General features: G+C 38.8%; 3 protein-coding genes across 4 annotated transcripts; 1 reads left to right on the top strand and 2 right to left on the bottom strand.

Annotated features, from left to right (window-relative positions):
- Positions 1-20,460: 20,460 nt before the first annotated feature.
- lingo1b (leucine rich repeat and Ig domain containing 1b) lies at positions 20,461-33,097 on the bottom strand. Its single transcript, XM_026320194.1, has 2 exons — positions 33,048-33,097; positions 20,461-22,320 (listed from the first exon to the last, which is right to left on the bottom strand). The coding sequence occupies exons 1-2, from the start codon at positions 33,057-33,059 to the stop codon at positions 20,461-20,463; spliced, it is 1,872 nt and encodes a 623-aa protein (XP_026175979.1). The 5' UTR covers positions 33,060-33,097.
- Positions 33,098-54,038: 20,941 nt separating this feature from the next.
- On the top strand, positions 54,039-178,503 carry luzp2 (leucine zipper protein 2). The gene is made up of 12 exons (XM_026320252.1): positions 54,039-54,101; positions 117,177-117,294; positions 121,491-121,561; positions 125,970-126,051; positions 130,386-130,448; positions 150,198-150,260; positions 158,964-159,026; positions 162,648-162,722; positions 163,522-163,689; positions 171,262-171,366; positions 173,843-173,917; positions 178,265-178,503. Exons 1-12 carry the CDS (start codon positions 54,040-54,042, stop codon positions 178,370-178,372), a joined length of 1,053 nt encoding a protein of 350 aa, XP_026176037.1. The 5' UTR covers position 54,039; the 3' UTR covers positions 178,373-178,503.
- A 98,500-nt stretch (positions 178,504-277,003) lies between these two features.
- Positions 277,004-285,898, bottom strand: LOC113138021 (mucin-15). 2 transcript variants are annotated; one of them, XM_026320131.1, is made up of 5 exons: positions 285,799-285,880; positions 284,203-284,304; positions 282,085-283,052; positions 279,660-279,830; positions 277,004-278,686 (listed from the first exon to the last, which is right to left on the bottom strand). In XM_026320131.1, exons 3-5 carry the CDS (start codon positions 283,031-283,033, stop codon positions 278,571-278,573), a joined length of 1,236 nt encoding a protein of 411 aa, XP_026175916.1. In that variant the 5' UTR covers positions 283,034-283,052; positions 284,203-284,304; positions 285,799-285,880; the 3' UTR covers positions 277,004-278,570. The 2 variants fall into 2 exon arrangements, with proteins under 2 accessions (XP_026175916.1, XP_026175915.1); XM_026320130.1 differs by lacking the exon at positions 284,203-284,304 and having other exon boundaries at positions 285,799-285,898.
- Positions 285,899-288,358: the final 2,460 nt, after the last annotated feature.

The raw sequence follows: 288,358 nt of genomic DNA on the forward strand, positions 1-288,358 counted from the left end.
CGTAGGTATTTGACTCCCTGCGGTGAGAAAGCATCGCTGGTCATATGTTTGTACACACATACTGTGATAGTCACAAATTGATCTCCCACTTTCAAACTCAAAGGTTCTCTGGTGTCCAGCTGGTTTGTTGTTGTTTTAATTAATTGCAATTTAACAATTGCACAGCAAAATGATACAAGCCGCAGGGATCAAGTAGAGCTGTTTATCACCATTATTGTGTTTGTGCAGTTTATCAGTGAATGTACAGACAGTGACAAAGGTTGATGATAGTAAAATGCTGTAACACAGTAAATCCATGTAACCTACTTTTTTATGTTCCAACGTGGAGTACACTACATAGTGGATAGAAGTCCACATTTCTGGAGTAGATTTCAAACTGAGCTCATGAATTGTAGTCCTTATAATCTCCTCCTTCATTTACTGCCTTTCCTGCTCATTTTTCTGACGTTCCACAAAGACATGTGTTATTGACTCTTGAACTTGACACTGCTCACATAATCCATTTGGGTTTTTGTCAATAAGTGTGTGTCCCAGTTTCATTATGTTAAAAATGACTTCCTCTTTTCTTGACCTACCCGAGTTTCTGACTGCTGCATTAACTTAGTTTTTGAGACTATAATGAAGTCTTCCTCTTAACTCTATGTTCCACTTTTGCTGCCATTCTCCAACCATATAAATCTCTTAACTTATGATTTAGGTAACGGGACATTTAAATCTATTTTATCCTTCTGTAATCCTTGTACAGTCTATTTCCTCATTGCCCTTCAACCACATATGTGAGCTGACGTTGATGAAAAAGCCTGGTGTAGTACTTCCTATAGAGACTAGAGACTAGAATTGACAAAAGTAAGATTGTCGAGAACAGATACAGAGTCGGAGCATATTAAAACATGTGTTCATTCTACTGTAGAGCGAGAATTATTGCCACCATTCCTTCAGCATAAACTCCCAGATGATCTGATGTGCGATAAACCCTTCATGCGTGGTACTGAAAGAGCTGCCTCTGTTATATGTGGCTGTGGCTGCTTTCAGCCATCTGAATGTAGTTGTCATATTTTTCCTTTACATGATATAAAAATGCTGCTAATAAAACCACATTCCTGTTCTCTGTCCTTCATAGTTCCAGTAAAAACACCACTTTTCAACATAAACTAGTTCGAACCTTCTAGGAGCTGGTTTCCCTTTTCACAGGCCAGAGAGCCCCAGCAGAGCCAAGTAATTCTGTCCCTGTATATGTTGGAAGATGTCTCTGTGGTGCCAGTAATGTGGAGCACCACTGTCCAACTAACCCTGTCTGACCCACTGCTGATTACCTGGGTCAGGTGTGTTCATGCAGTCAGAAACTGGAAGATGCCAAATCACTTTACCTCCCACTCCACCCTCGTTTGAGATGGTATCATGCAGGACAGTGACCTCTGAGGAGCAGCTTTGTCCAGCCCTCGGTCCTGCAGGTCACTGTAATCCTGCCTCCAGCTCCTGACATACACGATTCTTAGTTTTAGACCAGCAGAAAGTTGGTGCCAAGCTAGAACCAGTTTTCCTGGCCCAAAGTTATTTTTTCTAGCTGTCAAAATGCAAAATGTGGAAAAAACAACAACTAAAAAAAAAAAAATCTGGTGCATAATCTGGCACTGGCTCCAAAGCAGCAGCCCTGCCTTGGTAAACGGGGCATGTATGTGATGTTTTGAGTTTCCATAGCGCATAGTGACACGCGCATTGACACGCGCAGTGACACGCGGTCTCTTTGAAGTGTAGTTACTCCGCCCACACACCTGCAGCTCATGGACGGGTCCTCAACACGTCAGCCAGGTAGCGTTTGGATTAATAACGGCGGAACAACGTGTTTGCGGCTTCTGGCGTATTTGTCTGCTCTTCGTGCCGTAAAGACATTTCAGAGCGGAAGTGAAGCGCACCTGCCCTGTTCAGGTAATTAGGGTTTTCTCTCCTGTTTACTAACATGTGCTATGTTGTGTCTCCACACTGTGTTCACTTAGCAGCAAACATTAGTGTCTGACACCACTGATGTTTGCTGCTGGTTTCTGCTGTTGACAGCCACCATGTACTGACATAACTGGGAATTCATAGTTTTTCTTCTTATCTGAATAATTGTATTTGTTTGCCTTGAGTGTTATCACCTGCATTAGTTTGTCATTAGTTTTAGAGGGTTGTTTGTCTCACTGCAAACGTAAGTGCCATTAAAAAGTCAAAATTGTGTTGCCTGTTTGCTTTATGGATGTAAACATGATTCTTGTCCTGCACAGAGCCCATTCACTTTATTATTTTCCTGTAATATTGGCTTTTGTCTCACAGTAGGGGAGTAATTCCTAACCCAAACACATTAGAGAACTGTTTCCATGCGTGTAAGTGAGTTAACTTCGCTGTTCCTCTGATTAGATCTTCAACTGCACTGAGCTCCTGTTGTTTCTCTGCTGCTTTGCTCAGCTGCTGACTGGTTCTCCATGTACTGACGGTCATCTCCTGCTTGTCCACGCCACGGCTCCTAACATTTCACATGAAGATGCAGCCTCCTGTAAGTTATGCATTGTTGTGATGTTGATATACTTAAGTGATTTATTATCTGCTCCAGAGCTGGTGGTTTTTAGCCTGCTGCCTCAAATCAAGAGGCTTTCAGCCCTTCACATTCATCCACATCACTTCATTAGAGAGTATATTTTCCAGCTAAGGTTGGACGTGGTTTGTTTATCATCGTCACTTCCCAGTCTCTGCTGTGCTGAGCTTGGAGTTTGTGACTAGTGACAGTGTCACACACTACATGCCAAATATCTCTCCTCTCTCTACTTATTTTGTATTCACACAGCAAACGCATCCTGCGAGTTGCCTGTCTGAACTAATGCTACTCACCAGGCATTCGGTTTTCTCTGAAAAAATGGTTTTTACATTGCCACAAAAAAGTACTTCAGCCAGTAATTAGAAAAATGGTGTTCACGTGATGACAGACGAAGAGTTTAAAATGGTAGTAATGTTTTTACAAACTCACAAAGTACTCATTATATTTCTGAAGGAAGATTTATGAATCGATATAGAAGTGACTCAAGCTCTTACTGGCCTCGGTCTCTCAGTGAATTACAGGATATTGACGGCTGCAATGATTTTGGACAGTCGGGTTTAAAAGGATCCTGCGTTTTGTAACTCTAGTCAGCCGTGTGTCAGCTTGCTTGACACTGTTTAAGAATGCTTTCCATGAAATTAAACTATCCCAACAGTTTAAAACAACAGCCCAGAAGTTAAGATGGTTAATTATAAATTGAACTTCTGCACCATTTTGCAGGCGACGGTGTGTTTACGTGAGGTTAGAGCTATATTTGACGTCCATGGCTCCCTAATCTCCATTCTGAAATTCTGTTTGAATAATTTAGCAGCACATGCATCAAGTATCCTTAAACATATTTTTAATTTGAATTCTAAATTAAAGTACCCCTTCAATTTATCTGTGCCTGGATGAAAAGAAATGTCTTGACAACGGTTGTAGCTGACACACTCACTTATTTAGCTAAACAACAAAGAGAAATTGTCAGCATGTTTGTGTGATTCTCTTATACCATTTGATAACCAAGTTTTTGTAATTGACACGCATGCCTGTAAGTATAGACAAACTAAATGCAATCATGCTTTTGGGAAAAAAGAGCACTATCTCTTGCCTCTCATTAAAAATGACCACGGTAATTGATTCTTCACAGACACTAATCTGACTACCTTCAGCTGTTTTGTGCTCTTTCACTGCTAAATCCAATGTGACAACGTCAGATGACTGTACCTACATTCAAGAATTTCACCGAGCACTTGAGGATTGCACTTCTGCTCCTGTGAGTTGAATTCGGTTTTCCGAGTGCCATGAAATGAGATGTGAAGATGATATACCATAAGAGATGAAACCCCTGACAGGGGCAGGGACAGGGACAGGACCAAAGACATTCCCCCTCTGCCTGACAGCCAGGCAGTGGCATAATGTGGCTTGAAATACAGTACAGCCCACCTTATTTTGAGGAGGCTAAGCCTATTCTGCCAAGGCCTCATATTTTCAGCTGAAAATCATGAAACCACAGTAACTTAGTAACATTGAGACGCTCCCTGCCTGCTGAGTGATGTTGTAGAGGGATTGTAAATTAAACTGTAATTGAACCATGGAGGGTGGCGTCCACTGTGAATTATTAATTTAATCGGAATTTGGGTTAAATATTGTCACGAAATTATCTATAAAACATCCATTGAGTCTTAAAGACGTTATTGCAGCTTGTGGGAATGATGCAATGTTAATGGTAAAATATTGATTTGATACAATCGATGTGCGTCAACGTCTTGCTCTTCCTGTCTTGTGTATATGTACATAACTCATCTGCATGTTGTGCAGTCAAGTCTAACATCTTACACTGCGGCTCTGCTGGCTCTGACAGATTATGATCTACTGTTGTGTTGTGATGAAAAGAGCAGTGCTTAGATTTCAAGTTGATGACATGCCGGAGGGCTTACACAGTGTCTGTTCAGCATTTTCCCTGCAGTGATTCCTCTTTTATCTCAGCAGAAATAGGACAAATTTATAAGGGCTATTTTCTATGGAGCAGTTTCTCCAAAACACAGCTAATGAGTGTGGGGGGGTGGGGGAACTGATAGGGGAACATAAGGGTGAGGCTTTATGAAGTGGTGGTAACAATAGTGGAGAAGTCATGGGGTCATCAAACAACAGAGTAATCTTTTGCACATGAATATGCCTAGAGTCGGAAAAATCATGCAGTCACATTTGCTGTTGTCTTGCCTTAACATTTATCTTTCATCCTTTAACATCCTTGTTGTTAAAAAAACATTAGCCGACGACTGGTACATTTAGCTCTGACTAATGCGGTCCAGTAATGTGCAATAACAAACCTTGCAATAAATCCCCACTTCATGAAGTTCATAACGTATAATCAAAACTATGTAAAAGTGGTGTTGATTCAGTTTTGTCTCCTTTGGAGTGTGAAGATTGAACTGTTGCTATTCTAACTTTTTTTCTCACACCATGTATCTAAATGGTGCTAGTAGAAAATGTGTATAAAAAAATCCAAATAAAATTAGAAATGTGTTTGTTTGAAAACAGTATTATTATTCTGAATTTCATTTCCAAGCAAAAGCAATAGCCTGAAGTAGATCTCTTCATTCGATTTGCTTCTCAGTGCAACACGTACATTTAATGTAAAACCACAGAGATGCATTTACAGTCTTCCCTCTGGTTGGCATGTGTTTTCTTATTCTCCTCATTCATCGTTCCATTTTGTATTATTATGTACATATTGAGTATTAAGTCTCTTAAAAGTCATCCATGGGAAACATCTCAAACCTAGCTACACTCAGCAATTTGTGAGCAATCTATAAAGGAGATTTCTAATTTTATTTTATTTTTTTTGTTTTCTCAAGCACTTCACACTCTGTCCCTACCTGATTGGTTTTACCTGTTTATGTCTGGGTAGGATATTGCCTCCAGGATATCCTGAATTCAGGTAAAGATTCAACATGGGAAATTGTGGAACCTGTTGACTTGACAGAATCATTTCTTGCAGATTTGTTTGCCAGATATTCATGCTGCTGCAATATACGCCCTCATCTAAAGGTTACTCTGTTGTGTTGATCTGGCGACTTGGCATGGCATTTTACTAAACTGAAGCTGCTACCATTTATCCGGAGTCATCTTGATATGATGACTGCTTTGTGACACACTATATTATCCTGAAAGTGTTAGTTGAAAAGGGTACGGCGTGGCCGTGAAGGAATGGACTTGGTCAACAGTAACAGCTCAAATGTTGCTCAAATGGTGTTTATGGGCAGGGTGCCATTAACCGACTCAACGCTCCATTTAATCACACTGCCAACCTGGATCTTTGACTCTCGGCAGAATGTATCCATAATTTCATGCTGTTCACTTACCATCTCAAGTGGAGATTTGTCACCTCAGTTTTTCCACTTTGCATTTATATAGATTTGCAATCACTTGCTCATTGCAGCATCATATTTTGCTTTTGGCTGTCAGGAGTGACTGTTGCAGCCCCGGTGCTTCACGGTTTAATGAGTTCAAAAATGCCCTTCTGTACACTATTGTTGTCATTAGCTGTTATTTGTGTGCCTTTGGCCTTCATTTGTCCAACTTGAAATAGGCATTCTTCTCTGTCATCAACACGTTGTTGCTAACAGGGCAGCCTGCTGAAGGCGTATTTCTTTCTTTTTTATTTATTGCCCCATACTCCGTACAAAGTAGACATCTCATTGCAAGAAGGTCCAAGGGCTGAAATGAGTGGCCTGCATCTGGCACCAAAAATAAAACCAAATTTATAGTCACTTACATCATATCTCACCTTTACTGGAATTTCTTGGCAACGTCTGCACTTAATAAATTAGGTTTAGTCCTTTACTGTTTGAAGGAGATGCTTGTTTTTGGCTTTTAATAATTATGTCTAATCAAGAGATCACATTATATGTACTTACATGCATTTTTTTTTTTTGATTGCTCTAAAGGTGGGTGCTTAACTGATCTCTTAGGAGTCAGGCATACCTTTCCTTTTTTCTAAAGGCACTAAGAGTTTCAGAGCTCAGGATAATTGGAGGCTTTGTCCTTTAAAGGTGAATGTGACATGTGACATTTTTTTTTGAAGGACTGCAGCAGCACCCTGAGCAGAAACACATCACAGAGACACTGTTAGCACCACCTGGGCATGTTGGCACAGGAACTAGTTGGCCATCAGTTTAAAACTAGCTGCAAGTAGGGCTGTAACTAAAGATCTTTTTTATTATTGGTTCAACTTTAGATTAATTAATTTCTTAATTGTTTTGTTGATAAATGTCAAAGAACAGTATTATTATTGTTTAAAAAAAAAAAAGACCAGTACTTCTGAAATTGCTTGGTTTGTCATATCAGCAGTCCAAACCCCACACAAGTTGTTTACTGTGAATTTTTGCCATTGTGCCTGAGAAATTACTTAAATGATTAATCAGTTGTGAATATAGTTACAAATACATTTTCTGTGGCTTGATCAATCGACAAGATATTGTAGTCAACTTGCATCTTTCTTCACGGTTGATACAGCCACTGAAGCAGGCGTCAATAAGCAGAAAGCAGCATTCAGGACCAGCAAAGCTTAAACATGCTCCAAGTGTAATCTACACAAATGTGATCAGGTATATTTACTCATCTACTTTTAGTATCGATGTGTTTTTACACTCACTTTATATAACATCAGCATAATTAACATCTGTTCATGGTAATATTTTGTTTCAGCAGTTTAAATTATTGATTGTTTTTCATAAATTAAGAATTGACTGACTATTGATTTTTTAATCTGCTCAACTAACTGTTAAGGAAATTGCTTAAAAATTACTTCCCCAGTGCTAAAAATCTCAACAATCTTTCTTCACATGGTGTGAAATGGACTTTTAATAAGAATACGTAAGAGTAAAGGTGTGTTAACAAATTCATTTTAATAAGTGTCCTAATGTCTTGTTGCCTTGAAATACAGTACTAATGCATTACATATTATAACTTGAGAGGGTATAAAAGCAGAGAGCATCATTATTACAGATCAGATATAATAATTAAAAGCAATTATCATACATCTGTAACATTAACATTGCCCTTACTGATTTTTATTTCCCACTGAGCTGGCCCTTCTGTATCAGTAATGAGCAGTGAGGTACTTGGTTATGACTTTGACACCCTATTAATGATGAAATGTCAGGAAAATGGCACGGCTCCTTTAATGTATGTCCCTTACTACAGACCAGCCAACCATAGCACTGTCATTCCAGAGCAGTTCAGTGACTCTATAATGAGCATTTTCATCAGTAGTCATTTCACTTTTCTTTTGGTGACCTCATACATGTCACACCTTGGGTGCACTCTTGATTCATCGCAAGACACACAGCCATGCCACCGATCCTGAGGCATCCTCTTGACCAGAGCCAAACGTTCAGCACCAATGCATACAGTAGTAATCAAACCTGTCATTACTCAAACCTAACATACCACTGTGTGTACACTGTGTCAGACCTCTTTATAATACACCTCATTGTCTTGTAGATTAAATTTCAACAGGATGCATTTTCTGCTTTTGCCTCCTCATAAATCTGTTCCTCCTACTGGACTTCCTGGTTTGCATCTGTTTGGTTATCAGTGCAAGAAAAAACACAATACGCTGCGTTGTTTGTGAATATATCCTTATTTTACTGTTTCTGTAATCTCTGGATATAGGGTAATACCATTTTCTGCACTTAATTAAATGCAGATTTTAGTAATAATTATTCATTTTAATAATAATTATTATACTGATGACTAAAATTTTCTTAGTAGTGGCAGGAATGATGCTGAGAATATGAAAAGCTAGACCACACAGTAATTCTGTGCAGGGCTGACCATACAGACAACATAAGTGATACTGTTCTGTAGGCGTATGAACGCAGCTGTATGCATCCCATGCCCTAGGCGTTAAAAATACACACAGGGTTTATGCCATTGAAAATGAAAGTTAATTTAATATTAACCTTAGTTATTGCTTAGAAAAACAGCCATGAGTTTCTAGTCTACAGAGTCTTGCTGAAGTTACAATGCCTAGCACTTCTGAATAAATTCTTTGTGCATATTGTCGCCAAGTAAGAACTTAGCATGAGTTCAGATTTATTATGACGACTCTTTGCTCTAAGCGTTATTTCGTGCTGGCAGTGGGAGCTTTCTGAAACACCAGGCAACATCTAGAAATCTGGAGGTTAGGGAAAGGCCATTAATTCAGTGATTTTTGTTAATTAGCCCACCGCCTCATGTCAAACCTCTTAATAAAATACCCAGGGACTTGTACTCGGCGGTTGCAAAGAACATTCCAATGCAGCTTTGCCCTATTTAAAAGCATTTGTTATTTCTTGGTGTAGTGGGTTGTTGCCGAGGTTGTTTCATTTAGAGAAAGATCAACATTAGGGCATTTTTGACAGATGTTCTCATTCAAAAAACGCTGTTCTCTCAAGGTGATGCCATATTCAGTACCAGCTGTTCTTGAACTCAGGCACAGCTGGAGAGAAATCTGGCAGGTTCAATTCTTGATCCATCCCGTCTTCCTACAAACCTGGGCATGTACCTGGTTATACAAAGTGACTACAAGAAGCTTTGGATTTGCTGTTTCTGTTTTATACGACAGATTGTACCACTGCATGCCTTGTGTGTTTTTGTGTTGTTGTGAAGGTTCAACCTCAGAACGCTAAACGTCAACTTTGAAAACACTGACTGGCAGCTTGATATGGTTTTATTGACTAAAAGAATTTAGTCTTGTACTTGCTAATGTGAAGTGCTGAGCAGCATCTACAAGAAAATCAATTTACTATGTTTCTATGATGTAGTAGATTTTGGCTGAGTTAATGTGGCATCTAATGGAACGGCAGCTGTGCCATTAGATGCATTTCCTCAAAGGACCACTAGGCTGTACTTGTATCATGGAGGATTGCTCCATTTCTTTAAATATTGTTTAATGTCTTAATTAAAAAACTACATTCTTGTAGTGTTTCAAATTCAACCTTTGTTTTCCTCCCAGAATTCCTGAAAACTTCTGACAACTCAATGTCCAATGTTGTTGGTGTGTGTGGTTTCAATTAGGGCTTGGCAATATGGAAAAAAAATCTTATGCTGAGATATATATGCAACTGTATTTCAAATAAATACAATAGTTCTATATAATAAACTAAAATAAAATATTTTTTCAGTCAAAAGCCTTATGTGAGAACACAATAAATTTGGTCAACTCCAAAAAAGTGTGCATCAACCTAACTGAGGTGCTCTAACTCTCATTGGTTGTTTGTGCTTTCTGTCAAAACAATGACGGAATGAGTTGTTAGAGCAAAGTTATATCACAAGTGGGCGTTAACCGCAAACGTGTGCTAAACCTATGCCTCGCTGCTCAGTCTCATATGTCTGCCGTGTGATTGGCTGAAACACCTGTCCATATCAAATAAAAAAAATTACAGAGTCTTATCATTGAGATCGACCTTAAAGTTATTGAGATGCAGAATAAAATTCGATATTTGGGACAGCCCTGGTTTCACTAGAATAAATGTCAGACATGTTGATTTAGATGTTTGATATTTACAATGCCAGAATACCCTCAATAGCCAATGAGAACGAGCAGCCCAGGAAATGTCACCAAGAGGATGTTATGTACTTTTACAGTGCTCAATCATTGCAACTCATCACAACATGACCTGAGCCAAATGGAGCATTGAAAAAGAAGACAAGCTTGTTGAATTTGAAAGATTTAAAATGTGTCTAGTGTGTAGACAGCCTAAGATACTATGGCAGAGGGAGGGTGTTGCCTGCAGTGCATTCTAGTCACTCCTTGTATCTGTTACAACAGAAAGTCAGGTGATTATGCAAGTGTGAGCAAACAAGCCGCAGTCCAAGGACATGCACTAAAAAAAATAACCAATTTGAAATGCCTTATTACTTTAATTTCGGAAGTTTTGTCATTTTTCATCCTCAGTTATGAGGCCTGCTTGGGGCGAGTTGGAGGGGGTGAGTTAGTTCCATTTTAAATCCTTTGCATCCTCCAGGACTCTGTTCTGAAACTGGCTGCTCAGTTCATGAATTGTGCTACACATTACCTTGTTCCAAGGAGAAGTGGCATTTTGAAACAATATAGGTGGGTCTGATGTAGAAGAGAAAATCGTAAAGATGAACAAACCTGAAAACCCAATAACATCATTATATTTCCTTTGGCAGATTTATAGCCCAGTAGCCCAGTAATCTTGCTGTCCATGTATGAAGTCTCTCGCTGACTGGCTCAGTTTAACAGGCTTCACAGCAGGCGTACTGGGTGTGGGTCAGATGCCTGCAGGCTGCTAATGATTAATGAACTCCATCACTGTCATTCTGGGAGTATGGTCACAAAGACAGAAGCTGTCTGTCATCTTCAGTCTGCTCATCTCACTGCAGAATTAGCTTAAAATACGCTCTCAGTGTTCTGTGCAGGAAGAAATTACAAAGCCAAAACAACAGTCATTACTAATTACTGGGATAAAAATAAATTAAAGCTGTGTGCATCCCATGTTATCTTAAAATTGTAGCACCCTGGCTTTGATTATATAATGACCGGCTCTGAATTTAAATAGTTTTTTCTATTAATTTCCCTTATCAGTGCATACTAATTCTAATTTAATGAATAGGTCGCAATTTCTAAGTCAGATAAGCATGTGAGTGTTGCAGCAGGTTTTGCTTACAGTTATTGTTCCTCTTGTTCAGGTTTAAGTGATCCTTTCACAATGCACTTGCAGTAAAAGAGATGGGGATGAAATCTACAGACCTTGTTACATGCAAATGTTTACTTAAAGATAATGTTGAGAAGTCTGAGTTGGAGTAATCGGATCAAGACAGACTTGGAAAAAATGTTGAATCCCCACCACAAATGTGAAACATAATGATCCATTTATAGGTTCTAATGTAGTTAAATATGAGTATATTGATATATATGGAGCAGATCTTTGGATGGGAGCAATACTAAGGCAGATTGAGTAGGTCTATGTCAAGTCTGTTGAAAAGTGCAGTGTAGTTATTAGTGCTTTTAGGTGCAATCACAAAAAACCAAAACATTAAACTGTCAACTCCCAACTAAAGCAACACAACGTCTATGAAATATACTCCATCCATCACCCCGGCACAACACTATCACCGTGATCACATTACAATGGGCCACTCAACTGATTGCTCATTCAAATGTTTCCTGCCAAATACAACAAAACAGAAAGATGCATAATCTTAAAAATGCTAAACAGAAGAAAAAATAAACACATTTATTTAATAGATACCACATACAGTGGCAAGAACAACTATGTTGAAATGAACTGGTTTTCTGCATTAATTTCCCATAAAATGTGACCTGATTTTCATCTAAGTCACAACAACAGACAAACACAATGTGCTTAAGCTGATAACACACAAAAAGTCTAATTCATCATGTCCTTACTGAGCACATCCCTTAAACATTCACAGTGCTGGAGGAAAACCATTTATTTAGTTTCATGGAGCAAACGCTGAGTGATTTAAAACTGATTGGAAACCAGAAGAAAAAAATATTACTAAAGCAGGAGTCTCCAACCCTGCTCCTCGAGCGCTACTGCCCTGCAGAACTTGAGTTTCTGATCAGCTGAACACACCTGATCCAGGTAATCCGTGGTTGGAAAACAAGCAGGACAGTAGCGCTCGAGGGCCAGGGTTGGAGACCCCTGCCCTAAAGAAATATCACCGTTAAAGTGAAGGCTACAATCATCCTGTCGTTGAAAGTGTGATTTCAGTGTGTATTATTAGTCTTCTCTTGCTCTGACCGGTGTTACTTTTTTATTTTTCTCTATTTCTAACTTTTCTTGTTATAATGACACATAACTTCTTGCAGTACAACAGTGTGACTAAGACTGGTAAGTGTTCTCACAGGATAGGGATGGTCAACATAATCTTTATAATTATTTTCAATATATACAGTGATGCGGTTCTTATTGTCCACATTGTAAATCTGTGATATTGGTCTGTTCTGTACATGGGATATATATTCAAGGTCTGTCCATCTTTTCATTTTTATTTTTTATTTTTAATCCTCTTTGAGGGTGTAAGGACAGGGTGTTTCATGCTGTACAGATGATTAAATCCTTTGAAGCAAATTAGTGATATCAGGTTATATGAAGTCTCGAGCAAACTGCATTTGTCATGTTGCAACATGCACGATCCTGGCTTCAGCATTTTTTTTATGCATGAGGAGAAGAGATGTGTGTCTTTTTAATAAACTGAGGTAAACATAATCAAATACAGCACTGGACTCTGTGGTGTCATTAGAGGTACTGCAGTCAAGTACAAGATTGGTCTTGTCATATTAGGTTTTTTTTTTTTTTTTCATGTAGCAATTAACAAAAACTGTGTCATCTAGATTTATGACAGTAAATAGATAATAGATAAATAAATGGATGTATATCTCAGCGACAAATGGTGAGGCATCAACAAATCTTACTCCTATGCCAAAATATTGTGCTTTAATCAAAAAAAAAAGGTGTGAAAGGAAAGTAAAAAGAGATGGCCATTCCTAAGTCATAACAGCTTACTCCACATGCAGCCCAACCTCGTTAAGCACCCACACACACGCTGCTTCTCCCAGATCTAATTTTTTATTCCCTGGTTTCATACAGTCCAGTAGATTTGGGCTTCAGGAGTTTTTAGCTTTTAAGCAAACTTTTGAAAGTCCGAACCTGAAAAAATACTTTAACCTATTCAGTCCTGCTAAAAATGAATCTTTGGACCAAGTTAGAGCAGTTTTGACATGGTTTTCTTTTTCCTCCACCAAGTGTGTTATGTTTAAAAGAAACACATTTGGCTGAAATTGGAGGGTAGCCAGAGCTGTTATAGTGCATTCATAAACTGATGGCAGGATCCCAAATTATACTCTAATGTAAAATCCATCTTAGCAATACAAGCTGCTTAGATGAGGATAATTTAAAAACAAATTTTGGTGGAAAAACATAACCGAGTGTGTTGATTGATTCCAGCTTCCTTAAACCTGCACACCTTTGTGATTTTGTATGAAGAAATGTCTGAATGTTCAGCTAAGCAACAAGGCATTTCTGTTTTGTTTTTTTTTAATAGAACTTTTTCGATTGGAAAGCTGATATTTATGCAAAGGTTTACAAATAAGCACATCCTTTAATTCTGAGATATTACTGTGCTTTGTGCTGTACATTGAACCAACAGAAAACTGGTGTTTTTTTTCTGCACCATTGTCAAATTAAATAAATATAAATTAGCTTTGAAATTTTTGAAATTAGTTCACAGCTTGTTTAGATATATATGGTACAGTAATTTTGTTAATGCTGCATCCAAGCAGATCTGTATAAGGACTATTAACATTAACAACTTGGCAATGACATTATCAGCACTTCTGCAGAGCAGACATGCACAAGATGTGACATTTTGGCCATCCATCCAAGAAGCCGTCCATTCCTATAAGCCTCAGGAATTACTGACTTTAAGCTAGTAGGTCTGTAGCAGTCTGTGATTCCAGCTGTACAGATATAACCACTGTATAAAATACTAACCAGTGAGACATCTTTTAGTAGTATTACTGTTAACTGTATTTAAGGACGTGCATGGACATGGTCACACTTGACGGGGTAGGGTACCTTTGGCGTTTGCATGAGAGGCTCAGGTTTTGCTATAGGTATCAGTGCTCACCAAGGTTTGGTCATGTGTTTATGGTGATGCACCATATGAAGGGAGAAACTCTGCATTAAGAGAAGGATGTGGTGGATGCCACAGGAGAAAGGTGTCTAATTCCAGTGTCAGACTTTGTGCTTTTTATTAAAGCCACAGTGTTTTCCTAAACCTGACCAAGCACTTTGTGCCCAAACCTAACCAGTTTCTGTGCATTGTTGCTTTTGGGTCTGAGAAACATTTAGTTTCTGTCATCATTTTACTTTGTAATTCTACTCTTGACAAGTCTTCCACCATGGACAATTATAAAAAGTAGTGGCAGTAATGTTAAAAGTGGTGGAAAATCTTTGGCTTCTCATTAAACATGACTTACTCTGCTTAGTGTGTATGTATGTCTGAACTGTGAACACTCTGCTCCAGCTGCTCTTTGAGAATTGCTGATCTGAGACTAAATCCTCTCACTTAATTTTACATCTGCACATAAAATAACATGAAAGTTCATGACCCATTACGGCTGGAAAAAAAAACCTCACATACGCTGTTAAGCCATGTTACAGACTTTATTGACAGCAGGTAGAGTTAGCCGTACTGCTCTTTGCACTGCTGTCACTCACTTCACTCTCTGTCACTTGCAGCTCAGCACAAAGAGAAAATGGTGCGATTCACATTAGGAGATTCTAATATCATGTTACATGCTTCTTCTTGTCCCGTGACAGACGGCCAACCTGATGTGAAGCAGTGTCACGTCAGCATATGTGAAAACTGTGAAAACTCCACTGGACTAAAATTAGACTAAAGGCGGAAAACTGTACACACTGGTATAGGGCACTGAAATGCATATTGGGTCCTTGGCTAAAATGCCATGATATCGCCGATGTGTACACAATATGACTTTAATAGTATTTGGTGCACAAATAAAAAGAAGTTCTCATCTAGATGTCATGATCTTCGGACATACTAGAATGGCTACCCAGTGATTTAAAGAAAAAAACTGTATAAAAGAAATCGGAGATGGATTTCTGTTTGAGGTGGTCTGAGAAGCACTCTAGTCTCACCAATCTTTAATTCCCACACCTATAACTACATCACTTCAGTGGTGTATGGAAGAAGCCACTTCCACAGCCAAGCTCTTATGGTGTCTACAGTGGCTTGACCAAGATTTTCTTATTGTAAAAAAATTTCCATCAAATCATAAAAACGTGTTTTCATGTTGTAATAATGGCTGGGTTACTGAGTGCAGATTGATGGGCAAACCAGTGTTTTTCATCAGTTTTTAAATCTAAGAGTGCAGAAGTGAAGGGTTCTGAATACTTTCTGAAGCCACTGCAGATGCAACTATTTTCTAATGTGATTTGTGGTCTGCAGTGGTTCATACAGACAAAGGAAGATGCTGTAATGCAAATGCCATTAATCTCATTCCTGCGCTATAGAATCATTGAACGATCTGGGTGGTGAAGAAAACGCCTGCCACTCTTGTAGTAGACCCTCATAAGTCATCGGTGCTTGGGCTGCCACAAACTTTTAATAATCAATTGATCATGTGTTCGATTAATCAATTAATGTGACTTTTACTGAAGAATATAAAGAAGCCTGTTTTCAACATCTTGTTGTCAAAATATGACCCTTTAAAAGGTTTCCTAAACATGTAATAAAAAATAAAACAAACTCAAAATATTGATTGATTGATGACATTTAAACAGATTAAATTTGGTACATTTTACTAGTAATTCACCCTGAAAGCAAAGGCGAGTGGCGCATTAATCCAAATTAACCGACGTGCTCTTGAACACTGGTAGACGTTATCGTGGTGAGATGCATTTAAGAACGCAGATAGTACCTGGACTGTTTTGCTGCCAGCTCCTTTTTAAAAAGCCTGTCGGGGTGTGAGCTCTGCTGTGTGTCGTGTACACTCTATAAAGGAAACACTACCAGTCACTGAAATCTACTGAATTTTCTCCCAATGTGAGAAGGCGTCTCACTCCAACAGTCTCCTGTATTTGTGTGCTGCATGTTTTAAAACGTGAACTCCGGACTCTGTCTGTACGTGATTCTCATTAAAGCTGTGGCTCATCTCCAGTTTGTCATGTTTCTTCTACCATTTAAAAAAATAAAGATAATTCATTCATCTATATCTGCATTTTTGTAGCTTCTCTACATTAGTTTCGTTACAGAATCAAATTGAAATTTTCAGTGATTACTTGCCTGAGCAATGCACGGCTGCTTACTGCTTGTGTCTTTATAAACCAGAGTGCAACTGTAATTCTATAAAGTGTGTCCTGCAGGTTTCTCTTCCTTGAAATCGAGTTATAAATACATTTCTAACCTTTAAACATTGTTGCAAACCAGCTACTGCAGAGCTTCCAGCATCAGTCATGTTTATAGTGCAGCTGCAACAGAGTGTGGTAGTGGAATAAAACTTTCATCAGCTGTAGAAGAATGGCCAGTTTTGTTGTTACCCATAAAGGAAATGATTAAAATAAGCTATATTATCAAAACACTATTTTTAAACCGTGTTCAAGTGGAGGGAAAATTCCATCATAGAGGAAAAGGGAGAGATACCTCAACATTATCAATAGCAAGACACAGCAACAAATCTGTTTTATGCTTAGATGCCTTTTGCCTTCCTGGAACTCATTTTCATTTTCTCTTGATGCTCCTTTTGATTTGTTTAAGTGTTATTACTAACTTTTTTACTCTAAGCAATATAACCCAGATGCAAAAGGTCCTGGTGAGTCCTGGAGTTTGTCATAAGGGTTTTTTCCCCCAGACATTTCCAGTGAAGTCACCTATATGGACCAACCAAAACAAATTTAGGAAAACCCTGAAACCTGCAGAATTAATCTGATGACCAAGAATTTCCATGAACCAAGTATTACACTTAAAGAATGTGTCCGTGTTGTGTTGTTCTGTAAAGGTAATGATAAATGTAGGTATCACAGTGCAGTGATGAAGTAGGAGGCCTACTGTATCATGCTGCCTAAGTCTTGTTCCATCCACATGGCTTTGTTAAACTAATCAATATTACTTAACGGGATTATTTCATCCAATTATGTTTTTGATTCAAAAAGGCGTGATCTGTGTTGGTTTGTTTCACACAGCCTTTCAGGAAGAACCAGTTTATATTCATCTTTGTCCTTTAAGAGTCAGTACAAACCTGCATTCTTACAGACTCTATTCCTGGACTCAGTTTCACAACAGCCTTTACTATTTTAACAGTGTTAACAATATTTTTCTTTCAAGAGAGTAAACAAGACACATCCAGACTTGCATGTTTGGCACTCTGACAGGAGTGACTATGGATACGGCTTATTCTGACATCACTTGTTTGTGCTATACACTTGTCACATGTCACATAATGTCATTTTATTTCATGTAATAAAAACTAAGTGTTTTTACAAACCTGTCCACAAGCAAACAAGCTGATGATTTGGATCAGAGTGACAGGTATTACTTTAAAACATGACCCGACATCTTTGTGTCTTCGGGCGTTTGGTGTAACGTTGCATCCCCAGTGTCATGTTGACAGTTTAACAAGTTTCTGGTTGGAGCATCTGGTGACACCGAGCTGACCATTTAACAACGCTCATAACTAGGGCTGTGTAAAAGATCTATATATATATATATCGATAGATTTTTTTTTTTTTTTAAACAATAATATATTGATATTCCAGCCCTTAATGTTTATACTCTCTCTGGCATTAAGGGCTTGCTGTAGCTTCCCTGGCCTGCGGTTGATGGCGCCAGTCCTTGTACAATGCGCATCTTTGTCTTTTCACACCAGAAGCAAAGCAAGTGAATTAGTGAAATGTTGAAGATTTTAGCAGCACCTTTTGTTTTTAACAGCTGATCGTTGGCTGTATTTTAGCTTTAAAATTAAAGATGGGAGTAATGACATGGACAAAATAAGTTGTTTGCAATCATTGCCATGTTCCAGTGTGGCATTCAGGCAACATGACAGGTTCACCTATGAGACACCACACTGAAAAATTAGCAGCACCGCCTCCACAGAACTTACCACCTACAAGCTTACATCTACCTCAGCTCGTGCGCAGAAGATAACAGATTCCAGGTTAAATTATCTTTATCTCCCAAGATCTGCACTTTTATCATGTTGTTGAAAACCGAGGATTCACGTATTACGTGCACTTTATCTTAACATAATGGGACATTTTGTTTTTCTCCAGAGCTGCTAGGGTTTAATTTAGTGAAGTTGGCTAATTGTAAGTTGTGAGTGTGTGAGTCCAGTAAAAGATACTGAACACACTTTTTGTTGTTTTCTGGAGCCCCAAATACCGCATCGTATCGAGGTACCCATCATCATATCGTGACCCACGTGTCGTATCGTATCCTAATGTCCTTAACGACACCCAGCCCTACTCATAATGACAAACATGCCTTAAGAATTGCCACAGCTAACATGCTTTACCTTGCTTAGTGTTCAGAAATGTTTTGTTTTGATTGGTCCCAGGTTACCCTCAGTAAAGCTTCGTTCTCCTCCAGTGCTTCTTGTGACCTATACAAACATATTAGCCTCAGCTACAGATTGTGCATCGTTGGTTTTAAAACTTTACACTGATAAATAAATCCATTTCTGGGCCAAGTACCAGTATTAAAAGACCGTGTGAGATGAGTATTTAAGGACTGTGTGCCTCTGGGAACATTACTTGCAGCACAGGAGATCATCAGTCTTAGAGATGAAGAATGTCTTCACATTCATTTTATAGATTGGCATAAAATAAGCATCCTCTAGTATAAAATAATATTTATTTTAATATGATCCCTTTTAAACAAGTATTTAAGAGTTAATGAACATATTATCTTCAGAGCAGATCTTGACTGTGACAATATAAGATCCTTATACATGTAAATATTGTGCACTGGGAAATAGTTAAGGAAACAAATTAATAGTGTCACAATGTTTGAGATGCATTGGTGACAATGTAAACTCAAGACAGAGTGTTCACACTTACTGAGCTGCCACATATGTAAACAAATGAACCTTATTACACTTGAAGATAAATTGTTAAATTATTTTCATTTGTACTTTTAAAAACTCTGGAAAGCAGTATTACTGTCTTTTGGTTTAGTTATCCTAAAACATGTATCCCGAATATTCAGTCTGCTCTTTAGATTGTAATATGTTCAAAACCCACACCCATTAAAAGCATCACTATTGTGCTGTATTAAGGGAAGAAGATAGGAAAGGAAAGAATAAAATACAGAGGAAATATGTATAGCTGAACATGTCAATACATTTAATGACAAACACCCTTTGTTGTCAGAAAGGAGCACATACTGTAGAACTGGCTTATTCTTTTTCAGTGTGTTAACATGCACAACTGTTAAAAGATCTGAGAAATACTCAAGTAAAATCACATCAAAATTTAAATGTGACAAAATTAGACATGGTGTCCTCCACTCCGAAGTGCCAGATTATGGAAAAAATAATAATACTGATGATGTTGGAAGATGGAAAACAGAGGTCGCTGCTAACTGACATGCAGCAGGTGGCGAGGTTCATTTTACTCCTCTTCCTTATCCATCAACTGAGAATATTACAACTCTCAAAATATTACAGCTTATTCCTCTTTATAATATAAACACTTCATTATTACTTTTTAATACCAATTTTTTTTCCCTTTCTTTATTTATCTAAAATCTCTCTAGTGTGTATGTCATACAGGTCAGTTGCTTGAAATATGACAAAATAAAGCAGATGAACTGCTTTAACTAAATGTTTTAACTTAAAGGACTTTGGCTTTAATAATGGGCTAAGATATTGTGCTTTGTACATCCAGTGAAGAAACCAACATTAACGAGATATCAATAACTATTTTTTTTTTTTCTTTTTGATGTTGTAGTGATATAAAGATGATAGCTTCAGGTTGGTCTGCACATCCTCTCATCCTTCCTGCACATCCATGTATCATGTACATTCACTTTACTAGTAGAATCCATGTGCTTTACTCAAACTATTGCCTTAATTTGGGTTCATGCAGTGGTTAGATTGTTGTGCATGTTAACACACTGACTGGGTATCACCAATACAAATTTACAGAAATTTTAATATTTGAAATTCAACATTTGCTTTAAAGATTCAGTCCCTGAAGTAAAAAAAAAACAGAAAAAGTCTAGGGTATAGTGTCAAGATGCATTTGCTGCTGTGCAATTTCTATCGCTCATAAACTGAGTACATATTTGAAGCAAGGATATGCATCCTGACTGCAGTTTGTTAGCTTACACAACCTCCCTTTTGAGGCTCACATGATTTTCATGTTGAACTGTATGGGTGCCTCAGTTGGACTGGCCTCCTCAGTATCTCCGCTACGTGGCACATATTCAACCTCTATACTCGACTTAGTATTGTCTTTCCCTCTACTCCAGAGGAATAATATGACAAGACAGAAGAGGACAACTCCGAGGAAAGAGATAAATCCCATGGTGGTCGCAATGATGAGTGTCTTCACATCAAATGGAAATGGAACCGTGGCCCTTGTCACGTTTGTGCCTTCATCGCTGGGCTGGTTAGAAATGAAGGCAAATGTCTTGTTTGGCTGGTGTGGCCAATTAGGAGAGTAGCTATGCACAAAAAGGTGAGCCGCTTTGGTGTCATTGCCTGCTGCATTGCTTGCAATGCACAAGTAGGTGCCATTGTCCTGGATTTGGGCATAACGCACCTCCAATGTGCCCTCACTTGACACAGAAAGTCTTGACCCCACAGTTTTGGTGGTGATGTATTCCTTTTTGGGGGATAGCCAAATTATGACAGGGACCGGGTCACCCTCAGCTTGGCAAGAAAAACGAACCGTAGTTCCTTCGTCCACATGGCTTTCTTGAACTTTATAATCCTGGATCTTTGATTTCTGGCAGATAAAATAGTCAGAAGGGAGAATGTCTGGGAAGTCCTTGAACTCCTTTCCTTTCACAGCCTCAGGTGAAGCACACATGGGCTGTTGTCTGTTAAAGTTGAGCCTCCACCGCCGGCGGAAGACCCACAGCAAGCGACAGTCGCAGGCCAGCGGGTTGTCATACAAAGCCAGGGTCTCCAGGTTTCCCACTGAGTGGAAGACGGACTCTTCCAAGGTACTCAAAATATTGCTGGATACATTGAGAACACGGAGGTGGTTGAGTCCTCGGAACGAGTAGGGCTCAATGGCAGCTAATCTCCCACCAGCCAAATGAAACGCTTGGAGCTTCTGTAGGTTGAACAGTTGGTTGCCTTCGACAGTATGAATGGGATTGAAAGACAAATTCAGTAACCGAAGATATCTCAGGTGACCGATAGCTTCGTAAGGGATGACAGTTAGATTACAGTTTGTGATGGACAGTGACGTGAGGTTGAGTCCAAACAAGCATTTTGGGGTCATGATATCCAAAGCAGGCATATGAGAAATCTCCAGCACTCTGAGCCGATACAGCCTCTTAAAAGAGTAATCCCTTATGACAGTGACATTGAGATAGCGTAATCGAAGTGACAACAGGTTATGCAGATGGCTGAGGGCATCAGTGGGCACTGAGGCCAGATTGTATCCGGCAATGCTGAGACTTTCAAGATTGCTGAGGCCATGGAATGATCGGGGTGAGATAAATACTAGGTCATTGTCACCAACCTCCAGAACCCTCAGGTTATACAACTCCTGGAACATATAGTCTAGCAGAATGACAATTTTGTTCTCGCTAATATCCAGCTGTGTGAGGTTGGTGAGCCCTGTGAACACCCCCAGCTGAATAAGTTTGAGCTGGTTGCTACGCAAACCTAGAGTTCGAAGGTTCATGAGATTGCTAAAAGCTCCAGGCTCAATGGTTGAAATGGTGTTTTCGTTGAGTTCCAGCTCCTCCAGCTGAGGGTAATTAATGAACTCCTCAGGGCCCAGAGTTTTCAGACGGTTCTTACTGAGGTCTAGCAGCCTTGTTTCGGTGGGGATGCCCTCAGGAAGAGCTGCCAGTCTGCGTCGATGGCACACGACTGAACGCTCCTGTGCATTGCAGTCGCATCGGGAGGGACAGCCAGTTGTGGAGCCAGAAAGGACGGTGCCCAGCATCAGGATCAGGATGGGCTGCCAGCATGCCACCAAGTAGCTGTGCCCTCCTGCCTCCCCAGACACCATCCTACTGCTTACCTGCGGAGACATGGAAAGGAGGAGTTGATCTATCAATGGTATAGAAATGACTATGATGATTTTTTAATAAAACCATGTCATGCTCATAAGTGATAGCCGAAAATAAGACTTCTGAAAATGTCTATCAGCTTTTTAATATAATACAATAAATTTCCTTTAACATTTCAGCTATGAATCATGTTTTATTTACTATATCTACTCTGAGGTAGTTCTAACTGAACACAAATTCAGGGAATGAAAGGTATGTCTTTTTACTGATAAGGTTTCCATTTTTAAACAGATATGGCTAGACATGGCATAAACATAATGCATCTTCAGCACTTAATAGTTTTCCAGAAATCCTCTCTCTATATTTCACAGAGAAAATATATCATTGACATTTTCCTGTGATGAACACTGTGCATCTTAAAATACTGTCCCATAATACCTTGATATGAACCATTGTTTTTCAGTTCACAAATTTCATGATAATAACCCATTCCCATGCATAGCTGCCTTCCCCCTTTCCTTCCATAAAATTTCATTATGGCGACTTTTCTCACAAGTAATGAAATCAGCCAATCAATAAAAGGGCTTGGTCACACAGAATAAATGACCTGCTGTGCTTCTGACTTCTGAGTGTACTGAAAACAATTACTGCCAGTATCAGTTACACATTGTCTCAGCTCATACAAAATGTCACGATACATCTGCAGATGTTTTGGAGAACCTTTTAAAACGTCAAAACCTCCCGTGCCGATGCTGAGCTGTCGAGCTTGCAGTGAAATGAAAAAGATTGCTGCCAAGAAGTGAGAGATTGTCAGAGGACTTAAAATCCCTGTTTGAGTTTGACTCAGGGGCACTATAACCTGCTGAAACGTAAAGCTCAACTTTTCACATCAATCATGCAATTTAAGTCATGGCTATATGTATATATGTGACACATACATAGAAGAGCATCATGCAGACTGTTTTTTAAATTAAGACTGACGTCACCACTGATTTGTTTGCATAAGCTTGGACTTAATCGATTTCTTTACTTGAGCATCTAAATGACAGAGGTTGTTTTAAATTCCTTTAGAGTTGGGAATTTATTCCACATCATCATGAAATTAAGCAGAATACAATGATGTGAAAGAATATATATTTTCATTTTCTAAGAAAATTCCATTAAAAGAGGTTAACAGACTCACTCCCAAATATTCATCATGTTGGCATAATATGTGGAGGCTGAATAAGAACGGGAGATTATGACCATAACTCATTCTCCACACCAAGTGTTTTTGCTAGAGTGCTTCACATTATTGATGTAGTGTTTTTTTTAGAGCTGTCTGCTACACTTTTGTTGCTTTATCAAGTTTAATACTTTTTCAGTGAAGAATGAAATAATTTTGCTTTTATTACACAAAGAAAAAAAAAAAAAAAAAGAATAAAACTTCAGTTTTAGTGCGTTAAAGTTTTGGGACTGAAGCAGCTTGGATTGTGGTCTGAGTAGTTCAAATGAAAGAGTAATTGCAGCTTCCATTTTGAGTTCCTCCAAAACTGTTAGTTTCTGTTGGCTGCATATATCAGGCATGTTGGGCATCAGTCCAGTGTGTATGGCTTCTTATAAAAGACAGACTGTCCCAATAAAAGATAAAGTATCTATCAGTAGCTCCTTTGTGACCTCCCACTTTGTTCTGCCTCACTAATTAATATAAATTTGCATATGGATAGCATGTAGCCTTTCCAGTAGGGTAGTGCACTATATTCTGCATTGCAACACATAAACTACAGTTCAGTGGATTCAAAGTCAAAAATCTGAGAAATGGTATATGTTTAAATCTGATTGCAAATCCATGAAGTGAACGGAAATATTACTATGATTTTCAATGCAGAAGACAAGTGAGATGTTTATCAGTTTGACACAGGATATAATTTTAGTCAGGAATGTGAATGAGGATGAGGCTCGCTCATGTCATTTCTAACCAAAAAGCAAATCCAAATGTCGATTTTCTTACCAGAATACAATGCATGATTCATGATTCAGACTGTAGTAAGAGTGGGGGTATTATCTTACTACCCAGTTCCACTGAATGTGTAACCACTCTGTTTATGACCTTGAACTGAAATTCAGAAAAAAATAGTTATCAAATAACCTCTAAATTACAATAACCCAATACCTTGTATATCTTCAGTTTTTACATCTTTGCATTATAGAATTTTTATATTCATTGTCCCACCCGGATTCTTTCTATTCTCTTGATAGTATAGTGTGGGGGAAGGATATGGGTTGACAAGCCCTTTCTCTCTTGCCCTTCTGTCACTACTTGCATTTTCTCCACAGACCTATCACCCTGTCATAGTCTTCTCTCGAAAACATGTCTTGGCTCACCATTAGTCCCTTGTTGCCTTAAATCACAGTGTCTGCTCTCTTACTGTGCTCTGTAGATTCGTTCGGTGCAAACTGAGAGAAGTGTGCATTGCTAATAGGTCACTGAATGTCTGCAAGCAGCATTCTGGCAAATTAGTTATTTCCACCAGTGCATGCGTTCCCTTTGGTTGTTTTTAGTTATTGTTAAATACCTTTGCTGTGCAGCATAATGTTGGGTGGACTATGGGGATATTTATCGTACATTCAGAGTGTTATTGGACCCTTTCAACAAGACCTGTTCTGTATACACAAGGCAGACAAAATAATCTAAATAGTTAATGAAAACATGACACAAATGCTTAAATAACCAAATAGTTGTTGTTAGTTACGATCCAGTTTGCGTATATGGCTTTTACATCTGGTGTGTCTGCATCTAGTTTTAATTTGAGACGGTTGTCATGAGTCATCTGTGCAGCTTGAGTTGTGAAAGTATGACACGTGATATTTTAAACACTTTAGCTTTTTGCCTCCATTCTCAATGTCTTGACGTCTGCAGTTTAGGCACTGATATTTGTTTTTCTTCTTCAAAACTGACAAATGGTGTTTCCTGGGCTTCAATAATGTGACCCACCTTTTTAGCACTGTTTGTAATTGTGGTAGATTACATCAAAGGTGAAGTCATTTTTCATGAAGGCTTTTTCTTAGTGCCATATGCACTGTGAGCAGTGAGTCTTTGGGAAACACCATTTACTAAAGTGATGCACGCTGTGACGTCTTTTTTGCCGCTTGTTTGTACTGCAGAACAAAATGTCCGTAAGAGAATCAGACACTTAGTTTTTCTAGTTCCTCTTGTACGCTCAGCGTGTTTCATATGGCAGTTCATGAGTGAGAGAACTCACTGGACTACTTGTAGCTTCAGTTTTCTTCATCATAGCATGCTCATTAGCACCCTGCTTATACACAGGTTGTTGTTGAGTGGCAACCATATCCCAAATGGCTTTAATCATTCTCCGACTGTTCAGAAAAGGCTGAGGGTGAAACAGAAAGGAAGGTACAGCTGCACAGTAACAGAAGAAATGTATATAGGACTGAAGAGTCGAGATTGTCTCTGCAGGTGTGTTTAAATGACAAATTTAATGCAAACACTCAAAAGTGGAAAGGCAAATAAGAGAAACTTGAACATATAGCCGTGAAAGAAGTGATGACATTTCAGTACTTGTGGTGCCTACTTCTGCTCTAAACTTTAGATAGAAGTCAAATCTCTAGCATGTACAGACCTAAGCATGCAACAGCTTTAACATGATATTACAGTCACCCAATGACCGGCACTAATAATTATAATAAATACTTGCTGGGTGAACACAGACACTTGAGAACTGTAAGGCAGCAAAGGTTGCCAGCTAATCCCCCAGAAGAGTGAGCAGTCAGATATAAGAAATCCCATGAAAACAAATCCTCCATGGAAGCCTACGATAAAGCTAACAACCCCTGCAAACCTGAAAAGAAACCACTGGTCCTGATGATCCAGTGTGCAAGGATGAAATGGTTAGAGAAGGACAAAATGGTTTAGTGCATGGGAATTACTCCTGTTGAGATGCAAAAACACACCCGCATGGGGTCAGTGAACTCTCAAGCGTTTAGCTATAAAGGCTTTCAGCCAGAAAAACATGTGTTTTTGCCTTAGAAGTTAATGCATAGAAAACTCCAGGCTTATTTTGGAAGGGAATCGTGTCAGGATGTATCAGAAGTCCAGATAACTGTAGTGCTCACTGTGGAGGCCAAGCACAGGCCTTTGTTTGAAGTAGTGGCTCATGCAAAAATACAATGTTGGTCATTGTTTAATTACCTGTAGTAGTTTGCAAGTCTCTCTCTCTCTCTCTCTCTCTCTCTCAGGCCAGTTCAAAAGAAAAGGACCCAGCAGTGATCATTTTTAGTTCCAAGGGGCAGATTGGACTAAATTACTACAAAGACTTTCAAACCCACTTTGGTGCATAATAAAAAAAATACATGTTAAAGAATTTGAGTCCAAAAGATTCAGATCTGTATATTGTTTTCTAGTTTTGCAAAATATTTTTTTCAGGCTCTTTAAGAAGCAAGAAGAGGTGGAGAGGTGTGCACCAGTAAAGCTCTGTGTCTCTGGGAATACGAGCACGTAACACCATATGGGCATAAAAGAAGTTGGGAAGAGTAACTGCAGACTGATTATAATTGGAAATCTTTTTGCACTCACTAACCTGCTGCTTTGGCAGAAAAACTATCAGAAGGGTACAAGGATTAGTCGGTTAATGTAGACTTTTGGAGAACCTTAAGGTGTTTGGAACACCTAAAGGTGCCTTTTCCAGCAAATTCAAAGACATACTGAAGCTTTGGCATTTATGCTAGATAGTTTTAGGCTTGACAAGTGATACTGTGGATGAATGATCTTAAAGATGCCAAGTGACATGGAGTAGTTGATCATAAAGGCCTGCTCTCTACCCAAACATCTCCAACTGTGGTTAATGGAACCGAAAATAACGGTCTCCATTTGGTTTTCCATTTGACTCTGTATCTGAAAGCACCTTTAATGCACTCTGATCAACACAGCATCCATTCAGTTGTCAGTTATCATAGCTGGCAGCAGCTGGCCAAGATGGTAGTGTGCTTTATCGTAATGCAATACTTATTTCATCTCAAGTCTTAGGAATAACTAAATGGGCTAGTATCATCACGTGGAAAGATGTTTTCACAGTTGTATTAATACATACAATCTACATATGTCTTGCACAGTAAAGGAATACTTAATGTGAGCACCTCAGCCCATCTCACCTTGCTGCATATGTGCGTTTGAAAATGAGTTGCTCATGCTTTGCTCCTGTGTTGGCATGCTAAGACTGCAGACTGGGCAAGGACCTCCACAGGACCAGCACTGTGTCTAAAGGCACCCCAAGGGTGCTTGCCATTAGCAAGTCAGTAAGAATCTCATAGTCTGAACTTCACTAGTTCAACTTGACATGTTGACTTAACATAGCTGAAACAGAACTGGGGGGATCTTAATTAAAACATGCAGATTAAAATAAAACGATAAGAAAATTATTAAAACAGACACACAGCGTTATTGCCATGTGCAAAAAAGAGAAAGAAAATCAAATGCACTCTGAGTTCTCAGCTGACACCTACATGTCACGCCCAGAAAGCCTCCTGCTGAAACGTGGGTGTCAGCCATGTCTGAACAAAAGCTTTCTACTACACCTAGAACTCTGTCCTTAGTGCATTTCTATTACTGAAATGTACAACTGCAAAATCGATTGTAATTTTTGGAGCTGTTTGCCTCAAGTTTTAGGAGGCTTCTTGTGTATTAACAGTTGAAGCAGTAACTGTTAATTTGAGTATCACACTGTATGTCCCAATATACTGAACTTTGAGTGAATGGTGGCAGGGAATTTGAATAGAGTCACTCTGATTTCACGAGTTCTTCTACTCACTAAGCAAAAATTTTTTTCTGGATTGTTGGTGTTGCCTTACAGGAGATGCTGTTAGGAACGACCATTAGAGTCTGGCTCAAAACAGGAGACATGAAGCAGAGTTGAGCAGTTTTAATCAATAGATCCAGAAGATAGACTACAAAGTAATGACACGATATAAGAGCCTCTAAGTACTGTGGTGTTCTTATGACTAATATGAGCTAAGAGAGCACACACACAAAGGTTTGGTGTATTTTTACTTACTCAGTCAAAATACATCCATCCATCCGTCCACGTCAGCGGGGAACGGCCTGAAGCCAATCTGAGCTGACATTGGGTGAGAGGTGGGGAACACTCTGGTAGATCCCTGGTCTATCGCAGGGCTGACACAGACAGACAGCCACTCACACTCATTCACTCAGTCAAAATACAACTGTCTTGTGTACTTCAAGTCTGGATTCTTTGCAAGACGATGTGAGATGATGATGACGGTCCAGTTATCGTTTTAATTTCAGCAGCATTTTGTGTTTTATTTTTTGGTTCCTAGATGTTCAGCTTAGTTCACCAAGGATCTTGAACCAGCTATTTCAAAGTGGGCTCAGGAACCAGACTATGGGAGGAGAGTTTTTTTGGGGGGTGTGTGTTTTCTGGAGGAGGGGGCAGGGGGCTGATGAACCAAAACCATTAATGTAAAAGTCTTTTTTAAAATTTCTTTAGGTAAGTGACATACAACCTGCCTTTTACACTATGTCCTCAGTTAATTCTCTTTTGAGACCAGATGCTAATTACATTTAAATAAAGGCGTGATGCTGAGGCATTTCAAGATATTATAAGCGCTTGGAAAAACAGGTCATTGAAAGAGCCTGGTAGTAAATTTAAACTGTTATACAGTAGTACTATGCAGATCTGTTTCTACACTCCAACAGTAATTACAGAAGAGATGTTCCTTTCTTCATTAACACTCATTCCTCTAGAAAGCCAAGTAGGATAAGCTGGAAATTACACAAACCTTTATCCCCTACTCACCATCAGGGAATATAGGATGTTTTGGACTGGAATTGAAAAGAAAAGGACTAAATGCCATGCTAAAGGCAGTTTTACCTCACACAAGCCTCTTACAGTCCATCATAGAAAACACAATAGGAGATTTTCATGCCAAATCACTCAGGCAATAATCACCGGCTACAGTGTAAATATGAAGTTAGAGTGCCTTGTCATTTTTAACTGATACGAAGATACTTTGGGAATTTACCTCAGTATGTTCAAATTGCTTTTTCTTTTCTCCAAGTTCACTGCTTTGTTTTTTCTAAGGTACTTTGTCAACACCAGGGCTGGTTGATAGAGAAATATGGCATAAAGATTTCAGAGGTATAATTGCTTACTGCCCCAGTCCTCACAGTTTTGAGAATATCATGATATAGTGCCATAATTTATCATGACCTGTCTTTCTTTCACAGTAAAAGAAATCAGACCACAGCTGTCAGGGATATTTTAAATACCAGCCAAAACGACAGATGAATGTGATGAGAAATTCTTAGCAAGATTTCCACTGTGATAAGTGCTAATGTATATTGTTGGCTCGGCCGTGCTAGAGCGTGAAGTCAGGCAGGAGCATGAACATGAGCCAATCTCAGCTCTCCGTCCTACTAGCCTCTAACTGTCTCATATTTTGCATAAAGCTGTTATTATAAAATTTAAATGAGGAAGTCGGCTGCAGAGCAGTGGGACTGTGACCTTCTGAATATGTTTGTAGAACACAGATTTGAGTATCCTGTGACAGATCTGCCTCCGTCTGTCACTTTGCCATCCAGCAGACAGTGTATAAACATGTGGTCTTGCAGTCTTCACCACAATCATTTTCACCATTTTGTTTTCAAGGAGGCTGGTGTTACCCATTATATGGCAGTATCTTGAATCCAGCTGGATCTTGTTTCAGAAAATGTTTTAATAGTAACACTGAAATGTCTCTTGGCCAGTTTGTACAGTGCTCCTTTCTGGGCCATCACAAATTAACTGTTGTGTTCAGGCATGGCCTGATTTTAGCTGTAAATAAAATTAGCCCCCATAATCAAACATAAGGGATCATATAAAGGCTTCTGATTAAGGTGACATTATTCATTCTGTTTCATTGTTATTCTGACATACTGCAATACAGTGAGCTCAAGCACATACCTACCCGTCCTCACTATACAGGACCAAATGCAGTATGGTTTTCATTTCAGCCTGCATATTTATGTCTTCCCCAAAATTTCCTCCAAAATATTGCTGGTCATAACTTTTCATGATTTGTCAGCTTGATTGTTATTCCATTTGAACTGGGGGGGGGGGGGGGGATTTTTAAATCCTACTATAAAAGCATTACCTTGGCTTCAGTGATCCCCATTTGATCTAGCTCGATGATCCCCATTTGATCTAACTGGCTGTTGTTCAGTATTGTGTAGACTGCTGACACAGAATATTAAGCATACGACAGCATGGAGCAAAGCATTGGGAAAAAATGAACTGCAGCCCTGTTTTGATCGAGTCTATCTGTTTTGTTTGGTATAGAATAGACTGAAGTCTCGACCCCATACATCATACTCAGTGTGTGTGAGTGTGTGTGTGTGTGTGTGTGTGTGTGTGTGTGTGTGTGTGTGTGTGTGTGTGTGTGTTGTCTATTATTTGTCATTAATTGTACAAGTACTAGTAAAATGATTATGCAAATTGCGCATATTAGTATATGATCTTACTAGGAGTATATTTTGAGCTTATTTTTCCTGAGATGTCAGAGTCAAGTGAGTGAAATCATCCTTGTACACTATCTACACTGTCTGGGAGGACAGATGAGTCTCTGTCTGGATCCTATAAATTACACAAGTACTTACAAATTTCTTAAGTGTTGATTCACTATTTAATGATAATTCAACAAAATTAGTATGGGCTGATAGAACTTTATTTAGTGATATTCTTTTGAATATTGGTGTATAACGTGTTGCCTAAACAGCAGGTCCTGATTTCTTGTTTGAACCAATATCGTCTCAAAGTATATTTTCCATTTAGCCCATTTTGCTACAGTCAGTCTCTGCAGCTGTTAAATATTACTGACCAAACCTCGTCCTAGGTAAACACAGTAGATCCATCAGATCCGCTCAAATGGATCATCTCAACACGCTCAAAATACTATAGGGTATGAAAAACCAATGTCACACTGTTTCTCATTGTTGTGCGATATTAAAGCTCCTCTAATCAGTATTGACAATGATCAAATGACTACAGGTGCAAAGGTTTGCTTATAGTTGTAATCCCTCAGAGAATTATCACTTGACTCTGCAGTTCTCTGCTATGTAGCATCTTGTTAACACCAATTAAATGTTAATGGGGTTCTGTATCTTTTATATCAGTGTAAATAGGTAACTAATTTGACACGTCTTCTTTGGGGGATCTCACTGTTAAGTTTATTTAGACCTCCATTAGCTGCAGGAACTGAAACTTGTGCTGCTTCCATGTGGTCAAAAATTCAAAAAACAAAAAGGAAATGCAGGTAAATATTATAGTAATGCAAAATAATTTGATATAACATACAGATTTATCATTTTAATTAAATCAACGATAAATTCATTAAAATTTAATATGTACCATGTAATCAAATGTGAATTCCATATTTTCCAGTCCTAATATAATATGCCCATAAATGGTGCATGAATTGTGTAATTAGCAATCTGTGCTGATGTGCGATTACGTTCACACATACTGGGACAGTTGCAAATGTGCAAACAGAACAAACTGATACTGACAATATGCAGATTGTTGAAAAACAGTTTGCCTGGTAACAATGAGGGTTTTAATCACTCAGTTCACCAGATGTAATCAGAAATTCCAGTCATAAACATGCTTTGCTCATCTCGGTCTGTTGAAATCGTGTTGAGTGCTCTGGAGCTGCAGATGTGCACACATACTGACATGCATAATAACTACAAAAAAAAACAAAACAAAAAAGGTTCCAATCAGCCATCATAACCTGATTACAGGAGCCCAATTAAAAGCTTTGTCTAGCTCACAAAGCCTTGACGTGAAGAGCAGACCCTTCACTTGGAGACTGTCAGGAGTCTGTGGCTTGCAGAGGTTATTACTGCACTGTTAGAAACAGAGAGGAAGAGTCCCCTTGTAGCTCTCTGCCCGCTAGAGCATTGCAGCCATGAATATGAGGAGGCAAACAAACAACCAAATAGCAATTAAAGTATGAGAAATTATTCATTTGCCCCGAATGAATATCCAGTCCATCCTCCATGCTCACCCTTCACATCACCATCACCACCACCACCCATCCATCCATCCATCTAACCTGTGGCAAATCAAACACCTGCATCGCCAGTGGAAATAGCCAAACAGCACCAGGCTGCTGAGAAATGAATAAGTGTGAGTCTAGATGTGTTTACTGGCATTTGAAGTAACATGAATGTTAATGAGGACAGATTAGGAAGGAACAACAACCACCCTGGCAATACACTGAGGGAGAAACACAAACCACTTTCCTGCTCAGCCTCACACCTTCAGCTGTGATATTTCAAGGTAGGACTTCGGTGTGTTTGTATCCATGCACACACATATATAATATACTATTTGCAGTATATGATATACCTGTGTTTATGTACTACATCATGACAAATAACCTGCATATAGCACATTCAGACGTTACATGCACACATCATGTGTGTGTCTGTGTTCCATCAGTACAAATCCAGATTGCATAGCTCACAGCAGAATGACACCCATCTGGATGACAAAGCACAAATAAGATCTTGAGTCCTCCACAGTGAATAATTCTCCTTTCCATCCCTTTCATTTGCCTACAATACACAATTTTATTCCTGACATTAATTTGCTCCCTGGCGATCCCCTGGCCCCACCACTGCACCATAATAAATCTGATCCAATGCCCCTGTGCTCAAAGCCCACCATAGAGACTGAGTACTTACCAGGACTGTCATGCAGAGAATTCTAATTCAGGCAGCTCCATGTTGCCAAGGAAATTCAAAATGCCCCTGAAAGCATGGAGACAGGAATGCAGGACTCAAGACAGTCTGGATTCAAATGGGAAAGAGGGATATGTGTAACGATGAGAAACCTCCGTCTGAGGAGCATTTGAGAGATGCCTTCGTCCTCTCCAGATGCGCTAAATCCGGCAGCACTGATAGGCTGACATGTAAACACACAGGCGGCTCTGCTGGCTGAAACACGCTCACATACATGCTGCACCTAGCAGAGACAGAGAGGAAGAGGGAGGGGCAGCTGATGAGAGAGGTGGAAGGAGGAGCTGCAGTGCACTGGGAGAATGAGAGGCACAGAGCTCAGGCAGCGAGGGGAGTTGAAAAGAAATAGAAATGTTCTCTGAACTGGCAGCATCATCCACTAATTTTTGTTTACTGTAATTTTCCTATTTATGGAAGGAATTGGATGAATGGACTGAATGATTTCGTTAACTTGAATACAGGCCGCTCTTGGGAATGCGTGTGTGGCGACGGGGGAAAAGAGGTTAGAGAGGGAGATGTATGAACATGCAAATAAAGCAGAGGGATGAAGATGAGCACAGAAAGTGAAGGGGGGCTTTGAAAGGGAGGAGAGAGTGATGAAACTGTGGGGATATGAAGCACATGAAATCAAATTTCTGCAGCGTGCAAACCTTTGCAACATAAGACAGCTTAAGACTGTGACGGATGGGGATGGATAAATACTTTTTGTGTTTTTTGTTTTCTTGCCAGAGTTGAGGATTAACACCACCCATAGTGTAAAGTGAGGTAATCACCAGACAAACTCACCTTTCCTGTGAGGAGTGGGGGTTGGGGCTTAGAGGCACAGGCTTAACACTGCTAATGGGTATATGGGGCTGGCACACACATGCTGGCACTGCCAAGGAGGCTCCACAGACAGGGAGTGTTTACGGGAGATTAGGGGTCTGAGGATTTAGTGAAGTGGTGGTGGACATGAAGGGCTCCTGGCCATTGAATGATTTGTGTGACAAATGATGCAAGGCTTAGAAAAAGACATCTATATTATATGGACTGTACGTATTTCATTCTGAGTTTTGTTTTATAAGAGCCTTATTTTAATTTTATTTTGTTTTTTTAGGCCTAGTTATGAGATACACCTTCGAGAGGAAAGTCCACCCCGCTTTTGTACTAAATCTGTTAGACAAACAGCAGTACACAAAGCTAAAGACAGCCGATAGCGGCTCTGCTGTACAATAAAACACACAGAGGGGAAAGAATTATTCAGCCAGTTGGAAAAGGGGAAGCACTTTACACCAGTACAACATAAAATAAATTTATGACTCATTTGGCCAACTAGGAGCTAATCTAAAAGAGATGAGTTATGCTGCATGTAAGAAATAAAACCAGATGAAAGGTGGGTGCTAGAGAAATTTGAATGGATGACCCTAAGGGAAAAAACCACCCAACATGGTGGAAGGTGTATTCATCAATATGTATAGTTTTTTTTTTACATTTTGAATGGGACTGTCACCACAATGGCCACTTACAAGAGGCTGAACAGCCGATTCATGACATCTGTATTTATATTCAATAGCGTCATGAATTTTTGTATTTCTAGGTTAGCAGAGGGGAGGCACACAAACCATGTGAGTGCCAATGATTTATGATTGAATTTGTTCCTGAGGCAGCTGAAAATAAGTGTGTTTGTATTGTGGTGTAGACATGTGGAGCGAGGGCTTTGTTCATTCAAATACTCACCTTTTATTCTGTAGCTATGGCTGCAGCTGAGATACTTGAGGTGTGCCTAGTAGGTTTGTGGCCCATTAATCCCATTCAAAGCTAACTCTCATGTGCTGTCTGTTTGCCCACATGTACTACTATTACCACTATTACTACTACTAATAATTTATAGTAACCGTCAGATTGATCACTTGAAATTCCAAGTATTTTTAGGGAAAACATGTATTTTATTCCAGGAGAAGGCGAAAGAAAAATATCAAGCAGACAACCATCGATTTTTCAGTTTGAAATAACTGGCAGATTTTTTTTTTTTTTTTCAGCAGGAGCTAGCTTTCTAATTTACACATTGCTTGATAACTGTCTCTGACTGACAGTTTCCAGTTGAGACATTTTTAAAATGAGAACCTTGTACAACAGAGTCTTAAATGCACAATGATAGAAGGCCGAAAGACTTCATCTAAGGGTGCATCCCTAAGCATCCACGCCTAAGACGAGACTGTGTTTTATTTTTATTTTTTTATTGCTCTAACCTAACCCTGCAGGAAGAAGTCTGTTAAGCAGTCAAACATGTAGTGTGTTTTTACATATAATTGTACAAGAGAAAAAGCCTTTGCCGTAAGTTCAGGACTGACAGGAGTGTTGTCTCGGTTAATTTAGTTTGGCTGGGCTTGCCGCAGTAAACGTTTTCTGTTTGGATAAAGCTGAGAAAAGACACCACTTTGTGTTGCTTATATTGGAGCCTCATCTCCACCGCTTTAGTTGTTGCCCAGGGAGAGGTTTAGGAAACGCTTGGTCCAACATGCAGCTTTTGTCTGTGATGATCAGGAGCTTCCATAGTTTTACATGCACATATCAGTGCAGTACTTTTATAAGATGCGTAGCAAAATTCAAAGGTGTCAGTTAACCCACAGTTTAGACTGTGGGTTTTTTTTTTTAACCCCACATACTCACAAACATAATTTATTCAGTGTACACAAAACTAATGTGCACGCAAGCTTGTAAACATCTGTATCTGGGCTTTTTCTCTTTTTGTGCTCCAGGGCTTGTGCATGTTAAATAGTTGACATAACTGTAAAAACTCTACCTTCAACAACAAATGATGGTGTTTTTGTAAATAAGGGGACTTGGATATGCTTTTTTGTTGTCTTATATTAGAACATTCATTATAAAAAGGCATTTTTACTTACCTACGTTGTTGTTAATGTGGTGGCACGAATAGTTGTCAGGACGTACAAATTCATGGTCGGTTGAGTGGCTAAAACCTCTGGCACAAGACGCCGAAGCTACAACCTGGAAGGCTGCTTCCACTTCTCCGCCAATCACACGACAGCCGCCCCCTCCCGAGCCAAACACCTAAATATACACTGCCCGATTTCAGTTTTTATTTTTTCTGTTTACTGTTGCCATTTTATTTGAAAGGAGGAATTGCTTTTCAGCATGTCAGCACTGACATGGAAGAAAATGTTGGGTTAGGTGATAGACATAATGAGTAATATTGACATAATGAGTCATTCTTTACCTGTAAGTCTATATATTGTTTTTTGTGATAGCAATAAATCTTGTTTAAAGGATTTTTTCTACTCTGCTCATAGGTCAGTGTGGCCCAGTTTAGTCATGATGTTTAGTTTGCATCTATTCAGATTTGAAGTGTAGCGCCACTATACAGCATAGTGGCAATAGAAAGTTCTCATAAAACATGGCCACTATCTGCGTGGTTGGTGTTGGTGTTTTTTTTTTTTTTTTCTATTAAGCCTGATCAGTGAGGATTTCACACTAAACTGTGTTGTGTATGTGTTTTCAGACCTGCTATCTCTGGTATTAAGTGTCTGCGGCAGCTGCTAACACATGGCAGGGTATTCCCAAAATACACAGAGCAGCTTCCCTGCTTAGTCTCTCTACAGAAAAACTGCTGCAACCCGCTAAACAACCAAGTTGTTCAAAGAGCGTGAGTGGTCAGCTGTAAACAGGCTTCTGCTGCTTGCACTCTGTGCTACACGCTGAAGCCTCCAGGTTTAAAGAGTGATTTTTGACTTGTTTATGTCATGTTCAATTATGATGATGATAATGTAGCCCGCTAGTCAAACATAGAGCTTTGGAAAATCAGACATTAAGTGTAGGGCTTTAGAAAACAACAGGCCATTCTGTGGTAATAGCTCTAAAACATGTTTTTAAAATCTAAATATAATAGAAATAAAATGCACCCATAGGAAATATACACAAACATATGCTTACTGAGGATGAAACTGATTTATTTACTTCTGCTGTTAGCTGTAGGAACTGGTATCTCAAACCATCACACACCAGAATTACTGACCTTAATCTTTGACTCTCCTGTATGTTTGTTTGATAAGCTAAGGACAACAATTAAAACCTCGAGCCTATAGAGTACATTATACTTGTTCTTTTACTACTGTCTTGGCTTGACTATTAAGTATTTTCTCTCTGTTCTGCACCTAATAGTCAAAAAATACTGCTGCAGCAGTTCTTACTTGCAGAAAAGAGATACAGTCAGTATGTTTTTGTCTACTGGTAAATTTCACTGGCATCAGAAATTGATTTCTCCATCTTGGCGAAGGTATTTGAGGCACTTGACCGGACCACTTTGTACGATATATCTCATATCACTTGATCTGTCAAGTCTTTTTGGTGTCTTACAGCTGCTGGTTGTTTCTTGGTCTTGCTGAGGTGTTTGGTGAGTTTGGTACTGAAATATCCATAACCGTTCTGTGCCGGAGCCTGATTTATTTCAACACAAATGCTGAACTAAAATTTGACTAAATAGGTGAGGTGACATGTTTGTATTGAGGCTATGTGTCGCAAATATAAATCCTTAAAGCTGCTCTTATTATTGTTGGTACCAGTATGAGCAAAAGGCTGCTGTTTTGAGTGAAAACATTGCTGATAAACCAGCAGAAAGACAGTTAGCTCATGAGCATAGTGGAGCATTTAGAAGCTAAATAAGCATGATTCCCTAAGGAGTGAGTAGAGACCAGAAACACAACCAATAGAGTCATAATTAGTGTACTACACTAAGAAGCTGTGTTTGCTACTGAGTAAAAAAGCAACTCTTTGCTAAAACAATCATACAGAAATATCAACCCTACAAGGTAAAACAAATATTTCAGTGTAGCTTGTTGCATTTCCCCCAAGTGACCAAAAATCAATACATACAGTTTTTAAAAAAAAAAAATCACAATCATATAAAAATCAAATAGAAATCACAGAATATTAAAAAAATGAATATATTTTATTTCAGCCTGCTTCAAAATTACCTTTAGTTAATTATATTGCACCAGGTTAAAGCTAAAAGCATCAACACAGGTTGAAAGCCACGTTTTTTTTTTTTTTTTTTTTGACAAGTGACAAACCAGCTGACTAATTAACACAAATCCAGGAGAAATATTTGTGAAACCAAAATGTCGTGTGAAGACATTTACACACGTGTACCAACACTTAAGTGCTGAGCTGGAAAGTGGGAGAGCGGTGGTAATACGGTATGAGCCACAGATAAAGAGGTACTTTGTATATAACGTTTACCACATCTCTCTCACACAACAGCCTAAAGAAAAAACAGAAACTTGACTTGTCTTACAACAACAGAGCCATTTCTTTTGTTGTGGTTGATTATAAGGACAGCCCTCACAGGACGCTGTCTGTATTCGCAAAAAGCAAATGTTAGACAGCGGTAGATACGGTGCTCAATTATTCAGTTCTTGACAGATGGTGACTAAGAATGTGTGAAGAATGGCAACGATGCAGCTGGAGTAAAAGATGCTGGATGATTGGCAGCCAGATATGCATGGAGTAATGCGGCTAATGTTTTCCAGTGTTTAATTAATTGCATCTCAAAACAGCCACATGCAAAGCAATACTCATTAAAGTGTAGAGTGTATCAATGAAGTGTATGAAGCACGGATGGACGGTATGTTAGTTATGCTTCTAATTAAACCTCCACACTCTAGTGTCTTGATAAAGGAAGCAGAACAGTTCCTGGATGGATACGGTTGTCCCCTGATCCGTTAGATTTATATTTGATGGGAGTTGTCACAGTGTTGCCGTAGACCACTAAATCTTTCATTGACTGACACCTTTATACGGGGGACTGAAGTGATTGATGACTGACGTGATATTGTTTGGTCAGAATCAATTATTGGTCTCACACACACACACAAAACAAAAACAGAACAAAACAAAAAAAAAAACAAAACTGATTTGTCTTTTCTCTTACAGATAATTTTCCCACAATTCTGCTTCTACCAAATCTACTGTGACTCGAGGACATGCACCATATTTTCCAGACTTTTCCGCTGAGTTGTCAGGCTTGACGTGAAGTGACTTATGTGTGTGTGTTAACTTACTGTCATTTTGTCGAGCAGTCACTGGTGTTAGATGGCACTCTTGGCTCAACTGAATATACAGTAATGTTGTACCGCTGAAAAAGTAAAAGCACTTATGTTCACACTAAACCATAACTCCTAGTGTATAACACAGAGTGTGGAAAAGCACAAAGGGCCACACTGCTAAAAGTGACTAATATTCCGGTGTGACTTATCGTCTGGAAAATACAGTATATCAGAAGAGAAACGGTGCAGTTTCATTCATATTACCTCCTCAGCAAGTTAATAGTAACATGGTCTGACCAAACATAAAAATATTGAGTAAATGTCTATATTTTATCATATAAGGAAAACTACATAAAACCTTATGTCGTATGTTTGATGGATTTATTTTTTCTACCAGTAATATTCACAAACACAAGAAAAAAAAAACTTTATTACAGTACTTTACTATATTTTCAGTTGTAGTGAGACAAGAAAACATTTCAATCTAAGTTAGACTCTTCAGTTTTAAGTGTAAGCACAGCTGGTGTTATACAGCGAGAAGAATGATGGACTTTGATGTTTAATTTGTCTTTGGATGCAAAAAAAAAAAAAAAGAAATCTGTAGGGTCCTTATGCTGACAAATGTAATGAGCTTCACTTCTGCTTCCCAAACTTTATGAAAGGGCACCACCCTGTGTGTCAGCATAGTAATGACAGTTGTAGGAAATATTCATTTTTCTATTGCTGAATTTGTTGCCGTTACGTTTCTTTTGCAGTGTTTTTGGTGCTTTTTGTGTGAATAAGTCAACATATCTGCAGGTGCTTGTCATAGATCTGAAGCCAGAAAGTGTTAGAGCCATCCAACCCAAGCACGTAATTGTCCACAACTCAATACAGCTTGAACCCACATTAAAAGAGTATTATTTATAAGGCACTCACAGAAAGTGAATCACAGATTTCATTTAACAACACTTTTGTCAATAGCTGTGCTATGATTTGAAACAATCGCACCAGCTGCAGAGCCAGAAACAAAAACCAGAAGCCCACATCCCTGCTATTATCATCACACGCAGCTGAACATTTGCAGGGACACGTGCATCTTTATTCGGTGAATAGCCCTCACAATAGCAGAAACAGCCAGAATCCTCTGGTATGATGCTGACTGCACTGGGAGCATGTCAGAGAACAGCGGATGTGTGCACTACTTGAGCATGACATATCTGCTGAAGAAGTTTTTTTTTTTTTGCTGCATTGAGGGAATATCAAGAAGAAACAGAACACCTGTCTCTAAAACTATGGAGAATGCCAGTGAGCACAAGCCGATTGTGTTTAACGTGTGTGTAATTGTGTAAGCTGTGAACCGTGTCCACCTTCCACACTTGGCGGTCATGCACCATGTTTCCCGTGACCTTGCTATACATCGGAAATCTACAATGATTTGTGTAGTTTCATTTCACTTTCTAATTAAATATATTAGTGTTTTGTTGCTCATTGTACTTATTTCATTTGCAAGATTATTGTCTTTAAATTTACTTTCCCCCACATTTCACATTAGTTGGTGTTTGTTTTTGTTTTCGTGTGTGTCTTCTCCAAAACACACTTATGCATAAACCTGAGTCTTTAATATATTTTCAAAATAGAAAAAATAACATTAAGAAGCATAAAGGACCATATATTTAGTCACATAAATGCTTCTTTTCTTTATACTAAAGAGATTTATGCATGTTATTAATTGTGGATCTACTGCATATGCTCTGTTGCAATTGAGTTTGCTGAAATTATATGTATATTTTCCTTTTCTGTTCAGTTTATTCTCCTACCGGGAAATTAACATGAATTAAAAGTAACAAACTGTAAAACACGCAGCATAACAGACTCAATAAAGGCAGCACACCGGGGGGAAGAGACCCAGAACAGTACATACTATATGTATAAATATGCATGTGGGTATAAGCTTATTCTTTATTTGACTTTGTTCCATTCAAACACAAATACACTAAATAAATAACTAAAATAGGCTTGAGGTGGTACAGTGTAATATATATGGACACCGGAGAGAAAACGGAGACGACAATAAAAGCTCAGCAGAATCAACTCAGGATTGCTATGTCTTGTTTAGTGCACAGTTTGTCAACATTTCCTGCCTCATGAGACAGTTTTAGACCTTGAACTTTTCCAAATGGATGATATTGAAATGCTGGTGTATTACATATGTAAAATTGCCCTGTCTGTACATCTCTTAGAGTGAGATATATTGCTTCTATGAACTCTGCTTTATCCTACCACCCCAAAGGACTGGAAAAATCTGTTTTCTCTCCCAGGCATAGCTAAATGTGTTTTAAAACCAGTTTCCACGTGGCTAATGAAAAAAATGTCTATTCTATTCAAAGCTTTTAAAATGTTCCAGTTTTTCCCCACACATTTATGTGAAATAGCTTGGTTCTTTAGATGCCATCAGGATCAAATATAACCCTGACTTACAAAGAGTAGCATATTTTATTTCTCTGAGGCTCACAGAGTTGTGTTAAAGTAAAAATAAAAAGTCACTAAGATCTAGGCTTAACATTTGTTCTCTCATTAATGGCTCTCGTCCTAAAGTTGTCACATATCAGAAAAGTTATATAGTCATCTCACACTTGACCTGAGCATCACAAAAACAAATGTCTGTCCACAAGTAGGATGTTTTATTACAAACCTGAGAGAAAAGTCAAATGCAAGATCTCTCACACACACACACACACACAAAATTACAGCTCCCAGTAAAAAAAATTAGCTCAATGTTCAGTCTAACAAAGATCTTCAGCTCAAAGCAGAACAGGCAATATAAAGACACACACATTCATCATGCAGGGAGCTTATCTGCATGATCCAAAGTCACTTTACTAAGACTAGACCAGTCAGAGAAGAGCTGGTCTGGTTCTTGAATAGAGATCTAATCACGGCATGTTGAGAAATAAAAAAATACAATAAAAATATTATAAAGGAGATATTGAATCCAATACGTCAAAGCATGAATACTTTGTCCCCATATGGCAGTTTCATACAATATTGCATCTTTGTACAGGGCTTTATTTCTAATACTTCATAATTTATTTATTTTTTGTGGTTCTCAGATATAAAATATCTAACTTAATAACTTAAAGACACATGGTGGTAGCTCACATGGTTCTGTCCACTTGTTGCAGTACTGGCAATTTGATTCCTTGTTCCTGCTGTTCCAGGAATCGTCGTCAAACCTAAGTTTCTAACTTGCACTTTGTTCATTAAAAGGTTTAAATAATGTGAGTATTTTATGTTACACTTGACCTGACTTCAATTTCAAGGCCAGATAATAGTGAGATCTCATCGTTACCATAACTTGGATCCCAATACCTCCCTAAATATCTTGAAAACTGTACTGAAACGATACCACAGCAAAAAACTAGTGATAATTTCTCTGTTATTGATGCTTCATATTATTCCTAAGACAGGAGAAAAAGTTCAGACTTCAACACTCAGACTAAGAAGAGAAGACAGTTTTCCTCTGGGTCTCTTTGCTTCAAAACTTCCCACCAAGTTTCAGATCTTGTGATTGGGGAAAGAGTTTAATAAGGTTTGGGGCTTTATCGTCTTTCACTATGGGAATTTCATAAGTGTAGTTTGCACCATGTGGTGACCACAGTCTTATTAAAATTTCTCCTCATTGATTGCTTATTAGATGACCATTCGGAGCAGTCAGTGACCTAAAGATCCCCATTGGTCTCCTTGACTGTATGATTAAAGTTTGAATTGGACATTATTTCATGTTTATGAGCTGTGGAAAGTAAAAAAAAAAAACCCAGCAAGGAATTAGAAATGAATTCAAATGATCTTTTTTTTCTTTTGCTGTCATTCAGTCGTTTACAGGGACGTGAAAGTTACAATACAGTGAGAATGTAAAAGTGCAATGCTAGTGGCTCTGTGAGGCAAAACCTAGCTGATGTTTAGCAGGTGTAATGTTAAATTAGTCATGTGCCTTTGCATAGTAACATGCAAAATAACTAATATTTACGGCAGAGCTGAAGCTAATTCATCCTATAATTCTATAATAAATAATTTTCATTATTTTTGATATAATCTATAGTTCAAATCCTCTAACCTCATTGACACTACAGGTTTTTTGTCCCTTTCATCTGCATGTTTACCAGATGTCTGTCATCTTGGTAACAATCATGTGCTTCATACTCTTCCACCAGGAACCGTACTGAGCCTTTGTTGTCATGGAAACAGACACAAGGTTATACCTGAGGAACCAGGATGGTTTAGGAAAGCAAACTACTTGGTTAGGTTTGGGAACAAAGTGACTTGGATAGGTTTAGAAAAAGATTGTGGTTTGGGTTAAAATGTCACCAAAGTTATAATAATAAACACAATGTTCAGCTTGTTAAACAGAGACACACACGCACACACACACACACAAAACACATTTTACACAGAAATCGAAAACCAATCTCTTGTGGGGAAAGTCCTGTGTTTTCTGACCCATCCATCCCACCCTCCTCCTGCTAAAGTGGACTTTGTCACCCTGTCAACAAATGGTCATCTTTGCTCATGTCATAATTACAACAGTACAGTTACTAGAGCTCACCTAACAATAAGATGAATAATAACAATAATTCTCAGAATAATCTGCTGGTATAAATAACATCGGGACTCATTTTGCAAGGACAGTCTAGGACAGTCTGGGACCTTAATCACCAAAGTCAATACAAATCATCCTGAGGGGGCATGAATGTCTTTACCAAATGTCTTAGAAGGTCATCCAGTAGTCGTAGGGACATTTCACCCAGTACCACAAATGTTATGGTGACAATCCTGGTGTTAAAGGGGCTTATCTGACCAAGTTTGTCTGTACAAGATTTCCTGACAGGCCATTCAGTAGTTCTCCAAGATCTGAAAGTAGACTGCCAGATATTCAGTTTCTCATTTTCAGCCTCTTTAATCTTATGTCAGTAGTTATTATATTATGGTATTTGCATGGTCAGTTATCATCTTTACAGCTCATCTACTGTACACTCAAAAATGAAATATAATATATATATAATGACTTGAAATATTTCATTAGTGGAAAACTGTCAAGAAATCTAAAAGTACACATATATGTCTGTCATAGCACCTGTAATATTTAGGATCTGAACAGTACATCTAACTATAATGAACAGTACAGGTGTTCTATAGATTTATAAGTTAAAAAGTTGAGTAACTCACTGTATAATACACTTCTCCCTCTACAGTGGCAGTTTGACAAAATAAAGGCAGTTTTCTACGACACAAGAAAACACAAGTGCTGACTAGTTGCAGAAAAAGCACCTCACACATAAAATGTTAGCTTGTGATCTACGAGCTGAATAGAGATTTAACAAGACCGAGGATTTTGATGAAGTGGGCAGGACTGCTGACGACTTCTCTGTCCACTTAGTTGGAGCAGAGAGCTTTAGTGATGCATCATTACTCGTGTGAAAAGCATGGCCGAATTAAAGCTCACACCACCATCAGTATATCACGACGGCTGAATTACCTGACATCTCCTTTGGGTGCTGCTTCATCTAAGTATTTCTCAGCCCACATCAGCAAAAGGGCCTGAGACTGCTCAAGAAACCCATGTAAGGCACCTGGCTGCCTTTAGAAAAGTTCAGTTATGTGGGACCCCAGAGGTCCAAGCCCAGATTCACTTGGACCTGTTATAGCCACACAGCGGCAGGTTGTCAGAACAGCACGAGCTACAATTTGCTAGATTGTCCTATGAAATCTGCTAAATGGGAACGTCAGGTTTCTTCCCTCTGGCATGAAACCGAACAGGGTTGAGAAACCAGTTTTCCCGTGCTCGTCTTCTAGAGCTCCCTGAAAACACACGACTACATTTTCAGTTTATGTCTTTACTTGCTAATTAGACTAAAAATAGTGTTGATGTGGGCGTCCTGTTGTAATGACCCGCAGAGAACTGAAGGATAATATTGTATAATAAACTAATTGTATAACTAAAGTAAAAAATAGAGGTTTTGAGGAATCATTTAAAATACCAACATATTAAAACACTGTATTACAGATAATGTATTGATCCACAGTCATATTCACATCCATGTGCAATTTAAAGTATTTAAGTTAAAAGTATGTCGTTCATAAAGGTATTGATGATATTACAGCTGCAAGCAGCATTTTAATGTTGTCGTTTTCTACTCAACATACTCATCATACAATGTGTTTTTAGTGTAACACCTTCGGCAACCTTTCACAAATATGCAAATATAGTATTATATACTTTACTATAAAACATCTCTTTATTTATTGTGCATTTGGAAAAAAGTGAAAGGAAAAAAAAAAAAAATTCACACATTGCCTCCGCTAATTAGTTATGGAGCTACAGCCTCTGGTCACTTAGCACCCATAGCCGCAAAACTGATATATTAGCTTGCAAGCAAATGCAAACATTGCTTAGGTTGAAGAAGCACTTATTCAGAAATCAAACCTCTTAGTCCCGGAGGCATTTGTTTCTTTCAGTTTGTCGCTGAGGAATGCTCCCAGCAGACACATTTGGCATTGACTGTGCTGTTGTTGATAACAAAACCTGGCAAAAACAATCGCAGCTTAAATTCATTGCAGCATATTAATTTGGTTTTGCTGGTTATTACCGTTGGCTCCCATCAGCGGAATTTTTCTCCTGGTGTTATTCTGTCATTTTGTCAAGCGGTGCAGCTGGATCAAAGATGCACAGATTTTCTAAAAAAAATGATGTCGTGCTCGTGCTGTGGAGGCCTGTGTTTCTGTGGCAGTGGGAGCTTCTCCTGCAGCCCCTGTGTGTGTTGCCTGCACCTCTAGCAGTCTGAGCAGCAGCTGATCAGTTATAGTTTTGGACCCCTCCTTTCCCGTTTTCACCTCTTCACTTTGAGATATTGCTGGACAATGTGTTGGACAATAAATTTACAGTTTATATATGAGCAGCTGCCAGAGCTTATATATGTTCGAACTTACCTTAAAGCATGACTTTCCAAAGCCTGACCTCACATACTGCATCACAACAGAGCAATATATGGAAAATTACTGCACAGTTGACATTTTGTGTTTGACTTGTCTTAATAGCATTTTACACTGCATGTGTAAGTCCATGTTGTATCCATTCTGTTCTTTGTGTGTTAACTGTTAACTACTGATTTTCACACCCAAAACGTAATAATCAAGGCATTAATCCAGATCTGTCTGTCTGTATAATATTAATGCTTATTTCTGGACTTAGGCTGGATCAGAGGAGAATAAAAATGTTTAGTCAATTTGAAAGACAATTTATTTAATATGGCTTTTAGAAAGATGGAGGATGTGTTTTAAATCGAGGTTTGAGATCTAGAGGAAAGACAAACCCTTCTAAAATCTTCAGTGTTGATGTTAGTATGAAACAAATAGCTCACACAGTTTGGCTTCATATTATAAAGCCTGTGACCCTGCAGTGCATCTTGGATAACAGCAGTGTGCTGTTGAAATGGCTGTCTCTGCAGCATTTTGTTTATCCAGGTCATGCAGCAGCTGTGTAACAGAAGCAACTATGCAGTTCTTAAGAATGCCTCACTACCTATTTATGAAGGTTCAGCAGTTTGAGAATAAAATCAAAAGAGCTACAGCAGTGTTAACAATATACACACACCATGAGGACTTTTGGGACAAATAATTTAAAAAAGGTTGTTTTTGCCCCCCCTCCCTTCCCCCTTCGTGAATTTTGCTTGTGTTAGTTGCAATTTGAGGAACTACCTGAAGATGGTAGTAACAATCCACCACAGAGTTTCAAAAGCAGGCTGCCTCTGAATTATGAGCATTGTTAATCCGTCACCTCAGCCAGTTTGGTTTGTATTCTCATTGTACTTCACTTTCCTGCCCCTCTAGAGTAGTGTATTAAGGACATCCACCCATGTGCTGGCACAGCAGCGAGATCATGCCATATAGCCGCTACACCAAGAGGGGACCTCATTTCTGTGTGAAGTCGGTGCTCAAACCAACATTATATTCATTCACAAATTCGGTCTCTCACCATCCTCCGTCTATGGAATCTGTATTTTTGTAGCGTTGAAGGTGATTTACATTTCGAAATTGAAAATGCATGTTACACAAACTGTAAGGCCAGCAGGATTAAACAGAAAGAGGTTATATATTTTAATGCGTATAATAAATCTTTTAATGAGACTGTAAGGTCAAAAACTACCAAGGATTCATGATGTCATATAGTTTTTGTGGTGAATACTGCACGTACAGCACAGCTACCTTAGCACTTCACCACCTTGTTATGTATTGGCACTTAGCAGTTTGTCTTTATGGCAGAACTGACACGACATGCATTTGAGAACAATGGTGCTATTCGTCCTGTGGGGTTATCATTCTCTAAAGACCAGAGCCTCGTCCAGTAAAAGCACGAGAGGGTAAATGGAAAACGTCAGACCCAGAAATGGTCATTTTAATGTGATAAAACCAGGCAAATACACGTTAGAACAATAAAAGCTGTGGGAAGTCTATATGTCTACAGATCCGTCGGTGCATGGAGGCACACAGAGTATAATAACAGGATCAGGGTCTTGGAGCAAAGGCCACCTCTGTAGTCTTTTCAATGCCAGTAGGCCTGAAACATAGATCGTACTGGAAAACTGCCTGTTTTTATACCCCAGTATAAGCAACCTGATTATGGATGTTAATGTTTCACCATGTACAAAACCTTCAAAAATCATCATAATGTAGATAATCCTAGTATATTCTCCTCCTACGCTTGTATGAAAAAGTCTTACATATAGGTTAAGCATTGTTTTTCACCCTACTCATTCAAAACATTGCTCTCTTAATCACAGATAGCTGCTAACATGCATTATCATTATGCTTTGACCATTTCTAAAAAATTAGATGCATGTAATGTTGCTGATGAAGGACCTTGAGATTATTCTGCTGCAGTTGCTCTAAGTAAGGCTATCAATTACAGCTCTAAAATGTAAAGTATATTTAGTACTTAATTATAGTTTATTATACATAATTAACTTAATTAATAATAGTCTTCTTATAACAATCACATGGGTGAATGATTTATAGAGAAAGCTGTTAAGCGGGTCTGCCTTCACTCAGAGGATAGAGGGTAAGTAGCTCACTGGCTAACAACCTGCAGAATCACAATAAACCGAGGAACAATCTCCCACAAAGGCTCTTCTCTGGTGGCAGCATCGCTTGCTTTAAGGCCAAGCCGCTGCTCTAGGGGGTCTTGCTGGAGTGTTACAATGAATCAGAGTGAAAAGCTGGACTATAAAGACTGAGATTTTCCTAATTTGTTTGATTTATCCTGCGCTGTTATTACAGTCAAACTAACCCAGAGCTGCTCTGTTGCTAAACATGAGTGTCCTGCTGGTATGTGGGCATTCTGGCATCTGACTCTACAGCTTCATATGTGTGTCCATCCACTTTACTGGCTTTACACTTAGGTGCCCTGGCATCTTGCCTCTGACTGTGAGTTTCCAGCTACTGACTTTGGTTGTTCTACCTCTATAGCCCCCTGGTCAGACAGCTATGTTTAGCTCTCCTGCAGTTATTAGCACTGGCACCTCACAGCCAAAAAGCTTATGAAACTGATTAAATTTGCATTGGCCTTAGTTTCAAGATTTTGTGCAAATGCCTCCATCATTAGTTTTGTTTAATAACTTCTAATGATAAAATAATTTTACCTCCAGTACTCAGGTGTTTCTAAAGATATAGCCATAAGTAATCTTAACTGTAATCTTCAGTAGGTTTAAAGTAAAAAAAAAAATAAATAAAAACAGACATTACACACACACACCATGATTATGCCACATTATTAGTGGTGTGTTATTAAAAGAGTTTTTCCAACAAGCAATTGAAACTGGATGCAAAGCTAAGATGTGTTATAATTGCAGCTGCACTAGAACATCAGCTGGAAACTTTGTAGGTTCTTGAGCAGCATGTTACACTAACGTTTCCCTTTATTTGGCCTCTCCAGCCTAGTGCAGTTAGCCTCATGTGAAGCGAAGTCTTTGTGTTATGTGGCTGATTTATTGCTCATTTTCTGCTGCAACTGATCAAATTCCTTTTGAACTGTGCAGGCATTTTAGTTTTTTTGCTCCTCAGCAACATCATACTGAAATAAAACATAATATTCAGATATAATTAAATTACTGGTGTTGATGTTAACAGTTCAGCTCGACCTGTTCTTGGTTTTGACTTGCTGGACCTGGCTTACTATAAAAAACAGTTTATAAAGTTGTTTTTTTTTTTTTTTTTTTTACCTCTACCAGTCACTGGGGAGGGCAGAGGATGTGTAGGAATATAGAGAAATACTTGAAATTTTCTAATAATTGATTAAAAAAATAATCTCACACTTTGTCTTGCACAATGAGTATATCGACAAAAGAACTAAATTATCCAAAGTTCTAAATTTAATTATATGAACCACTGGAGCTCAAATCCTTAGATCCTGCTAATCAATATATTATTTTAATGCAACTATATGAAGGATTTAAAATGTAAAACTTTTGTATTGCCCCAAATATCCTGTGAAAGACAGAGTTAGTTTGCAGCTAGCTTTGTTTCTGAGGAGAGAGAGACCGAACAACAATCTTGGCCTTGTTTTGTTGTTGTTTTTGTCTTTAAGTTGAAGAAATGAATGATTTAATACAGCTTTATATCAAACTGGAACAGGTGTGCTTAATATCTTTATTACACAATGTAATCTTGTATCCTATATTCTTTCTCTACAAATATGTTTTCGCCGCGGCTGTTAACAGGTTTAATAGAGGCCATTTTTATTCTGTGCTGAAAATTGGAAAGCGTGATGTTTTTGTACGGTGTGACATGTATTGCTTTAACAATTTGTCCTTACTGTAGTTAACACACAGGATTTAGTGTGTTTTCCTGAAAAGAGGCTTGATATGTTGCTGTAGCACTGTCCGTGGTTTGTCAGTAGCCTAACTACTGACCAGTAGCCACTGTGTGGGGATTTGTGTTGACATTAAGGTTGCTTTCCAGTATCTCAGTTCATTTGTCCTGAACGTATGTTGACAAACATTACAGACATGACGTTCTGAGCTTTTTTCGGCAGCATTTCTGTGAAAGCACATTTCCATACTCCTGCACTGAGAGAATGAACCGACTGTCAGAGAACTGCCTTAAGCTTCAGTATTGCTGCCAGACATTTCTCTCACTCTCTCTCTCTCTCTCTTTTTCTGTTTTTCACACAAAGTGTTGAATGGCACTGTAGATGTTGAGAATGGAAATTTATGCAAGGGAATGCTGTTTTGTTCCTCTTCCAGTGCAGTCCTTCAGTAAATATACATAACAGACTATGGAGAGTTTAGTTCTTGCTAACTTAAGCTTAATATGCACACAGAGGAAAAACAGAAGAAGATCGGGAGGTGTCTTTTTATAAAGCAAACAGTCATCAGTAAAAGCAGCAGTGTTGCTACAGACCATTATTTTAGCTCACTCAGAATCATGATGTCTTGATTTACCAAGGCAACTGTCAGTCAGTATCTCCGTCCTTGGATATGTTATTGAAGACAAGGGGAAATGCTGCTTGCTGGGACGACTGTAGCCTGAAGGTAAAGACAAAGGTGCTTGTGACCAGAAGGCAAAAAGGAAGATTACTGGGCTAGGGAATTGTGAACTAGAAAAGAAATTGAGTCATACTCAGCCATACCTCAAGAATGAACATCTAAATGCTCTTTAGCAAGACTGGAGCCAGTTTGCTCAATACACCTAGAGTAGAAAACAGTATTGGGTTTTGCATATAAACATAATTTATTTGCCCAGCTAAAAATGTGTAAATGTGTGGCAGGACGTTGCAAAGTAAAACTTGTACTGTACAAAAAAAAAAAAAAAAATTCATGGATAAAAAAGGGTTTAAAAAGAAAACAAACCTCTAAGCTCATGGTCTTTATGCTGGATTCACCCAAAGAAGATCTGATTTCAAAGACTTGTTTTATGTGTCTGCTATATTTTGACAGCTGGTAGGCAACCTCTACCTTTACTTTGAAAAATGTCTTATAAAGCCCTGCGAACACACGCACACACACACACACACACACACACACATACAGTTCTAGTTCTGTTTTGAGAACTCTTGCTGTGTTTTGTAGCACAATTAGGCAGAAAAATGATTATAAATATCAAATATTTTCAGTTATTACATGCCTAACCCTGACCTAGTTGAAAGTCAGAGTCCTCAAGAAGATAACAGCACACCCACTCACAAACACAACAACAGTTAATGGGTTAACACTGAACTAATGGAATCAGTGAATCAGCCACTTACAGGACCGTCATGTCTTTTTAACTTACACCACCGAATGCTACAGGACCCCATTCTATCAAATCACCTTCCACCTAACATGCAAACATGCGGCTCGAGACCAGTGTTTCTCATTTTTCTGCAGTGACTACAGTGGGAATAAAAACCTGAAATATTAACTTTATACTTTTACTTCATGGCCAAATTATTGAAAATTGCCTCGCATCACCCCTTGGATGTTTATGACTTGGCTTACAGGCATTAATGTATGACTGGAGGAAATGCAAGAATAACATATACTTACGACACCTTTGGAGCAGCATTTTTAATTTTCTAGTTAATGAAACGACATACCCCATTGGTATTATGTGATTCCAAGTGGCTGGAACTGTGGAAACTGGAATTGCTGGACATCTGTATTGATTTTATGTGGTTTTGTCTGAAGCTAAACTGAGTGTAGTGTCAACAATTTATACTTTTTTTATGGTAATTGTTCAAGATGCTTTACATGTTAGCTCAGGGCCCTGTGACTACAGGTTTCTGGCAGATGTGATACCTGATTGAGGCAAATTATAGAGGTCCATTGGGGACACTCTCCCCGGTAACCAAGGCAAGCTGCGGTCCAGCAGACTCATTACAACTGGTCACCATGGGCTTCCATGCATGTACTTCTAATGAGACCAAATAAATGAGTGGAAATCTTTCAGTATGGAAAATGGGCTACCACTAGGGTACAATAGACTCCAAACTCTATTAAACCTGTAATGGAAATCATTCATCATGCCTGTGGTGTGTGACCTCCACCTTTTGTATGGATTGCTTAATATTCTACCTGTATTACATGGCTCAAAGACTCACTTGGAACATCCTCTTAGGCCTCCACGTTTTGTTCTTGAGCGCTTCTTACTTTCATAAGGTTAACCTCGAATTTTAAAGTGATTCGCAGGGCAAGTGAGTCTAAAGGTGAAATCATTTCATTACTGTTATACATTTCTATTTTTCTATATAGTCCAAGTGTGGGTGGTTTAAAGCATGAGATGTACAGTATATCATTACAACCCTGGATTTCACTTGGTTCAAGTAAATTATGTCACAGTGTGAGAAAAGATCTACGTGATCTTTTCCCAACAGCAAAAATATTTAATTCCCACATTAACATGTTGAATTTTTGGAATTCCTCTGGAGTTTGTATGGAGTGTAAACCTTGCTAGCAATGTTAGCCACTTTGTGCCACTTTTTCAAATGGATCAAAACATATATAGGCTACAGTTACACAGGGGTGGATGATGACTACATATACTGTGAGACAATACAACTGGGTCTACTGTAACACATTTTGTATGTAAACATGTTAGTTATATGTGGGTGTGTTAGCGTTATTGTGGGCATTGTGCTATGAAACAAGTGGAAATATTGATTGTTAGCACAGTTTCTGCATGTGCTTGATGGTGTTTATTGATTTGTGAGATATTCATTTTACTGCACTGGACAAAATCCAATTGCAGTAATTTATTATTAATTTATCCAGAAACAATTTTTTAGCTTAATATCGTTTACGTACATTTTACCAAACCAAAATATACAGAATAGCGATACCACAATACTGGATTCTTTTTTTTCATATTGCTTATGGTTTTTGTAATTTAATTAAATAAAATTGAATTTTAAATGATTATTTTGACTCTTGTTTTTACAAGATTTTAACAGTATTCAGCATCTTTGCAGGCTTCATGGCCAGTAGGTTACAGGTTACATTATAAGGCTTCTCTATTTGTCTTTTTCAAAAATGTTTTGTCTAAGTTTGGTTCCTGAGGAGATGGGTTTTGCTTCTTGAGACATTTATTTCAGTTTTTACTTTAGAAAACTATTTCAGTTTAGCCTGGTGTAGCTCAATTTTAAAAGTGCATTAGTTTAATTTGGCATTATTTGATGTGCCATTTATCTGGAAAATGAGGGGAAACCATTTAAGCCTAATAAAGAAAGTAAGCAAAGAGAGACAAAATAATACTTTGCATCACAGTTTATTATTTCAATTATTTTGGGATTTTCCCCATTTTCCACAACTTCGTCTTGCTTTCTTCCTGTAGTACAGAGGTTCATTGCTAATTGCACTTTAAATCTATTAGCGCCTTAACTGAACTATAACTTTGCTGTTACTGAACTGTTAACATTTATTTATTTATTTGCCTTGACAACCCTGGTCCCACTCTTTTCTGCTGCACGTCCGTATCAGACTGCTGGTAATAAACAGGCAGAATGCAATGAATGGAGAGACGTATTGTTGGAGGAACAACCGGCACCAAACAGTGGCAACAATGCCTCTCACCAATAGCTGAAGCTATGCGGGCACTGACATCATATCACTCCCACATCTCCCTCTCTTGATTTCCAGCCCCACCCGCTCCTTTCCATTAGCAAGTCGGCCCATGTCCCTGTGTTATTTAAAGCCAGAGATCCTCCCTCTCGCCGAGCCACTGTGTTGCATCTGTCTGCCTCGCTGTTTGTGTGGCTGGGTGCGTGTGTGCATGCTGGTGCGCTAAAAAACCCAGGCAGCCAGTGGGAGAGCTAGAGAGCAGGGAGAGAGACACGGGGGAAAGGCAAAAAGCATCTGAGAAGGGAGAAAGAACGGGAGTGTGAGACAGCTATGAAATTCATCCAGGCTATTTGCTTACTGCTTCTCTGTCCAGCTTTGAGCCTCAACACCAGGTAAGAGATAAATAAGTAGAGATGGGTTTTTTTGTTAGTTTCAGCATCCTAGACACTCTGAAACAAAAGAGTGTAGGTTCAAAGCATACAATGGGCAATCTTAGATTACTAATCTGGAGGTCTGTTCAGTGCTTGGAAATACTGAAGGCTTAATTCGCTATAGCAGAGGCTCTCTGTGCTAAGCATGTTGGATATTGAAAGACTTAAAAGGAGGAAAAGAAGAGCTTATCTGTTGAACTAGGCTATTATCTTAGTTCTGGGCAGGCTGGGAGACAGTTGTCCTTTTGTGGTGGTAATTCACTGAACGTGAATAGTGGTGACATTGCTTTTTGGGACGTTTAGCTGCTTGATGGTCAGGGAGGGAGCAAGTTGAAGTCAGGGGAACTGAGAAAAAAGGACAAGGCTACTTGTGTTGCAGTGTCTTGAAAAAGAGCAGGTGTGTGTGTTCATATTCCTGCGTGTGTGTGTGTGTGGTGTGTGTGCGTGCGATATAAGGCTTTAGAAGAAGCTGAAGGAAGAGTGACGGGCAAGAAGAATGAATAGGAGAGAAATTTGTGGAGAGGGGGAGTTTTGATGATTAATTAAACCATTGATAAAATCATCCTTTTTCTCTGCCAGTGGCTGACACCGCTGCTTTAATGAGAGCTGCGAGAGGAAATTCAGAGCTTTGACTATACCATGGAGACATTGGATGCAGGAAGCCATGCATTATAAAACTTGCCTTTCCTTTTTCTCCTCGTCGCCCAAAAACATTTCGATACGGTTTTCATCTTTTCTTTGTGAATTAGTTGAATGTGGTTGCTGAAGAATGCATGCACAGGGAAAACCATGGCTTTGAACTCGAAGGTTTTGTTGTCGATATTAACTAAATAGACAACACTTTTGTGATGTGATACCAAACACATGAATGGACACTGTGAATTATTTCTTTTGCCCTCTGAATTGCAGTAGACAGAGGTTTGTGGAGAAAGAAGTCAAGGTTATTGCCTGCATCCAATATATTTGTCAATACCAGAGAGGTGCACTGATGATGTATGAGTCATATAACTAGGGGCTGTATTGATGTATTAACCTCTTGCATTTAGTAGTCAGCAAATTAAGCACTCGCACACCCTTTAACCCACCTACAATTTTAATGCTCACATAATGCAAAAACATAATTTGGGTTTAATTTATTAAACCTAAGTAAGGGTTTACTTTTTATTTTTAATTAACATGTACCACCATAAGCCTTTGAGGTGATCTTGTCCTTCTTAATTGGAGAAGGAGGCATTACAGTGGTAATTCGGCAGGTCAGCACAGATTGCATGCTACCTCTTGAGGGGGAATGTCACGAAAAGTAATTACCAGAACGCACACAGATAGAGCATACTGTAATCAGTGTTTTATTAGTTTGTTTCTAAAGTCAAAATTAAAAACAATATGTCCCTGTTTTCTTTTTTCTTTTTCTTTCTGTTTTTTGATTCATTCATTTCCAGGCTACTGTGATTCCTTGACTGTGACTTACCGAACCGTGGTTAATTTTTAACAAATAGCAAAATAAAACTAAGCATGCTCGGCAATGGCTTATTGCTTATCCACAGCAAGCACAAGCTATGACCAGCTGATATTAAAATGCTGTAATTGGAAGAAAAAAGACAATCTGGGAGAATTTAAATAAAACATGGGCTGTGCTTACAAGCTACTGAAACAAGAAATTAGAAAGCCAGACTACTCTGTGTGTTGCATACTCTCTACGCAGATATGATCTTTATCTGCATTGTTTTTAATGATAAAGGGACTCAAATGCTAAAACAGTGGAATCAAAAGGACAGCAGCGAGGCATCAGCTAAAGGTTATTTTGCTCCTTCCAAAGATTTGTCATCACTACAAATATCCATGTATGGATTCAATTAAAGGTCACCGTTGAACAGGGACATTAGTTGATCCATAACACCCATCTGCTCCATCACTTTTTCATTCTTTCTGCAGTGGTTGACGTGTTTTGGTCTACTTTTGTCCCTGTCAAATATACAGAATTAGCTTTGCCTTTAATACTGAGCCATCGCTTAGTTTAACCACTTCATTCTTCAGGGGGGCTGGAGCTGATCCCAGCTGACACTGGGTGAGAGGCGGCGTACACCCTGAACAGATTGCCAGTCTATCACGGGGCTGACACAGAGAGAAAAACAACTATTCACACTCATATTCACACCTACAGACATTCTGGAGATGCCAATTAACCTAACCTGCATGTCTTTGGACTGTGGAAGGAAGCTGGAGTACCCAGAATAAAACCCCACAGACACAAGGAGAGTATGCAAACTCCACACAAAAGCTCACATCTTCAGGCCCAGAAACGTCTTGCTGTGAAGTGACAGTGTAACCATTGCACCACCATGGGTTTAATAGGAAGTGATAATTAGCTAGCATATTATTCTGCTATACTGTCTTTTGATCTAGTGCCTCCTTGCAGTGGTTCAGCTTAGGCAGTGGTGTATTTAATATAAAGCTCTTGAAACTGGCTTTTATTATTGTTGACATGGTCAGATTTTGCAGCACAGATCTTCCAGAGTTATTCAGGTTTTTATTTCTTTCTTTTCTGGTCATCAAAACCACAAGCAAAGCCTGGAAATAATATAATACTGTAGGCACACATTTTTCATATAGCTGGTATTCAAAACCTTTCTCGAGTTGATTGGTTCCTCAAGCACCTGTCATATTTTCGTTGCTGTTCTGGAGATCATGGGCCCAAACAAGGCTTATCACTTCTGACATCCTCATTTTTTGTTGTAATAGTGTAACATTGAAGAGACAGAGTGTGAGGTGCATCTGCAGCAGCAAAATGAATTGTGACTTGTGCTGTCTAGTCTACATATTGCACTGTCTCACTTTGCTTGATTCGCTATCATAACATCGGTGGCGCATGAGAGAGAATCTATTTCATATGTTAACTCCAGCCTGTGTTGTGTGTCCTGATAGGATTGACTTAAAGGTCGAGATTAGATGAAACAACCATTTTGATTTATAATTATGATAGTAGCATATTGTGAAACTTCTTACAACCTCAAATTTTAAAGGCATCTTGTGGGGTTACTGTTTGCAGATTGTACAAACACATGGACTTCACAGTTTAAATATTATAGAGTACCATTCCTTCTTGTCTTTGCGAAATGTGTAACTACTTTGGTGCCAGTAGCTGCTCACATGACAGCTTGATTGAGAAGGATTTGATGTTAATGAATTGAGCGGCTTACTCAGGCCACATAATGATGGTGTGGAGCCATGTGTCATTGCAGAAATCAATTGGTACTTGACACTGACATTGAGACTAGTCCCATGAGATATGACTGTCCACCTCCGGGTCAGGGCGGAGAGGCTGCTACAGTAAGACTGCTCTTATGCATTTGGCTTGTTTTTCCTCCTCTTTGCAGATCAAACGGCTCCACCTTTTGACAGTTTTCAAAAATTCCCTTTCAGAGAATTTCTTGAAACATATTTGACACATTTTCTTGACGCTATCTTTGATGTCTCTTACCTTAGCAGTCTCTTCTAGGAAGCAGTGATATCTGGTGGGATCTCCACAACATCAAATATTTATGAGTATTTTGGACGGCAATTAAAAGGACTACAGAGAGTCTTGAATTATACCTAGCGTGAAGACACACAGCCCCATTGTTTTATAGCTGCATGTGGATAAGAGCATATTGTAAATTAAAAGTCTTTATTGTTACGTGGGGTCACACATGAAATGGAACATGGCGATGTAGCAATTAACGATGGAGCTTGGCAAAGATTATAATACGTGTTGCGTGATATCAGGCATGATAACCTTTTCTAATAACTGTATCTTGACCTTATATCCATTCAGGACACTTTGATCAATCAAATTTGTCAAAATTTACATTACAATTGTCAATTTATTAGATAAAGAAACTGTCCAAATTTGAACATTTTCTTGCCTGTTTTCAAGGGTAAAAGCACTTCTGGTTGTACAACCATTTTTCTCTTTGGATTGCGTAGCTGAAAGAAAGCTGAATGGAGCTCAGCCTCTTATTCATCCACCGAAAGAGCAGATGCCTTCTTTGTTTCAGTCTGTCACGTTTGCTGAGCTAAAAACATTCCACAGATCATCATTTACATCTGATCAATACTTTCTTACAAGTGACAATGAATGCATTTAATCAAGAGAGAAACTCCACATGATATGAGCACTCACAGTCTTTTCTGCTTTGCACTTTGAAGTGCCTTAAGGAAACACGCAGCATACAAGTCAAGGTGTTTACAGACATTGTCTGACACATTGGGGAAATGAAAATTGAGCTGAGGTCAAGTGTGGCTCAGATGTGGAATTAAACCTAACTATCGATCAGGGGGATGATAATGTCAATCCATACAGGTATGGACTTCAGAGAGTTAGCATAGATAGTAACTAAGTGAAAACAAACTGCTTTTTATCCCTGGGCATTTGTTTAGCACTTGTGGGTGATGAAAGAGCAACTATTGTGAACAAATAAGGCTTAAGTAAGTGTGGAGTGCAGAGCCTGCCCATATTTTCTTTTTTTAAGTGAGGCTTGGCTGTGTTGCCATTTGTCTCATTGGTTTTGAGTGAGAGTTTCATCATTATCCAAATAAACTGGTGCTTTATTTATATTGAAAAAGACTGTGGAAGCCTGGCATGTTTGAACTGACACGCTTATGTGTTTTTCAGAGCAGTCGCTTGGTGGGAAGTGGTTGAAGTCTGGAGTGATGGTGCACCTTACAAAGGCAGGCATCTGATTAACATAGACAACCACTAGTCCTATGCAGAATAAAACATTTGTATGCTTGAGTATTACATGGAGAAAACATGCTGTCCTATTTGCACTCTGTTTTTCATGCTGTCTAATGACATCTATAGCAGAGATGTGATTACAGATATGACTTTCAGGGTTGGGATTTGAGTCCTTGGGATGAGCGAAGTGATATTTGTGCAATCCGGTAATGTCCTCAGTACAAATCAGACTGTGAATGATAATTGAAATTCAAAGGACATGGGGCAATGGTCACACCATGGCAACCACATTGGCCACATGACAGTAATGAAGTGGGCTACAACAAACAGAACCTTGGGTGGCTCCTACAAATGAGAAAGTAATTAAAGGGACCACAATCAGTGCAGGGTGAAGAGTAGCCAGATGTTTTATATTCACAGCCACATGTCTGTACTGTGCTGTTGCTCTCATTGCTGTTAGAAGACATTTGATATGACAACGGGGTATTTTTTTTTTTACTCACTCAGACACTGAAAGCGTGTGTCATAGATTACTTGTTATCTCACTTCCTGGAACACAAAGTTTTATCAGTGAATAGCATCTTCCTCTAATGTGGCATACCAGAGACTGAATATTTGCCTGGTGTGAGAACAAGGGTGATCGGCATGATATGAATGAGTGAATGACAACAAAAGTCTAATGGTATTTTAATAGTGAATAGTGAGTATAATAGACGCTTGACTTACTTACTCTGTGTGAACTGTATCTGACCTGCCATTAACTCGATCTTTAGAGGCTTAACAGAATTATCATTCTCCTCAATTAACAAATGTGGCTAGTGCTAAGAAACTCACTGCATCACTGCATTTAACACTGACTGATGAATGCACTTCAGTTGAATTACAAATGTCAACTGTGTGAAGCTGTGTAGTAATGGAAAGTAGACAGTATAAATGGTATGCAATAATTGGTATTTTCTCAGTGTTTTCTCTGTGAATATTGTATTATGTTAAAGGGTTCTGCCTCAAAATATTTATTCTGACAGACCAGTACTTTCAACTGAACAACTGCAGTACTTCTGAACTGCATAACTGCTATTGAACTGTTTATTCAGGTATTTCTATCTGCAAAATCTTTAAAAAGTTTAAAATTAAGTCAAATACTGATAAGGGTGTTCCTCAGGTATCAACACTCTGCCCACTGTTGTTTATTTTGTACACCAAAAATATATTTTCCTACTGTATTGCATGTTTTTATTCAGATGATACCATCTTGTATTCCATGGCCCCACTGCAAACCAGGCCTTCTCCAGCTTACAGACTACCTTTGATAACTTGCAGACTACTCTGTTTAATTTAACACTTGTTCTAAACAACAAAAAGATAAAACGTCAGCAGTTCAAAAGGCCACAATCCAATCTGTGTAATCAGGGCACAGTTTTAAAGGAATCCTTGGTGCTAGTTATCATGTTCATGAGTCAACCATACACAGATCATGCAGCAGGGTATCCATGGCAGGACACCACAGAGGATGCTGTTCCTACTGTAAAAGAAAAAGAAATCAAATCAATATGAAAACATTATCCCTCTGGGCCTGGACAGCTGCTATCACAGAGGGGAAAATGAGTCCTCAAGTTGATCAGGGATAAAGGGTGGCTGCCCACCAGTTGAAGCTCAGGAAAAGCTGCATGAAGCTGGACAATGACTCTAAACACTGAAATAAATCTACCACTGCACAGAGTGATTACAAGCAAAGAAAATCCAATTTTTGCAGTGACCCAGACCTTAACACAGTAGAGATGTTGTGGAATGATCTCAGGAGAGCTGTTCACACCAGACGTCCTGAGAATATGGCTGATGTGTAGAAGTTCTGTATGGAAGAATGGTTTAAAATTCTTCCTGGACATTGTACAAGTCTGATCCGCAGATACTGGAAATGAGAAATATATTGTGTCTTCTTAGGATTCAGTTAAGCATATGTTTTTTTTTTTTTTGGTTTTTTTTTTGCCTATTTTAGTTAGTTACTTATCAATTTGGAATCACTCTGATATCAAACCAATACCCATTATTCATTTTCTTATCAGCTCTGCTTTAGTCTCCATTGTCTGAGAAAAACCTTGCCCAAACACGTTGAACATACAGGAAGTGCACAGTAGGGTAATAAACCTTTTGGGGTTATCACTGCAGTCAACATTTTTACATATCATTTAATCCCATATGCAAGTGGTCTAAAAGTGATTATTTGGTCAAGGATCACATGTATAATCAGGTCAAGCATTCATTAGCATCCCAAGAATCTCAATTTTATTCCCTTGTATCCTAATTGTTGTGTTACCTTGAGTTTACAATACAACCATTTGTTGGAACCTGAAACAACTCCAATTTTCCAACTGGAGGCCGTTATTTGGAGTCATGTTCCTGGACACCTGATGAATGGAAGTCCATTATTCACTCTATTTATGCTCTGTTTTTGGTCTCAACCAACTCCAGAGGAAGATATAAATTATCTGCTAAATGTTCTACTGCACTGGATGTTCATTAAATAATCATGTGTGTTCTGCTGTTTTGATTTCCTGAAAATATATCTGCCTACTACAGCCAGAGTGAACCAAAGCAAGAAAATATCAGCTGGGCAGACGAGGAGCTGAAACAACAGTTTCTGATTTGAGTGAAAGTTCTTTATGTTCATTACTACAGACACTGCATTATTTTCTTACTGTAAAAATATAGATTGTTCCTAGTGGGCTCTAGATTAGGAGTGCTGTATAAACCAGCTCTTGATTCCAATTTATTGGTGGTGTCAGTTTAGATATTAGTCTTTTGGCCTTTACAGTCACTGTTTTAATTGCTAGGCATTTAATTGCTCAGTCCTTGTAAACATGATTGCTTTCAGTGATGAGTCATTAGTGGAAGGCTTGGCTTTTTGTTTTACAGTGAAGTGCAAGATGCGGAACCATTATGAACAAAAGCTGAGTAACATCCCCCATAAGTGGCACCACAGACACAGCTCTTTTCACCAAATTGCTGTTGAGCAGCTGTGAGTCAAAGAAAGCAGATATCCCGGTGCTCATGTATTTGTTGACTTTAAATCACCTCTCACTATAGACCATAAAATAGAGAGGTGCAAAAATATTCTTATCAAAAAGGGGGGCCCTGCTGAAAAAGTTTGGGAACTGCTGCTTTAAATACTGAAAGATTCAGCTTTTTAAACCCCACAGTTTTACTGCAATGAGACAGGTTTACTGAATAAATCAATATGAATAGAATTTAAAGGATTTAAACCGAATACTGAAGAAGAATCATAAAATTAATTTAATATATATATATATATATATATAAAGAAAGAAGAAGAATCATAAAATGACTAACATTGAAAGAAACAGGTCTAAATAATTGGTCCATGTGCTGACAAAGAAAAAAAAGACAAAGGCAGGAACAGACCACAGTAGCATTTTTCTCAGTGTATTAATTGTACCTAGACAGTAAGCTAAGGTACAAAGAAAGGTCTTTAATTATCATTATTTTCAAATTATATTATCCTGAGCGGTTTTGGCATTGGAAACAACGTCTAATAAACTGATATTTATTCAAATGTTTTATTTTTTTTTTTCTTCCACAAGTCCTTAAATTGGGATTCTTGATTGCAGTACTTCCTTGGTTTAAATGTCACACACTCAGACTCTTTCAGCGAGGTGAAAACCGTTACCTGCTACTTAAGTTATTTTCTCATTCACTTGCCTCCCAGCTGCCATTGTTTCATTTTTTTTGTTTAGGTTATTTATTATTTTTTCCATTTGTTTATCCAGAGAGGAGTTGCTAAGCAGACATGGCCTTTCTCACCAGCAGTGTTTTGCACATTCATGTAGTTACCCTTTTTCACCTTGGGGAGCTGCCCTTTCCAGATCACGTGGTTTTCTGTTGCGCAGCTCCACTGAAGCTGTGATTTCGGTGATTACTGGAGACTCCTCTACTGTAGTTATCACAGGGTGGAAGGGGTGGAGGTTACATGTTCAGCATGCCCACCCTGATTTCCTCTGCCTTTTCTGCGATTCATCTCTATCATAGACTACATGTCTAATCATTAGGTTACCACTAGCAGCATATACGTTCCCCAATTCTGTTCTTTTCTGCTCTTTAATGGTCCATAATTGGCTCACTCTGTGACGCTCAAGGGCATTGCTCACTCACAACATGTTGGAGGGATAAGAAAATGTGGAAATACTGGTCTTGTCTTGAACAAACAATGAGGGTCATAAATAATATAGCTCTACACAAAATCCTTAGATCATGTACGAAAAACTTCATCCTTTTTATATATATTTGTTGTCACAGCATTTTTCTGTGGTCTACAGTAGTTCTGTTGCAGCCTGGTGAGATTCATCTGTATTGTAAAAGCTGTTATTAATTAGCTCTGCTTTCATAATTTTCTCCATCATTTACATTAAAATGCATCCAGATTTATCTGCATTTTAAAAGCCATGGCAGCATTTGAAAGATGTCTTTCATTTATTCAAATCTCATTTCCATATCTGTAAAACATCCTTCCCCCTCTCTTTCTGAGTAAATACTGGCATAAAATGGCTTTTGTTTTTGGTTTTTTGTGTGAAATAAGCAATAACCACCCAAGTCTATGAAGTAAAGGATCAAGGCTTGCGAATGTCTTCCAAATTAGATGGTTCAATTGGAGTTTAAACAAAAAAAGACTCACTTATTCATTGCTAACAACAAAAGCTGCCTGGAGACTAAACCTTTATGAATAATTAGAAATATGCAACAACCTAAGTTATAAATTTGAAGTAAACATAATGTGACATGGAATCCATTCCAGCTAATGTACTGGGCATAGTATCTGCAACACCTGCGAAAAAATATTGTTGTCAAGTCAAACAGCTGTGCTACTGATTCAGGGTCACAGTCTTCAGTGAATTTCATTTTTTCCCTACAAAAACAGAAATACACCAGCACCTGCAAAAAAAAAAAAACATTGTATTAAACTATGCTCTACATGTGTTTTCCTAAGTATAATGCAAAAAATATTCCTTTTGTAAAATCCTGTTCCCACAGAGTTAATTTTCATGCTTTATCTCCTCACAAACTTGGCAGTCCATGGAAAATATACAGATTAACTCTGTGAATTTAGAAAAACATTTCACAATACAATACAAAACATGACATTTCAGTTTTAAAAATGAAAATAAAACAAAATACAAAATATATTTCATTATACAGTGACAAATCCCATGTATGTTTGGGATATTTCATGCTGCACATAGATTATAGATGCACAGAAATACACTAAGTACTAATGCACGTGCCAAATTGAATACATCCCTTCACAAGTGCCAAAATAGCATATCTGTGATTTAATCAACAATATTGTAGTGAATTTACTTTACGCAGTGCTGCAGTGCAGATATAGAAAATATGAATAAAGATTTCTGTCACGTTAAAATTAATTGTGTATCATTGCATATTGGCGTGCTGTGAATTACGTTTTCTAAAAATGAAATTCAACCACTTTTTGGCTGTTTGAAATAAATTGATTACTGAAAGAATTTAGGCACTTTCATTCAAAACATTTTGTAAAACCAGAAACTGCTAGCCTGGCCAGCCAGACTAACTCTTTTCCTATTCTGTACAAAGGATTAGTCTGGAATCTCTTCAGTTGAGATTGATTTCCAGGGGGCAGGACGATGGATGCAGAATAAACCAATCGGAGAAACGAAGGATATGATGCATGTGGTAGTATAGAGATGACAGTGAATGACTGTTGTCATTTTTGTTGTAAAAACATGAGAACACACGTTGTTATCATCAGGTCTGTGCATATTTTTGAACAGAATAAACAGCTAAAGCCAGTTGTAGAAAGATTTGTGGATTTGGGAGTGGCTTGAGAAAAGTTATGAAAACATAAAGCCCGCCCATTGCAGATAAATGGCGGTGATTGGTCTGGTTCATTTGAGGCTGGAGGAAAAGACTCTCTATGGTATTTACACCAATAAATAATAAATAAATAAAAAAGAAATGTATTGGACTTTGATATAAAGAAAATACCAGATAACTGACAGCTGATAATTATAAATATTGTTATAAGCAACAACACAAAGGTGGGTGAAGGCGGTGTTCATTGTTGTGTGAACACAACACAATATTAAGGGGCAGGAATTTGCTTACATGCACCATTCTGGGTGTGTCCCCACCCCCTGTAGGAATTATTGCTGAGCAGTCTGTTTGGAGCAAGCTGCATCAGCTATTACATTTACCCCCACTGGGTACACTTTGGTTTCTGAACTGTTGTGGGCATTCGAAGCTCTTTTGGGACAGTTGTCCGTAATGGGTTCTTGCATTTGAGACTGAAGCAAATTTGAAATTAATTTGGTGCAGTCAGTTGGACTAAGTGTAAGCCTTCGTGTAGGTACCATGTCGCTGAGTAATTGAGGTCTGATCAGTGTTGAGAGCAGGGATTGGATGAGTGTCTGAGCTGCCAGAATTTACTCCATAGCTGTCAGTGGTTTTGAGTATAATTCAACAAAACATCTTTGATGTGAGCTGCTCACTCCATTCCTAAGTTCTTTCCTCCAACATACAAATCAGCTACAGTATGTACAGACACTTGCATACTGTATATAGTACATGTGCATGTGAGGGAAGCACTGTGTGGCAGAGATGTACTGTCAATGCTAAGGGACAAGCAAAACAAGCTTCCATTCGAGACCTTAAATTGATTTCCAAAGATATAACATCGAGCAGCTAAACTGGTGCTGTTTTTCATTTCCTGTGTTTTATTAACCCCTCTATATTTGTTTTGTGCTCTCTGTTGAGTATACTGTACATCACAGCCAAGCTTCCATGTAGCATTTTTCAAAAAACATAATATCTGCTTCTTTTGGTGAAGGCTACATAAATCTGAATCCTTTATCAGCCGCCAGCACACCTCCTCGAAGACGCCCAGTAGATTCAGTTATTTTTATCTAATCATTTCCTGAGCATATTCTGGTGTCAGGATCCATCTTGGATGACAAGTGTCGGTTCCATTTCAGTCCCCTATCGCCCTGTTTTTCCAGTGTTTTGCCATGACACCTGACTGATAAGTGTGTTGTTTGGTGTGTATGTAGAAGGGGAGGATTTTCAGCAGTGACACGCAGCATTTAGCACGGAGACACCGTTCAGTAGTGCCCACGGCAGCAGTTTATCTCATAAATGTTTTTGTTTTCTATTTTGATTGAGGATTTTATGCCTGCAGACCTCGGCGTTCGATAACACTTTTGAGACCCCTGCCTATTCACTGCAAAAGAAAAATGGTGTCTTGAGGAAATGTAAAGTGTCAGAGATGTCATTAATCTACGAGCTTTGGTCAAAGGAGCCACAATTTGCATGAATTTGTGGCCACTGTGAAAGTAGTGCCACATTTAAATTAGAGCTATATTTCCTGCCTTTGTTGAAATTTTATTTTAACATGGCATTTATGGCATTAAATTAGCAATGCACTATTATTACTATTTTACTGATTGTCAAGTCTCCAAACAGATTGAAAAATGTCCTCCTCTGTGAACATGGCATGACAAAAAATAAAATTGAAACATCCTATAGCACAGCAAGTCATAATTTCTGATTCTGAAACAGTGCTCTTTGGATGATGCTTTGAGAATATAGGGGAATTGTCTTGCCAGTCAATTTTTAGTGTCAGGTTTACTATTGGGCAACAAATGGAAACCCACTCATGCAGTTCACCGTCTTGCTGATTGCATCTCTCTGATCAATCCATGTCTGTCCCTGAATTTTTTTTTTTTCTTGTTTCTGTGTCCAAGACAATTGCAAACCACCAGAAAGAAAAGAGGAAGGTTACAAAATATGGCCTTTCTTCTTTTGCATCTGTATGTGCATTGAACCTCACTGCTGGGCACAGAGAGGGCAGCAAGAGGGTGTTATGTTGCTGAAGTCCACCACTCCCATTTGCCTGTCTGTCAGATGTCTTGCTTGGCTGAGCTCCACACAGTGATGGTGTTGACAAAATGACAGGAGGGGGGCACACTCCAGTGAATGTCAATTTGGTTGCAAAGCACTGTTTCCCCAGGAGCGCTGAAGCTCCCGCACACCAAGACAGAAAAGGGAGAGAGCTGTAGTTTATAAAAGGCAAGCCCCACAGAGTTGGATATTTACATAAAACATACAGGGTCACATGCACGGTGCACATATCACTACACAGTGTCTGCACTTTTGCAGGCATAATATGCACACATTGAGTGAAATTACACCCCAGATATCTGGCACGTAGAATAATTCACTATCAAAATGCTACCTGACATTTTGTCAACATGCCAAGGTGGTGACGGTGTGTGTATAACCACAGGTTCACTGTCATGCATTCACACAGAGCTTGTGTTCTCAGCTTTGCTTGCTGTCCTGACTTGACTGGTGGGATTAGAGATGCATTCTAATGTGTCTCTAATCTTATAATCTGTCTAATAGGGGCACAGTTACACTGGAGCCCTTTAATTTATAAACTCAGATTGAGCTGGGTGACCGTGGAGGTTATTGGGGACATTTAGTACAGATCTGAATGTATATCCTCAACATTAGAATTCAAAGGATTCCTGTTTGTAACCCCATTAAGCATCTGGAGTTGCATTCACAAAGCTCACCTCAGATTTCAAATAAGTTATACCAACCAACCTCCCTGGCATGTTTAGTAAATTAGCATTTGATGACAGGTGTTAGGATTAACGCTGATTTAATGAGCTTTATGAAAGTCCCTGGAGGATGAATGTGGGGTTTGGGGATTACCTACTTCCAGGACACTGATAAAGACAGCCAAATGGAAACTTGCTGCTTTAAGCATAAAAACCTTATCTCTTACCTTATCTGAAACTGTCCTGTTTATTTTTAAGAAAAAATACTCCAAAGAATGTGCCAGCAGCCTATTATGACCAGTTACATGTTATTGTTAGTAGAGGTCGGCCAGTTAATTCGGCCTAATTTTGCCATTTGTAACATAATCGGCATCGGCCGATGGCTGAGCATATTAAGCCATTTAACAGGCAGGCACATCCATGGGCAGCCCAGTGTTGTTGTTGTTGTAATCCGCCTTACACATAAGAGCAACATAGAAGAAGAAGAAGGCAGTGGTGGATTTCATGGTGGAGATTAAAAACACAAGTAATTTAAAAAGTTAATCTTAGCAAACACAGTTGCTAACTGTTCTGAACTGTGAAAGTTTATTTACAGTACATTTATGCACAGTGAATTGAATCAAACTGTCACTTATCTGTTCTTCCACAAATATATATGTATTTTTTTTCAGAGAATACAGCCAGGTTTAGTTCAAATGACATGACCTGCATCTATTGCAATATTTTGTTAAAATAATATAAAAGAAAAGCCCAACATATCGGCCAAAAAAAAAAAAAAATAAAATAAATCAGCATCATAAATCGGACATAGAAAAACACATATTGGTCAAGCTCTAATTGTTCGGCAAACTCTAGTGGCTGTAGTAAATATGACCCAAACAAAGAAGTAAATAAGCCAACATACTGTAGTATAAAAGAACAACAAAGGCAACAGAGTTTTTTGAACTGTGGAAGTTCCTCATGTTTTTGTGTGTGCACACTGCAGGACCTGAGAACTATAATGGTTCTTTCAGTACAATAGGAACCACATGTGATGTCCGTTCATGTTGATTCATCAAACACCAACTTAAGCCGGCGTGGCACCGGCGACAGCCATTTTCAAAAGGTAATTTTAGTGTGTAATCAACAGCTTTCAACACTAAAATTCACTCATACATGGACTGAAGGCTGCCAATGTGACGGAGAAAATACAGAGAAACCTTGATGGACCACAATCAAACACTGTCACACTGTAGTTATTGAATGTGGTGCAGCAGTGGCATAAGCTCTAACAACCATCAGCCTGCAACCTTCCTACTGGTGGTGTGAATCCAACAGTCTCTAGTTCTCGAGTCTGTTCCTCAGTGGGGTAGTTCCTAGAACAGACTCCCTAGAAGTGTTTGGTCGAAAAGTGCCTAATGATGGTAAATGTCTGATAAGAGACTAGTTATTTCAACTCAAACCACAATCTTTTCAAACCAAACTGTAACCACGTCCTTGTTTTCGTTCTGTGCGTACAGGCTCCAGCAGATCCCCGTGACCCTAATTAGGAATAAGTGGGTATAGATGGATGGATGGATGGATTTGTGTGTGTCATTTTGATTGTAGTGTTAAGTGATATGCATTGTCATGATTAGACGACTTGTTGCCACATCTGAACAAACTGAAACACCAAAACATCATCACGTTGCACTCGTCCCTGTTGTGCAGCTGAAACAGATGTCATTATGGGAGAGAAGTGAATCTCACAATACTTGCAGAAGATTATTTACCTAGAATTACTTTCCTTCAGATGTGTCTTTCATAAATGATTGTCATGACGTTTTTTTATCTTGAAGGAACATTTAATTGAAAATGCAGGTTCATTTAGGTAGAAATCATTGAAATGCTTGATTCTTATTTTCTCTGGTATTTTTGTTTCAGCAGCCAATCTGTGTTGTTATACTTTGCAAGCACTCCTCTAGGAAATACTAAAATACATACTTGTGGGACCTAGATCAGCTTCAATCACGAAAACAAAAAAATATTTTTGTAACATTTTCTCAAATTTCTCTTTATGTCAAATAAAACTCAGTCTGTTCATATATAGTATATGCCTGTTGTACTCAAGGCTAGGACGAAAATACCTCAGGGTTAAATCAATTACTGGTTATACCATTAGAGCTGCAACAGCTAGTCAAGTACCATACTAATCTGCAACATTTCAATTAATTGTTCAAGCAGAACGGGAAGAAAATTGCAGATTCTAGCTTCTCAATCATGATTGTGCTCTGATTACTGTACCATTCACTCGTTTGCTCCCGATAGTAATTTGAAAAGAGCCGGGTCTGGACTGTGTGTGACAGGTGTTTTTTCATGTTGCTGACCTTTTAAAGATACCTGAATAATCAAGAAAAATAAACAGTCGATAATGAAAGCGGTCATTACCTGAAGCTACATATACAATGCTTTATTTTCGAAAACAAATGGAAGATCGTACACAGAATCCCATTAGGTTTTTAGCAGGCAATTAACCCTTATCAGTAAATGTATTCATTCTTTGTTGCTGCAATGCTTATATTTACCATAACAATTAAACCATTTGAAATTATAGACAAGGCTCCAGAATTTCCCCTGTGATTAATAAAGCTTATCTTATTTGATCTTATCTTATCCAGGAAGTATCTAATACATAAAGTGTGCGAAGATGTCAGAAGAATTGTGTCAGAATGGAAACCTGACAAGTTTAAAAAGGGCTGAACAATGGTCAGCTGTGGGAGTTAAAAAATCATCCCTGTTCAGTGAGACCTTTTTAATCTTCTAGTTATCAGTCTCAGTCCAGACAATGGGTCTGCAGTGTCACCTGCTGTGGGCATTGAATGCACTTAGTAGCAGTATTTTTGTCTGTCCTTGAATTTGGGAAGATGCTTAAAGGGCCAGCGCTTCAGATTCCCCCGCTGTATCTAGATGTACTTGAAAGATAGAAGACCAAGTACTAATACATTAAAAAATAAAGTATACGACTATAAAAAAATTGTAATGCTTTATTCTAACAATATGATATATAACAGAATTCAGAACACCTGCCACTAGTTAAAGTCGGCAGAGGGTATTTAGCAGTCTCAAAAGTAGATGGGGGTATGCCATATTTGTGTTCATCCCATTAGTCTGCGTAATATGTTGCACAACCTACATTAATCCAACACCTCCCAACCTGATTTGACAACTGGTTCTTCTGAATATAGTGCTTGGCTACGTACCGAGCAGAATCCCATTACTTAAATGGATATAACTAATAATAAAATATTACTTCTAACCTAACCGGATTAACAATGATCTTGTGCTCTTGGGAGTTTTCTGAGCTGCCTTTTCCACATAAACACCGCTTTATATACAAAGCTTTTAAGCAAGTTCATTTCACCTCTGCTGCTTTGTGTTCATGGATTGGAGGAGAGATAGTAAATGCTTGCCATACAAATAAGGAGGGGGAAGAGGCAGGGCTCTTTAAATAGTCTGTTTATGTGCTTGGTGCTGCACCTCACTGTATAGCTGAATTAATGCCAAGTACACACAAGTTAGGTCAGCTTGGGAATGCTAAGCAGTTTGTAGACTTCAGGACACAGACAATGCAGATGAAAGAAAAAGGGGAGATACACAACAACCAAGTGAAACACACTGTGCACCTGAGTCTGGTCTATTTAGTGGTACAGGCATCTTCTCCCATATTTACACAAACTGGGATTTATCCAAAACCTAACTCTGGGAAGAACTCTAGGAAAATTAAAGGTCTGATCCCAAATCCAGACATCAATGCCTTAGTGGAGGCTATAAAAAAAAATGCAGCATGAGTCCAGATGTGATAGTATCAGTAGTATATTTGCTGGTAGTATACAGCATCAATGTGTATTATTTCTACCAGAGATATACAGGATGGTTGTGTCTGTGCATGCTTGCATGTGCATGTGCCCTTGTGTCTGACGTTTTGTTTTCTAAAATCTTCCTGGAGTTGTCCTGCCATCATGACTTTTAACTGTAACTAACTCATCCGTGTCTTTTGTGCATTGCACCGTGGGATCACAGTGGCCACCAACTGTGTACAAAAACACCTATTTTTAAACATATTATGAATACATATATTGAGTATTGTTGAATTTGTTCATGTATTTCAATGTGGACACACCACAAACCTTTTCAGTAGTCCTTGGAAGAGGGCAGCTACAGTTCAGGAACATTTCCTTTGAGGCTTCTCACCAGTGGGATTTTGAAAGCAGAACCAGTACTTTGTACGGACAAGGAAGAAATGACGAAATCATTGTACAGTGGTACGTGTATTAGCATGTGTACCGGATGAGACTAATTATGTTTCCACTGCACATGTTCACTGTGTAGTATAGACATGAGTGTGATTTATGTGCATACTGAAATATGAATGATTCAGAGATGAGTTACTACTGAGGCATCTGGAGGTGCCATGGGATTAATTTAATGAAAAATCTATGACCACCCACCGACGAATCACGTTTCGTCGCCTTAAGCAAGCGCACATGATAGTTACATCAGATCCTCTGTATCAGTTAATGAATATGAGCTCACCTGGCTCACAGTGGTGATGCTGTATGTTGTGACAGTGATGAGAACTTATTTCTGACAAGTCAAGGTAGTTGTGTTTGCACTGCAGAATTATAACAGGGATTCTTACTGCAGAAATAGTCTTTGGCATTCCAGTCACAGCCCTCCAGCAGACCTACAGTTTAGATGGAGAGATACGTTAAGCAAAAAAATGCAGTAATTGTATTTGAGGAGTGACCTTCTTCTGCCTTACGTTTAAATTTGCTAGTTGTACATACTGTGTCCATAGGTCAAATGGCAGATTAGAAGACCAAGATGTCGCCCCATTGCATCGGCAACCTGTTTGCATCTTCTTCTTGTCCAACTGCAGGGTGGTTAGTGGTGTTAAGAGTAGTCTTACTCTATCTCACTTCAGAAACAAAATATACCATAGTTAAGTTGCACCAAGTTTAATCATTTGTCTGGAAATTATACATAAAAAGTGGTTATTTGTGAAAGTCAGTTACCAATTCACATGTAACTTTAGTTACTGTAATTAAACTATTTCAGTAATCAGAATAAAAGGTGTGCAAAATAACTACAAGGACAATGTAAATGATGTATTGAATCTAAAAAACATATATTTTTATAAAGATAAATCAAAAGACTGTTTTACTTTAAGTTTTATGGCATAAAATCAGTATAACCAACTACATAATGGATACTTAAGTGCACTTTCTTTCATAAATATATAATTATTACTGAAAAGAGTCATTTTATAGGATATGTTATATTGCTGCTGTCCAAGATATTTATAGAATGTGCTTTTAATTTGTTGTAGTCCTGTTAGTACATTTATCTTATGCAATGCAGTAATTATTTATTATTGCAGGCTAAAATACACCCTGCAGTTTAACCCACCGATATAGAACGACCCATGCGTGTGTTTTTTTTTTTTTTCATTTCATAAATCCTAACAGTTTCCTGCAGTGCATCAGTGTGTTACTTGTCATTTTCATAGAAGGTTAAAACGAAGGCTTTGAGTGTCACTGTACTTATTATAAGCCTCAGCACAGATTCCTATGTCTTTAATAATTTCAAACACGCTGACTCGCAACCATCTCAATTTATCACAATTGTTCAATTTTGTATATTTTACAGTCTAAATATTTTAAATATTTTCTTTCGTTTGTTTTAAGAAACTCAACTAAGATATGTAATCCCTTGTTTTTATGACTGAGATGAAATGATGTACTGCAAAGAATTGTACATTTGGCAGTTTGAGGAGTCATGCAAGGACAGGGAAGCATTTTTAGGGAATACAAATGATAGGAAGCTGAGCCCCTGAAGTATGAAAAATATTTAAACAAGGAGAGGGAAATATATGAAAGAATAGGGTAAGTTTAAGTCTATCAAAGATTTATCTGCCAGAAAGCAAAGGAATGTCTGAAGAAACCGAAAGAAAGCGCACAGAGCTTTAGTGAGAAGACAAAGTAGCATATTTTTAGTGAGCCTGAGGATGGCACAGAGACAGAAAGACAGAGAGAGAGAGAGAGAGAAGGACAAAGAGAGGGACAGAGATGGAGAGAGAGAGGGACAGAGAGAGAGAGGGACAAAGAGACGGAGAGACAAAGAGACGGAGAGACGGAGACAGAGAGAAAGAGAGGGACAAAGAGACGGAGAGACGGAGACAGAAAGAGAGGGACAAAGAGACAGAGACAGAAAGAAAGAGAGGGACAAAGAGACGGAGAGACGGAGACAGAAAGAGAGGGACAAAGAGACAGAGAGACAGAGACAGAGAGAAAGAGAGGGACAAAGAGACGGAGAGACAAAGAGACAGAGAGAAAGAGAGGGACAAAGAGACGGAGAGACAGAGACAGAGAGAAAGAGAGGGACAAAGAGACGGAGAGACGGAGACAGAAAGAGAGGGACAAAGAGACAGAGAGACAGAGACAGAGAGAAAGAGAGGGACAAAGAGACGGAGAGACAAAGAGACAGAGAGAAAGAGAGGGACAAAGAGACGGAGAGACAGAGACAGAAAGAGAGGGACAAAGAGACAGAGAGACAGAGACAGAGAGAAAGAGAGGGACAAAGAGACGGAGAGACAAAGAGACAGAGAGAAAGAGAGGGACAAAGAGACGGAGAGACAAAGAGAAAGACAGACAGAGAAAGAGGGACAAAGAGACAGAGGGGGGGGGGAAGAGACGGAGAGACAAAGAGACAGAGAGAAAGAAAGGGACAAAGAGACGGAGAGACAAAGAGAAAGAGAGAGACAGAGAAAGAGGGACAAAGAGAGAGAGAGAGAAAGACAAATAGACAGAGAGAGAGAGAAGGACAAATAGACAGAGAGACAGAGAGGGGTATATTATTTTATAGTTGTATAGAGGGGTAGTCCCAAAGACAGAGAGAGAGAGAGATAGGGACAAAGAGAGACAGACAGAGACAGAAAGAGAGAAAGACAGAGAGAAAGAGAGACCAGAAATGACTTTGTAAGTCTCACTTCTTTGACGCCATATTGATGTCACCCTCTTTTTACTGACAAAATCCCACTGACTGTCGGTTCCCCGTTAATGAAATGAGATTTCTGACAGTGTCAAAATTTACACGTGAACTGCACATCTCTTTGCCACTGTATGTCAAATTATTATGACATAAATGACACATTTACATTTGTTTGAAAAATGTTTTGGTGCAAAAAATATTTCACATATTTCATTTTTGTTAATGCTCAGTGATAAACAAGCTCTGCAGTCTCAGACAGGAGAATGGTAATTACTTATTGTCTGTAATATTGTGAAGCCACTCTAACCTTAAAGTCTGACATCGCAAGCACATTTTGGCAGCTACATAAAATGCACAGCATAGCGATGATCCTGTCATAAGATGTGTGAATGTCTTAGCTAGCTTATCTTTGCACATGTTTATAAAATCACTAGACCACAAAGAGTGAAATACACAGTGTGTATAATGTGGGGTCGTGGAGTCATAACACACACGTGCAGATAGCATCAGTTGGGTGACACCATAATCACATCAGTCGTAAGGAGCACTAGCAGCAGCTGTAATGGCCAACGATGTCCTAAGACGGTGAATGGATGTGGTCAGGTCAAGAGTGTAGACATGTCCTAGCTGTGAAGATACTTTTATCTCCTCTTCCTCCTTCCCCAATCAGAGTACAGTACTTATCTCTGTAGAGAGCATCCCAAAGTCTGTTATTCAATTGCTATTATTAAATCTTCTTTGGGGCATGAAAAACTCATTGCATCTGAGGCAGGTGTATTGAAGTTCATTGAAAATCCAATGTGCTATGAATCAGACTATGGAATTGCTTCTAATTGAATTTTTATGGGGCCCATGCGAACAGCAGGGCAGCCAAAGCATCACAGCATGCAAACAGAAAATATCATGCTTTATGAATTCTGCATGCCTGACTGCTTCCGACTTTAGCTGCTTGAAGCAACTTTTATCAACAAATTATGTTCAGATCCATTAAATCTGTACAAAAGCCTAATTCTACCAGATCTTTAAAACTGGATATTGAAGTATTTCTGCATTGTGAATGTAATTCCACACACAATTTAGCCTCAATTTGCTTATGAAAAGGGCAGAAAGGAAAGGCAAAAAACCATTATGGCAGCAGAGACTCACACGAATACACCCAAAGGGTGAGGCACAGCACTATAACATTTTATACCATTTTTAAAAACAAACCTAAAAAAAAAAACTGTATTAAAAATTGTGTTTGTATTGTGCAGGTAGTTCCTAAACAAGAACCAAGCGTAATGGCTCCATACCCAAAACAAGACATATGTGCTCCTTCCAGGGATGCGGAAGGATTTCTTTAAGCCAGTTTCCAGCCCACCAGGGTCCAAACTCTTGAGAGGATATCAGGGACTGCAGGACAGTGCCTGGCAGTGCCAGTAAATGATGGAATAATCTGGGAAACACAGCAGCCAATACTCTGGTCTGATGAGTATTTACCTAGAGGGGGTATGCTCATCCCTTCCGTTTTATCTCAGCAAGCACATATGGTGCCCTGTTGCAGACGCCTCCAACAGGAATGTCTGTTTTCCAGAGGATGCCTGCAGTTTATTTATACAGTTCTGTGCGCTTGTTGTATGGCAATGTGGTGTCAGACAAAAGACCCCTCTTCTCAGAAAAGGGGAGATTTTTCTTGCCACTGTGGTCAAGGTGTGTCATGCTGTGATATTTCCAGTGTGTGTGTTCCAGTCACAGAGACACGAACTCTACATGGCCAGCTACTTAATACCCAACACAGAACATCTAAAACCTTGTTTATCCTCCCTGTCCTTCAGCCAGCAAGAACTACTGTTGAGCCCACGTGAGCCACTCCACTTCATTCACTTAAGTACGCTTTTACCCTGACATCTAATGTGACAGCCAATCCTCGGGGCGGCATTGATTGCAGTGACCCCTATGGGAGTAAAGGGTACACATTTATGTTGCAGTAGACAGCCGTCCTTAAGAATAATAGAATAAATAATTAAAGGCCACTGAGACGGACATTGACAGTGAATGGTGGCTTCTCCAGGGGCTTCAAACTGCCTGCATCATCACTTTCATTAGATAAAAAAAAAATGTATATTCACTTTGAATTAGTTTATCAGCTCGACCTCTTGGTCCACCCCTTATGATTTAAACGTGCCCCCAATCAATCATATTTACATAATGAGATTTACAATGTCAAACGCTTGTCAAAGTCCAAAACGCCTTCCTGGAGGCCTCAGAGGTGAAGGGTGAACATGTCAGATTTCTGGAAAGAGTTCAACATCTCATAACTGAAGCCATATTAAAGGCGACAAATAATAACCTTTGTGTGTCTTTTTAGGGGACATATTTTAATTTCAGGCATTTGTCCAGAGGATGTAGCAGCAGCTAGATGAAAGGCACACTTCAAATTTGAAAAGACATGTTGAATGAATGAAAATCAACAGAAAATATGAATACAAGCTCAAAGTGTATCCAGTTAATGATACATAACAGCTAGAAAACACTTCTCTCAAAATATGCTTTGCCTGCAAAGTGAATGAGTTGTAAAATCTCTTCCCAAAACACTTCAAAATAAAACACAATTTTAGCAGATTGAAAGGAGATGTGATTAAAATAAATAAATAAATAAATCCTCAGGAGGGCATTGGGCCAAAGCAAACACTGGCTGTAGACATGGCATTGAGTTTTGTTTTAAAAGCTACTGTACTCCTGCCCGGAAACAGGGGTGAGGGGTGAGGGTTGAGGTTGGGGTGTCCCGAAGGTTGCATTCTGCAGTCTCACCATTAGATGCTGCTACACCTTGTACTTTTACTTAAAAATGACAAAATTAATCAAAATAATAATTATTATTATCTTGCCTAACCAACAATAACCACTTAACCAATGTCTTATAGCAACAACATGACAGAGCAGTTTTTCCTCAATGTGGTTTCACAGGTCTGGCTAGTTCCACAGGAAGGTGGCACATTTGTCCCCGGCAATCCACTTTGACCTCTTCGACCAGTAAAATTCACCTTTTAAAGATAATACTTAAACATTAAACTGCTTGAAGCCACAATTACAACAGACTGATTGCCATCATTCCTTTCACAGAATTACAATAATTGCATGAAATTGTGCACCTATTCATGCTATTTTCCCCTCTGATAACGTGTCAGATCAGATTATGTCTCTTAAATGTCAGGATCAGTGGACTTGTTGCAGAACAGATGTGAGGACATATTGATTACTGCCATGGCAACCCTCAGATATTTAAATAACAGGGATGGAGTAAATTAAGCAACAGAATAAATATAAGGTCTAGTCCAGTTCAGAGTGAGACACCTGGATAGATGTCATGGGACTTGTTGGCGTTTTTTGATTGACTTGGACAGTATTTCAATATTTGGATGAATGAAGAATAATCAGTAGTACTTGTGGATTTTAACTTGTTTTTGTGGACTTGCAGGAGTTTTGTTTGAATCTGAAGAACCCTGAACATTACATGGTTTTGAGTCTTTGCTGACTGATGCTGAATGATGGTTATTTTTCGTTTATTGTTGGTGACTGTGTGATGTTAGTGTGGATTAGTGTCTTGCTCCCCACAATCTTCCTTATCTAATGATTTCTAAACACACATTGGCAGCATTACTTCAATTCTTCATCAATAAAACTATAAAACAAATTACCATCCCTAGATTAGTTGAGAATCGAGCAACCGGTTTATGTTCTGAGTGTTTTACCACATGTTACAGCAGGAGAATTGAGGTCAACCATGGTCAGGGACGTTCATCACTGCAAACTGCTCCCAAACAGTTCCTGGAAAGATTTTAGGTTGGCACTGTGGCCCCGTGTGGTTAAAATGAAGTTCCATAGTGCTAGTATAGTAGAACGATAGTGCTGAACTGTTGTTTCCTTTTTCAAAGGCAAAGAACTTTTTTTTTTTTTTTTTTTTTAACATTGGCTTGACATTGATTTATTTATTTGTTTGTAAAGTCTGTGCACAAAGGAGGTAGTTGTTCTAGAAAAATAAAACTATAGTAACTTTGAAAAGTAAAGATCCGAACATAGGAATTAAGCTGGATAAAGTACAAGAGGAAATAAGATGCATGATTTTGGTTAGATAGAAGTTTGGTAACTTCAGTAAATTATAAGAGATACAAAACTTCAGAGATGATTTATAAATATCGGAGGAACTCAAGGGGGATTTATGTTGGGAAAAGAAACTACAGAAACCACAATATCATTAATTAAGGCTCATACAGCAGTTGCCAGGAACGCTTTTGACATTTCACACTCCAAGACAATAATAGACTTGACAGCACTGAATATGTATCAATAAATTCATCTCTAACTGTTCTATTCCTGTAGTGTTTCTCACCTCTGATGTGTTTTTCCCACTTCTGCAGTATGCCAATGAAGTGCACTGCACAATTAGAGTTTTCATTTTTTAATGATGAACGATGACACCCTGTGAATGAAGCGTGGCTGATTTGCACTGTCAACTAAAAAAAGTGGGACTCAAACACGCTGACAGGCTGTCACTGAACACCAAGCCCTTGGGCTGATACCATTCTCAAGCTGTCTCCTTGTCATGTAGCACCCCGCTATCTCTGACCTCCCTTAACATGCATCTCGTGTGCTGAGGTATGGCCTTCCTACGTCTTGATAGGTTTCATCAAAAAAAGCTTCACCAAACGTCTTGCACTGGAAGGTGATTTGACACTTAATCATATTTGAAATTATCCACATGTAATTGTGTAGTTATTATGAATGCTGTTCCTCTGACTCTGCAGTCTCCCCAAACCTATGAAGGCAGCTTATTAATATCTATATATTGTACTATGCTAAGAGCTTAGCACTGTTGCCTCACAGCCAGAAGGTTCCTGGTTTGAAACCCATCAGGGGCCTTTCTGTGTGGAGTCTGCATGTTCTCCCTGTGCTTGTGTGGGTTTTCTCCAGGTACTCTGGTTTCCTCCCACAGTCCAAAAACATGTATGTCAGGTGGATTGGTGACTCTAAATTGCCCATAGGAGTGAGTGTGAGTGTGTGAGGTTGTTTGTCTCTATGTGGCCCTGTGATGGACTGGGGACCTGTCCAGGGTGGACCCCTGCCTTCCACCCAAAGAGAGCTGGGATAGGCTCCAGCAGATCCCTGTGACCCTAAATAGGAATAAGTGGGTATAGATGATGGATGGGTAAGGAATGAATGAATGTATTATGCTAACTAATCCATTTTTCCATCTTAACTGTAATCTCTGCAGTCTAAAAACATTCACATCATTCAACAACTCATGCTGTTATTGCAGACATGTCAGAGCTAACTGTGATCAGCCAGCAGATCAGTAATTGTGGAGTAACCAAGACTGTGGTGTGTAATATGATGGGAACAATATGAATCCTGTTCAGCATGTGTTTCCTTTGAATTTGTCCTGGCAGTACATGAGACTAGATGCGTTTGATGTTTTGCTATAAAGAAAGGAGCATCAACAAGACTATGCCTAATGCTTTTCTATCCTCGGTGTATTTTTTTTCTGTAAGATTAGCAGCAGCTAACAAACACATTCACTACTGTTGACCCTTCTGAGCAAGATCACTACACAAGACAGAGGCTAAAAGTTGTGATTTGCAGTGGCAAAGATCGCAAGCACAGTACCAGACTTAATGATGTCATTAGTAACACTTCAGATGATTGCAGCCCCCTGAAACTGCAAAGAAAATCTAAGCCAAAAGGTGTTTTTATTCTGTCTCTGAACTACTAAATATCCTTTTTGTTTATTTTGCACACTGCACCTGCAAAGTCATTTTTCTCAGGACTATAGCTACAGTATAAACTCAAAGTAAATGGTATATACCAGGGCTTGACACCTTTTTCCCAAGGTGCACATGTGCTCATAAGTTGAAAAATTTATAAGCACACAAAGAACTTTAGGAGTGCAGTGAAAATTGATCAAATAATGTGTTTTTCCTCAAGAAAGGCATAAAAAGAGACATTTACAAGCAAAATTATTTAATTTATTTGAATACAAAAAGTACACTACATTTTTTGTTTATTATTTCTCCTTCAACCTGTATTCATTTATTAGTTATATATATTTAATGTATTTTATAACTATATAAACCGGGGCTCTATGCTTAGATTCATTTTAGAGGTAAGCACTGGTGCACAGTTTTTAAATTTCTTTTCTCTTGTATAAAGAGTAAACATAAAAATACAGTTTGCATAATATGCAGGGGCACACCGACTTACCTAGATTACTAAAGAATACCTAGATTGCTAAAGAATTTTGAAGTATAAGGGACCAATAAAAGGACCAGGATGCACTCCCATCACCCAACGTTTAGAACCGGTATCCCAAGGAAATCAGTCAGTCACATCTGTGCGGCCAAATCCAGTGGTTACATAGTCGAGCACTGTATACTATACAGTAAGTACTGGGCTACTGAAAGATGCACTATTATATTTTGTGTTCTACAGAGTCGATTCAGTGAAAGTGAACAAAACACACACTCATCATCTTTCAACAGTGTAGATTTAGATCAAATGGGGAAAATTTATTTTCTCAGATCCACATTTTGTCAATGTGGACAAAAAAATCATCTGCAAATCTTTGTTGTTTTAAAACTGACAAACGTTCCAGATATTGTTAATGTGGTTAATTTTAATTAATGCTATGTGCAGCAAAGGATAAACAGTGTAGCTAATGAATGGGTGGATGAATTTGTCAAATACAAATAGGCACACAACATAGCATCGTTCACTTATTGTGGTGTCTGTGTATTCTGTGCTTAGCATTAGCCTGTGTTGTGGCCTCATTATGCATCTGTCTGCCTGTCCCTGTCCTCCTCCCATACTGATGCTTGAGTATTTATCCTCTCCCTACTTGTATCCTCAGCAGATTGCTTTGTCCTAATTGGAAAGCTGAGTTAATTATCCCCTAGTCTGTACTTGGCACATCCCCTAGACCTCCCTAGAGAGACTGTTATATTTGGCTCGTAATTCTGTAGAGTAAAAAAAAAAAAAAAAAATGGGGTGAAGACTGTGGGACTTGGGAGCATTGTGACCTGAATCAGACCCCTGTTTGATTGATATGGATTGGGGTTGGGGAAATCAAAAGCATCCATCATAATTTTAAGTTGTCAGCATTCACGGGGATTTCAAAGAGCTAATTTGAAAGACCTGAAATGGATTGCAGTTTCTCATTTTGTTTCCCTCTGGGCTTCACCAAACAACTGTTTGTTTGGTCTTAATGAAGGGAATTCACAGGATGCCCGGACTGTACCGCACCATGATCAGCTGTGTCGGTGCATTTCCATAAGATAAGATTAGCATGGATAAATCTGCTGACAACTGTCACGTGTTGGTGTTTTAAGGTTTTAATGAATGGCTACATCTTTATACCCAAACCTGTGATTAGGAAACCTGTGGCTCAGAAACCTTGCTTAGCTCTTCGCAGGAAATTTGATTTAACTTTTTTTTAGTTCGTCACAAAGATCAGTACGTGAAAAACTAAATGTGGTGACAGCCAAAGTGATACTTTAGTGCTAATTAGAGAAAGTCAAAGCAGAGAAGCTGAGAAGAAAACATACAAGGTGTCTGCTATTGATATAGAAGTTGTCATATCACAGTAACATGCAGTATTCAAAATAATGCACAAATTGAGCCCTGAGTGCACAGAATAATGGTATGTTTCCATGAAACAGGGTGTAAAAACAAAAGCAAGCCTGCATTCCAGGCGAAGGGGCATGTAGGTGTTGCAGTGTTGGTGACCACTGGCACAGGCACATAATGGACATAATGCAGCGACTAAAGACTCTTTCCCTACATAGGCTGCTCCTATCATATCGTGCTCCATTCCTAAAATGAGATGAGAAAAGTGTTTGCACCTAATTATTCTCTCTAATATGACTTACCAGCTTTTGTGCATGGAAGAACAAGAGTATGATAATGTAACCAGGACACACACCTGCTGCCAGTTTGTGGAAAACAAGGGTCTCAGACCCCTTGAAACTCTGAAATCCCATTAGTAGAAACAAAAGTTTGAGGAAACTGTAACTGAACAGCGAGTGACAGCAGTGCACAGTGAGGTTGCAATGACTAGCATGTGTCAATAAAGCCAGTTATATAACTGATCTGGTCATCTGCAGGGAGTTTATGAGCTGCTTTCAGGTGTTGTCTTGTGTGTCTCTGTTTAGTTATTACATTATATCTGGGGACCTGTCATCACGTTTCCTAATCTGGACTATTAAGAAAAGTGAAATGCACCTGTGTTTACAATAAACGCTGGTCTCAGCAGGGTTTACCGCAAATGCAACTTTGGGTTAAGATGAGCACAAAAATTAAACTGTCAGCATAAACATGGGCTCAGTTTGTTCTTCCCACCCACGTCAGCATAAGTTCTTTTCATTCATGGCAGGAGAATACCAAACATGCAGAAAAAGAAAGACTTGCGCCCAAGGAAAATTCCATAAAGACTGCTTTTGAAGCTATGCCAGCTTTGCGCCAGCAGGAAAATAGAGCCCTGAGTATTTACATGTAGTTTTTCATGTCTTATCAGTAGTTGAGAATTTGAGTCTTATTTAGTTGCCCAGTGAACAGCACTGAAGTGATTACAAAACCAGGAAACCACTAGCCTTATTGCAAAACACGTTATTGGATTAACAGGACTCTCTTCCAGCTCTTCCAGAGCATTTAATCAGAAGACACTGCAAAATTGCATGTATTAGCAACACTGCTGACATCTTACACAGTTTATTATGATTCACTGGGTGCAGTTTCTGAAGTCAGACGCCGTCAGTGCAACAGGCCCAGATTCAGAGCTTAAATTATGAAATGGCGCTTAGGCAAACTCTACACCTCTTAACACGCTAAAGCTCGGCTCCCCTGCTCATGTTCTTCTACACCTTAGGAACAATAGCTTTTGGAACATTACAACTACCACATACTTGTATGTCTACGACGTTGAAGCTGAGACAGACTGTAAACACGGCACGAGCAGCTAGGCGAAGCAGAGTCCAGTGGAAACATATACAACCTCTTACCTGAGTAGTAAAATACTAATAGTGTGATAAACACTGGGCCAGTTTGAGGAAGCAGAAGAACATAGATCTGAAAATGAAAACTAGCTCTGGGTACACGTTCATGGTGGCCCATTGATCACTCACCTTAAACTATCAAAGGTGATAAATATTCTACAATCCAAACTTGCTAATGTGTGAGATTAAACTTTACTATGAATAAAACAAATTATGGTATAACTGCTTGAAGTGAATATCAGAGTTCTGGTGTGATTAACTGGAAAAGTAATTAATTTTAAACCACTATATTTAAAGGATGACAATACAATACCAGCACTGAAGCTGTCTATGAGTGTGTGTTGTTGTTCAACTAGAAAGACAGAAAAATAATAAATCAATCAATAAATAAATAAATAAATAAATAAATAACCTGCACATGACAAGGCCAGCTTGGTTATTGTAAATTATTCCTACACCAACACATGTAAATACAGGACCACTGTCACACAGCAGCACCTTGAAAATCCCTGGGAAAACACTATATTGTATGTGATTTTCCAAAAAACAGACATCATTTATTTTATATTGTAGGTGACAGATCGTGGAGCATCCCCTTAAAGGCTTTTATGATTTTCTCTCCTCTGCAATTTATGTGGCATTACCCGACTCTACTCTAAAAATTAATGACATCTAAAAGTCATTCTGAAAAATTAATGGCTGACCTAGTATTACTTAATGGAGATTCAAGATCCTTTCATCTTATGATAAAACATAAGACAATTTAGCTTCTTATTATTGCCATAGTCTGAATAAAGAAAAAGAAATCATGAGTCAGAGAGGCAGCTTCAAATGTTGGTTTCATTTGTGTTTATATGTGTTGGCAGTGCATGATTGTTGAAGTTATCGGTCTCTTAAAGTCATCTCCGTGGAAAAAGAGGACCAACATTTTCATTTTCAACAAATCCATCCCTCTTTCCATTCAAAAGAATTAGACATGAAGAAAAAGACAGGAGAACTCTAAATTACTAAAGGCAAATAAATGTCTTACTAAAGGGTACACAGCTAATATATTACGTAAGGACTAACTTCATTGTTCTAATTCGCTGATTGATTATTTGATGCTTAAAATGAACAACTTCCTCTATAGTTTCCCAGAGCCCAAGGTGACTTCAGTGCTTATTTTGTGAGGCCATTAGTTCAGCACTAAAATGTTCAGTTCAAACATATTTTCAGGGTTCTGTTCTTATTTTGACACTAATATAGTTAAAATGATTGACTGGTGTTTTTCTTTTCATGTTAATATTATAAAGATGTTATAAATAATATATATAAGTTTTTAAAAAATCTATCTGTTCCTCCTTTGTAATTGTATGTCATTAGTTGTTTTATGAGAAAATGATGAAATACAAATATTAATGACTTATTAGACAAATATGAAATAAGTACTTTTTTCTACAAATCTGTAGTTTTTAAATATCTGGGCTGCGAGTGTGTTTACACTGATCAGTGTAAATGATACCATAAAATATCCAACAAAATAAGACAGAAACTTAAGGTTTTATATGCCATAGTGAAAAAACGTGTCCACCTAACCTTTGTCGGCTAAGATCAACCTTGGACTCCCAGTGAAAATATGAAAGACAATAACTTTCACAGACAACTTGCTGGAAGAAAAGGGAAAAGGCCCTGAACTGTGGCAGTAGGTGCTCTGGGCATGTAGCAGAAAAACAGTAAATGCCTGTGAAAGGATATTAAAAAACTAGCAGCAAATGCATTTAATGGCCATTCGGATTTGAAGTCCTTGCCTTGTGCTCTCTTTTCAGTGAAAGGGTTTCCTGGGTTTTGATATTGCACACCTTAGATAACTGATCAGAGGCTCAGCGCCACTCAAAATGTGTATTGACTTTCTGATAGTGTTGACTATCTCCCCGACTCCGATGAAATCACATGCTTCAGCCTAGTTAAGAACCCTGGAGTGACGATCTCTTAATAGACGACTTCTGTTCAAGGATCTGGAGAGATGCAGCAGAGGAGATATTCCTGATAGAGTGGCTACTTTGGAAAACTGATGAAAAAGAAGCCATGAATGTGATCACAGCACTGTACCAACTCACTGGTAGACTCTCAGAGTCATACAGTAAGGATGATTTGTGTGAAAAGTGGAACCTTGTAAGCTGATTGACCAAGTGTGAAGTCTTGAACGAGCACTGCCGCATATCTGTAAGTCACGCACATCCGCTGTGTTATCATGTGTGGCGATGAGACGGCTATGAATATCAAGTTGGATCCACTATGAACCTAAATATTCACCCAATAGCTAAATTACCAAGGTGAAGTGTAATGTACACTCTCCTGGCATAGCTGATCCCTCAAATCAATCTGCCACAGACAAGTAAGTAAGTATCTCTATATATATATGTGTGTGTGTGTGTGTGTGTATATATATATATATATATATATATATATATATGTACACACACACATACATATATATTTAAGTGTCCACCTTCCTTAAGCAATTTAAATGTTTTTGGAGCACAAAATACTTTTTAAAATCTTTTTTTGTTTCTTAAAATAATTTCAAAACACCATGTAGGTTTTCAGTACCCACTTTGAAAAGGAGCAACTGGTGACTGTAGCCCCCTCCAATTCATATTGAAATAATCCTATACCAGAATCCGGTGTGTGAAATATAGCATGGCTTTTGGAGGAGCTCACATTTTTCCGTTTTTCATAGTCAGACAGAATCAAAAGAGAAAACATTTATGAAGCATATGAGCTAGCTTTATTTAGCATTACTTCTCATAAGAATAAGAAAACAGATGAAAAATACCTAGTACTATTAATATTTTAGCACCACAGAGACATTGAGAGCAGCAAGGAGAAGGAGATTGAGAGGCCATTTTACTAATATAGCATACTTACATAGATATATGCAGAATACATACACCTTTGTATACCTAAGTGCTGTGGTTCATACTGTAATCAATTCTTTTCTTCTTAAGTCACCTGCACATGCCTCAGAGAGACACTTTAAAACCCTGATAGCTGCAAATATTTAGTCTATGCCACAACTGGTATCCGAAACATACATCACCACAGGATGCATTACAGCCACATACTAAATCAGGGTACAGCATACTCTGCAGAGTTATGTGCTATATTCTACATGCTTTTATAGTAATGGCAAGAACTGCATGCATGCTGGTACTTTATTAAAATGAACCCATGCATGAGTTGTATCAGTAATAGCCTAATTTTATGCATGATCTGTGATGATGAAAATACAGGAAAACAGAAATGCATGGCAGAGACTTCCTAAAATGTAGCAAATCATGTTTCCTGGGAAGCTCATGCTTTATTCAGGAATCGCCTTGTCCATGATACCATAATAAGCCATATTCAAAAGTTTCATAAAGTTTCATAATAGTTCACATATAAATTCTACTCAGTCCAGTTGGGGCGTTGTTTTTTTTAGTGTTTCTAGTGTACTGTGATGAAAACATGAATTACAGCTAAATTAGTCACATCATAAAAATCCTGTATGGCAAATCAACATGCCATATCTCAAGTTATTAAATTTTACACCCAGCTATCTCTCTTTATATGCAGCCTTTACGCCCTGATTGTGATTAAGTTACATGAATATAAATTTCAGGGCAGCAACATGGCTGCAGTTTACGACAGGATGGACATGATTGAGGGTGTTTGTGGCTGGGGGATCTGGTACAGTACTTGACAGTCTACTTGATTAATAAACATGGTGGGCTGTGGTACATATGAGCTGAACCTTCTTAATCTATGCATGTGAATACCTTTGTGATATTTGCATATATGAAAGCACAGTATGTTGGTCTTTGACTTTAAAGTTACCTTGGAAAGTGGATTTTTTTAGAGGTTAACTCCAAATTATTCAGACATAATTAGCAACCCATAATATTCAAAGATCCCCCAATGTTCTTGTAATGTATAACAGATAAAACAAACATTAATGTGTTAGCCGGTTAATGAAATTATACTTAACACTCGGCCCCTGATTTAACAGGTTGCCCACAAATCTTAAGCTCCTTTTTTTTTCTGACATAATTTGGTTTTGAACCCTGGCTAACATTCCTGATTAGATTTCTTTATTGATTCTGCAGCAGCCATGAAGGTCAGACTATCACTTGACTCATAGAGACTGACCTTCAGAGGAACTCTAGCACAGACAGTTCTCTCTTTTTATTTCACTGTGAGCATTTTTATTGGGATTGGTGTATTTGTTTTCTTCTGAAGTTGGACTTAAAATGTCTAACAGAATACCTGTGTGATGCACAGTTTTGAGTTTGGGGGGACAATTTAACAAAACATGCTATCGAGCTACTTCATAGGAAATTTAGGATGAAGCATTTTGCGAGTTTGTTACACTCTGATGCTTCTGCTGCTTCAATTTTTATCGTAACAATCTTTATCTTGTAGTGGCCCTTGAAAAAACAAAGCAGTGTGTAAGTTGTCAAACTGTGGACGCAGGTGGTAATTACAGGGCGATCATACACTGGATTGTGTGCTGCTTTTTGTTTTGCCTTTTGGATGAAATGCCTTAAAAAGTGACACTACAGATTACCGTGTTGTGTCACAGGTGAAGAGTCATAGAATCGCAGACTAACCAACTCACTACCCAGTTTGCCAGAACATGTTAGACCTTATTAGAGTAGAGTGTGTTTTACTCCTTATGGATTCAGAATAACACCTGTAAGATATTGGAAGTTACAGTCTCATTTAGCACAGAGCTAAAGCATTACATTAAAGCATGACGAAGCATTACATTGTTGAACGTATATAAATGTGGGGTCTTTTGGACATTTGGGATCTAACATCCCCCATGGGTCAAGGTCTTTGAGTTTGGATTTATCAATACATAAAGAAGTAAACCCCATATACGATGGTCTAAACTCACTTTGTGCTGAAGAGCCTCTACATCTCGAGTTAGTGCATAAATATCTCCCTTTCAGAAAAACAAAATTTATCAGGATAATGCTGTCATTAATTTCTGTATCCATGGTAACGTTGTGTAAATGTCCTTTGAACTAACAGATTTATACATTCATTATATCTAACATTTGTTTTTGCATGTTGACAAATGTACGACTTTCGGTCATTTACTTGCTCATCAGGCAGCAAGTGGAAAAATTTTCTCCAAGCTTCCACTGTCATCGAACCGTTTCAAGGTTAATGGCAAATCACTTTGAAGGATTTGGGCAATGGGGGGTGGAATTCATGCAATGTCACAGCTGTTATAAAAAATTACTGCCCAAAGACAACAGACATTAAAAAAAGACTCCAGGTTCAAGCAAAAACTTACTCACAAGAGCTTGAAATGACAGTCCTGCAGTGTCCCTTTATTGACCTTCGCTGAAAGATTACACTTTCCCTCAGTGACAGTGCCGAGAGCTTTCAGCCTGTTGTTGACATGAAAAATATCATTTGCACCCAGTGTACTGATTTGGCTAATGAAGATCTGGCTGGTTGAACAAATATGAACATTTGTTGTATTAAAATAATGCAATAAAACAATGTGCCCAAATGTGAGCTTATTGCATAGTGATCGCTTTGTCCTGTAGGTTCAATCGCTGGAGACGTTTACAGCAACAAACAACCATCATATCCAGTAGTTAAAAATTTTACATATCCATCCATCCATCCATCCATCCATCATCTAGACCCCCTTAGTCCTAACCAGGGTCACGGGGATCTGCTGGAGCCTATCCCAGCTCTCTCTGGGTGAAAGGCAGGGGGGTCCACCCTGGACAGGTCCCCAGACCATCACAGATGTGACATTTATTTTCTCATCTTTGTTGTATTGCACCTTAAAGTGACCATATAAAGTGAGGTTGTCAAAGCATGAATACAGGATATTCAGTGTAATGAGCCAGCAGTGTGTTAGGGGCGCACACTGTATTCACAAATGCAGATCGGGGTAAAACCACCCTCAGGCGTTCGTCGAGCTGGTTTACAGTTGTTACCAAGCAGGCAGATAAAACTCTAAGAATAGAAGACAAGAGGAAGATGGAGGCAAATATCAGGGTGGAAAAATGGAAAAGCAAGAATACTGAGACAGCTTAGACAGGAGAGGGAGTAGGAAGAAAAGGAAAAAAAACTGGCGTGTACACAAACCGCATGACTAATGAGCTAATGCAACGCAGCTGTGTAGACAGGTGGCAGATCACAGGAGGAGCCGCACGATTCACAGAAGACGAAAAGCTGTCTGAAGCCATCTAGTGGACAGGTGTGGTGTGACGGACTGAAAGGAGGAGTGCACAAAAACAAGCTTGGTACAAAATATACAGAGACGCTAGAGAATCAGAGACGAGAGAACGGGGGGGAATCAAAACACTATAGGCTAATCTAACCTCAACCTACCATTTTAATGCATCACTAAATTTAATTATCATTTTCATTTCAGCTGAATTTTATTCATTTGATTCAATTTCACAGTCTGATCAGATCCTTTATGGTCATATTGGCAGCCCCTGTGTCAAGCTTGTTTTATATTATAGTGAATACTATATTACATTTTGAATGTCTTTCTTTTGTACCTTACAAATTTGAAAATTACTACCACTACTACCAATACTAATAGTAATAAATAATGATACTAATCTCACATTGAATTTCACTGTAGTAAAAGTACACACTATGTGTACGTTTTCCATGTATATTTTACATCAGTTTAACCTGAAATAGTCTATTAATCCATTACCAGAGAGTTAATTACAGTTTTGATAATTAATCACCAAAGCAGTTTTAAAGGCATGTCATCCACACATGACTGGGATGAGATGTTGGACACACAGAGACAGAAAACCACGCTCACATTCACACATACAGGCAATTACTGCAACCTAACCGATCCCTGTGGTCGGCACTGACCACGGCATCACCAAGCTGCCCACAGAGGCAAGTCAAGTTTATTTTTATAGAACAACAATAATTCAGTTACATAATGCATTAAAAACTAAAGATAAAAACAATACAAAACAATCAAATACACATTTAAAAAATGTAGACCTTCTAAAACAAATTCAAGAATAGAGACGTAAATGCTGCCAGATGGTTCATGATTAGTATTTATGATCAACGCAAAAATACTTTAGAAGTCAGTTGCTCTCAGTTTAATGTAAAGGTTTAGGGACTTACCTAATGTTAGTAAACTAAATACTGCAGGGCTTTAGATCGTTTGCTGGAGAAAAAGGAAATAGTAATAATCTAAATGGAGTTACCATATTTTCTGATGTGCTATAGTGGAAAACAATCAAAACAGAAAAAATAACTGGGAGATCAATCAAAAGTAAAAATATTCATCTGTTACTGTACTCAGATACATCTCTACTTCTCTCAGTACAGGACCGTTTAAGCTGTATGCGTTTCATTTGCGATCTTTATCTCACTCCACTGATTTTGAGCTGATATCACCACACAGCAACATCTGCAAAGACAGAGAAAACAACTGCCATCTTAGCAAGCTGAGCCATCACTTGACGGTAAGAGCTGGTCAATAGATTGTGTGCATGCGTACATGCATGTGTGTAAAGCCAACAGTCTTATCTCATGAGTGGTTTTTGATGAAAGTAGACAGACACATAACCCAGCTCCTCTTTTCATGAGTGCCCCATGATGTCTCATCTCAGGGCGAAAGCCTTCATTTTAAATTGGCTGTGCTAAACGAGCATGCACCATGTCTCTCTTCCTGATGTAACCATCTGCTCTCTGACGATACTGTGGACATTTAGATTCTACCTGAAGGCCAGTGATCAAATGAGAAAAAGGGCATCGGCAGCACACAGGCAGGCGCAGGGCTGGAAAATCGATATACAGTGCGTTTGAGATATGCCGTGGAATCTTCTTTGCTGCACTGCAGGTGATATTTTCATGGATAACCTACTGCTTTCCAAGAATCACATCAGGGATATAAACTGGGGACTATAGATAGTAAAGTATATTGTTTGAATTTCTATCAAGCACTTAACAATGCAGTTTGCCAGTCGTAAATATTTTAAGAAACATTGGCTATTTTGCCGTGACATTTTGTACAGACAGTGACACTGCCCAGAGGAGGACTGTCTTGGGTGATCCATCAGCAGGTCAAGCTTTTCACCTATCCTGTTGAATATATAAACATTTACTTCATGGATGGGTTCACAGCTTTGTACAGACACCCATAGTTTCCAGACAATGAATCTTAATGACTTCAGTTATTACTTTTCTTCTATCTCCCACCAAGATGTTCACATTCGTGGTTTTGAGTGAAATATCTCTGCTGAAGGGTTTAGGTAAGAGTGAATTCTAAGAACCTTTTATGAAACTTTTCATTTAGTCAGTCAGGTCAAAATTTCAGCTCATGAAGTTTGCTTTTTTTTTTTTACACGTTATTTTTGCCGCTGCTCTTCATGCCTGAGCCTGGTCTGCCGTTGGGAGGCAAATAGGGTTGGACCTGGTCAGTACTTGGACTGGAGACTGCTTCAGAATTCCAGGTCCTGGAAGCGAGGGTTGGGTGCCAGACTAGCAACCCATCCCTGTAAGAACCTTTACAGAAATGATGAGCATTTCTTGTGGCCCGATGTGCTCACACACACCAGAGGAACTCAAAACTCAAACTTGCATCTCAAAACTCAAACTTGCATCCAAACACGTAGATACATATTTTATTGTTCTGAGATTCTTTTGCAAATGTAGGTTTGGTAGCAGCAAACAAAGCTTTGGCTCACAGTGTTGTTCTGTATATAGGTATACATACATATAATATATAAATATACATATAATATACCTTTATAAAACAGTTGTTAAAACATGCTCACCATATGGTCCATCAGTGGCTGTTTTCAGTCATATTACACAATCTCCTTCAGTAGAGGAGGTTTCCACAGTTTCTGGACTTTATACACTCAGCTGGCTTCAAGGTTGAGACTGAGGTCAAGAATGAACTTTCAATCCAAACTCTCTAAAACCGTTTAACCAAAACAACATTGTATTCTTCAAGGCAGGATGATTATTGGATGACATCTGCATCATTTTAGCTAAACTGGCAACTTGAATGTATTTTTTCTCAGGCTCCATTTCCTGCTGTGGATGCCAAGTAAACAGTATATAACTCAAAACTAAAGTACAAAATAAAGTCAATTAAGCACCCATGCTTACTGTGGGGTGTTATCTAGCTTTGATCCAGTGTTGCTGGTTTGTCTTACCTGTTGTGCATTAATGGCTAACAGAATAAGAGGAGGAAAATGAGCCATGAAAGTTACCTATGCTCAGACAGAAGCTATCGATTTCCACTAACTTAAAATACAACAGGCTATTTTATTCTTTAACCCTGTCCTTTCACTATGAACAATAATAAGCCCAGAAAACAGGCTTATTGCTTAATGCCAAAATATGGCACAAACCCGATTTATAGCGATGCCCATATTAATTTAGGAAAACAGGCTTGACACCATTACCTTTGACCTTAGCACCTGTTCTTTGTGTGTGTGTGTGTCCCGTTTATAAAGCTGCACGATGCTGTTGTTAATTAGTTAACCAACAAAACATTCAGCTGCAGGAGTTTTGATGATCAGGTTTGTCATTGTTTAAAGTAAAAACAGGTTCAGCTGCTTCTGAATATTTACTTGTCTTCTATGATATTGAACGACCGTAAATGTTTCTGGGTTGAACAGTCTATTTAGAGACGTTCACCTTTGAGTTTGCTAAGGACCTTTTTAAATATTTTATAGACTGAATGCCTAATTGATTAAATGAAAAATGTATTGGCAGATTAATCAATAATGAAAATAAGTATTAGCAGCAGCCATAATTTCTCTTCTGTAATGGTCTTGATGTATATTATAGGCCATATTTATCTAAATTAAATCCTTCAGCATCTGCCACTGTTCACACTCAGGTTTACAGGCCTTAATGTTATCAATCCTAATGTTCGTTATTTTAGAAATGGGAAAGCCACACATCTGAAACAGATCAGAGCTGTACTTGTGATAGCGTGCTCAGGCTTGCATGCTCCACTGGCTGTCTCCCTGTCACCTGCGGTTGTCTTGATCCAGATGGATAAAAGCACACTCCCTCTGGCCACCTCTTATCTTTGCATCGCTTTCCTTTTACACCTGGCAACAGTCTCTTTCTGTGAGGGAATCTCTAACACGATGTGAAATGATGGGAAAACTAGACCAATGAAATATTCGGTCTTGTTTGTCCTATTTTATACAGGTAATTTCTGACTCTTAGACATTTGCATGTAAACACTGAGTTTTAGAGAGATGTGATTAGGTCTTTTGTATATGTTCAGCCCATTTCGATGTTGTGACGGCATTAAATCACTGTTATTAGTTGTCAACACAACTATACCCATAAGTGAGTAGGTGCTTATCACCAACATCTGTATGTTGTAATTAGGTGATATCTAATGGCACTAGCAAGCAAAGGAGGAAATTAGCTGAGGTGAAGATAGATGGTTCATTTTTTTTCTCAGCACTTTCAGAATCTTACACTGTATTGCCTGTTTTTATTGTTGGGACCTAATGACCCTGAAATAATTATTTAATAAAACATGATTGATATTTCTACTGCAAAGCCTATGTCAACTCAACTGAAGTCTTTTTTAATGAAAAACATATTTAGTGGTTATTTGCTAAGGTGTGCATGTCAGGCATATAGTACCAATATAGATTGTTATTATTATTATAGTTTTTTGTAATTTAAAGTAAGTCTAGTACAATTTACTTAGTAGAGTAGATGTTTATTGGCAAATTGGAATGAACCTCTAAGTATCAGGAAATAAATAAAATAAGGATGAGTGGGCAGGTTAAATAGCCAGGGTGGATAGTTTGTACAGTTTTATTATTAAAGTATTAGTATTAAAGTATTTATCAGAAATCAATCTCCACTGTGGCACAATATTTATAAATACTGTTTGCCAAAAGAGACTAGTCTCACAGGTCGGAACATATGTTATGCTTCAAAAATCACCAGTGTGGGGCGTCCCAAGAGGTATATCATGATTTGACTGAATTTAAAGTTACCTTTTAAAAGACATCCATTGTTGTCCTTGGTCATCTCTGAGATTTGGGATCATCTATCTCCATCATATGAAACAATTGTGCATCATCCCTGACTCAGTGTTAAGACACCATAACCACATGGAGACGTGTGTGTGTGTGTGTGTGTGTAATCAGGGTAATCAGGCAGTTATTAATATTATTAGAAGATTTACATTGATACAGCCACATCCCCTTAAAAGGGATGAGATTTACGCTGGAGTGTGGAGGAACTTACTAATTGATGCTTATTGTGAAAAAATAAAAATATGACATACTGATTTCTTAGACTTCTATGTGGTCAAAGCTCTTTAGTGTTATTTTAAACTCACACATTCAGATCTGCTGAGTGAATTAACCTCCAGGTCTGTCGGCACATGACAACCCCTGCTGATGTACAGCTGTGTGCCAACAACAGAGCTCTTCTAAATGAGGTTGGTCAGCAGTGACATGGCAGGGGTATCTGCTTGATTAATGCAACACTGGCTTGTTCATCATGCTTTGAATGTCTTATACAGAGTAGTCAGTCATGGTCGATATATTGTTTTTCTTTCCCTGTTCAAATATCAATTTTTACATAAGAGTCAGACTGGTAATTAATACTTCAGCATGGACAAGTTGTACTTTGGCCAGCAAGGATTTATTTTTTAGCGTTTGATGAAAACAGATATTACACATACTATTTGAAAACAGTCTTGGAAAATTGTGCTTTGGATCTATATGCATGCCCTTTTGTGAGCCCCCTCGAAGTTACAAATGTGCAGGACTGCATGGTCTAGACCTCATTGTGGTCCATTAATATAATAAATGAACACAGTTCCATGGATGTTGTTTATCATGCACATTCCACTGAGCACAGGACGCTGCACTCCAGCTGAGCAAACCTTTCCAGCCTTCATTATATGCATAGTTTGTGCATATACTTTTGTCAATTTATCCTCCTAAGGGTATTTGTCATTACCTATATTTCGTATATATATTTAAGACCTACATATTTCTTTGAAGAAGGCTTTTTTGGCAAGGCAGGTACTTTATTGTTTCCAGTAATTAAGACAAAAGGCCATTTTGTGTATGCCATTAACATCAGACCTCGGAGCATGCCACACTGAGGGCTGCTGTTATTGGAAGTGGCTATGAAATCCAAGTTGATTTCATGCAAAAGTCATCAATTTCACCAACTGTCCCTCGTTAGGGATCTATTTCATTGGGTAGTTGGTTCAGAGTAATGACACATAATCCCCTCTTCTCCCACACTCTGTGATAAGATGCACTGCATATTTGCACAAATTATTAGTAAACGGAAAAAGATGACTCACACAATAAAGTAGATTTGTCTGAAAAATTGATTGTGCATAGTGTTTCTTTGTGTGTGTGTGTGTGTGTGTGTGTGTGTGTGTGTGTGTGTGTGTGTGTGTGGACAAATTTTAGTTTCATACCATTATTGTGTGGGGAACTTGGCCGGTCCTCACGACTTATAAGTTTGAAGGTTAAGGCAACATAAGGGCCACTGGGCGAAAGAAAGTTGACATCCACTTGATGAACATGTAATAGTAACAGTCTTGTACTGAAAGAAGTTCCTCTCCTCAGGTGGTCACATGGGGCCTGATCATTGGGTTTGTTTTTCATTCGAGCAGGCTGCTACATTGTTGGGATGTCTGGTATTTAATTAATAAAATGGATATGAACACCTGTGCAAGCATTCATTAGTGTGTCTCTTTAAATGATCAGGTACTAAGAGTTGCAAATTACATGTCGTGTTGTAGCATGCTCTGAATTAGCCCCTGAAGTGTACAACCGTCTGAACGAGGTGTCGTCTTTGGCACGCTAGTGGTACAAAAAGAGCTTTGCTGGAGTCTGAGCCTCAGTTTTGCTGCTCATTCATTTTTAAGTCTTCACCGTCATTTGTGAATTAGTTTGTTGACTGAATAAAAAGTCATGCAAATTATATGCTGAGCAGCATAACGTACTTTAGTACTGAACATGCGGACCATATGGGCTAACCTTTCATATTGGGATGTCCATCAGTGTTTGCAAGATCACACCCCATGTTTCCTCTCTTCACAGTGTCACTGTATGCTATGTACTGTCAGGCATGTTACATTTTTGGTCAAAGGATTTGATGCAATAACTTAAGTCAAAATGATATTTCACATCATGAAAGCATGCACAGGACATGGCATGTGAACGTTTCTAAGGCCAGTATTCAGACAGCTGAATACCCATATTATCCACTGTGGTGTGTGCTCAGGCTGAATACACTCAAAATCATAAAGAGACGCTGACGTCCAAATGGACCTGTCTGCTGACCCTGTTGCAGGACTGTGCCTTTGTAAATCGCAAATTCATTCAATTCAAATTCATTTTCACAGCCTTCATCAATACTTTCAAATACAATGACAGAACGTTTCATGTCTTAACAGGTTGTTTGAATCTATTTTTATAGACTTGTTAAACCACCCTGACATCCTCCATTGACGGTTGGCCAAATTTTTACCTTTTTAAAAGACAAGCTGTAGTTTGCTGCCCACAGTACTGAACGTGTCACTTGACCTTGGTCAGTTGCTTCTATTAAGGAAGCTGACAACAATAAATCATGTCTTCAGTGTTGCCCTGTTGGCTGGGCGGCTGCAGAGAGTGGAGAAAAAACTACACCTGGTCGTTACTGAGCCAAGCTTCAGCCTCGGTCCCTGCTTAGTGTGAACGGGCCTTCAGTTGCTCAATCGTAGATTTGGTGAAATAACCAGCAGCCTCTGGACTATACTGGTGCCAAACACAAGCTCGATCAAAAGGTCGTCACAGCTTTTAAGCAGATTGACAAAGTCTGGATCAGTCACGTCATAGTGTCATTACAAAATTACATCCTGGCAAGGAAACTTGTGCTACCTCTATAAAAATGACTTCTACATGGTGATGTACAAAATTTTTAATTTTGGGAATAAAGTGAGCAGTGAGCAGAAAGTGAGCAAGTGTGTTTATGTTTTCTATTAGGAGTAAAAAGTCAGCGGGAAGTTAAAACTCCATAATCATCTTACTACACCAATGATCGTAGGTGAGTGTCTGTTATACTTAGAACAATTATACTACTTACGCTGAGTACAGTTTATGGTGTAGCTTTGTTTTACAGTGTAATGCTGCTGCAGTGGATGTGGAAAGTGCATGCACAGTAGTCCTCAGTAGTTGTACAAGTAATATTATGGTGCATTTGTCTTTGTCACAGCTACCGACTCCCTGCCCGCCACCACCCCCCAGCTGCAGACACACTTTAACACACACTATTTTATATATTGCCCCTTTCCTCTGCACTGTGTTTTCTGTCATTCCCAACTGTTCATGAACGTTACAGTGAAGTATGAACTTAGCAGTCACATTGCTAGCTGTTGATGAACTCTGTGCGTGCTCGATCATGTGTGCTGGGTCTCATCTCATTAGTCTCATCTGATCTGTGTTGTCACATCCTTCCTGTGAGCTTTCCTCAAGTTCCCAATCCTCCTCTTAATTAGCATCTAACATAAAAAAAGAGCTGTACAGTGCGTAAGAACACATGTTCTGGATATAGGGCCGGATTATCACAATAGTGCAACATCTTAAAGCTGAATATGGGCTTGGACGTTTACCAGTTTAACAACTGCTTTCTATGTAACTCAGTGTTTTTCCCTTTTCCTGCTAAACACTACCACCAGCTGAACCAGACAATGTAATTTTAAATAAGGATTAATCATGAATGTTGTTTTGTTCTCCGTCTTTCTCTTTGCCACCCTCCGCTGAGGCTCCTTTACAAATTGCAGCACTGGTGATCTGGCAACATACGGCTCTCGCTCTTGTGAGAGAAGTTGATAGGCTTAGGACAACGAGGGGAATAGTTTTATAGTCCTCAGCTAGAAAATGTGTTCACCCCAGGCTTATTTGTGATGCTTACAGAAAACACATTGTAATGTTCCCAACACCATTTGTTTTTTTTTTTTTTTTAGATTTTATCTCCTCATGTGTCATTAGCATGTCAATATTGTCATTTTCAGTCTTTTTCATTTTCTGTAGTATTTCCAGCTTATTGAGCTCAATGTGTTAGCAAATGAAAACATTTAAAGGGAGTTATTTTCACGTGTGTGTGTGTGTGTGTGTGTGTGTGTGTGTGTGTGTGTGTGTGTGTGTGTGTGGCAGCTGGTTAAATCATTTTATCAAAATTGTTTAATGGAGAGAACATGTAAAGAGCACTTTTGGGTTTCTGTGCATGTGTGCTGTATGTTGATGGTCTTAATATTACAAATCTTACGTCAGTAACACTTTGCAGTTCAATCCTGCACATTTAGATTGAGAGTTCTTCACTAGTTCTCTTGATTAGTCTTGTTTTGGGTTTTCCCAGATGAGTTAAAAGCTAACCTAAAGTTAATCTTTATTCCTTTAATTGTGTAGTGATGCTGCTAAATATGCAGTTTTAGATACGTGTGAGATGATGTAAGTGTAAGTGCTATTGATCTCTACATACATGTATAGTACATAATGCAGTAGCTCTCTCTATTGCCACATAGTTACTGACAAGACAAACACAGTGTTTCCCTGAGAGGGTCTGTCCATTATTAATCAGCTGTCAGTAACAATATCTCTGTAATTCGATGCAGTGATTGAATGATATTTCACGCCATTCGGATACGTGGTAGGTTTTCCGGCCGACGAGGCATGACTGTCGACAACCGAGCCTGTAGGCATGTAAACACGAAATCTTGGCACCTTGGAGAGCGTGAGTGGGGAAAGGCTCAGTGACAACTCTTATAAACTGGTCATCTGTTAAATAAGGAGAGGGCATTAATTAAGACGACAAGCTTAACGGATGAAATTCCACACAGTCGTCATGTAACCAGCATGAGAAGAGTGTTTGAGTGGCGCCTTATGTTTGTGCCTCATGACGCATGTTATTTTTAAACCTTCACAAATAAAGGATCTAATATTATACTGAAACCTTTAATCAGCTTATTGATACCTTACATCTCACAGGAAACTAGTTCACTCTAGACTAATAGATGAATAAATAAACACCCCGTTTGAAAGAAAGTACAAATGGCACAGAAGAACATTTCCTTAACTTTAAGTCAGGGTCTGTGTCTTGATTTTGCCTGGAGGCATAATTCATTTCATCATAGTGAGAAATAAAGGAACATACCGTACATTTGCTACATATTTTCTTTTGTGCAGCATTAATGCATATTTGCAAACATTCATAGATGAAGCCTGACACATTTTGAATACATGTACAAAGGTAGAAAAAAAAAAAAACATAACTGAATTTCAAAGTCAGGAGTAAAACTGAAATTTATTTTCCACCCACACAGCAGAATTTTAATATTTTCTTTTATGAACACCATTTCATTATGACATTATGGGAAGTGGCAGTGATTACACTGATAATAGCTTGGTTGATGCTTGATTGTGAAAAGCTGGTGGTATTGACAAATCTATGCTTAATTATTTAACAAATCAACAACAATAAATCTGCTGGAATTTCTGTGATGCTTTTCGGTCTCCCCAAAAGGGAATACGCCTGTCTGAGTTTTTTTTTTTTCCTTCCATCACAGTCTTATGCATCAGCCAACCTTTTATTCTTCACACCTATTTCTCGAAATTGATTTATCACCACCTAATGCTTCATTTGCGCATCAGCCCACTTTGAAGCTCCTTCAACTGGTATTCTAAATATTTAAACAAAAACCAACAAGCAGAAATTGAAGGAAAAGCCCTGGTGAGCTGAAGCTAATACTTTGTGGCTTATGTTTAATCTTAAAGGTCATGAATGAACTGAGGACCCAGAGCAACAAGAACAAGAGATCCTCATAACTTTGACACTCACATAAAGAGACACGAGAGCCAAGAGGGAGGGAGGCACGGTTGAGCCTACGCCAGCTCACCCTGCTCTGCCTTTGTGAATAAGTGGAGACACTGTGAGGAGCTTAGAGTGTAAGTCATGTTGAGAAGAATGCAAAATCCACAGCGACAAACAAGGCATCCTGACCCCTTACATAGTGGAAGCTTTAGCCATTATCTGTCTGACTTAATCACAGGCATCAGCTTATGATCCTGTGCTCTTCAGTCTCCCAGCAGAATTTATCCAAATGTTAATGGTCTTGGCTGTGTAGCACTGGCAAAGGAGCTTCACTGTTGTCACTGGCTCAGCCAATATCTGAAGTAGAGGGCCAAGTTTCTGCCCCAGCTCTTAGCAAGGCAGGCGGCTCCCTGGGGAAAGTGAGACTATCTCTGCACACAGAACCTAATATTGCACATGACATATTCAAATAGCATGTCTGTAATTATGCAAGATTACTTATCTGCAACAGGCAAAGTTCTTAGATTCAGAGTTTTCAGTGAGCATTCATTGGTATAATGGGACTATATGTAACTATTCAATTTACCATCGTGTAAAACTGCAAAAAGTAGCAAACCTGTGTAGGTGAGACGCTTCAGCCACCAAATAGTTGTAAAATAAAGGCCTTAATTAGTTTCTATAAAAAGAGAAATCACAATAAAATAAATAATTCCATCCTCATAGAACATATTTACTTTCTATGGATTTTGATAAATACATAAATGAAACATTGATAAAACGGACACGTAAGCCGAGATAAGTAATTGTCTGACTGCTATCCTTTTAACGTGACTCATTTCAGCAAAGCCTGGTCAGTGATCTATTTTTGGCCCCATTCAAATTGAAAAATGCAGATGAGACATCATTAAAATCTTGTCTGTGATGAAATGTCTCTCGTGCCCAGTGTGCATTTCTTCCTCCATTTGTCCAATTTGGGAGAAAAAACGGGGCTGGTTGAGCATACATCACATTTATTACCGCTGACTGTACAAGCATATTGTACAGGTTTCCAAAGTAAGATGACAGTTTAAATCAATTCCATGGTGATAAAAGCCATTGTCAGTGATTCACAGTGATCCTGTATGACAACTACCCTGCGTGCCCATTGTTTCTCACATTTTCTAAAACATGTGATCATTAGTTCACTACATTGACATTGGTTTAAATCTTTAGTTTTTTTTTTTTTTTGGTTGAACTAGTCCTTTAATAATCAATGGCTTGACAACCTTTAGAGTGAAACCCTGAAAAGGTTAAAAAGGCTTCCCAGTGTGTGATGTATTATATTGGCAATGTAAAATTTAGGTTTTCAAGACTACAAATGTCTGAATGAAACAATTACAAAATGATTCGACCGTTTCAAATGGGCAAAGCCAAAATCAACGTGAAATCTAGAGACGAAGGTGAAGTTAATTTCATAGTACCATTTATATCATTTAACTGAATTACAGTGGGAAAATTCACTCACATCAGCATCATCACATACCAGCCTTGCATTAGCTTTCAAGTCCATGTAACATACACACCAGTCACCTCAAAGTCAATATAAATGTAAAATACTTTTTTTACAAATAAATGAAAACATCCTGTGTCGTCATAGTCATGAAAGGAGAGCGGTGTTAGACATTCCCTGCTGTTTGCATCGTGCACTATGACCTCTTTTTTTTATCACAGTCTCTCATGTGTTTCTTTTCTTAGTTTGTCTTCACAATTCAAGTGCAACGGATTAGCAGCTGCCAGTCCCTGCTCAGTTAATTAATGTCACTGAAGAGAAGGGATACACTTTATATTTAAACAAGTCAGTGACAGCAGAGTGTTGAAACAGGCTTGTTATTAAATGTATTTGTTATTAAATGTGGTGCTACTTTTTATATTGACTGTGTTGTTAAAGAAGATGAAAAAGATTTAGAAACATCTTTTCTAGTGATGAACTTAAGTTGTTTTAGCTTTAGATCACTTGGTTAAATATGAGGAACATTTACGACAGAGTGATGGTTTGGAGGTTTCAACCAAACGAGGTAAACTGATAATGATGAAGACAAAGATTCACACTCAGCGTGAACTCACCACTCGCCAGTTTAATGTTGCTCTTCATTTAACACCTGCAAATTTGAGGTAAATGCTAAATACATTTCTATTTTAAATAGGAATTTTTCAAATGATAATCTGCATGCTACCATGGAAAACTTAACCAGAAAAGCAAAAAATATCTCTATTAGGGAGATTCATGGCCTGCATCCCCTCTGGCCTTTCTGTGTTAGTGGCCTTTTAAAGACATTTTTTATGACTTTTCGACTCTATTATACAGTTCACAGGAAAGAGAGACAAAAAGATGGGAGACAGAGGGCGTGACATGCAGCAAAGGTCCCAGACAGATATTAGATATCTGAGATATTACTGTACAAATGCAGCACTGACCAGCCAGTACAGTCAAGAAGGGACTTCTTAGTTGAACTTTGCCTCTGTCCCTCTCAGTGCCAAGTGCCATGTTTGCACACACAGTCGTGGATAATTCACGTTGCCTGTTATTTTGAAAATTCTTGGTGAATTTGTCATTGTGGCATTATCAAAGCAGATATGCAGCTTTTAACATAGGGACATGTTTAACAACTTTTAATTGACTCAATAAAAACCCCATCTTTCTCTTATAAGAGCTAAATTATCAGCCTGTGATGTAAGGTTATGTTCTTAAGAAGGATAATTGCTGGATGTTGTGAAGGGATCTATATTAACTCAAGTACTCTGATAACTGTAAGTACCAGGGGAAGAGACTGACACATAGAAAACATGGATCTATGGTAAACAACACACATTCAAAATATTTTTTTATGAGAAAGTGCACCCAACATGTTCATTAGATGTCAACGCCTAATGCATTTACTTTTGTTTACAATAAAAACACATGTCAAATATAATGCTCAAGTCCAATTTGCACCTTGTTGGGTTTATTAAAGTTAGATTCTAAAGGCAGGCAGGTCAACATGGACATTAACATAGTTAAATATGAACGAGTAATTATATATACACCACGTGGGCTGTAGCTGTTAAAAATCAATCTGGCAAATAAGTGGGATCATAATCTCTGCATTTGGAAATATTTCTGTTTAATCCTGTTTCACGCCCAATTAAAGACAGCACACGATGCCCATTTGTTACCTCAGTGTTTGTTATGCAAATAGACATTAACATTGCATTTTCTGTTTAGCTGCAAGATGTGACTATTTTTATGTTGTTAATATTTATGGGCCTGTTGCAAAAGATTAGAGAAATAAATGATGAACCCATTTCAAACTGGCCCATGCTGCAGGGCAAAGTGGTTTCCCCCTGTAAAGAAAAGAAAATCAAGCAGTAGTTTATTCTTCAGAGGAAGAATTTGAAAAACTAAAATCATTGCAGCTTTCCTCCAGTGAACAAAGGTTTTGAGCCAGCACATAGGGATGGATGCTTTTCAATCCTGAAATGTGTTTTCAGGCAGGGTCAAGCTAAAATATAATCCAGCACATTAAGCATGGTAAGAGATGTCAGAACTTCAGAGGCCAGGTACCAGAGAGCATGGCAACAAACACACTGACTGACATTTTACTGAAATGGCACAAAAAAGCAGGAGCTGAGTTACACTTTTACAAAAGTAGGGGAATTGTGTTTTGTCGGTGAAGAGACTGCCTGAAAATATCTGCTTGAAAGCAACCACTGAATTTGTATTTGGGAAAGTACAAAACTTCATTACAGTTTCAGCCACACACAGCTGCCTTTCTGTGTTATTTTATTAAATGGGCAGAGGGAGTCTTCTCCAGAGAGCAGTAAGAAAGTCCAGACCTACAGTAGGTTCATATAAAGAAGCCTTTTATTTTCCAAATAAATTGTGTAATCGCCTGCATTTTTTATTTTATTTTTTTTAATAAAACTTTTTGGGCCCAGCTACAATTCACTTCTCTGTCATCAGTTTTCCTGGATGTCATTTAAAAACAACTAGTAGCTGTTTGACATGCTGTTTGAAGCTTGTCCTCAAATGATTCAGCTTAAGAACAGACCGTTAGAAGACTATCAACCGTGTGATTACATGTTCTTAATGTTCGTGCTTCGTCTGCTCATAATATAATCTTTTTTGGAAAAGCCTAATTGTCTTTGCTAATGTTACTGTAAATAGCCTTATCCCTGTATTCAGTAGTTAACACCCAGCTCCCAGCACTAGCAGCTATTAGACTGTGATGGCACTATCTTATGAAGAAATGTATCAAATGTGGTAACGGGATAACTATCTGTCTAGAGCTGGAATAAAACCGCATGTATTCAGTGCTCTTCCAGTAAATCTTAAGTCAAAGATCCCCACATCCATTCTCATCAACAGAGGATGAAGACCTCTATTAACCTTGGTTCATTTCAGTACTTTCTCAGATTGGTGGTTTTGTATGCACAGTACTGTAGATAATTTCCCTTTCAATGTAGCGTGATGTGGCACACTTTATGAAAAGCAAAGTGAATGGTCTGCCGATCGAAGATAAATTAGCACTTGATATGATAACAAGACTAATTAGAAGACTGATATGAAATTTATGCAGAATAAGTACAGAATCTTTGTCTTGTCAGTGTAATATAATTCTCTTGTTTGGTGCATCCGTAACTGTTGATAAAATAGTTTTTTATCAAAAGTATGTTTTTTTTAAATCGACAGGTTTAGTTTATGGTTTTCATGTTTCTATTACAGTAACTTGTATGTGACTGTTGGGTCTGGTCCCTGGAAAATTGTGTTTGTCTAAGGTGTGGCTGTTGTTTACATGCTTAAATCAAGATCGTCCTTCTGACCTGAAAGCCTTTTATCAATACACCGTCTGTCATCTGACGCGTCAGACTGGACTTTGCCCTGGTCAGCACTTTAATCAGACATTGTGGTGGTGCTGTCCTTTTGTATGCACTCTTTAAACTTCCAAACTTTAACCTTCTCAGAGCCCCGTTGAAGAGAGTCACTGTGTGTACGTAATCACCGCCGGGCTGTAACGTTGAAGTCGCACACTTTGGAAGTAGCTTCACTTTGTTTTGTAAACATGATGTTCCTTCATTACAGATTCGACTATCAGAAAGTCATAGTATCAGACAGACATTTCATCACTTTATGATAAGCTTTTCTAATAGTTAACAGTGATTCCACTGGTTCACAACTTGGGTCTTATTATTTTAATTCTGGGCAATCACTGCTGATTACCTAAGTCAGGTGTGTTCAGCCAATCAGAAGCCAGAAAGGCAGGGACAGTTGATAAACCAGAGGGCAGAGGTCCTTGAGAAACATGGGGAGCCCGCCCCTGCTCTGGAGGTAGATGACAAGTGCTTTGCTTGTAAATCTGTATCTGACTGTAGTGGAATAATCAATGCACCAATGAAACATTTTCTTTAATCAATTACAAGACTTTGATAGATAATTTGATTTAAGTGTCAACATAGCCCCTCCCCTTTTGGGTCCCTGCAAAGCAAACGCACAACTGTGGATTAAACTGTTAACTTCAGAGGTTCAGAAATATTTTCATTTTTCTTGCCATCATGTTAAATGTGGATTACTAGGACATAACTGATGCACAGTCATTAGGAGCTGAGAATAATTTAAGGCTACTGATACTCTATGTATTGTATGTACTCTATGTATACTGCATGTACTGCATATACCTATTTCAAAAACTAGTTAACAGGTTCTTTCTCATGTTTTGTTATTGCGATCAGTGACTTATAAAGCCATTTTGACTCCCAGATGAAAAATAAAAGTAGTTTCTACTACATGTAAGATCAACCTGTGTTAATATTTTGTACTGTGCAGTATTTAACACACTGATCCTGCAGCAGTTGTTGCATTTTTCTTCTGCTTCATTACACTTCCCATTCACAATGTCTTGAAGCAGTAGTTTAACAAATTCATTTGAATGCAAATCATAATCTGTGCAAATCCTAATCTAGTCTGATCTAATTTAATATCATAAACTGCTTAGCACTCATTTCCAATGGATTGCATTCACTGTAAACTGCATTATTTTAAACTAGCAGTTTCTTATACACTTGCTGTTTATGAGTGCCAGACTGACTTCAGTGGTATAGTGTGGTGCCTATTCATGGATTTCAAAAAGTCCCATTAAGTATTGAATCATTTTCAGAGATTTGATGGAAATTAATAAAAGAACAAACGCCTGTAATCTCGGTTCACTCAGTTACCTGCTGGAGCAATGTCAAATCAGCTGTTGAGGTCAGACAGAAAAGTTGTTCACAGCTTGTAAGTGTGTAGAAAAGCACAGCTCTGCAACTTGTGTATAGGTTGGTTCTTTGCCTGAGGATGATTTGTGGAAAACTAGCAGCAACACCAAAGACAATATACCCAAACAAATATCCACCAGAGACAGTTGGGCTTTTGTGAGCTTCTAAACTGCACATTTAATAAGATTTGTAGGAAAGAAGGAATGAAAATGCAGCAGTGCCAACTCTTTTGGGAAAGATGAGAGGTTATAACATCATATTCTAGCAGAAGTGTTTTTTTTTTAAATAACAGTAATCTGTAGAACTGGGAGATATGTCAGAAAATCATAGATAAATATTTAAAGTCTTTAACTAGTGGATATAAATAGATACGTAGACGTGTTTTATTGAAGCAGATAAAGAGATATTCTGTCTCGTAGTCTACGTTATAGGGTAATCATGAGACAAAGGGACCTTACCACTCCCAAAATGTAACATAAAAGCATCTGTTTTTAATGTTCTAAATTATCCAGAAACTGCAGCAGTATCATGATAATGGAAAAAATGATTGTTTAAAATATCTGAAATGTCATTTTCCCTTAGAGTTACCTTCTAATGTTTATTAAGGTATATAGGGGATAGCGAATTGATGTGGATGATTTTGGACACTTGGTGGACATTGTCCTGCTTCTAAACATTTGTGATGATTTCACCACATATCATTGTAGTTAAAAATCCTGTGTACAAAGAAAAATCTCGCAGTTTCTCGTGATCCCTCAGCGTCAACTTTGTAGGACCATGTGGAACACAAGATCTGGAACAGACTACTTTCTCTCTGCATGTGCGACTTGGCTCTTCATTTCAGTCCTGACCGTGGCCAGCAGCTTTGTGTGACAGGTGCAGGTGGAACCTTGTGGCAGGTGCAGGTGCCTCAGTATACCAACCGAACACTAATGAATTCGATGACAAGCTTGATAGGAGATTTTATTAAGGAGGTGGTGAGGTTGTAAATCACTGAGGCAAGCGTGAGCCAGAAAGCCAACTCCTAAGCTTAGTCAAAGAGAGGCCCTGTAACTGTCCGCCCGCCTGGAGTGAAACAATAGATTCAAATAGAGTCTTGCCTTGTTCAAATTGATAATCCGGATGCCAGCAGGTTTCTCATCCAGAGCCGAGTGGTGCACCAGCAGAGTAGTTAACCAGTAATCAAGTCACATCCGTCATCCAATTCCAAATTCACCACCTCCTCCCTTCCTTCTGCCCGGCTTAACTCATCCTCTTGTGTTTTCCCTGAGTGACACTTGGAAGTTGGGGAGAGGCTTCGCTGATTGCCCTTGATGTGAATCAGAAGCATCTGCCTGCTCGTTGCCAGTTCCCAACTTCTTAGCCATCGGTCAAATGAGGGGAAACAAGACACAGAGCAACACAGAACTTGGCAGAGAGGTGCTATAGTATATTTCAGTATTACATTTTTAAAGTTATTGTGTACCAGTATAAATGTATACCTGTGTCATAAAGGATAAGCAGAGAGCCAGCCCACAGTTATGCATTTTTATGAGCTACAACATAACGCTGTGTGCTTGAGAAGAAGAGTGCTTTTGTTAATGTCGGAAGAAATTATGAGTGAGGCTGACATAATTAATCTATTCATCAGTTAGCTGACAGAAGATTAATCAGCAACCGCTTTGATTTATCATTTAAGACATTTCTTAATTATGAGAATATGCTGCATTTCTTTATTGTATGTGATAGTGAATGTATTTGTTTCGGACTGTTAATCAGATAAAACAAGAGCTTCAGTAATGAAACCTTTTGTAAACCGTGATGGCAACATTGGATTATTGTCTCTCAATTTCTACAACAAATAATTTAATTTAAGAAAAAAAAAATAATATTGAATATCTAGGAAAACAAGCAGAGGTGCTACATTGTACTTGCCACATATTTGATAAGCGAGCCAACTGTTAAAGCATCGTCTAACACCGACACTGTTACCAACATGAGCAATGTGGAAACAAGCAGCTCAGTCATTCACAGTCCGGTGGGGATGTGTGAGGTAAAACTCATTGCTGCAGTGCAGTTTGGACACAAGGCTACAGTTGGTCAGATAATTGCCTGCTGGACACGTGTTTTACCCAATAGAGTGTGCATCATGTTGAAGGTGGGTTTATGTTCATATTGACCAGCTGTGTTGTTTGCATAAAATGTGATTACACACAGGGGTATTTGAAGAAGTGCTTTGTCTCATCCCATGGTTGAAATCCTCCATTAAGCACTTACCACCTCTGCTAACCAGTTTCCTTGGGGTGGGGGGGGGGGGGGTGGACCCTGCAGATCCATATTTAACATCAGCTCGAGACTTAGAGCTTAAGATGTTTTGTTTTTGTGTCCTTCTGTGGCTCAAACTATTGCTCTGACAATTTAAGGCGAGAAAATTCAGTACTGGAGTTGTAGTGTTAATGTCCTGAGGATGTTGCCTCTGGTGTAAAACAACTTGTTTCTTGTAGCTTTCTCCGACAACACTGGAAACAAAGCGGATTAGATGTTGTCATAAAATGTCTCTGAGGGAAAAGGTGAGGTTCTCCCACACAAATAGGATCGTTTTACCGTTCGCAGTAGCGGGAAGCATTGATGTCTGGCAGGGTGCGCCTTTCAGAGTAAACAAAAAAGTGCAAGCTCAATCCAGCTTGATTATAGAACAACAATTACTGAAGCTGGAATCATACTGCTGCACAGCTTTGAAAAGCAAGGATAGGCGGAATTGCTTTAGATGCACTCAAATCCCTGATTTAATTGAAGCTGGCAACCGTAAGAGATTCCTGGGATGCTTTAAAAAGCATCATTTTTGTGATATAGGTCCCTAGATGGGAGATTTTGCCATAGGACGATTGACTGAGTCACATCAACATCATATTTCAGGCTGATGAATGACAGAGAAACTGAAAATCGGCATCTCTGTGCTGCCAAATATATGTATTATGTAAAGTATGGGGAAAAATACAGAAAATAAAAATATAGAATAACAGTGAAATATAGAATAATAGAAAACAGAGTGTGAATTGTGGAGGGAAAAAGAAAAGAGGTTGTGCTTTGACCTGGTGAATTGTAAATCAAATGCAGCTTTTCCTGGCATGCTCCTAGTTTGATTGAGAAGGTTTCATGTTGCTGTGAAAGTGATTTGGATTGTACATGACAATGAAGAGAGCAGAGTGGATTGTCTGATGAGCTCAAGCCAAGCAGAAAATAGAGAAATTCACTCAGAATTTGCTTCTTTCTTTAAGTATGACTGAAGTAATAGACAAAAATAAAATATTATTTCAAACAAATAGAAATTCTGTGGTTTTCCAAGTCGGAATATGGATCATGTCAGCATTTTATTATTAGTTAGTGCTGGTTGGATGGATATGTTTTTCCAGGCATCTGTTAACAGCTTTATTGTTTTTTATAAGGTTTTAGTTGTGTATTTTGTCTCATTTGTGTTTTTGTTTTGACTAATGTATTTGGGGTTGCCATGAAGTACCTGTCTTTCTTGAAACACTGTTTTTTCCAAGTACACGTAGAGGATGATAGTGTTAAATGTCGAGGGAAAGTAATTGGCATCTACTTATGCATGAAAATGCCTGCAAGTATTCATTGAATTATTCATCTAATATGCTAAGTATTTCTATTTCAATGCCTTATACCTCCCTTAGTTGAAAATTACATAATGTAAGTGATGAACAAATTAGGAGGAGTCACTTTTTGAATACGAGAAAATGCAGGGAGCTCACGCATACATGTGTGTGTTTTTACAATTTAGCATCACTGTCATTTTATGGCAACTGCTCAAACAAAACACGAGACAAAAAAGGAAAAACAAACTGGTCCATTTGTATATTTGGGGAGCTGTTTGCATCATTACCAGACATCAGTGTTCTCCCATGTGTTCTTTACGTCTACTACATTCACACAAACACAGTGGGAGGCAATAAATAATTTTCTGCAATTTCCATCCTCTAATTTAAAAAAGGCTGAAAGATGCAAAATATCTGCATTTATTGCTCATGTGTGAAATTGGTTTACACTACTTTAATTTCATACATCTAAATTATAAAATGCTTATTTTACTTATTTTGAGTTATACAATCAGATTGACGTTACCTAATTCAGATGGCTGTATTATTTTGTTGCTCAGCATTATCACAATATGCACTATTCTTTGACCAGCTTTTTTCCTTTAATTTCTTTGCTTCAGGGAACTAAAATGTACTTTCTTTTCAGCAGCTTTTATTTGTAGGGCTGCAGAAATAAAATCAGCCTCAGTGATTGCTCTCTCAGTGGCCTGCTGAAAGCATTGTGTTTGACACAATGCTAACGCCAAACCGTACTAACAGTACTGCATTAATATCAGTAATCAGTAATATATGATTCAGCTAACCATGATCTTAGAATGCATTTAGGAATGGGGGGAAAAGCAAAACAAAATGTTTGTTAGTTTTGCAAAAATAGAAGAAATTTTTTTTTTAAATGACCCTGAGCTTTACATTAATGTAAATATCTGGTCTGTACATTAGTTTGACCGTTTTCTTACAAAGCAAAGCTGGCTTCCTCCTCATCAGTTGTTTCATCATGTCTGTGCACTAAACAATTAAAGAAGATTTAGTGTCAGGCATCCCCCTGACATGCATGCAATTAATATTCCCTGCTGTCTGCGATGTGTATCCAACAGTTGGTAAACAAGACTGACTTTTGTTGCAGATGTTGGATGGTGGTCATGCTCTGCTAGATAAATATATTAATTCTCTGACAGGCCTTGGGCAGTCCCTTATTAAAACTATTTATTTGTCCACTCCTAATGGCATAATTAATCCAGCCTGAAATTGGAACTACCACATAATCTGCATGACGGCAAACAAACTCATTCTATGCTCAGTATTAGTTTGTGCGGCTTCTGCCTTGTAAAAATATTCAATAATTCCTTCAATCAGAGATGTAGCATATTTAACACTTCCACTGCACTCACTGTTTGGGATGTGTTTCCATTTCCTAGTCCAAGACTGGATCATCAGCGGACTCTCCACTTTTGAATCTCAAACCTTGACTCAGTGCTTTATCACTTTTAACACTTTCAATATGAAATACGTACATAATATATAATATATTTATAGGTGATCAAAAATAATACCTTACTGTGCAAACTGAATCTTCTGACCACTGTTTGGAAAATTAGAGCCATGAACTACATGTTGCTGCAACTTGTTCCACAAATTCATTTTTAATTAATCTCAACAAAATGCAGCATATATGACAATTTGTACAAGTAAGAGCAGATTTCGTTCCTGTAAATAGCTGCAATGATGATCATTTTCTTTCTTACAACCAAGGCCGTTGCAGAAAAAGCCAGCTTAACATTATAAGATTGCTGTAAAATCTGATGGGTGATAATGTCTGGCTGGGACATAAATTGACAAACAGGATGCGGGGCACAGCCCATAAAACCAAGGACGGAGACGGGCTGCTAGGCCGTCCCAGTGGCACTTTGGGAGTAAACTTCAAAGGAAAATTGCATTTGTTTATTGACTGTCAAGCAGCACTTGCTGATTTGGACTTGGAAGTTATTAAATATCATATATGATCCAGATTGTTTTAGTAGGATTAGTCGGCCATGACAGATGCAGACAGTGAGATCATTGTTCCAAAATAAAGGAAATTAGAAGAGTAACGTGGCCATGACATCTACAAGGCTTATTTTGTTAAAAGGACAATTTAGTTTATTTGATTTAAATTGTTTGTCATTTTGGATAATGGATATTTCCCTAACAGGCATTTAAAGCACAAAGCCAAAGAGGACAGAAATGCAAAACTGGCAGCATTTTTTCCTGAATTTGGAAAGTAACTTGTTTTTTTTCCAAGCAGACCTAGAATTATGGAAAAACGACATATTTTCGGTGTGTTATGCTCATCGGATTATGTGTTTAGTTGACATGGAGTGAGTGATTGACAAAGCTCTGATTCAGATGTGGGTGGGTATTAAAATAACAGCTCTGGTAGTGAGCCCTTGGGAATCCTTTCATTTGTCTTTGTCAGACCTGCCATACAGACTGCCTTCTGCAAATTTTCCAAAAATAGCAGTGTGGGTTCATGTGAGGTGGGGGTTGGTCATTAAATATCTCAACCTGCAATGCACTGCATTATTATTATTTTACTGCACCTAATTGCAAAGCAATATCCTCAATACCCCTGTAATAAGTTTGACTAGTTTTTGCGTATGTGGGGCCATCTTTTTGTAATTGCTATCAGTACCAACTCAGTTTTTTTATTATTATTATTTGTAGCAACAGAACATTGACCACAGGAATGAATCCCCAGTTTCATAATAGCAAATAAAAAAACTATAATAAAGCTCAAAAGAGACTGAGGAAAAAAAATAGATTAAGATGAAAAGAGATGTATCTAAACAACAAGTTAAGTTCTGAGTTATGCTGCAGATGTGTACAGAAAGATATTGTACTTTCATGAAAACCACACTGCTGATTCGCTAGCTAGCTGCTAGCTTTCTCCCATTCACCTTAAAGCCATGAATGTTAGCTTAGATTTAATTATTATTACTATATCTTATGTCTTTTCACATACTATTTATTTATTTATTAAGAAATATATTTCAGTTAATGTGATTAAAAATGCTGGCTGTCTTTCACAAAATGAAACTTACACAGGATTAGGATTTTATTAGGTTTTGCTCATGTAAAACCACTTCACCATGGTCTGACCTGGGAAGGTATAGTGCACACTGTGTCCCAGTGGTTGTGTCTTTGTCAAAGAGCACAGTAAGACACCCTGTGACTTGCAAATGCGGTAAAACTATATAGGAGAACATTTGTCCTGAAAAGATGTGCTTGTGTGTTAATGTATTTACTTGTAATAGTATTTAGGTGTCAGTGCTTGTCAACAGTGGACCATGAGCTCCTGCAGCTCCCTCTGTGCGACTGGATGCCACAGCCTTGGCTCCCTTTATTGAGCCATTGCTTGGATGTTGACTGTTGTGTTCAGTAGTGTTTCCTTTAGCCTCAACGGTTCTATTTTACTCCGCAGGGTCGGCCTCGTATAACTCAGGGAGCCGCTGTGACTCCAAGGGTAAAGGAATATTTGTTCTCCATAATAAGATCCAATAAACGATGCCTCTCCCTCAGTCTCAGGAGTTTGATGAGTTTCAGCCAGGGACTGATTTCAAACTGCACATGTCTGAAATGAAAGATTTCATTATCTCATCACCACTGCTTTATGACCATGTGCCTGGTGGTGCCATTTCTGATCATAAGCCTTTTTGTCAGGCATTCTGCTCACTATTATTACATCCCTCTGCGTTGGAAAAGGGGGGTCTTTGTTGGGCTGTTTGTTAAAACACTGGACTCTTATGAGGTCACAATGATAACATGCAGTGTTTGCCATTTGTTTTTTGTCCAGAGCAATTTATAAGTGACTGGTTAGGGAAAAAAAGGAGACTTTTGTTTACGATATACATGTTTCTGTGTCAGTTGGCCTCAAACTATGGGCTGTATTCATTTCGCAGATACCCAAGAGTGTATTCCATTGGGCAATGAATGATATGGCAGACAGGGACCAAACTCTCACCCTACTTTCCCCTGTTACATGAACCTGCAATAAATTTCCAGCCAATGCCATATGGTGGCAAGTCATGTGTGGGACTCAGTGTAACATGTTATTTATTTATTTCCCAGGTGTTGCTTTTCTATTAGTGATTTATGTGTCATTGTGTATGATCCTCTGCTGGGCTCTATGACATCGGGTGTGCAGGATTTTTGGAAGATGGCCCAGGCTGAAACGGAGCCATGGATTCAAAATAACATAGTAAAACTCAGCTACCTACATTCATGAGCCAGGCATTTGAGGAATGATCGACCAGATTGTGTTTAAAACAGCGAAGTGAGGAATTTTGTCACAACTGGTGTGAATTATCCAACAAATTATATGAAGTGTCCATGCTTTGCTTGAGGCTGTTGTCATTTGGAGCTTCTGATTACAGAAGGATGTAAGTGGAGGAGTATTTTGATCTTTTTGAAATTAGTTGTGAAGGAAAAAGAAAATATCTTTTTAACAAGCTGTTTTTGTTGATGATGTGTTGCTGTGGTTTGTTTATTCACACTTGCAGATTGTAAATTTCGATTGGGTTTAATTTGTAATCAACCCCATCTTCTGATATTACATCTATATAGCAATCATTTGCAATAGCTTGAAATTAGGGTTGCAGTTTTTATGCATTGACTACCACCACTATAATGCATCTATAGTTAAAGCAGTGCACGTTGCTCATAGAGTTTAGCACTTCTGTGTTGATTATGTCTGAAGCATGTTAAATTAGAGCATTTCTTGTCCTGGATGTTTTCTCACTGCTGTCTGACACGCCAGGCATGTGTGCACCAGGCTGCCCCTCCTCTTGAAGATGCTTGTTTGGCATCAGCATCAACCTCAGGTAGCTACTGTAGCTAAACCGGGCAACTGCCCGAGAGTCACACTGCCTCTTATTTCCTCCTTGGATGGCAATAAGACTTGTTTTATAATTTGTGTAGTAACAGTAAGAGGTGACTGGATAGTGCAGTAAGCTATAGTACAGTTACACCACGCTTGTCTCCTGCACAGTTTAATATACTTTTAAATAAAAAATGTTTATGTTGCCACATGTGGAAATGAAGTCAGTCAGTAGTGCAAGTTTAAAAAAAAAAAAACAAATTAGACTACATTATGGTTTTTAGAGATGTAAATCATTAACTGGTCTATGAATCATTGCTGTTAATAATGTTATGTTTTGCCACTCAAAAGTTATGGAGAGACGCAGACCTTAGATAAATATATACCCTCCATTAATTCCTCTGCTTCTCTTCACTGTAAGGAAATAACATTTCCTGCATTAGGACCATTAACATACAAACATCATTTTTAGAGAAGAGGTTTGTTTTGATCATATTCATTCTGAAAACACTGTTGGCACTAGGGGAACCTTGTAGAGGATGGATGTGAAATGGTTCTAAAAAAAAGTTTTACTTTCGCACACCCATCTTATTTTACCTAAGAATTACTCATTTGAATTTAAAATTACATTACATATGCTGTAGTCACTATGTACATTTTAAACTGCAATACATCACTTTCACATTAATTCTCACACAGTAACACAAAGCCTGTTGAAGAGTGAAATTGGTTTATTCTTCATGCCACTCTGTGAATGTTTATGTCACTTACAAACTTGTTGTTAAATCAGTTTTTTTTTTCTACATTAACGTAGTTGTAAAACAGTGGCCAAAGTAAAATGGGACATGACAGGGTCACGGAGTGAGACAGGGTTGTTTTACTCACTTATCTCAATTTGTCTTGTGATAAACCGACCTTGAAGAAAAAAAAGTTACTCTGTATCTCATAGTATATAAGGTGAATCCACTTCAGTTATTAAGATTATGTTATGGAACCACTTATCTTTGTACATGTTCTCTCCTTCTATCTATGGACGGGTTCTTCTGCGACTGCTATTATAACCCTTTACAATTAGAGGTCATAAAGTAATCAAGTCTTTAAGAAACTTTGGGGCATCTATGTTATTTTGTTCACATGGTAACCACATGCTCATTCAGTTCTGCTTGGTTTTAAACACCTCCCCGAAGAGTCGTCGCTGTCCTTGAGTCAATAAACAAGGATGTTGGATTAAATGAAAAAGGGATTTTTTTTAGTTTTTTTGTCAGGCAGTGAAAAGGAACATATGATGACTGGTTACTCTGATCCTGTTGATTAAACGGGTAAAAATGAGATACGATCATTAACGAAGGAGCATTGAAAGGCCAAATGTATCAGGTCAATCAACCCCTGAGCTTCTATTCCATCTGCCTCTGTTCACCTCTGTGCCCCAGCTCCCATAAACCATTCTTTTTGAACCAAGATCTTCTTTGTTCCCAATTCTCAGTACAATATTCAGTGGGGAAAACTGAATGTCATTTACAATAGAAACCATCTTAATTGCTATGAAGTATGTGTTCACGGTGTGTGTGTGCACTTGGGTGGGTTAAATGCAGAGCAAAAAAAGTCTGAGTATGGGTCACCATACTTGGCCATATAAGTCACTTTCACTTTCACTTTCACTTCAAGTAATATTTGTTTCTCTGGAAGCTCAATAGTGAATGTCTACAATGCCTCCGTAGTGTCATTCAGTTTAGCAAAGAGAAAAACAGGATTTAATAAATGTGCCCTGTAGAATTTGTCCCTTAATAATTGAATGGACTACATGAATATTTAAATGGCAATGCACGGCCGTACCTCTGGTCAAAAGACCTATCTGTGTAAAAGCAGCCTTCTTTAAACTGGTTGATTGAAAGGACTAAAAGTTTTTTATTTTTTATTTTTTTCTTCTTGTATTCATCCAGGGACTATCTGAATAGATATTAGCTTTCTACCCTATTGCTCTACCCTTTAGTTTTAATGATGGTGCTTTTAATCCAGTTTAAAACACCTCTTTCTCCCAGGGGTGCCAATAAAGAGTGAATTCTCACAGCCAGTGGCAGACATTTAATAGTGAAATCTCACTCTCTCATTCTCTTAACAGACAAAGCTATGATGGGCTGGAAAAGAAGCTAAAGGAAGTCTTCAGTGAACGGAGCGGCATCCTGCACCAGCTCTCCAAGACGTCAAAGGAGCTGGACAACATAAAAGGCAACCTTCAGGTGGGAACGCTACTGTTTTTGTCTGACGTTAGACGCCGTCGTTGGCTGGGAGTTCTGGGCCAGCAGCATTTTAAGCCTCTTTTTTCAGCCATCTCATGACTCTCTTTACTTATTTTTCATCATTCTGCAGTACAGTAACTTACTGGTATTAAATATTAATGTACTGTTTTGTTTTTTTTTTCCAATTTACTTAGCACACCCATTGTTGTGTATGTGATGTCTTACTGGAACATGCAGCTGCTGAATAAACAATGCACAGTCAGAAATGCAGATCAATTGTTTAGTGCTACTGAAAACATCAGTTCAAAAAATGTGCACACTTCCCAATGCAAAAGTCTTAAACTTCAGTCATCAGTACCTCTGCTTTAAGAGTAACATTTACTACATCTTGGAAAGAGTAAATACTCGACCTGTATGTGAGTAAGGTAAGGAAAAGAAGTTTCATTGTCATTGTACAACGAGACACAACGAAACTTTGTTTAGCAGCAGTCTCCTGTAGCAGCTACAGCATCGGGTGCAAAACGTAACAAAGTGCAGAGATAAAAACTATACTGCCTAATATAAGCTAGGAAGACTCTTTAGCTGCAAACACATAAAATCACAGCTGATTGTGCAAAAACCCTGTTGTCCCTAATAGTTGGCAGACAAGCTGAAGTATTAGACTTAGCTGTGGTTTATTAGAGTGTGAGTCGTACTTTCATTATTCCAGTCAATAGTTGTATAGTATCGGCTATGATAACGTTGCGTAGTAGATGGAAAATGGCAACGTCACAAAAACTGAAATAGGGCAAAAGGCCCAAGCAGTCGGACAATTATCCAAGTTTTAAACAATGGCTACTGATGATATTACACCCCTAAGCTGCCTGTTGTAAACATTCATCACACTTTATGGATCAGCTTTTGGTTCAGCTTCCCGTGATTCATAGTTGTGTGCACTGATAGTTTACCTGTGCAATAAAGAAAATTTGTGCCATTATGGATCCACTCACTTACAGTTTTATGTTTTAGTGTTAAATAATCCCACAAAAGTGTCAACTTGGTTAATTATTGACTGACCTCTAGTGTTTCTTGCCTCGATGGCTCCATTCTTAACCAGGTCTCCTCGGAGAAAAACAGTGGCCACTGACCTGAGCTACAAAAATGAAACCTAGGTTGTAATAAACCATCCTTATGTATTGTGTTCCTTACTAATAGATTAACCCCAAAAAACACAAGCTCTTTTAAAAAACTGTAATGTAAAAAATATCTGTGAAAATGTCCATACAGATGTTTCTTTAATCAAAATTACAGTATGTTGCCATTGAAGTAAATGTTTCTATACTTCCAAGTCCCACTTTACATGCATATGTGTTCTGGGAAGTTTTGGAGATTTTACCTTAATGAGATTTGGCTTGAAAACAAATTTGTAAAAGTAGATACTGTAACTCAACTCCTGCAGCGAGACTGATTTTGCTTAGCCTAAGAATAAAAATGCGTTCATAAGACAACTTTAGGAGGATGATAATGAGGATCATTATCTGTGCTGCAAAGCGAGGTATCTGTTAGTTCTGCTAAATACTAGTCTTGGACATTTTATCAAGTAATGTACCTTATTATACAGTAGATATTATAATTCTGTGAGCGTTTCACAAAACACAATTATCGCCATGCCAGACAGTGCACATCACTTCCCACCAGTCAGTTTAGGTCAACTTCATTACAGCTTTTGGCAACGACAAGAAATGAACAAAAACTCAATTATACATTCAGATATTTGAATCATTTAGTATTTTTCTGTCAGATTAGTGTATGCAATCGAGATCTTGCAAAACATGACTCCCTCTTGGACATTCTGACCTTGGTGCCAGATGCCCTGCGTTTCTGTGCAGTACTCCCAAACCTGCAGTCTGATAGTTTCCTTTTTACAGTGTTGAAGTTTTTAGGCTTCAGGGAACTTATGTGCACCAATAGAAGTTTCAGAAAATCAATGATCAAACAAATGAAATGCATACATTTTTTCTGCATTTGTGTGTGTGTGTGTGTGTTTGAGAGAGATGTTCCTTGTGGCTGGATAAAGCTCATGCAGTCTGGCTACCGTCATCCCCAGGGGCAGGCTTTGATGTCCATTCACTCCAGGCTAGCTAAGTTAGCATCTATCTTCGCTCTGGGCCCTACGCCAGCAAACTGGGCAGGGCAGAGGTTGGTGTTAGATTTGGAATAGTGTGCTGTGGAACAAATCTGTTCTTCATGGGGGAAAAACGTTATCTACATAAAAATTATCATAAAATAAATGAAAAGAAAATCAAGTCAACAGGGAGAAGCATTTAGTATTTCTGGAAATTATGATTTATCCGTTTTTTTATGTATAGTTTTAACAAGTTACCCTATAGGTTCAGGTCAGCAGCCCTAATAATTAAACTTAGTGGGGTGGGGAATTCATTGTTGGCAGCAGCTCCTGTGTGAGAACTTGTTAAAACAAGAACAGAAGGTTCTACAGGCATTGGCAACTTATTGGACTGTATTTTGAAAAATAACCTCAGGAGACGCTTTAACATAAGTTAAAAGCAGCTGTTTCAACATGTGATATTGTACAGTGGCTCCCCGTATACCGCCGTACTTGCAAACAGCAGCATAATAGCACAGTCACTAATGTGAGTCAATTAACATTTTGTTCATTTAGTTTTGACATAAAAATGTAGGATCTGTAAATTACCACTAGATTCAGTTAAAAACATTTATACAACTATGAAAGCCCCTACGCTGCACTTTACTCTGGATCAAGTTTGGTGTGAAATTAAATGAGTTGCTTTATGGCACAAAGTGATTGAGGTGGTGTGAGCACTAAAGTCACACAAAGACCTCCAGTATCTCAAAACTGTACTTAACACTTTATATATCACCTCTTGTTTTGAGATTTGTGCATATATCTTATGTTTTTCATGTCCTACTTCCTTCTAGCACATGAGCTGAACATTAAGATCCTATAACTGATAAACAAAAAGGGTATGCAGACTACTGTGTAGCACTAGAAATCATATGCCAAGCTGATTTTAACTACAGCTTGAGTTTCATCAGTGCAAACCTATGGCTTTCTGTCAGCTTATTGAATGGATGTTTGCACCTACCCATCTTTGGTCTGCTTTAGAAAATAGCCTGAATGTGCATTTAAAAGATTTCTGGCATTAAATGTTAAACTGAAAGTGCATTCAAACAGCAAACTTTTTGTGATGGTAAGCCTGTTTCAGATGACAAAGCAAGGCATATAAAAATTTGTGGCCTGTACGGTTATCATCCTTTTTTGTAAACAACAGCACAGAGTGTGGAATAGAAAAGCGGCCATTGGACTTGTGGCACAATGGAAATTATAGAAATCGAGGAGCTTTCACTAGAGAGAGAGGATGCTGGAACTGATGTAATTTTGTAAAAAATAATAATAAACAATTCCAAGCTATTTATTATTCTCACTGCATGGTTTCATCTCAGCTTAAGCCCATCTGAAGTGAAGATACATTCTCTCTTGTCAAGAGCACTTGTTGGCTCATTTCCTTCCCCTTCGTTTTCTTTTCCATAAACGTACATGAAGTGACATCAGGGACTGTGGAGGAGAAGCAGCGTCTCCTCTATGACAGCAGGAAACGGGCTTTATGGAAATGTGGTGCTAATTGCAACAGATCTCACCTTGAAGCACAACTTTAACAAGACACTATACCACCCTTTGAGTCCACATTTCATTTTTTTCAGGGTCTGAAAATGTCTGTTCGTCTCATAACTAATAAAAAATATCTTGGAAGGCTTGAAAGGCAATCAGCGAACTGACTAATCCATAATTACCCATCAGGCAGGTGCTTAGGCACCATTGGAACACAATCTGTATGCCTGCCTGTACTCTCGTTAAGACTTTTATAAAACATTCATCTCCAGATTGTTATAGACTATATAGGTTTTTGGGGGGTTTCAACACCATTTTACATCTGCTGCCTCATTTTATATTTACATTAATTATTTTATGATTCTGGAGCTATTGACATAGAGCCATGACTCACACACTTTACAAATCTTTGGACTGTTGCGTTAAGGAGCTTGCAAATTCTTATTATTTTTTTTTAAAACCTTTTCTTTCCACCATCTGTTGTGGGTGCCTTGACATAATTCTCATTTTGGAGTTTGTCATGTAATACACAAAGCTATGTATTTCCCTTTCTTCTGTTCTCTTGCAGTCACTGAAGAACGATGACACAGTGGCTAAGACCGAGGTACAGAGGATCCTGGAACTCAGCCACAGACAGAGGTAAAGGCATCATGGCTGACCTACACGACGGTTTAAGGAGTGTCATCAAAATTTATGACAGAAATTTCAAATAACCATCAGTTATGGCAGATTAATTGATCAAATCTAAGGTCGACAGCATTTTCAGAACATCATTGTCATCACCTTCACCACCAATTAAACATTAAGTTATAATTAAAACTTATTGAAAGCCATGAAAAAGTATTTCTCTATAGAGTTTTGGGACACGCCGTTTCATGCACCTCTGGATCCACAAGCATAGTCACATTCATTACCTTTTTTTCACAGACAGCGTCACATGGCTGACTACAGCTTCACTGGGCATGAAACTCAGTTAAAGCGTCACACAAATGATTACCATCTATGTCAGAAAATATCTGTATCTCCAGTGAAAAGTCCAAGTTAAAGACCTATGGGTAGAAAACCTGAGGGTTCATTTTGTCATCGAGCTTAAAATTCTGCTGTGTGCATCAGTGACGGCTGGTGGAAGTTAAAGATTGTGGTGTTACAAAGACACATTTTGCAGCATTGTGTGTTTGTTAATTCAGAATCGGTGGTGCTGCATTTTGTTCACTCTCTGCTTCACCCTCCGACTGGCTTCTTCATCATCATAGTACCGGCAGCTGAAGGTTGTGGGTGTTGTGGTTTTCTGAGCCATCCAAACTGAAAGACAAAACATGATTTCTCAGAAATTCAGCTGAAATAATTAAACTTGGATGTTGTGGCCTAAACCCATAAATTTGTTAGGTTATCCAAGAGAATCACAGCTTTCCGTGTTAAGTAACCTTGACAACATGGTCCTGAGCGTCTTCTCCTTCTTCACAACCGCAACGTTTAATTATCTTGAGTAAATAAGTAGCAGTTACTATTTTCAATTCAATTCAATTCAATTCAATTTTATTTGTATAGCGCCAAATCACAATACAAATCATCTCAAGGCACTTTACAAAAACTAAAACTAAAAACCCAACAATTCCCTTATGAGCAAGCACTTGGCGACAGTGGAGAGGAAAAAACTCCCTTTAACGGAAGAAAAAAACCTCCAGCAGAACCGGGCTCAGTTTGGGCGGCCATCTGCCTCGACCGGTTGGGGTGAGTGGATAGAGCAGAGAGAAAAGAACAGCAACAATAAACAACAAATAGACACTGCAAGTTGGTGGGGCCAGTAACTGCACATCAGCGATAAACAGCTCCAGGACCAGGGACACCTGCAGAAGGTACAGAGAGAGAGAGAGAGAGAGAGGGAGGGAGAGAGCACAAACTAGGGGAGAGAGAGAGCACAAGGTTAGTAACATTCAATGGTGGAATATACATGAGGTGGGAGAGAAGGGGGGGGGGGGGGGGGTTAGGGTAGGGGAGCTCAGTGCACCGATGGTCCTCGGGCAGTCTAGGCCTATAGCAGCATAACTAAGGGATGGTTCAGGGTTGCCTGAAGCCAGCCCTAACTATATGCTTTGTCAAAGAGGAAGGTTTTAAGTCTAGCCTTAAAAGTACAGAGAGTGTCTGCCTCCTGAACCCAGTCTGAGAGCTGGTTCCACAGGAGAGGAGCTTGATAGCTAAAGGCTCTGCCTCCCATTCTGCTTTTGAGAACTCTGGGAACCACAAGTAGACCTGCACTCTGAGAGCGAAGTGGTCTATTGGGATAATATGGTACTATGAGGTCTTTAAGGTATGAAGGAGCTTGATTATGAAGGGATTTGTATGTGAGAAGAAGGATTTTAAATTCTATTCTATATTTTACAGGGAGCCAATGAAGAGAAGCCAATATAGGAGAAATATGATCTCTCTTGCTAGTTCCTGTCAGGACTCTGGCTGCGGCATTCTGGATTAATTGGAGGCTTTTTATTAAGATATTAGGACATCCAGATAGTAATGAGTTACAGTAATCTAGCCTTGAGGAAACAAACGCATGGACTAGTTTTTCTGCATCATTTTGAGACAGGATGTTCCTAATTTTGGAAATGTTGCGCAGGTGAAAGAATGCAGTTCTAGAAATTTGTTTTATGTGTGAGTTAAAGGACATGTCCTGGTCAAAAATAACTCCAAGGTTTTTTACAGTAGTGCTGGAGGCCAGGGCTATGCCATTTAGAGTAGCTATAATTTTAGAAAAGTTATTTCTGAGATTTTTAGGCCCAAATATAATGACTTCTGTTTTCTCCGAGTTTAAAAGTAAAAAGTTACTGGTCATCCAAGCCTTTATGTCAGTTAGACAGGCTTGAAGTCTGGTTAACTGGTTTGTGTTAACAGGTTTAATAGATAGATATAACTGAGTGTCATCCGCATAGCAGTGGTAATTAATAGAGTGCTTCCTAATGATATATCCTAAAGGAAGCATGTACAGGGTGAACAGAATCGGTCCTAGCACAGAACCTTGTGGAACTCCATAACTAACTTTTGTTCGTGTGGAAGGTTCATCATGGACATGAACAAACTGGAATCTGTCCGATAAATAGGATTGGAACCACTTTAACGCTGTTCCTCTGATACCAATCACATGCTCCAGTCTCTGTAATAAGATGTTGTGGTCAATGGTGTCGAATGCTGCACTAAGGTCTAGGAGGACAAGTATCGAAACAAGTCCATTATCTGAGGCTAAGAGAAGATCGTTGGTAACTTTCAACAGTGCTGTTTCTGTACTATGATGTGCTCTAAATCCTGATTGGAAATCTTCAAATAGTTCATTCCTGTGTAAGTGGTCTGATAGCTGCTTAGCAACAGCTTTTTCTAGGATTTTAGAAATAAATGGCAGGTTGGATATTGGTCTATAATTAGCCAAGACACCTGGATCAAGACTAGGCTTTTTGAGTAAAGGTTTGATTACTGCAGTCTTAAAGGCCTGTGGTACGTAGCCTGATACTAGAGATAAATTAAAAAAGGATCCTCCAAAGTTTAACAGTCAAAACTTATTATCAGGACTGTGTTGGTGCAGTGTGATCAGATTTAGTGGCCAGTGACCTGGCAGCACAACCAACCCCACAACTGTCATCACATTTCAGATTCCAGGGATACTAAACTGTGATGGGTGAATGCAAAGTGCATATTGGATCACATCACACAAAAAGATGATGCAGGGCTTTTGAATAATGGCTCGTTTACTATTATTGACACTGGTTATTTTCAAATGTTTCCCAGTTTGGGTATGCATGCACAGCCTTGGGTGGATATGGCATAATCCAATCACAAATCCTTCTTGTATATTAAAAAAAACAATCTGCCTGACTTTGTAAAAACAAAAAGAAAACACACATCTAAGCGTCTGTGATTTAGTTCCATGTCTTTTTTGCAAACAACCTGGGAAAGTGTTTACATAAAGTGCTTTACCAGTTAGGACTGCCTGATTAATGTTGTGTGTCATGAGACTGTTAATGGTTTGGAGTCATTTGTGGCCTCCATGCTCTCTGAAACGCCAGCTTCCTGTGTGCAGCATCTTGATAGCAAATCAATAGCCTATCACAGTCCATGGCAGCTCTCACATGTCATCAAGCTAAAAACCATAAAGCAGCAGCTTGGCTCAGTGTTGCCTACCTAGCGTTTTTGAGCCACACTTTTGTCAAAGTGTTATTAATCCACCTTTGGAGTTCCATGTCTGCCAAATGTGATTACTAGCTGACTCCATCATGGAGGATGCAGACAGGTGATTCATTGCAAGTCATTTATTTTTGACAACTCTTAACGGCGATTTGATTGCTTTCTGAAAATAATTTTGCTACAAACTACAATGCAACATACAGTAAATATTTGCCAGCAGGTTTCAAAACAGCAACAGTTAATTCAGCTCTGATTTAACCTGCATATTTATACCCTCTTGGTGTGTGCCCACTGCCCTGTGGTGTCTAGGTATGTCACTCTCACATTTACTGTGCCCCTTTTTTGTTAGTTTTCATCTGACTTGTACAAAACGTTACAAAAGTCTTTAGATGCAGGCAATAGAAAAATAACATGGCACAGATATGGTGGTTGACTGGGTGCTGTGAAGAAAAACATTCACTACGCTCAACTTATGCCAAGCGACAAAACCAATGGCATATAAAATTTCAAAATATGGCTGTTGAGCAGTGAGATACTTTCCACACAAACACGAAGCATAGCCGCATTGTCTTTAAAGATACTGCTCCTTGACCACAGCACCAGCCAAATAAGACTACATTTACTTTTAAACGAGTGTTTTTGAAACCACTGACCCGCATCAGCAGCCCAAACAATTAAGCCTCAAATGTTCCACAAATACGTCTTCATTTATCCCCTAATTGCATGTTCAATTAGGTGTTAATGTTTGCATTATTTCAGCTTATTAAGGTGGAATGATAAAGCCAAATCTTTATGTTAAAAAGATGTCACAAATAAAAGGTGTTTGAGAGTATGTGAGGAGGATGTGCTAACAGTTTCTCACTTTCCTCTCACTTGACAGAGAGGAGATGAAGTCCCTCCAGGCAGCCTTGCAGAAGCAGCTGGATGAGGCAAATGAGAGAGCAGAGAAGCAGCAGGCCACGGTAAGAGAAAGATGGCCTGGCCATCAGCATCTGGTCTCTTCTAACCAGCCCCATCACCTGTCACACGGGCGTCACAGTGAACCACACATTACCCAGAAGCCAGCTCTCTCGCTCTGCCTCACCCCTTAATTGAAACACTCAGCAATACTGAGGAAAAGCTTTGTGTCCCAATGCAAAAATTAAGATTATAATCAAAGGCATTATAACCTAAGAACATGTCCGTATCTGTCAGCTATCAATCTCCCCATCTACAGTATCTAGCTTTCCATCTACCCATCTGTGCTGCCCAGGAAACTGTCACTTTGCTTCTAATTACATTTCCAAAGAGTATCTTAAACACTATCTGGAAAATTCAGTTTAATGAATCACTTTGTCTCTATAACCTCAGGAAATAGTGAAGAAATAGACAAGAAAAAGCAGAAAATCGTCTCATTTCAGGAGCTTAAAAAGTGACAGTTTTGTTTTTTTTTTTTAAACTTCATTTCTAATGAGAAAGGATTGTTTTGTTTGGTTTGTTTTGTTTTTTCAAAATTCCTGCTGAATATTTTTCTGTTAATCAACAAATTAATCAGCTAATCAATTCAACAGCAGTCATTTCTAATTTGGTGTTAAAATCTTTGTTTTACACGTCTAAAATCATGTATGCAGATGATAATGTGCTTATTATTATTATTATTATTATTATGAGGGTTTGTGTTGATTGTTAAATGTGTATAGAAACAGTAGAGATTTAAACGTGAATCCAGCTCATTGGCAATATTGTCACATATTCATGGTCACAGTATATTGGCAGTATTATAAATGACATGGTAACATTGATAGTATTATAAATAACAAAGAAAGAGGCGTTGTCAGAGCATGTAGCCCCTGTAATTATGAGAAAATAATGTAATTAGTGTTAGTACTATAGAAGTTCTAATTAGCTCAAAAATACCCTGCTAGACTGGTTTGTGTTACCAAATCCTATCAAAGCATTGTTTAGGAAGTAAATAAAAATTCTCTTAAAGTGTGAGTGTATGGCATATAGGAGTGCAATAATGTTCATCTGATTACTAAATTATTACTTAACATTTCTCCTCACCTATGTTGTGTAAAGGTTGTTTGCACATGAGCTCTATACCATGTTTATCTTATCGTATGTAGAATGAAGACTGTCTGGCAGCTACAGTAGCCAAGTGCTTCTGGGATTTTCAATATGTGCTAATAAAAAGCTTGTCCTGTAATATTCCAAAGGGTTTTGTGCACAGTCACAAGGTTTAACATCCACAGTGACATTATGATCAACAATCAAATCATCTGCGCTAAGATAAACACTTGTACAGTAACATTTCGAGTGGCATTCTTGCCATTTTCCTGACTGCTGACAAATCTCAGTTGCTGGGTTTCGTGTTGACATTTATGTTGTGTTAAATGGTATTTATCACAACCGCTGAGATTCAAGCGTCAGAAGAGCACCTCTGCACCATGCAAATGCCACACTCGCTCAACACAACAGTATAATACTGCATCTGGTTCACAACCCCCATGCCCACGTTAACGTTCACAGGAAAAACAGGGCTTCTAAAGAAAAATCAGTCAAGAATCAACATAGGGGATGTTAATACTACCTTCCTCACAAAATTAACAATATCTATTGTAGCTCTGATTGTGGTTAAATATGCTCAGAAATTAGGCAGAGGCCATGAAATTCAAGCCAGTATTAGAGCTCTCTTTCTCATGCAGGATCCTGCCTGATTGAATGTGGTGATTTCTGCACATCAGAAGCTGAAGTTAACATTTAATGTTTTGTAAGAAAAGTACCTCCCTGACGTTAGTAGAATCATCCCAAATTAAAAGAGGTGCTCTAAAGATCCTGCAAATGAAACATGATTTCAGGCCATTCATGTCCATTAAGGATGAATTGTAAAACCTTAACTTTCCATCTATAGCCCCACTGTCAGGTCAGACCTTTAATTTGTCCAGTGCTCTGGTTTATGACTGAACACTTGCTGAATTAATGACATTCCTGTCAGCCTTGGTTACATTTTGTGTTTAGTTCTACTTTGCAGATATTAACAAAAATAAAATGCTAAATTGTAGTAAATTGTAGTAGGTCGTTAGCATTAAGATTTAACTTAAAGCTGTGGCTTTAAGTAGTTTGACAAATCCTACCTTCAATGCTTATTAAAAATGTTTCTAGACTGTTTTTGTCAATTAATCGACAAGTCTTTTTCACTTCAGCAGTTTATTTAGTGGAGTCCAACTGGACCAGTCATGCATAGTTTATCTAAGCACCTTCCATTCTTTACAATTTAAAATCCATATGGAGCTAGAACTGATTTTTATAGCTCAAAAATACATTAAACCATAAAAATTGTATTTTCTTCCAGCCCACTGAGCTGCAGGTGTATAGAAGCCACTGTTGTACTTCTACTCATCTTTTCCTCTTTTAAACAAAGACCCCAAATAGTGCACCAGGATGTGGTTTTTTTTAACCATTCCCATAGGCTGTGGTGGTGACTGAAAGGCCCAAACATGGACCTTGATGTTATCATACCCTGATAGGGGATGTGAGTCTGATGAGGCTTAGTTTGCTGTTCCCTGGGGTGCATACCTGATATGAGGTCATCAGCCTCATGAATGCTGTTCCCCCTTGTCCTCTGAACTATCTCAATGACCTCTCTTTTCGACACACAAACTTATTAAAATGAAACCACAAAGACAAACCTTTGACTTATCTCCGTCTCTCTCGCACACAGAATTCATTTTGTTATACTGCAGCCCCTGGCAGACGTTTACCATCTGCAGTTAGTGTTTGAATGTCTGTCTGGCTGCTGAGCACAAGCCACGGGCCTGCACCAGAAAGACATGCTGAGCTCAGGACAAAAGGATTGAACAAAAATGTCATGAAAAGCATATGGGCTATTAAATGAGACACATAGTGGAAAATAAGCACTCGCGCACTGAAGGAATAAATTTCTCACCATATATATATATATATATATATATCGAGTCTCAAGTGAAATGTTTCTGGATAGTTGTTATGCAAAACAAACGCTGTGAGTCATGAGAAAAATATTTGACAGAGGTTTTTTGTCAGAGTTAAATGGTCTTTAAGTCTTGATGGCTGGTGAGTGGAAATGTGAAAAACTGTGTTTTAAAATTTTACTACAACAAGGTCCCTCTCTGCCACTGTCCTTATGAACAGCGTTCATTTATAGTAGGAGCCTCAATATAGTGCCTGAATGTAAACTTAGCAGCACAGCTCATGCTGGTTAAATTAAAGGCAATAAAACAGGTGATGACATTTGTATTGCACTGGCATTATCACAAGCATTCAGTACACTTAGCTACTAACTACCTAACTGCTTTATTCTTCTTTTTATTCCATGACATTAATTAGCAAACTAAACACTGAAGGATGCTTGTTTTTTTGTTTTCTATTCATCTGAGTATTTTCTTTTTTAAACTCTTCTCGGCGGCTGTGACAGTGACTGAACATGACCTCTGATGTTATCATTTCTTGTTGGTGGGGATGTGAGTCAACTGGTGCGGTCGAGTTTGCAGTTCCCCAGGGTGTACTCGCTAGAAGGTGGAAAAAATGTGACTGAATTGTTTCACCACCTTCTGACAGTTTATGCGGCACAACATTAGCTTAAGGCAGTACCCTAAAAAAATATATATATATATATATAATATTCAGTTATGTATAAACCTGGAAACAGTTCTTTACTTTTTTTTACTTTGTAAAACAAACCCTCAAAAAGATCACAGCAATTAAACTGATTCCACGATCAAGTATTGTACCCAACGTTTGATTAGACTCAGTGTTATGTGTCATACAGCTTCATTGTTATACACAAATTACTAAAGGAATCATCAGATGAGCCACACTGCTGCACTGTTTGTCATTTTCCTTCAATACAATGAAAGCAAACGCTGGTGTAATTTGAGTCAGTCCCTCACATGCACACCTATGCTGTCAAGATGTAATAATCAAAAATGTGTATTAATCCTTGTTTGAAATTAGCCTTTTAAAAATGCAATTTTCTCCTTTCTGTGTGATGTTTGCTGAGAACAACTTTGTCATTGTGTGATGCTGCACAGCATGCTACGGATTTCAGAGGACTCAGAAACAGATTGTTGGTTTTAATATTTTTTTAAGCGATTTAATAGAGGCGCTGCCATTTGTTGCCATAATCACCTTCATTGTATGCATTTCTTTTCATGCATGCTGTTTATGTAAATGAGCATGCTCAACATCCATATCCTCAAGTAAATATATTGAATAAAAAAAATGAAGTGAAGAAGAACATCCAGTGTGAACACCTTCTTTTTATCTCTTCTGTCGGCAGATCAAGTTTCTTAAAGTGGAGATGGAGAAAAAAACCAAAATCATCAAGGATTTACAGCAAGAGGTGAGTTGTAAAGTATCATTTAGGACTGGTCTGAATCACACTACACTTCACAGAAATGCTGTATTCATCATCATTAATGCTCAGCTAACGCTTTCACAAGGTATATATGTGACCACAAAGGACGAATGTACTTGAATTTAGCGTTTGGGCACTGGCTTCCCCTGTCCCCTCTGTACTTCTCTTTTATTTCTGTGTTTGTCAAAATGCCTTCTGACAATCCCCAAAGACTCAGGAGAGGCCTTGTTGCCTTCAATCAAAGGCGGACATACGCCGCACGAATATGTCTATTTTCTTTGCAAACACCGGAGTGTGTCTTTAATCATGACTGTGATCATGACTACTGTGGCTTGTGCTGGTGAAAAAACTGGTCTCTCTTATGTTGCTGAACATCAGTGCAAAATAGTTTGTCTAAAAAGATTTCTTTATTTTCTTTCTGTTTGATTCTGAGTGGCTGACACCAAAACCTGACATTTACGCTGATGCCTTAGACAGCTGGAGGAAAAAAAAAAAAACAAAAAACAATACTATTATAGCTGCACTCAACACATTAAGTACCATTTGGTTTGTCATCTGTATGAATAGAAAAACTAAAAACTGCACCAACATAAAACTTCAAAACAACAGACCATTAAATCTAACGTAGCTACATCGACAGCAGCTGTCTTTGACGACGGTTAGACGTTTTAAATGGGTTGTTTTCAGTGTTATTTTAGTTTGTCAGCTACTGTATGTAACATGAAAAAACGAAGCAAACATGTCAAAATGAAACCTCAGAGAAGCAAAGTGACAAATGAAATCATGCAGTGGTTTTATCAATATGTTATTGTTATGCTTCTGAACAATTTTGGACAAGTTATATATATATTTTCTTACTCACATTGACTGACTTCTTACTAAAAATATAAATGCACAGTTCAGCTTATTTTGACTTCATTTACTTTATTTGTTTAGTGAATCAAAATTTGAGGTGACATGACAACACATTACTTAAAATTTTTTCCTAACATAAATTGTTTCATGAATTTTATTATAATAACACACAATACACTGTGTATTATTAGATATAGAAACAGCTTCTGTGTAGAATTAAAATATACACTAGGCTCATAATGTTGTGTAATGGCGCACTAAGGTCACACCGGGTGCACTTTTTGCATCCTCAACTGAAGGTATGCTATTTTTATTACACCAGAAGGTTGTGAGATGATGAGGCAGAGACACTGAAAATTACCACACCATATTGCTGACCGCTACAGTGAGAAAATTGAGTTTTGCCAGATGTTCAAATTAATTTGAGACCAATTTTCACTAAACTCTGCTTTGGTAACATGATCACACGCTTCAAGTGAACACAATGACATAATGAGAACAATTTACAGGAGTCAAACTGTTTAGACATATAGCTGTCAGAAGGATTGGATTTATCATGTAGTACAGTGCAAAATGTTTAAAGTGAGCATGCTTTAAAAAACACTGAATAGTTTATATTTATCAGATGCAGGTCTCAAAAGTCTTGTGAACCAATGTTCTGTTTGTGTTTCATGGTCTTATTTCAGTGACTAAAAAATTGTAGTCTTTCACTAACCATGCATAAACACTGTTTTCTCAAAGACACAATCATGTATAAACTTGCTGCTCACATATTATTGTAGCCCAGTTTGTGCTGATTAAAGTGTTATCAGACTTTAGACATTAATATGTTTAAAAGACACTGAAAAAAGCACAAATGTCAGGGCATGTCAAAACTTGTCCTGGGCCCCAAAACCCCCTTAGACCACAGAAGGTTAAACTTCCTACAATGTGCAGTAACCTGACAAAGTCCCACATTAAATCAATATTTGGTGTGACCACCCTTTGTCTTTAAAACTACACCATTCTCACCATTCTCCTGCAGATTTGGTCTTCTGTGTTTCAATGAAATCCCAGATTGACTCCGTGATTGACTTTACATTTTATAGATACTGTGCAGTGTTATTTGAATCAACACTATGACAGTTATGTTACATCGCAGTAACATTCATGGATGATGTGTTATCATTTTTGGTGATTTTTATTTTTGTCACCACCACAAAGGACACAGCCCTTGAAGCTACCCTGTGGCCCCCCATTCATCATGCGTTTATCAGACTGAAAAAAACGTGTTTTGATTATTAAAACGTAAACCACTGAAATTACAAGCTGGCCGACCTTATTTGTACTCATCGAAAATGCCACATCTTCTTGCAGCCAAAATTAGGGCCTCAGCTTTCATGCAAAATCCACTTTAATTAGTGGTTTAAATTATTCCAAATAGCACGTAGTTTTATAAATAAGGGTTTATGTTTTGCTTAACATGCTTCCTAACTAGTTTAGTTAACTGAATATTTAACAATATTTTGGTCCCTAGAGTTTTGTCAGGCAGAATTCAAATAGATTTCTGAATCTCTGTGATTCTCTTATTGTTTTTGAGCTTATGCACCTGCCATTAAAACTTTATCAAGCTTGAGAACTTTTATTAAATTACAACCTTGTGATATAGTTACCAAAATCTGAAAACAAACATTTCTTCTTGCAGTGTTAATGAATTGATCTTCACCCACATTTTAACATCTGTATTTTTGTGTCTCTGTTTGTTGTACAATTTATCTTCTCTGGTCAATCTACAGTACAAGACAATAATGCATTGGTGTCTTTGAAAAGCCCACTAAAGAAATAGATATAAGATAATACCTAAGGTAGAAGAACCTTGAAACACAGTGTGTAGTGCATTTAAAAAATAATATCTGAGGTAGCAGTTAAATTTAAATCAGTGTCTGTTAATGTTATATATTGAAATTGTTCTTGCATCCTTAACTTCATAGGGGGCAATCAGAGGCAAATGTAGAGACACTTCTATAATCAATCAACTGATTTTCACACCAGGAGGTTGTACATGTTGGCAATACTGTGCAGCAGATTAGTTTAACTGACTAAATGACCCATAAAGGAGGCCATGATTTGACTTTCTAATGAACAATTAGGGTTTGGCTTTACTCTTAAACACTATCTGGAGTCGGAAATAAGTAGTATAAGAAGTACCAAGATAGGAAGGTAAGCAAATAATCTTTTGTCTAATGTTTGTCATGGATATTGCAGCTTCCTGTATGATTTTATATTCTTGCATGTTATGATCCTAGGCCTCTTGCTAAACCTCATTACCATAAGCCAGTCATCAGTGTATACACTAATCTTGCCAAAACAAAGAGCTGGCAAATAGCACTGCCAACAATTTGACCTGAAATAGAGTTAATCAAACTGGAATTGAAGATACTTAAGAAATGAACAGCAGTTTTTGGTACTTATGAGTGCTTCATTGATGGCATTTAGGGGTTTGCCCATTTTTTTCTCGCACATCTGCATATCTTGGAAAAGGTTCTCTCCATGTTTAAGGGCTTTTATGATCACATACAAAAGGGGTCATTTTTGGTCAATAGAAGACTGGGACCTTCTCTGGCATCTGTGCTGGCATGACATTTAAGTCATGGCTACATGCAGGGAATCATGAGAAACATTTCTCTGCACCTGTTACACTTGTATGAGTTACAGAAAATTTCTTCTGTGCAGAAACCCAAAGGTCAAAAATGCATATGCATTATCTTTCTGCTATCTCCAAGTCTAGTCTTTTCAGTCTAAGGGTATATTTCTGTGGTTTGACGAAACTCTCATTAAATTGAATTATCTATGATTCAAAGGTATAGATTATTATATGCCTGTTGTATATATTTTTTAGGTGACCCCTATTTAAAACAGTCTAATACTGCAAGTCTGTCAAAAAAAATCTATCTTCATAAATGTGATGATGTTCAGTTTTTATTTAAACTAATTTACAGGGAGCTTCAGTTTGTGGTGTTGTTGAGTGATACTAAGAATTGTTTTATATCCTGCCCACCCCGTTTACAGAAAGTATTCAGAGTCCTTCACTTTCTGCACAATTTAATGTTTATTGTTTAACGCTCATGAATCTGCACTAAAAATTACATTGTGTTACACAATTTTGCAAATGTATTAAAATCCAAAATTAAATCTCTCATTTCCAGATGCTTCCCTGTGGCACTCTATATTGTGGTCAGCTGCTTCCTGTTTGTTTTAATTGTCCTTGAGCTGTGTCTTGAATTTGTCTTCAGATCTTATTGACTTGGGAATAATTTAAAAAGGCACACACCAGTATTTTAATAAGGTCCTATACTACACACAAAACCCAAACCATGAAGTCCAAGGAACTCACTGTTGGCTGCTTTTCTAAAGCTTTGACTGTCCCCAGGAACTCAGTGGCCTCAATAGTTGTCAAATGAAAGAAGTTTGGAACCGCCAGGACTCTTCCTTGGGTTGACCATCTGGCCCAACTGAGCTGCTGGGAAGGTTCTAGGTCAGGGAGATGATCAAGAACCAAACCTTCACTTGTAAGAGTGCTTTAGAAGTCTTCTGCGGAGACGTGGGAGGCTGACCGATTGTCTCAGCACCACTCCATCAATCAGGTCTTCATGAGACAGTGGCTAGATGGTATCTACTTTGAGTAAAAGCCATGTGATAGCCTGCATGGAGTTGGCTAAACTACATTTAACAGATTCTGGGAGCATGAGGAAGGTTCTCTGGTCTAATAAGACAAAGATTGAAGTCTTAGGGCAGAACTCCAGCGCTGTGTCTGGTGGACAGGCTCTACTTATCACCTTGATAATACCATCCATATCGTGAAGCATGGTGTCAGCAGCAAACAAGGGTGCTTCTCAGCAGCAGGGACAGGGAGACTGGTCAGAATTTAGGGAAAGGTGAATGCAGCCAATTACAGAGGGGTCCTTGAAGAAAACCTCCTTCAGAATGACCTGAAACTTAAAAACATGTCTTCACTTTGTCATTATTGATTATCTAAAATAGATTCATGTGCAAACATTTGAAACCATACAAACATAACAAAGAGTATAAAAAGTGAAGGGGGCTGAATATTTTCTGAACATACTGTAACCCTTGTTAATATTATTACCACTCTTCCTATAACACAAAAAAATGAAACCATCACCTATTTTTAAACTGTTTCAACAAAAACGTACCATAGGAAGGGAGGATTTATTGCTGTTGCATTAGACAGCATTAGTTTTGGTTAGGTGTACCTAATAAATGGCCACGGTCAGAGTGATATAATGCCACTATTCAGAACTGTGCCTCTGTAGCCTCTTAAAGTATAAAAAGCTAACCATATCCTCTGTTTATACCAGCATTAGATTTTAAAAGTGGTTTTTATGCAAATTACTGTGAATTGCGATGTGGTGTCAGTGGGGATGCTTTACAGCTGCAATTTACTGTGAAGTCATCATCAATGATTTGCTTTCAGGGCTTATTATGAGTATTGCAAGGGAGAATGATTTACTGACTGACCTGGGTCCTGCTGGGATTCATCAGGTTCTCACTGAGCATTGTAATACACATTGTTGCCATATACTCAGCTCCTCGCTGCTGATGCTGATATCTTTAGTCTGAAATGGCATCCCGTCATTGTCTTCTTCCTTTTATCTTTTCCTGATGTAATTTCACCAGCTAAAAGGCAGAAAGAAATCATGCAGTGGGGCATTTACTGGATCTCTCTGTGATACTCTTGCCGGAAACAAGGGACAAGAAACTGAAGTAAGCAGAAAATGGAAATTGCATCATTATGTGTCTTGAACAGGACAAAGATAAAACAGATGAAATCAGTGAAGCTAATAGCGGCTTAATATTACCATCTAGGAATGAACACATTTCCTTTTTTAGAGTTTCCACCAATTGATACCATAAGCTTACTTGTTCATGATATTCAGAAAGTGATAAAAAAAAACATTAAAAAGATAGTATGAATAATTTTAATTATAGAAATGTACTTTCAGTTAAGTCAAGTCAGTTTTACTATGACTGAATGTGATTTAAACAGTAACAAAGCCGAGATAAAACGAGCGGTGATTGTGCATATTCAAAGATATGAAGCCAAGAGTAATGTGTACTCTTAGTGTGCATTGGGAAAACAATTGTGGGCTGTAAATCAGATGTTGTTCTCAACGTTTTTTGCTTTTTCTACATACGTGGCAAGAAAATGCCTGGCATAGACCTTTCCAGGGAGGCTGAGGAGTATGATCCCTCTGTAGTTGGAACACACCCTACGGTCCCCCTTCTTAAAAAGAGGGACCACCACCTCGGTCTGCCAATCCAGGGGTACTGTCCCTGATCGCCATGCGATGTTGCACAGGAGTGGATCTCATCCACCCCCAGTGCTTTGACACTGAGGAGCTGCCAAACTACCTCAGTGACCTCGGCTTGGGTGATGGATGGATCAGCCTCTAAATGCCCAGCACCTGCTTCCTTTATGGAAGACGTGTCGGCGGGGTTAAGGAGATCCTCAAAGTATTTCTTCCACTGTCCGACAATATCCCCAGTCGAGGTCAGCAGCTCCCCACCTCCACTGTAAACAGTGATGGCAGAGCACTGCTTCCCCCTCCTGAGGCGCTGGACGGTTTGCCAGAATTTCTTCGGGGCCGACCGGTAGTCCTTCTCCACCGAACTCCTCCCATACCCGAGTTTTTGCCTCTGTGACTGCCTGGGCTGCAGCACGCTTGGCCCGGCGGTACCCGTCTCAGGAGTCCCACAAGCCAAAGGCTAGATAGGATTCCTTCTTCAGCTTGACAGCATCCCTTACCTCCGCTGTCCACCACCGGGTTTGGGGAGTTCCACCACGACAGCCACCCAAGACCCATGGGGGGAGACCCAGCCACCAGGCGCTTGCCAACAGGCCCCAGGCCTGGCTCCAGGGTGGGGCCCCGGCTTTGCCGTACTGGGCGACGTCACGGTCCTCGCTGTTCTCTTCATAAGAGGTGGTTGAACCGCTCCTGGTCTGGTCCATCTCCTAGGACCTGTTTGCCTTGGGAGACCCTGCCAGAGGTATATAGCCCTGGACAACATAGCTCCTAGGATTGTTCGGGCATGGATGCACAACATCTATGTGTGTTGACCCTGGCGTTGGCCATTTCTTTGTATAGTATGTGTGTGTGTGTGTGTAGCGCTCGTGGCAAACTATACAGTTTGTTTTGGTCAGGTGCTCCTTCATGACCCACAATACACTACCATGCACTACCCAGCAGACTACGGAAGCCTCTTCAGCTCAAACATGTCTCCTACTTCCCATAGCTGGGTCGGACCAGACTAGAGTTTGCTTAGAGCTGTACCGAGACCACCCTTTCCAAGCGCTCGGGACGGCCGTTTTTTTTGTGCACCAGAGGGCGGCTGTTGTGTTTACACTGACCCAAGTGAGCCCCACCCAGTGCCAGTGTGAAAACAGCCAGCCAGTCAGCTGACTTAGGCTTTTTAAGCAAATAAAACTTCCAGTGCTCATCCACCCTGTGAGTTCAGTGTCAGACCCATTTCACATTGTTTCTCTTTCACATAATCCTTTTTTTTATTTAACTCATGTTTCATTCACAGAGCATGTACTTGCATTTTATGACATCATGCTCATTTCAGACCATTTCCAGCAGCAGAGGAGCTTTGATTCTCCCTCCAGTGAGATTTGGAGGACTCCCAGAAAGACTGTCAGTAAATCCTTGAGTTAGCCATAGAAAACACGCTTAATTTCAAAGGACACCTTAGCAGCTCGTCAAATGTGGCTTGAGGTGAGCTGGTGGGTTGACAGGTGGTGGATCCATCTCTTTTTCTCAGTCAGTGTCAAAGCCTACACAGTAGTAAGTAAATGCACATTATTCTTTGCCTAATCATAATGTTGTTCTGTTCTTTTACTATCGAGCAGGATGAAAAGGAGAGAAAAAGTTATTGCTGGAATCATGGAAGCATTATGTAATGCATGCAAATAAAATAAAATATTAATAAAAAAGTTTAAGTAAAATGCTGAGGCAATGTCTGCTCCTTGACACTGACAGGGAACCTGTTCCAAATGGCAAAGCACTGCAGTTTTTGTTGCAGCACTACATAAAAGCTGTGCAAGAAACACAAGCATATAGGTAAAATTAATCTGGATTATTAACTAAGGAAAAATGCTTAATTCTAGATATTTCTAAGGTGATAATTAAATTACTAAATGTATCATTTGTTGTTGAATTTCTTTAGTTGTGCTATGTTTGATATATGTTATGAATTTTGTTTTTTTCCAACATGTTTTACCACTGGGAAAGAAAACACATAAAATAGAGGCCATGTTTTTAAGTAGAAGTCTATATGATCATACCTGCACTGGATTTGAAACGTAGTGTGTTTATGACTTGGGTTAGTCTGAGACTGATGTGCTGGAGCTGTTTTCTGGCATTGCTGTTTGCTCATTCATTATAATCAGGGCAGCTTATGCCATAGATGAGGTCAGGGTAACAAACTTTCTGAGCTATTCCACATTCAGAGGTGGTTGACATCCACATTCACACAGGGCTTTTAATGAAAGCCCTGTGTGAGGACTAAACATAAGGTCTTGCATGTGCATGACCACAGTAAACAAATCCAGTCTGTAATAAGAATAACACTGTTTACAGAAAAATCAATTCAGTAATTTTGACCGAGCTTGCCTGTAATGAAATCTTGAGCGGCAGGTAAAACCCGAACGTTGAATGTGATGGTCCAGTGTCTCACACTAACAGGAGGGTCCACTCCCTCTGGCTTGTATTAAATCTGCCAAAGTGTTGTAATATTCCAAAAGGCAAATTGCAGTTACTGTCAGTGAAACAGCCAATACACAGTCCTCTTTTATTTACTGGTAGTATTTCTCACTTTCAGTATTTCTATGTGTTATTCTTATAGTCTGGGCTTGTCCAATTAATTTGAAACCACAAACCATTTTCTAACAATATTGGAGATCACAGAAATAAGTTTCTCATCTATTGTCATACTGCACAGTGTATAACTTAGAATATTCTGTTTATTCTCAATTGTTATGTCAAAATATCTCCATATTTAGCAGCACTCGCTGTTCCAATGTACATAAAAACACTTAGGATGCTGGCACAGTGACGTTTTCTATCTTCTGCAGTTCATTTTCTGTCATATGTGACAATGAGAAGGAAATCAACCTTTTCTGTTTCTGCCTATAACAACATGCAGTGAATCCAGATAAGTCTACAGATACAGATTAGTTGGATGAGAGTTAGTATTACTCCCTTTCTGTACCTGTATACAATATAGTGTTTCCATACATTTTAAAATATACAAATATTGTCTCTGCTGCTTCAGAATTTGATTAAATGTTATGATGTTACTGTTACACAACTCTGCAGTTTGATTTGAGGTGACAGATACAGGAAGTGGAGATACATGATGACACCCAGCCAAGTCGAGAGGGAGAGAGACAAAGAAGAAAAGGCGGAGAAACGTTCATTTTACGGTTTAACCCTAATGACCTGTCGAACACAATTAGTCCAAATTTGTTAGAAACTCTTAGTACAAGTAATATCATATCAGTTATTGCAGATCTGGATGGTCCTGACTGTGCTGAAAAAGGGTATAATGTTAGCCCATATGTTACCTCTTATATTAACCAAGATTGAAGTTTATAGTAGGGACTTAGAGAATCATGATTACTAACAATGTTAATATAAGCAATGTAATAAAATATTCCTGATGGGTTTGTTAAAATATTTCTCCGAAAAGAGAAATATGCCCGACATGGGTGAAAAGGATGATCAGCTTCTGTTGTTGTTATTAAGGGGGGAAGGTCAAAGTTCTTTGTTTTTCTAAGATGCTTTGAATGGACATAAATGCCTTTTTATTCTGAAATAATTTTGGACTTTAGTGGTGGCTACTACAATATTTCTTGCTTGTTGCATAATCGAGATGAGGAAACTCTGACATCAGTAATTCTCAAATATAACTTAATTAGACAGGCAGAAAGACTAGAGAGGGATAGAAAGACTAGAGGAGGATAGAAAGACTAGAGGAGGATAGAGAGACTAGAGGAGGATAGAAAGACTAGAGGAGGATAGAGAGACTAGAGGAGGATAGAGAGACTAGAGGAGGATAGAAAGACTAGAGGAGGATAGAGAGACTAGAGGAGGATAGAAAGACTAGAGGAGGATAGAGAGACTAGAGGAGGATAGAGAGACTAGAGGAGGATAGAAAGACTAGAGGAGGATAGGACCTGGTGCTGTAATATTTAATAAACTATGACAACAATAAGTTAAAATACAGGTGTTTTATGTAAATTTGAAACTAACTTTATGTAGCGAATTGACAATTAGACTTGTTTTTTTATCCATCTAAGTCACCTATGACAGTTTTTCAACACAATGTAAATCACAGTAGAGTTGTTTCAGCCCTTTTCATTTTTATACTTTATTGTATAGATTTATTTATTGTAGATTCTTTAAATGCATAAAATCGCGATTTTTGTCCTTCTACCTGCAATAAATAAGGCAAAGGGAAAACATGTCTTAGATAGTTTTTCAAATTTATTCAAAATCAAAAACTGAAATCTCTTATTTAGCAAAGTAGTAAGACAATGAAGTCAGTACCTGCCACTCATGTATTGTATTGACTGTGTGCTCCAGGTTCTTGTTGTGCTGAATGGTGAACTGCTGCTTCAGTCTCAGTTCACGAGCGTCACCTGGACCATTCCGCTTCGTGGTAATAACCAGGTGATGAGCTGTACTTTTGTACCAAAGAGTTCAAATTTTATCTCATCAAATCTGAGATTTTTTCCTCGAGCTCTCAGAAATCTTTAAATGCAGTTCTGTAAACTCGAAACGGGCTGTCACATGGCTTTTACTGTCACAGGTATTCAGGCTGCATGTGCTCCTGGGAACACTGAAAAACTTTAGAAATAATTTCATGTAGTTTGTATTGTGGGATATACACAAGTGTGCAAATTTCAAAAATATGTCCAATCCTTTAAATTTGCCACAAGTAGACACTAATCAAGTGCTAGTCACAAAACAAGGACCGTTAAAGCAATCAGGATGTGCCTGACCACAATTTGAAGTGCAGCAGCAAGTGGTCTGGCACTTTTGTAAATCAGAGATTTCACCCTTTAATTTTTAATAGATCTGTCAAAACATGTTTCCATTTGTCTGTATGGGTTACGGTACGTCCACAACAGGACGTGTGAAAAATGTGAAGGGATTTGTAGCCGCTGAATTCACACAGGAAGCCATCTCTAACTACATGTTGAAATATGGTCATTAAAATGTTCTAGGCAATTGGAATTTAAAGCCCTACACTTTTCCACCTAATTTAGTCCAGCTTTAACTTCAAATGGACATCTTTAACCTGCAAACCACTAGTGCTTGTTGAGATATATACTGAGATGTCCTTATTTACACAGTAGGAGCTCTTACTGAACTAATAGGCTGAGGGCTTTGAAGATCCAGATATATAAATATACTGTTGCATTTCACAAGTCATCAAAAAAGCTCTGAATCACAGTGGCCCTCAACTCCACAGTGAAAGTGAAGTAACAATCAGCCACAAAGTTACTCCTGCCATCAAGGCGATACTTCAGTCTGTGCTTTGCATCAACTAGAAGTGAAAAATCATACTTCCTCATTTGCAGTGTGTGGGACGTCTGTCTGGGTAACTCAGCCACCTGCTGGCAACTCTTACATTTATGCATAAGTCTTAGACTTTCTTCTACAATTGAGATTAAATTTATGTCACTCTCCACATTGTTTTGCACTTAATGCTTTTCACTCCGTGTGGCTTCATGGGTACTGGTGCTGAACTCAAATCATAGAAACTTGTTTGAGAGAGGTAAAGATAGGCTGCATGTGCTCAGAGGCCTGGTGTCATGCTGTCACTTAGCAGCGTTGCTTTATTCCTCACAGGCTGCCATTGATATTGATTTCTTGCCCTCAGCCTCCAGACAAGTGACCAGTTTTCTGCGGTATTCAGCTGTGACACTATAAGTGGATGGTCTGTTTTTTACAGAAATACATCCAAGTGCTTCGAGAATGGCGTAGGCTGTGGCTGCAGATTCTTTGAGATGTTCAGAAAATTACATTTTACTTTTTTTTTAAACTTTGCTGGAGCTAGAGGCTGTCTTAACAAACCCTGTGACTGCCCAGGACCTTCAATTTCAAACTGTCTTGAAACCATAAAACAGTGTCAAGATGTCAGAGAAAAGTTTCAGCCTCATCATAAAAACAAACAAACAAACAAAACAGTTCTTAGAAAGCCTCAGATGAAGTCTGTTAAGACTATTCTCATGCAAAGTGTTACCCAAGGTGGAATCATATGCTTTTTTGATTTTATCACTTGACTGATGAGGAAATATAGTGAAATCTTAATTCAGTATTACTTTTTAATAATGATAAAAATGATATATAATAATCAGTGTTTTATTCTCACTAGTGTGGCACAATCAGGCTAGGGTAATGTTCCTGTGAGTTACGGTTTCCCTGAAAAGACAGGTCCTTCAATAAAATCACCTTTGAGTTTTTACACATTCTTCCTCTTTTAACTGATCAATTATTAAAAGTGTTTATTAATAGCATGCTTGTAAGTTAAGAGATTTGCAGTCAAAACCAGAGCTATGAGGCCAAACCGTCACTGAGGTTGCACAGGCAAGTGTGAAGCATTTGTTTATTGACCACACTGATCAATTGTGGGGTTACGCTGTTTCAACACATGAGGTATTAAGGTACAGGTCTGGTGTGCAAAGAGCTTTAAGAGGTTATAATTAATATTTCCATAACACCAGAAATTAATGTGAAAACAAAGTGACAATGTAAAAAAGGTCACTCACTATAAAGTACCACAAAACCCTATTAGTTTTATGGTACTTTATAGTGAGGGTCAGCTCTTTGTTCTTTTCTCTCTCCTCTATCCACTCACCCCAACCGGTCGAGGCCCAAACTGAGCCCGGTTCTGCTGGAGGTTATTTCTTCCATTAAAGGGAGTTTTTCCTCTCCACTGTCACCAAGTGCTGCTCATAAGGGATTTGTTGGGTTTTTAGTTTTTGTAAAGTGCCTTGAGATGATTTGTGTTGTGATTTGGTGCTATACAAATAAAATTGAATTGAATTGAATTGAATTGAATTTGTTTAGCAGCTCATATAAGCAGGTGTTTTCAGCAAAAAACTCTTAAAAACTCATTCACACTAATAGTTATTGCAGGTTTAAGACCATATTTATACCCAACGTTGTATTTTTTTCTAATATGAGCAAAATGGTATTGTTATCCCTCACTTTGTCAAAGATAGTGATGAAAACAACATTTAATCTATTACTATGTGTATTACTCGTAATACACATAAATGCACATTTTATCGTCCTTACAGAATTTGTCATTACATATTGTTTACTTAAACAGTCTACTTACAAATCAAGAACAAATAATACCTGATGGTGATATTGGGCAGGAAACTGATGACTGTATATTATTCTCTTGCTGATTCTAACTGACAGCATAAAATGGTTGGTGTTGACTTTTTGATTCTTTTTTTTTCTTTCAATTATTTTTGTATAATTCATAGACAAGCACCTTAGTGCTAAATGAGATACAGTAGAATTTACATAAGGAGTGCAGCTACAGGAAATGCTGTCACATCTTGTTGCAGTGCTGTGTTAGAAAAAAGCTAAAAAAAAAAAAAAAAGATTCAGCCAGTTTAGGTACATTAAATCAGTTCACTTGATGATTCCCTTATAAGCAGGTACATTAGACTTATGCAGTAGTTTATAAGTCTTGTACCTTCTTGCTGTACAAAATGGTCCTATAATGGCCAAATAATAGTAAGGCCATTGCAATGTCTAACCTATTCCACACAACCAATCCCTACTTGTTCTAAATTGGTCCAAATACTCAGTTGACAGTATTTGGGGAAAGCATAGTGCACAGGCCTCCTTAAAATGACTGCACACTCATATTGGATGATTCAGTACACAAACTCCATCCATGCCAGTGTTAGCTGCCAGTACAGGAAGACTGATGAACTGAATATTCAGCATTGGCCCTGGAGACTACAGTTTGTGTTCTGTCTTCAACCAACAAATTAACATTTAAGATTTAACTATGTGAGTACTGCCGCCCCATTGATGTGGGAGGGAAGGTAATGGTGTCTACAATTTTAGAAACAACCCAGGCGACCATCAACACGCAACAGTTTGTCCCTAACCCTCCGCTGTTACACACAGGAGCGTCTCATAAAATAGCACCCCGATGATGGCACGCATACCGGATCTCTGTCGTCATGGTTACAACAATAAACACCCGGTTAAGCTCACGAGTACATGCTGTGTGCATACGATTATATGCCACAACAGTGGAACAGTGACAAGAAAGTAATCTTTTCACTTATGCATGATCTCCCCTTTGACCTTAAGAGTCCTTAAGAAGCTGCCAAGACGAGTTAGACACAAGCTGCCAAATCCACAGTGAACATTTGCTTTGCTAATGTGCGTCATTTATATTAGATGCATGTGACATCTACACAACTGCCCCACCGCAATTTGCTTGTTATGTGAATGTTTTGGTTTTTTTTGCTTGAAAACAAGCCAGTTGGACTGTATCAACAGGGATTGATTATGATGAAATCTGCTCATTATTATGAGACAGACCCCAGAATGCGATTATTATTATTATTATTATTATTAATAAATGCAATATATGCATTGTTAAGTAACATAAAAAGAAAACTAAGGTGCAGAGATTAAACAGATAACTGAAGATACTAGTCATGAAAACAGTCAAAAAAATGAGTGAATAAAAATAGAGAAGACAGGGTCCCCTGAGCCTTATTTATTATTTTATTTATTATCATGTTTTAGTATTTAAAGTTTACTGTTTTAAAACAGAGCTGACTTTCAACAACAACCCAAGATTCAGCTTCTTATTTGAAGATGCATTCAGACCTTAATCTGGATACCTGATTAACACAGATCATGCCAAAACCTAGAATGTTAAAAAGTTTTTATTTTCTAAATTATTTCAGATTTTCAGAATCAGTTTCTTCCATTGTTTTTTTTTTATATTCAGGTAGCTTCTTATGTATTTGATGGTACAATGACTTTTAAATAAATTTAATCACATCCAGAACAAAAAAAAAAAGTAGTGCTTTCAATAATAACTTTGATAACAATAATGACATAATAATGAAATAATAACTTTCAGTGCTTTGGTGCATAATCAACTATGATACTTAAACTCCAAATTATGTTGTGGGAATCAATCAGGATTGAACGTAGGAAAAGTTCATTTAAAACTAGAATAAACCTCCTGTGACAACATATGACTCAGAAAATGTTTATTGCACTGTATATTAAAGAAGCATTTTGTTATCTATGCCTTATTTCGACTTGTATGAATAATGAAGTTGTAGTTTCACAGATGTGGCAGTCAAACTATTAGAGCAGTGATGCAACAGAAGCATCTTTTCTTTTTGTCTTGTCATTATGACAAAGCTTATTGACCTTTTAAGCTGAAATATGTTGTGACAGTCAATTGCCTATACCCCCACTGAGTGGTATCAGGCGATGTGCCCGCTACGGCTAGTTTGACTCTACTTGTTGAAAATAAAAATGCCAACAGGAAATGCAGTGCACCTTTGATGGTTTACTTACACATTATAGATCTGGATGGAATGAGCTGTGAGGGAGGGGGTTGAGCCTTCATGTTTAACAGTGGAAAAATTAATTTGAGACAAAAATATGCATCATGACTGAGGTAATGACTGTGCATTACAACATTCAGACTCTATGGCATCAACATGGGAAAAAAACAAACTGTTTCCAGAAGACTTGGTTTCTGACACCTCACACTAAGGCTAAAAGGATCCAACACTGATGTTTGTGGAATAGTGTGAAAATTGACCTGCACTCACAATAAATACCAACACACACACGTGCTGTCAACATATCAGCACTTTAAAATAACTTTTCTTGAGTATTCAGGTTCAGTCAATGCTACATTTTTTTTTTTTTTTTCTAACTTAATGGTTTTATGTAATTATTCATCTTTATGCAAAAGTCAGTATTGTTTATGTCAGTAAATACATAACCAAAACAAAGCAGTTCTCCATTCCTTTCTGTGATTCATAGTCAAAGTGGGAATCCATAATGTATTTGTGTGCAGTTGTATTGTCCTAAATGGAAAATATAGGCAAATTCCCATGTTAATATGTTCCAATATTTTCAGGTTCACAGAATGACAGAGCTGCGGGAATAACATATTACGACATGTGCAGCTCAGTGTGTCACATTTTGCATAATGCACTGTGACACGTAAGCTCCACAGGATCTCATTTCCACTCAGAGCATGTCCTGGGGCTAAACTACGTCACATTTTTTGACAGCTGCCAGTTGTACATGTCTTCGAACGGTGGTCCCTCTATTGGGGCGAGAGGAGGTGCAACTGTGTGGAATTGATACTAGGTCAGTCTTTCCTTACTGAATCACAAACAACTGCCATCTCAGCCCATTACCTCTGCTCAGTGTGCATGTACTGAATGTGTTGGTTTATATACTGTATACTGTACAGATGTGTGTGGCCATGAGAAATGAATTGCCAAGAAAAGACTGAAGCCAGAACATAGTGATTGAAAAACTGCCAACATATTTGAACTAAATACAGTTTTTTGGTGCCTGCTAAAGTAGTACTGTAAACCTGAACCTGACCTCAACCTCGTGCTTGTAAAGTTCTTGTTTTTCAACCAATAGTTATATAACTCAGAAGCACATGCACTTACCTAACAAAGTACTTTGGCCTTTAGTCCGACTGTGTTTCAGTCCACTAATAATGCTCTCACGGCATATTTGATTTAGTAATAATTTATTGGCACATGGCAGTTTTGAAATAAACATCTGTACCATTGAATAGTTGCTGAGAGTTTTCATTTTAGCCTGACTGGATTTAAAAAAAATAATAATAATAATAAACTGATCATTTTAACTACTGTATACACATATGCAGCTGTGTTGTGAATGGCTGTCATAAAGCATAAAATTGTACTTATGTGTCAGTATGTGTCATGACACATTGAGAGTTGTGGAGGTGGCCACATCATTTATAAGTGTATGTCAAGGCCCAGCTGGTGCATTCACCCCCCCCTCCTCCTCCGCGGCTTTATCCAAACTGTCCCTGTGGTTCACAGCCAACTTGTCACCTAATAACATTGAGCTGTCTCCAACATCAAGCAGCAAATCTATCATCACAGCACAGCAACATAATAGCCTAATGTGTTATCTCCACCTAAATTGATTTAATGCCTCATCTACCAGCCATAATTGTATATAGCAATATAGAACTTTCAAAAATGCCTGCTGCTAGGGATGTTACACAGGGACAAAACAAACTTGCCTCACTTGCACTGCAGCCAAAAACAGCACTGAATAGGGCTGATTCTGGAGGGCAGACAAACAAACAGACAGACAGACAGACCTCCCCACACTGTTTGAAATGCTCAATAAATAAAAAAAAAAAAAAAACTCAGTTAAAACAAATGTCTATTCCCCAATCCACATTAGGTTTGGATAAACAGGGAAACAGTAGAACAGCTAGTTGCTATTGTAGTTTAAATTAAACCTTAATAATCCCCAAAGATAGTTATGTTGTTCATTCATACCAAAACCTTTAGATGTCTGAAGTTTTGACAGTTTATATAGTAATAGCCAAATGATTATTTTTATTATTACAATTATTTTTACTCAATTTGAAATGAAAAAAAAGCCCCTCTCTGCTCTCTCTGTCAGAGTGTACATAAGAGACATTTGGTTTGTGTGTTTCAAAGCTGGATATAAAACCATCACAACTGTTTTGTGATGTTGACTGTCATAGTGTAGCACATAGTGATGAACTGTTTATTGGCAAAGCCACTCATAATCTCCTATGTGGATCTTCCAAGGGCTGCCTCCCACCTAGCAAACGCTGTGATGAGGTTTTCTGGTCCATTCATTGTACAGCTAAGATATTATTGCCTTTGACAAGCCCAGCATCACTGCAGTCTTGTCGATGCTCAGCACCACCCTCCTGGCATCCAACATCATGCTGTTTCAAAGTCTGTTACTGTAGCTCACACTCTAAGCCCATACACTGTAATCCTTTCATGTGCAAAACAAGTATGAAATCAGAGTTTACATTGTGCACATGTGTTTATATGGTGTAGGTACCGCATCAGAGCAAAGGCTCACTTTCTGTGCAGGGTCACCATGTGTGTTGTTTTGTTGGCACCGAGTTCAGTTTTCTTGAATTAAAGCTGCTGTATTAATATTCATTGCTTTCACTTGAGTTCTGCAGGAAGGGTTTGAAGAATAGACCCTCAGCTACAGGTACACTGTAATTAGTTCATTGATGAAAACTCATTAAGAATTTTAAATGGGATGTTGAGTCAATGAAAATGGTGAGTAAATCTCCACTGGTTGCATCTAATTACGTTTCTTTTTCCTTTTCTTTTTTTTTTTTTGGATAAAACATAGTTAGTACTTCATCAGTGACAGTAATTTCCTGTTAATATTGAAGATTGTGGAATCACCTCTAAGTTTCATCAGCCATCAGAATAACTGTAAGCCCCATATTCCCTCAGTACATTTTAAGACTTTGTGATCCCTTTACTTAATATTTTCTCAGTCCGTCACTAAGCACACGTTTTAAAGGAGTGGTGAGCAATCCTCTTTGCACAACTTATCAAACAGCATGTGATAGCAAAGATGTAACAACTGACACATGTAATATGTGTATGACAAATAGCCTAAACAGCTGATTAAGCGTGTGCTGCAGGCTTGAGACTTACTGCTGTAGAAACAGATAAAAGCTCTTATTGTTACATGGAGCTGTGATGTATGAATTTCACAGTTGTATGTTTCCTTTCTTTTCCTGGTGTCCCCAGTGTGAACCCTCACAAACCATCCATATGGATCTTTTTTGTTACATGCACTATATGTTGTGTGCTTCTTTATGTTACGGTACCTTAAAGTAACTTGTTTTACCCATCATGTGCCATTTAAGTAATTTTTGAGACAGTAAGTGTAGTTTTAAACGACATTAGAGACTGCCTGCCTGAAATGACCTTGTCGTAATTGCAGATGCTGTAGACTGTACGATTTTAGTTCTTTTAGACCTTAGCAAAGCATTCGTCATGCTTGGTCGTGCTGCTTTATTGGGTCATCTAAAGATCTGAATGGGTACTTTGGGTTAAGTACTAAGTTGGTTTTACTAACAGATCATTATCAATTAAAAAGAGGCATTTTTCCTTCCAAGTGCTGTTATCACCTTCAGTCTATATGCTCCTTCTTAAGTGCCATTTGCTAACTTCCTTTTAAGGTTATAGTAGTTCATTTTACTAAAAATCAATAAATAAAGGAACATCTACACCAGACCTGTACCCCAAAACTGCTTATGTTTGACTGTAACAGTTGCTTAGTACAAACACTGTATTCCTGTCTAAATAAAAAAGCACTCCCATACCTCCAGATTGTTTATGAACTGCAGCGAGGAGCTTAACTGGCACCAATGCTATAGCATCTCTCCATTGGCTGCCAGTCACACGATTCTAAGGCTTTACTGATCACCTTTCAAGCTCAGTGGGAGTCTGGGGCCTGAGCTACATTTCTACCCTTTTAGACACCTATGAGCCTGAGTACACTCTCAGATCCTCACCAGGGCACTCCTGACTGCTCCTCAGTCTAGTCTGAAATTGAGAAGCCTCCGAGCACTTGCCGTCCGAGCTCGTGTACAGCTAAATGTTCGTAAAAGAGGTCTTTTATGAAGCAGCAAAAAATGTTAAGAGAGCATGGAGTGCAGATCACAGGGCAAACATCAAACACGTCACTTCTTATTTTCTTTTCTCTTTTTCAGAACAAGAGCTTGAAAAATAAACTACTCTCTGGAAACAAACTTTGCGATGCCTATGCTGAAGAGGTAAGATTTTTTTTTTTTTTTTTCCATTCAGTACATTATTTTCATATCATGCACATAATGAATTCTCAGCCCCAGCTATTTCAATGCTTATTGCTCATGCAGTAAGTGCAGTTCATAAGATCCCGCAGAAAAAAGCTCTTCTGGCTGTGTTTGGCGAGTTACTTGAAAATAATGCTGTTACATTACGTACTGAAAAAGTACAAAATGACATTACTTTCCTAATTACCCATCAGTCAAAGTAATGACTTATATGATTTGTTACTTTACTTCAGCTCCATCACATGCCTTGAAACAGCTCCAAATATTCAACACCCCCTTATCTTGTGATTAACTTTACAACTAGAAAAACAGACTCCGTGGTTTAACAATCCCTTACATGGCTAATTGCTGAGAAAAAGTAATTACATTACATGTGTTACTTCCCAACACTGCTCAGGAGAACTCAATGCTAACAAAATACTGGTTATAACATCTACAATATCTATATCTACTATAGCATCTAGAACACAATTTGTAGTGTATTTTTTTTTATTAATCTGAGGATTTAAAAATGGACTTATCCTCTAAAATCCTTAATGTGAGATAATCATTAATACTTAGATCATTAATTGTAACTGTAAGGAAACTCTTGTTTCTTGTACACGGTGAAAAATTCAGAGGAAGACCCACTAAAGTTTGGGAATAGTTCGCTCCTGTCTCACGTTTGTCACACACGCAAACTTACTTGGTTTTGATTCTCGGGTGAATCTCAGAACAGCCTGTCTCTAAGAGCAAGCAAGTGCTTTGATGGTTATACAGTGCAATCAGGTTGTAGTGAGAGCCGCTTTGAGGACATTTCATCTGTGTCATTTCTGCTGTCACCTACTTTTCCTCTTATTCTGCTTCAGCTCTGCTGCCAGTTGTTATGGTCAGCAGCGTCGACCAAGTTCACATCCTTAGTGAAGCCTTGAGCTCAGCTTTGAACTGCTCCCTTTGCCTTCCTGCTGACCAAAGCTTTTGCTGTAATTTAGCCATGCAGGCTCATACAAGGCAGTGGATCCTGGGGCTGTCCTGATGACATGCCCCGTGCCGGTGCAGTTGGTGCTGTGTAATCGTGGTTCAGGCTCAGTAGTTATGCAGCTGGTGATTCCAAGCACTTTCTGTATCCAGGCTACAGTAAGTGGAATAACTTTAGATTTTCATAGAGCGGTGTGGTGATGCAACCTTGGTGTGGAGATGGAGATTTTTCTTTGCTTTTCCCAAGGTTTTGAATGACACAACAATTTAGTAGTTTGAGTTGTGGAGGCTGCCGTGCTTTAGAAGAGAAACTGTGATATTTGTCACAGCACTTAAATCAGAATCATAAAACAGGCCTTAAAATAGGACTTACAAATGAATACAGGGCAGACAAATATCACATTAAAATTAATAATAATATTAAGCTAAAATTTGCTGAATCGAAATAATAATTAAATACAAAAATAAACGGGCACCAGCTGTGATGGACAGTTAGCACATTTATATAATGCAACTGCATAAAGGCGAGGCTCTACCTAGGATTTAAAAGTAGCAACAGATGTTGACAGACAGTATCTGACACTAAGAGGTAAAATGTTCTACACTATGGAAAAGCTGTTCCCCTTGTAGATTCTGCCTGCGAGGATGCAACATAGAGGAGCTGATTAATAAAGGATCTGAGGGGTCTGCATGCTATTTGATATTTAACCTGTGCTCTTTAATGACTTAATTTCTCTGCCCTTTCATTCTTGGCACACTGCTTACAGCTCTATCTATAACTCATTATGGAGAGCTTCACTTTCGCCCAAATGTAAGGTTGTCCTTTCTTTTTCTGGCTTTGCCGTCAGTATTTTCTGCACAATTTGAGCAGCAAATTTTAAACCCAGTTTTAGACTAAGCACTCTTAAAAAAAAAAAAAAAAAGGTTACAGTGCTCTATAAGAAAATACACTCAGTTTATTAGGTAGAATGAAAAGGAGTACTAGCACTGTTGCCTCACAGCAGGAAGTTTCCTGGTCTGAAACCCATCAGGGGCCTTTCTGTGTGGAGTCTGCATGTTCTCCCTGTGCTTGTGTGGGTTTTCTCCAGGTACTCTGGTTTCCTCCCACAGTCCAAAAACATGTATGTCAGGTTGATTGGTGACTCTAAATTGCCCATAGGAGTGAGTGTGAGTGTGTGAGGTTGTTTGTCTCTATGTGGCCCTGTGATGGACTGGGGGCCTGTCCAGGGTGGACCCCTGCCTTTCACCCAAAGAGAGCTGGGATAGGCTCCAGCAGATCCCCGTGACCCTGGTTAGGACTAAGGGGGTATAGAGGATGAATGGATGGATGGAAAAGAAGTACTCGCTTTTGGGTATAATGTGCTCCTAGATCTCAAAACATTGGCAACTCCAATTTTAAAAATATTAAATTTAGCATTGTCGCAATATCCAAACACAGTTATTTTGACCTACTGGTTTATTTATTTATTTATTTATTCATATTCATAAGATTTTGCATCAGGATTAACATCTTGAACCTATAAAACCACTAGTCTACCAGCATCAGCAATGATGGACTAAACCTTTGAATGGATCACAGGGAAGTGTTTAGTGTTTGGTAACTCTTGATGTTGAAGACTATTACAATTACCCTTAAGCCTGCTCCAGCTCTTAGGTTATTCTTAGGTTCCTGCTGCTACACAGGAAATCAGTTTTGAAAATTGCATTTGCTCTCAAATCATCCATCTGAACATCCATTATATTCCACCAGCTAAGCTTATCCAAGCCATTATCAAATATTCAAACTGTGACATGATGATGGCACATTAGACTATGCAGCCAAGTCTGATTATAACACTTCAAAAAAAGTTGGAAAGTGTACAAAAGCTATAAAGAGGTCCTGATTGAAGTTGTTGGTCAGTGTAGGCTGAGCCAGAATTCTCCTCACAACAGCAAAGGAAATTATCTAAATGGTAATAAAATATGATTGATTGGCTTTGTGCTCATAAATGATCATATTTAATTCTCACTACTATTTAATACAGAGCTGTGTCTGCCTGATTATTTCTGCAGAATCATCACCATGGCAAGTAGACAGAGAGTTCTTCAAGCAAAGAACTACTGCAATTTTCTTGAATACATGCAGACGGAGGTCACTGTCTTCCTTTCCCTCAAAACGTTTCAGTAAAGGGAAATTCTTCCATACCCCTATTTTCATCCCAGAAAGTTATTTTTGTTTAAAGAGGAAGGGTTCCAGCCTGCACCTGTAATCACCTTGTAATTACTGCAAAACGCCAGAAAGAGATGGATACTAAAGCTGCAAAACCACTGCCACAAGTGCAGGTAATTGCGAGCAATATCATCCTGTGAAACGTTTGTGTGTTTGTTAGGAAGTAAGCTGCACTTACTCAAACGTAGCTTTTATTTATGGAATCTAAATCAGATACAGTATAAGCTGTGTCTGTATGGAAACGTTATGTATGAGTGGTTTGTTTCTTTTTGTTTTTTGATCTATTGCACTTTTAACTGCAGCTCACACAAGTAATGACAGTAGACACCCAGCCTCAGAGCTCTGAGTGAGTCAGAGGCTAAATTAAAATCTGAAATCGCAGCTTTGAAGCAGTGGCCAAGAACTGAGATTAGGCCTGATCTTTTTTAGCTGGCCTTGAATAAACTTTCTCAGCATAGGTTTCTTTTGTGGCGCATGACACATTTTAAGATTTTTGTCTTCCTTTACTGTATGTGTGATTTGCATTCTCATCTTGTAAAAATTGGCTTTGCATTGTATTGTGGAATACATTTCATTTGGTATGGTAATCGCCTTTAGAAAGCCGCTTTAAGTTTCGCTAGGCTTTTGCTTGCAATGTGGGGATCAAGCTTTGTGCTCTTAGTCCGCGTTCTGTGCTGAAAACTGCTCAGCTAAAAATACATAAAATGACATGTTAATAGCAGTGTTGGGACAGGTGAATGGTTTCTGTTGCAGTAATACATGATCCAGTATCTTCACTGACTGGAAATGTGAGGTTTAGTGAGCCTGCCTGAGTTCAGAACAAGCTGGCTATCGTTTGAAGAAAAAGATAAGATGTTTAAATCAAGTTAAAAACATGAATTGCATTCATGGTCCCCATACAGAAGCAGCAATAGTAAGTCATATGTTTATGTCATACGTCATTAAATAACAGTTCCATCATATATATTAATCAATATTATAACTCCAATGTGCCTCTTGCTGTAATATTGTTGCTTTATAAAACTAATTATGGCCATGACATTTTATTTTTAACCCTTTTAAAGATAGTGTGGGCCATTAGGAACAGTCAGCCCAGTTGTGCAAACTCATTTTATCTATTTGGACATAAGGGCAAAGTTTGCTGTGTAGGTTGGACTCTTAGCTGCTGTTAAGGTTAACAGGGCTAATAAGACTCTCTACTTTTTATTTGTCACAGTACCAGTACAGACACTTCAAGCATTGCACTAAAATTAAGTGGTTGCTTTTTGTTAACCCCCTTATATTTTATAGGAAAGTAAATTGAAGTTCTTCTCATGGTAAGTTTTTCTTTTTCTGAATCTCAAGCCATTTGAAGAAAAAAAAAATTACAGTGAAATTGTTGAACCATGATCATAAATGGGGACAGGTTACCCAAAAAAAAAAAAGTGTATCACAGGCTTTAGCAAGTTCAGTCAGAGAACTCACTGGCAGGCAGCCACTGGCCTAACTCTGCTGTGTATTTGTTCACTTCACCCATCACAAACACTTCACACATCCAGCAGTCCATTTAAATTGGAAAGGAAGCTTTCCAGGTCTCTGCTGCTGATCAGTTTGCTCCTGCTGCTGGTGAAGCTACTGCTGCGTGCTATACATATCTGGCTATTTTTGCCCTTTATCCTATATACTGGAAAAATGCTGTACAACCTTTCTGAACCAGATGGTGATGTCCTCTGGAGAAACACCCATCTTTTCATCCACCCCATGAACTTCTCACCTATTTCCTATTCTGTCATATGTATGCTGCTGCTACACAGTCATCATTTGGATGACAGTGATGTTGCTTAAGTATTTTAGTTATCTTATCACTTATCCATTTCATCTTGCACCATGATTTGATGGAAACATCTAGTAACCTGAGCCTTACTGCATGCAGATGAACTATAATACCTAGGTTTGAGAGGATTTCCGTTAATGACTGTTTTCAAGGCGAATGGCCTCATAATTAATTCTACAGGGCTTTTTGAAAGAAACAGAATGCCTTCATCATCATGTGTCGAATAATGATCTCGTAAACCAATAACACTAGTTTAATAACATGGCATTGCTTATTTTTAATAAATGTTCTTCGCTTCCATATTATTAGACTTTGTGTGTGGGTGCGTGAGAGAGAGTTGAACGCTATGTTCTGTGTTCACACCAACATTGTTATCTCTCCCTGTGTGCATCTCCAGATCCTAAGACATTAATTTGTTTTTCTGTCCTATCAGGAAGCAGCAAAGAGACGGCATATATGATAAATGCCATGTAATATGAGAACGGCTCAGACCTCATCTAGGAAACAGAAATCAGCAATCAAACCAGAGTTTGTACACATATGCATGTTTAACGTCTGGCCGCATTGTCAAGGAGCTGCTTCGGGTGATGTGTGTTCCCAGCTGCAGTGATATATCCGACCATACAATTAACTCTGTGCACAGGAAGCATATGGGAGCAGATCCTTTAAATAAAACAAATGTATTGCTATGCTGTTCTACTCCATTTGCTATCTGTACTGAATAAATCAGAATAGCCTGATTGAAATGGCCAAAATGAAACACATACTTCAGTCAGTACGTTTTGGCTACCAGCCCACCACTGACACCTATCATGCTTCAGCCAATCAGACGCACTTCACAAATAGGGCAGTCTGTGTAAATGGGTAAGGAGTAGCAGCAGGTTTGTGGTGCTGATGTGCTCCTGCTGCATATCCACATACAAATATGGAGGATGCGAGACATGCTCAGCATGGACACTCTAGCACACTTACCACCATCCTGTGATGTCATGTCACCTGCTTGTACCTTCTTTTGTGTACTGTGGAGCAGTCGTGTAGTTCTCTAACAGGGAATGTTTACACCACACTGAGTTATGGGTACAGACTGTACATACAGGGAGCATAACAGAGCTATTCTCTGGCAAACCTAAACCAGTATATCCAGAGTTAGTTGTCCTAAAAAAGATCTTTCACAACTACTGTTCCCTAACAAAGGATGCATAGAAATGTAGAAAGACACCATCACAATGACAGCTTAACCAGGTTAACATTTGTTGAAAAACTCATCCCCATCCACTAAAAGCAGCTACTGCAGTGGACATATTCAAAATGTGGCTTAGATAGATAGAAGATATGTAAAATATGTTGCTTATACTAATTACCCTGCAGATGATTAACACCCAGATTAGCAAGGTGTTACCAACAGTGGTACAGACTGTTTTTAAATCACTGGTTAAAACCAGCTTCACCACTCTTGTCATGGATGTTTCCATCCCAGACAGGCAACTGTTTCTGGTTCTGATAAACCCACTGTTTACTACCTGCACAGCAGCAAAAGAGAGACAGATGGAGTTAGCGATACTGACTACCTGCCAATCATAGTGGAGCAGCTAAAGGGGCAGATATATTTCCCAAGAGTTGCTGCAGACCAAAACAGAGCTAAAAGAAGAATGGATATTGGACTTTTGCCAGGTAAACACAAACATTGCAGAAAATGTATGCTAATGTTGCCCTATGTCGGCTGGATGTGTAAACAGGGAGCTGTTCTCTAAGATGTTTACCATGTCAACTTTATATGTAATGTGTTTTTTTTTTTGTATTTACAATTTGTTGTGCATTATATTAAAGTTTTTATAAATTCATGAAACTCAAATAATATAAAGCTACACAAAAATGTCACTTGTTATTGTTGTTGTTGTTGTCACTAAATTAGTAGAGTTCATTCAGCTGACAACCAACAAGACTGAATGAATATCAAAACAGCATCCCAAATGTAATATGAAGAGAACAAATCTTCTACAATCTGGCAGATTAGCCAGCAGATTAGCATTGTTTTCTATTATTATGATTATTATGATTTTGTCATAATAATATGACAAAAGTGAACCTAGCAGAGCCAGATACAGTTGTGCACACATTAGCATGTCCGTGCTGCTGAACATGTAACAGTTTAGTCATCATTCTCCCAAGGACAGTGACTCACAGTGAATATTTTGAAAAAGTAAGCGAGAGCTGTTAACCTTATAAAACGCTGTGTCACTGTATTTGGTTCAGTTTGTAACTGTTTGAAATGCAGGCCCCACCCTCGCAGCATCTGAACCATCATGAGGCAACAGCAACGAGATGCTGCTGTGATTCTCCTGGACGGAGGACAACTCACATGCTTTATTCTGAGTAAATAATAGAGCAATGCTTTAACAACTCTGAGAGCTCAGCACATTTAGAGTTTCAGACATTTGCATTTAGAAATTAACACTCTACAGGGTTTGACTCTGTATCCTCTTTAAATGATTAATTATTTTACCAGCAAGTGTCTCAAAAGAAAAAATGAAATTATTTTTTGACATTTTATTTTATGGCCTGGGCTACTGAAAAACAGACCTAATCTGAAATCAAATATAAGCCTCACCCTCTGTGAGTTAGACGTTTTTAAGATAGCTCTGTGGTTATTTAACCTTAGAATTTTTATGAGGAGCCCAAGTTGCAATTTTTGAGTTCATTTGTACAGGGCAGAAATGTGTGTCTTGGGACATAGAGGCACCATGAGAAGAGGAATAACAGCATAAATAATATCATAAAGCACATATGTTTGTCAATTACACAAAATGTATGAACTGAATGTGTCCAACAGCATTGTATTGACTGTGCTTTGGTGAAAGATCAGACATCATCTTACACATTTAGAGACACACACAGAAAGATAGAGATGACAAAAAGAAAGAGATATGCAGTGGGTATTAAGAAAGAGATGATAGATTAAATTACCACACCTGTAAAGCATAACTGGGATACCTGATGCAATGACCTGTCATTTTTTTAATTTTAAAACTTCTGTTGTTTAAGTTGAATCAAGGCTATTTTATTTGCATATAACTGTGAGTTAGAAGGCTTTGTAATATCCAAGGTATAAAGAAATCCATAAAAACATCTTCCTGAGGGCACAGAGAGACACCTTCTACACTGCAGCTGAGTCATGTGGAGGCTTCATGCTCACATCATGAGCAGCTTTGAGGATGGCTGTGTATCAAGCTATATGGGAGACAGCCTATCTGTTCCATGTGCCCACTGATGTGGAGCAGCAGATTCAGTGTCAGGCAGAAATGGTCACTGTGTATGTTTAGGGGGAGGGGGGCAGTAAAGAACTGCTCTGTTTGTGTGTGTGTGGTAGTTACCGGTGACAGGCGAGAACCTGCGTGTGTGTGGTGATGGTGGTGTTAATGTGTGTAGTGGGAGTGAGAATTCAGGTTTAGACAGTGGGCAAGAAGCCAGTGCATGACTGCATCATTGTGTGGACGATGCAGTTCAGTGAAGGGGAGATTTGATATTTTCTTCCTCTCACTAGGGCCTTCCTTTAAGCCAGAGCTTTGCCCAGGGAACACTCACAAAGGAGTCTTCTGCTGCAGCTGGCAGAATCCTGCTACGTGATCTAAAACCAATTTCGCTATTTGAATAAGCTAACACTTATTTCCTTATCTTCCCCTTGCAGTCCAAAAAAATCCAGGCTCAACTGAAAGAACTGCGGTACGGGAAAAAGGATTTAATTTTTAAGGTAAGCTCAAACTTGGGGGGAGGGGGCCTTTATAATAGCTCCAGACCAGAGGTAAACAGGTACTTCAGACCACCTTGAAAGATGATCCCATCACACAAGCTACTCTAATTAATTTAGTCTGCAATTACAAAGTCCCTTCCAGCGAGGCAGCAGCCCACAAGCCAATTGTCCAGTGCTAAGTCCTGTCCTCTGTTTCCCCCTGTGCAAGATCGACCCCATCCTTTTCAATCATGGAAGGTATGTGGATAAGTGATGTGGACAGCGGTGGATTAGGTTGATAGAGAATGATGCATTAGATCAAAGAAGCGAATCCTCAGGACACAAATTACAGATGACACCATGTGTTGCTACAGTATATTGAGAGGGTTGCACATATTCTATGGCATGAGAAATTTGCGTTCTCCTCACATACTTCCTCTGCAAGCTCAACATAACCAGCAAAAAGAAGAAACCCTTCTGTACTGTTGCACACCCATAAATACTCTACTACCCCTGGTCTTGCAAGGACTAAATGTTCTTAGGTCTGAGTGCTCACGTAATATTTATTGGCATTTACTGGTACATGGACTGACCTTTCAGGCCTTGTTTGTAGTGTTAAAATGTCAGTCGACATTTCTGCCACAACGCCCTGTTACGCCATTCCTTTAATGTATGTTTTGATCCTTCAGACCGTCATTCCTAAGGCTCTGTCAGGCATAAATGAATTTAAAAAAGTCTCAATGCTCACAGACTAAACTTTATGCTTCTAACCCAATGTCCGATTATATTGTCTCTGGATGTCCTGTTCCTTGTTCTATTTTAGGCTTTGAATGATGGATGCATTCACTTGTTTGCTTGGTGTCACTGCTTGTAAATCGCTGTCTCTCAAGTGCATCAGTCGCTCACCCAAAACAACGTTATTGCTCAATGTCACCAAACATTTCATGTGCACCTTTAAAACATTATGGTCTTCATGATTTTCAGTTTCATACCAGAAGGCTAATTTGATCATACGCCCAGTTGTAAAAGAGTATGACAGTTTGATTTTTTTTTTTTTTTTTTCCTGATGGAAAGGTCAGAGGGACATGATGCATTTCCCTCTGACCCTCCTAACCCTGCAGGCTATTCCTGAAAATGAATTTGTATTCTCCATATGCTGTGATCAAAAGCCCAGTGGGGGTTGTCAATTCAAGATATGGAAATGTCATCACCCTCACAAGACGGATGTCAGGCAAGGCACCTTGACCGGAAGGGAATTGAATTTGTTATGACTGGCTGTTGTATATATCAAAGTGCGTTTTGCTGGACAATGTCAATGGGCACAAAAACACAACCTTACAACACCAGATACACAACAAAATCAAGGAACCTGAAAACTTGTTCTTGATACTGGGAGTCATTTAGTCCTTCTCTGAATTGACAGGTATGACCACCAAAGTATAGGAATCATGGGACCATAAAAATAGAAAAGGGAACTGTTCTGACAGAATGCAATGATGCAGATTCAAGCATACTGCATGTAAAAGATGCCAGCACTGTCGTTTTCCTTCAGTGGATAATTTTTCATTAATAGCACTCAGATTTAAACAGACAATGTGAAGAGAGACTCAAGTCTGTGAATGCAAACCATGCAATCCCAATACTAAAATGGAAATACTACAGACAGGTTCCCCTTCACTTGCTCAGCCATAACATTTACAACTGCAGATGAACTGATGTTGCCTTCCTTTTCCCTATGAGACAGTATTTTTGGCAGAGGAGCCTTATTCCAGCCTTCGCATCTTCCTCTCTCTATCAGTCCACTTGTAAATGTACCCCTAGAGCTGTTTCTCCTCCAACATTGTGAAAAAATATTAAAGAAAAATGACGGCTTGATGTAGTCGCATGCCTCATCTAGCAGAGTGGCTAGTACCCCACTGACCCCACACCTCTATAATGGACTCAGCACAGAAATATGGAGCTTTAGACTTAGAGGCACTAACCCTGAAAGTCAGCATTTCTGGGTCAGTGGCCATGTGCCCACAGTCCTCAGAGGGCTATCTGCTGATGATGCTTTGTCTAATGGATGTAATGGCTCTGTACTGTAGCCCCACACACACACACACACACACACACCCTCACACACACACACACACACACACACACACACACACACACACACACAGTCTTCAGCTTCTTATTCATTACTCTGTGTTAAACTCAGAACTTTGTATTGTTTTGCAATATTTCCTTAGAGTACAGTATTTTATATTGGTGAAAGAAACTAAATGTACTCTTTTGGTCAATTGTAACATTATCCATCTTGTCCACTGCCAGTATTTTAATGGCAAATATGTTATAATACATCACTAGTCTGTTAGAAATTGAACTGTAAAAATAGTCTTTTGATCAGTACCCTTCAGTTTCCCTTATGGTGAAGATTATTCAAACATGCATCAGCACCTCTCATATGCCCGTTTGCCACAAAAAGATTATGTACAAGCCTTTGTGACCAAGATTAAAAAACTGTTCCTTGAAATGTATTAACTTTAGATTCTCTCTGGAGTAAAGCCCAACAGCTACACATGACTGTGCAATTTTTCCAAACCCTCTGCTAACAAAACAACAAAACAACCTGAGTGAAAGCTGATTCTTTGGCTTCTTTGAAACCCCAGAGTGGTCAGTCTCACCCTGTCGTCGACAGCCACTGCATGTCTCATGTGCCAGGGAAAACTCAAACGTCGTTCCAGCTGTCGCGTTGAGTGGTACGAGTGACGGACATGTCCATCATTAAAATTACCGCTTTGCTGTCAGAAATCAAGATCAAAACAAGATAAAATCTGAGAGCATGCCAAGTGTCTCCACTATGTCACAAAATCTACTGAAGCGTCACATAAGTCAAGTCAAGTCAGAGATTGTTGATGCAATGTCTTGGGTTAGCTGACCTTGAGTGTTTCAGAAAACATTATCGTTACTTTTACCAGTAAAAGATACCCGATTAACGTACGTGGCTCAAAGCCGATGACCAAGACCAGTTTTTACACAGACTGCATGCAAATTATCCTTAATACAGATTTCTTTACTTCCTGCTGATTCATTTATCAATAATAAAAGACTCCTCTGAGGGAGCTATCTTGATCCTTATATGGAGTTATATTGGCTCATTCACTGAAAAAACATCAGTGTGTGTACGTGCGTGCGTGTACGTGTGTGTTGTTCAGCTCAGGGATTAAACTCTGGCGATGAGGCTCATTAACAGTGTTGATGGTTTTAGGAGGTCTGCTCTTATAAACCTTTCATCTGTCTTTTTCAGTGTGGCGTTGAATGAACTTATGCTTATTCATTACACCCTCTCGATTCCATGAAATAGACCAGGGGTATAGTTCAAAGCATTTGAGTATTGAAATCAAACTAATGAATTCCTATGCATAAGGTTTAGTGCCCAATCAATGTGTGTAAGTAAGGTGTGTGGGATGTCATAATAGTGATTTTAAAAAGTCAGGACAAAAGTGTTGATCGGCAAAATAATAAAGCCCTCAGTCCTTTGTGCTATAGATTTGTGTTGTCGATGGTGCTGGGGAGATGAGGTGGCGGATTGAGAAGTGCTTTGTTTATATAGAACAAAGGGGTTTCAACTGATTGAAAAGTTGTGTCTTTCTGCAGGGACAGCAGCTAATGGACTTGGAGCACAAGTTAACAATAGCCAAGGAAGAACTGGAGAAGACTGCACTGGATAAGGTAAATAATAGGGGGGGAAAAAACTTCCTGTTGTAATAATAATGCTTTCATAAAATTTCTTTCTTTTATTCAGTTATTTCTTTAAGAGAAGTTTGATCTATTTAAACCCAGTATGTCAAACACAGAATAGAGATTAGCATCTAAATAATTTATTGAATAAAGAATGTGCAGTAATATTAGCCATTTTAAATGTCAGTTTTGGAGAGTGGTGTTTTGACCCCATTCTAATGTAGGTAGAGAGGTTGGTGGGTAGGTAGTAATAATGGTTTTCATGAAATGCCTCTGTATTTTCAGAACATTTAGCTTCAGCAGGTTGAACACAAGCAGCAGCTTAATTTATATGGTTATGATCATTTATATTCATATCTATAAATAGACATAAATATAAACAATATAGATTTAATGATGTGTGGTTATTGATGCAGTGTCCCTGGGGGAAAGTCAGATGAGTTAAAATGCAGAGGGAGAAAGTGCTGATTAGGAAAACAGATAGTTCTGGTGCTCAGTTCAGGAGTATTGACATTAGAGGCTGTTGTAAAATAATTAAACCAATGATTGTGTCTATTATTATTATTGATTAAAGGTAAATGATCTCATGAACATTCCTTCTTTTTTATTACTGTGGTGAGTTTCGCTTCATGTCTTGCCTAATGATGCCTCCTAGCTGTTCTAGAGTCACTTTAAAGCATGGCCTCCTATGGCTTTAATGCTTAAGTAAATTTCTCATGTGGGTGGGTGGGAGCAGGGATGGAGGGAGTCAAAAATCTTCTTGTGTGTGTGTAATCTTGTTTGGGGACAGGAGTCTCAGCTGAAGGCGCTGAAGGACACAGTTCACATCTGCTTCTCAGCTGTCCTCCACAGCCAGCCCAGCAGCAGTCACAGATTTCCTACCTCCCCAACCCACTTGTTCAGATACTCATCACTCCTCAACAGCTCCAGAGTTACCTTTCAGCAGCCACATGCCAAGGTAATCCAGTATTCATCACAGTTTCATCTGATTTAATACGCATCCAAGAGAAAGCTTGTGTTGTTGTGAAAATGCAATCATTTTTACATTTAATGAATTGGCTGAAAGTTATACTCGCTCGATCATACAGTACATCTACAGCAGATGAGGTCGTCCTGTCCTAGTAGTAAAATGTCAGCATGTGCACGGCAGAGATATCTAGCACATCTGTGAATGTGAAGTGTTTACATTGTTCATCATGAAGTAAATAGGTCTTATAAACATTTTTAAAACCAAAATTCTCATTTCTTGTGGTTGCAACAGTCCTTTATTACCTCTATGATGTCCATGATTTTAAAATTGCCTATATGTGTATGATCAGAAGCTCAAATAGTGCCCATCTCTCCTTTGTCTCTTGTAATCCCCTGCATATTTTGAATCTTTTTCACTTTTATATATATATATATATGTATATATATATATATATATATATATATATATATATTTTTTTTTTTTTTTTTTAAACAGCATATTCATCATGTATTTGTAGTAACAAAATTAGGAACTTTTCTTATTTCATTCTTTAACTTGCAAAGCACACTTAAAGACACACAAAACACTAAAAACAAACACTAATCTGACATTACTGCATGTGCGAGAAAGAAGGTATAATGGCTCGGTATATACTGATTTGTTATTGGTGGGTTTATATAGATATGAGTGTGTAATCTGTCCTGATGAGACAATACAGAAGTAAACAAAATATAGTTCAGCTGAGTGTTTAAAATGCTTTGGACACTAACCAACCAATCACGAACTTCACTGGTAATTATGGTTGAACTAACAACAGTGATATCTGAGTAACCTATAATGTTACACAGCCAGTTGTTTAATCAAACCTTTAGAGCCTCATATTGCCCTGGATATACAATATGTCATTGTGATAATCATGGCTGAGGCAATGCTGGACCATTTACTTTTTACCCACTGGCATTAAATGAGCAATACATGCTGCTTGCACAATGCATTTCTACAGCCCTTTGGTATTACCAATAGCTTGCCCAATGGGCATTTTTCACAGCAGACATTTCTGAGTGGTCATAGCAGGGAAAGCACAGTCCTAATTAATACAATTAACAAATGCTCTATTGTATTTAAGTGCATCAGTGGGTTTAGTCAAAGAGCAAGCATGTAAAACAGTTGCGCCCTGGAACAGGTAGCACTAAATGGATTACAGGCCTTATTAATCCAATTAATTACACATGTGGTTTCCTGCTCTGATGTGTCAAAATGTCTGCAATGAGAAGGGCAATAGCATATATTGGCAATTTGATTTTCTCTGATCCCAGTTTGAAACACACCAGAGGATAAGTTTTTATAAAGTAGTATACAAGTTGGATGTGTGATTTGCCTCAGTAATGATGGAGTATAATTTTCCCTCTGACATTCCATGTAAGATATAGCAGCCTGCTGTTTTGTTGGGGTTTTTTTGTCTCGCTTCTGCATAAACACTTTCAAATTGAAATTCATTTTGCACTGTAAGACCCAGCTTGGTGAAATCATGGAATATAACTTGTTGCTCAAATACCCCCCCCCCCCCCCCCCCCCACCACACCACCTTCATACATCAGAGCACATATAATGCACTGTGTGCGATATTAATTTAAAATTTAAAGTGCTAGAGCCGATTATTACCTCCCTTTCAAGTGGCTATTCGTCAATCTGATGCCATGAGCGAAATAGCCTTGGAAATAATTACTACCAAATATAACAGTTGGTCCAAACATGATTCCAGAAGTTTTTCAGAATAATAACATGTCTAAATCAAGTTATTTATGTCAGTCTACAGTGTTCTGGATGTAAAGCCCAATTACTTCAGAGCATTATGGGAGTTTTGGTATGTTGTGCTTAAACATGTTCTTTATGAAATAATGAACTCAGTGTGGCAAAGTGTTTGTTTTGAGCCACTCAAAACCAAGGTCACAGTAGACTCAACTAAGAATTTAATCCCTTTTAGGAATAAAAAAAAAAAAAAGTGACTGCCAAGAGGATTTATTGTAAAAATAGGATTATGCCTGTAGTATAGCCGTTGCTTCTTGTTTTGCTAGTGGAGCACTAGCACTAATGTTAAGTGTCAAGGTTTTACCCAGTCAGTACCTTTTGTTGTTAAAAGAAGGGAATGCTGTCTGATTCCAAACATTTCTACAAGTATTTGTTACTTTATAGACTGAAACAAACAGAATTGAAGAAATGTGGCAGAATATACACATCACTTTGGTTTCTTGAAAATGCACTTCACAATGCCTACGGTTATTTTTCCCTCGACCAAGCAGTCATGTCAACCTCAATCATAGATTGTGTTAGTTCTGATTTCTGAAAAGCAGTTTTTGCAGTCACTTTGAAATCATCACGTTGGCCACAGGACTGCAAGTGCCTTATCTGCCGTGATCCTGGTGCCCACTTCTGCCTTTAAGAGGCTTTTCTCTCCTCAAACCACTGACAATTTACTGTCTCTTTCATGGATGACTCCAAAAGTTGACATGTCACTTAGAGGATTTTTTTTTTGCTTGTTTTCTTTATTTGTTATCATGCTTCAGTACCACCAGTGTTACCACCGTCTTTCTGCTGTGGCATCACACAAAACGCTATTCTGAAATTGACACTTCCTGTCCACATTTAAGCTCTTGTTGGCATTTGCAGCCAAATCGGGTGATCAAGTTATAAGTTATGTTCATTTCACCATCTTCTTTTCACTATTCTGAGCCACATACATGTAAGCACCTGGGCAGAATAAACACCTTAAGACGCATCTTTGAAACTCAAGGTAGGTGTGAGTTCATTTTCTTATGCTAATGAATGTATTACTTCCCACTTCATTAGCATACAAATAGCAGCAGTGCACTTGTGAGCAGTTGCTAGCCCCATTATCTCCAGTAGCTGCTGTAAACTTTGACGGGCTGCCTGATAAATCTAAGCGTGCCCTCACTGTAAAGATTACTGTGGTGCTCCATCTGTCCACTTTGCCTGTGCATGTGGAGGTGGGTCAAATTCCATTTAAATCACTGCCAAATTTATCTCTAATTAAGCAGTAAAAAAAAAAAAAAATCAACACACAATAGCACTTACTGTGTGTATGAGCCAAAGAGCCCATAGCTGAGAGGCTAGGTAACAATGCAGCGACAAAGAGGCAAATGTCAAGCGCTTGGCTCGTTGATGACCATGTGCTGTTTCTCATTATACTCATTAACAGCATGAAAGAGCTCAGTACTATTATTACATCCTTTATCATAGTGTTTTTTAATCTGACAAATGTAGTTGAATGCATTCAGGTTGACATGGTAATATTCCTGAGAATGTATTGTCATAATATCTTAATAACAATCGCTGATCGAAATGCAATCGTTTTTCACACAACAACAGGATGTGAAATCTCACTGCCACTAGTGTAGAAAGGAAAAATATGCTCCAAACCTCTTAACACATGGAGATAGCCTTTATCCACTTACTGTGTAATAAAACATACATTTGATTTTCATAAGCACACTTAGCCTAAAATCTGCTTTGTGTTTTTGAAATCCAAAGTGGGTAAGTACAGGGATGTTTGTTCAAGCACTCACTCACACCACTTTGAGCTTAACACTTGTACTCTGAGCTAAAATAATGGACCTTAAACTCTGGTAGATGTCAGAGACCTTGCCTCACACACACTCACACACACACACACACACACACACACACACACACATACATGTATTTGTTACCTCAAAAGTCTTAACATTAACTTACATTCTTTCCTGAAGACTTACCCTAACCTTAACCATAACCATTACTTGCCTAACCCTAACCTCACCATAACCTTAAATGAAGTCATCACCATAAAATCCAGTGATCTGTTTTGTGGGGACCGGATTCCAGTCCCCTTTAGGAAGGCAAGTCCCCACAGTGTCAATGGGCTCCCGGTTTGGGGTCCCCACACTTACAGAAAAATAAGGCCACACACACACACACACGCACACACACAGTGTTCTGCTAGTGAAAGATTCATTAGTGTGAGGATGCAGAGATCAGCAAGATTGCAGTGGAAGTTGCTTCATATTTAACAGTCTCGGGGAGAGAGCCAAGTCTTGTGGTCCGATAGCATGCAATTTTCATCAAAGTAATGGGAGATGATGTCTTAGATGCTCTGAGCATTATGCCCGAGGAGAATCAGACATTTCATTGCTCTGCTCTCAGCACTTACTATTTACCTTTTATGAGTGTTTACTTGTCCATATAAATTGACTGGATATTTATTGCTGCTCTGCAAGGAGATAGAAGGTGGTTGGCAAAAACAGGCAACTTAAAGATATTTATCAGCTGAATTTGGATGATAGAATAATTTGCATTATGCCACAAATGTGAGATAACTTTCTAAGGAATCCACAAAAGTCTTAAAAAGTTTTCTTAAATAAATAATAATTATTAATTATGATTGTAAATTCAGAGTCAGTTAAAATTGCAGTTCAGGGTTTCAAGTTAAGGAAAAAGTGCTTTAAAAGGAAAACCAATTTCTCTGCATGTTTTCTTCTGTAGAGTTCACCTGTAACGAAACCTTCCCTGATAATAAATTTTGTCAGGTTAAGCACTGTATAAGTTCCTACTTGAAGAACACCGCCCTTATGGAGACAGGGCAGCCTGTTAAGCACCTTCCTTCTTTCATTGCTGTACCGTAAAATTCTGCTGATTCTGACGAATGTTGTCAAAGCTTAGGAAATAATTTATAAAATGTTCACCCAAATGTGGTCGCTAGCACAAGTAAAGCCAATTCTACAGAACCTGCCTAAAAAGATGTTGCTCCAGCTGACAGAGTAAGAATGGGGTTTGACAGTGACATGTTAGAATTGCTTGTGTTCATCTTGCAACCATCATTTATGCTCTCAAGAGGCCACTTTTGACCTAGTTAAGACTGGTACTATGTATTTGCCTTGTGCAGAAACTTGACTGCGGCAGACAGTTTGGAGAAATCTCTGGAAAATGTCAGTTAATCTTTTATTATTTGGTGTTACTGGACAATATATAGACAGCAGGAAAAATAGACAGTATCTGATGTGTGGAGGAAATGACATGTACTCAAGTATTTGTACTTCACTATTTCTATTTTGTGCAGTTTTACACTTCTACTTTGCTGTATTTCAGGGGTGAGTATTGCACACAACATTTATCTAACAGCTGTTACATGCCTCAACATATGATGAACTCTAAAATACAATATATTGTCAGGAATTACACCAGTGGGTCTGAAACTGGGAAATAGTTGTGTGTCTGAGTTGTTAGCACCTGTAGAGTTTTTTCCTCTGACCTTCTCACATGGTTTCATCTAAATAACTGTTTGAGGCCCAGAGAGGTAAAACCATTCAGTATTTTACAGAACAGCAACTTTTAGAGAAAAATCCATGAAAGTAAATAAAATTATGTAGCCGAATTTTTTTTCTTGTTTTATTCCTGTCCCGTTAATCATCTCATGGCCCCTAACGTTTGTCCTGTGACCCCCTAAGTTGAAAACCTTGGACAAAGCTACCTAACTATACCCAAAATAATAAAAACTACCACACCCTCAAAAACCTGTAACAGTGAAATGCTACTTAAACATTCACGCATTAGCACTGATCTAATAATACAAGAATAACAGTCATAGGTGCCTTTTTCTGCAGAATGATTACTTTTAATTTTGATACTTCACTGACATTAATTCCATACTTGAGAAGGATTTTGAAAGCAGGGCAATCTTACACCACTGTATTTGTGTTATACAATATAATGTATTGCGTGCAAACGGTTAAATCAGGTTGTCCAAATAATAGTTTCTCATTTAAATATGACAATGTACTGTATGAAAATATAAAAAGAAAGTCTACACATTTTCTGTTCTGCTTGTAAATGTCAAGATGTTTCAAAATGAACATCTATTGGCAGGATGGCCTTTCTATTGTTGCTTTTTTGTCTCATGAGCCACTGGCCAGTTAGATCAGCAGCACAGTTTGTACAGGTTGTTCCAGGTAGAAGTTGCTGACTTTTCACTGGCCTGTTGCTGGGAGTAGTTTGTTGTGGCTGCAAACTGAAACTGGCCTTAAATATTGTTAACATTCCCCATGAAAGAGGGTCATGCAGAAGGGACCAGCTGTACTCAGGCCCTTAGCAGGAAACATTCTCCACCACATTCAGAGTAGTTATGAGATGACTAATTTGAAATCTGCCAGGGAGCCTGCAGGCAAAGAATCTCCACTAACATTTTTGCACCTGAGATCTGTTTGACACATTTTGTATGATGGAGTCATTTGGAAATAAACATGACGTCAAAGGTTGTGAAAGGGGCCAGTTGTTATTTTCCAGGGTGTACCCCTGCCTGTCACCCAAAGAGAGCTGAGATAGGCTCCAGCAGATCCCTGTGACCCTGGTTAGGAACTTTTCTAAGAGGAATTATGACTTTCCAGTCGAGGTCAGCAATAGCCATACTCATGTATTTGAATGGTGTCTATTGCGTGATGGAAAAATGTTGACCGAAGCCTGCCATGCAACACTCCCAAAATTTATACTTTTTATTTACTATTTTTTTAGCCTCTGGCATAGAGCACCACTGATTCAAAGCACATCACTCTCGCAAGAAATCGTGTTTTTTTTTTTTTCTTTCATACTGACATCATTTCAGGTGCTAGTGATATAGATTGCTTTGCTACCTCTAGAGAGAACCCTTTCATTTCTGACTGTCCATCATGTTTTCCTCCCACTGTCCCGACAATGCTTTGGCTGTTTTTGCAGTGGGTCACTTCACTGAAACATCATTGTTCATCCCTCACAGTAGTAAATCCTGAAGCTGCCTTCCAAAATTACTTTTCACTCAGATGATCTATGTTTATGTGTTAATATACACATTAGTTGTAGTGTGAAGGTCTGACATCTGGGACCTGCATTCAGTTGACAGAGCAACTGAGCATTTACATTTCCTTTCATAACAAAATCAAGCCAGGACAGCACTTGACGTGATGGGATGTAGTTGCTTTTTTCCTTTTATATTTAGATTTTTTCAGTATTGGAAAGGTGACAAAACAACTTTGAAGGCTGTCATGTAGGCTACAGCCTGTTTGGTGGGAATACATTCTTAGTCATGCTAGCCGTCTAGCTGAGGCCGACCAATTGATTGCACTTTGGTTTGCCTTGGTCAGGAGCTTTTCCTCCTATTTTAAACTAGAAACAGCTGGTGTGGTGGCGTTGATGTGGAGTTTGGCTTCTAACTGCAGTAACTAAATCTGATCTTATATTCTGTATGTGATGGTTGAATAACACTCCCACCTCAGTATTTCTGTAATTCTGTCTGCCCTCTGTTTCGCACTTCCTGTTTTGAAATAGTCATTCCAGGCTTTGACGGCTGTCATGTTGTTGAATCAGTTCTTCGCAACAAACAAAATTTGATTTTAATTTAAATGAACAAGTATAAATTAAATAGTTATGACCCTTTGAGTCACAACTGTTTACTTTCCATGAACCCCAGAGCCACTGTTGCATCAACATGCATTTTATTTTTAACCCGAAGCTAAATGTTTTTGTTTTTTCCTACAGGATATCTCTAAAGTTCAGAGAATTGTCACAGCCAGTAAATCACCCGTGAATATCGGAGTAATGAGGAGAGAGAATGACGGAGTTAAAGAGTGCCAGATGGAAAAGGTGAGCCTTTAGAGTAATTAAACTGTAATGGCCTCTGTGACCTGAGGGTCTGTATCCATGAGGTTCATCTGTTCAATGAATCCATGCTCTGGTCCCTCATCAGAAATCAAACAAGCCCCTTTTACTCCAACTGTCTTCATTAGGTTCATTAGGTGGAAAACTTTATGCAACCAGTTTCAGCTTGATAATACATTCTTCTGTTAGTAGTTTTCATGTAGTTCAGCTTTTACAGATGTTATTTTGTTGAATCGCTTCTTCTCACATAGGATTATAGTTTTGTCTGTACTAAAACAATTTGTCTATTAATCCATAATCAGTCAAGTAATTTGTTCAGTAAAACTGTAAAAGATTTGCTGTTTCAAGCACTTTAAAAAAAAAAAAAGCCTTTCACTCACTACTGCACTTGCCTTGTGCAAACGTAATATTACACAGAATAACTTCATTGGCACATCTGAGGGAGCCGAGTGCCTCGCTGACACTTTGACAGCAGTTATTGAGGGAAGAAAGTGTGACGGAGTCACTGACCTCTGCTGTTCTGATGTTTTTGAAGGACTTTGGTACCTTATAGACAAAACCTTGCTCTAAGAATCTGGCAACTGTGAGTAGTCAGTTATCAAAGAGGCTCTGAATGAATATCTTCAAATGTGTCAAAAGCAAGAAGATTTGAAGAAAGCAGGGGAAATGAACAGTGTCCATAAGGATTTTTGACAAGTTGCTATCCAGAACTATTACAGATACAAGTTGATAGACCACTGGAGGCAGTGGAGTATGGAGGGATGCCACCCAGAGAGGAAATTACCCTCTGTGGAAACTGTGTCGAAAAAATGGTTACTTAATGAATTTGTGCCAAAAACAATGTGCACTGGTGTCCCCAAACTGATTATATAATTTTGGCAGGGTCGTATAAATCCTGCAGCAAGAGAGAGAAACATTCTCACACAGATAAGAAGAGGCATTTCTGAAACAGAGACTCAGATATTGTGTTTGCTCGTGAACACCAGATCTCTCGTTGTCCTGCTCTGCCTGTAGGCTGGGAGGAAATGAGGAGAGACGGTTGGTGTGAGAGTGTACAGCTTGCAATCTGCGCTTTGTTTGAAAATGAAATGTGATACGTTTCTAAAGAATGATTTCCTTTTCATAAACAGACCTCATGCTTAACTATTTGAAATATGCACTCCCTTGGTGGGGTACTAGGCACACATACAGTTTGTAAAACTAACTCAGTCTAATACAGCAGTCCTGCAATAAATCCGCCCTAATGAAGGTGATCGTGTTCAGTTTTTGTTGAAACTGATTCAGAGAGTTGTGGATTCAACTGTATGTTCTTTTCAAAGGAGGTAGTTTGTGCTGCGGCTGAACAGCATTGCATTATACACAGAGGTGTTTCTTTTATTTAGCCAACACCCATTGAAATAAATGTAGGAGACAGAGTAATAAATGTAATACAGTTCAACAGCACCACTAACTACTGCCCCCAGATTGATCATGCAGATGGATCAGCACCTCTCTGAAACAGAGACACCAAACATTATCACCTTCATGAAGGGAGGGTTTATTTTAGGACTTAGATTTTATTAAACTGCGTAATTAGTTTTGGATCTGCCAAATATGAGAATATTTCATACAAAATGTATTAAGCCAGAAACTGTCTCATGCGGTGTAGTGAACATCATTCATCAGTCATCCTACATTTGGTTAAATGCATCCAAATATTCTTGTGAACAGCAGGTGCTCCAAACGCATAATTCACAATTGACCTAATAAGATTAGAGAGGAGTAATTAATGGGCTTCATGATGACAGTGTTCAGTGTTCAGTCTGTTTTGACCAGAATCATTTGTAGCAATATTACATAAAGGAAAAACTATTAATATGGGTGCAATATGGCTTCGAGTTCATCACAGCTGGGAACTGTCTGACATTGCTTGTAGCCATATGTACAATTCTGTAAAAGAAAAATACATCCTGTAGGGCCGCAACCATAATGATTACTTCAGTATTGATTATTTGATGATTGATTGTTTAGTCTATAAAATGTCTGAAAATACTGAAAAATGACCATCTCAGGTTCTGAGAGCCCAGGGTGACAGCCTGAAATTGCTTATTTTTTCCGACAAACAATCCGTAACCCAAGGGTAATCAATTTACCATTATACTGTAAAAAATAAAAAATAAAAACTGGGGGAAGCCAAGCACCAGATCTTCATGAGGACCTGCAGATGTTAGGAATTTTTTTTAAAGATATTACCTAAACAATTATCAATTTAGTTCTTGATTCCTGTCATAAGTCAAATGAGAGAATTGATCAGATAATCGATTATAGATGTAGTTAAGTTTCTTCAGAAAGGTGTATTAATGTCACAGGTATTGTCCTATTCATTTCATGCTGTCACTGAATACACAGCTGGAAAGTTGTGTAAACCTACCAGCGTGTACTCTCTACACTGCAGTGAGATATTTCCCCTCTTCTCCTATAGTCCGGGGGCGACTGCTTCCAGAATCAGACGGAGGAATCAGCTCTGGAAAGTAAAAAACTACTAGAGCCACAGCAGGTGAGCTTCAGCTGAATTTATATGGAAATAATAACAGATGCAAACATTTCACTGCAGTGAATTCTTGTTCTTTTTTTGTTCCCATAAGAAAATATTAATCAGGAAACAGGCTTAATGTATGAGACTGCTGTATTTTTTTGTATTGTCAACAGATCCTATGATAAGCACAAAACAACAACAATTTGCTCCATCTCTCAGCACTTCCTGACTGTCCTAACCTGAGCTCCAAGATCATTTCATCATACTCAAAATGTAAATCAGCAAAGACAGGTCATTAATATTGTCGTACTTAGATAAACAAAAAAAGTTCAGTCATTTCCTGAATCAGCTGGGGATTCTAGTTTTTAACAAACATTACTCAAACATGAGGAAATCATCCATATTAGGGACTGTTTTCAATTATTTTTAGCTCCGGTCTTTTACATAAAAACCTGCCTTTTCTTGTGATTTGTTGACAAAGAAGAAAATATATCATCATCAGCCTTATCCTCTGTAGATGAAATAACTCCATAGCATTTTCAGGCCGTTTAGAGCTATTTTGTAAATAAACTACTGATATACACAATAATGCGATTGCCCAGAAGTAAAAGAATAAATAACATGTAACATAAAACGTGTTTTGAGGGACCTAATAGAAAGAAAGGCAACAGAAATGTACTGTACTTGAGTGGTGACTACATAGTGTCCGACAACTACAAACCAAAAATAAAGCACAGGAATAATACAATACACACAATAATAGAGCACAACAATGGTGAAATAAGATGAAAAGTCACACAATGCCTACATCACATTTCTAGATGTGTGAAGGTAAAATCTAATTCTCAGTGTGCAGGTGTCACCTATACTGCGTGATCTTTAATGCCCTGCCAAAGCCAATGTATAACAGCCTCCTGCATCATATTACTGAATTGAGTCACACCTGTTTGGTGGTGGCAGATGGTACGGCTAAACAATGCATCTCATTTCAATGCAGAGCAGTACTGTGTAACTTTGCAACTGTCTCGCATTCCAAGTGGCAGCCATTCATTTTTCGAAACAGACTATTTGCACAAGAATATGAAAATATGTCAGAAGAGATTTTGACAAATGGGCAGATTTGACTTTACTGGTTTGTTTTCATGCCACAGATATTCACTGAGAGCATCTGACAATTGCCTCTTCATGTAATGCAACACTGAACTGTGTCACTGATTCAAAGAAGAACAAGATAATAGTATTTTTGTTTTGAATTCAATGTAAATAGTTATGTATAATGTATTACTTGTTAAAAGCAGTTCACCCCTTGAGGCGTTTGTGCTGTTGTGTATCAACACTAGATGCCAGACTAGAGACAGAAAGATACTGTATGTGTTAGCAAAGAAAGTACAGTATATTTTAACGAATGATTTCTGTGGCGTTAATTAATACACTTTTGGGAGGATGACAAATGAGAAGACGTGACTTACAACTTCTTAATTGGGCTAATACGTTTTTTCAGTGTTATCTCATTAATTGGGAAACTGTGTTAAAATTAGCACCGACTCTCATTCATTCCACTCTTTTCCCTCACATGCCGTTCACAGCATAGTAAACTATTTATATTCTGGTGTCTCTGGCTCAGTCTGTATTAAACTGACCCCCATTCCATTCACTGGTCTACCTTCATTATGTGTGCTCATGTGTCTGACTGGCATCGCCCCTTTACTTCAAATGTTTTTGGAAGAAAAGTCGTCCTCGTAGTCTCGGACCTATTACTCAAACAAAGGTTTGTAGTAAAACACAAAACCTGCAGGTTTTAGTTGTGATATATTGTATTCAGCCAAATTAACTAAAATGACAAGCCACATTGTAAATATACTGTGTAGGTTCTAAAGCGAGGATGCAATCTAACGTGTATAAGATCTATTCAAATGTTAGGTGTACCTGCTTGACTTCAACATTGGGATTCTTTGATAGTAAAGTTTTTTCTGTCTCTTATTAATTCAAAATATATACTTCATAACATTTCAGCACACCCAGGCAGTCTTATCTCAGCAACACACTGGCATCTGTATTGTTTCTCCCCGACATTCCTGAATTCATTAAAGGTTGGAAGAATACCAGCTGGAAAATAAACAAAAATGAAAAAGTATCAATGTGTGGGGGGAAAAAAAAAAACAACAGAGGACGATATGCAGTGGTTCAAAATCAGCTATGAATTATTAATTATTTTATTAATAAAATGAAACAATAAAACATAAGTCTGTCAACTCTTTATTCTATACATCTTAGGATTCTTAACAGTAGCTGGATTCAGCTTGTTATGCAAATAAAGACAAAATTATTCCCCCAGAATCCAACAATACTGAAGAAAACATGTTTCATATGTAACTTGTTTTAGTTGCTACCATAGCCCATGAAATAAAAACACACCATCCGCCTGCTGTGGCACAGTCAGTTAATTAGTTAGTTGGCATGTACCCACGTATTCACAAAACTTTTACAAGTGTTTTCCAAAAAAAACCGTCCTTGTACCAAAAACTGTTGGACATCCTTATGGGAGTTTTTTTTTTTTCTAGTGATAAGTAACAAAAACTTCAAATTCTAAACTCGCATCAAAGTGGGCGACAAGTGAGAATGGCAAGAAGCCACAAGAGTACATTAAGTGAGAGATCAGGTTTGCCTGCAGATGGAAGTGAGAGTCACTGAGTAACAAGTCTCAGTTGCAGAATCACATGCAGTGCATACTTAAAGATGTAGTGCTCAGTATTTTATAAGTACACAACTGCCAAATGATACGGTTGAATTCAAAAGTTTACTTTCATGCTCCCTTGAAAGCGATGGGTTAAATGTAGTGGTGCAACTTGCCTCTTTGTTTGTTTGCTTCAAGCCAGGTGATAGAACTATAACCCACTGCCATGCAGAATGATGTGTAACTCGGTAATTTGCAAGCAGCCAGCAAGCCTTGAGGCATTCTCCAAAGTGACACGAGCAAGCACAGAACAGATGCTTTGCTTGGGGTTTCTAGTGCCTGTGAGCGGTACTTAAACATGTCATTGACAAAAATGAAGTTTGCATTCTGTTAATGCAATGCATTGAATCCTGATAGTTTTGTATTTGAAATGTTAAAGGGAATTTGTAGAAACAGTAAGAACAGGAACACATATCGCTGAGACACACACACACACACACACACACAAACTGAAATGTATTTCAATGTGCCTCTGAATTGTAAGCAGACTGCTGTTGCTGTCAGTGTCGGTCTGAGAGCTGCTGGTTTTCCATCCCACCAGGTAGTTAATTACATTCGTTCTAAAGTGTAACTCATTTTCTTGATGAAAACCAGCAGGGCTCCGCAGTTATGTCCCACAGGTGCTACTCCCTTTGAAGTCAACCTTAGAAAACACACTACATCCAGTCTGACATGTCTATATTTACCAATGAACTTCTAAAGGGTAATTAAAATCTACATTTGAGTAAATTACACATGCGCTCCTTGTTATGTTCATTATAACAGTGGTTATTTGCCCTTTCCAGTGAAAATCAAGTATTGTTACCCTGTAGATCAAAAAGCTTCTGAACTCAAACTTTAAACTCAGCTGTCACTCAACCTAAAAGTATTGAGTCGAGTTTTGGTCTTTAGTGGTGTCATGGGGCAGTGTTTATATGAGTGGGTGAGTTTGGGATTTTTCCATGTAAGCAGGTGCCGTGAGCTACATCCTGCGTCTTGTTGCCTTCATTTCACCGCCATCAATTTTATCACAAAAACATGTTTGTTCTATAGCTGTGGCCCAATTCAGGGGCTGCATTTGAGGGCTGATTGTGTCACGGACCTCATTTGTTTGGATCTTTCGTGGCCTAACATATCCCAACATTGTTTGTGCACCAGTGACAAAAAGCGAATATTCCAGACACAAGTGCTAAATCAGTGGCTCTGGCCCAATTTCACAGGTGTAAGTAATGTGCTTACCTCCAACAGAACGTACAACAAAAATATAATCAACATTTCTGGCGCCATCAATAGTGATAATAACATTTCCCAGTAAAATTGTCCAACTCTGGTCCACCTGCAGCTGTGACAGAACCAGCGTTCGTAACTTTAATGCAGGAATAGTTAATGATAGGAAATCCTCCTTAGACTAGGCCGTGTTATTTTGGTTCAGCTCATCATTCAGCCCATGGGGTCTACGACAGCTATGAAGGTTGCGCCTTTATAGATCGTCTCCCTCGTGGGATGCAGCCTCTGAATTGAGACATGGCTGATATCATTGTATTACACAGATATTTAGGAACATGTCCTTCTCACATTGAAGACTACACGTCTTCTGCAGATCATTACTGTGTCAGTCTTCCTCATCATGAGTCTTTATCTTCTGAACCTAACAGCAAGAGAACCAAGCGCAGATTGGAAAATTCAACACAAAGCTCTCAGACGGCAGCGAGGAGGTGGAGGGAGGCAGCAGCAAAAAGACAAAGCCACATAAATACAACTGAGCGGACAGCATATCATCCAAAATGCAGAGCTCCTGCATCGCCTGAAGGATCTTTCTAAGAGCACACACTTGCGCACTGTCACAAAAAACATATGTGCGCCCACACATGCAGACAGTCACCCACACACACACACACACACACACACACAGCTACACATATGCATATTAGCATTGTTTGCAAAAGCTGAGACACTGGAATTGTCAGATTTCAAACTGTCATCTGAGAACCTCCATAGTAAATGGCATGCATTATAGAAATTCTTTTTAAAAAGTAGCAATGGCACTGGTAACTTGTTTCATGATTGTTCATTTGTTGTTTACTTATTTGACTTTTATTCTGAGTGAGGACACTGCTTTCTAAATGTGTGATCTTTCTAGAGGAATCCCTTTGCACTGGTGAGGTCTGACACTGTATCCTGTGACAAGTATATCAATTGACAGATTAAAAAATACTCCTACTACTACTATTACTACTACTGCTACTACTACTACTACTACCACCCAACTTAGAATATTGTTTGTCACTCATTGTAGCAAGGTTAATTTACTCCTCCATGTTTTGAAATATAGAGGCTCAAGTTGGCTGGCCAACTGTTCAACATTTAATATTTCAGCACTCTTTCTGCCTTTAACACTCCAGAGGCAAAGAGTCAAAGACTCACAATGGGTCGTCTCCCTGAGAATGTGCCATGCACTGAGTAGTAACTCCTAGCTACATGTATCTGTGTTATCTGACCTTTCTGTGCCCTTTCAATGAACTGTAATTTTCAGTAAATGTGTGATGAATAAATGGTTATTTGTGGGAAAGAAATGAGTGTGTTTGTGATCAAGATAGAAAAGGATACTTGGTGCAAAACAGCAATTACATGTCAAACACTGCTAGAAGAGATTGTTAGGGAGGTACTGAACATCTCAGGTCAGAACTAAACGTTTTACTCTGGAAGACCAATTGTTTTTCAAATAATTTGAAAAGTTAGCTTGTCAAATTATTTCAAAGTAAGTTGACAGCATAGTCTTTTTGACTTTGTTGGCTAATCTGCAAATCCTGCTTCTTCCTTGACGTCCTGTGACCTGGAAGTACCTCTAGTCCAACAGTCTAGACAACAGTCTAGTCTAGTTGTCAAACAATTCCAGAAAATATATGTCAGAATATAATTTATGGTTTATTAAAAAGTCTTGCTTGGTCACTGAAAGCCATGTTTAAATTTGCTGCCTTTGTATATTATTGGATAAGGTGGCCAGCAGTCAAATGCAGAAATTTAATTTATGTGTTAAGTGTATGGAGTCTGAATCTAGGCAGCCTGGCTGAATCTCAATTCCCATATTTTATCACTCCTTGGTCCTTGGTTGACCCAGAAGTTGTTCTGGTCCCCCTAATGAAGGATGTTCCAAAGTTTTATTTCTGCTCTGAGCAGCCAGGAGTCTGCCTGAAGGAGCAATAACTGAGAATACACAAGTGCATCAGGGAAGTGTGTTACAGATTTACACGCCTGTTTATCGAAAATCGGTGTATGATAGGATGCCACGCGTGAAGGATTGGAAGAAAGGATGTCTCATGTCTCTTAAAACATGTTTCCCCCCTTTGTCCTTACTAACAATCCTCTTACCCTGTGTTAAAGGTGATGTCATTAAATGTCTTGTCAAACTAAGATTTTACTCTGCTGTAAGACAGTAAAAGCAAATTCTCACATTTAGGAATGTGGAAAAAATAAATGTCCAGGGTTCTGGCTTGAAAATTGAATTAAACGATGACTCGCTTATGAAACTATTAGATTTTTGTTGATCAAGCAATAGTTTACTGACTTGTCATTTCAAGGATTTTGTGCAAACAAGAATTATAAAAGTGGATGTGACTACATTAATGCAGAAAAAGCACATTAACTACAAGGACATTTTTATGAAGCAAATAGAACCGAAGGTTTGCTGCAGCCAAAAGGTATGCAGCTATCTGATCATGATATCAAACTTGAATCTACAACTTTCAGACTGACCACGAAGCAGACGTTGGACGTGGCCTGAATTTCAATGATGTTGATGCAAAGTGGGTGGAAAATAGTACTGTGAGTCAGAAAACTGAGGCGATGACACACCCTGTTAAAATGCTTCAAATTGTATAAGAGTTTGTGTTTATGACAAGGCTTCATGAATATATAGCCGACAGAAAAAGACAAGAAAAATGAATTTTCAGAGGTTAGAAGAAGTTATGTAGTGAGCACAGATGAATAAACATGAAAGAAATTTGCAGCAGTCACATTCATGCAGAGAAACTATGCAAATAGTTCTGAAGCACCACTTTAAGCAGCTTTGGGATCACGGCATCCCCTTCATGTGACATTTGGTGTGGTCATTTTATCCTTAAGTGTCCATGCTGGAAAATGGTAGGCGACAGGTGCACAGCTCTATTTTAAGAACCGTAATCCATGTGTTTTTTCAAGCTTGAAAGCCTCCTCCAGGTCTGGTCTACATCTTGCTGAGAAACAAACAAAAGTGGCTGTCGCCAGGATTTGGAGACCCGTGGTGGATCCTGCAAATGCTGCCATTAAACCTCTGAGCTGCAAGTGAAAAGTGATAGAGGAGAAGAAAGATGGTAAGCTTGCTATGAAGTACACAGGGCTTGGGATTTGATCAAAGGGAGTTTGTTTTTGTATGCCATCTTCATTTCACTGCCTCTCATTCACTGCTTGTGGAAATGATGTATATTTCGAGAACAATTAGACTCTAGCAGAGCTACAGAAGAACGCTATTCTCAAATGCACCCAGAAAAATGGGAAAATAGTTTGTTTAGTGTGAATTTAAAACACTGCCTATTACGGTAATGGGATTCATTTAAATGTAATTGGATTTACTATTTATGATGGGTGGGTCAGAAGAACCCCTTAGAAAGACAACAAACCAAGGGTGGCTCTTCTTTAACAAGTTAGTGTAAAGAGTTAGGACTCCCACACATGTTTTTTAAAGACTTCACTTACTCAAAAGTGTCATGGAGACAGGGTAACACATTGTTCAACCTGTAATTAAGAAGAAAGAAATCACAGAATAAGCACAATGGATCAATCTATCTAGTCCAGTCCTGCCTCATCAGTATTAAAGGATATTGTTGTTCTCATCAACAATACATGTAATTCAGGTAGGCATTTGTCATTTGTCTGGTAATTGGTTAATAAATAATAATGATCATTTAAATTTGTTTTGTTGCTGTCCTGGATGAAATAACAGGGAATTTTATAAGAAAGATTTGTCCAACATGCTGCTTCTATAAAGGATTAGAAGGTTTTCTGATTGAATACGTGGATACAGAACCACATTTAGACTGAATCAAACACTATTGAACCACATCCCCAGTCAGTTCCACTTCTGTGTTGGTGTGAGGAGCTTTAAAGCAACACTGTGTAGTTTTTCAACCTTAAAACAACGTCTCTAAAATAATTTCAGTGGTAGATCAACTCTTAACTGGATGAATTTAGGACCGCTGCAGCCTGAGCAGGCTCACATCAGCTGCAACAGCACCATGCAACTTTTGTGATCGGGTAGGATCTCCCAGCCCCCCCACCCCATCTGCTGCCAGCGGAAGAGTGTGACCTGCTTTACAGCAAACGTCACATTTTACTTGTAGCCCGGGTGGAGTTAGCCAACAGCTGGGTTTTGTCAAGCTTATAGCGACAGTATTTACGACACTGGTAACAGACAGTTGTGCTTGTGCTGTTTTAGTTCCCCTTATTTGTGACTCTGCACTGCAGGAACTAAGAACTATACTAGCTCTTGGAAAACTGACTGACTTTTTTAGGTCCTACTTCAGAATAGGTACATTTCAGCAGAAAAGGAACCACGAGCAACATACTTTTATACTTATATCCAGTAGCTTAAGTCAATGCAGCAGCAGCAATCTCCAGTTTTTAAAAGTTTATTTTAGTGTAAACAACATGGATGTTCCCATGGGTGGGGCGGGCGGGTGATCTGTCTATAAACACACCTGTCTACCCAGTTATGCTTTCAAGGATAGCATTGTTTGAACTTTAAAAGACAGCAAAGGTTAGCTGTATTATGACACTAAAAAAAGCCCTCACTACTTAAACACACAAACCTAATTAAACACTCATTCTAATTGAACAGCCCGCGGCTGCCTCTGCTTTTAAACTGGTGCTGTTGGGGGTGATAGTGAATTGAGACACGAATGAATGACTGCAAAATCTTTATAGAGCGTGCACAAGTGTGTCGAGATTGCCCACTTCATCTGCTCTTTTATTCACAGCTCTTAGAGCTAGAGAGTAAATGATTTTAATGAGGTGGAGGGTTATGATAGAAGAGTTTTACACTCCCATGAATTCTGAACTGTGTGAAAAGCAAAGCAGGGTCAAAAAGCCAGTGCAGATACTTTTTTTAAGCTGTGATTTCAAACCTGTGTTGAGTGCCAGACTGAGGACCAGTGGTGTGTGGTTAGATGTCAGTCAAAGTTGAGCATTGACTGTGACTTTTAATATTCTCCAGTGATTGTCTAGAACTCATTAGCGTAGCAAACACCACCCACTTGGTACCTAATTAAAGTACAGCAGTAAGAAACCATTTGCAAATACACATTTCTTTGTACCCACAGGTGTTTAGATTGTGTTCATCACCTCCATTTTCTTAAATTCATCAAGACATAACCAATTAGCCAAGACTATTTCTAGGCCATGGGTTATAAAATATAAAATTTATTTGTTTACTGAATGAGGCAAATGATTCTGGCTAAATTAGGCATCTAATCTGTGCCATATTCAGAATGACCATTTTCTCACACTGAAACTGTTTTCCCCCAAGAGTATAAGTTAGTAAAAATGTCATTCATATGACAGGGCTAAGTTATCTCTAAGTTTGCTTTATTAACGTAAAGTGTTTCTGCTTTGATATTTCAGTATACTAAGTCTACTAGTTCAGCTTACTATGTATTTAATAAGGTCTGAGTAGATTATATTTTCATTTTCAAATGGTTTCAGGTGAGGTAGATAAAAAGCAGCAACGGTTGTACTTGAACTCAAGAGTTCCCTGCTCCTAAAGAAAATTAAATAATATTTAACACAGCAAATCCACCATCTTTCTATTTGCTGGTCAGATACTTGTGTATCTTGTCCCGTGTCTATTCACCTGTTTGTAATGTTGTCATGCTATTCAAGAGTCCATTTGGACTTCTCTTCAGACTATAGTTATGGGTCAGTTCACCTACTGACCCATTCACCTTCACCCCTATTCACCTACTGGAACCTACTGGTAGGTTAAGTAGGTCATATTCATCCTACAGATCTTCACTGTCGTCATTATGTACATTACATAAGTTATGTCCTTAAGTTTAAGCACAACTATATTTATATATATTTAGACATTAAAACATGTTGGTAAGGTTAAATGAAAAAACGTAACAACATTCATGTCAGTTGTTAATGCTAATCGCCACTGACTCTCATTGTCTCCAGTGGGTGTGGTAGGCTCCTACTGACCTATATGCCAACAGGACTGATGTCCGCTGATAACACTTCTTTACAAAAGAGGATTAGGGCCACTTAAAAAAAAAAAAAAAGGTCAGTCTGACGTTCTCAGTCAGAGTCAGACTGTGAGATGGAAACAGCATTCATGTGAAATGGATTAACCGCTTGTACGTTATACAAGCTAGTTGGGCACTAGTGCTAGTAAATGGCTTTGGGAAATAATAAAACATCATCAACAATAATGTAAGAGGAACATAATTGGTTAGTACAGTCAATAATCAGGTAGATATGACATGCAGGAAAAGTTACAATACAGCTTGTGTGATGCTGTTTTGTCCTTCCACCTGTAAACAGTATTTGGGAAACACAACTCTGACTTTAATCTCAGAAAATGCTATGACCATTTTGTTTTGTTTTTTTTAGTAAGACAACAGTCAAATCGCTCGGCTGGTCTATTTGTGGTATGATGTCATTTCTATCCATTTCTACTATCAACTTTTTGGAAATATCAAGCATTTTCACCTACAAACCCTTTCTGACCAACTAAAACACCTTTTAAAAACCATCCTCCAATGTCAAGGAGAAAATAATAAATAGATTTTCTGGGTCAATCACCGTTCAGCCTATTACAAAGCTGAAAATTCCCCTTTCCGTTCCGATTTGACAAGCTTTCAACCAAGATGTTACATACAACCTTTCGCTCGTCAGATTCTTTTTTATCTCACATTGAAATTCAGATAAAAGCTCCTGCCACTAGAGGCAAGTTCTGCTCTCAAGTCTCTCAAATGAACTGGAAAAATTAGCATTTCGTTTCCAATGTATTGTAGCGTGTGAAGATTCGAGCCTTATCTATGGCACATACATGTACATTGTGAAACACCCTACATTTTTGTACTAATGGTCAGTTATACATTTGTACCTTTTCATCAGACAACAAAGAATAGCACTGAATGTGTAACTTTTGAATCCAGATTGATTTGACTTTTGTCAAACTTGGATTTGCTGAAGTGACTCCTATAGTGTTCAAAATGCAGAACTAATGAAGTGTGGTGCTGGACTCAAACCAGACTGGCTGATATAAATACGGATGAGCTTTGTGGCCTTTTGGTAAACATTAATTTAGGTGATGTCCTAATTAGATATTTCCTACATGTCACAGAAGAGGGTCAGCTGAGTCACTGAAGAGCTTCTGTAATCAGTTGCTGTTGCCCCTGTTCTCAGTCTAAACACATTTAATGGTGAACTTATGTACCAGTCTGGTTTTGATATTTGGGCAAATATGACCACTGACCTGTTATGTTTCATATTTGCACCTGTCAGGACAAAGGGACATGATCCACAGAGCAAATTATGATGTTCCACACTAAAAATACCTGCTACCACAGTCATTCAACACTTTGGACAATATAGAAATGTAAAACAAGAAATACATGTAAATAACACATATAGTGTATTTGCATATATTTAGATATATGATACTATATTAGCATACATTCAGATATATTATAATAAGTACCCATAATTCTAACCTTATTATCATTTTGATAAACATTAGCATAATTCTTCAGAGACTAAGGCCAGGCTAGGCTAATGTCTTATTCCATGTAAAAAAAAAACCTAAGTTATGTGCCTTAATTTTAATAAAATGTTAATTAAGAGGAAAGTGACAAATCCAAACATACTGTTCTGCTTACTGGGCCACTAAAACCACTAAAGGCAGATTTCTGTGCTTTGCTGCCTATAAAGATAAGGAGGGGGATGCTTCATGGAATAAAGGCCTTTGTTTTATTATTAGAGCAGGTGATAACATGGTCTGTCTGATCTCCTGGACCTGTTGTTTGCTTTAACAGTAATAAGTAATATTATTTAAGTGAGATGCCAATACCATAATAGTGACAAGGTAACTAACCTTTACAACCTACATTTGTCCATAATTATAAATAAATGCAACCTTTTTCAGCATACAAGTAGCCCTAGACACTGTAAGTGGTTGTGGTTGAGATATTAGTGGGACATATATATATATATATATATATATATATATATATATATATATATATATATAGTTTTTTTTCTATTACTACATTTATGCCACTGCTAAATTACATGACAACAGAAAATTCAAGAAAACTAAATGACAAACAAAGGAAATGATCCAAAACATGAAAAACCAAGATTAAATAACAAAAATAAAAACCCAAGATGAATAAACTCAGGCCAGAACAGGGCTTTGTTTGATGAAGTACTTCCACATAGGGATATTACATAAGGTGGGACAATTATCAGCCTCATTTAGTGACCAAGGAATCACAACAATATTGACAGCTTCCTGGCACAGCATAAGCTTTAAGGTTTTACTGCCTCATAGCACAAAATGACCTTAATACATTTACAGGATGGATAGGGTTGTCGATCAATACCAATGAGACAAGTAAGAGTTCTGGCGTACCTAACCCTATGTACGCTGCATTTTCATGGCATAAACATAGAAGCCTTAGCTAAAAGCCTGTGACTGGTCTTTTTTAAAAACAAACCAAAAAAATGGCTGGACTTCAACTAATGATTGTTTCTGTTACTGATGAAATTACCACTAATTTGAATAATTACCAGTAATGATAGTGTAAAATGTTAGGGCACCAGGCTTTCTCACTTGAGCCACATGGAAACAATAAACAATTCATTTTGAACCACAAATCTAATTCTAAGTGAGAGGCTAGTTTACTGTTGAGGAAACATTAACATTTGCCAGTTCTGTAAATGCGAATGCATTTATTTACATATTTACAGCAGGGAGAAGGTGAGATGAGGAGACATGGGAGAGATGACAAACAATAACTTGAAATGAATAGTTAAATTCGGTTCTAAGTTTGGAGAAGAAATTATTTCTGTCAGGAATTTATAAGCTTTAAATCGGACTATGGTCTTGAGACACACCAGCTTAACCAGACAGAGTAAGTGAGCATGAGTTCTGTTTGGTTGTAGAGAATAATCTCTGGGTTAAAGCTGTTGGGCACAGAACAGAATCAGTAGGAGCACCAGCAGGTTTCTCCGGGCTGGCTCGGAAAAGCATCCGTCTTCTCTGTTTTTTATGACAATAAACGTATAAAACTTATTGAGAACAACGTTTTCCACTATGCTTGCTTGATGTACAATGTAGTTTATAAACTCAACTGTAGAGGCCCACAGATTTGGAACAAGCTTGAAAGCTCCATTAAAGCATCTGCATCTCTAGCTAGCTTTAAAAAGATCTTAAAGGAAAAGTTGCTTCAAAAGGTACATTCATTCCTAAACCCTTTGTCTGTCAATTTTAAAACAAAGTCAGGTGACGTCACTGTTACTCATATTATTGTGGCATTTCAAGTATGCTGTCTTGCCTTGACCATGACGTTCCTGTGTGATACAGCTGAAATAAAACTTATTGTAAACTGTGAAGGTTTACGGTGTTGTTCTTCCTGTTTACAAATAAAAGAGGATTAAAAAGTTAAAATAAACAAACAGGAAAACTCTTTTTGCTTTGATGTGAGCATATGATTCAAACATGAAACTTCCAAAAATGAGAACGAGATGGAACATGGCTTTATTTTCAGATACAGAACTCAACTGAATTTCTGCCTGAGAGAAGGGGAGGAAGTTGTGTCCTATTTCAGGGGCCACCTCCTTCTGTTTGTCATGTTGCAAAGAACGTGGGGATATGTTGAGCTGCGAAGAACAGAACAGACGAAGCCTTTGTTTCCTGGGGAAAGAGAGCTGCGTTTGTCGGCCATATTTGAAGGAGCTTTTGAAATGGGGCAGCGTTGTTGTGTCCCTGCAATGCAAACTGCAGTCGGCCTTCAAATGCAGCCTTGGACAGATGCAGCTCCTGAATTCAGATGCAGCTGATGTATATATTTCCTCGTTTGGGTGCAGCATCTTCTTCTGACTGGCTGAGGCTCTGTAGATTTCTGATATTTGCACAGCTGGAGAAAGGTCTGCACCATATATTTCAATTTTTTAAGTTTGAATTTGTCCAGATTAATGAGGATTTATCATTTTCTGAACTGATCTAGTGTCTATTTCCAACCAAAGAGGGTTACGAGTGGTCTTTCAGAATTATTGCAGCATAATGCTGGAATGGCTCTGGAGCATCTTTCTCTGGAAATGTCTGATTGGTACCAATTTAACAAAAACATTTCTGGTAACTTTTTGAACAGCCTACACAACTTTTGATTAACATGTTTTAATATTTTCAGCTATTAAAAAAAGAGAAAAGTGTTAAAACAAGCAATTTATTGCCAGTCATAAAACTCTGGAGAAAGTCCTTGGCTTGCATCCTGGGGTGCCCTGTGTAAATAAAGAGGCCTGGTCAAGAGGTGAGGTTAGAATGTATATTCTTTATGAGGGATCAGCAGTCTTCTCTCAGTATGTGGAGGGGGTTTGCAGGTCTTTGTAGTCACAAAGTCTGGGTTTTGTGGTCTTAATCTCACACCTGGTGTTGAGGAGGGTGTGAGAATGCATTTAACAGAAAATAGTCTTTAGCTGAAACAAAACAGTTCTCTGTGTGTTGGAGAGAGTCAGGTGAGCGGTCTCCTTTCTCTCTTTACTGCTTTGGGCATCAAAGTCCGTTATTAATTATGGTCGTTGAATGCAGCAGCACAAAATAAGGCTTCCCATAATGTTTGTTCTCGCTTGGGTATGCTACAACAGGATAAATCACCAAAACACTCCAAATTGTTTTATCCCACCAACAGTCCAAACCCCAAATGTATTAAATTATTAATAATAAAGAAAAATACCAAATATCCACATTTGTCATTTTGCTTGAAAAATTACTGAAATTTCTGTCGGTCCCTTAATCCATTAATCAATCTAGATAATGCAGTGGGATCTTCAACAGTATTTGCTTGACAGTAACTGGTCACTCAGTGATCCAGCTTTATAATTTGCCAGCCTTCAATGTGAGAGACTGCCTCAAGATGCAGCTGCAACTCTTTATATGCAAAGGGACCAAATGTGCTCTCAAAAGGCTACAGCTCTCAGTAAAAATGTTCTACAGTCAAACACTCGCTGAGAGCAGTCAGAATATTTTTAGTAAACAACTGGGCGCCATTAAAGTTTGAATGAATACCATGTTTCACTAATAGGAGACTTTCTCCAAAGACTGGATTTAAAAATAGGCTGCAGCTAAAACAAAACTTTCTGAATAATTTACCAATGACACATACAGGCCTTTGTTGAAAATTGTGCACCTCTGTCTTAGATGCTGTGAAAATCCTCATTAAATGCCTCAGCCATCTCCAACTTGTCAACGCTCTCATTAATGCCATTGCCATAAAAATACATCCTACAACAACCTTCACTGGGCTGAAACACAGCAAAACACTGTAATGGTCAAATCCTCTCTCAAGCTATGTGCGAACAAAATAAAAGATACTTCACACAAAGGCCAGTGGTGTCACTGCACATGACTTTCAGAAATTAAGATGCACACCATAATTTGTAATATGTAATATTACTGGCATTACATTATTTGTCTAGGATTCAATTGTTATTTAACCAATACTATGTCTTTAAATAACTACATTGTGATCAAAGAAACAAGGAAAACACTTCAACTATTCATCCCAATAAAAATTATCCGATGCTTCAGCCCCCTGACACTTTGTGCCTTCTTTGCATTGTATCTTCTTCATTGTGCAGTTGCAAGCCGGCATTTGCATGTTTTCACTAGATCACAGAAAAGCTATTTGTTAGTAAAAATGTCTGGAGAGAAAAGTGCAGAGTGCTGAGTACAGAAAATAATTCTTCCTTAATAGAAGGCTGAATTTATGATGCTGTAGGATCCAGGATATTTGGCAACTCAGCAAAACTCTCTAAGTTTGAATTAATAGAAAATATAATCCGAACAACAGAAGAAAAAACCTAGAAGCTAAAATCTTTTTCATAGTTAATACTTCAAAAATACTGTGCCACAAAAGAATAACAAACAAACACGACTTAATGCAGCATTCAAAAGTTTAGCACTGTATTTAAAATAAATGATTCAAAGCACACTGACGTATGTTCCAGCATATATGGTGCACAATAAAAGGTACCACCTTTAAAGCTGCAATATTTAATTCTACTTTGTTACAGGAATTTTATGTTTTTGGTCGCACATAGACAACAACAAGCTGACAGACGCACAGGCCTGAAATAATAGTTTGTTATAGATAATGTGACTTTATACATATAGCTGACAACATGCAGCATCCGTTTGGAGTCTGTTTTTTCAGCTGACAAATGTAAACGCACTGTTCACTAGACTTTTACCTCTAGTTTGGTTTCCACTAACCATTAACTGAACTAACGCTGCATCTGGATTTTAAGTGACTGGATAATCTTCACCATCCAGCTGCTAATCCCGGTCTGTAGTTTGTTGCTGGGCAGGGAATATGCACTTAAGTTTGTTGAAAACAGCTGCTGCCAAAAACACAGCAGATGATGGTGCTGCAGATGTAAAGAGAAGTAAAACACTGTGTAGAGATACTCTACTCATCTACTCTATACTCATCTTTCAAATGAAGTCATTTGAAATTATGTTAATATAAATTAAATATTGTAGTTTAAAGGCTCTTTAAGTGAATTCACCTCTCTACTCTTTTACTTCCATAACCTGAAATATAACCTGAGTGTATTTCAGACTGTTGGGCTATTGCACCAAACAATAACAACCGAATGAAATGTTTTCAGTTGTTCATGATAATGTAGTCACTGACAGAAAGACATGCAAAGCTACATAATGATGGACGTGTCTGTTTTGGTTTTGGTGGGATTGAAGATTTGAATTTGAAAATATACAACGGACCTGCTGATTCTTTAGATCTGTACAGTGTCGTTGCCAATATTTCATGCAACTAACCAAGTGACTTGAGATGCAGATGTGCTCTGTGCACAAAAGCTACATGTTTTCCCACTTTTAAATGAATTACACTAACAACAACAACAGGCAAAGTCTGAAATGGAGAGTTTACAGTAATGTACACCACAAATAATAAAAATAATAAAAATAAAGTAATCTCATTTGGCCTGTCTGACTGGCCTCACAGCAGTTCTGCTGTAAATGTTTTGAGATGAGTAGGTCAGCCAAGCTTACTGGATGTTTCTTACTGACCAAATGTTCCCACAGTGAAAATGTGAGGAAGGCAGAAGGAGCCCAATATAACACAAACTGTTGTTGATTAGATGCTAAGAGATGCAGTCTTAGTTATTTCAGCTTTGATTCTGGAAACAAAAAACCTTGTTCCAACTTGTTCTGTTTCCTTTGACTGTATTTTGTAATGAATCGACTTGAAGAAGAGAATTCTCTACAGCGTTTCTGATGTGTAGATTAATTTAACGTGATGTTTTTTTTCTTGCTGTGGCAGGCCGTGCTTGCTGTGATGTGCAACATGTAGAAACAACCGCCTTTTTAAATAATTTTAGTAAAGAATGTCTGCATGGTGCAACAAGGCAGAGAGGAGGAGCAAGGATTGATGTAAATTACTGGCACAAGGGAGGACAAAAGAGGGGACACAAGACGAGTCGTTGCTGACTGGCTGATTGGCTGACTGGGTCGTTGCTGACTGGCTGACTGGGTCGTTGCTGACTGGCTGACTGGGTCGTTGCTGACTGGCTGACTGGGTCGTTGCTGACTGGCTGACTGGGTCGTTGCTGACTGGCTGACTGGGTCGTTGCTGACTGGGTCGTTGCTGACTGGCTGACTGGGTCGTTGCTGACTGGCTGACTGGGTCGTTGCTGACTGGCTGACTGGGTCGTTGCTGTAACTGGTACGTTGCTGACTGGGTCGTTGCTGACCTGCTGAGGTCGTTGCTTGACTGGGTCGTTGCTTGAGACTGGGTCGTTGCTGACTGGCTCACTGGGTCGTGCTGAATGGCTGACTGGGTCGTTGCTGACTGGCTGACTGGTCGTTGCTGACTGGGTCGTTGCTGACTGGCTGACTGGGTGGTGCTGACTGGCTGACTGGGTCGTTGTTGACTGGCTGACTGGGTCGTTGTTGACTGGCTGACTGGGTCGTTGCTGACTGGCTGACTGGGTCGTTTGCTGACTGGCGGACTGGGGGTCGTGTTGACTGGCTGACTGGGTCGTTGTTGACTGGCTGACTGGGGTCGTGCTGACAGCTGCTGACTGGGTCGTGTTGACTGGCTTGACTGGGTCGTTGCTGACTGGGTCGTTGCTGACTTGCCTGACTGGGTCGTTGTGACTGGCTGACTGGGTCGTTGTTGACTGGCTGACTGGGTCGTTGCTGACTGGCTGACTGGGTCGTTGCTGACTGGCTGACTGGGTCGTTGCTGACTGGCTGACTGGGTCGTTGCTGACTGGCTGACTGGGTCGTTGCTGACTGGCTGACTGGGTCGTTGCTGACTGGGTCGTTGCTGACTGGCTGACTGGGTCGTTGCTGACTGGGTCGTTGCTGACTGGCTGACTGGGTCGTTGTTGACTGGCTGACTGGGTCGTTGTTGACTGGCTGACTGGGTCGTTGCTGACTGGCTGACTGGGTCGTTGCTGACTGGCTGACTGGGTCGTTGCTGACCGGCTGACTGGTTCGTTGTTGACTGGCTGACTGGGTCGTTGTTGACCGGCTGACTGGGTCGTTGCTGACTGGCTGACTGGGTCGTTGTTGACTGGCTGACTGGGTCGTTGCTGACCGGCTGACTGGGTCGTTGCTGACCGGCTGACTGGGTCGTTGCTGACCGGCTGACTGGTTCGTTGTTGACCGGCTGACTGGGTCGTTGCTGACTGGCTGACTGGGTCGTTGTTGACTGGCTGACTGGGTCGTTGTTGACTGGCTGACTGAGTCGTTGCTGACTGGCTGACTGGGTCGTTGCTGACTGGCTGACTGGGTCGTTGCTGACTGGCTGACTGGGTCGTTGCTGACTGGCTGACTGGGTCGTTGCTGACTGGCTGACTGGGTCGTTGCTGACTGGGTCGTTGCTGACTGGCTGACTGGGTCGTTGCTGACTGGCTGACTGGGTCGTTGCTGACTGGCTGACTGGGTCGTTGTTGACTGGCTGACTGGGTCGTTGCTGACTGGCTGACTGGGTCGTTGTTGACTGGCTGACTGGGTCGTTGTTGACTGGCTGACTGGGTCGTTGCTGACAGGCTGACTGGGTCGTTGTTGACTGGCTGACTGGGTCGTTGTTGACTGGCTGACTGGGTCGTTGTTGACTGGCTGACTGGGTCGTTGCTGACTGGCTGACTGGGTCGTTGCTGACTGGCTGACTGGGTCGTTGCTGACTGGCTGACTGGGTCGTTGCTGACTGGCTGACTGGGTCGTTGCTGACTGGGTCGTTGCTGACTGGCTGACTGGGTCGTTGCTGACTGGGTCGTTGCTGACTGGCTGACTGGGTCGTTGCTGACTGGCTGACTGGGTCGTTGTTGACTGGCTGACTGGGTCGTTGTTGACTGGCTGACTGAGTCGTTGCTGACTGGCTGACTGGGTCGTTGCTGACTGGCTGACTGGGTCGTTGCTGACCGGCTGACTGGTTCGTTGTTGACTGGCTGACTGGGTCGTTGTTGACTGGCTGACTGGGTCGTTGCTGACCGGCTGACTGGGTCGTTGCTGACTGGCTGACTGGGTCGTTGCTGACTGGCTGACTGGGTCGTTGCTGACTGGCTGACTGGTTCGTTGCTGACTGCCACCAACCTTATGGAATCTGCCAAGGTGAAGGTTTCAGTCAAATAAACTTCTTTAAAGCACCATCGTATCTTTTATTAAACAATATTTACAGGTAAAGTTTATTCTACATTGTTACATAACTCAATATATGGTAAAGGAACATAGACTTTAATGTCAGTTATACATCAAATGCGATGCAGCTATCACAGGTTATGTTATCAGAGTTTTTTTTTTTAATTTTTTTTTATTACGGTGACCCTCAGGCAGCACTATCACTCTAACATAACTGACAGAATGGGTTATTTATCAACACCTTTCAAAATGGCTCATGTAAGGATGGGATCTTCTATTTTAGTTGTGGTTAAAATATCAGAATTTGTTAAGCTTCATGGCCAAACACATTCCTTATTACATCTGTTCAAAAGACACACACAAACTTGTGACAGCTCAGTGACACTGATGTAAACAAATGTCATGCTTTGTATTGCAAGGTTAGGTTATAAAGAGCAGTTGGAAACAGATACGGCAGACAGGCTTAACAGGACTGAAGTGAATCTCACATCCAACACATTGAGGTAAAAAGTTGCATTATTTTTGATAACTTGAGAAGGACGAGTGGTTGGCCTCAGCCTACTGTCAGTGTGAGTGTGACCCATCAGATCAGTAAACTGGTTGTTTATGATATGTTCAGTAATGCAAAACATCAGCAATTCATTGAATTAATTGGTATTCAGTGATGATAAAGTTGAAGCGATACTAATTTTACTGTTTTGTTTTAACTTGAGCTTCCACAGCTTCTGCAGCAGCAGCAGAATCCACTTTGAGGAGCAAACGCAGCAAAAGGAAAAGTGAGCGAGGAGGACAGGGTTAATGAATGTCGCAGAGCAGTAGTAAAATATGTAGTGAAAGCTCTTCAACCCTTCAACACAGTAGAAAAGTTTAGGTTTGATAGTTAATTAGTGTAGCTGGTATTAGTGCCAGTGTCATGCTTGTCTGGTAATTGGTCCATAACTCACAGTTAAAATGATCAATTGTGCTACTTAGAGTGTAAGGAAAAGCACAGATCTTAAATATGATATTTTTTGTTATACAAAATCATTTGCATTTGTTTTGTTACATTAGATTTTTTTTTTAACATTTAGATTCAGTATGAACAAAACTTAAAACATAACCAAAAGATTTCTCATGTTCATGGTCAATAGAAATTGCCTTGTTAAAGGCAGAGAACATGGTCATGGTTAAAAGAAACTAGTGTTCAGTGTTTGCAGAACATGATGTCCAGTGTAAAAGTCAAAACCCTGACCTATCAACCCGTACCCCAGCCTGCTCCCTTTGAGGATTTTGCTGCAGTATAATAAGATCACCTTCAGCCTTGCCTTTAGAGAAAGCAAACATTATTCACATAACAGCAATAGGATCCTTGTCAGGAAAACATAAATTTAGGTTGTTTAGATAAAACGACCAATGCTGTCATTTTACCAAGGACAACACTCTTAAGTGACAGCTGGATCTTGCAGACACAAGCGTTTAAAAAAGCCCCATGAAATATATGTTGATTACTGTTTTGTGTGGTGAATTAATCCTCATTTGCTCTATGTTACTCAGCATTTACTAGACAAACAAATCTGGCAGCCTATTAATTCTGGCATTCCTTTCATTCTGCAGGAGGAATATTATTTTATATCCAATTTAAATTAAACATACATTAAACATATTAAATGAATGTAAACAATTGAATTTGCATTTGTTAGGGGTGCAATCTGTCACTGAGGAAAGATCATGGTTTATTATGCGACCACCATATCAGGCTACGTGAATAATAAGAGTCGTGTGTGTTAAGTTCCAGGGTTTGTTGTATGTGTGTGGTGACTGTAGCTGTGCTTGGTGAACCTAAAACACTATATTATATTTAGATACAAATTAACAGAAATTTAACCCCAAAAATCTTGACTTTGTAAACAAAAGTGCATAATTCCTGCAAATACCTGCATTCTTTGTGTTCTGGATGGTCTGTGCATTATAAACAGCCATCTGAAGCTTTTACACAGTGAAACTCATGGACATTGCCTATAGAAAAAGCAAGTTGCAAATTGTCAAATTGGATTGGCTAAAATATCTGTCAGTCATCCTGAGCAAAGCATGTAATTGGCTAGCCTGTCCAGAGCATGTTCTCGAGCCTGTGATAGGCTTATTCAAATCACAAACTGCCCAATAGACATCACAGAAACTTGAGGTCTGTTTAGTTACAAAATGGCGGAATGGAAAAACAACTGAATCTCTTTTAGAAAAGATAGTTACATTAATAAAAAAAAGGAAAATGTGAACCACTAGTTCGATGGATTTGGTTCAAGGATAACACATTGTAGGACTTAAGGCCTGGATGTATCGTGTTCCTTGGACTCAGTAAGTAGCAGTAAGGATTCCACTCACTCACTGACAGAAATGGTAAGTAATCACAGAATTGCTCTAAAAAAAAAGGCACAAAAAAGTTGATACTTGGTTCTGTTTAGAATCTTAAAACAGTTTTGACTGATAAAATTGTGAGGGTTGTGCTTTAATCAATGTGTCGTGTGTCAAAGCTGATTTAGATTGATTGACGTCTCATAGTCTATAGACTATTGATCTATATAATGGGTGGAGGTTTATGTGACAGTCTTAGCTGTTTACACTGTTTAAGTTGCCTTCAAATGAAGCTGAACATTTTCTGAAAGTTTTTAAAACTTGAAGCCTGCTTTAATCTCCCATTCAGCTCATGTTGGACATGTTTGAGCTTTTCTTTGTCTCCGTGTTTAAATGCCTCCTTTTTCTGGTTAAGGATTGCCTTGATGTCACCGGTGATCCAGGGTTTGTTATTAGGGAAACACAGACTTTGTTTGTGTAACAGTGTCTCTACATAAATTCATGTAATCCATGAAACAGTCAACCTGTCAATGTTTCCCTTTGCTCGCAGCAATATTTTCCAGTCTGTGCAGTCATAGCAGAACCTTAGAGGCTCAACAGCCTCAGGTGTCCATTTCCTGACTGTGATGGAGGTTGCTGGTTGCTTCAGTACACAGGGTTTATAACATGCCTGCAGTAAGACCAGGTTGAGATCTCACCTGCCGAGTGGTGGTAAGGCACTAGAGGTATAGGCCTCCTTGAATTTTGATACAGCAGAAGTGTTTTATGTTCTCTGGTAGGACAGTTGACAACCTGAGAAAATCCAGTCAAGTGTGAGGTGAGAATCACATGGTTAAAATCTATCTCTCTAGCAAAGGCTTGTATCTCCATCTCCCAGCCTTTAGTTTGGCATCAGCTCAGCATCCACTCAGAGACCTCTTCAGCTCAGCTGGATTTAGGTGATATACTCCAGATGTGCTCTGTTTTAGTAAAAGGAGGTAATATCTGGTGCATTGTTCTCCCCACACTAATTTCCATAAATGATTAAGTGAAATATAATAGTAGGTGTCAAAAATATATCAAAAGAGTGAAAAATTTCAGGAGCTACAAGACTTTGCTGCCATCTGCTCAGGTGCAAAGAGATTGCAAACGATGATATAAATTAACAGAAAATTTATTGGCAACAACGTTGATGACAAAAATTAAAAATCAAATCAATCAAAATAAAAAACGTTTTTTAGCTCAAGCTTGACAAATGTGAATATTTAGTATCCTATACCACAGCTTTTGTGCCCTGATTGCATTTAACTCTTTACAAGGTGAGGTCCATTTTTGTAATCTGTGCAAACATAAAAGCTAAATGTACTTTGTTTATTCTGCTGCTCAGAATATACCAGCATGTTTGTTGTAGTACAAATCAGCTTTCTGCTTCAGGAGGTTGGATTGTTGTTGTAAATACCTGGGTGTTAGAGTCCCTTGACCCTCTTTTTGAACTCAATTTCCCACTTCTGATGGATTATTAGATTCCAGACCTACAGCGACAGTACATTCCACCTTTATCAATAGGAATCTGCATCCAATTGGCTCGAATGAACAATGCCCTTGGATTTCAGTGCCTTTTCCAATTTGTTCATCCCCATTGGCTTTGCAGAATGGGGAAAACAACTTTCACATTTCATTTGGGACGGTAAGCAGCCGTGCATCCACTTGCAGCATGGCGAGCAGAAAGGACGTGTTTTAACCTTTGACACTCCAAATGGACAAATTACATTTAAAAGGTCATTTATTATATTAAGAAAGTGATTTCAAACAGAGTTGTACCACCTGCTACACCACCATTGCTTTTCAAGGGGAAAAGATTTAAAAACAAACAAACAAACACTGACATTATGTTTGTGTGCAACACACAAACTAAATCTGATGTTGTTGTCAGTCTATCAGAGATTTTTGAACATGGTTTTCAGTCTCTCTGCTGACTAGACATTTGAGAATCAGGGAATAATTGGGGTGGAAAGCCACAAAGAAACTGTGTGTCTCCGTCACAGAAGGGTCCACCTCATATTCTCATTACAGCTCTCTCTCGCTTGTTAAGCCCATGCTATTGAGAGGGACACTGAGTCTCACTGCACTTTTACTACCGAGAGGGTCACTGAAGGTGGAGGATTTCTTTTCTCCATAATCCTCTATATCTGATATTAAAGTAGACAGCTGAAAAGATCCAAATTTCTGTTAGCTCCACCTAAAAACCCTGGGGTGATGGCTGAGCTTTTAGAGAATGACATTACACAGTATAGGAGAGCACAGGAGAAGTCTTGGAGTGGTAAGACATTGAATGTTGTAAAATGACCCCATGCCTTCTGAAATGAACTACCGTTGGCCAAGTAATGGTATTTGCACTATACAAAGAAATATATATACTGTAACGTGTATACCACCCATGATACATTCATCTATTATGTATTTTACATTTTTGAAGAATTTGTGAAGAAAATATCTTTCTAAGAGATTTTTTTTATCTCCTCCCATTGATGTTTGTGCTTTGCTTATGTGCTTTGCTCTTGATATACATTTCCTGAGTGTCATAGGGTAAAACCTGAGGAGGTTGTTTGTCAACACATAATACAGTTTGATCACTTTGTTAGCTCATTTTTATGGAAAAAATCCAAGTCCTCATCTGAAGATAACTGTGGTTGAAATGTTCAGTGTTTGACTCCTTAGCTGTTTTACATACCTCTATACCTCAAACATTGAAATAAAAAGCACTTGCCTTTGGCTTCCCATAGAATAAATTTTTTAAAATGCTGTGAAAGGAGCTGAATTCTTGCTTCTTCTACAATGACCTTCAAAATGACCAGAACGAAATAATTAGTATGCCATTGAAGTGCTGATAAATAGGTGCATCGTAGCGATAATTCAAGCAGACTGCGGTCTTCCATTAGTGTGACAGTTGTCTTCATTCTTATAATCCATCAGTGAGTTTAAGGAGAGAAAGTACTCATTGTGCTGTTGGTATCAGTATGTGGACTGGACTGAACATGGACAAGAGAAAGAAAATAAGAGCTTTCTAAGAAGACAAGGAAAACTATAATTGCTCTGCATGGTCAAGGCAAAGGCTACAAGCAGCTTGATGTTGCCTTTGACCACAGTTGGTAATGTGATTAAGAAGTTTAAGATCCATGGGGCCTCTTTTAACATAGCCATGTCAAGGGCACCTGAACAACTAGAGACACCTGGGAAATGGGAGTGGTTAAGGGTATAAGACAACCCTGGCTGAATCTAAACTCCCTTGTTTTATCGTTCCTCAGTCCAAGGTCAACCAAGAAGTTCCAGCCTGCTGTAATAAAGGATGATCTTAAAACTCTTATTTCTGCTCTGAGGAGCCAAGAGGTTGCAAGGAGGAGCTGTAACTGAGGATACACAAGTGCATCCTTTCGCAAGTCTGTTACAGACTCACATGCCCCTTTGTGACTGGTTTAGTTTGGGATTGATGCTGCATATTAATGGATGAAGAAAGGATGTCTTAAATCTCTGAAACATATTTTCAGCTCCTATGTTCTTGCTTCTTTTTCTTGCATCTTCTGTGGACAGGACTACGACGTGAGGAAGAGATCCAAGTGAGGGAAACATGGATGCAATTAGTAAAACTGGGCTTTAGCCCTTACTCTCTGCAACAGGCTTGGGCTCGTTCGTGTCTATCCGTGGCTACAACTCATTAGTTTGTTCTTGGATTCCACCTTTTACACTTACATGCATCATGGTCATTCAATGGTATAAAAAGGACCAACACAAACAAACCCAAGCTGATGTCCAAAGAAGAAGATCCCGTTTTTGAAAGAGAAGCATAACAAACTTAGTGGAGTTTGCTAAAATGCATACTGACAAACCGCAATGCTCCTGGAAGGATGTCCTTTGGACAGATGAGACAAATAAAAGCTTTCTGGTATTCACATCGTCTCAATGTTCACAGAATAAACAATGAGGCTTTCAAAGAAAAGGAGCCCATTCTAACTGTGAAACATGGAGGAGGGTGCCTTGAATCTGTGATTATCAAGGCATATTGCCCAGTGTCAGAGAGCTCCTTCTCACTCTTAGGTCGTAGCTCTGCCAATAGGATAATAACCCAAAATGTCTAAAAGCCCCAAGGATGGAAAAAAAGAAAACATTGGACCATTCTGAAGTGGCTGCTATGAGTCTGGATCTTAATTCAATTAAACATCTACAGAAAGAATTGAAAATCTCAGGTGGGAGGAGGCACTGATCCAAGCTGAGGGAACTGGAGGAGCTTGCTGAAGACGAGTGGGCAAAACTACACTCAAAAAACACAACTAAGGCATGTGAAAGTAAATATGCTATATATTTACATTATTCAAACACATTCCTCTTTTACAGCTCATATACATGCCTTAGATGGGGTTTCTGACTGTACCACAGAAGCATCAAAGTCTCATTAGGAGCTGCAAAAAGCGCTTGATTGCAGTAATTGCTTCAAAATGTGCTATAAAGTATGAGGCTACAGGTCCCAGTGTTCTTGCTCATGTCATTTTCATTTGCTGTATTACATCAAAAAGGAAAAGCAACATGGAATTGAAAATAGTGGATGCTAATTACATTTTTCAATATCAACTAATTTCAGAGAAAATTGTGTGTTTTGTTGAAAGGGTACACTATGTCCACCCATCTGATATCTCGACCCCCTTATTCCTAACCAGGGTCACGGGGATCTGCTGGAGCCTATCTCAGCTCTCTCTGGGTGAAAGGACAGTGTTAGTGTTTGTACACCCTGGACAGGTGGGTACACTATATATAATACCAAACCTATAAACAATGTTTCATTAGTGTGAAAACTAAATACAATTAATATAAATTAGACATTGTGATTATCTGTTGTAACTGTTTAAACATTTTCCGTCACACTTTTGAAAAAGTTGCACTGAGGACATACTCATTTCGTGCCCTCTCAGGTTAGTAGCCGCTCGAGGCAAAAATGAATATAAATCATCTCACGTTTCAAGCAGAAATCCAGATAAAACTCATTCCTGAACTTGAATGAGAAAAGAGGACTGTGTCAAAACCACAAGATTTCTTTGTCTGTCCATGTCTACAGAGGAACACACAATTTGTCTTGTGGGTTGTTATAATTCAGTCTTATTATTTTTTATTATTATATTAATGTCTCTAATTAATGGTTTACTAAAGTATTTCTTAATGAATCAGTTAAGCTTAGAATATAGCCCATGTTGTCCTGTTGACGAAATTACTGCAAACATTTTGAAATCCACTGCTTCTCTTTCGCTCTCTGTTTGTTCCCTTGAGCGTTCAAGCTGTGTGCTTCTCTCGCTTTCTTCTCGTCCCCCTGCTCTCTTTCACTCTGGCTCTGTGCTGGACCATCGGCTGTCTCATTCAGATGTTTGGATCTGGATTCTCATCCACCAGGAGTCCCAGCCAATCCTTTGTTCATATTGTCTCTCATGTGCATTCATTCCTTTCATCACTATGTGTGAATGGTGTGCTTGGGTTTTGACTCTGCCCTCCTTCCCAGTCTTCATCTGGACCGGACATTATGTGGGTCAGGTTCGATAGTACATCTGGAAGTTGCTCATCTTCCAGGATCATATACATACTGTTTGTTTACAGTATATAAGTTAGTCATTTTTAATGTGCATATTTTCTGTACAGATACTGTACACATACATTCTCACACTTGCCACGCTGTTCACGCAATACCTTGTTGAGATTTGGGACATGCCTGAGAGGTGTATAACAATGAAAAATGTGTTACTAAATATACAATTGACACTACTCTTTTCTGCTTTCAAGCTACAAGACAAAACGTCTTCAGCTGAGACAATAATTGACAGATATCCTGGTGTTTTTTGAGCCAGTCTGGAAGTAAGTAGGTGGCTTGATACAGGCTATATATCAAAGCAGAGTTCCCAGTTTCTCCATCTGTGATGTGTACAGTCTTTATTAAATTGTTCAGTGAAAGTTAGTCTCTGTGAGGCTCAGCAAATGTAAGCAAACTTTTTGAGAGTTCATGCATACAAATTACAAATTTGTTCCACTAAGCTAATAGCTTCTACTTAAATTTGATATTCGAAATGATTTTGTTCCCTTAAATGAATCCTTCATTTGCACAAATGAAAGGATAGATCATTTGTTTATACAACAGACTGTTAATTGTGTGGGGCACTGTTGCCACCTGCTTTCAGATGGAGCTGATAACAGCACCAAAGGCCTTGTACATTTGATCCGCAGCTGCCAAATTCTTCTCTCTGCTCGACTCAGGAGCCTCGCCTCCGTAACCCTGTTATATTTGAACCTCTCCTAAGGATGTTTTGGGGTAGTGAAACCACGAGGCAACCCTCAGGCAGTAACTCCCAACTCAACAGCCATTTGGAGTTGAATATGTAAATGATGTTAATTTCAGAAAATAAGGACTGAATGAGACAAAAGAGATTACCTTTCTCTTTGTGTCCCCTTTTAGTTTATATGGACTTTTCTTGTAATGCATTCTAACTTTGGGTATGGCACCTCCATGAGGTGGTTAGCACAGTTGCCTCACATCAAGAAGGTTCCTGGTTTGAAACCCATCAGGGGCCTTTCTGTGTGGAGTCTGCATGTTCTCCCTGTGCTTGTGTGGGTTTTCTCCAGGTACTCTGGTTTCCTCCCACAGTCCAAAAACATGTATGTCAGGTTGATTGGTGACTCTAAATTGCCCATAGGAGTGAGTGTGAGTGTGTGAGGTTGTTTGTCTCTATGTGATAACAAAGGTGCATCACAACTTGTAGCCTACACCAAAGTTGAAAAGCAGCAAAACTTCCTTGGGTTTGGGAGGAAAAGCTCCCGAGACCTCGGGAATAAGCCCATCCAAGCACTGTCTTTGTTTCAGCAGATGTTGTGAACAGGCTTTATTGGCTTGTCTCACAACACCAAAGTCCATAATGATGTATTGTAACTGACTGAACCATCTGAGAGAGAACTGTAAAATGCCTCCCACACACACACACACACACACACACACACACACACACACACAGTTATTTCTGCCACCTACTGTAACACAGCCTTTTGGGGCATTTTGCACTGTTTCCTGACATCTTACAGAGAAAATAATTTGCACGTTATTCAAAAATAACTGAAGGGATTACTGGTACACTAAGGGTTTGAGATGCTGACTGTGAATTCACAACATCCCCAGTTGAAGTCCAGCTGAGCTCCATAGTTGCAGATCAAGCCTCTTCCCTCTTACACGTCCTGTGTTTACATTAACTTAAATACATGAAAGAATCACATTGACATTATTTGATATTATACCAAATGTGTTATCAGACATGAAGTGACCAATCCATGATCTAAATTACATTCATTATGTCACAGTGGACCAACGATTTAGTTGGTAGCCTCCCAGCATGCACCATTCTCCTGACCAAACCCACCTACAACTTTTTGCTTATAACCTTGTATTTTCCAGTCCAGTCTCTGCTACCAGATCATCTGGAGCCTACCAACTTCTATTTGAATTACCATTAAAGCTTTATTGATATCATCTGCCTCTGTGTCTGAAATAGAGTTTCTTTGAAGCACAGAATTTGGATTCCTGGCTTGCAATCAGAGTCTCAGTATGAGTTGGGATGTCTGTCGTTTAGATTGGAAGAAGAAAATGTCGATCTGCAGGGAGCTTGACTATTAAACTGTGAATGAGAAGGCTATTGGGAAGCACTGGATCATCTTTGAGCCTGTCTTAACTGCTTAATGGGCATACAATGACAGTGTGTTTTTCAGTTGGCTGAAATAATGAGATTCAGTGTGTGTGAGAGAGTGTGTGTGTGTGAGAGTGTGTGAGTGACTATTGCCATGTCTGTGATACACAACGTGTCTTCATTTTGTGCAAATGACCAAAGCCTCTGCAAACTTGAGCCTTCTTATTAGAACACCTCAGATTTGCACCTGCTCTTCAAAAGAGAAATGGACATGCTGAGAGACAGCTACGGTCATCTCAGCAGGATCATTAAGTGCAACACCTTTTTATACATTGTCCTTCTGCATTTGTGTGATTATCACATGATGAAGACTGAGACATGACTCAGTCTGAACAAAAACACAGGTTTGCCATCTTGCCTACTGAGTGGGTATTAAAAATAGATTTTTCAGACATTTTCCATCCATACAAGAAAATAGAGAATACCATGGAAAGTGCTTGTCTTTTGCACACAGACATAGAGAGAATGAGAGAGCGAGAGAGATAAAACTGGAACAGGCATTCATGGTCTCTGAGTTTACACTCTCTGATTTGCACAATGCTATTTTTACAATATTTGGCAAGCCAAAGTTAGCAATCTTTCAAGCAAGAATGCCAAACATTTGCTTGTTCCAGCTTTTCAAATGTGAGGATTTACTGCTCGTCTTGTTTGACACTAAAAAGTTTTTGGGGGACAAAAAAAAACAACAACAACACAATTTCTCACTGTTTTCTAAATGACTTGGAGGTCCTGTGTGTGCCATTAGTGCTGCCTCTTGAAGATGGGCATAAGGGTGGGGGTGCTAAGCCTTTGGCACTAATCTCCAAGTTTTAATAATTAATTTATAATTATCATATTTAAAGTGAAAACCTTTTCAGCTCACATAAACAATAAGAGCCAATCGAGAGGGACTAGACTATTCAGCACATTATCATGTCACACATTTCTGCTCAGGCTGCTGACTGTATTGGCTGCTTTTAAACATGCCTTAACATTTGGTGACACACAACAAAACGCAAGAATTCATTTTTCTCTCTAAGAAACATACTTTTCAGACCACAGTCGTGCCTTGCTCCACAGAAGAAAGGCCCAGCTGGTTCATTTGGCGTTTGAGAGGGACTTAACCCAAAGAAGGTTTGGCAGCATTATCTAGAAGTAAACCATGTGTTTTTAATTCACTTTATGTAGCCGGCATTGGTTTTGATGATTATTATGCGTTGGATGATTTTTATTCAGTATAGAGTGGAGTACATCATCTATTTGAAATGACGAGCACAGTGCAGTCTGTGTGTGTGTGTGAGGCAGAGAGAAAATGTAATTCAAAACATGATTAAGCACTGAAGTGTTTTTTTTTTGTTAGAGCATTTACATAATGTAAATGATAATTCAGCTGATTAGAAGATATATCTACAAATACCTAGTAAGCTTTGTCATCAAGCACATAAAAGTAAGTGGTTGTGCAAAAGGTTGGTACCTCTGATTAAATACAGGGTCGTATAATTTACAAAAAGTAAAATTGCCCTGTGACGAATAAAGAAAATCCAAATAGAAAATTTGATGTTGACTATAATTGACTGATAATCAGCAGTGAAAAGCTCAGATATAGTTGGAAAACAAGCAGGACACTGGCTCTTGAGAAACACAGGTTGCTCACCCATGAAATAAAGCATTAGTTCAGTGTTTTCATTTGTGTGAAGTCAAAAACACAGTTATTAGGGGGAACTCTTTATCTGCAAATCTCTGCATTCACTGAAACACTTCTACCAAGGGACATTTCATTTCCCTGCACAACTGATGATTTCTTAGATCAAACAGAATATCAAAGAAACGCCTCTCACTGAAAGGAGAGATGGCTGAATTTGACAAATCGATCGTAATGAAAGCAGCATGCAATTAAAGCGTATCAAAATGCATCAGTGGTTTCTAAATCAAGTCATGATTGCACTTACACCGCAGAGCAGCAGGATCGCATTAAATTTTAGCGTCAGCCTTAGCAAACTCATTATTGTGTCAAAGAACGCACCGACTGTCCAGTAAAGTGACAATGGGTTTTAGTGGGAAAGCAGTAAAGTTCTGATGGAGGTTAATGTGTAGTGGAATGGCAGAACACTACCCCCCCCAAATATTTGACTCCACACTATGATAATTATCTGCTTGTGTTCACATAAGCAGCATGGTCTACTGTAATCAGACGTGAGCTGAAACTAAATCACCTGGTGGGGAAAAACAGGCATGTCTACTTTGTTGAGTAAATTACAATCAAAGACTTAATGAGAAAAGACTCCATGGTTCATCATAAACTGTCAACAGTGGAAAACTAAGAACAAACGTCTTTTCTGTGTTGTTGCGATAGAGGCCAAGGACAAAGTAATTTGTTAGCATCTAACCAATGGGTATAATCTCATCTGACGTATGTTTTATCTAAGGAGTCATGGAGTAGTTTGCTTTTATAGTACCTTTGGTAAAATGCCTCATGGGTGCACATTAGTGGGAATTCCAAGTAGGATTTGTGTGTTGGTGAGTGATGAGCTGCAGTTTTCATTGCTACAGGGCCAGCAGCTATAAACACCACCAACAACAAAGCACACACCTTGTAATGGGAGTAGGTGGGAGCATAAGAAAGCAGCAACATTACTGTTACTCAAGAGAGAATAAAGGAAGACTCAGGGGTAGAAAGGTCAGAATGTTATTTACCCTTCTCTTTCACTAATCCATGTAATGTATCCCTACTCCCTGCTGGGTGGCTGTTCTTGCACAAAGCAATCTTGTATTAAGTAATAGTCTTCAGATGATAACTTATAGTGGCCTGATTCTGGAATAGCAGTTTTATATGTTAATAAAACTGCAAAACATTAGCATTTGCTATATTTGCCTCCAGATGGACTTTTGAATTACTTTGATTTCTTTCCTGCAACAAATCCAGAAGCTTTTTAAGACAACTCCTTCAACACAGCCCGGTGATAGTACATCAAACCACCCATTTATGTCTAGAAAGTAAATTGTATTGCTCCCTAGCAGGGGTGCCAAATGAGTGTTGATATTTTATTTTATTTTTTTTTAATGCAGGAGCAAAAGGCAACAAAAGGAGTGGACACAAAAGTGGACTTAATTTACCATGTGTTAAACCTCTAAATCACTCTCAAGAAGCTGGAAGGATGAAACAGCAGCACTTCTGTGAACCGTGAAGGACAAGCTGTCTACGTCTGACAGCTGATTGGCACAAGAGTAATTCTCCAGTGGTTTTAAGGCTTTTTACATTGTGATTGAATGAAACAAAGATAATTATTTATTCCATTATTTCCTTTTAGTTTTATTTTTTTTATTTAAGTGGGTGAACACACACATACTGCTAAACGTATCTAATATGTATGAATTTATATGAAGCACCATTAGGGAGGAAGGAAACATAATGTGCTATGATGAGAAACACTGGATGTAAACATCAGCTTACAAGAAAACTCCATTAGAAATCTTTTAATTTGAATTATATGGGGTATGTACAGTTTAGTATTGAGTCTGACATGAGTCGCAAGGTTTGTTGAGGTTCTAAACAATTTCTTTTTGGATCAATGATTAGATGGTCAGCCCTGCGATAGATTGGTGATCTATTCAGAGTGTACCCCACCTCTCACCCAGTGTCAGCTGGGATTGGTTCCCGCCCCCCACCCCCACCCCCTCGCTGCCCTGAATTGAACTGTACTGTATAGGATGGATGGATAATTAGATACTCTCCTGCAACACAGTTTAACATTTATGCTTATTAGGCTCATCTGAGACTCTGCTTGCAGCTAGACTGCATGTCAGTACTGGTGGTAAAGTGTGTAACGCTGCTGCTCTTCCACCTCTGCATTCTGGATAGAGCTGAGGCAGCGCTAATTCTGAAGTGTTTACATCCTGCAACTTTATACCAAGTCAACACTTTCATTAGTTTAACATACTTTCCCCCCCCCACTGTTCTTATGTGTGTCACATCTTTGAATATAAAATATGAAATGTCACAACTGGTGTTTGAACTACTAGAATTCATAGGCTTATTAACAGGCTTGGCTACTAGTGCTGTAGTTAGAGAGCACAAATGTTTACTTTCTGTATATTACGACAGTAATTTTACCTGGTTAGTGGGATGGTAATGGCAGAAAATGTTTGTTGATCTAATTATCTAATAAATTAACAGTGCCAAAAGCAGAACACATACATTTATGCAGTGGAAATTCCTCATCAGTTTATTAGGGTCATGGGAATATTTTTAATAAGAATGAATCTCATTTTTTTTACTGCCCAGCTGTAGTTTTCAGTGTTTGTGTGTAATATTCCACAATCAGTAAATAATAAAATGAACTTAGTTTTATGGAGGTCACAGGAGATGAGAGTTTTTAAGGAGGTCTTTGGAGTTTCAGAAGCTACTGTAAGTTTAAATATATTATGCATCAAAAGCACACTTCCAAACTCTCTGGGGTGGTGGGGGGTGCGTCTTACAGATCAAAGCACTTTCTGTTTTTGAAATAATGAGGAAGGGGGGGGGAAGTGAAGATATCCTTCATCAGACATGTCAGTCTCCCACTTTGAATCTATTATCAGCAACCTTCAGCTTCAAGTGCTATTTTATAAGAAAACTGCAGCAAGTGTGGGCCACATGAAAAAAAAAAAAAAAAAAAAAAGTGGGTTTCGGTACATCTGAAATGCCACTCCCCCAGTCCTGTTATGTAGGAAGAATATTACGTGGGCAAATCATTTTGCATCATGAACTCACCTCAAGCATCTTCACCGTTGCACCCTCCTTTCTATTCACACACTTGCAGGGTTACCATGGAAACAAGGAGTCTACTGTTCTAGTCTCTTCACAAAGTGCTGCAGCCTCATAGCAGACCAAACCCCCCGTTACAGCACTCCAAGAATGCGGCATTGTCTAAACCAGCTGCAGACAAGTTCATGTTTTTACAGGATCCTGTAGAGGATATTTCTTGTATATAATAAATTACATACTTGAAAAAAAAAAAAAAAAAAAAAAAAATCCTTGAACACCAATTACATACACATGTCCCAAAAGTAAATGTTTACAATCCCTGGATAAAACCCTCCTAAACTAGGCTATGCCTGTGGTGTTTAATGCTTTGATGTCTGAAAAGACCACACAAAGGGATTATTAAGAGGATGTTGCTCTGTTAAATACAACTGTAGAAAGATGCCGTTTTTCTGTGGTAGCACAAGTTTTAGTCCTGGAACAAATCACTGATAACAAAAATAACTGTACTAATCCAGTCAAACTTCTTGTATCTACAGCATGGTAAAAAAAATGCCTTAGCCAACATTTCAAAAGAGATATTGATCATCAGCTGGCATTAAAAATGGGGAAAAAAAACTCACAATACATAAGAGCATTAACATTTACAAAGCAATAAAATAAACAGAAAAGCTAAATAAAGAGTTTTCTAAAGTGTGTCAAACTTTTTAGGAATAATTAATTTTTTGTGTAGGTGCAAAATCACTGAATCTCACTAGTTACCTTTGAAAGTGCACGTTATTGTCCTTATAAATAAAGTAAGACTCATGTCTTGCAAACACTTGGCTGAATGATTATTATTCTATTACTATAAATACAGAGAAAAATCTGCTGACCAGGTGCTCAAGCATATTGCATGCCTGGAATGTGGAGGGATGGGGAGAGGGCTCATTTTTCCTGATTAATATTAAATTTAAGGCATGTCAGTTGTAAATCAGAAAAATTGGTGATGAGATTAATCAAATCGCTCCAACTGTGTGATTTACTAAGCCAGAGAGTGCTGTTTGGCATGCATTATTTAGGGCCCAGTGAAATCAGGTGGGAACATGTGCTAAATTAACCTGCAGTTGTGAGTTGCATCCTCTGAAACACTGCGTTGCATGGAGAGACGACTTGATTGAAGAATTCAGAAACCAGAGTCAAGAAGGAAAAAAGAAAAAATTAATACACTGTGACTGTTTCGACTGCATTTAAAATGAATACAGGAGAGTACAGGGGAAATCTGCTAAAGATTCATTACTAATTTGATAATAAATGGGACATGTCCAAGCAGGGGGATTTCAGCAGATAATATAGGACATCAAATAAACACATTGTCTTTGGAGTAAATTATTCTACAGCCTTGTATTATATGTAAGCCTAAGTAGTTATGACATACAGCACATGCACACATTCAGTGAAACTAAATGTGTTTGTATAGCAGTTTTAAATTTCCCCAATTATCACTGCATCAGGCTCGAAATGGGCTGAGGGCTCCTTTTTTTTTTTCATTAAAAGAGGGCATTGTATTCCTGACAAAAAAGTGAGCATGAAACCGTTATGATTTATATTCTTTGTCATTCTATGTCCAACTTGGCCTCACTTCTGTATTCAGTGAGTTTTACAGCATTGCTGAAATAAGAGGTTGTGGCTGAACATGATCTGCATAAAAGCACGCAATTAAACAAGGCACTGTGAGAGCTCATTTTCATGCAAGTGAGCCTGGACTGCCACTAAGTGTAATTTGTGTTCAAAATGGTGATTGAATAAGCATTGACCATCTGACTAGCATCAGTAAGTGAGTAAGTGACCACAATTAAGGACTCACAGTCCACGGTCATCTACAGCATCGTGGTGGAAAATGGGAACAAAGGTCTTCCATTGATTTACTCTGAAACTGGGAATGAACTCAAAAGTCTTACCTTCATTTTTTTATTATCTTTAGAGCACCATGGGGGAAGCATAGTGGATGAGTGGTTAGCACTGTTGCCTCACATCAAGAAGGTTCCTGGTTTGAAACCCATCAGGGGCCTTTCTGTGTGGAGTCTGCATGTTCTCCCTGTGCTTGTGTGGGTTTTCTCCAGGTACTCTGGTTTCCTCCCACAGTCCAAAAACATGTATGTCAGGTTGATTGGTGACTCTAAATTGCCCATAGGAGTGAGTGTGAGTGTGTGAGGTTGTTTGTCTCTATGTGGCCCTGTGATGGACTGGGGACCAGTCCAGGGTGGACCCCTGCCTTTCACCCAAAGAGAGCTGGGATAGGCTCCAGCAGGTCCCTGGGACCCCGGTTAGGAATAAGGGGGTATAGATGATGGATGGATAAAGCACCATGGGCTCAGAACAGACACAGACTGAGGGTGCCATCTTATAAAAGCACCTAAGACAGTTTGTTTCTCTTAAGTTAAACTTTTTTCTGATACACGGGTAAATTTATTACGTGGATTTTCTGAGCTAGAGTCAGATTTTAGCATGATGTGTGCTATCACTATGCAGCCATAAAAAGTATAGAGTATTATGAGGCAGGTAGAGATGCAGATTGTGCAGATGAGAGCCTAACCATAACTACAGTAAATAATGTGAATGTTAAATAGAATAATAAAAGCATATGAAGCTTTTTATTGGAAGAGCCTGCTCAATCAGTGAAGCTCATGGAGGCTCATGTTCGAACCCCTGGAGCAGCAAGCGAAGGACCCACAAAGCTGCTTTTCTCACTTCATAATCCCATATTCACTGTACAAGGCTCTGAATTAAATTATAGCACCTGCTGTTAATCTAAGGCCTCATGGAGCACAAATAATCTAAACACACACACGCCTCCACACTGTCACTGTATTTAATTCTGTATTCAGCATCCAACCCTATCTAAGGAAAATAATTTACAAGTGCAACATCAATCTTAGTAACAGTGGGCTTTGTACTGGCAAACACTAATGGACCAACTCAACTTGTTATCTTGAAATGGCCCATTCAGCATTTAGTAAACTACACCATATTGGCAAACAATAGCTCCAATTATGCAAAATATATAAATGATAAATTGAGGCATCTATCTCAGTTATTATTCCATAGATTTTCATACTTTTCTCCAGTCAGAGCAACCAGCTGCTTTTTGTAACAGCCTCTGAAGCTTGACAGAACCTCTGCTCACAAATGCCTGATGTACTGAGTACTCTGTTAGTGGATGGGGGACACACAATACCAAACATCCACAGGGGATTTCACAGCATTCCAGCGTCACTGTGCAGCATTGTTTGATATAGGGCATCTTAGCCTACATACACTTCTAATACGAGCATTTCCCATTAAGGGAGCATGGTAAGCAGAGCTCAGTTTTTTCACAATACAATACAGCCCAATATAAGTGAGAAGGAACAGGGCTGCAAGCTAATCAGGCAGATCCTAACTCATAAGACGGGTTTACATTGTTAAACAGCGGCTCAGCTTACTGGTGTATTTTTATGCGTTCATTTTCTTTGAGCAATTTGAGATATTCTTCTAATAACAAAGTGCACTAGGGTATTCTTTTACATTTTACATTCCTTGCAACTGTTCTAAATAATTCTTAGTCAGTTTTTGATGGCATTATGAACTCATTTCAAGTCCTTGAACAAAAGGCTGAGATTTATTACATATTCCATTTAGGATGAGTACAGAAGGACACATAATTTTTCAATAAAGTTGCTGTTCAGAAAGCATTACGGAGCTTGTCTTTGTACTGCTTAATTCAGTGCAAGCTACACAGAGAAAAAAAAGACGCTGAAAATGTTTTGATCTAATTTGCCTCTAATATTCAGTCAAACCAAGTGCAGCACATACAAATGTTAGTGAATTTAGAAATTGCCAGATAAGACAACAGCTGTCATCACTGAAAACAACCTGATTTCATTCAGTACCAACACTAGAAGAACTAGCGGGATGTTCAGCTGCACGGAGAAGGTCGGGGCACAGGGTCCTGTTCTCTACCAAAAGTCAGCGGCGTTTTCCTTTTAACCCTGAAAATGTTCTCTCACACTCGCACAAATGTTTTTAGTTATTCTGGCTCATTAGACGCGGTTGCTGCTACATAGGCTGAGATTTAAATGTCACTCAAACAACTGTACTGATTTCATTATGTGCACTCAAAAGCCCAACCAGCACAACGTTGCCAGTTCAAGGCAAAGTTTCTGTCATGTATTAAAGTGATATGCTAAATAGCATGCAAATTGAAAACTGATATCAATGAATAAAGAACAATGCCAATTATACCAAGAAGAGGACTATAGTTTGAAAAAAGTGCTGCTGATAAACAATATATGTCCCCTCCTGATAGAGGCACTCACCTGTCTGCAAGCTGTCCTCAGGTAAATTAAAGCTTTTTGCTGTGGTGATTGGAAAGTACTGACCCGTATATTATGTTGTCTGATATTTACACATTTCTAATTCAACTTAGAACAACTCATTCATAACGAACGTCTGGCCCACTGTCTGCCAGTGTTTCATTAATTGATAAACATTCATTGCCGTACCTGCAACTCATTACTGACACAATGGCAGAGGAAATGATGGAGTTGTGGGGATTCCTTCTGTGGACTGAGACGATCAGCAACCCCTCAACACTCCCACCAACCACTCAGTCTATGCAGGAGTGCAGGGGTTTTAACTGTGACCACAGACCAATTAGCTTAATTTACCAAAACGTAACAATCGAGGCAGCAGATCCAAAAACAGACAAATCCTAAAGGAGCTTAAAACACCAGTGTTTTGGCTCCTTCTTGTTCATGTCTAATACTCATCCTCCTAAGCAACACCTACTCAAGTAAGACTTCACCAGAAAAACTGAAGTCAGGGGTTTCTCCAAAAAACATATGAGGGTTTATTTCTTTTCACTAACCTTGAGTAACATAAAACGAATTCTGTCTCAGTTTTAGTTTTATTTCAGCTTTCTATTTCTGTGCTGTCTGAACCAGGAAAACTTTAAAACAACAAAAGGAGAGAGATCAGTGAGTTTAGTGGGAGAAGTCATGGTTCTCAATCCCTTTAATCATTATTAGAAGACCAAGCTTCAAAAGTTCAACGGCACTCGGTTATTTCTGCTGGATTTTCTTTCCTTTTCCTTTTCTAGGCAGTCGAGGCCGATAGATATTTTATAGATATTGTGACATGGCTCAACATTAACGAGGAACACATTCAGGTCTAGATGATACCGTTCCAGTGCCCTGCTAGGATTCTTGCTCATGTCACTGGCATTGTTTACTGGTTGGCTGTAAATGGAACGGAGCCATAATTAATGTTATTAGTTCTGCCTGTGCTTTGTCGGCCAGAAAAAAGTCCACAATGTGAAAATGAACCAAAAACCCTACATGTCGATTTGCATTAACAGAGGTATTTGGAGAAGAATACAAAAATCAGCTTAGACATTCAGCTCAGTGTCATAATAATATAGAAATGTTTTGAACTCTGTGCTTTAAGGGAAGGAAAAATGTTGCAGGACTTGGATTCTTTTCCTAGAGTTTTACAGTTTCAATGTACTGTGACATGGAAATTTACAGTACCATTGAAAGGTTTGGACACACTTTCTTATTCAATTCAGTGGAAAAGTGTCTCCAAACTTTTGACTGGTAGTGTGTTTCTCAAAGAGGGTGCAAAACAGATATCACACATACATACTTTGTTTTATGTTTTGATCAGATGTGCATTCTTTAAGACGATATTTAGCCGGATCATTTTTATATTTTGAATATTTCACTTGGTTCACTGTGTTTCTCTCATCATTTGTTCATATCATTTTGAGCTGTAATAATGATTTTCTTCAAACTAATTTATGAAGTAAATGAACAGAAGTAGTTTTATGATCCAAATAGTCTTATGATCTTGGAAAGGTAATTTTGAACAAACGTACTTAAGATTCTCTCACAGAAACAAGACGCCGAACTCTACTGTGCAATATCAGTAATTAAAACTTTTGAAAAACACCAGTAAATATAATTTTTATGTGCACTGGGGATGTGGATGTGTTTCTAATCCACAACTATAAAGAAATTAAGCTCATTGAAGGGTAAATTTTCAAATAAAAGCTCCATCATCTCACACATTCAGCCTCCTACACAGTGAAGCAAAGCAACCTCACGTCATCATGGATTAATTTTCTGTCTCCTTTAGGTTTTTGTTATTGCTCAAGATCACATATCAACTGATAAAAATGATACGATTATATTTTAGGGTAGATTTTAGATTCGTTTCCAAGCTTTGCTGTACTAAATAGCCAGGATTATCATTTATCCAAAGAAAACTCAAATTGCCCAAAGGTCTGCCATGCCTGAAGTTCTGAGGATTTTTGTTTGCAGCAGAGGGGCTTTGCTGTCAGTGTATATCACACATGGTTTGTGAAAACTGGGTCAGAATGAGGCAAAAGATTTGAAAGTGGAAAATGTTCACCTACGCTTATTACATTATGTCAGGCCCCGGGATTGATTGAACTACACAGGGTATCTAACTTGAGGCAAAGAACATTCATATTTTGAGAGTTTTAGATAAAAGATATTTCAGTGAGTATTACATTGATTGCTCCCAGAGAACAGCAGTTGCCAAGATGTGAGCGATTACAGATGTCAAGAAATTTTTAACCAAATATTCCTCTTTCACAGTGCCTCGCCACATGGCTTTTATGAATAAATTCTCACTTTATTGTTAGGAGAGGTTGATAAAAAAACAGAATTCCACACCACAGAGGTTACCTTAAGCCCCAATTTACTTTTCAAGCTGTGACTTATACTGCACAGCAGGCCAGTAGGAGAAGTGAGACTATTTCAGCGTGCTTTTACCTTGTCCCCTTTTTTTCCTTTTATCATCAAATTATCCTCATGCAGTATTCGTAGAGTGTTCCTCTATTTTCTTCCTCTCATTGTTGTGAGATGATGTCACCTTGACATGAAGGTAGAAACATCTTGCGTTCCCCCTGCCGCTCTATCTGCAGGCTGACCTGTGGGTCGCAGGAAATTCTCAACGGGGACAGGCTCGCAGCAGAGCATCCACCTTTATCTAATTATATGACAGCTTCAAGGGAGGGAGAGCTGCAACTCCACGATCCCTTCATGGTGCCTAATATCCTATTCCTTTTTATATTGAATCTTTTTGTTCAAAGCAGCCCTTTAATGCTTGCTGCACCCTCATCACCAAGGCACTGGGAGAGAGGAAGGAGGCACAAGCTTCAAGCAGAAAAAAGACTGAATAGTTTAGCTTCTCCGATCGCACCTACTGAAAGATGTGTCAGATAAATTGCATCACTTCATATTTAGGCCCTTATTTTATCCAGTGTGACTCGTCTGTTGCTTAGACCATCAGATGAAATGCAGGATCTTTATGTGTTCATGTTGTCTGTGTGTGAGAAACTGTTTGATTATCAGAGCATCAGAATTTACTTTCTGCCATTATCACAGCGAGTGATCATTCACGCTAATGCTACAGAATTGTTTCACGTCTACTAAAAAGCCTCTGTCTCTGTTGTGTCTTTTATGAATGAGGAATTAATGGATTGTTTACTTCACTTCAGGTTAATTTGTTGCTGCACTTTAAAGGGACAGTGTGTCACGTTTGGAGTGATCTATTAGCAGAAGTCATATATAGTGTTCAGAAACATGCTGTCATCAGTGAAAATGCCAACCAATCTTAGAATGAGTCTTTTAAATCTACATAGGGAGCAGGTCTTCTTTCATGGAGGCAGCACCGCGGTGTCTACAGTAGCCCAGAGTGGACAAACCACACACTGGATGTAGACAAGGATTCACCTTTTTTGTTTCAAAGGTGATGGCCATCGTACCCTCCCTCACAAGGTTGCATTCTCCAATCCATCATCCTGCACCTTTAATTAACATGCTTTGATTTTCATTTAGTGAAGGATTTTGTTTGTTCATTCAACTTAAAAAAGACACAGTGGAATAAAACCCTGACGATTCATAGCAAGTGAACAGTCTCCCAAGAATTTTGTCATTTGCAACATATGCAAATTTCTTTATCCTGATTATTAACTTTCAGCACAGAACTGATGTCTGATGCTATGCTTAACAGATTGCCATTCAAAGAGCAGGTTCTAGTGAAACTATAAAAATTGACACTGACATCCAAAAAGTTTGTTTATTTCAGTTTGTATCATTTGAGGTACTTAACTAAGGAAGTCGCAACCTTCCTCTTCTAAGAGCCATATACTGAAAGTGCAACAAAAGCACATGTCCTTCTGCAAAAATGGCCACAGAGGAGATTATATGAAGACAGATATTAACCTGCAAGTACTTTAGGATGGCACAGAGGCAAACATATCCCATTCGGGAGACAGAAGACCAATGAAGTTATTCAGTATTGAGGTCATGGCTGCAATCAGCTCTAGTTCAGCAGAGCGATGCATCGAGTCAGTATAATAAGTAATAGACAGAACTACATCAGAGCTAAATCATTTAAGGCTTAATTTATACTGTATTACAAACTCTTTTTTTAATCACAAATCCACATAATCCTGGTGAGGTATGAGACTTTATGAGACTGTGTCTTTAACGATGTTTTTATATTGAATTAACATTTTTCTTCACTGAAGAGCTACATTTATTTATTTAGGATATAGTCTTTATTTTTGCTTTAACCCCTTACTGCCTAAATTTATTTACAATTATATTAAAAAAGAAATCATTTATTATTCATTTCTTTAAATTATATAAATTATTTTAGGCTCCAGAAGATCCCTGTGAGCCTAAATAGGAATAAGTGGGTATAGGTAATGGATGAATGGATGGATAGATATAAATCATTTCATTTATTCTGACTGGAAGTAGTTTGAGGCTAATTCGCAACAAATAGTCTACAAGGGTCTGACTACTTGACTCTTTAGAAATAGTCATGTAACACATCTCTGACAGTTTTGCCTTCATTTGTTTTGCATTTTTGCACCTCCATATTTATGTTGTGATGGCAGTGATTCTGTGGAACAGAATTTTTAACAAGAGAAAATTATATTGTCGTTACAAATTATACTTTTGATAATTTTTCATTTGTGATTAAAGGTGGTTTTTGATTGCGGCTGGTTATTTGAAGGGGTCCTGAAAGGTTTCTATGCAAAACAGAAATATTATACTAGAGCTCACTGCAGCAGTGACGCTAGTTATTCAGTCAGTTGGAGAACACACTGACATGTGTGCTAATTCTTGTATATTGAAAAACAAAGACAAAACGTTTGACTTTTGCACACTCATTGATTAAAATGGCAAACTAATCTACAATCTGTCTGTATAACTGTTGTTAACACAGCTCCACTGGAGAGTGTATTTTATATTCAACATAATTTATTTAAATCTTCTTCATAACTCTTGAATATTGTATAACTACATTTTTGCTCACAAGAGGAAAGTTTACATTATGTCATTGTTTCTTTCTAAAAACACTCCACACACACTCGTTAAATATCTATGGTCTGTGCTTGAAAAAAAGAATCATGTTAATGCTCGACCATGTGCTAGAAAAAAACAGAAAGGCAGCAAAGTAAACTTCAGAAAAGTCAGACAAAGCTAGAAACTAGTAACACTGCATAAATAGGCACACAGTTGGAAGACTCACTACTCTATTTCATCTCTGTAGTGGCTTTCTCTCTGAGATGCAGACGTTGACGGCACCATGGTCAGAACAGAGGCCTGTGAGCCCACACACGGTTCAGACCACTCGCCGTAATTATCCCATAATCTTGAGAACACAGAGCATTTTTCTCATGATAATTTATCTTATCTTGAGAAATCAATGACTTGTTTTCTTTAGATAATGAGATAAATTAAACCATTATCACAAGAAAATGAGCTTTGTTATCTCCTGATAACGAAATAATTAAGTCATGCCCAAAAGATAATGCCATTAAAAAAAAACATAACTGCACACACACTGTTCTCAGCTTCCGTAAGAAAACCTTTCAAAAAATTCTAATAACATGAGGTTTTTCCATCCTTCCTATATTCCATGGTGACAGTTTAAATGCAATATAACAGGAAGTGGCTCATTACCCCGTGCATGCAGCATTGCCACCCTGAAGGTGTTCATAAAATAACTATAGGGGATTTACATTTTACATGTTAAAAAAGAATATGTTTGTTTTTGTTGTTGTTGAAAATAATCAACAAACTGTATTCAGCCTCTTTTGAATCTGACTTTCATGATGGACGGAGGTTTCCAACGGTGGCCGGAATTAGACAACACAACATTTATGACTTTCCAAATGGTCACTGTGTCATAGCATGATTCTGCTATGACTTAGCCAAGAGACATGTCAGACTGCTGAACATTTTACAACCCCAGTGTATCATTTATATGCATGATTTCTGATTTGTATGCACAGACAGTTTTTCTATCCGAGCCTTGAGAAGTGTCCAAGCTGCAGAATCTTTTTGTGTTTTTATTTTTATGTCCTGCTTTGCATACTTACCATCCAGTTTGTGTTACACACTATTTATAGTTTGTTTTATTCTGTGGGATTTGATTTTTTTTTTTTTTTTTTTTTTTTGTCCTTGCAAGTTTATGTCCTGTACTTTATTGGGTCTGTAATGTTCTTCTAGTTCTGTTTTATGTTTTTACACAAGTGTATTAGAATTATGTTGTTCAAGAAAGAATAAAATGTTACCATTTATCTTCCAATGTGAGTCAGTATCCAGGAAAAACAAATAAGTTGTCATACCCAATCATTTTCATTGCTGTTTGTGCCGCATCTGTCATGTAGTTTTCAGGATGGCATTGATAGTTTGCATTAGGGGGGCCTAGGAGGGTTCCAGGTTAGCTACCACAAGCCATCCCCTGCTGCACTATATGAGTTTTAAGTTTCAGAGATCTAATTTAAAAGTGAATTGTGGCAGAAAGGTCACAGTACATGATGCAGCACTGCAGGATCAACTCTACCATGCTGGACTGGGACAGGTAGGAGCAGTGGGAATGACTTACCAGCTTCCAAACTATTCACTTCATTATCTGGATGAAAGGCAAACTGACATTGAGTGGAGGAGGTTCCTCAAGTGAGTAGTGAAGGATGAAACTGACACTATCTGCAGAGAGGAAGAAAAGCAAGGGGAAAGCCGCCGCCTCGGCCAAGAATACCAAATGTGTATCTTAAGCTGAAAGCAGCACAAATTCCTAGAAGGCACTATAGCGGCAATGCTTGGGCAAGCTGGGGAATTTTACAGCTGTCCGGAGTAAGTATAACTGAGAGCTGGCTGTTTCTGGAGAAATGGGATGGTAGTGAGGCAAGAGCCAACTATTATCACTTTGAAAACCAGAGCTGCAGGCGGTCACCACAGCACAACGGCCAGCTCTTAAAAACTGAATGACGATCAAACGCTCAAATGCTGCCGACTCGTTTTCAACATCAAGGCTAGTGATCAGTGGACCAAACATACGAGTCAAACACAAGACAGTCGAGCTCAGGAGAATTTCCACGGTTCTCTGATGTTTTTTAAAAAAAAAAAAAAGTTGTTATGGAAGTATTCAGGTATTTAGAGATTTCTTGTACACTGCCCTTTGTAAGAAAAGACCACAATCTATTACAGTACAACTTGGTTGAAAGTGCTTCAGGTCAGTGCAACCATAAGAGAGAAAAATTCTCCAGTGTACTTGCCTCTGTCACTATTTTTAGCTCTCCAGATGGACATTGTGTGGCTGTAGCTCTGACAGGAATGAGGCCAACTGAATGCAGGGAATGAACCTGTGCCAGTCACCAAGAGTCTCACCCCCTCTGCATATTCATGGTCCAAAACGTAACATCTGGGACATTTCCCTGTCAGCCCGATTTCCACACTCACTGTAAGGCCCCACTTTAATCAAATGATTTGCTCTTCCCTCTGTCCCTGTGAACCATTTTTTGAAAGGCCAAGTTACAAATTAGGGGAATGCCAGACCGGGTATAGTACATGACAGGGATTTAGCGAGGTGTGTGGGTGCCATAGTTTGAAAATGACTTAAATGCCATAGTAAGTTATAAGTTTTGATGGACTTACACATTACTCTGTGTGTGTGTGTGTGTCCCCTCTGCTTTTTTTGTTATCTTGCTTTATGTTCAGTCACGATCTCCAACATATACTTCACTTCTCCTCCCCTGTATAATTCTTTATAGTGTCTAAATTCCTACCCTGGCCCCTGTTATTTTATTTTTTTTTTCATTTTCCATGACCTGCCATTCCCAGCCCAGCCTCCTAGTGTCCCCGGCCTGACCCTCTGTTTCCTGTCACCTGACTCGTCTCTGCTCACCTGCCCACCTGTTCCCAACTCCCCAGTCAGCTTCAGGCTTTGCCTTTCTTCCCTGCCAGGCTGCCTGGCTTTCCCAGCTTTAGCTCTCTAGATATTACTGGCTGCTTCTGCTTTCCCTGTGTTTCGATTACTACCTGTTTTGGTTTTCTGCCTGGATTTTTGGACTGGTTGTCCTGTTTGGATTATTTGCCAGTTTTCATCCACAGCTTGTTCCTGACTTCATCTCCTGTTTTCTCTGCCTGGACTCTGAGTATGTTTTGTTACTTGCTCATTAAAGTACAGTTTTAACTCTTACTAACTCTTACTTGGTTAACACATGAGCTTACTACAGACAAATCTTTAACTGGGAAATATGATTATTTACTTTCTTACATAGCATTAAATAAGAATATGAATGGTTGTAGATTTTGTTGCCTTTGGACAGAACCAGGCTGACTGTTTGCCTTTTGCCTGTTTTTGTGCTAAGATAGCTGGCTCCTGATGGTAGCCATGCATTTATCATACAGGCATGAGATGGAGTAAAGTGAATGAACATATTTTACAAAATGTCAAACTATTCTCATCTGCTCAGTTAGCTGACCATAGATACAGAAAATAAGATTTTTGCATTGTTTCACATTCCCATGTTTAAAAAAAAAAGAGTCTGTGACTGTGTTGCCCAGAATCGCTGTGTAAAATCAAGTTAGATGGAAGTCATCACAACTCAATCTGTCGCGCTTGCGTTGCTCCAGACTTAGACATGGTAATGCTAAGAATCCCAGTTCCTTCTTATGGGCTCTGTTATTGGAAAAATAAAAAATATTAATATTATTTCATTGTAAGTTCTGAGAATTCTAGTAACACAAAAATAACATTGCCCCAGAGCTGTTTTTGTTGACTATGTTTAATTAATAATAACTGCTGTGCCTGGCTCAGTGAACTAAACATGTAAGATGATGTTGGTTCCCTTAATTAATACAGTTTTTCGGTTGTGTGAGCAAATCATTGCTGCAGAGACGTGATGTTCGTATGGTTCACAATATGATACTTAAATGGAGGACCAGAAGATGGTCTTCATTTGCCATTTAATCCACTCTATTTGCTTGACATTTAAATATATTTATGCAAGTTAATTATAACTAAATTTCACTGGTTTTAATTATGAATTAAAAGTTACACGTACTCTTAAGTACGTGAGAACTATTTGCCACCTTGGAATACTTCATGATCGTGGCTTTAATCGCAATATAATTGTCGCTGAAGCTGCTAAGATTCTGACATAATACACAGGTTTAATTGTGAATCTGCAGGAAAATTTAATTCCTGGCAATAATTCCATTCCTAAAGAAAAAAGATGACAATTCACGCTGCCACATGTGCCAAGTTATTAAAGCTTTTCTGCTGAAAAGCTGCAACCTGCAATTAGTTCCAGTACAAGTATTTCATGGGTCTATGGTTATATGGTTAAATGTGCTGCAATTGGTAACTCATCTAAACCAACAGCAGTCTTCAGTAAATTTCTTTCAACACTGTTGTTGCTGTGAGCAAAGGGCATAGTTAATCTACGATGCATGAGCATTTGTTGTACCAAGAAATTCTACTTTAATTAAACAGTAAACATGTTGTAGTTGATCTTTCAGTGTAAGATGATACCTGGTAACATCCACCCAGTGGTACCTGCTGGTTATTTGAACACCTTGAGTTCATGCTGTAAACCAGATAGTTTCACCTGATCCTCAGTAAATTAAATTTCAACCAAATTTGTGCCCTTGGATGGATAATTATCTGGGTTGATCAAGAGGTCGAAGTCCCAAAATTATCCCGAAGTCTGTTCAAACACATGGATGAGGACTCATTATTCAGAGTTAAGCAAACATACTGTAGTGGTATGAGTGTATGTGATTACAAGTGAGATGCAGACTCAGCACCAGGAGAAGCAGTAGGACAGCCTAAAACTGTTGGCAAATGAGGATTGATGCCTTAATTACAAAATATTATTAATTTCTAGAACAATGTTATAAAAAAGGTAATAAAATTATTAAAATATCCATTAGTGGGAATTCAGCTGGAAAATTAAGGCATGGATCTTTGTTTGAGGACACAGCAGAGACCAGTGACCTGATGCTTTCTGGGAACCAATTTCTGTTCATGAAGTTGGACTTACGTTAATCTGCCCCCAGAAAAAGTTCCACATAGCAAGCACCAAGCAGTCCATCTAAAAAAAGGAATAGCAAGCTGATAGTCCTTTATCAGTGGCCATAATAATAGGTTTTCTACTCTAATCTGACAGTGCACCAGTCACTGCACACTGACAGTTGTATCCGAGCAGCAACCAGCTGTATATGTGACTTAGAAACCTTTTCCCCTTTAATGGCCAAACAGCATACAAACCAGTTCACTGTTGTGGCCCTGCTGCCCTCCTGCTCTTACTAAGGCAAAAACTGTCTCATTTACCACTCAGTCATACTCCCGCTAGCTGTCTTGCCTTTTCTTCAAGCTTTTGGCCTTTGTCACTATCTTGTCATTATTCTGTCAGCGTGGTGCTGACTGCATTTTACTGTACTAGGTTGAATAAAGATAGTAGAGTGAGAGGTTGGCCTACCTCAAGGGATGTTTGTTCTGCCTCTTAGCTAGAAAAAAAATCACTGCCTTAGATGTGTTGATTGTCATGTAATGTGCACTCTGGTTCCAACTACCTTGTCTGCTTTTCACTATTATATACAAGCTGTCTTATGAGAGCCTATTAAGTGTTTGTGCACACGGTGGGATACTAGGATCTTTAACAATAATGTCTACTTCCTCTATTTTCAATCAAATGGAGGAATCAATTCAATCTGTCTAAATTAACCTATTATACCTACCTATTATTCGTACTTTTAGTTTCTGGTGAACAACCATCTAATCTTTGGGCTACATGATATCATGTATTACATATGCAAAAAAAAAATCACTTTATTTAGTTACAAGAAAGAATTAAATCAAACCCTTGAAATGTTACGGAAATTGCTAAAATGTGAGCAATGAAGGTCTGTAGAAGACTATAAGACCTCACTCACACCTCCCTCACCTACACCGTTAGATTTACTAACTGAAATCCACACCTCCAATCCATAATATTGTTCTGCTAATTACTCCGACACGCAAGTTAACTGCAAATAGACCCTTTTCACAGCCGACATTTTAGCAAGTCCCAGCCAGAAAAGCACAGATGTAATCTGTAAAAAGAAATCCCTGCATCCCATTCAGGTGCCTCAGTGTGAAGATTTGTGTATTTCATATTGGTTCCCTATCTGGTGTGGAGCCATTGTTGATGCAATTTGTTTCACCTTTACCTGCTGTGACAAGTCAAAACCTGCTGTCAAAAGTGTCATTTGTCAATTCTTATGATAGATGGTTTTAGCTACTTACCTCAAATCACAATTGGATATATGTAAGGGTACCCCCGAGACTGAGAAAAACTGGATTTTGAGAAACACAACACAAACTGCTCAAAGAAGTAAGGGGACACTCAATCATCACAGTATCACACCAGGTCAGTTCAACTTCAGCGATATTTTGGAAGCACAAGTGGTTGTCAATCAGGGGAGGCACATCCTTGGAGGCCTACACAGACCTCCATGTCATAGCCAACTGTCCTCTGACTGCTGTGAGGTACCGGGAAGAAATCCTCAGAGTAATAGTCAGACTCTTAGCTGGTGCAGTGCATGGGCCTGGATTCCTCCTGGGGCAGGACGATGCCTGGCCTCATGTGGCCAGAGGGTGCAGACAGTTCCTGGATAACAAATGCACTGATGCCACCGAGTGGCCCTCACATTCCCGTGACCTAAATCCAATTAAGCACCTATGGGATATTATATCCGGGTGCCTCCGACACCACCCAGTACCACCAGAAAACTGTCCCAGGACACCATCTGCTGATGCCAGATGCTGCTGGGAGTGCATACAGGCATGTGGGGGCCATGCAGCCTTCTAAGTCGCATTATGACTTGCTGTGATGAAACTGATGCAGCTTGGATGAGCCTGTGATTTAAATCTTTTACTTTGACTTCCAGTGGGATTTTGAATGCAGCCCTGCATCGTTTCATGATTTTGGCTTCCACTGACCATTGTCCTGGACAAATTATACAACGTACATTAGCATTAGTAGTATTACATTTCCAACTTGAATAACTCGTTTATCAACAGTTTGGTTATTTTTATTTATTGATTGATTTATTTATTTATTTGAGCTGTGTACTTGGCATACACCAAGCGATAACCAAACAATTAACACAGGTACAACATATAAAACTTGTTTTTTTTTTTTTACTTTACTATTTCTTTATTTTCAGCCAGGTCCAGTTGATAAAGATAATGTTATATAAACTATATTCCACTGAACTGAATTACCAAATGCCCCTTTCCTTTAGCATTGAAGAGACTGAAAACAACAACCCAAGCCCTTTAACGTCAGTTGGCTACTACTACAGACCTGTTAGCCCCATGTGAAGAGTGACATTGCTACAAGGATAATGTTTTTCTTTCAACAAGCTTGTGGCGAGACCTCAGTCACACTCTGCCATTAAACTATTACATTTCTCCTTGCTCCTTTTCATGTCAGGTTACAAGCCTGGTCACACTTAAAAGGTTAGCTGCAAACAAGCTTTTAGTTCAAACCAATTGAACTGAACTGAGGTCTTTTATCAGCAAGCGTAAGGCCAAGGGCGGCACAGAGCTGACCTCAGAGTCACATCCCTCCCGATGGGAAAACAATTGTCACTTATCATATGTTGGCGGCTTTAACCGTTACTGGACCTCCCAGTTACAAGGCAGTTACTGGGCAGCCCAAGTATACATGTGTCACTGGGCCCCATATTCATGATGATGCACGATATTTGATGGGAATTTGTGCCAGTAAAACAGCATAGTCCTCACTGAGCACAGGCTGTATGTGTGTGGGTGGTGCCGTTTCATGGCTTTTATACTTAAAGAGACATGAAAAGAAACACAACTATATGGCAGACTTGACTTTGGCATATCTGCTTCTTGTTATTTTCCTTTCTTTTTTTTTTTTATCACAACTAGGACCATGGACCATTACTAGGACTTTTTATGATTGGTTCAAAATCAGCTTAATTGCTGCTATGTGCCATTAATGAGTGCCTGAATGGTACCGAAATCTCAAAGCTTTCTCTTGGTTAAATTTAAAATTGTGGTTGTAGAGTGTTTTAATATAATAATATAGTAATTGCCAAAGATTTTTATTTGAATAGGGGGCCAGTTATTAAATCCTGAAAACAGTTTCACTAACGCACATAAATATTAAGAACACACCTGTTGTGCATGCATGATTTTTGTTAATATGAGCGTTGGGACGACTCTTACACACAGGTAAAATTAAACACTGATAATGGAGTCATCTTAACCACACTCCCAAATGTGTTGCAATAACTGCACACAAAATGGGAAAAGCCTGAGTGGTTGCACCACGGGTGATCAACCATGGTTGTGCCAATATGTCATTTAAAGAATATTTAACACTTCCTTTTTGAAACAGCTGCTTGGTGGTCCCACAGTGGCTGAGAAGTAAAAGAGAATCAGACAAAGGGTGTCAGAGAAGCAGTGATAAAGTGGTGGAGGCTTTGGCAGACAAGCTGTAACAGAGTGGCAGAGATGCACCTCAGGGGTGGCAGCCTGGTTGTCTCTGCCAGGCTGAAACAAGGTGCCTCTGTGTTGACTGTATATTTGCCAGATTTTGCTGTATTGCATGAGCGGCGTATGTTTGCGTTATTTATTTATACGACTAGGCAATCCTAATCTAAAAGTGAAACATTTACCAGCATATAGCAGTGCTTAGGTATATCTTTACTGGCCACATATGAAAATGAGTAGAAATCAATAATAGCACTGAAGCTTTCAAAACCAAAGCCAGTTAATCTAAGATAAATTTTAAAAAATCTGATTTATATATTTAAAGTCCCCATCAACAGGATTCTGATTTCAGCTAAATCAAGCTGTGGCTTTGCAAGCATCCCTTTATGGAACAGAAGTTTATTTATGGGCCCAGCATCTTTAAGTGAATTTTTATTAGTAATAAAAAGAGAAAAAGCAATGAACCTTATCATTTTAACAGTAGCTCTACATTTTTAAAGGAGTACGTATAAAAGTTCTTTTGTCCATTTTTTAAAAATTTCCCTCGACACCCTTTATTCAGTGCTATCAAATGATTCGTTGTTTACTTGTAGTATATTGACACTTCCATTCTGATCTGTCTGATCTTCTTCTGATGCCTTCTTTTGTTTCTGCGTTATCGCTCTCTACAACTTTTCGCTGTCACCTACATCATTTTGGTTTTGATGCTCTCTCTTTGTTTTTTTTTGTGCACTCCACAGCTTTCTTCTCCTGAGTCATATACTGTGTGACATCCTCCGACATGCTCTGTCTCATCTGTTCTCCTCTCAGCTCTTCCTCTTAGCCTGTCTAGAGCTGTTTTCGAGCTGGTTTCTCCATTCCCTTTCGTCAGTAGCCCTAGGCCATTTTACTCTGGATGTTTCTGCCCACTGGTCTTTTCCCCCTTTGGCTGAACTCTTGGCCCTCCAGACCCAGCATTTCAGAATTCATGTCTACAGCTCGGTTTTCTATGTGTCACTGGACTTGAACAGACTGTATGTTTGATTTCTCAAGATGTGCTGATCAATGTGAGGTCAGTTTTTACCTTTGTCAAACACTTTTGTGTGTGTGTTCTTATTTTCTTACAAGCTTAAGGGCAGGACTTCCGCCTCCACTACTGTCTGTTTTCTAGCCTTGTTGTTTGTATTCCCATAAGTCCTCCTCAAACTTAGACATTTGCACAAGTTCTTCATTTGTAACTCTTCATAGTGTTTCTGGGATGTGAGCAGGATGTTGAACCAGCCTTGAATGCAGCTCTCCTGGGTTGTAAGACCATTACATCCTCAGCTGGGTCTTTTCCTTCCCATCAGCTATTACTATTGTTATTGTTGTAGCATGGTCTTTCAACAGCTGTCAGCAGCAATATTCACAGCAGCCATTAGATGAATCTCACTGAGACAATTATAAACAGACTCTGAATTGAATAAGCTGCATGCTTTACACAGAGGGGCCCTGCAATGGCTTGAATGTTCGAATATTAAGTTGAGGTCATCAGTGAAGTTGTAGACTGACTTGCTCTGAATGAAGTGCTGACTGTGACTTTTTGGGCAAACTGATAAAAGTGCCACATTAAGAAAAAATAAAGATGGTCTGGAAGTAAGATGTACTATTGTCAGTGACAGAGAGAGAGAGAGAAACTGCTGAGCAAAACTAACAGATTTAGCCAGAGAAAGAGAAATGGAAAATAATGCACCATCAGGGTTTTCCTTGAAGTAAATTTTAAATATAAAAAATAACCAGGGCAAATAAGCATGGCAGTTAAATAAATGGCCTGTTTTGTCCTCTAACAGACTATAGCTGTACTTCAGAACGTGGGGAACTGACTTCAGATGTGATGCATAAAGATGAAACACAGCAATACCAAGCCGGGACCTTACCTGGGACGCAGCTGTAAGACCTGAAGAAATATTGTACCACTTTTTAATGAGATAAATTATTTACAGTCTACAAGCCATGTTTCAGCTACTGCTCTGGAGTCGCATCTGTACAGACTGATCTCATTCACCCAGTTAATGTAAAGTAAAGTCTAAATAAAACGGTCCACTTGATTTTATTATGAAAGGGAAGATCACTGGCTCTTTATCCAATTGGCTTCTTTCTAATGGCAGCCAGGACTCTCTTCTGATTTTTCTTGTTGGTGTACATCCTCATTCCCCTTATGGATGAGCACCTAATTGCCATCTGTTCAGAGGATGCTAGACGTGGAGTACATTTATAACTGTGATGTCCCCTCTTCAGGTGAAACACAAATCCCCAACTATCAGATTTTATGGCAGCAGCACTCAGGAGCCAAAATTTATCCATCTCAGAATAGAGGGTGTGTGTGAAGGAAGAAGCTCTTAACTAGGCAGTAGAGGAGGATTACAGCAACACACGTCTGACTAAAAACCATATTGGGTTTACATATAATTTACTAATACGACACAAAACAAAACAGACCCAGTGGGATAGATAAAGAAATGAAGTGAAAATGTCCCGTCCTCTCCATCATCCTGATTCAAAGTATTTTCTCTCTAATACGCCCCTGTTGAAATTAGAGCAGTGATATAAACCTAATGTCCTAACTTGCAGAAAGACACTTCTGGTCTGTTGAATACTTCACGCACTCACTCATCAAGGCACGCACAGCTTTTGGTTGAGACTAGAGAAACATTTTGGTTGGACTTGGTAAAACACAAAAAAGGTGAAAAAACCATGAATTGGTATATATTTGCTATATAAGGCTCATTTTGAGGAGAGGGTTGGAATGAAGCATGTTTTCACCAAGCTGATCTGACACTGAAAGTGACAATTTCAGATTTCGGTGGGCATCACATTTTTATGACAGTGGCGTTTTTGGCCACTGTTACACTGAGAACAGACTTTCCAGGGACCCAGGACAAAATGAGCAGTAGATTGAGATGGGACCTTCAAAGGTTATATCAGGGTTATTTAGAGGAAGGGGTCTGAAAGCAGTGAGAAATACTTTCAAGTCTTTGCTGGCAAGGAGAAAGGCAGTAAAATCCATCCATCCATTATCTGTACAACTTATCCTGTAGATGGTCACGGGGGGACTGGAGCTGATCCCAGTTCACATTGGGCGAGAGGCAGGGTACACCCTGGCTGGTCTATTAGCCGACACACAGAGACAGAAAAACATTTATGTTCATACTGGGCAGTAAAATCACCTGAAATGGAAAAAGGTATAAAATTAGATAGAAAAGGAGAAAGATCAAAAGAGTAAGACATTTCTTTTAGAAAAAGGGTTGAAAGCAAAGTCACTTAAACAGTGTAATAATACAGAAGGTTACAAACCTAATAATCAGCACAGAAAAGAGTTGCAGGGAAATAACAAGGATAGCTATATTAGTAAAGAGAGCTGGTTTCCTCTTCTTCTTGCTTGGGGCAGAACACAAGTGGGGGCAGTGCAAATGGTGAGCACTCCAACAGGAAATTTACAAAGGTTGGCATTATATCACACTCACAACCTCCCTCTGTAAAGTGAGTAAGGTAGAAAGGGGCGGAGCCTAAAGCAAGCAGTTAAAAAAACATGGTTGACAGTGCGGCCATTTTCGGTGAATGGTTCTGGATTAAAAGAAAGGTGTGCGACTGGGATGAGGATGGTGAGTGCAGGACTAGTACTGTGGATTACACTGTAAACTGTAAATTCTGTACAGATTGTGGCTGTTAAAGTGAGATAGATTTGGTCATGAGGATTGAAATGTTTGGTGCATGAGGCAGGCCTAAGGCCTACTACATTTATAGTATAGTTTGGCGGTAATCCTGTGAAAGCATAAGCATCACAGTAACATGAGACTACAGACTACATGCTGCCGGTTTGGAGAAGTGGTTTTATTTTAGGACTGGATATCGGTTGCTTACAAAACATCTCAGGTGAGGTGTGTGGATGGCTTATGTGAAGTGTGTGGTGGCTAGGGCTGCATGCTGCTAACAAGAGGATTTGTTAGTGTTTGTCATGGCTTAGTTATTGTTTGCTAACAGTGGGCCTGACTGATTGGTTTTATGGGAGAATGTGTCGGGGTGTGGGTGGTGGTAAAGAGTGTGGTTGTGTTGAGCTCTTTCTGCCTCTCAACAAAACACCATTACTGACAGGGTGCCCACCTGATGGCCCTGCAGATTTTCCTGCACTCACACATAAGTTATATATGGTTTGCAAATACAACAGATATTTTTTCTCAGAGGGATCACTGTTGGTACCTTTTGTTTTCTAATATAACTGGTAATATAAGTAGGACAGTAGGGAGAAGGCAAACAGCAACTGACGATACAGTATGTCTCCAGGTATTCAAGGCAGAATCAGTGTGGCTGAACAGTGATAACACTGACAAGCCCTCTTAGTTACTACAAGTACACACAGGATTTCAGCTGCCCTGTTGCGTATACAATATTTAACTGTGCACGTAGTACATGTGGTGATGGTTGGTCATCAAGATGGCTGCATTTTTGCCCACATTGTGTATATGTGCCTTTTGTGACTGGAGTTGGGGAATTGTGCTGCTTGTTGTGGGGCCCTGAAGATGATACTCATGTTATAGGTCAAGTATCTTTTAATCTAAATATGGAGCTTGCCTAGGAATGGTCACAGATTCTTTGGCACAGTTCATCGTGCAGTGCTACAGTAACCGTTCAATGAAGTTTACAACTTTAATATATTTATTCTTTCATCCGCACTGATGCGATTTCACCCCCTCTTTTATAGTATGTCAGATATTATTGGCTGAAATAAAATAAAAGCATGTTCAGTTGAATATTGTGCACTGTATTATAAAGTGTTACTAATGGCAACTAAGGCTGAAGGACTTTAAATCTATGTTTACATTGTACATTTCCCAGTCACATTTATTTTTAACAGCTTAAATTTAAAACTCCTGCTTCTAGTCTGTGTCTAAACACTCTTACAGAGAGCAGCAAATTCTATCTTTGATCACTGGTGTGTTGTTATTTTATTCCTTTTTATAGCAGTCATTACACATCATAAGTACACTGTGTGCTCTCACAGCTTTAATGAACATCCCATTGAACTGTCTCTCTTTTGTCAGTTTGAGTGCAAATGGTGCAGTCTTACCCACAGTGGATCTTTTAATGATTTAACCCAGCTGTGCAAATTACTGCTCCATCCAGAAAATGATCAACAATCAGATCTGAGCTGGACCTAGATGTTTTTTCTGAACCTACCAGTCCAGGTTTTTATTCACTGCTGTTGATCGCTTTGCAATTTCTGCCCCGACAGTGGTTCCTACTGTGTCAGTCGTTAACTGTGAGAAATGCTCAACTCTGCAATCATGATTTACTTCTGACTTGTTAAAACTCTTTCCATCAAGTTCACTGAAAGACCATGGATGCTGTAGAAATTTAGTATGACTATCCAGTTTTATAGAGGTTATGAGATATACTGAGTAGTAGCAGGCGTTAACTTGCGCTGTACTGTGACGAGTTACCCATTTTGTGTGCTGAATATTTCATGCCACATGTTCAAACTGTGTAACCCCGTTTCTAATCACACACTTAAGCTGACTAGAGCAGATTGGATTAGTGAAAAAAGAAAAAATAGAAATTATCCCGGAAGCATTCATGGTGGATTGAAATTTGAATCCATTCTGTCCAGATGTTGACATGATATAAATGCATCTCCAAGAAACATGCAGAAGCTTTTCTTCTGTGTAAATATATCAGTAAGCACTGTAGTCACTGGCACAGGCTGTCCCCGTGATAATGACAGCTGAAGTCGGTGAAATTAACCATCTCTTATCTTTAAAGCCATAAGAAAAATGAACTCCACTGTCAGCCCTGCGATAGACCATCCTTACATCCACACACAGGGACTCCCCTCCACTGCCCTTGGGTACTTTCACAACCACAGGCTTCAGTTCAAATTGACCTTTAGCTCATTTTCTCTATTGTTGCGGTTTGTTTCGTCTGGTGTAAACACAGTAATCACACTCTGGTGCGGTCCTCCTGGTGAGAAAGCATGCTGAACCAAAACGGAGACCAAAAGCTATGAATGCCATTGTTTCCCAGCCACAGCTACGCTTCATTTTTAAACTGTATGATTTGCCTAAAGTGATAAATCCAAGCAATGTAATAGAGAAATCACCAAGGTGATGACCAACCTATGTAGGGTAGGTAAAACTGTCTCTCCCATGTCACAGAAACATGCAGTAGTCAACAATGATCTTCCTCCTCTGTGTACTTTTTTTGTTTCCATGGCAGACACATCAGAACAATAGGAAGAGAGGATGTTCTTGTGTGGTTTTTAGTAAGAACACTTGTATTGTTCTCCGTTTGAGAAAGAACCAAATCAAAACAACACACAAAGTGTAAATGGAGATTCTGGTTTTATTTCAAACAGTCTTCAAATCAAAGCTTTGGATGTTGTTGTCATTAACTTCATAACAGCAAAACCACCATTGTCTGGGCTGTTAATTATCATCTGATAAATGCATACTCTAGTAAGTGCTCAGTGTTAGTGCTGCTTGACCTGAGCACACTCTCTGAGGTAACTGATCATGTTATTGTAATTGATAGGCAGGGGAATAATATTGGTATTTCTAGAACTACAAATGAGTGGTTCTAGTACTACGGATGAAACATAAAATGTTTTTTCTCCATTGGTGATTATGCATCTTCAGGCTTTGTTCGTGGGCCAAAACAGTTTTATTTAACCTTTGGCTCATAGTATTTGTCAGAAAGCGTTTCCTTTATCTGCTATGCCAGCAGTGCTTGGTGCCAACTCACAGTTGTAAGTTGCTAGTAGTAAATGACTCGCTGGCTAATGTCAAGAGATAATTGTTTTAAAATAGAGAATCTTATTTGCTCCACACACGTCTCTAAAATTGTATTCCCTAAAACAATTTAAAGCAGTTTATCAGAATTATATTAAAGAAGTCTAAACAAATATTTAAATCTATTTGATACAGGGATTTACTATCTTAAACAGGCTGATTACCAGTTTTGTCTTTAATGACATGGAGAGTCTTATGTATTTTTACACACTGTTATACATCATCTCTCCTCAAATGTAAAAATGTTCTGCTTATGTAGCCTCAATTTATAAACTGTGTCATGGCTTCACACTGTGCACACAGCCACCATAATGTTAGGCTTAATTATATCTGATTAGTAACATGAAGCTTATTTTAGCTTCTCTGCAGGGATGCTGCAAGCGTCACTGACCCAGTAAGTTTAGATGTTGTGTATGTTTTTTGTTTTTTGTTTTGTTAATGCTAATTTTATACCGACTTACCATAACTACAAAAACAGTGGCACATTAACCACTCAAAACATGCAGCCATTTTTGAAAGAATATCTTCTAGTTTTCAGAAAAAGGGAGAAGCAGCCTATGACTTTTACACAGCTGGAGATTTTGCTAGTTGAAATGACAAGTGTTGGTAGATTTTATCAGCTGCAGCTGCCTGCAGTAGTTAAATGTTTGGGAATTCATCTCCAGCTGACATTTTTGCCTTTATTTTGTCAATAGAGAGCTGGACACGAAACACCTCTCTGTGACCTGAGATAGAGATAGAGAGAGAGGGAGGAGGAGACTTGAAATGAATGTCTGTGTCTGGATTCAAACTGCTGCCAGCAACACATGCACCGTGCCTGTGTAGGCGATGTGGTTCGCCACCACATTGGTTATCGACGCGCCTGAGCTGACCTTTTAATGTTTCCAGCTGAGAACCATTGTTTTTCTCAGACATGGTCCTGGGTGAAATAATCACGATATTAGGAGTCTCGTGTCATGCAAATAAAACTGATAATTAGATTAGATTAAATCTATTATTAGTAATTCCCACATAAAATCTTTCACTTCCACATGTGAGAATTAAACCAGGCTTATGATTTTTTGTAGAGTTATCTCACAGATACTTTCCGAAGCATAATAGGAAGCAGAATAGACCCTCACTTTTACAATGTTAAACTGATACAGTAGATAACAAGGGCAGTGCCAGAAAGTGTGGTCAGAGGCTAAGCACTGATAACAGGCAATCAGGCAGAGCTGGAACACAATGTCAGCAAAGCATATAGATGATCTGGCAACTGTGATTTGGACAAGTGGCTTTTATTACACCGGAGGCTTAATGAGGGACAGGTGGGGCTGGGTGAGGATGAGAGGGACGGGCGGGGCTGGGTGAGGATGACAGGGACAGGCGTGGCTGGGTGAGGATGTGAGGGACGGGCGGGGCTGGGTGAGGATGTGAGGGACGGGCGTGGCTGGGTGAGGATGTGAGGGACGGGCGGGGCTGGGTGAGGATGTGAGGGACGGGCGGGGCTGGGTGAGGATGTGAGGGACGGGCGTGGCTGGGTGAGGATGTGAGGGACGGGCGGGGCTGGGTGAGGATGTGAGGGACGGGCGTGGCTGGGTGAGTATGTGAGGGACGGGCGGGGCTGGGTGAGGATGTGAGGGACGGGCGTGGCTGGGTGAGGATGTGAGGGACGGGCGTGGCTGGGTGAGGATGTGAGGGACGGGCGGGGCTGGGTGAGGATGTGAGGGACGGGCGGGGCTGGGTGAGGATGTGAGGGACGGGCGTGGCTGGGTGAGGATGTGAGGGACGGGCGAGGCTGGGTGAGGATGTGAGGGACGGGCGTGGCTGGGTGAGGATGTGAGGGACGGGCGGGGCTGGATGAGGATGTGAGGGACGGGCGGGGCTGGGTGAGGATGTGAGGGACGGGCGGGGCTGGGTGATCACCAGCTGATCTCAGCGAGCAGGACAGTCTGAAAGTGAAGCAGGAAATGGTGCAGCTATCCCCATAACATATCTCAATATGGAAAGTATTTGCTGTATTTGCTGCATGAGTAGCTGTTACTATTACAGTGCCAACATTTCTACTACTGCCTTCACTAATGGTGCCATTTTAAATTGCTACTGATACAACTATGACGACCTCTACCACTATTATTGCAGAAAATAAAATAAATAGCAGAAATGTAAAGTAAGTTATAAAGAAGATCTCCTATGATGCTACAGTAGTGAGAAATTGGAACAGTGAAAAACTAACAATGTACTTTGGCATCTTTTAAACTCCGTGCCCTTATAAAGATCCTCACACAACAGATCAATAGTCTATAACAAGGCATTGTGGCATCTGGATGTTGTTACCAACCCTGAAGTGCTCAAGTCTTGCTGGTAAGTCAAAAGCTAAGTCATTATATTCACTTCACCTCTATCAAGTTCCTATCCTGCTCCTCAAGAGCTACACTAGTCTGCCTCTTTCACTATGATGCCCTGAGGCAGTGCTGATGTGGTGAAATGTGCTGTGAAAATGCTTGGGAGAATCCCCACACCTCCCTCGATCAATAGCGTTTTTTTTTCCCCCCCCTCAGAAATCTACACTGCGGCGTTAACTCAGGTGAATTTCATTATAACAACAAGCAAAAGAGTAATTTAAAATATGTGGCAAGGATTTTAGCTCTGACCTTCGCTTTTATCTACCATCATTTCACTGTCCTATTCTGCTTTCACATCATCTACATCTTGTGAAATTTGTCGAATAAAGGTCATGTTTTTTAACTTTCACGTGTGAATATGACATTGTCATTGTTCAGGGACTAAAGGAAAATCAAAATAAAGTACCGAGAATATATTAAAGTGACACAAATGGACTCACAAAGAGACTGGGTGGTGAGATATTGATGTCTATCCTCTTAATACCTGGGAAAGTGGAAAGTCACCATGTTTTTAATATTCAACTGCGGCTTGTGAGCTTTAATTGTAAGGTTTTTAGGGTATTTTAAATGAGAACAAAGTAATCAAGGGCACAGACTGCCAATTCAGCCTTGAATTGTAATGTGCTAATTCTCTGACAATATTAGGGAGAATTGACAGGGAAAACTGCCAAGTGACTCAAGCTTTTCCTGAAGCTCTGTAGCACAGACAAGCCAGTTCAAGGCTGATTTGATACCATAGACCTTAAATGCTTTTTTTTTTTTTTTTTTTTTTTAGGGATCATGCAGATAATCTGTGTTGTCACCAGTTCAATATAATACCACAGTGTGACAGGTTCCCTCAGTTGTTTGACCTTATGTAAAGAGACTACGGTGGCCTCTTTGGAGCACATTTCCCTGAATGTTTGTGCTTTCATTTTTGTATTTGTTATGTCTTTAGAGGTGTTTGTACATGGCAGATGGCTTAAAGGTTCATAACTAAATCTAATTAGATTGAGTCTGTGTGTTTTTGTGGAATATGTGGACAGATGTGTTATATGTAGGCTGCCTTTTGAAAAAGGGAAAATGTTTTGTATCAACATTCGGAGGATGTGTCTAATCTGCTCCACTTGGTAGTACACCAGAGAACCTGTCCCCTAACAATGCTGGCCCTCTAATGTCAGTCAACCACTGCTATGGGGAATGCACACAAAAACTAGTGAGTTAGATGCCTTTGTTTAAACATCCCTGTCAAAACAGTGCTTTTTGTTTTGACATCCTACTTACAGTTCAAGAAGCAACTTTTAATCTTACCAGATTAAGTGAGAAAATAAACCTAAACTATTATACAAGGCTAAACTGCCTGTTAGTAATTGCAATGCATTGCATACCTCTAAAGAGATGCACATCTACAGTGAGAAAACCTTAACCCTGCCTGCAGACACAGACCACTTCACTAAGCTCTGTGCCCTCAATACTGAAAAGAGTTCTGTTTATTATTTGAAAACCTGTGCACTGCATTGATGCTCAGTAAGATCTGTAGCCGGTTTCTCAGTGACTTTTGCTTTAGCAATGTGTGCTGGATTTGAATTGAATAAAATATGTCTGGGTTAAGAGTATTCAGGTGATCCTGGTGAATTGTAGCCCCCTGTGCCATTTTCATCAGCCAACAGCTCTTCTTACAAGTGCTGTCCTGCAATTCATACCAGCAGTGACAATATGTATATGTTGAGTTTGATCACATCAACAGATCTAATTGAAAATCAAACTAAAAATGAAACTGCCTCACGCAGTAAGTGGGTGATGTACAGATGTTGCAATTGTACTGTAACTGTTAGTCAGTCATCTACTTTAGATATGCAGATCATCCTCACTTCACCCAGGACCACATTTGACCTACAACATTTCATTCATCTACTGTTCTCTGCAAACACCTGCCACGATATTATTTACAAGATTGTTGCAGGTGCTCTCTGGCCTTGTCAGAAAAATCTGAATGCTGTCCGTGACAGGCTGCATACCTTGTAACAAATGAAGAAGAATAAAAACAACCACCACCTTAGGATTTTTAGAGTTGAATCTCAAATTAACTTCGACCAGTCTGTTTCCCCAATGCAGCTTACTAATAACAACTAGAGATGCACATCATTAATTCATGAGTGGTGGGGGTGGCAGTTGAGATGTGTTGCTGCCTCAGAGGAGGGTAATTAAACAGATAGAGCTGTTTCTGTGCAGCAAAGTACGCTTGCACTGCGGTGCCATGGGAGAGGAGATGTGTCTGCTGATGCTCATGAGAGCCCAGTAAATTAATACAGCCCTGAAACTTGCATGTATGTTCAGTCAATCTACTCAAGCTTCAAAGAACACATGAGACAGAGGGGGGGTCAAACATGTCTCCCTCTTGGGTGTTTTGACAGAAAACATGCTCTCAACTGGTTTTATGGGATGTGATTTTCTTGAAGGTTCTCTGCTTGCTCAAGACCAAAGGGCATATTTAGTCTGCATTACTTTTGCTTCATATTTGTTTATGTTTGAAGCATGTGAGGGTAAAGGCAGAGGGCTGAAGTAACGTAGCACATTTACTCCACTTCTGCACTAAGTTACAGTTATACACTGCAGGCGTACTTGTTGAATATCCCTTCATATATTATTCACCATCAACTCTTTATTTGTGATGTGTCAGAAACCTGAAGTAAAATGTAGAGATAACTGTATCAGTGACATGATTTCTGGTTCTTAACACACTCAGAATAAAAACTATTAATAAGCACAATGCCAGTTTCAGCTGCTCAGAAATGGAGCTTCATGTACTTTTAAAACAAAACCTAAAATATACACAAATTTGCCTTTTTAATGACATGTTTTGGGGATATATTTATTTCTTTACTTGACATAATTATTACATCTAGTTTTTGTTCAAATTAGACTACAGGAGCAGAAGGGAGGGAGAGTGCAAGGCAGCTGTTTTGGACAATAAATTCTCTCAGTGGTGTAGTGAGGCAAATTCTTCCTGCTCACCTGGAGAGATTGACTTAGATATACATAATACAAAATATGTAAAACATGCATAATATTATATGTCCCATCAGCATTACAATAACCCATTAGCCATACAATAAAGACCTGTGTAAACTCATTTGCTTTGGGTGTTGTCACACCATATCTCATGGTGCCTGTCCATAGTTAGACCTCAGGAGGTCCATAATTCATCTAAGAGGTTTATTAGGTTGTTGTCATAGACCTTTGCTGTTAATAAACAGAGTACCTGCTTTATGTACAAAAACTCTGTGATTAGGTTCAGAAAAAGTGGCTTGGGTTAAAGCAAAGTGTTCCACATTGGAGTCACATACATCTCTCCTGTGGGGAAAGCCCAATAAAATGCAGCTTTTTCCCACTTCTGCTGGCTTATTCACTTTGAGTGTAGTTCAACCATATTGTTAGAATGATTCAACCATATTCTTTTACCTTTGTATTGAGCTAATATGCTTTTAATCTGGGAGTCATTTGTGTAAAGTTGTGTCATGTCTTAAGTAATAACCAGAACGTTTTATTGGATTGCCAAATTTACGGTAGCTTTGGACTGTAGGTCGCCTTTTTACACTTACGGGGGGGAGGCAGCACAAGACTCATGAGACTCTCTAGCAACTGAAAAAGTAGTTAAAATGCTGACAAGAAATTAAGGTTGGCGAATGGCTAAGGCAAATAAAGTTCCTTGTGGATTCAAGGTTACACAGTTTGGCCACTGTAAGAAGACTGAATATATAAAGTGTAAAACAGAAAAGAGTATTTCGAATTTAGGTGGTCAAATCATTACCTGCAGGGGACTTCTAGATGGTAGAAACCCTAAATAATTAAGCATGCCTAGCACTGGACAGGAGCCTCAGAACATACAAGGTATTAAAAGGACATTTGTTTTGTCAGAGCTGTGCCAAGGTGCATTCAAGGCTATAAAATATCCAGTGGTGTCTGTGGCTGCAAGTTTTAGTTCCAACCAGTTTGTACAGCTCCTGATTTTAATAATGGGATCCTGTCACTTGGCTAAAGGTGTAATAAACCAATGTAGAAATTGGCTTGGATAAAAAACCTAGACACCTCAGCTGCCACAGGACATTGTTAACATGACCAGTGCGAGTAGGCTGCCAATTTTCACTAAAAGCTGCGAAACTTCAGTGGTGGGTTACAGGCATGGGGCTGGTGGCTGTTCTCGTTGCCAAGATGTGAAAAGGTAATTCTGGGGTCATGTAAGTCAAGAGTACCGTGGCATTTAGGCAGAGTCGTCTGTAAGCTGAATTATGAAAATACATTTTCAAGGAATAATTTGAAGATGAAGTGTGACTAATAAGCTGAGCTGAACAATAATCAGCTGGGGCCAACTACTGATAAAGAGCACGCTGAGAGTCTGGTGTACTGCTGCTCGATTCTTGCAGAGGCAACTTGAAAAAAAATGCATCACCATTGAAGCTGAAAAAAATGGGTCATAGTGGTGCATTGATGAATTATATGTGCCACAAAGCATTATTTTTCTCTGATGTGTTTCAAAGCAGTAGGTTTATAGGCTCTTTGTCATCACTGTCTTGCACCAAGAGAAACTCAGAGAAAAATATTTCCTCAGTGTGACTTCAGTTGTAATAGAGAACAAGCTGAAGCAAGGCCCCGAGTTTCACTTGATTTTTGTATTCACAGAAATAATCAACATCAGAGCGAATTTCTGTCTTCAACATAGGTGTGTACATTACTTCTGTTAGGGAACCATAGTTTCAGATTTAGCCTCAAACTTTTTTGTGGCAGTTCAGGGTAATAACATCATGCTAAATAGAGGTTGTTGTAATCATTTGTAAAAGGATCAACCCTGTTTTTTCTCTAGAAAGACGCTCGGGTACATAGAGAATAAGGGTTTGGGTGAAAACATATGCAGGGAGTCCTGGTGCATGTACTAGACCCCTATGTAGATCTACCTCTAATCACAGTGTTCTGGGCTGGTGCCCATCTGTAACCTTGCCATCTGCTCTTCAGACCATCTGTCTTGTTTGATTCAATAACAAATAGGAAGACAGGATGGTACACAACATAAAAAAAAGAAACGAACCAACCAAATATCCCCCACCAACTGCATTGGTACCATGGCATATTCTCCAGGGACCACTGCATTTAAGTTGTATGGTTCCACACTTCACAACTTACATCCAAGGCCAGTGTGCTTTTTGTGTCACTTTAGGTAGCTGTCAGCTGGTAGATTCTCAGGTCAGAGCCAAACAGGGAAACGCTGCTGTTAGTTCCTATGCTGCACACAGATGGAACCAACCACCTCTTTCATTGATGGCTTCTCTGCTGCACGTTTGTTTTTTAATCATGCATTTGGGGCAAGTAACAACTTACTGCACTATAGCCTTGTCTCTCTTTGCCTGTTATCACCATTTATGCTTGGTTCTAATTCGTATGTATAAATATGGTATATGAATAAAGCTGCCTTGAAGACAGAATGTAAGGGTGTGGAGATTGTGTGGGTGTCTAATCGATCCAACATTCAGGGAGGAGAGTGGAATTCACATCCCATTACAAATAAGTGGTTACCTTACGATTAAAGCATACCTTAATGACCGTATCCATCCATCCATACCTCAAAAGTACAATGTGTAATGTTCAGAGTGATCTATTAGAAGTAGAGATATGTTGACATTAGTGTGGGGCAGCTCAGTGACTTAGTGGTTAGCACTGTTGCCTCACAACAAGAAGGTTCCTGGTTTGAAACCCATCAGGGGCCTTTCTGTGTGGAGTTTGCATGTTCTCCCTGGGCTTGTGTGGGTTTTCTCCAGGTACTCTGGTTTCCTCCCACAGTCCAAAAACATGTATGTCAGGTTGATTGGTGACTCTAAATTGCCCATTGGAGTGAGTGTTGTTTTTTTTTTTTCTAGCTTTCACCATAATGAAGTTGCCTTGCGCTGACATTGAATATCAAGGATTTAAAACAGTTTTGCAGTAAATGTAAAATTTTAATATAATCCTATAGAATCATTTGATACTGGAATCATTCTTTTACAACAGGGCTCAACAAACCAGGGTTGCAAGATAAAGGATTGTGTGAGAGATCGGGATGGTCATCTTTAGGCTAGTGTTACTTATTATGTGACAGGTTCTAGACATCAGTGCCAGGTCAGAAGCTTGCTAGCACTAGTGCTCCTGCAGCTCAGCAACTGTCACAGGACTCTCTCTTTAATACTTTTTACTTTTTAATACCATGAGTTTCCTGAACAGAGATGATGGTGTGTAGCTTTGGGGGCTTGCTTAAGAATAAGGGGAAGAGGCAGAGTTTCAACATGATGTCAGTATTTATCTAGCCAATCCAGTCATACTTCTGATCTGTTCAACATCCAGATAAGATATCCAGATACATATTTCTCGTTCATGCAGGTGTTAATGTGGTAATGTTGCCACAATGACCAAAAACAAAACACAGCAGTGTCTTTAATTATAAGACAACAAGTAATTGTAAAACAGTAGTCTGCCTGTGAGGCTCTTCATTACAGCACTGTCTTACCTTTTTTCCATCCAGTCCTGAAACTTTTTTTAATGCACTGAACTGTGGAACCATGTAGGGAGTACTACTGAGCTACAGACGTCTAATTCCTCATGGAGAAAGTGTGATGGGGGTTGGTGAAGGGAGCACGGCACAGCCCGATTAGGTGGCATTAATGGGCTTTTAATTTAAGTCTGGGCTTATTAGATGTCAAACACAAAAGGGCTGAATGGATTTTAGAGATGAGTTGAGTTAACCTGCTGTCAGGTGAGTGTGACACCCGCTCCATTGCTATTCTCAGCCTCTGAGTTGCTGCAGATTATACTGTATGAGAACCTGCACTCTGATCAAAAAGAAACACAAAGCCTGGGCTCGCACAAAAAAGTGACTCGTTGATGAGAGTGAATGAGAAGCAGTGCAATTTGACACATATGCCTTCACTTCTTTGAAGCTTGTGTTATCCATTAAATCTCAAGGTTGTCGGTCAGTTCGTGGCTCTTCACATACTGTCCCTGTTCAAGCCCCATACTTTCTGCTGCAGCTCTCAAATCAGACACACTTTGAACTCAATTTGATGCCAGTGCAATGCATATTTAAAGTGCATTGTATTAGACAGTGTCACGGCAGCTTGACAGTGGATATACATGGCTGGGAAAGAGCATGTTTGATGACAGTCAGTCAGACAATGTGTATGTGAGAGAGAGTAAGGCATAGAAATGAAACAGAATACATAATGAAGAGGTTCTGTCTGCCTGCGTCACTCCTCAGAAACACAGATGTGCAGCTTTTATCTGCACTGGCATGTTAATAAAATCATAATGTCATTAAACTGAAGTCATTAGTGACAATTAGTGATGACATTACTGCAATGTAATGAAAGTAAATTTACATTTGTGTGTAAGTACCGACATAAAGCTGGAACATAGCAGCCTGTCAACGTTATGTCATGACCAGAATATGAAGAGTTCATCAGAGAGTCTTGATTTTAAGGTACTGAATCCACAGAAACCAGTCGGCATGTTGATTCACTGCACACTGGTTTCTGTATTGATCTGTTTTGCTGTAGTATCCTGGTTTTGTATTATTCATATAAACATCTCATGCTGTTATTAGAAACCTACATAAGCTTGGTCTAATTATTTAATCATTTTTCATTGTATACACTGTACTTTCTTGACTGCAAAGGACTTTGTACTGTAACTGAGTTGCTTAAAAGAAGGGGACATTTTTAAAAAAACAGCATTGCCTGTACAACCAGAAACCAAAGTGGGATCATCTTTATCTGTTGAAGTAAATCATTCTGTAGAAACATGTAAGTCAGAAACTAAGACAATATTAGACTTGCATTTACGGGGATATGAACCTGGTATCTTATAGTCCTATCTCAAATATGACAAAACTGGATACCAGTGTTTGCACAGGAGCACTCAATATGTTAAATATGCCTTTATTTTGTACACTGTATATTTTGCATACTCTATGCGTGTGGCAGATGGATGTCACCTTGCGCTCTGTGAAACTGTGATGCTTATTTATTTATTTTTGGTTTTTTTTTATAAGGGCATTATAGAGAAAAAGAAAATTTGGTAATAATTTAAAAAGTAATTAGTATATTATGTTTTGTCACTTCACTATTCTGAAAAGCACAGCAGAAATCTTGATTCTAATCAATAATACTAATCACATCCCTATCTTTCTGAATAAAAACATCTAATCTCCAGTCATGTTTGACTATTTCAGCTTCTGTAGTTTTATTTTTGCTCTAATAAAATTGTGCCTCAGCACAGTGAGGCTCCATGACCATCTTTGCTATGAAACAGTATCTTTGCAGGTTCATCAGCTGTAACATCAGGAAGATGCATGGGGGGAAACACATGAATGTGATTTCATCTGCAAACTACAATAATAAATTGGCTATATAACTCCAAAAGTCTTCAACATGTGCAGAAAGCAGTTTGAAGTTTATTTTCGCATGCATCTAATTTATGTCTTAATTCACTGGTCAGATAAAATCAGGAAAGTCAATCAGCAAAACAAAGATTTAGGTTTTCTGTTTGCTATCCCACCCAGCTTTACCGTGCAATGAATTCGATTCTTTTTCATTATGATGGAGCATTCTGGTGTAATAGCCTGAAAATCTCATAAAAATAAAAATAGTTTATCTGGCAATTTTAAAGCACTACCTCATTGCTAAAGGAGAGCTTTGCTTCCCAGCTCACATTTACATTTATTAACAATCAGCCCCCAGGCTTAAAGTCAATTGCAAGCTTTCATTTTGAAAATTGAATGAAAAATGAAATGATATTAAAGAGCCTAGAATTAATTTGCATGATTTGTGCACATACTATTGCTGTGTGAGAACATGACTACATGTTTTCACTTCATTTGAAACATCCAAAGGGTTTCTCTATAATGACTTTCCACCCTCTTTGGCTTTTTGAACCACATCACAACTCATCAGATCTAAATCTGAATGTGCTTTGTCATCTCCCTGAAAACAAGGCCATTCCTGCTAATTAATGAAAACCTGAGATGCTCATCTTCTTCCTTTACATGCTAATGATACAACTTTTTTTGTCAAACTTTTAATATCTTAATAGCAAGGCTGGAAAAAAAAAATCAGTCTTTGGTTTTGACTGTGTATTCCCTGAGCAGCTGACTTTTTAAAGTTGATCATAAGGTCATGGTGCTCAAGAAATCTCATCTGAATGCACACATTAAAAATGTTAATGCTCTTCTAAAATAAATGGCTCTTTACCATTTAATCGCCATTAGATTTAGAAAAAAATATTTACTCCTCTGATAGAACAAATGTTTAGAAATGCGATTTTTATCACTTCATGTGAAGTGAAAGTCAAGGACGCTTAACAGGGAGATTTTGATCATGGGAGCAGGATCCGTAACACATTCTATAGATCTTTGTTCAGGCCCAGAGATAGTCCCCATGCTGCTAGGGTCTAACACACTGTCAGAGAAAACACACACAAAAAAGCACTCTGTGATGCAAAGAAATTCATCATTCATTCACGATGCAGTGACGGCTGGTACTGAGTAACATTTTAAATTAATGAAAAATGAGTGTTCTTGTGGAAAACATAGAGCAAATTTTGAAAAATTTAAGATTAACAATTCCCACGATGCATGTGCATAGACCGTGAGAGTGTTATGAGTTGTGTAACAACACCACGCATTGAGAAAGACCCCAAATGCAGGCACACAGGGAAACAGGCAGGTACATTGGGTAAGTAAACTTTAATATGAATGCAGAGTCTTACTGTGAGTCCAAGCAAACACAACCAGTCGAGGAGAAACATAAGACAAAGTCAGGAAACGTACTGAAGTCAGGCAAGCAGACTGATTCAACCTGATAAAGTCCAAGAGGAACCACCAAAACACACAGTCCAAAACTCCAGGCAAGGTGCAATGCTTGGCAGGAAAACAAATAGCAGTCCAGAATGGCTAAAACAGACTGGATTACGGCGATAGCTACAAAAGCACAATAAACAATATAGCAGAGGACTGGGAGAATCGAAAACTTTAATATAAATATGGTGAAAATATATTCTAAATATCCTGAGGCTGGTTAAGAACAGGGGGAATGTCTGAGGACCTCTGGTGGCCTGAGGGGAAGTTGCAGGAATCGTGACAGACAGTGTATCTGGATGATGTGCAAAATACCCACATCTTGAAAAAACAAGCAGCTACATATGCTACACTGTGTGTGTATACACCGCCTGTGGTAAGCATTCACCTAATATTGTTATTTGACCATATTTAACTGTGTGTAACATTGATTTACATTGAAAACAGATCAAGTAAGCTTGGTAACATGCCCCAATCAGCCCTAACATTATGACCACCTGCCTAACAGTCTGTACATGGTGCAGCAGGTGTCACTCTGCAGCTCATTGTGCATCTTCTGTCCATTTGCTTCCAAAGTCAGAAGAGCAACACACTTTTGTCTCCCAGTTAAAAACAGATGTAGGAGAGAAAACCACGGCCCCGAGGACAAAGATCTTCATATTTAAAGATCTATTTTAATTTTTTTTTTTTTTTTTAGACAAATTCAAGACTCCCCACTCTAGTTGTGATATCACCACTATAGCTGCTGAATGTTTCCCTTCATACAGACAAATGTATAGTGTTTCTCCTTTTAGCAAAGATTCAAAGAAAACGGAGTATTTTTAAAAAGGAGGGCTAAAATGGAAAAGTTGAATCAACAGTAGGTCGACATCATGATCAGCGAGCCTCGGGCTCTGACCGCAGCCATCACAGTTTGGCTCTTGTCAAAATCACTCAGATCCTTACTCCTGCCTGTTTTTCTTTCTTCCAGCACATCAACTTTGATGACTGAGTGTTACCTTGCTGCCTGATATACCCCACAGACTGACAGGTACCATTGTACTGAGACAATCACTGCTATTTATGTTGCCTGTCAGTGGTGGTAGTGTTATGGCTGTTCAGAGTAGAGAGTCATAGGTTAATCAGTGAGCTGCTGCTCCTGGCCGTCTAACCACTGACATGTCTAATAGCTGGGCTACTACTAGTCAGTCACAGCTGGTCCCAGACCTTCTCTTTTCTCTCTCTGTGTTTACGTCCACCTGGCACTTTGTTCATCATTATACAGGACATAGTTTTATTCACTAAAGTAAACATCTAATGAAAAGGAGTTAATGTAGCTTCAGAGCTAATTGACTGTTAGCTTGGGAGCTCATGAGACCATGGGCGTGTCTCAATACCAAATTCTGCTCAGCTGTGGTTTTCGAACTCTTACCATTATCGTTACAGTTGGGACAATGTGGTGACAATTATATAAACAGCTGTCTGAACGCTAACATCACACGAGTTATAAATCATAATGTTATTAACATAAACCTCAACCTTCACACCTGAACAGTTTGCTGCCTATTTGTTAGTTAGCAGTACCTGTCTGCTACTGACCACTTCCTTATATCGGGTCTGCACTGCTCAATATCAAAGTTGTAGTAAGCGTAGTGTGGCCATTTAAATGTCAAATGAGCTGAAGAGTTTCAGTTGATTATACATACATCATTTAATGGATGGTCCAAGTTTTGGTGGGTTGGAATTGGTTTGTAATGATTCAGAAATATACAATATACAGGAGATGGTAGAAATCACTGAACATCCTCTGGGCTTCAGTTAAAACAATCAATAAGTATGTACAGTAGCTGTAAATCTGCCTGGGACAGGCTGTCCTCCAAAACAGACAGAAGACTTATGGGGGAGGTTACCAAGAGACCTCTGACAAATCAGACCAAGCTTCAGGAACATCACAAACCACTTTTTCAAACATTATTCCTTCATAAACTACAGATTGTTCCATTGTTTTGACATTTAAACGTAGATAACAGAAGATCGCAAACTACATTTTGCTGCTGCTCATGCATCATTAATGTTCTCCAAGATACAGGAACTGGCAAGTCACTTACTTTAAGTTTCCTTTCTAAAGTTACTGCTGTATCAAGGATGACACATCCAGAGCCTTTTTTACATTTTCCTTCTCAGTTAAAATGCAAAATGACTAAATGTTTTTAAGGGAAAGGGGAAAAATACCTTTTATATTTTATGTGTATTTATGTGGCTGCTTTCACTTCCTTAAGGGTTAGAGTTTATTCATGTTGACTTCAAAGTGCTTTTCAATTGGACATAGTGTGCGATTATTTTAAATGGTTGACTTACACCAAATTTCCACAGTGTCCATTAATGTGGTTTATGCAAAAAGCAGACACTGTCTGCATCAGTGGAAATTAGTGTCAGGTTGTTTCAGTGAGTGTTTAGCTTTAGCGTCAGCAAGATGTTTAATTGTTACACCGACCAGAGAGTTAAACTACATCTTGGGAAGTATGAAAAGTTTGTAAGGAACGATCAGGCTGAAAGGTCTCTATACTTCTTGGGTAAAGGTCACACGAAAAGAACATGAATTTGTCAGTCTCCTAAGTGTACGTTTGCAGCTGATTTATTTGAAACTGGTGTTTTGAAGGTATTATAATATGTGAGTAGCTTGACTAATAGTGGATTGCAAGCCAAGATTTTAATGATGAGCAAGATCTTAGTGAGAAGATTATTTCAAGGAATGTGTATAGAACCTCCTCTGCTCTAAATATACTGGCATATTTACTGCATATTTCCATGGTTCAGGGATTCCATCCATATCATTTGCACTACAGAAATTGCTGTAGCATCCTATTTCCACAACCGCAAGTGCAAACCCCGGCTCAATCACATATAATGTAGGTGTGATTAAAAAAATGTTTGCAATTTTAGTGAACACTGACAGTGTTGCTACCCTGGTACGGCGCTGTGTAATGTGGAAAAGAAGCTGAAAATCCTTTTTAAAAAAAGGTGGAGTTGGGGCAAGCTTCAGTAAAAGCCAATCACATCAGCTCCTCTCACCCCCTTTAAAAGCAAAAAACTGATTACATAGACCAGGGAGAAATTATCCTGTCTATTTAACACTATATTGATGTTTATATTGATGTTTGGTTGTATGTGTCCTCTTTTTGAGTTGTATATTTACATTAGAGACCATCTAAGGTCCAACTGATGTTATATATGTGTTGGTGGTATTTACTTAGCCACACTATATATATGTCCATTTGTCATCATTATTGCTTATACTAAGGGGGTCACGGGGGGAGCTGGAGCTCATCCCAGCTGACACTGGGCAAGAGGTGGGGTACACTTTGAACAGGTTGCCAATCACAGGGGAAACACACACACTGAGGTTCAGATGAAAAACCTTGTCGCTGTGAGGCAACGGTGCTAATCACTGTTATATACATAAAATAATCATAAATGAAACAAATTGCTTTCTGCAAAATCCCATGGCATAATGGTAAACATGATATTAAGATGTTACTCCCTGTGCGATTAGTTCACTATATTCTTCTTAAGAGTGGCTTTGCCTCTTGCATTTGTCACTTGGCATTTGTTTGCATAGCATGAGTTTGGTAGAAAGTCCAAGGCTGGAAGACTTGGAAAACCTCAGTGTGTCTGGATATAGTATTTTTTTATTTTAGTGTGTCCTTCAGTCTTGTCCTGGAAAGCACAGGGGGTTCAGCCTTCAAAATCAAAAGACAATTACTGATTCAGGAAACATCTGTAAAGGTAGAACTATTACCTCTGAATTAACACGGTGTCCATACCCTGCACTGTGGGATGTCTTTGTGGACCCTGAGCAAACCAGATGCTGTCTGTCAGCTTCTGCCATTGAGTTGTTTTATTAACAGGGCTCCGTATCAGGCTGCTCTGCATGCAGAGAAAGCACCAGTCGAAACACTTTACAAAGTCAACGACAGTGATGGAACCAAAGTAATAAAACCTGAGAGGGGCAGGTTGTTGCCCATACTTTATCATCAACACTTAAGATTTTCTACAGTAGCTTCTGCTGCTTTCTCCAGTAAGAACACGATGCAGCAAAGGCCAGTGCACCCATTTTTATGATCTCTTTGATGGATTTTCCTTGTCTCAGGTGCATCTAAAATCGTTTGTTAGGTTCATCTTCATCAAATATACTCACTGCATCTTTCCCAAAAACTCCTCGATAGACTGAAAAATGTCAGCCCTGGGATTTTGTGTCCGTCCTCGAACTACGATCTCATGACGGCATTACATCTTGTCCTGGTGAGTTCGCCCTTGTCAGGAACAGGAAACAGAAAAAAAAAAAAACAAATGCGTCAAAGCCTTTTTTTTAAGGTGCATCTAAATGATGACTCATTACTCCCACAAGCCACTTCATTAATGCCTCCTGGTAACAGAATAATCTACAGTAGATATGCACAATTAACCCCCAAAGAAATTATACAGTAAGACCTGAGTAAGTACTTTACACTAAGGTGCTGATTCAGACATACTGGGTTCACTGATCTTATGCAACTTTTGCTGCATTGAAGCAAAACTATTGTCAACAAATGCACGTTCGTAGAAGTTTATTAAATATCTGGAGCAAAATCAGCCACAATAAATAAATACATTACAAATTACATTTTGTAACTTTATTCATGGGTCTGTAATTTCCAAATATATTTTCAATAAATGTGAAGATGCTTCCTATGTATTTAATGTACATACATGGAATTTGACACATATTGATAAGGAAAATTGAGCCAATGCTAAATTTGTATATTTACAGTTAATTGTTGCAAATTACTGCAAGTATAACAGAGAATGGGGGGGGTTCCCAAATTGGAAATCAGAATCAGAGATGCTTTGTTTTTTTCCCCCCATGCTCCATACCACACCATATAAGTTACAAAAAGTTATGAACAACGTAAAGTTAAAAATGAAAATAAAATATGATAAACTCATCTTTAAATTCAGAAACTAACTAACACACAATGTACACAATTTACATATACATATTTACATATGTGAATATTGAACGGACTAGATGGACTGAAAACTATGAATAGCCTCAACAATAGACATTGATTTTCAATTTACCCTTTTTATTTAAAATGAAAATAAACCAAAATAAAATGATGTACGGAATTTTATTGCTGTCACTTGTTGAAAGAAACGTTTTTTTATTCATTCATTTTATTATATACTCCTGCCTATTTCCTGCCACATGTTTTATCATAATGGAAATCATACACAGTCCATCGACAGACATGACCTGGAATGAAAAATGGTCAAGGAGAGCTTGTGTCAAGTTGGACTAACAAATGCATAAATCAGAAAATCTATTTAGAAAATATATTACTGAACACTTGTAGATTCAAAACATCAGCCTGGTACTCTGACTTTTCATCAGCTGGCAACCTTGGTGAGTGATGTGTGCTGTTGTCGTGTTGTTTTTTTATTTTTGTCAAAACCTCTACAGTACAGATTTGGGTTTAGGGTGAGCAGAGTTGATCAATGATTCCTTCTGCTTGCAAACTAGTCCAAAATGCTTCTTTTACTTTACCTCCTTTTAGTCGTGACGCAAAAGTAGATTTACAGTATTTTAGGATTTTCTGCAGTTCTACTTCATAATGTTCTGGCTGCTTGTTTCATGATGCTTAGTTAATTCCTTATTGTCATCAAAATGAGATCAGGTTAAAGTCCTGTATGTTTTTATTTGGACTTTTCTTTATAAGGCCACTGCATGGGAAAAAAATCAAAAGATTTGCGCTCACATCCCCAGTTTCTTTCAGACTTTCATGGTGTGGAAATGAGTGATTTAGACATGTTGCTAGGTTACAGGTGTCTGGTATCTCTGACAATATACACAAAGCAGACTTACATTTTTTTGCAGTGAGGTGTTGCTAGGTTACAGGTGAAACTGTCATGACGTATATAAATTTCACATATGTTTCGGTAATAAAATGAAAGCTACGAATAGCATAAGACCATTTCATGAAAACCTTGTAACATGTCGCAGTAGGAAACAGGAAGGTAAATGAATGATAAAATGAATGACGGCATGCACTGTGATAGTTTAATAGGGCAAAATAAAAAGGAAGTTATGGAAAAGACTGAATCAACCCTGAAAAAGGTTACTACTACTGTCCTGGTTGGCATTTCGGATTAACTTGCTCCCATTGGTGAGGATTCCTAAAAGTGCTCAGAATAATGGAAACTTTAAAGAGAGAAGCCGAGGGGAGGTTGTTTTATTAATTAATGTTTCCAAGTTCAAGCATGAACTGACAAGACAACTGTGTCTCCTAGAAATTAGATTTATATACAACTGATTTGCAGCAACAAGTAGCCCACGTTTTAAAGGTGTAACATGTGAAACATTTAGTGGCATCTAGTGTTGAGACTGCAGAATGCAACATCCCCAGCACCGCACCTCCCGTTTCATGAGGAAGAGTATGGTAACCTTTAGAAAAAAATACAATTCCCTGTCTAGAGCCAGTGTTTTGTTTGTCTGTATCGGCCTACTGTAGAAACATGGTGGCCCAACATGGCTGACTCCATGAAAGGAGACCTGCTCCCTATGTAGATTTAAAAGGCTTGTTCTAAGATTAAGAAAATGCAGCAGTTGAGATTTTCTGGTATTTTCACTCTAATAGAAAACTATTTGTGAATACTATATTCTATTTCTATTCTATATCCTCTAAGCCAGAGAATTTAGACACTCTGTGTTTATTTAATTTTGAACTAAAACAAATTGGAGTAAAAATTACAATATTTTCTTCAGAAAGTGAATATTGAAGTGAAGCTATAAAGCAGCATAAATTCTCCAATAAAGTACAAGTATATGAAACATGAGAGTACTTGAGAAAGTACTTGTGGGATAGTAGGACTCTCCTCAAACTCCTAGTCAGTTCAGTGGCTAGTTATTATGTGCTGGACCTTCTTCATCATCATCATCATCATTCTTGCAGTAATAAACATGAAGTATTCCAAGTGTAGGCACAAAATCTTGGTTAGGTTTAGAGAAAGATCGTGTTTTGGGTTATAATAAGTTTTATCTAACAGCAGTGACAATCATTTTGAAACAGGAAAAGAACAGCTGTGCCATCCCACCCATACACCCCAAAGTCTTGATCATAGCAGCTAATTATGCCAATTTAATGCTGTGCTGACATTCGAAGTGCTATCTTTGCTCTGAACCATCATTTGAAGTGATGTTTGCCACTGATGAGGGAGGCCCAGCTGGATCAGCTGTCAGTCAACTCTGGTCCTGCTTTGTTTGCTTGGAGTTTGTATTTGTCCACATATGCACTGTCCAAATACTAATAAGGACACGTAGTTGGCACCATTGCCACAGTTGTTCTGTGCACATAAACCCTTTCTAATGCATTTACAGATATTATGGTTAGAAGGTTTTGTAGGAATTATTTCTTAGCCTGTACTGTGACTGTTTTACAGTTTTTGTAAATATATCCCATTAAACTATATTTCTGCTTTTAAACAACTTCTGTGAATGACCTTAAAGTTGAAACACTGCAATGTTATGAATTTTTATTCCCCTAACACTGTTCACGCTCTACTGTTTGAGGATTACAGCACATAGCCTGGCTTCTTTTTTTTTTTTGGTCTCTTCTTTTTTTTTTTTTTGTCCCTTACCATGCTCAGAAAATTTTGACCAGAAGCCAAAAAAGTTTTCCCATATTCATTTGGACTTTTCATACTTTTCTTATCCAATCAATTGCTCATTTAGATTTTAGTTTCCACTCTGAAGATCGAGTGTCTCTAGAATTGTTTGAATTTAGTTCTGTTGGAGAAACGGTCAAGCCTTTATTTAATAATGTTTTTTTTTTTTATGATCACAAACTGAAATTAGCTTATAAAATAAGCATCTCACCTAAACTGTAAAACTACACAGAGTTTACATGCTAAAAATGATCAATGCAAACTTTGTAAATAAATAAATGACTCCAGATGATCTCAGTGTTCTCAACTGTAGCTCTCTGACCATCACATTATTCATCTTATAATATTGGTTTGATATGTTTTCATTTCAAATTATGGGCAACAACTCAGTATGTGCGTATTGCAATGATCTTATTCTGTGTCACAGCGTTTGCAAATAGTCTGTCTCTTTCTCATTCCTTCACTCACACACAAACACCATCACCCCTTGAGAGCCCTTTTAATTTATTTTTATTTCCCCTGTTATTTGACGCATTTCAGTTGGTCTATTTTTCACAGAGATCTGTCTATTAACATCTGAATTCTCTCATCCATTGTAATGTTATCTAACTTAATTAGTTTTGTAATAAAGAGCCTAAAAAATGTGCTATTTACACAATGATAAAATAATAAACTGAAGACTATTGGCCTCCGCTTTAGCTTTTTTTTTTTCTCTCTCTCTCTCTCTGTACTTTTTTTAATCTGTATCAAGGGTGCAGATGATCTGAGGGCACTTCACCAAGTCAAGGCAATCAGCGCAGACGAATAACATTACAGAAGTTGAATGAAATTTTGCTCATGAATTATATTGTAGCTGTGCCACTAAAATCCTTGGCTTGTCAAAGTCAGTATAGGCCATATGAATAACTGCCTGTTTTCATTTTATGACAGAGAGCAAACTAATTGAATATATTGTAATAATTTTGCATATTCCCATTGAGACGTGAACTGGGAGGCAGAGGCTTGGCTATATTTCCTCAATTACCAGCATCAAGAAACCCCATGGGGAATCGTGAACAATTAAAAACAATACAGGAAATACATGTACTACAATTGAGCTGTGTTGAACATCTGTTTCATTCACAGCTTATTGGGCAGATGAAGCATCAGTATTCATCTGCATTAGTGAAAGCAACTTTAAATGTCAGTTAAGACTTGTAACTTACTCACATCAAAAATATTCTGCAGGACAAAAAAACCTCTCAGGATAAAAATGAATGTGACACACTCCTTTTTTTTGTGCACTGTATGTAATCCTCCACATGAGCTGACCTCACTTCAGAGAAGCAAGTCCTAGGGTTAAAGACGACTGGATGTTTTTGATTAGATGTTCGTGATGCAGCTATAGGCTACAGTGTTAGGATGTCTCCTAAACCCATAATAAGCTGAAACACACTTCGTGCAATCTGCAGACCAGACTCACTTTACTGGCAGGTAAAGGAGACAGAGAGTCCACAGCAGGTTTGTAGATAATAAATAGAAAATCACATCTTATTTTGGTTCTGTGGGGAAGAGGCTCAGCACTTTGGGTGGATTTGAACTGCAGCAGAAATGAAAGGGAAATTACCCTGAAATATAAAGGACACTGTACCCAAGTACAGTAAATGTACACAAAGTAAACTGCTATCAGTGTGCAGTGATATTGTTTTTGTCATTTTTACTTTTAAAAATCTAATGCTTTTAAATTTTCTTTCATGACAACATTTTTTTAAAATCACATTTTAATTTTCTTATAATTAATGAAATAATGTCAAAGTAAAGTCAAAAATTACTACTTTCATTGTTATTTTAGTATTAAGTGAAAGTACTACCAGATTGTTGCAGCCCTTTTTCATCAAATCCACTGAATGAGCTGCATATTTGCTTAAATCTTAAGCTACCTGCTATGAGACAAAAGCATAAACAATCAAGTGCAGACAAAACTGCAAGTGTGCTCTTTCAGTTTGGGTCTGTTTTTAGGACACCCACAGTTTGGGTCAGGTTGACTCATCCTCGAGTCTGTTCACACTCTGTCTGATTGATTGTTTTTTTTTTTGTACCCCTTCAGTTTGAGTCACTAAAGAAACAATACCGCTCTGGTTTGGGCACAAGAAATTTCAATTTGATTCAACGATTCCCTTTCAAAAATAATATTCATAGACCTCCATGCTCCATAATTATATTAATAATAACAATTCAATCTCTGCAGTGAACTGCTTTGTAAAACAGTTTCCGGATAAATAGTTTTTATTGCTAGATAAATGGCAAGTTTGAATAACTTGAATAACTACTGTTTGTCAAATAGGGTACCGCCTTTATATGTAAATTCATATGCTGATGATTTGTCAGCTACTGGGCTTGAAGACAGCACAGATTCATTTATGTAAAGGACTATGGGCGTACACTGCGCTCTGTAGTATTTGTCGAGTCTTTGAAGGCTAAGGAAGAACAGGAACGGAAAAGATGACGCCACAAGTCCTTATTTAAATGGTTCACAGTTGACATTAAAAAAAAAAGGTTTACTCACAGGTGATCACAAAAGATTGGAGCAATTATTTTAAGGGCCGCACCTTTGCTGACACAGACACATGGAAAAACACATCTTTATAAAACCGTATTTGTGTCAACTCAGCTGAATCGGCAAAGAAACCCAGTCCTTTTCCCAGCTGTAGACATTTCTCTCATTTCTGTGCCTCCTAAAGACTGATTTACCTCCAGTTATTCAAGCTGTAGCCTGTGGAACCGGAGGAAGACTTTTAGCTGGAAACGACATAATTTAGGTGAATTTTTCATTAAAGCGCAGATAGATTTAATACTCCAGTGTCCCCTAGTGCTTATTAAATCAGACCATATAATAGAGCTTTAAAATTCTACAAGCACCCCTAGTAATCTCTTCCCGCTCTCTTCCCTCTCCTCCCGCTGGACTCTGTTCCCTTACACCATATTTATTACAGGATGATTCAAGTTTGGGGGTAAAGGGAAAGAAATAGCGTGTTAAAGAGATTTCCAATAGATATTGTGTTTATAATATTAACTAAGAGCCTAAGAAAAGGAGCACAGGTGCCAGATGTGCTGTTGATTTCAAAAAAGCAGCAGAGAGTGAAGATTAGGGGAAAAAATAGCGATCCCAGTTCACACTGAGCCGACACAGTCAATAGTGCTTTACTGGGGTGAAGCAAAGAGGAAAGTAAGGTAACTACATTGAAGTCAACTTTCGTCTTTGAGATCCAGGCGAAGTTGTTAAATCTATAGCTGTCAGATTTGATGTCAGTATTGATTTATGAGCTTGGCAGGCTGAAAAGACTGGCAGCTTCAAGGGATCTCACTGTTTAGCTATGCAAAGCTTGCTTTTAATCCCACAGCAGGTTTAGGCGTTTCCTGCTTTGTGTGCAGTCCTAGCCCAGCACAGCAGAGTGGCATAATGTGCAATGATTGGAATATTGAACTACACATGACTAGAAATAACAAGAAAGTAAGTTTCTCTATCTAAAGAACCTCTCTAGGGTTGCATTCTCACACAGGGTGGGGGAATGAAATATGTTTTACCAAGTGGCAAATCACGACCATATTTGTTCTCAGATATGTAGCTTATGATGGAGCAATTTGTGCTGCAGTTAAATGGAAAACTTAATAACAAAAGGTTGTAGCTCCAAGTCACTATTGGACAAGCCAAAGATAATACATACTGCAGGGAAATTATTTTCACAGCATGGCATAATGAGACCTCATGTAAAATAAGATTGAAAATTAAGGTGCAAATTTAACTTTAACTGCATGGTTCAAGGTCATTTCTTCCCATCCTGTTACATATTGTTCCAAACTCCAGTTCATATCTAAAATGTCCACAAGCTATTTTTGTTTCATTAAAGCATCTGCCCTGCCCAGGATGGGCTTATCACACTTTCAGCATTTGCCTTCAACCCTGGTTTCCCTCTGCCTATCACTTCAAACTTCATTGAAGAGATAGGCCTACGGGCCAACGTCATGTGGACTGTGCGATGTAAACACCCACTTACCCAGCAGCATAATTTTACCTTCAGAAAAGAAAGCACACAGTTCTTGTTGGCGATGTCGCCGGATGGTGCCTCGACATGTTAAGACCCACTGCTATGAACAGTCTGGTTTTGCTTCTTTTGTTTCATGACAGCCCTGTGTTCTCAGATGGATGTGTTGGCACCATGATGGCTCCCTGCTGGGGTGATTATAAGTTTCTGCATTGTCTATGTTCTTTATATTTCAGAAATCCTGTAAGTCTTTGAGCAGCCACAAGTCTTGTCTCTTCTCTGTCCAAGAATTCAGTTCAACTCCGTGTGGGAGTCTTAAGTCAGTGAAAGTTTATAACTCGAGTCTCACATCAATATCCATGAAACCTGCTGTACCTTTAGGCGGAGCTGATATGGTAATTTTGAAAATTTTGCATGTACACACAGTTTATTAGGACCACATAGCTGAAACTAATACAGTTTAATACTGCAGGTTCTGCAATAAGCTTCCTTCATACAGGTGATAATATTACATTTTTGACACAGTTCAGAGAGGTGTGTATTCAGGATTGACTATTTTTAGAAGATGTAGTTTGTGCTGCTGTTGAGTGGCACTGCATTATACCGACAGTCTGTCCCTATTGATGTAAACATCCATCCATTATCTAATACGGCTTATTTACTTAGGGTCCTGGGGATCTGCTGGAGTCTGCATGTTCTCCCTGTGCTTGTGTGGGTTTTCTCCAGGTACTCTGGTTTCCTCCCACAGTCCAAAAACATGTATGTCAGGTTGATTGGTGACTCTAAATTGCCCATAGGAGTGAGTGTGAGTGTGTGAGGTTGTTTGTCTCTATGTGGCCCTGTGATGGACTGGGGACCTGTCCAGGGTGGACCCCTGCCTTTCACCCAAAGAGAGCTGGGATAGGCTCCAGCAGAGAGAAGACAGAGAAGACAAATACATTTCATCCTCCACATTCGTCTTAGCTTCTGTCCACACACCCGTGTTTCATTTACTTTATTTTTCAGTGTCTGTGTTTGTATTTTACTTTGATGAACACTTTCAGTAGAAATATTTGGCATGAGTCAAAAATTATTCTCAGGTATCTAAAGTATCTTGGATCTTCTCTTCTTCTGTGGACGTTGACCTTTGTTCATTGAGTGTTGTTTTTTTTTTAACACTTTTATTTTGTGTTTATAAAGCAGTTTTTGGAAACCATTGGCTGCTTTGGAGCAGCGGTGAAAAATCACCAATCTATACACCATGGATTGTTGGGGGAATGTGGTCAGCAGTAATGTCAAGTTTATCTGACTTGTTGTAATAGGCTAAAACACGCAAAAACACTGATATGGCCTTTTCCAATAATATAAACAGACTGTATCTAACACTGTACATGCTCAATATGTTGCAGGTCAATTGGCGACCTACAAAAAGTAATATAGACCGTAAAGTTTATTATACGATCTGTAACATTAATATTTATCTACAGCAAGGGGGGAAAGGGAGCAGCATACTATAGTCATATCCCTAAGCACAAGAGGAAGAAAACAATAAAGTTCATACCATGCCAAGCAATGATGAAGTAAGTGATTCACTTGATTCACTGACAGTTTTTACAGTGAAACCAAAGTGCTTTAAAATAGATCAATTATTTATAGAGCGTTGCAATAAAAGGCAAAATACAATAACACAAAAGTATCCAAGAGCAACACTCCAAACAGTAAAACACAGTGGAACAAGCTAAACATTTAAACTCTTAAAAACAGGGCAGGAATAACAGTAGTCTGGCAGTAGATCAAAAACAAAGGCAGGAATACAATCTTGAATAATCAATACAATAAACTGTGAGAAATAAGACATTACCTCAGAGGATGCAGCATTAATACCATCCTTGCTCTCTGCTTCACTACCTGCATGGACCGTAGCTTAACTCAGCTACATGTGCAGAGGAAACAAATGTAAACACATAATTATTACTTCGGTTATTTTATTTTCTTCTGCCTCTGTGTGTACTCCCAAACAGGACCACACAGTATAACCTGAAGTGTTGGATGTGATATGCACTGGTCAGTATCAAACTGCCGAATGATAATATAAAAGTTTAATAGCTTTGGGCTTGAAGTCCAACAATGCAGGTTCCTGAATTTTAATGGAAAGGTCACAGTGTAAATTCATGCTTCTTATATGAAAAGCAAGAGAAATACATTTTCCTGTTGCTAAAGGATTATGCGAGCACAGGAGAAGGAAAATCAGTGGTTTGAAACTGAAATGATGGATGGAAGAGGACCATTCTGTCGTGGTAGAGAGGTATTATCCTGTAAGAAAGTCAAAATATTTCTCTGAGGAAGTCCAACTGAAGTGATTTTAAATGTTTTTTCACCTAAAAATGAAGGAGAATCTCACCTTAAATAAGCCACGTTGAGGGGAAACGAGGTCAAAGACAATTACAATTTTACAGCACAACCATTATGTAAATCTGAGCGTTTCATTTTTTAAAATTTATTTAGCTAATAATGATTAAAATCGAATGCATTTTATATTCTACTGTCCAACATGCTTGAGTATAATCTATTTTTCAGTTTAAGATTTTCCTGAAAGTCTGACAGATCCACATATATACCGTGTTTTTGCTGTTTTACAATTTACTCCACTAAATGCACTGAATGTACTTTAATACATTTTTGCTTGGTGAACATGCATTAAATTAATTTATCCATTTGGTCACAGACAAATATACTTTATATACACATCAACCTGGTGTCAAAGGAAATTTTATTATTTGTACAGATGCACTGTGTCCTTTCCTCCATAGAAATAAATAAGACACTGTCGCTACATGCCACAGGGGCTGCAGATGCCAAGTATTTTTTTGTAAAATGGCTTGCGATTTTCGGTGAAAACCTGACCTCATGTGCCTTCTGGAGCACCACACAACTCATCCAAGACAGACCAATTTAAATCGATGGAAGCAGAGCATGTTTGCTGGTACCGACATTGCCACAATCTATCTCACAGCAATTATAAAATGATTCCTTGTCAAGAATGCAACAACAATTGCAAGCCAGAGGGGAAACTATGTTAAAGTCACAATAAAATGTAATTTTTTAGACAGTTAGACTGCCTTGCTGTTTGATATATTTGCTGTAAAAGAGGATATTTAGGCCAGTGAAATGAAAAGATTGCTGAAAAGTCTAAACTAATGGCACATCAGTTAAGAGGGGGAGGGCAGTATCTATTTAAAGACAGTGTCAGTGCAGCAAATGTGTCGCAGAAAGTAAGGATGTGGAGGCCAGTATGGCAGCTGGACATATATCATGGGGATGCTGGAGTTTGGGTCCAGTAATAAGCCTACAAATAATGTTGGCTGTAAATGTACAGTTTCACCTAACCCTTAACCACAGGTGTATCCCCTGTCAAACTCCAATTATGACCTTAACCATAGTCTTTAAACACCCTGTTTTCCAAACTTTGACTATAATGTAGTTACCATGTGCAGACATTGTTGAAAGATTTTTTAAATATTTTAATTTGAGGCATATTTTATAGCCCCAGGGTCTAAACCCTGTAACAAAAGAAGAGCTTCCTGATTGAGGCACAAGCAGTTATATATTTGTTAACAAAATGGGAGCATGTTGTGTGCATCATCCTCCCAAAGACTGATGGGTGGCATGGTTCCCAGTTCAGTCCCATCAACCACCCAATGCCCCAAATCCTCCAAGGCCCCAACAACAGCCTCACATCACTCATCCTGCCCACATCAGAGTGGCACCAGCACCAGGTAGGAATCTAATCATTCTCTGTTCTGGTGAAGGCCTCTGATCCCATCACTCCTGAAAGCTATATGGGTCATGATTCAGCTCCTTTCCCCCACTGTGCAGTATTTTAGACCTGTTTTTAGATTGATAGCTGTGTTCATAGACACCATTGCAAATGTGTTTGTGAATGCCACTACGTGCAGATACACACGGTGTTCTGCAGCAGGTGGACAGGACAGAGTTCATATACACACCAACAGAGGCCCCAGTGTGGAGTGACACTGACACACCCTGACTGCAGAACATCCTTTCCCAGCAAATGTGCACAACTGCATGGAGCAGAGTTTACAAATGGCAAGTGCCATTTGCATCGGCATTCATAAATCCACTTCTGGCAATAATAAGTATAAAAGTATAAAACACCAAGCTGCCAGGAAATAGACATGACCCATAATCTGTTTTGCTTCTGTTATGTCTCCATTGTTCTCTGGGTTTTCTTGCTTATAGCTGCATTTGCTGGTATTGAGGATGAGTTTTCTCCAACTATCAAGTTTTTGCAACTAAAGCAGCCCTTTTCATTACCTAATATAACTCATGTTTAGATTGGTCAGGCCTAGACATTGAGCTCATCATCGTCTATGTTGCTGCTCTTATTTAATGCAACCTCTGCTTCACAGTTGGACATTTATTAGGAGACTGCCCTAAATCCTGCTTGGCCATCAACCCAGGCCCATCTCAGCTGCCTCATTTTGATTCTCATGGCTAGGAAGCATTTTTCAGTTCCAACGCTTTGCATTTGTTATTCCCAATGGAAGTGTTTGTAATTATCAAGACTTTCACTTTTCTCATAGTTGCAGACCCTCATCTAAGTCTGTGTGTCGCAGACAAGCTTGTTCATCTCCTCAAAGCAGAAAGTTTGCTTCTCCAGCACAATATCCTAGACCAGCAAAGTCTTTGTAGATCTGAAAAACACATCTCCACTCCCATCAATATTCCTGAGTTAGCCTGAGTGCTTGTTGATCACTCTGACCCCATTTTCTGTGATTATCTGTTCACATGTCTATCACTGGGATTTTGGTTTGGGGTGCTTGTACACTTCACCACTACTCAAACTTGCCTTAATCAACAAAAGTGGTTTCTGCTGTCCTGTAGAAAGAGGTCACTAAAGGCTTTATTATTGATCCCTGTAAGCATCCTTTACTCTCCATTTTTTGTACACACCCTATCAGGATTGCAATATACACTCAAGGAAAAATGGGGTAACTGTGGAGATGTCTGCCCCTTGCAATGGTTGCTACTAATCATAATAACATGATTCTAAGTGATCAATTTTCTCTCCATTGATGGGACCATCAAACAGATTAAAGGCATCAGGCATGGTGCCTGGCTTGGCAAGGCAGACATATCAGATGTGTTCAAAGTCATGCCAATTCAGCCATCTCAGTGGCCTATGTTAGGAGAAAACCAGTTCAACAGTTTTACAGTTACTTTTTTTTTTAATCATTTTTTCTATTACAATGGTAGATACAAGATTAGGGCCCATCTGGGCAATATTCTGCATTATCAATAAGAGGCTGCTCCTCCTTTCTGCTCATCATGTATGCACTGTGATAACAATATCGCTCTTTGTTTGTCCCCTTTGCACTGCATTGCATTGCCAAAGATGTCCCTCTGCAAAACCGTTCTCACGGTTGTGCAGTTCCTTTGCAGAACTTGTTCTCAATTAACATCAACATTACATCATCTATCTGCAGCTGTCACTCAGTGCACGAAAGCCAGCCTTGATTCTGCCTGGCTAAAATATACCACATGCCATCCCTGCAACTCCAGTATTAATCTCTCGAGTCGCTGCCTTCCTAGTTTTCTGTTTTGATTGTTGTTACATGCTCCTCTTTTCTATTTACACCATAGTTACAGGCATTCAATTTCACGCTAGGTGCTCCAATGCAAACTTCCCTAGCTTATTCTCTTCTCTCACAAGTAGGTTGCTGCTTAATTATTTCAAGAAAATCCTGTCCTTCTAATCCTGAAGGTCATCGTCCTGTCATCGCTGATATTCTCTGCAAAAGTCCAAAAAAGTAGTGGTCGAAAGTAACTAAGTGCATTTACTCAGTTTGGGCGTAAAGATAGCAGCTTCTGCTCTTAGGCCAGAATTATGGATGTTTTGTGACACAATGAGACCCTAAGCACAGATTGAGCAGCCACATGATTTGTAGTCAGTTTGTGTTTTGTTGTTTTGTATCTTCTTAACCATTTTGTATCTCTTTTTATTCATATTTTCATTTATATACATTTTTATTGATTTGCATGTTGTGTAGTTGTAGTGAACCTCTTTTTCATTCTCAATATTTTTGTAGTTATTACTAACTTTTCCAATGGATAGGTTAACTATCCCTACCAGATGTCTGGTCTAGGGCCCCTGACCCCCTGGGACCATGCCTGATATGCCCTCTGAGAGTTGAATATTGGTTCCATGATCACTGTGAATCACAGGTTTTGCTCCAAGACTCTGTCCAGGAAACACAGGAGGTATGTATGTGCTATATGTAGTATAGAAAATATGCTCAGAGCTTTATAGAGTCTTGTCCTTCATTAACAGTAGGGACACACTGCATAAATAAAGGCAGTACATGCTCTGCATACTTACTACAGATTCTGATTATTGATTATTACTACTACTATTACTATTACGCATATTACTGAAATCTTATTTTGCTGTATGACCTTTTGACCCACAGTCCATACAGTATGTTGTATTTGTGTTTTCATGTTGATGTCTGCAAACCAGATTTGATGCACTGGTTGCTATGGAAATAAAAAGTCTTGGGTGTTGGAGAATGTGTGTACAGTAGAGCAGCAAGAGGATCTGTCTCTATAGTGGTGTGTCTGAGTTAGTAAAGCACACAAACAGCTGGATGCAGATTTAGAATGGGAGGCCTGCGGTTCTGCTATGTTGTGTCAAAAATGTATGCAGGAGATGTTGTCTTCTCTCCTCTTACAAGAACTTTTGTTCTCATGGGATTCTCATGGGATACTCATGGAACATGCATATACAGTATATGTTTAGGTTAAAAAAAACACACATCTGATAGTTTAACAATAAAAATAACTATATGCAACATTAATAAAGATGAACTTATAGTGTCACACATACAAGTAAGTACTGTATGATTTGACACTGAATTATTATTATTATTATTATTTGAGCTGTAACACTAACTTGTGCTTCTAAGTAGTTCTGAGGATTTTAGACTTATCCTAATCTATACTGCCACCAATAAGAATATAATAAAATCATATTTGGTTTGGTATGGCAGTCTGGTGCTTAATACTGTCTCTTCATATCAAGAAGGTTCTGGGCTTTAGTCCTGTTCAGCCAAGGTTCTTTCTGTGTGGAGTTTGCATGTTCTTTCTGTCCCTGTTTGGCTTTTCTCCAGATACTCTGACCTCCTCCCACAGTCCAAAGATATGCAGGTTGGGGTTACGTTAATCAATGACTCTAAAATGCCTGTATGTGTGAATGTGAGTGTGAATGTTTGTGTCAGTCTATGAATCAGTCCTGTAGTAGAGTAGCAATCTGTCTGGTGCGTACACAACCTCTAATCCAACGTCAGCTGGGGTTGGCTCCAGCCTCCAGCTTAATTTTTATTATACATATTTTAGCGTTGTCTGTTTATTAAATAGACACAGTACTGTTTTGTGGGAGTCTGTCACTTGAATAAACATATTTGCGAATTTCTGAATCATATTAGCATCTTGTTATTTTTTGTGTTTATTGACAATAATTGAAATCAAGATTTTCACTCACTGTACAAATACCTTATACACGCATACACTTGGAGTATGAATGAGCTGGTGAACGAACATTAAAACTGATTGACGGGATCAGTCAGCATTCAGGCACAATAGCTTTGACGTAGTTGTCTGTGGTTTGTAAATGCCTTATTAAGGACTTGTTTTTGTGTTGTAGTGGTAATTAGCAGAGCTCATTTTCATTTTATTTTGAATATTTTTGTTCAAACTGGCACACTGTCCTGAGGGTATGCCACAAATAATTCATGAGTATTCATGAGCATTTAATACAGTTTCTCTGAAGCTTTTGCTGCACTAAGTGCCATAAATGCATTACACGCCAAATTTAAGGTAAATTGCTACCGGAATTTGTCTCTTGTTATGTTGCTTCTTTTTAGTGCTGTTGAACCACCCACAGTATGCCGATTTGTTGACCAGTTCTGTCAGTGCAGTTCAGTGACAGGAAAACTGTTGCATGGGCACAAGCTGTGTGTTTGCCCTCAGTGTGACCTGCGCATCAGACGCTTCAGAATTATTTTTGGCAGCTAACATTGTAGCTAATTTGTAGACACTCTTGTCGATTTGTAATGGATGTTGTGGCGCAAGGATAAAGTGGGAGTTGACTGAAGATATGTGGTCACGCATCCTGCTCCATACAAGTAACTGTAGAAGTGAGATGTAAATATATTCAATATTAAATTGTATGTGCATATGTTCTGCTGCTTTGGCCTTACTCTCCCTTCTCCCTCTCCTAGTTCTCACCTGACACATCCTCCACCCTCATGCACACAATGTACACAGGCTGAGCACTGAGCTATTTGGATATGAGCTATGCCACTCTTATAACCTATGACCCTCATAGTTTGGGATATCAGGAATCGATGCAGTGTGAAGTTTGATGCTACATCGTGTTAGTATTACTAATGAAATAACTATTACTGCTCTGTTGTTGGTTAGAAGGCTTGAGTTTCCCATGTTGTGCTTTCAGCATTTTTTTTGAGCATGGAGAATATTTTGGAGAGTATTTGTCACTGTTTTGGATTGTTGCAATTATAATACATTTACATTTGCATAAACCAAGCATATTTGTCCACTCCCATGTTGATAACAGAGTTATGCAGTAGAAAATATTGAGAGAAACTGCAAAAGGCTGACTGCTATTAAATATCCCAATTTTTGGCAACAAATGATGCCTCCTTTAGCTTTTCTACCAGCCTGTAGTTTTAACACAGTGAATTATCAAACATAGCCTTGTTCATCAGTCTTTCTGTTGAGTATAACAACCAACCATGTTTTAATTTAGTTCTGCTGAGAGGCATGTAATTAATTCGCCATAAGCAGTAATGAGCTGCATTGTAATGTTGCATGTAATCACATCCTGTCTAAAGAAAATTTGCTCTGGTGTTTGCCTGTGTGTCTAGATATACCTGTCTCAAGTATTTTTCTCACCAAAATAGAGTCAGCCTCTTCAGTTTCCACTTTGAAGTCCTTCAAAGACGTTTCTTTTGCCTTGTTTAGCTCGAGACACATGAATTCAGTGGAAGGAAAGTTAAAAACAAGGTGCGATTGGTTTGACGACAGCAAGAGAAAGTGAAAGAGGAGTATCGGTCTCTGCATTGCGGCCCCAAATAACTGTGAGTGTCCTCGGTGCACTGGGCTGTGGCAGATTTTAATCAGCTCTTCGTCTCAGCCACAGCATGACATGCACCACAGCAGCAGTGGGACCCAAAGAAACACATGACTGACACCGAGCACTCACTTAATGGCACTCAAGTGGGCTAATAATGCACAAAATCAGTTGTGATCAGGGACACGGTGTGAACGCTGATTGTTTACCATGTGGCACCTTAAACAAGAGCATCTCAAAACAGTATGTGTTGTAAAGGAAATACATTTAGGAGCTGATCAAACTACAGTACACAGAAGCTGTAGTCATGTCTCTCATATGTTCTGCCTTTGAGGTGTGAGCTTTCTGGCTGGATACAGTACGGGGATTTTCAAAATAAAACACTATGAAACATTAATTGCAACTCCTCGCATGATATGATATGTGGTCATCACACTTGTCTCACAGTGTCAGCAGCTGCTGCAGAGGCTGCTTTGCAACCATGTCAGAGTATCATCTGTGCAGGCCTTTCCCACACAAGACAAGCTCTCAGCATTCAGATGATAAACGGTAGCCGGCTGCTGCCTGTCTCGAAGTTTCCTGCTGGGGAATTTCAACAAAGGAATCACAAATCACTTATGGACATGAACCTGGTTAAAGCTGTACTGACCAGTTATTGGTCACTAGGCATCAGGAAAACATGAAAACCCAGTGATGATGTTCTGGCCTCCAGTGCTCATTGCAACATCTAAATAATTACGGCCTGTCAACATGGAAATGTGTATTATCTGTATGTTTGTGTTTCCGGGTACCCGAGTAAAACACTCCCAATATTCTCCTCCTTCTAGTTGTGCTTTGGTCAGAAAAATTATATTAGAGATGCAACCTTCAGTCTATTTGCTCACAGTAGCGAGAGTGCTTTCACACAGAGTTCAACCTCAGCAAGCTTTGCAGATAAATACATGGTGTTGATTGGCTGCAAACTGTCTTGGCAGTGCTGACCTTTGAAGGAATAAAGAGACTCAAACTTGAGACATCAAAATACAGACGGATTTTATATAAGCTGTGTCATAACTAGACATATGACTGAACGGTACTAATATTATACACGCATTTTATGTAGGTTCCTTTACTTACCCTTTTATTTCACAAGGATAAAAAGTTCTGTAAATCCACAGAGGTGGGTCATCCTTGACATTTATCACGGCCCATGACAAAAGAAGGGAAATGCACATGGGTATACTGGACAAACAAAGTGTGTTTATTTACATAAATTAGAACAAAATGCATTAATTAACTATATGACATAATCAATAGATCAGCTGCATTAGTGGGTGGAAGTGTGAAGATGTGATGTTGTTTAGTGCAAAAAGAAGACAGCTAAACTAAAGCTAACTAAACAAATTAGACATGTGATGCGGGGGAAGAGCCAGCAATGAGGTGAGAGCCACCAGATGTAGCCAGCTGCATACGATCTCCACCTCCAGGAAACCAGAAAGGAAACACAAAACACAGTCAGAACAACCACGACGAAACACGCGTGTAATGTTGTTTATGTTCTAGAAAAAGCACCTACAGTACTCTTTAATGTTAGAAAATGTGCTAAAATTTAAATTCAGATTATTGAAACAAAGGAAAATGGTTGTGTTTGTCAGAAAAGTGTGTAGGCTGAAAGTTATCTCCTGCGTGCCTTATCATAACTTACCTTACATGACCCACTTACACATGTATTTTATAAAAGTCACACTCATTAAAGTCTTAGTCACTAGTATTGTCTCCTCCACATATTGCTTTTCAGTTTTATTGTATGCATTCTCCATTTCATCTTTGTTGCCTTTGTAGTAATAATGTCTGTTTTCCAAAAAAATAGTCTGAATATTTTTATACCCACAAATAGAAGCCATTAAAAAAAGAGGCTGTGAATCTTCTCTTGGGAGAAGAGATTTACACTGGTAGCAGCATGACTGGGCACATAATGCAATCTGCTCAGGACGATTGCTGTAAATTGTTCAGCAACACCTGTGTTAAACACAATATATACTTTAAATGACTGAACTCCATGGCTGGTTGCTCTGTTGTGGATTTAGACATCCTGGATGATAATGGCGATAATGAACCGAAAGCATGCAAAGACTCAGCTCACACTTCGCTGCAGCAGCCTGGCATATGGCATGAGATTTCCATGCCTCCTCGACATTTGTTGACCTTGATTTAAGCCTGCCTACCTCCCATACATAATTAGCAACTGTTAATTTCAGCATCCCTCCACAGCCGTTTTATGTCAGGTGACACATCGGAAGTGGCAAGTGCTTAACCAGCCTTCCCCTGTTTCAGCAGGCCAGTGAGGGGCGGTCAACAGTGGTGTTGCTGACTGGCTAGCTGGCTTGTTGCTGTCCCGCTGGCTCACTTACCTGATCGATAGCTAATTCCCTTAAATAATCAAGGGGCCAGTGCAATGGGAATGTGGTGGGAGGTGTGATAATTGATTACTTTTGCTCTACATTTTCCCCAGTGAGTTCACTCTGTACGATACTCTGCTGCATTTTTCATTGAGCTGTTCACGAGATGCTGAGCTAATACGAGGACATAATTCTCCTTAACTAAAGAACTTACTTTGGTTGCCCCAGCAAGATATAGTGGAGCAACATTTGGTGGGTAACCCTGAGATACTGTCTAGCTTAAAACCTTGTAGACAAATCTACAGATCTATTTGTTTTCTTCCTTTATTTGTTTGTATATGTCAAATTATACATTTAGAAATATACAGCAAAACCACATGTTCCCTTTTCGTGTTTCTTTTTAGGATCATGATGTTTGGTCACACATACCAACATACTACCCTGTCCTGTAACCTAACCCAGTCCTACAGACTATATACTGTAATAATAGTGTTCTGTGGGTGAGAGTAAAATAATATGTATGGAAGATGCAACCATCAAAATCCATATTTTCTGCTGGACCAGTCCATTGTACCCACATTAAAACTAAAATGAAAAAATGCTTTGCTCTGCATGCATCACAAAACTGTTCATTAAGCTAAATGTTTTGTTAGTTCATTTTGCAGGGAAACAAACTGTGCTTAAAGTTGTTCAAAAGAATTTAAAAAACAACATTTTTAGAGCAGCTCAGATGTGGGATTCAGGCCTCAGCTGTGCTACTGAGGAAAGGAGCAAAGATGAAAAGGACCAGAGGCAAAATTTTTTTGCCTGCCTTGCAGTTCTCATGCCTCAGATCTTCTGAGTGTCAGCCTGCTCGTTTGTGTGCGTACATCTGAATCTATGCTAGGAAGGCAGGAACAGAGGGAATCGCAGAGAAATAACATTTTATTGTTGAAGAGGCTCTCTGAATGGCGCAAACCATCTGTTTTATTTTGTATTCAATTGCTTGTTTATCTGCCAAAACCACAAACATTGTCAAGAAGAGATATAAAAGTTAAAAAGTGCATAAGCTGAGTGCCAGCAGCATGTCAACACGTTCGACAACCGCTGTGTCTTGATTGAGCTCACACTGATTCATTTGAAGGTGTAAATAAGCAGATTTTAATTAGTGAATTAAATGTTTTGCACTTTGAGACCCTGAGCAAGGCTAAGGTACCTGGTTGCGACAACCTTTCTTTTAGTATGATAGATACTGTATGACTGTGAACTTCTCATAAATCCCCCATGAGTAAGTAGAAAAGTACATTGCCCAAAATGCCACACTATTGCTTCTCACCTAAGGTGGGTTTCAGTGAGATTCAGTGAAATATAAATGGGACAAGCTTCATCTTTTAATGAAGTTCATGTGATATGATCAACAGCTCCAGAGCGGCTGCAAATACAATGACACTTTTTTGTTGATTGCTATTTTTAAGGTTAAGATTAAACTTCATATCTCAAGAGACCAATTATTTTTAGGAAAAATGGGGATGATATGGAAGGTTATACTTGAAATGGCTTTTTGCTGTTTTGTGCATTACTTGAAACATTAGTAAATAAAATATAAAGACAGTTCAAATATCTGAAAAAATGGATAGCACATGTGCTCATAATTAAGACTGAATGAAGCTGAGCAGGTGGTCTGTGTGCAAACCCCCCCAGAGAAGCTGACTACATTTATAATTCTTTGTTGCTTTCATTTGTTAGTATCTACAATAAACAGTTTCATTAATTCCTTATTTAAATGAAAGCTGAAACTGGATTTCAGGGTTTCTTTTTACATATGGCACTGGCATTTCCAACATCCACTTTCCACATTGACTCCATTCTGGATTGTTTCATCTCATTGCAGAATTACTTACTACCTCTAATCAGGCCATTTTGCAGCATTTGAGTGGGAAAGCATCCAAAACAGCAAGTTTAGCCCCATTTAAATACACAGAGCTGCTGCTGTCGACCAGTAACCATTCTGCCAGTGAGTACTTTCCTTTATATTCCATCCAATTTAATCTTGAATTAATTTGCTTTTTTGTCCATTAGCATTTCACTTGCCGACTTACTCATTCTACATATCACTAAATTCTTTAAAACTAGAATGTGTCTCTGGTGCAAAGTCAGTGCCCAGTAATGAATACCGTTACTGTTAGTTAACTGGTATTTCCTGTTCAGATCAATTTCACCAATACTCAGTCAGAAATAGTACACTCCTGTCATCAAATTCTTAATAAAGGTACATATAGTGACCACGACAAGCAAGTAGTGCACTGTTCTTGGTCTGAGTTGAATCCAGGTAATCACAATTGAAGCCAAAAGCATCCACCCAGCCACCTGTGCAATTTTCATGTCAGACTTCCATGTTTCCTCAAATGTTCTTCACATAATCCTCTGTAAACAGTTCAATGACGTCCGCTAGATTGTTGTTGGCATTGGGCTCACTGTGAAACTAAGATTTTATTGAGGAACACCCAAGCAATAATGATGTAAATATTGAACATTTAGACCCACAGTGCACACATCTGTCCACAAAACACTTGGATTATGCTGCACAAGCTGTTCAGAGGAACTTGATGGTCAGTGTTCTGCCTTTATTCAGCACTGTAAACAAACAGCTCTGTTAAATGGTACAAGAGGGTGTTGTAGGGAACTGCACAAGCTAATAACTCAGGTGGCTTTTGTGTTAGGGTAACCTACAGGGGGAAGTGGAAACACTCACCTATATTATCTTTAAGTTGATATGGACAGCTGGTTATCAAACAGTTGAATATTCCAAAATATTGCAGATATGAAGCATTAGTGTTCATTAGGGATAATATTTTTGGGGTCCTGGCAAAAAGATTCATGATACTTGGCTCTTTTTTTCTCCACCAAGTCCTGAGGGAAATATCTGGCTCTGTTGCTGCTAAATGCTTCACTGTGTTCAACAGCTAGCTGATAACTTTGTTTGTTGCTGTTCATACATGCATTGACTTTTAGGACCCTTTTTTTACTAAATACAGCTGACTGCTGTGATCAAAAACTGTGCTATGAGAACAGCAAACATGACTCTCTAAAGCTCACTAATTAAAATTTAATATCTTGTTTCTTTAATCCGTACAAAAGCTAACATATAAAAACATCCTGCAGGCTCCACTAATTGCCTGGAAACCTCACTTTTAATGGTGAGAGTCAAAATTCTGCAAAAACATTTGTGCCACTCAGACTCATCAGAGAGATGGTGGTTTAACGTCTAAATATTTTATTCAGAGCCCCATATAAAAGTTTACAGTCTTACACTAAAACTGGTTTTGTCAAACAGAACCTGTACCACGTTCAAAAGCCTGAAACACCTTTAGTGTCGCTCCCAGTTTATTTATGAAGACTTCGGACTTGATTTGCACTTTTCCCAAAGTACTTAAGTGAAGCATATTCTCTATAGGCACAATGACATGGTCCACATTAGCTCACGTTCCTTACAGGCACACTCAAGCTTCAAAGTAACTGGAATGAAGCCAGGTCATCTAGTCTACATCAGGCTGGCACCTGCCAGAAGGACCTGGTCTGGAACCAGCTTTAGCCTTTGAGCTTATTAAAATTCCATTGTATGAAACCTAGTCCATCCTGTCCTGAAAACTAACGAAATAAAACGAATGTAATGATGTTCAGGCAGACCAAAGAGAAAACACATTTTTCCCTATTATCATCTCCTTTTATGCCTAATTTATTATAAGGATTTGATAAAAGCATTTAGTCATCATCTTTGGCTGCTAGGCTTTATTAGAATCCTCACTGGACTGAAAGTATACTTATCACTGTTCCTTTTATGCAAGAGTGGTCTGGCACTCAGCCATTGGGGTAGTTTTATTTATAAGTCATCTTTCTATGTTTTGCAATTAGGTTTGTCCAAAGTCTGCTTAATTCTACGTTCACATAACTTGTTTCTATTATCTATTTGCCATAACTACATACATAGTTGGTTAAAAAGAGTTTTAGAAATGCTCTGATAGTTGGACTTCATTACAAAATGACTCTGAACTGCTGAATGTGTTGTTGGGGAGTATTTAGAAACCTCACAGAAAATTTGCTTCGTTGGTTTTTGTCATTGCATACATTTTCTTTTTCACTTTTATTTCCACAATAGAAGAGACTACTTTTATTTAAAATATTCTCAGTTCATGCAAAGTCTAAGTATTTACCACAAAAGTGGTTCTATCAGTATAATGTGGGCATTGGGAATTTGCTAAAATGACAGAATCTTTTTCCAAATTCCCCAAAAACAATGTATCTTGGTGTTTCAGTAGGAATAGTCACTCCTAGGAGGAATCACTTCTGTCTGGCGCAAAGCAGGAAACAGTGTGATGCTGTTACAAAGCTACAAAGAGGTCAGGGTGAGGTCAATAGGATCAATAAAACATCAGACTTTACACCTGACTCCTCTGGTCAGTTCCCATTTCCTGCCAACATTCAGTGTGGGTTTCATCTGACCATGACCAGGATCATTTCCAAATCATGAAGGCCCTGTGAACTGCTTTTGGTTAAGTCAACATTGTCGCTTTATTGTTAGCTTTGTCGTTTTGCTGTTTCCAGTCATTACTTTTTATACATGGAGCACGTGCTGATTTCACATAAATTCCAGCATAGTTCGCCTTCAGCGTCTAGATGAGGCTGATCTTTCCCCTGATCTTTGATCTTTGATTTTTGGTCTTTGAAGGGTTATTTGTCTTGACATATTCACACTTAATACCTTCAGTTTTGATCAGTAAAAGGTTCAATGTTTAACATTTAAAATCATCTATTTGCAGGATTGGAATATAGTATTCATAAATATGTTGTCATTAGTGTGTAATCAGAGGAAAATACCAACCATTGCAGTTTCTTAATCTTTGAACAAGCCTTTTAAAGCTACACAGGGGGTGGGTCTTCTTTCATGGGGGCAGCCATGTTTCGCTACCATGTTTCTACAGTAGCCCAGAATGGACAAACCAGACTTGGCTCTAGACAAAGAATCACTTTTTTTTTTTTTTGTTAAGGTGATGGCCATTGTACCCCCCCTCACACCGAGAAAAGGGGGGGTGGACTGTGAGGGCTGCTCAGAAGGTTGCATTCTGCTATCTCACCTCTAGATGCTGCTAAATCTTTCAAATTTTACACATTGCACCTTCAAACTACCATAAAAGTTTTGTGAATTCTTAACATTGGTAGTTCAAAGAACAAAAGGTAGTAATTGTATTGACAGAATTAGGGTTATAGGTTAAACCTTGGTCCAAAATAACAATGGGAGATGTATTTGCTACTGTACCTTTTCCTAATTTATTCAAACTGGACATGGCAAACCAGCTCTTATAACAAAATGTATTATATTTAGAATCTGTGGCTGTTTGTTTATTTGTACGTGGTCTTGTTGAATAAAGTCAGTGGGGCTTAGTGAAGTAAAGACTAAATTAAAGTCAATATTATTCTTTATCTGTCCACTGTGCTTGAGGACACTGTATATTGTCCAAAATGTATTGTTTTAATTATCATTGCCTTGTTCCACAAGTTTATGGGTGTCTTAATGTAGTTTGCATAACTGTTAAACCCGCCTAGGCAGAGTTCACACACTGCTCTTCAGTACTTATTGCCTGTTTATTCAAATATCGCTCCCTTGTCTCATTTGTATATTTGGAAACCTTTCATATTTGTTTATCTTTCCCAGAATGGGCTCTGTCAAAGGAGGATGCTGACCTTTCAGACCCACTCCGGTGTCCCAACAGAAACAGCAACCAGTGTGGAGAGATCAGTGACAGACAATACCCTGGCAGGCACATGGGTAATGTATAAGCTGCAGCAAGGCAGTGACAGAGGGAAAATGTTAACCTGCTGTGTGGCCTCATTTCTCACTCTCTGTCATATCCTATTGAGTTAGCTTTTAAATACATCCCAGGAATCTCTTTAATGTCACAGCAGCCGGAGCTCTAGGTGTAGTTTTAAAATGCAAAACAATGTCTTCACACACGCTCACATACAGTGTGTTGGTTTAGCGTACTTTTGAGAATAATATACGTAGTTTGTTAATTCCCTATGGGATTTGCCTAAACTTAGTTTACCCAATTAAGAGAGAATCCAGACTAGATTATTCTATTGCACTGTATTCTACTGCAATCTAGTACATCGGCACCGACACCAAATCGGCAGAGCAGGTGCAAGTTTTTTTCACCTCCTAGAAAAGTAGATTCCCTAATCATCACTATTCTCATTGTTTTATCCTTAACACTCCTCTACAGATCGATGGTTTCCCTGAATCCTGCTTTAATATACCCTTATATGTATACCACCCCAATTTATGTGTGCTCAGTAAAGAGCTCGAGTCTGGAGATTATTAGCTCAGTGTAAAAAAACAGGGAAATAGCTAAACTGGCTCTAAAATCTCCCTATGAACGCCCATTTTGTTTGTTAAGAAACAGTAAAAGCACAATGATGTTTATGTTCTTGTTGGTGTGTGGGAAAAACTAACAAAAACTAACGGGTGATAATTGGTGAGATCAAAGTTGCTGATAGGTCCATTTTTTTATTACTAATGGCCTCCTCCAAGAGAGCACGTGATAGTAACTTCTAAAATGTCAAACAATTCCTTCAAACGTCTGGTGTTTTTGTGACACATTTAATTGATCAAACACTGCAGCTTCAACAGATCTTGATAGTGTTAAATGCCACTAACAGTAACAAGAGTCAGATCTTTGCCTGGCTAGAAATCTAACAAAGAAAGCACTAGGCTTGTTCATACCCACTGTGTGCAGCTGCACAGTTGTCACTGACAAGACGCTGAAAGTTGACATTTCAACTACTCTGGAGCTTCAATTAAAAGCAACGTTAGAGTTTAATTGTGAGATGCTGTTCCTCTTCGGTGTTATTCACCATATGAAGACTTGTCTGTGTCAGGTACTGTTGCTGCTCAAGCATTTTGAAAGTGTGCTCAAGCTCAAGTTCAACTTGTTCCATCTTTCGCCAGAACGTGTCTCTGTGGATTGTTGCGGCAGCTTTGGCAACAGAGGCTGAAACAGCAGCTGCACATCAGCCTCCATATGCTTCTGCTTCCTAATATTCCTGCTATTAAGTAAAACCGAGGAATTTGAGGTCTTTTTAGAACATGCCGACGATTCACTTCAAACACAGGCATGCTTTTTTCCAAAATGCCTCATCATTGAACAGAACAGAGCAAAACGAAGCAAAAGCCTTTATCTGGTCAGCTATTCATTCTGAAAATAACATTATACAACATCAGTGCTTTTTATTTAAGAACACATGTATTGTGATGATATTGTAGCTGCTGTGTATATTTTTCCTCTTTTCATGACATGCTAGCACATTTTTGTAAATCTCTGGATAATGTCTCAGCGTCAGGTCTGTGCTGAGAGCAGGGCATTCTCATGTTGGCTTCTGACTGACAGCTGTGTCTGTATTTCTGAGGCTTGAATAACAAACATTTAGAACAAAATAAAAAAAAAAAACATTATTTACCTTTTCAGCCTGATGACAAGGTATTGGTTATGTATCATTAGTGGTTTAAAGGAATGGTTTGACATTTAGTGAAATACACATTGTGTAGAGCCTCTACTGGTTGCCTGGTAACTGGTGCCAGCCTAGAAATAGTCCGACACATAAACCCTGTAAAATGGCAAACGGGCCTTTTTTCACTTTGGTGTTTGCATGTATTAAACAACATGCGGCAGCAGGTAGTCCTGTAATTACAACACTCCATACATTATGATCCAAATCACAGCACAGAGTAGGTAAAGTATCTTCAAGATATACTCAAGTCGTAGCAAACATTTAATTTTTCATTAGTTCCAATTGAACTAAAGTGATCGACTGTATTACAACAAAGACCTTCAACTCTAAATACTAAATTAGACTTTTCACATCTTTGTTTCTGGAAAATCCTGTTTGTTGTGATTCTATCTTTCTGCTTCCTCACATTTAGACTCATGTTCCTCATGAAAAGGCCTCATGTTCCTTGATAATTCACCGGGTGCCAGTCTAATACATTGTTGACCATGTAATAGTAGAAGAGGCTCATCTGATAGAGAGACTTGATTTGGGTTATTACAGCAGACAAGGCTCAGAGGTTAAACTCATTTCCAGCAGGTTAGCTTGAAGAAAATGAATTTTAATTCAGCCAATAACACATGACATATCCCCGATTTAGATAGCAATCATTTAATTTCATTCAAATTAATTTAGCTCAGCTCGAAGTGTAAATTAACCTGCCCATACCCCAAATGAATTATGTCCATTTTTCAGCAAGGCCTTTTGCGTCAGTTAATTGATTTCAGCACCCAGCCAAACAATCACCTCTGAAATTGTTGGGCTTAATTAAAACAGGCACAATCTCTCCTTTTTTTTTTTTTTTTTTTGATAAATGATCTTTCTCCAAATATGTTCTTTAAGACTGAATAATTAGAAGAACAATATCTGCTCTTCTATATCTTGAGAGAAAATACTGAGATACATTTCAAGGTCATGTGAAAACATTTCATTTGTAATCACAAAAAGAAGAAAACATTTGGGGGTTTGATTGTTTATTAAGGCATCATCAAGGTTTATTACATTTTAAAAGTAGTAGTAACCAACATGTAAGTGTCGTCTTATCGGTCTGCCCTGCGTTATTTCTACAGCAATCACTGTGATTCTTTACGCTGCAGCACAAAACTCTCTCTCAGTCAGACAAAAAGCTTCTTGTGCTGATTGATGTTTAAAATTACAGTGCGGAAGGAAGCAGGCCTGCCGTGCTTACCGCTGAACCATCTGCACCAAAAAAAATAAATCACACATCGCCAATTTATTGTTGGTTGTTTATGCCAAGATGAGGCACATATCAATCATAATCAGGTTGCATATTGATCGAGTGCTGGCTTCACTCAGGTAACGATTACTGAAAGGCACAAGGGAGCTGAAAAATGTAATTTCCAAAGGCATTTTCTTCACATATACAGCTGGAAAAATATGTTTTTATACAACAAAGAAAAACAAGTTTAGAAATGAACGATTATGGAATAGATTTTATAGTACAAGGCATTTATTGCATAAAAAGATGAGGATGTAAGTAATTCTTGCCTATTCCCTCCTAGCCCCCCCCCCCCAGTGTTTGTGCTGAAGGTTGCCACTCAGTTACTACACTAACAATAAAAAAAGTTGTTTAAAATTCAGCATCAGATATGTTTTAATTTTGATCTAGATATCCAGAAGCCAAACATCTAACTCTCTGAGGCGCACACTGTTGCTACAGGAAGCTCAGATTGTTGTTTGGACATCTGGAGGTCAGAAGATTTAAGCAGTATATTATGATGATGATGTTGTTGTTGCTGCTGAGTATTGCTAAGACCAAGTACACATCTCCCTTCCTGAATACCAAAACCTCAGTCTATGAATAACAAAACAGCACCCAACCTCCCTCCACCTTCCTCGCTGGTATAGTAAAACAAACTGAAGTGTTTGGTTTGACGCTTCAATTCTCAGTTGTGGAATATCTAAAAGCAGTTTGAGTTTAACTTCTTATTGCTTCCCTTACTACCATAACAGCAGCTGATAGTTGATATAGAAAATGTTATTGTACTCTATGGCTTCTGAATTTTGCTGCTAAGGTGTCAGTGGCTCACCTGCGTCATTTTTTAAAAATATGTTTGCATCAGCAGAAGTTACAGTCTGGTCAGTTCTCTTTAGTTGATCTGATTATACGCTAATGTCTTTATTTTTCTCCTTTTTAAAAGGATTTAGTTCACACTAACATTTTTCAAATTAAACCTAAAGCTTTAAGAAATATTAATTTTTACAATCCTTCATTAACTGCAAAAATATTTTTAATTAGAAAAGACTTAATTTATTCTCTTTTGGCAACATATATAAATGGCTGACAGTTGATTTTGGCTGTGGCAGTGTGTGCTGTAGATAGATTGCACTTCAGTGCAATAAATCTACTCAGTACACTGCATATCTGACATAACTATAATTTGTAGTGGTTGACAACAGACCTACAAAGTCCTTTGTAATTTCTTATTTACAAGCCTTCACATTATGCCAATAAGCATAAATGGCGGTCATTCTTTCAAGAGACTTTATTACTTTTGTCTCGGATGTCATTTCAGCGGCGTCCTGGAAAGTGGGTCATTTGGATGTTGTCTCCTTGGAGTCCTGGGTTGTAATAAGCCAAACCACCAAAGTTCAAGTCCAAAGGTTCATTGTTGTCTAATCTGTGAACTGGGAATTAAACAAGTAAATATTAAACATTCGTACCATTAAATTATCTTCCACTGAACTAAAGAAGGTGCTGCTGAAGATGACCCTGTATTTTCCCATATTAGTGCTGGATTTGTCTTATGTATGTTTCTGGCTTGCAAAAAAAAACTGGTAATAAAAGAAAAAAACACCAGCGCGAAACCCTTTTATTACTGATATAATCTAGCTGGCAGCACTTGGGTCTCCTTGTTTTGGGTTGTAATTTGCTCATTCCTACAGATAATTGGACAAACATGGGTGATAAATTGTCCAGCTTTGCACTGTGGCTTTTAATGATTCAAAATCCCCTTCAAATGAATTTTCAGTCTACCTACAAGTAATAAATGCAGTTTGACACCCAGTATCTGGATGTTTTTTAGAGTCATTTGTGAATTGCAGGAAGTCACTACACCTAACTGAGGTAAGAGTAAACAAGGTAGATTGAGGGGTTAGTGGGCGCGCCAAAGTGAATTACATTTAACCACAAAACAACAACTGCAACACAGTGATGGAATTGCCAGCCCCCGAAGAGCCACTGACAAATGTGTGCTTCATAAGATAAAACAAACAACAAAGTAAATATCATGGCCTCTGCGTGAAGGGGCTGAAATGGAAATTGAAAGTTCTTTAATTGGTGTACAACTAAAATCTCAAGTAGTCATTCGAATTGTGTTAAATCATTTTTTATTAATAACTAATTTTATTTTAAATTACTGGTGGACTTAGTTAATGTCTAATGGTTGCCATGCCGGAGGAGGATTTGCCGTATTATAGCAACATCTTAACACTTTGTTTTAAATAGTGGCTCACATTAGTGAAAGGTGTGTTAATGATAAATACAACCATTAATTACAGCTCATAAGCTTTACAGATAGTGGCCCTATCAGGAAGTTGTACCTGCAAATAATTCTGCCTGACTTTAACGTGCCATGAGAGGGTGTGAAAACAAACATACCTGGATCTGAAGGATGATCCTCAACCAGTTTCCTGTGAGAGAATCCTTTATTGTGTCTATTTTTCAGGATGATGTAGGCCACCAGTCCCACACAGGCCACAGCAACCGCCGCTCCTAGCACAGCCCCCCAGGCGACTTGCCTTTTATGCTGGTGTAGATCTGATTGCAAATCTTTATTGGAAGAACGAAGGGTCCATGGGGTGGGAGAGAGGAACAAATAATTTGTCAACAACAAAATTATTTATATCAGCTGGTGTCTTTGAGGGTTAATTGTCACATAATTATGGCTGAAATGTGTTTGTGAAATTGTGTTTCCAGTGGCAGCACTCTGCAGATACACATCCCAATTAGTCAGCTGTACAGATTTGTCAAATTTACGCTGTTATAATTAATGCAATTAACACGCCAGAATTATAATAATTACTTGAATAAATTTGAATATTTTAGGGCAGCAGACTGTGTTCAGTTCACATTTTATTATAGATCTCTTAAGTTAATGCCCGTATAGTTTGACGTTCTTTAGAGTAAGTATGGTGCAGAGCTAAATATTGCTCACATACACACAGCATCAAAAAAACAAGACTGGCCTGTTATATAAGTGTTTTCACTTAATGTGTCTGTAATCTAAAGCTGGAGCCTTAAGGATTACAACTTAATGAGCTTTAAAGTGACTTAAAGCATTTTTCTTTTCTTATATTTCACTATTTGTGTTTGGTGCAAGGGCAGTTTGTGACAGTGACCAAATTGTCTTCAGTATGTTTTGATATACAAATATTATTTGTCAATAATATTTGTATTTTATTAGTACTCACATATCTAAAATATGTTCTTTTATCTACAAAGGCTCATTTTACCCCTAACCATGGGGCAGACTAGACTTTTCTTTGAACCATGGTGAACAAGTATAGTTGAGATTGTTGTCATGGACTTTTGCCAGGTAAACATTGTACAGTACCGCATCAACATTTTCACACAGCCATTGTGAGCAGGTGAGCATGCTAATGTTAGCATTTGGCTGAAAGCCTGGGCTACAGTCTTATTGTAGTAGCATGGCTGTAGACCAGGGGTAGTCAACCCTGGTCCGTGAGGGCCACTGTTTTAACCCTGGTCCATAAGAGCCACTGTCCTGCTTGTTTTCCAACTATCCTACTGTTGATTACCTGGATCAGATATGTTCAGTCAATCAGAAGCTGGAAGATACCAAGATACTGGAAGATCCACTTTGTCTTTCACCACCACACCTTCATCTGAGATGGCATCTTGCAGCATTTGATGGACTGAACACACCTGATGCAGGTAATCAACAGTGGGTAGGGCAGGGGATAATTGGAAAACAAGCAGGCCAGTGGCCCTCAAGGAGCAGGCTTGGGCACTCTTTGTGTTGTATTGTGGCCTATCTGATTATAAGAATCTAATGTCACTGTAAATAGCTTATGTTACCTTGGTCTATTAAGGTCAAGAAGCTAAAGTGTATGTTTATTTCTATTTACTGATATCAATAAAAGCATAGTTGACTTGGAGGCTTATATTTATAGACTCTGCCTTTTTCTGTACTCACTCATCTGAGCTTTTGTACATTTTGTTCACACACTGTGCCTGTCAACTATGTAGCATTTTTTCTTTCTATGTTCCCTGCAGTTCCACAATGGTTTTCCTGCTGTTTATTGCCATCATCTGTTAGTGTTATGGCCCGCTGTCACATCTGTCCATGTGATATGAGTTTTATTTTAATCCCATCCTGCGCCAACTCTCTAAAAGCCTTTTTTCCCCTCTTGCCATGGTGTCAGGAGCGAGCTCCCACACATACATTTTGCAGTAAAACTAGCTTTTTAAGCAGATCACACGCCCATAGGCAGAGGCAGCACATGTACCTTTGACCTCAGTCCCTGACCACCTTTCAGGGCTGTTTTTTTCCCCCCCTCTAATACAGGGTTTCATTGTCCTGCTGAGAATGTGGTTGAAATAGACCCCTTCACTCATAGCAGTCACATTGATAGCACCTGGAATCCAATCCAACCTTTTCCTTTGAAAGAAAGGACATTTGTCCTCTACCAGTGGGAAAATAGATGCAAATGTGGGTCAGGGAAAGGGCAGAAAAAAAGCCATGTGTAAAACAGTGATATGCAACAGTGATATGTGTGTGTGCTTGAGCAATAAGCATAGTGTTAATTTAAAATCAAGTCTCAGAAGGTGATCTGTGATGGATTTTGTGCCTGTTTTCTTGAGTTATATATATATATATTATATGTGTGTATATGTTATATATACCTTTTACTCAGGTATCAAGCTTATGCAAATGAGGCAAGAGGAACTTGGAATTGGATATCTCTATAAAGTGATGTCAAGCTGCTAGGAATGCACAAAACAGTTGTCTGGACACAGAAATAAACAGCAGATAGCGTGACATCTGAAACTGCAGCAGTACCTCTGTCTGAGCCGTTTCCAAAAGGAAAATCTTTGTTTGTCCCGTTGACCTTCTCGGTTGTGGCTGCAGCTGTGGAGGTCGTGGTCGCAGGGCTCATTCCTGACGTCACTGAAGGGAACGGTGTCGTGGATGAAGATGTGGTGGAAGTCTCATTTATCTCTGGTGTTGTGTTTGCTGTAGTTGTGTTGCTAAATCCTGTGCTGTTGGTCAGCCCTCCGTCTTCCTCTGGGTTTGCTGTCGTTGTGTTGTTAAATTCTGTGCTGTTGGTCAGCCCTCCGTCTTCCTCTGGGTTTGCTGTCGTTGTGTTGTTAAATTCTGTGCTGTTGGTCAGCCCTCCATCTTCCTCTGGGTTTGCTGTCGTTGTGTTGCTAAATCCTATGCCGTTGGTCAGCCCTCCGTCTTCCTCTGGGTTTGCTGTGGAGTCTTGTGTAGTATTGCTGTCTGGAGCTAAGGTCGTTGACTGCAACTGAGTGTGATTGTAAGAATCTGGAGAGCTGGTGGTGGTGTGTTCACTCTGTTCGATTATTGTTGAGTTATGAGATTTGTCCTCAGCGTCCGTCATGTTGACCTTGCTTGAGTTTGTGAGATCTGCAGTTGTAGAAGCTGAAGAATCTGTGGTTTCAGGTTGTTCAGTTGAACTATTTAGAAATGTGTGAGGCAGGGCAGCATCTTCAGGTGCTGCATTTGCAGCTCTTTCATCTGACGTGAAGCCAGATGTTATCCCACCGCTGTAATCATTGCTTGACTCCATAGCAGTTGTATCAATTGTCTCATAATCATCTGTCTGCCCATCCTCATTTTCACTTCCAGCTGCATTTTTAGTTAAGTCACGGAGCCAACTTGGATTAATCGTACGCCCTGGAGAGTTTGTTGTGTCTTGAAACGATGCCAGGTGAAAAGCTTGGACAAACAGAAGGAGGCCTGCTGTGATTTTTAAATACTGTTCCATTTCGCCCTTTGGTTTGACTCTGAAACATAAGAGTGAATATAAAACAAATTCACATTTGAACCCATCACAATAATCATACATTTAAAATGGAAAATGTTTTTGTTTCTCATTTGTTTTATGGATCTGAAATTAATGAATAGTGGAACACAGCTTTTTGCCCTGATCTTCGAGTGGAGATTTATTCTAGATTCATGATATATATTGAAATTGCTCTAAATAAGCAGCAAAGAGCAACTTGCCAGTCAGAGTCTGAGTTGCTGTAAATACAGTTACAGCTGAAAATCACTCAGAGCTGGGGAGCCAGTCTACTGCCTTCTCCAAATAAGCACCATCAAGTTGGAGCCATAGGTGTTGAATCTGTATTCATCACGGCTGTTGCGCTTTTCTTGACCACATACAGATACTTGGCTTGCAGCAAAACATCTGTTTGTTCCCATTTTCCAAAAAGGACAAAATCACTGCTTTAACAAAGCAGGTCAGCTGCACTGACACGACTAATTCTGTCCCACCTCCGTCTTTCACTGAAACTGCTCAGCTGACGGTGCGGTGAACATCGGACAAAACATTAGGGGCTTGTTGGTGAATCACTCCTGCAGTGTTACACAGCAAGCTGCAGTCCACATAGTCCCAACAGTCCCCGGTGAGACGGAGTGAATTTATACAGGTGCCCTGTGAGCCATGTGTTTTAACCCTCAGCATCAAATGAATGTAGCTGCAGTTGTTCCCTATTAGGCTGTCTCACAGAAAGTCACTTTGTCGATCAATCGCTTTGATTATTTGCGTAATGATCAGTGAAAATGGCTCCGTCTACAGTGTTGCAGCAACAGAGGTTTAAACATGAAAATCCAGAGATTCTATACTTTTGGCTTTACCATGTCAAGGAGTATGACTTACTCTTTTGAGTAAAATAAAAATTTCCTTTACACTCATTGACCCCAGTGTTTCACAAATATTATTTCCACATACTGCCGGCCGTTTAATACAAGTTAGCACTATTAAAGGGGAAAGCAGCTTCTTGCACATTTTAAACTGCTCTTCCTAAATACGTATGAAGACATGCCACTTGGCAGCATGAATGTTTATCTGTGACCAGTTTTTGAACAAGCTTTTTTATCATCCACAGCCATGTTTCTGTGTTTTTTCTGCTCTGTGGGAAATAAATGGAATACCTGTGGACTGTTGATGGTGCAGCTTGCTGTGTGAATGCAGGATCAATCAAACTGCTCAGGTTTGCAGCACTGAGAGTACACCATTAAAGAAAATGGCTCAATCTACCGAGATGAAAGGGATGAACAATTTAGAGCCTATAACACTGCAGCCGTGAAAACAATAAATAATGGAATAATTTGCCCAGTTGATTTGCAACTTAATGAATTGCAGTTTCTACATTTAGATTTGTAAATGTGAGTATATAATTGCTGGGAATACAGTGACTCCCAAATCAACATTATGTGGAGTTTTGAAATGAAGACTTCTGTGCTTTTTATCAGCTATTCATACTTTATGTCATCATGTCCTGATGCCTGAGATGATGTCCATTGATATTTGTTGTGTTTCATGCCCTTCCTTTTTTATACATTTCCTTTCTGTGTCTTTTTATTTTACAGTATCAACTTAAGGGCAGAAAAACTAGAAAAGTAATCTTACATAAATAAATAAATATAATAAAGCCCTAACAGACAGAGCTTATTGAAGCATGCCAGGTACTCTGTGGAGAATATGTGTAATTATGTTATGTATAGTGTAAAAGAGGCAAATGAATCTAAAACCAGTTTAACAGGCAGCTCAGCAGAGCCACTGTCTTGTTCTGATTCATGCAGTGAAAATGAAAATGCCTTCGATAGATATAATTTAAGCTCCTGAAAATACTTTTGAGATGTTTACGTTTGATCATTCACACCCAGAGAAAAGAATTTCCACCTGTTGAAAAGAATTTCCACTCTGCTGGTCTGTACCAGCTATTACGGCCCTGTCAGCCCTTGCAGAGGTCTAGTCCGACATAAAAACACACGCAGAGGCACAACCTCAAAACGCTCCTTCCACCTGCACACACACCAATTACCTGACATTTATATTGTAAACCACTGCTTCTTTAAAGTTCATATGTTGTCACCTTATATTATATTATAATGTAAGCTGCATTTACACTCCACAGCCACAGTATCTATGTTAGCCGAGCAGAAATATAAGTGAAATACTATATTTATATACATTTTTGAACTATTTGTACTTTTATTTTATGCTTCTTTATATTGTATCCCTCTTTATTAACAGTGTGAGTCCATTCTGTGTTAAGATAGATTAGTAGTACTCTAACTCTTCATACTCTATTTATAAAACCTGGGATTTTACTTTTAATAGAGTACTTTTTAATGTGTATTCCTTTTTCAGTAATATAAATACTTCTATTATTTATCACAGGTTCAGTCACAGGCATGTTTAATGTATTCCACTGTTTAGGTGATGTAAGGTCCTACAGTATTTTTACTTTCACACTGAAAATAAAAGGCAGTTCTGTTTCTGATTGTCAAAGGCTGAAGCTGTAACAAACACTGTCAGGTGTAGGCAAATGTTTAATGTTTCACTCAGGTTAAGTCTACCTTATTGATGTACCATGTTCATCATAAAAAAAAGTCTTTACACTCAAAAAATAGGTTATTTGTGATCTTTTTTTAGGCAAACCTCAAAACAGAACTGCAACTCACATCTTATTAAACATCAGGTTTACTGTGAAAATGAAAGATGCTTTTTCAATAAATCCTTACCTTAGTCTTATCCTATATCAGATGGGAACAGGTGCACAGGCAACAAAATCTCTTCACTGAGCTGCCAGCATGTGAGTGAGTCAGCAGTCGTCCCGGAGAGAGACACAGGGCAGGAGGGAGGAGGGCCCAGCATTGTGGCATTCAGGGAACAACCTGCTCAACCTGCTTCTGCACCTGCCAACAATAGCAACACACCCTGAACCGCATCCAGTTGCACCCAGTGAAAAAGCAGTAGAGGACAGGGATGGAAAATAATTAGTGGACAAGAGAAGTGGATGAGGGTTGAGGGGTTTGGGGAACAACAATTTGTTAGTGCCTGATTACTTCATGTTCCCATCTAAATAATTTGATTGCATTCATTTTTAGTTGCCAGGTTTCTGTGTTGCCTGGTTAGATTTATGAATTCCCCCAGTGGGTGGAGCCTTTGGACACAGGTCCTTTGAGTTTTCGCTTTCTCTCATTGAGGTATTGGAAATAGCTGCTGTTGTCATAGCAACAGAAAGGAGGCTGGTGAGCTTGGGTTTCAGTCACGCCTTTGTTTCTGGTCTATATCAGGCTACCGAGTGACATGTGACTAACAGGTACTGTGCGTCAAAAGAGCCAGGATTGTTTTTGTCTCATTCTTCAGGTACCAGAGTCACGCAGCGTCTGAATGCATTTGCGAACTAGTGAAGTGTGTGAAGTGGCACTCAAAGTCGCTGTGCTTTGATGAGTTAAGGACAAGGAGTGGCCACACTTGTTTTAATGAATCTGAAAAGAACAAGGAAAAACAATCCAATTCTCCCAGAGAAAGCAAACCCTGAATATACCTTCATTGTTTACGTGGCTGTTGACACAAATACAATACAGAATACATAAGGAGGTCAAGCATTACTGTTACACTGCCCACGGTGTCACCATAACAGGAGCAGAAGAATGCTGATATATAATCTAAAAACACTCAAATCTATATATTCTATACTCTCTATATTTTTGGGGTTCAGTGATCATTATCGTTTTCTTTTTTTGGTCTAGAACATTATGCTGAAAACCACTTATGTTCTGGACACCATTCCCAGACAAGATGAAATGTCACTCAAATTGTTATCAATCCGTGTCTGGAGGTTCCTTGTTGGCATAGTATGTTTAAAATGTAGAAAATCAGCTCTGAATACTTTCCTGAAATAGCTGCTGTTCCAAATCCTCCACATGTACAAAGAAACAGGGGGCTAGAACTGTCCTGTTGAAACTTAGTATATTTAACAAGATGACCTGCATTTATGGCCACATACTGTAATGGTACCTATGAAACCGATGGACGTGCACTTTATGATACGCTGGGGTTTGGAAAATGGTGCTTCCTGTTTTGGGGCCCTGAAGATTTATGATGGCAGGGCCTGAATCCCTCCACTTTGGGGCCACATGACAGGTCTAGCGTCATTTAATCTGGCCGCCATTGCTTGTCTTTCATCTTGCTCTCGTCCATCTTTTTCTCTATAATACTTGAAGTTGTCTTTACCTTCCTATGTAAAGTGCCATGAGATTATTTTTTATTGTGATGTAGCACTGCATAGATAAACTTGAATTTAACTGAATTATATAATCTGTGGGCTCAGCATTTTTTTTTCCCACTTTGCAATGTTTTGAAATTTGCAAAGAAACAGGTTGTGCTCCCTTCCATCCTGCCTTAAAAGTTTAGTTTCCTGCTGGTTGTAAAACTCATAAGTCAGAACCATTGAATTGGAGTGACAATGGAGTTTAACTGCTGCTGAGGTTGTACTTTGTTTTTCTTTTTTGCTTTGAAGGTACAGCCCAATCAAAAGCCATTCCTTCCAACCCACTCACTGCTCTCCTGATATTTTAAAAAGTTTTTGCTAGACACCCAAGAAAAAAGACTAAATGAGCTGCAGTAAAATGAGAACAGAGAGTGGTGGAGCGTAGGGGGAATGTGAAAGGATGAGTATATACTTCTGCGTCTCTAGCGAGACAATCGAGAAATTACATTTAAGTCTGTTAACCAACAAAGTTATGTTTGAAATCCAAAAATATTCCTGTGATAAGACCATGACTGAGATAAGTTGTCAGAACTTTTGCATATAAGACCAAAGTTTACATCTTCAGGGTGTTGGGACATTTCTGATGAGAGCTCATTCAAAGGAGAAAAAGCTGATCCATATGGAGAGAGAAGAACCTTGAAAAGGCTTTTAAAGCACCAAAAAGACACAGGCTTCAACAGGCACCGAAAGAAGTCAGTGACAGAGCAATTATCCTTGTTCATGAGGATGCAGGTGCTATTTAGGGATTGGATTGGACCTGAGAAAACATATAGTTTGAACTTTTGGGTCAAGAGAGAAACAAGTTAGATGCAGAAATATAAACAACTGCAGGTTTGTAACTTGTAGCCCAAATTTACTCAGACTACTGAGAAAATTAAGTAGCAGTATCCTGAAAATACACACTAGAAGTTGAAGCACAGGGGGAAGAAATGAGAGAAAGCACAGCAACAAACTGAGGAGCTCAGGAGTCAAAACATATAGATCTAGAACAGTCAGTAGTCCAGGCAGGGAGCCCAGGCATTTCA

This window comes from Mastacembelus armatus, chromosome 3 (genome assembly GCF_900324485.2).
Source record: "Mastacembelus armatus chromosome 3, fMasArm1.2, whole genome shotgun sequence".
In the NCBI taxonomy this organism is placed as follows: domain Eukaryota; kingdom Metazoa; phylum Chordata; class Actinopteri; order Synbranchiformes; family Mastacembelidae; genus Mastacembelus; species Mastacembelus armatus.

What these genes read in the sequence shown, in the direction of transcription:
- luzp2 (XM_026320252.1), top strand. Translation starts at nt 54,040, where the DNA reads ATGAAATTCATCCAGGCTATTTGCTTACTGCTTCTCTGTCCAGCTTTG. An exon ending in GAACTCAGCCACAGACAGAG is followed by an intron (nt 121,562 to 125,969) that starts GTAAAGGCATCA and finishes CTCACTTGACAG; the next exon opens with AGAGGAGATGAAGTCCCTCC. An exon ending in AAAAGGATTTAATTTTTAAG is followed by an intron (nt 159,027 to 162,647) that starts GTAAGCTCAAAC and finishes GTCTTTCTGCAG; the next exon opens with GGACAGCAGCTAATGGACTT.
- LOC113138021 (XM_026320130.1), bottom strand. Translation starts at nt 283,033, where the DNA reads ATGGAACAGTATTTAAAAATCACAGCAGGCCTCCTTCTGTTTGTCCAA. An exon ending in TGGAAACGGCTCAGACAGAG is followed by an intron (nt 279,831 to 282,084) that starts GTACTGCTGCAG and finishes CTTCCAATAAAG; the next exon opens with ATTTGCAATCAGATCTACAC. An exon ending in GGATCATCCTTCAGATCCAG is followed by an intron (nt 278,687 to 279,659) that starts GTATGTTTGTTT and finishes TTTAATTCCCAG; the next exon opens with TTCACAGATTAGACAACAAT.